We start from the raw sequence: 288,358 nt of genomic DNA on the forward strand, positions 1-288,358 counted from the left end.
CCTGAAGAGGTCCGACTCGATCCCTCCGACGCTGACTTTGTTGATGTGATCCACACGGATGCAGCTCCCCTGATCCCATTCATGGGTGAGCCCCTCCACGTTCCAGCTGCAAGCACGTGCGATTGTGAGAGCATGTGCTTTTAATGAGAGCCCTGCATTATGAAAAGCTCATTGCTGTTCTAAACATTTCAGGCTTTGGAACGAAACAACTGGTGGGTCACCTTGATTTCTTCCCAAACGGAGGAGAGGAAATGCCCGGATGCAAGAAGAATGCCCTGTCACAGATCGTGGACATAGACGGCATCTGGGCAGGTAAAGCCAGAGCAGAGTGGGGACATCACTTCCCTGGGGGAGCAACGCCACTCCCACAGCAAATCTTAACAACGAAAACACACTGCTCTTTGAAAATATACAATCCCCCCTTCTAGACCTTATTTCTTAAAAATATAGCCACGTATCATTTGTTATATCTCAGCTCTGCTGATTTACTTCCTTATACATTGTGTGGTGTCCTGGAGTGAACAAGCAACAAAGAATTACAAAACCATTGCTTAGAGCTGTAACTCCAACAATCAGTTGATAGCTACCTAATAAAGGAAGGAAATACCATAAAAGTAAATATCCTGAATCTAAGAGAATTTTTCTGCCAACTGTCCCTTGGGAGTCAGTGATATGGTTCAAGCTTATGTAACTGGCTTCCACTCCATAGACAACTCCATAGACAGAATTCCCAATCATGTCCACGGCAAATCCATTCACGTGAGAGTCACCACTCCTCTATGTTGGGGAAAGAATAAGAAGCAATCACGGGTGAGGAAGGTTAGAGCAGAGACTGTGCTACTCAAGGTGGCCATTCTTTATCATTGATCAGCACACCTGGGATAAAGGGCATCTTTCAGATACAGCTCTGACTCTGTATCTAATAAGGTCAAAATGGCAACGAACAGGTGAGATTTTCAGCCAGACTCATCATTTGGCACCGCACACGTTTAACTCAAATGAGTAAAGACTTTCATTGAACGTGAGCGTAATGGCTTGGCAAGTACGGACACCATCAAAGCAACTATTAAGGATGAGGACCTATGTGTGTGTCTTTCACAGCTTTAGGAGGCTTTGCGCGGATAGAGTAGCCTAGACTCCCCATCAGTAACCAGTAACCAGTAACCAGTAGCCTAGACTCCCCATCAGTAACGGCCAAGCAAGTTCAGGCCAGGTCTGGAATGCGTGCTGCGACATCTGCCCCTTGGCAGGAATTTATAGGAGCCAAGGAAGGTTCTAAGAAGGAACAAGACATGAGAGTGAAAGGCATGCTCACATAAAGCCACCTAAAGCTACTTGACCTTCCTTTTTATTCACCTAAACACGGCATGACAGTGTCCTTGCCCGGGTTTGGTCATGCCTAGGAGGTCAAGTCACATCCGGTTGTGTCTTCGAGGACCTCCAGCCTGGTGCCTGGGACACAGAATGGAACAGAGGTTAGAGGCCTGGGCTCAAGCAGCACAGGGGCTTGGGTTTAAATCCCAGCTCCACCGCTTCCTAGCTGAAATCTGAAATCTGAGGCTGTAGCCTGTATGTCTTTCTGTAATTGGGGGGATGGTAAGTTACCCACCTCTGAGGGAAGGTGAAGCTCACAGGGACAATACATGTAAAGGGCTCAGAACATTGCCCGGCACACAGAAAGCAGCCTTTATATGTTAACTGTCATTTTGTGGCTGGATTTTGGACTAATCTTCAATTTCTGAAAATATGGTCCCACTTTGGAACCATCCCACTTGGAGAGAGAGGCAGAGAAGTTGTCATGGGGTCCTGACCACCTGTGCAGACTTCCCTCTTTGCTTACCCAGGAACCCGGGACTTTGTGGCTTGCAATCACCTGAGAAGCTACAAGTATTACTCGGAGAGCATCCTCAATCCCGATGGGTTCGCTGCGTACCCCTGCGCTTCCTACAAGGACTTTGAGTCTGTAAGCTATTATGCCACCTTGAGTCCCAAGGTGGGGCTGTCGTCCTGCTGCGTTGGGATCTGCAGTACTCTCTCACCAGGGTCTGATCATTCCCTACTTGCTTTGCACCGCATGTCAGAGTTCACGGTCCTGTAGAGTGGAGGGGGAAAAAAGCCTTAGGCAGGAGGTAGCTAAAATTCTAGAAGAGCCATGTGGGAGCGGAAGATTCTGGGAAATCGGAGAGTAGAGCAGTCAATTCAATGATCTAGGAAGGCTTCCTGCAGGGGCAAAGTTAGAATCTGGATGGAAAATCATAGAGTTTAGAAGGAGGGGAAAGTGTGCACATTTCTGACAGGGGCGGAGCAAGTATGGAATGTGGGAGAGAAGAATCTACATGCCAGAGAGAAGGAAAGGTGGATGCTGGGGTTCTACACGCTGGGCTGGGAGTTTGTGCCGTGTGCAGCCGGCAACAAGGAGAGAGATGCACGAAACGATACCCCAGAGCCTGCCTATGCGGGCTCACTAGAGCCGGTGTGAACATCTATTCCCGACCCCACATTCAGTGACATCGTGTTGATAGCCTGAAGTTGGCCACAGGCCCAGCATGTTTACACCACAGAAATCGGTAAACTCTACAGGACTTTTTGTCCCAGAGTTGCCTGTTAGTCATTCACCAGCATACCACTCGATGGAAGGCATATTTGATCTAACCTGGGGCCCAGGCATCAATATTTTCTGAAGCTCCCCAAATAGTTCTAATGTGATGTGCATCAGGCTTGGGTACTACATCCTGGATGAAGTTAGTTTAAAGACCATCTATGCCAATCTCTTTCCAGTTATGAAAGAGGAAACTGAGACTATAGGAAAATTGCTCCCAGACGTGTGGATCATAAAATGACAAATTCACACCTTACAGCCGGATCCATCTTTCTCATTAGAACAAGTGCTTCCCCTGTCCAGACGAAGGGTGCCCGCAGATGGGCCACTATGCTGATAGATTTGCTGGCAAGACACGTGAGGAGCAGCAGAAATTCTTCCTGAACACTGGAGATTCCAGCAAATTTGCTCGTAAGTTGCGCTGTGATTTCCCACCCAAGTAAAAGAGGTTTCCTTTCTGTTTTACATACAGGGGTGGCCTCTAATCTGAAATATTTGTGGGTACATTTCATCTTAGTAAAAGGACACAGCCACCCAAACCACCCCATTTAAGACTCAACCAAGGATTTAGAAAGGGTCTGCTTTACTTTCATTTTATTTCTATGGCATGAAATGAGTGGACACAAACAGCATAATTAATGGGATAATAGCAATTTACCTGTCTCTGTGGCCATCTTCTCTGAATTTTCACCACCTCACAGTTCCTTGTCCTATGCATTTTAAAAATTGTGTCATCCGCACCTGTTCTATCCATTCAAAATTTATTTGGTACCAACTCTTTGCTTATCTAGCCCACTTAAGAAGCCCAATTCCAATCTCCTCAATTTCCAGCCTTCTGTCCATGTGTCCCTCATGCCCGTTGATGGCGGGTGCCTCTCTGGTGGAGGGTTGGAGGGGATCAGAAAGGGGTAATTCCTCTCAAAATTCTGCTGAATGGGCTAGGACATAGGGTAGAGTCAGGCATGTTTCAGCCTCTTTGTGCCAACCTGCCTTCTGACAGTTCCCTAAGATATTGTACTGTAAAAAAGAGACTGTGTTTATATAAATACATAAATATATACAAGTCTCACATAGTTTTTAAAGTCAGGTTTATTGAGGTATAATTTATATACAGCCAAAGTCACCCTTTGTAGTGTATAATTCTGAGTTTTGATAAATAAAAAGTCATGTAACCATCTCCAAAATCAAGATATAGAACATTTCCATCACTGTTTACATATTTTTTTAAAAGGCGTTGGTTAATCAATCCTTCCTCTGATGTAGTGATGCACAAAATACTTGCCAATATTTTAAAACAACAAATTAAACATTCAAAACCATATATTCATTCCTCAACTAACATTTATGTATGGGCCACAGGCTATGCTAGATGTGGGGTGGTGCAGGGATGAACAAGACACCCTAGCATGAAATTTATAACCCGGCAGAGAAAACTGAAACTGAGCAGCTAGCTACAAGTGTGTTGGCTCGACGGCTTGCTGCTGTGACACGGCAGGACAGCGGACCTGGCCCTGATCAGAGGAAGGGGCAGGGAAAACACCTCTGAGCATGTAAAGGACAAGTAGGGGTTAGGCAAAGGATGTGTCTGTGAGCTTACATACATATGTGTGAATGTGTATGTGAGTATGTGGTGTGTATGCATGTGTGTGCATGTGTATATGTATGTTTGTGTGTGTGTGTGTGTGTTTATGTGCGCATGAGTGTGTGGTCATGTGTGTATAGGTTCCTGTGTATGTGTGTGAGCTCCTGGGCGCCAAGACAGCCCTTCAGGCATAAATCTGGATGACCACTGTCTTGGAGACTGCCCAGGGCCCTGGAGAGGCAGAGGGAAGACACAGACCTTGCCCTTGAGGCTCCCAGGACTGCACCCCTGAACTACCTTTCCAAATGTGGGGACCAGCCCTTGTTCCTTCTCTTTCCACCTCAACTCATAGTACTGTCCTTCGAGAACAGAGCTGTCCAACAGAACTTTCTGCCATGATGGAAATGCTCTGTGTTGTCCAACGCAGTAATCAGTAGCCACATGTGGCAATTCAGCCCTTAAAGGGTGGCTAGGGAAAGCGAGGAATTGATTTTTGTTTTATTTAATTTGGGTTTAAATTTAAGCAGCCACATGTGGCTAGTGACCCCTTTCCTGGGCGGGCAAGTCTACAGGGGTCCACTGCCAGATACGTGTTTCTCCTTAAGGCCTAGTTTGAGTCATAGGTTAACATGTAGAACTTCTACTTCGATGCCTCAGTGTAAGGGATGTGACAAGAACCTGAGATTTCTGTCAATTGTTTTGTGCATGAATAAAAACTTTTCTATGTCCTGTGCAGGCTGGAGATACGGAGTTTCTATAACACTGTCTGGAAGAAGAGCCATTGGTCAAATCAAAGTCGCTTTGTTTGGAAATAAGGGAAACACTCACCAATACAATGTCTTCAAGTAAATTTCCTTTTTCGGTACCACCTCTCACCTGATACACACGGCCTTCACATCCGTGCACTGACATACTTGTTGTCTCTTTATCAATGGATTCTAAATTATTTACTTTATGTACTGAAGTTAACTTCAGATTTTTGCTAACGTGTTCTTTTCTCTATTATAAATCCAGGCATTTTATTCTTTCTCTCTCAATAGATCAGATTTTTTATGATAAATCTAATGTTAGCCCAGATATCATATTTTCTGATTAGCCTAGTCACACGTGTTTGTTGTGTTAAACTAGTGGATAACTTGTTATTGTACAAATAATTCTACCAGAAAAAAATAATATGAAGGAATTATATAGTTTTCTATAGGTAAGTTTTGAGGGTAAATTAACTTGCGTTTGAGGAAATACTAGTTAAATAGTAGTTTAAGGGACTTCCCTGGTTGTCCAGTGGTTAAGACTCTGTACTTCTACTTCAGGGGGCCACGGGTTCGATCCCTGGTCAGGGAACCAAGATCCACATGCTGGATAAAAGATAAAACAAATAGTAGTTCGAGGCTGCTGGCATATAGCTGACTTTTTCATTTCTCTAACCTTTATTTGAGAATTAATTTGGAAAAAAAAATCATCTTGTTAATCTAGAGTAGAAAAGAGAGGCAGGGACTTATATGGTCATTAGAACTTGTTTCAGTGAATGGGAACGTTTCTATTTCTCTGTTTCCAGGGGGATTATCACACCAGGCTCCACCCACTCCAATGAGTTTGACGCGGATATTGACGTCGGAACAATTGAGAAAGTCAAGTTTCTTTGGAACAACAACGTGGTAAACCCAACCCTCCCCAAAGTGGGGGCAGCCAAGATCACCGTGCAGAAGGGAGAGGACAAGACGGAGTACGTGTCTTTGCAGCTTGTGCCTAAGGATGTTTGTAGAGACTTGCATTTGTCATGGAAACTCACCCCAGAAAGTCAGCTGAGGTTCAGCCGGTGTTCTCAGCACTCTCTGTGGCAGGCACAGATGATACCGCCCTGCCTTCCATGAAAACTAAGGAGGAAAAATAAGGAAGAGAAATAAGAAATAATTTCTGAAGGGTATAAAGTTATAAGTATCCGTTAGAGAGTGGCTACAAGTTAAAGAGGGGAAGATCAATGAAAGTTCAGGATAATAGAAGGAAAAGGAAATCAGTTTTAGCAAAAGATATACAATTTGAGATGAGGTGAGAGGGCTGAGGGGGCAACTTGCAGAATCCTCATCCTGACCCCGTGGCATCCCTGGCTGTGGCATCTGCGGGGAGGTGGGGGTAATGACCAAAGCTCAGACCCCAAGTCTGGCCAGCAGGACACCCCCATGCCGCTTGGCGAGAAGAAGATCCTGGGCTCTTGGTCACTGATTGAGGTTTGGAGGTTAGGTGGGGTCACTAAACTCAGGGCCCAGGGAATGTCACACCCCCGGGCAGGGGGCGGGCAGGGGGGTGGGTTGGCAGACCTCACAGCCGTCTCATCAGCTGATGACCCCTGTGGGGTCCACCCTGTCTCTGTGACGGGAGGACCGAGGGGCTGGCCCAGGCAGGGCGTCCGCGGAACAAGAAGTTCCTCTCACTGAAAATACAGTGTCGAGGAGGCCGGTGGGGAGCCCTATGCAGGCTGGGGGTGCAGCCGAGGCCTCCTCTCCGCCATCGGAGGACACTGGGACTCTAAGGTCAGTGGCCCAGGTCCCATTAGGAAGTAGACCTGTTTCCTGGATCCTGGGATGTGGCTAAAATCATGTCAGAAGAAGGTGGTCTCATTGGAATCTTTAAAATGAGAGGCATTCCCAAGGAGATGCCTTGTTCACAGGTGGATTCAAGAAAGGAAAAAAAGTAGGAGACCAAATCACCCAGGGCGTTGCACCCTCTAGGTGCCTCAGCTGTCACCTCAACCCTCCGACGACCTGAGGGCAGCTTCCCCGCCCGCCGACTCTGGAGGGAATCGATCTAAGAGAAGCTAGATGGTGGACCTCAAAAATTTTAAATATAGGAAGATAGAGCGTCACAAACTATAATAGTTTGGGGGGTAAAAATACTGAATTCGTCAACTTATTCAAATATTTTGCTGTTAGGAAAACAGCTAATAAGTAACATTTAAAAAAATAATAATAAGTGGGAGACGAAAGAAAATTAAGAGTTTGGTCCGACCTCCTCTCATATCCCCCTCAAATTTTTTTAGTCATCTCATTGGGGTTTCAAGTCCTACCTGCTGACAGGAATTCCTCCAGTGACATGGTATCAGAAGAAAAATGTAGTTTCCCCCCTTTATTTCTCTCTCCCCACACACCATCCTCCTTCCTTCCTCTCTGACTTTAGTAAGTACCAGGTATGCCTGGCGTATAGGAAGGGATGCAAAGACAGAGCCTGCTGAGGAGTTTACAGTATAGCTGTTGAGAAAAATGGACTTACGGTTCATTGGAAAGGTCAAATGACAGACTAAGAACTCCCCATGAGGGGCCCAAAGAGGGTGCTGGGGAGACGGGCAGAGGGACGGGGGGAGGTATGTGAGGGGCACAGGGAGGCCAGGCTGCTGAGGGCGGGGCTCCGGTGCAGAGGACAGGAATTCGATTGGCGGTTAGGGTTAAGGGCTTCCAGGAAAGACAAATGAGGTACAAAGAGAAAGTGGGGAGGGGCCAGTGAAGGTGAGGAGAGAGGATGAAGCTTCAGAGCTCACAGGTGGTGAGAGAATCCCATGTTTCCTGGAAGAGCTGTAACCACAACCACTTACATCTGCATTGTTTTTAAATTAATTATAAAGCTGTTTTATATTTATTGTCATGAGATGCTACATTATTGACTTGGGATTCTCACCAATCATAGGAGGGAGCTAAGCCCTCTTCTACAAATAAAGACTCCGTTGCTGAGACTCGAGTAACCAGCCCCGTATCATGGCTGGAAGGCAGCAGGGGGCAGCCCAACGGGAGAGCCAGGCCCCTGACTCCAGGTTTGGAAGACAAGGTCCAGAGAGGTTTGAAGTTGACCACAGGAAACGTAGGCCACAACGTCAGCTTGACCTGTGTTTGCATCTTGGTTCTTCTACGTATTAACTGAGAGCCCTCTGTGCCTCAGTTTCCTCTCCTGTGATGTAGGACTCTTAACGATACCTCCTCACACTTGTGTGGTGAGGACGAAGTGCGCACTGCGTGAGTGGATCAGCTAGTGTGGTTGCCGACAGCTAGCGAGAGCTCCGTCTACTGTAGCTGCTGTGTTTTCTTGAGCTGCTGTAGGCTGAATCGGGTCCCCAGAATGGCTGGGGCAAGAGTGAGCCCATCTGTAAACCCCTCTGCTGGGTTCATGGGGGGCCCGCATGTACTGACCTTGTCCTGGGGTCCAGCCAGCCCCTCCCCCTGGAAGCCCCCAGGCAATCAGCCCTCCAGGGACTTTTTGAAGCTACCACCCTAGTGCAGCCCTCATCGTTTTGAATTGTAAATCAGCAATTACCTTTGCCAGGTAAGAACGCCCAGCACTTAAAAAGATTCCTTTCTCTCCACAGATACAGTTTCTGTAGCGAAGAAACCGTGAGAGAAGACGTCTTGCTCAGTCTCATGCCCTGTTAAACTCCGGGGGCGGTGTGCGATGCAGCCGCCGTGTAACACTAATAAAATCCGTACATGCATCTATCTGCTCACAGCATCTGTCGCTGGTGTCAGCTGCCCCCAGTGGGACATTTGGGAATTGACTATTTTAAAATGCCCTGCCCGTTTCCGTATATTGGGGTTTCCTGCCCTTGACCTCCAGTTACCAACCCCGCTCCCCCCAGTTTCCCTGGTCCTCGTGCCCACTGTCTTCTCACCCGAGGCGAGGCGACAGACAGCAACACTAGAGAGTGGAGCTGGGGCCCCGGCAGAGCCTTTAGCCCTGCCCCTCATCCTGCAGGTGAGGAAACAGGCGTGCGGGCTCGCTGTTGCAGCACATGGAGCGGATGTGCCCCATCGGGTCTGAGGGTCAGGCCCCTGACTCTGATTCCAGGGCCCCTCCCTGACTCTGCCATCACCTTGAGATCATGGAAGGCCGTGCTAGGATGTGGCCCCTTTGTGATGGTAAATTGTGTGGTGATGGGACCACCTGGGGGCTCCGGCGCTTGGTGAGGTTAAGGGGCTCCAGCACCCAGAGACTGTGGTGGGCACATTTGCAGAGCACAGACAGACTTCCCGCGCCCCCTGGCCCTGGGCCGGGGCTGCCTCAGAGCCCTCTCTCCACCTGCCGGGCAAGCATCATCCCAGGCAGGGCCGGGCGCTGAGCAGGGGTCCAGGGGGTGCCCAATGCAGGCCTGGCTGAGGGGGGACTTTTCTGCCTTTGGCGGGGCGGGGAGACTCAGCCAAGCCGACCTCACCGTGGCCCTGCCCACACAGGTGTTCCTACCTGGGGGTGGGGGAGTTTTCAAGGTGGCCCAGCCTGTCCCGTGATCATCCCCAGGGGGTTGTAGGGACCAGGAAGGGCCCTGCCTCCCTTGAGTGTCTCCCCTCTTGGTCACCCACCCACCATGGCAGTTCCTAAGCCCAGTGGCACGTCAAGCTATCACTGAGCTTCCAACCTGAGTGCGAGTAGGCTCCAGAGTGTTCCGTGAAAGCAGAGGGTGTGGCGAGGATTCCCCAAGCGACTGTAATAAAGGCTTCACAGTCAAGGGCACAGGGTGGGCGCTCAGCAAACCGTGGTGATGGGGGGGGTGGGGCGCACCGAGCAGGAGAGACCCAGCGCTGGCCGTGAACCCGCGCCCCGGGCAAGCAGCACATCCAATCAACGGAATGGAGCTTCTGCAGACACTCCCAAACACCACCTCTTGTGCAGGCACTGGAGTGAGAGGGAAGCCGACTTCCATTTGGCCCCCGGGAGTGTGCCCGGTGGTAGGGGGCCGGCACCTAAATAAACACCACCATGCGGCCCACTAGGGCAAAAAGCAAGGTATATGCCAGGACAGGGGGGCCAGAAGAAGGAGGAGTAAGATGGGGAAGGCTCCAAAGAGCCGTGGGAACTAGGCCCAGGCTTGCAGGAAGACGACCCACTGAGACTGCAGGCTGGGAGGCCAGCAAGGAGGAGGAGGCCCCCACAGACATCCAGGCAAGAAGTGATGAGATGTATGAGGGTGGCGTGTGGGACCAGGTATAATGAGGGGGGCGGGACTGGTCGGCCATGGTGAGAGGGTCCTTCCTGCTCAAGGACAGCCTGTCTCACCTGCTCCCCAGACTGACAGATACGGCCAATAACTTGGAGAAAAGGATTTTAAAACAAGGAGGAAGCTGAAAAAAGACTGCAGACAGAAGAGGCCAGTTGCCGAGGCTCCCCTAATCTGCTGGCCACACCATAAGCACACAGCGGAGGCTCTGCCCTGAGCCTCGGGTGACCTGGGTGACCTTGGGTTTGACAGCAGGTGCACCGGTAACCTGGGACAGGTAACCTGCTCCAGGGACAGGGAAGGCAGCTGATGGAGACCCGAGCCGGAGCAGGGCCAGCCTCCTGCTGGCTCCTCCCGAGTCCCTTTCCTAGAATGGGCGTAAGTCCTTTAATCGGATATACAGCCTGAGAAAATTCCCAGGAGGGCAGAGAACAGGTGGCTCCACGATCACCACCATTGACCTCGTGTGTGTCGCAGGGGCCAGCGGTAAAGCCAGGTAAGAATCGCGGGGCTGGAGATACACGAAACGTAGCCAATGTTCAATTCATGAATCACTTGTTATTGCACACAAACAGCACACGACACAGCTTAGTCAGAGCAGGGAAAATCAGAAAGGTGGTAAATGAACACCCCAAGAAGAAGTAGGGAAGGAGGCATCTCGGCACGAGCGGAGGTCCTGGTCCTGCCACAGGCCTCCAGACAAGCATGAGTGGGAAGTCGCCCTCTGCTCTGACAGGGCCTCGGGCAGCGACCACCTGCAACAGCTCAGCACCTTGGGATCGGGTCCTCCAGCAGAGAGCCTTCTAGTCACTGGGTTCAGTGTCTCTTTTCAAGGAGTGGGTCAGGAGGTGTAACAGTTACACCCAGGGTACCTTGTCTCTATCAGTTGCTCCTTCAGTTATAGTGACGTATGTTACCCATCAAATTTCTTATCTAAAGTACCACTCAGTTTATCACTCTAAGACACTCGCAGTCCTACAGCGGACGTTCCAAGACAGCTAATATGGAAGTTCACACTGGCCACTGTGACTATTTTGAACTATTTGTTTTGAACTATTTCAATAGCTTAAATCCTATACGTCTCACACAAGGTAAGTAGGAATCGTAGCACAGAAGAAATCACATCATAACACCCTGGCTACTTATCAGTGTGGCTGCAGAGCCTCCACTTCCTGTCCCCACACACCCTTGACCTTAACACACCGCCTGCGAGCTGGATGGGGAGATTAGGGCTCTCCGTGGTTACTCTGGGGGACACTTGCAGTGTCTATGTGGCCCCGGCAGATCTGAAATCCAGATTTCAGCAGCTGCAGGGGGCCAGCTTGATTAGACTTTGTTCTTTTTTGTTTTTTAAATAACAGAGGTGGTGCATTTTTCAGAATGCATATGAATACGGCCTTTGGAGCAATGAAAATACACCCCATTCATAGTCAGTTTGTTAACATAAAGCTCAGGGGGACATTCAGTCTGGTTGGAAGCAATAGGAAAAGGCACTGAGCCAGCAGTCAGGGCTCTAGTCAAGCCTGGTGACCTTGGGCAAGGGCTTTCCACCTCTCTGGGTCTCAGCTTTCTCATCTGTAAAATGGAACAGAAGGCTCCATCCTTAAGTCAGGGAGCTGTAAGATGAGGGAGGCTCCTTAGGGAGTATGGCCACAGTCTGACCCCAGACTCAAAGCTACCAGAAGGCAGCAGGCACGCAAAGCAGTGCTCGTTAGGATGGGCTTCAGACCCACCCAACTCAGGCCCTGCATGCTCACCCCAAGGTGCAGGAAGCTGGGCATCCAGGGGCCCACGGGACTAGTTGAGGCAGCTCCAGGAGTGCCAGGGTTGCACCAACCAGCCTGCAAACTAGAATCAACTGGGAGCTTAAAAAAAAGATGGAGTGGGGGGGCTTACCTGGTGGCGCAGTGGTTGAGAGTCCGCCTGCTGATGCAGGAGACCCGGGTTCGTGCCCCGGTCCGGGAAGATCCCACATGTCACAGAGCGGCTGGGCCCGTGAGCCATGGCCACTGAGCCTGCGCGTCCGGAGCCTGTGCTCCGCAATGGGAGAGACCACAACAGTGAGAGGCCCGCGTACCGCAAAAAAAAAAAAAAAAAAGATGGGGGGGGTCTTGTCCCAGGCCCCACCCTGACCAACTCAAGAACAATCCCATGTACAGGCCTTTTTAAAAAGTCCTCGGGTACTTCTCCCTGTGCAGCTGGGTGAAGCTCCCTCAGGAAACAGTATTTCCTGAATCCTCTAAAGGCGAGTCTTCTCATCCCAGGCTTCCAAGTGAACTTATTCCTCATTCTCCAAGGGAATTATTAATTTTGTGTTTTCACCTAGATGATAATCTATTTTTTTTTCAGTCAGTTACAGAGACAAGGTTTTCTCTTTGTTGTGGTAATTTGCAGTAAGAGTTTTGTTTCCTAAATTGATGTGCAATGAAATGATGTTAATGGGAATGTCCGGGGGGCGGGTGAAAATTTTTAGTGAGGATGGTGTCCTTCTATTTACTCAGGTCTGAGAAACCTTGGAGAGTATGGTCTGGGACTGAAAATGTGGAAGACATGTCCAGTGTCACAGGCTTTGAGAGCAGAGAGTTGGCTTTGGGACCCGGAACGGAAGAGCAAATGTGGCCAGAGAGGAGCAGGGAGGGGTGGGGGAGGAACGAGCCTCGGGGGTGGTAGCGGGGACCCCAGGGGGCTCCTCAGTGGGGAGATACAGCTGACATCCCTGGCAGCAGAACCCACAGGTGCAAAAGCTCAGGAGAGGAAAAGAACAGGTGTATTCCAGAACTGTGTGTCCTTCCATCTAAGCACTTGTAGGGTGGGAAGGCATCAGGGAAGAGCAGAAATGAAGCTGGGCGAGGCCACGTGGTGGCCATGTTAATTTTCTCGGGCTGCCATAACAAAGTACCACATACGGCATGGCTTAAACAATAGAAACTTATGATCTCACGATTTTGGAGGCTGGAGAGCCCAGGACCAAGCTGTCACAGGTTCGGGTCCTTTCGGCAGCTGTGAGGGAGACGCTGTCCACGCCTCTCTCCTTTGGGTGGTTGCTGGTGATCTTTGCCATTTCTAGGCTTGTAGATATATCACCCAAATCTCTTCGTTCATGTTCACATGGCCTTCTCCCTCTGTGCATGTCTCTGTATCCAAAGTTCCCCTTTTTATCAGGATACCAGTCGTACTGGATTAGGACCCACTCGAATGGCCTCATTTTACCTCTGTAGAAACCGTAACTCCGAAAGGTCATGTTCTGAAGTCCTAGGGTTTAGGACTCCATCATATCTTTTTGCAAAGAACCCAACTCAACCTATAACAGTGGCCAACCTCGCATGTCCAGCTTAGGAGCTTGGACTCCACTTAAACTGGATCCCTCTCTACCAGATACCCGCAAACTATTCTCTTTAGTTAAAGCCCAAATTACGTAGCCCTGGTACAAGCCCTCTTCAGTGTGCTGTTCCTTGTTAGCTTGTTCAATCAGTTGAAATTGTATTTCTTTTAGGCAATCAGTGTCTGTGCCCCAAGGGACCATCAATTCCATGAGGGCAGGGCAGTAGGATACTCTGTTCCCTCCCTGTTACACCCTCAAGGCTGGAAGAGCAACCAGCACGCTCTGGCCGCATAAAAATGAACACGAAAGAGTGAACAGACATGTGAAACACGCATCTGAGGGCGTCAAGGAGCCACCCACAGGATCAGAGCTGGGAGGAAGCTCTGGGGGAGGCGGATGCGGTGCTCTAGAGAGACGTGATGCCAGCCCCTCGAGGGCGAGGGGAGGGAACAGATAAAAGAGGTGATGAAGGTAAGGAATGAACAGGTCTCAATAGGCCTCAGGGTGCAGGCGAAGGAGAACCCAAGCCATCCCCTCCCCCGGGCAGCGGCTGCGCCAGCTGGCAGGGCTCCCCAGGCTCTGACCCTGCCGCTTGCCTACATGTGGCCAGTGAATGACTTTTCCCACAGGTGCTGGCCTTCCCTTCCCTCCCAGGGCAGACAGCTGGCAGGACCTCAGAACCTCAGGCCCCCAGAGAAGGAGGAGCTGAGCTGCCCCTGCCACGGGCAGCCAACTGGGAGGCGGCATGGGGCCCTGCCTCGAGTCACCTGTCACAGAGACCAGGCAGGCTCGGGACTGCTTGAGAGCACCCAGTGGGTCTGCCCCCAGCCACTGGTGACTGTGGCAGGGGTGCCCAGCCCCGTGGGGTCAGCTTGGTGCAGGGACAGTGTTCCTAAATCCACCGAGGTTCCCCCATTTACAGGGCAGCAAACTGAGGCCTCCAGGAGAGAGCAGCTGCACGGTAGGAGGCGGCGCCTAAAATCAAGGTTTCCTCCTCCACTCACCCCAACTAAGCCCCTTACTTTCAGGGCCTCTGTTGCCTTGGCTGTAGAATGGGAGTAAGAAAGGCGCTCTAGGAGCTACGATGTGATGGCCGCCGTCTTCTCTCAAGACACCTTTTGAACCAACACCACCTATTTCTCCTCTGATATTCAGCTCTCTCACGCCCTCAGCACCTCTTCCAGAGATTGTATCCCCGAGACGTGTGTGTTCAGCTTATTTCTCATTATCTTAGGTATTGCCACCTCTTGGATGACTCCTTATCCACTTTGAAAGAGGGGTTTAGATGCTGCGCTCCTTCAGGGTGACTCTTGCTTGAATTGAAAGGTGAGTCCTTTCTCTAGGTTGCAGTTTCCAAAATTTCCTGTGGGATCCCAGATTCGAAGACGACCTTAGAAGTACGTCGCTTAAGTCACCCCTCATCTGATGCTTGGCTTCTGTCCATGTCTACTCAGTCACCATGTCATCCAAGTAAGGCAGGGGTCATGCCCCACCAGCAACGGCCTATCCTACTTCCCAGTGATTCTAACCTTTACAAAGCTTTTCCTCATACTGAGCAAATCTGCCTCAGTGGGTCCCTTGAGGACAGGGGTGACCACGACCTGCCCTTGGCATTTAGTACAGAGCCTGGTGACCTGGAAATAACAAGAATCGCTTCTTGCCTAAATGAACTATAACCCTCCCCTTTCTTTCCAGCTCTGCCCTCCCAGGTGACTGTTGACCAGATGAAACACCACTGGCCACTCAGGTGAGTTTTCCCAGATTACTTGACCAGTCTGTAGCTGGAGCCAGGAGAGCATAGACAATGGGAACCACAGACTATCTGAAAGTGTCTCACTAAATCTTTGTCAAAAATGACAATCAGGGCTTCCTTGGTGGCGCAGTGGTTGAGAGTCCACCTGCCGATGCAGGGGACACGGGTTTGTGCCTCGGTCCGGGAGGATCCCACATGCCCCGGAGCGGCTGGGCCCGTGAGCCATGGCCGCTGAACCTGCGCGTCCGGAGCCTGTGCTCTGCAACGGGAGAGGCCACAGCAGTGAGAGGCCGGCGTACCACAAAAAAAAAAAAAAAAAAAGACAAGTCACAGAAAGGCTTGGCTGCTATTACGATGGGTGGTGAAACCAGACAACTACACAGTCCAAACCCTTTCCTAACGAGGATGGAAATGTCCTCATTAGGAATATAGAGTCAGGAAAGGGTGGTGCCCAAGCCCAGCTAACCCACCAGATGGACCACAGGCCTCTGAACCACTGCGACCAACCTCTCTCAGGGGGTGTCCAGTGGCTAGACGCACCTGCCAGGGCCCCAGTGACAAAAGATGGCCCAGTCCAAGGGCTTATCCAAGGGACTGTTTACAGAACTATGGACAGGGTTAAGGGAATCCACTAGGGGTACTAAATCACCAGGGATGTAGCAGCAGCTGGGAGCTCTAACTTCCCTGGAATCTGAAGCTTGGAGGGAGGAAGCTGTCGTGAGAGTCTGGAAGGAGCTGGGGCCAGGGGAGGAGCTGCTTGAGAGGGGCTGCAGCTGTCAGGAGGGAAGTGCAGCCATCACCCGACCACAGCACAGAAGGGAGGGAGCCTGGGGAAGAAATACCCCGACCTCTCCCTCCTCCCACCTCCTTCCCATTGACCGAACCCAACCAGAAGGCCGAGGGCAAGTAGTGCAGGGGAGCTGTCCATAGAGACAGCTTCCGGGGCATGGAGCAGGGAGGAGAAGGCAGCAGAGATCCGGATGTTATCCAGCTCACCATTAGCTTCCAATGCTTCATCCTTTCATCCAGCAAATGTTTAGTGATCACCTAGTACCCGTCAGGCGCTGTCCTAAGCTCTGGTGACACATAAATGATTCTATAGACCTTGACCCTGCCACCAAAGCAAGGTCTAAACAAATAATCCCTGAAATATAATTACCGGTTGGGATACATTCCGTGGAAGAAAAACTAAGGAACGTGATAAGAGATGTAAAGGAAGGTCTGGTTTCTCCACGGGCACTGGAGAAGGCTTCTTTGAAGACGTCACATTTAAGCTGAGCCCTGAGCGATAACTTCAGTTTAGGCAGGGAAAGACTGAGGGCAGTGTGTTCCAGGAAGAATAAACAGAGTATGCGAAGACTCCAAGATGGGCACTTTCAAAAGACCACACACAGCCCGTGTGCCTGGAGTTCAATGAGTGAGACTCAAGGGGAGGGAGGGGAGAGAGGCATGGTCCAGGTAACGCTGCACCCTGGTGAGGAGTTTGTATGTTTTCCCAAGAGTGGTGGGCAGCCACCGGCCCCGCGTCATGGGTCCAGGGCTTCCATTCAGCCTCATACTGCCATTCCAGGCTCCTCAGTAGGGTCCTTGATAAGCATGAGTGTCAGGCCTTGGACTAAGCTCCTTCCTCAGCTGCAGGACACCCGCAGGAGCTGTGGGGTGGCAACATTGGGCTTTGGGGTCATTGAGGTATAGGTGACCCCACTCAGGTTCATCAGCACTTTACCAGTTCCACAAAACTTGACTTTTCTTAAGCCCACTTGAGGTAAGGAAGTTCATTCCTGGGCTTCCCTCAGCACCACCCTGCTCACCTCCAGCCTCAGAGTTCTCAGAAGGGAAGTTCACAAAAAAAAGAAGCCATTTTCTACACTTGAAACCCTCCGGAAATTGCCGGCAACCTTGTGGGATAGACTGAAGGGCAGGAGTAGAATACGGAGCAACTGGAACTCTCACCCAGCTGCCAACGGGAGTTCATGCAGGTGCAGTCGCTGTGGGAAAGTGTTTAGCAGCAGCTCCTAAAGTTAAGCACACACACACCCCAGGACCCAGCAATGCTACCTCTGGGGACAAACCTGAGAGAAACGAGTGCAAGTCTAACGAAAGACAGGTAGTAGACTAGAAAGTTCCCAGCAGCATCGTCCATAACAGTCCCAAACTAGAAAGAACCCACGTGTCCACCAAAGCAGAATGGATACACCAACTGTGATAGATACACAGAAATGTACCATATAACACAGCGATAAAGAGGAACCAACTACTGATACATGGAACAACATGGGCGAATCTCAAAACCGTGTTGTGCGAAAGAAGCAAAACTCTAACCAGCACATACTGCATAATTCCACGTATATGCAATCCCAGAAGAGACCAAACTAATCTATGGTGATAGAAGTCGGAGCATGGCTGTGCGGGTGGTGGTACAGGGATCATCAGAGATACTTCTGGCTGCTAGAAATGCTTTTCGATCTGGGGCGTATACACAGGAGTATACATTTGTCAAAACTCATTAAACTGTACTCAAGTTCTCAACTTAAGATGTATACACTTTGGAGCATCTAAATCATATGTCAATTTTTAAAACAGCTGGGCAGCACCTGGCTTTCACCCCTCAGCCCTGAAGGAAAGCAAACACTTCCATCTTTCTTATCCCCGAGTCATAAACTACATTGTTTCCCAACAAAGCTGTATCTGAACAGTGTTTATTTGACTCTTTTGAGTGCCTCCACCAGCAGGGTTTTTACAACTCTGTCCAGCATCTTTGGAAGGATGCTCTCCACCCACCTCACCCCCAAAGTAACCAAGGGCTGTCTTCAAAAACAGATGCTTCCACTGAACGGATGCTTCAGACTGCCCACTCCTGCACGGCTCTGCCAGTGTCTGCAGGGCAATGAGATGAGTTCGGGCTTCCTGTTTCCAAGAGGACTTTGAGTGGGTGGCACTACAGCTTGGAGTTTCCCTCTTATCACCTGGGGAACACAATCTTTTGGCAACTGTACCTGTAAATTCAGATTAACAGAGCCCTTTGCCGTCCTATAAAGTCAGTTTCCCTTTCCTCAAATCTCACTTCATAAACAGCCCTGCTCCCCAGCTGAGCTGGCTTTATGTATTTATGATAACCTAGGTTCAACCTGGCATGTACAGAGCCCTATCTATCCCCCACCCCCGTCCTTTTCTGAGGAATCCAAAGGATAAAGTCTGGTTATAAAAGGCCATGGCCAACCTGCTGGGCTGCAGGTGGAAGCTCTGGGGCCACACAGTAAGTCACAGCCCCACGCGGGCAGGGAGCCGGGTAGGGGTAGGGCTGCCAGGGGGACGTGGCCCAGAACAGGGGAGCACAGCAGTGCAAAGACCCTGAGTGCAGGGTCCGAGAGAGGCGCTGCCCAACTCCCTGTGTGCAGGGAGGCCTCAGCCTCAGGGTCCCCACCTCGAGGGAGAGCCCCGTGTGTGCTGAGGGCCGCCTGCCCTGTCCGCCAGCCTCGTGCCTGTGCATCTGGTGTCCGTGCGTCTCTGTCTTCATCCCCGAAGATGCTGCCCTCTTGGACCATCGGCCTTCTCCTGCTGGCCACAGTCAGAGGTGAGGATGCTGTCACCATCCCTTTGGTGACCGTGCCTGGGCTGGCCTTTGGGTGAGACAGACAGAGGCATCCTCATCACCTTCTCCCTAATTAATAGCATTATCATTATTGCATGAAACAGCAATCGCTACCAGTCGGGGAGTGATGACTCTGTGGTAGAGACAGGGCACCGTGCTCAACAAGGATTATCCCAGCATTGTCCAGCTTGGTTTCCGTCCTCCTGCAAAGGCTCCAGTGGCTGGAGCAGGCGACGGAGGTGGCAGGCAGCTGGGCCAGGTGGAGAGTGAGACGTTCTTGTCAGGTCCCCAATACCCTCAGTTCCTAGGCATAGACAAGTGCACGTCTGCAGACTAAAATCTTGTGGACGTGTCCCTCTGTGAACTCCCGTCCTGCCCGGCCTCCTGCCCAGAGGAGATGCAGACACCCACGTTCTACTTGTCCTGAAACCTCCCTTGTTACCAAAGCCCCCTTGAGCCCGAATCTGCTTATGCCCATCCCCCCACCTCCTCACACGTGTACCTCGCAGGTGTACCTCACAGGTGCTCTCTTTCCCACACTGCCGGGTCTTCTCACCTCCTCTCCCATCAGTCAGAACCCCTCACTGCCTGGCTCGTGAGGCCCCCAAACCCTGCTGAGCACAGTCTCCCCAAGAACAGACGTGGTCTCCTCCAGTCCCTGCAAGGGCTTGCTTCTGCATCCGGACCCTTTCCCCTTGTCTCCTCAGCTTGCCCCCAGCCCCCTCTTGCCTTTCTGGAATTCCAGCCCAGCCTTGCCGCCAGACCCGGCCCCCGACAGAAGAGCCCGGGTGGGGTCTGGCTGCTCCTCAGGCCTTTCCAACCCCTCTTGGTCTCCTTCGCTGATCTGCTGCTTCCTCCTGCCCCAGACACGGGCGTTTCCAAAGGTCACTCCAGGTGCTCTCCTCATGTGTCTTTTCCTCAGGACTGCCCCCTTGTCCAGTCCCCAGCAGCACAGCCCCAGTCCTCCCAAGTTCCAGGCAGCTCCACCAGGGCCTCCCACCATGCCTCAAACTCACTTGTCCCCCACCAGGCTTGGACAGCACCCCCTCGCCCCATCTCCCCACCTCTTCCTTAACTTCCTCTGCCATCAGGTCAGAAGGCCTCTCCCCTCTCCAGGCCCACAGCCCTGCCCCCAGGCTCCCCCACCTCTGAGCCACTTACTCTTGTCTCCCACCCCAGTCACCGGCTCAGCACCCCCAGCACCTCCCCACTACCCACCTAACACCCAGGTATCTTAACCTGGCATCGAAGCCCCTGCGCTTACCATCTGAAGCCAAGGTTGCTTTAACCTCCTGTGGCCTTTCCTGTGGGACGGTTCCCTCTTCCCAGAATGAATTCAACGCTGTCATTATTCCTTCCCAGTTAGGTTTCCTCTCTTTCAGGGCCGGGTTTCGATCTGATTTGTCTCTATGGCTCCCCAGTTCCTACTTTTATTCCCAGTTAAGCTTCTAGGGTTCAAATCGTGGCTCCACCACTGGCTGTGGCCTTGGGTAGCTGACTTTTCGTCTCCGTGCCTTGGGCTCTTCTTCTGTCAAATAAAGGTAATATTCATTCCTTCCTCATGGGCTGTTTGGAGGCCAATACTGGTAAAACACTAGTGTGGTATCCGGCACATAGTAAACAACAAGTATTAACTATTACCAGTTTTTGAATGAATGACTAATAATTGGCTCCATCAGTTGAGGAAGACTAAGAGAGAAAATCCATCGTAATCCTCTGGATTTGAAATTATGTCACCCCTGGTTATACTGGGGGTGACATAATTGTGAAAATATATCATGGACTAGAGAAAGGACCCTCGGATTTAGATGGGGTTATTTAGGTCATCAACTGCATGTACTGAGCCCCTACTATACACAGTATGATGCAAAAATAAATTCTCCCTGTTCTTAAGACATTTACCTTTTCAAAGAACAACAGGGAAATCTGAAATGGCAGAGAATAATTTGGAAAAAACAAAGGTGCATAGGAGGATGACGTGAAGACATGTGGACTGGACAGATACCCAGGAATGCCTACTGTGTGCATGGCCTGTGCTGGACGTAAGAGAGACCTCAAGACTCATCGAATAGCATCTCTGTGCTACGGCATTCGTAGACACTTGATAAATACATGATGGTTGATGAGTGGATGTAAAGGGCCATCTGGGAGTTTCCTGCAAGAGGTAGTTTTAAGGCTGAAGGTTCCCAGGCAGGAATTCTCAGTGATTCCCCAACCTGCCTGATGAACAGGGGCACTTATTAAATATGCTGTTTCTCGGGCCCCACCCCAGACCCTCTGAATCAGAATCTCTGAGGGAGGGGCCTGGGAGTGTGAAGATGCTCATTCACCCTCAGCCCCCAGGTGGTTCTTATCACCACAGAAGTCTGAGGAACACCGACAGCAAAGATAAAGATGAGCAGCGGCCTTCACCAGCCCTGAGCTGTACCCTGAAGAGTCCTCCCGAGTAGCTGAGATGACATTGCTCCTTCTCAGAACCTCACACGTGTCCTGTTTGTTCCTCTTCCTGCCCCAGGAAAGGAGATCTGCTACGAACCTTTCGGCTGCTTTTCCGATGAAAAACCATGGACCAGCATCTTTCAGCGGCCTTTAAAGTTATTTCCCTGGTCTCCCAAGGACATTGACACCCACTTTCTTCTGTATACAAATGAGAATCCAAATAACTACCAAGTAAGAGGGGCACAGAATGACCACATGGTGGGGGATTTGGGCGCCCACGCTGGAGCCTTCACATGGTTGTCTGAGGAATAATTCACTGCCTTGGAACTTTTCGCATGACGCTCCCTCACCAGTGTTAGACTTAGAGCCATCTTAGCTCTCGGGATCATAAATCCCTTCGAGTATCTGATGAAATCTATGGGCGCCCAACCCGGAAACGGACACATTCACACACTTGTGCACAGAAGTGCAGGGCTTCCAAGGATTAGAACCCTGTTTGGGGAGGAAGGGGGTGTGAGCAGCTCTTATGGAGAAACCCAGACCTATGTATCCCTGAGAGGGTCTGGCTTCTTTCCAAACCAGGCAGTGGAGGGAGCGTAGCCCCTCAGAGGGTAGGGGTCGGGGGATGTAAATCCTTCCTCAGGAGCTAGAAGGGGAACAGGGGACATTTAATGACAAAGGAGAAATTTGGGGACCCTTGGAGCAATCTTCAGTTCCCAGAAGGCCTGCCAGGTGGAGGCCAGCAGGCTTCCTCCAGGTGCTCAGAAGTGAACAGGAAGAACTTGCTCAGAACTCAAGCAGCTCACAGCTCTGACCCCAAACCAAGTTTGAGAGAGCAGGGTGTCTGTCTATAGGTCCCCGAGGTCACCTACTGTCGGATTCTAGGTGACAAACTACCCACCCAGAGTCCCCATTTAAAAAAATAATTTTTAAAAATAAAATATATTTTATGCAAAAAAAAAAAAAAAAATCCTGAGAAGGGACTCATAGGCTTCCCCAGATGGCCAAAGAGGTCCTGGCACAGAAAAGCTGAGGAACCCCTGGGCCAGCAGCATCAGGCAGAGGGGAGATGCACCTCAACGGAGCAGGAAGGGTTAAATGCATAAAATAAAAAACATTGGATTAAAAAGGACACTAACTATACTGGAAAACAGTTATCAGAACATTTAAAAAGATAAATATGGGATATAGTAATATGCGTGCTGCCTTATTATCTCACTAAAGAACAAGGGCTAGGGGTTGGTCTAATAACTTCTGTACTTTTAAATAGTAATGAGTACAGATGATATTTTTAAATATCTGTAACAACTGTAATATAAAATGAAAATATCTGCCACCTCTATTGGTGACAGTGTATTGCTAAGTCTGCTATGTTTGTTGCTCAATTTCACAATTAACAAAAATGCTACATTTCAGTATAGAAAAATCAATAAACTTGGACATTCTGAATTCTATCCTCCAACCCTAAGTCAGGAACTCCTGTTCTAGCCTCATCCAACTTCGTGGGAGTTGAATCTGTCACCTTGGCTATGGGAATGGGCTCTAGTGGGTCTGTGGCTTGGAAAGGCCAACACTCAAATTCATCTTTTCTCATTTAACCAGCGGATCAATGTCACTGACCTTAGCACCATCGAGGCTTCAAACTTCCAGCTGGACCGCAAGACACGCTTCGTCATCCACGGCTTCCTAGACAAGGGGGAGGAGGACTGGATAATTGACCTGTGCAAGGTAAGCATTCACCCTCCTCACCTGGTGAGAGCAGCGCCAGCACATGGAGGCAAACTCCGCATCCCCTGAGGCTGGGAAAGGATAAATTCCCAGGAGAGACGGGTCCATCCTAAAACCACTGAGGAAAACTCGGGTTCTCATGGGTACCCAATGTCAAGGTCTCCCAACCCACGAACCTCTAGTCAAACATCTCCTTATGAGGCTGAAAAGACCCAGAGTCCAATCAGAAAGTCCCAGAGGTGGAGACAACAGCAAATGACCTGGCGTTTGTCTCTGATGGCTTATATAAAACCCTTGTATGTCATAAAAAATACTTTACCCCCCGCAGCACTACTATCCAAAAGCATTTGCTGTGATGATGGAAACGCTCTATATCTGCACTACCGGATCAGGAGCCACTGGCCACCTGTGCTTACTGACCACTTGGCCTGTGGCCAGTGTGACCAAAGAACTGAATTTTAAATTTTATTTCATTTTAATTAACTGTAAAGAGCCACACGTGGCTCCTGGCCACAGTATTGGACAGCGCAGCTCTATAGTGACCATGAATATTAGTAATGAATTCTTATTCATACCATCCATTTCCTGAGCACTTACTGTGAGTCTGGCATTGTGCTAATCATTCCACAGTCCTTGTCCCGTTTAACCCTCCCAGCCACGCTGTGAGGCAGGCACAGTTATGGTTCTCATTTTATAGATGAAGAAATTGAGGCAAAGAAAACTTCAGTACTTGCCCAAAGTTGAATCCAGACGTGGAATGCGAAACGAGGTCTTCTGTCCACAAGACACCACAATCCCGTGTGTCTACAGCTTTGGCCTGTAGGAGGTGCCCGTGGCACGGCTCTTAGAGGCTTAAGCTGCAGTGGGATAAGACCTCGAGCAGCTTCTGCCGGAGCGCTCTTTGTTCCTCTTGGTCTGGGGTTTCACACGTGCCTCCTGAGTTCCAGAGGGAGGCTACGCGGACCTGGGTATTGGAGAGCCAAGGGTATGTGGTCCACCATGATGCCTTGACCCCCCAGCCAACCACTCCCAACTTCAAAATGCAGTCCAGGACCTCCCCAAATGAACAAAGGATATAATGTAGCCCTTTCTGATGTTTCTTCCCTCCAGCCCCCAAGGCACCAGTATCTGTGCTTGGGTCACACTACATGATACAAAAGATGCATGTATCCGGGAGAGTTGTCTCCTACCTCGGTCTAAATTTCATCTTATTAAGCTTGTCCCTCAATACTTTATATCTCCCATCAAAGCATTTTTGGGAACATAAAAGCAGCCTCTCTGTGGCTCCAACTATCTAGTATAAGGGTCTGCAAACTTTCCTGTAGAAGAGCAGGTAATAAATATTGTAGCATTTGCGGGCCATATGGTTTCAGTTCATATGGCTTCTGTTGTAGCTATGAGGCAGAGGTGAACAATCTGTAAACAAATGGGTGTGGCTGTTTGCAATAAAACTTCATAAAAGCAGTTAGCAAACTACTACCCGAGTGGATTTGGCACTCGGGTAGTAGTTTGCTAACCCCTGACCTCATAAGTCATCTTTCTGACCTGGTTGTGTCAATGACCATCTGTAAAACCTTAGACAAGTCACTCTGTTCCAGGTCTCAGTTTCCACATCTGTTAAGTGGGAGTAAGTATACCCAGTTCACAGCACTGTGGTGTGGATCAGGACGAGTGTGAGGAATGTTAAAGTTCTGACACAAGCTAGATGCTTGACGGTTGTGAACGCCTATCTGTGGAGTGTGCAACCCGTGGCTGTTAATAAACTGGTTTCTCCCTCATGTTTGTCTTTCCCAGAAAATGTTTAAAGTGGAGAAGGTGAACTGCATGTGTGTGGACTGGAAGCGCGGGGCCAGGACAGGATACACCCAAGCTGTCCACAACACTCGGGTCGTGGGAGCGGAGATAGCTTACTTAATACAAGGGCTGTCGGTAAACCCCTGCCTGGGCCACATCCTGTGGGTAGGGGGCAGGAGAGGGGCAGGCCAGCACCCCGTGGCACCCAGTTGCAGCCTGGGGACCCATGGGTAGAGGCAGAGCCTGAAAGCCGGGAGCCCAAGAAGGGCCTTTGCTACATGAAGCTGCAAACTTCCTCCCTCCGGGGTTGTCCTGAAGATCCCTAGCTGTGGGGCCTGAGGCAGACTAACCTCTTCAGGCCTCAGTTTCCCCTTTTGAAATAAGCCTTCCTTGCAGGCTGTTCTGGGAATTGTAGAGCAGGCTGGGCTGCCCTGAAGTTCTCAGCCCAGATGAGTCTTCGCTCTCAGGGAAGGTCCCTTACGGCCTCCAGGAAGGTCGAGTCTGGAGACCCCCAGAGCCGGGCCCATTACCACGTTCTGCACTGGCCCAGCCCCTGCCGGGGACGAGGGGAGGGAGGTCCGCGGTGGGCTGCGTGTGGGAGCTGGCAGAGCACTGCCAGTCCCGGCCAGGGCGGCCTGCAGGTGATGCGCTGGCCGCTGGTCAGCACCGTTACCCCGCGCGCCAGCCGGACCCCGGGAGCACCGTTACCCCTGTGGCCAGCCAGGGGCCGGGTCGCACTGTCCTAGGCGGCGGCCTGGAGCCGGGGGTCGTTCCTCCCGAGTTTCCAGCCTGGGTCCTGCCCCAATCCCTGCTCCCCGAGAGCCGGCGCATCCCCACCTGGTGCTCTGGGACCTGATGCTCCTTCCCTCCGCAGACCCAGCTGGGCTATGGCCCCGAGAACGTGCACCTCATCGGCCACAGCCTGGGCGCGCACACGGCCGCTGAGGCGGGCAGGAGGCTGGGGGGCCGCGTGGGCAGGATCACAGGTAGGGGCTCTGGGCCGGGGTTGGGGGCGGGCGCCGGCCCAGCCAGGGGAGCAGGCGGTGGAAGGAGAGACCCGCGCGCTTCCCACGGCCAAGGGCGCCCCTTCCGATCCTCCTGGAACTGGTTTTAGGTGGTGCAGGGGACTTGAAAAATAATTGTTCATATATTTTCACGTGTGTTAGAAAATACAGGATTGTAAGCAAAAATACATTTATAAAAAAAGAAAAATATAACTAACACATTAAACTCATGACTTCAGGGTTATTATTGGTAGAGTATGGCAAAGTTTTTTAAAAAGTGAGCTGATTTTTGAAAAAAATCAATTCATCAGTTCCACAAATATTTATTGAATGTCTTCCCTGTGCCAGGACAGGCAGAAAATGAAAGTGACTAGCTGAGACCTGCCATAGCAGGTGCTCAGTAAAGAATAAATGGAGGAAGGAAACACCAGGCAGAATGAATACACAGACATAGACACAGACAACCGTTTGGTGCACCACATCAATATGTAACTTAGGCAAACTGTTCAAGTCAGCATTTAATGAATGCGTCTGTTGCTCTGGGCACCAGGCTAGGCTTCGGGTGAAGGATAAAGGGTATTTTTCAGTTTGCAATGTCCTTTCTCTTAGATCTTTCCATGGGATTTTCACAGTAACCCTGCCAGGGGAGTTACTGTTGTTATCCCCACTTTCCAGGTGCAAGGAGGACAGGCTCCTGGCCTTGAGCAGCCAGCGCTAGATGTAGGTCACCGAGTCCTGAGTGCCCTGCTCCTTCCACCTTCTGCTTGTCTTTGAAGATGAACTGGGCACGGCCCCTGCCTCAGGAAATCCACAGTCTAGTGCAGGAGGCAGACACCTAAGTAGGCAAATAAAAGTCAAAGCAGAATTAACGAATGCAGAAGAATCCTGTGCAATGAGGAGGGAATGACCCAAGAAAGGAGAGGCTACACTTTCCATGAAGAGGTCGTGTTTGAGGGGCTCTGGGAGAGTGTGGGAGAGTGTGGGAGAGCGAGCAGCAGGCCGGGGGCCATGACCACAGACGCGGGGGAATGGGCCGTGCAGGGCTCGGAGACTGTGGAGGAGCTGGGCCGGGCCCGGGAGCTCAGTCTTGGAGAGCTGTAGCCAAACAGAACGTGTGTGAGGGAAGAAAGGAAAAGGGAGACGAAGGGAGCAAGGGCACCATCCCGATATTCCATGACGCCAGGCAGTGGGGATTTCTGGATGTCCTGTGACAGGCAACGACCCCACTGGCAGCCTTTCTGTCCCAGCCTCTCTCCCAAGCAGACCAGGACCTACAGACTCAATTCTCCAAACTATGACTGCTGGGGCGTGGGATCCTTCGCCCAGGAATCCCCATGGATTTTGTGCGTACAGGGTTTAGATCCTGGGTGGTCTTAGAGTGCGGCCTCCCTGTCCACCTCCCCCTTCTTAGGGCTAGACCCGGCACAGCCATGCTTCCAGGGCACGCCAGAGGAGGTTCGGCTGGACCCGTCCGATGCCATGTTTGTGGATGTGATTCACACGGATTCTGCTCCCATAATCCCTTTCCTGGGTAAGTTCCTCACCCCACCTCTCAGGGACCAGGGCTGTAACTGATGAGAGCAGATCCAGGCATGTGCCCCCTGCCACCCTCCCCCACCTGCACACACATACCACAGGGTGGTATTCAAAATGGTTAACCAACCAGTCAAAACGGGTGTCAGCCACAAACAAACAGCAAGTTCAGTGCCAGTGATGTCAGCCTGAGGCCCAAGGTAGGACGAAAGGCTTCTATAACCTGTGGAAGGCTCCCTCCGTCTCCAGACTCTGCATCCTTCCCTAGTCTGTCAGTATCCAGAGTGGCATTTATTATTGATGTTTGACCTGTACTTGCAAAATGCAAAGGTAATCTTTGCATTTTTTTTCTTCTTTTGTCAAAGCTTTGCTTACAGTTTGTTTTGTTGGAGATTAAATATAGCCCTTAATTGAATTCTTCTAAAATTAACATTCTTTTTTCAATATTTTCTTGCATAACCACTCATGAAATGTACCAATAAAAGGTATGGTTTTGATGATCCTATCACTTATGAAGTGTTTACCATGTGCTGCATTGAACATTTTGCATACATTAGCTCATTAATCGTTGTAACAACCCTGAAAAGTGGGTATTGTTATTACCACTTCATAGCTGAGGAAACTGAGGCTCGACAAGGTAAAGTAATTGATCAAGTAATTGTCAAGATCACAGATGTGTAAGAAGAACCAGGATGTGATCACAGGTCTATGTGCTTCAAAATCCAAACCATCTAGCCATTATGCTGTGGTTCTCAATATAACAACAAAGTTTATGTGGTCTCAGTTAACACTATAATGTAGAAACCAAAATTTTAAAATGAATAAAGTAATAAAAAGTGCACCAGCCCTGCCCTGACATGTGTCTTCTGGTGCATAATGGTATCAGGACACCGATGATGGTATCGTTGTTGTTCAGGGCCTTCTCCTTTCTTTTATTTTTTACTTATTTATTTATTTTTTTGTGGTACGCGGCCTCTCCCGTTGTGGAGCACAGGCTCCGGACACGCAGGCTCAGCGGCCATGGCTCACAGGCCCAGCCGCTCCGCAGCATGCGGGATCTTCCCGCACCGGGGCATGAACCCGTGTCCCCTGCATCGGCAGGTGGACTCTCAACCACTGTGCCACCAGGGAAGCCCTCTCCTCCTTTCTTGTCTTGCCAAGTGCTCATCTGAGAACTTCCGCAGAGCCAGAGACAGGGTGGCTGCACTGTGGGGAGAAGTTGCCAAGAAGGCTCTTCCTCTCATTGGAAGGAGCTGAACGCTCTTCGTGGCCACCACCTGACTCTGGGACCACTTCCCTCCCACTCGTCTCTGCTGCCAATGTTTCAGGTTTTGGAATGAGCCAAAAGGTGGGCCACCTGGATTTCTACCCAAATGGAGGAAGGGAAATGCCTGGATGTCAGAAAAATGCCTTGTCAACCATCATTGATATAAATGGAATATGGGAAGGTATGTAAATGAGGGAAGCAAGACAGCAGCTGCTCCACTTGGGGAGAAGGCAGGTGGTGTGGTCTGTGTCGGGCATTTTCACAGCAGTGGCACGAGATAGTTACTCTGATTAGCCCCATTTTACAGACGAGGAAATGGGATCAGAAAAGTGATGAAACTTGCCCAAGGCCACCTTATATTTAAGCCCAATTTCTGGCTGCAAAGCCCGACCCCATGCCCAGCCTGCGCCTTCTCCCCCTTAGCAGGATGCTGAGACATGGGCTGCACTGGCGCATCAGTTAGGACCCAGCTTTGCCTTTGGCCCCCATCCTTCCTTCAGTGCAGGCTCCTTGAAGATCTGCAGAGCATAAGCAAAGATGTGGAGGGTTTTGACTTTCTTGCCATTTGCTATTGTCAGGTGCTAGGGATGGAAAGGGACTGAGCTGGTAAGAAGACGATGGGGGGAAGGGGGAGGACGGCCGTGCCCTGTGGGTTTGAGGGGCACGTGCATGGAGGCGGAGGCCTGGGGGTCTGGGGGACGAGCCTTGTGCGTGTCTCCATTTATCTGAGAGAGCAGGCTCAGTACCCCTAATGTTAGGGGACCTAAAGTGCCATCTCCATTAGCCGCCCCTTGTTCCGGCCCGGGGCTATTCCTGTTGCCCCTCCCCTGAGAACAGGCGCCACTCTCCTCCCTAAAAGTGGAGGCTTTGAGTCTGTGATCGTCTCATTTTAGTCTTTATTTTTTCTGAGTGGGGAGTTCCCCGAGGCCAGGGGCCGTGGCCTGGGCGACCTGGACTCCTCAGGACCCTGCGCAGGGCCTGGCGCAAAGCAAGCTCTGTGTCCAGTTTTTTACCTTGAGCTGAGCGGCCTTCCGTGGCATTTTGATCTTCCATGTGCTTCATGTGAAAGAGCAGAGTCGATAAAACAATAGCCAACATCCACCTCCTCTCTGCTCAGCACCGGGTAACTCGAGGGAGGGCTGCTTGGCGGATCTGATTTCTGAAAGAACACCAGAGTCACAGTGAGGGCTGCCCCCTCTCCGATGGGACGAGCAGGGCACACATAATAGGAAGGAGCCCAGGTTTAATTAGAGAGGTGGCCGGTTGCTGGAACGTGCTTCTGTTGTGTGCGTGCCGACTCACCCTGGCCGCTGAGGAGCAATTACATCCGCTTGCTTCTCTAACATGGAATCCCTGGGCAGCAATTTTGGATGAAAGAGACAGTTAACTTCGAAACAGGTCCTATTGTCTGGTAATGAGTGTTGGTGTGGGGTGCGCGGGACTGGGGGGCTACGGAGAGCTAATCCCCCAAGCACAAAGGGCAACATTCCTTTCCCAACGGGTGGCGGATGGAGCCCAGCAGACCCCCAAGCAGTGGTCCCCAGGTATGCCAGGGTCACTGTGGATCACTCCATGGGAAGTTTGTACCTAGTAGCTGGAGACAGGAAAAAACAATTTCCCAAACAAGAGGACTTTGGTTTAAAGAGAAAGACGGTGAAAGAGTAGCCAGAGGCCATGGTGACCTTGCTCTCCGTTGCTTTTACCTCATGCCTGGAGGAGTAAGAAGGAAGAATTTCTCAGCCTGAGACCATAGACAGAAAAGCTTGGTTCACGCGAAAGGTGAAGTATGATATATCTCTAACCAACGCTCCCCACTCCCCCAAGCCTTCGTTATTTATTTACGTTACATGCCCGGCCCCCGAGGATTAGACAGAGGTGCTTGTTAGACCTTCTCACTCCCTAACACTTGCCTAGCCCTGAGGGGGGGCCACCCCAGAAAATAGACAGTGCCGGGGAGAGGAAAGCGACTCCAGCCAACCACCACTACTAAACAAGCCCCCAGCTTTTCTACTTGCCCCGAAGTATGTCAAGGTCAATGACAGAAATTGTGAATTGTGACCAAGGTGTTCAGGGACACCATCATCCACCTGTGAAATGCAGAGGTGATTCCTCGCTGGGTCAGAATGGTTCGGGCTTCAAAAGTTTAATGCCTCTTGTTAGCGCCCTTGGCCTTTGTCTTCTCAGGAACCCAAGACTTTGTGGCTTGCAATCACATAAGAAGCTACAAGTATTACTCAAGCAGTATCCTCAGCCCCGATGGCTTCCTAGGCTACCCTTGTGCATCCTACAATGAGTTTCAGGAGGTAGGTCACACCAGGCGCCCAGGGAAGTTGGTGGTGATGGTGGTGTTGTCCCTTTGGCTTGGAACAGAGCAGAGATGTAACTCCACGGCTAATGAAAGGAGGCACTAGAAATGCTGAGGCTTACAGAGCCTTCCTCCCAGGAATAGGATGGGCAGGAGGGGGACAGCAGACTTGAACTGTGCTGGGCCTTCCCTAGATCCCCAACTTTTCATTCTGGAAAGTTCCCAGTGTGTGCAAGGATGCATGGGTAGATGGATGCGTGCCTGCATGGAGCAGTGGATGTGGGAGAAGGGGTAGAATGGATACATGAATGGAAGGAAGAATAGGTAGATGAGAAGATGGATGAGGGAGGGATGGATGGACGGATGGATAGACAGGAGGATGGAAAGGAAAATGGGTGAGTCAAAGGCCTACGACTCACAGACAGACTGTTTTCTTTCACTAGAGTGGCTGTTTCCCTTGTCCTACTGAAGGATGCCCCAAAATGGGGCACTATGCTGACCAATTTCAGGGGAAAACCAGTGCTGTGGGACAAACCTTTTTCCTGAACACAGGAAGCAGTGGTAACTTTACTCGTAAGTTTCCATTTTACTCATTTAAAAATTCTTGCAAATAATTTCAGAGTATCAGCCTTATTAGGACCCTTGGTAGCAATTGACAGAAACTCACCTCCAACCAGTTTAAGCTATAATGGAAAGGCAGTAGAATGGCATTTGTCTTGGATCTCAAGTTCACTCCTTTAACCAAAAATCCTGATCAATGGAATAAAGTACAGTGATTGGCCCAGGCTGGGTCACATGTCCACCCACCCCAGTGGCGGGAAGGATGGATCCATTAACAGAAGAGGGCAAGGCGGGGCAAAGTCCCTGTAAGTCAAGAAGTCTCCGGCTAAATACATCTTCTACCAGTCCCCCTGCACACACACAAGCACGCTGCATTTCTGTTGTTGTTTTGCCCAGCTTCTCATTAAAAAAGTACAAGATAGCGAAACGATCAAGATTATTTTGTTAAAATTAATATCACACGGTAGCCGAATAGAAGAGCAATTACTTTTCAAGGGATTTTGACATTAAAAAAAAAGTTTATATGGCACTTTACAAAACTCTTTTCACTTACAGTATTTCATGTGATCTTCACAATGTTTATCATGAAAGATCACGGTTTGGCACTCTCTATAAAGTCTTATATGTATATTCCTTTGACCCAGTCATTCCACTTCTCAGAGTGTACCTTATGAAAATACTTGCATGAGAAAGTGCTCAAGGGTGTTCACTGCAGCACTGTTTTTAATACCAGAAGATTGGAGAGAGAAACCTGGATACCCACCAACTGGTAAACCACCAAATACTGTACAGAACCGCTAAAAAGAAGGCGATAGCTCTATGTGCTGAGGAGAGATCTCTAAGGCATATTTAGTGAAAAGGCAAGCGACAAAACAGCCTGCAACATGTCATGTATCAGTCAGGGTCCCAACAGGAGACAGAACTCATCCAAGTGGCTCAAATGGAGAGATTTTACTGAAGGGCCTCCTGTTAGAGGTGTGGGCAGGGTTAAAGGAACAAGCAAGATTTTCATGTTAAATTTTTACTTACCCATATTCATATTTTCCAAAATTTTATAATAAAATATTTTTCTTTGTAACAAGAAAAAAAAGGGCAAGGGATGCCGAGGCCCCCGGAATCTGGTGGCTGTGCAGCTCTCAGAATACAGGGAAGGAGGGAGTTTCTGACAGACTCATGGTTCTGGAGCAAGGTGGGGGGCAGGGAGATGACACCCGCACCTCTCTCCTCTGGCCTTCTGACCTCCTGCATACACCTCGTATCGGCTAAACCCAGCTAAAAGCCAGCAGCAAGGATCCTGGGGTGGGAGGCAAACATTCCGGAACACAGGGCAGGACGGAGAAAGGGAATCATTCTGGGGTGGGGATGGGTGGAGCGAATAGAGAATAACAGCACATACTATTTAAAGAAGGGAAAAGAAGCCCATATTCTTTTATATACATAGATGTGTGAGAGAAAGAGAAAGAGAAAGCTCTAGATCAGCCTATCTCAACCTCACACTACTGACATTTGGGACTGGATAATTCGTTGTTGTAGGCGTCTGTCCTGTGCATTGCAGTTTGTTTAACAGATCCTTGGTCTCTACCCACTAGATGCCAGTAGCTCTCCACGCCCACCCCACCTCACCCCCAGTGTGACAACCAAAGAAGCCTCCAGACATTGCCAAATGTCCCCAGGGAGGCAAAATCTCCCCCTGATTGGGAACCACTGGACTTGATTAAGTATAGAGACCAAAGTGATGACATCAGGGAAGGACCTGGGATGCAGGGCAGGTAGATGGGGTGCTGATGAAGGTTCTTTCTTTTTTTAATTTATCTGGGTTGTTTTTCTATGGAGAATATGTCCGTTGCATGTGAAAACAGCAATAAACTAAAAGAGCAGTAGGTGATTTATCCAAACATTGTAGCCACAAGCATCTCCCTCTCCCTGTGGCCTTTCTGGGGATGGCCAGTGATGTGTACCCAGGGTACACAGGTACAGTAACCAGTTGCCCTGCATCCATCAGGGCACATACGTTGCTGTATCAACAAGAGATTGTGCTGAAGTATAAGATTTACTTCCTCTGGAGTCCCTCACCCCCACCTAGGATCTGAATCCCAGGACCCCAAACCTCGTTTAAGGAAATCATTACTCACATTCACCCTTACCTCTCATCCGCGGGGGACGTAGAGCTTGGAACAAGGCTGCGTCCACGAGGTCATTCTTTTCAACAAGAGGAGTTATTCGAATGATTGTATTTCTTTCAACAGGTTGGAGATATAGGATATCTGTCACACTGGCTGGAAAAAAGAAAGTGAGTGGGTACATCAGGATTGCTTTGTATGGAAGTAATGGAAACTCAAAACAATATGAAATTTTCAAGTAAGTTTGATAGTAAAGTGAAATGACCATACTTTCCATAATAGATTCTTCATACAAGATTGGGTATAAACTGCTTTGTAAATCTAGCCATCTATTATACAGAACCATTGAATCCTGGAATGTCAAACCTGGAAGGAAGGCTTAGCATCTGGTTCAATCACCCCATTTTACACATGAGAGGAGTGAGGCCCAGAGGGGGAACCGGCTATTTAAAATGAGACAAATGCTAACTCCTTTCGGATTGTCAGTCGTTGCTTCCTGACTTAGGTTTTCGGAAAATCAAATTCTCCTTAGGCCAGGCGCGTTTGTATGGCAACTCCCTTCCCGGCAACACACACACAGGAAGCCTGAGGCCAGCTTCTCGTTGCTGTGGTAGCCTCAGCACCTACTTTTGCTGGACGTATGAGATACTTGGTAAATGTGTGTTGGATGAATGCATAACCGCGCTGTAAAATGAGAGTCTGGATTTTGCACAAACTTTTACATAATAATTTTCGTGTTAAGTTAAAATTCTTTGACAACTTCCTGTGCTACATATGAGGGGCTAACAAATGACCTCGGCTGACCCACAGGCATCTTCTAACATAAGACATTGCATTAATATAGTCCTGCAGTGAACTAATAGGGTTAATACACCACCCCAAATATTTAACTTCCCTCTAGGGACAAACTAAGGCAGTGGAAATCTAGAGTCCAGTATTTTTTAAAGGTCTGTTCTTCACAAATACATTTGTGTTTTAGCAGCCCCTGGATGTGCATGAAGTCATACAACCTATTTGCAGAAAACCAGAAACAGCAGCCGTTGTTTGAAGAAAAAATAAATTGCTGTCATCCTATGTATTCATATAGCCAGCTGATATAACATTTTCTGTCTATGTTTTCAGAGGATCCCTCCGACCAGATGCAAGTCATATGCATGACATTGATGTGGACCTCAATGTAGGAAAAGTCCAGAAGGTCAAGTTCCTCTGGAACAACAATGTGATAAATCTCTTCCGGCCCAAACTGGGGGCTTCCCGAATTACAGTGCAAAGTGGTGAAGGCAGGGCTGAGTGAGTACCTTTCATTCCATCTAAGTTTTATTTTCTATATTTAGCTATCAATGTATCCACCAATCCATCCATGCGTCCAATCACCCACCTACCTACCCATCTAGGTATTCATCGACTCATCCGTTCGTCCAGCCCTTTCTGCTCATCCACTTACCTACCCACTTATCCATCCAGCCATCTCTCCAGACCTGTCTCCTCACCCTTCTGGCTGTTCAGCCATCCGTCCACTCATCTACCCAACTCTCCATCTATCCATCCAATTTACTTTGAAAAATCAATCATTTTCCTTAAGCCAAATTCAACTTGACAGGAGCAAGGCCTCAGTGGTAAGGCATCGATTCAAGAACCAGGCAAATATGAAACTCTTTTACCTTAAGCAATAAGGAAGACACGTGCAGTACTTGTAGGAAATCTCTGAGTTAATTCCAGCTGGGGTGCAGGTATTAATGTAAATTGTTTTGTTTGGAGACTACGGCATGTGTTGGGAGCTAGCTTATAGGGGCAAGCTCTTCTCATTCGGAGGGAATAGAATCTTACTTGGTAGGAGTTGGGAGAGTACCTAATTGTGTTTAAAATATGGAAACTCCTAACTGTGTTTAAAATATGATCCACCTTAAAAGGAGATCCTCATTGCTAAGCCCCAAACCCCCTAGACTTTGAAAATCTTTGGTCTGACCACTGATTCACTCTCAGCTCATTAAAAGCCCATGGAGGGGAGGAGGTTCTTTGAGTGGATTTGCTGGGTGAGAGTCACTTGGACTCTGCCTGGTGTAGCAAAAAGCTTTTCACTCAGAGAGGTCCGAATCCCAGCGAGCGGGCCAAAAGCCGTTTACTCATCTGAGGTCACGTTTCCACGAGCAAACGAGCCTCATGCTGGAAAGGTTTTCTTCCACAGGTATAATTTTTGCAGCAGCGACATGGTGCAAGAAGACGTTTTACAAACTCTGTACCCTTGTTAAAAATGTGGTGGCCTCAGAAGACCTAAATAGACATTTCTCCAAAGAAGATCTACAGACGGCCAACAAACACATGAAAGGATGCTCAACATCACTAATCATTAGAGAAATGCAAATCAAAACCACAATGAGGTATCACCTCACACCAGTCAGAATGGCCATCACCAAAAAAAATCTACAAACAATAAATGCTGGAGAGGGTGTAGAGAAAAGGGAACCCTCTTGCACTGTTGGTGGGAATGTAAATTGATACAGCCACTATGGAGAACAGTATGGAGGTTCCTTAAAAAACTAAAAATAGGACTACCATACGACCCAGCAATCCCACTACTGGGCATATACCCTGAGAAAACCATATATCAAAAAGAGTCATGTACCACAATGTTCATTGCAGCTCTATTTACAATAGCCAGGACATGGAAGCAACCTAAGTGTCCATCGACAGATGAATGGATAAAGAAGATGTGGCACATATATACAATGGAATATTACTCAGCCATAAAAAGGAACGAAACTGAGTTATTTGTAGTGAGGTGGATGGACCTAGAGACTGTCATACAGAGTGAAGTAAGTCAGAAAGAGAAAAACAAATACTGTATGCTAACACATATATATGAAATCTAAAAATAAAAAGAAAAGAAAATGGTCAGAAGAACCTAGGGGCAAGACGGGAATAAAGATGCAGACCTACTAGAGAATGGACTTGAGGATACGGGGAGGGGGAAGGGTAAGCTGGGACAAAGTGAGAGAGTGGCATGGACATATATACACTACCAAACGTAAAATAGACAGCCAGTGGGAAGCAGCCGCATAGCACAGGGAGATCAGCTCGGTGCTTTGTGACCACCTAGAGGGGTGGGATAAGGAGGGTGGGAGGGAAGGAGATGCAAGAGGGAAGAGATATGGGGGCATATGTATATGTATAAGTGATTCGCTTTGTTATAAAGCAGAAAGTGACACACCCTTGTAAAGCAATTATACTCTAATAAAGATGTTAAAAAATAAAAAAATAAAGGAGAAATGATAAAAAAATGTGGTGGCCTCTTTATCTTTATGATAATAAAATTTTTAATGGGCTTTTTTGACGTTGAAGTATTAGTTTGATCTTGAGGTGTTAGTTTGACATTCTCTACGTTCTGGGGTCACATTTCAGAAAAGATTTGGGGGGCTGGAGCCACTTGGCCACAGGTAATGCCTAGAACATCCCACCGGTCTGCCTCTGCCGCCATCTCTCTCAGGGCACTTGGTGTGGCCTGTCCTAATGTATTTTACATCCTTAGACAGTGAAATTCTGTCCTGTTTGAAAAGGTTGCTTCCACACGTTGCCCACTCAGCTTTCAGCATCCTGCGGGAGAGAGCAGCCCCCATGTGAGAGCAGCCTGTGGCATGAGTGACAAGCTCTAAGCATTATTTAGGTGAAACCTGCCTGCGCCATGGAGGAAGGGCTTTAAAATAAGTTACTACAGGGCTTTCCCGGTGGCGCAGTGGTTGAGAGTCCGCCTGTCGACGCAGGGGACACGGGTTCGTGCCCCGGTCCGGGAAGATCCCACATGCCGCGGCGCGGCTAGGCCCGTGAGCCATGGCCGCTGAGCCTGCGCATCCGGAGCCTGTGCTCCGCAACGGGAGAGGCCACAACAGTGAGAGGCCCGCGTACCGCAAAAAAAAAAAAAAAAAAAAGAAGTTACTACATGCACACGGCACAAAATGCGAACAATGCAGAAGAGCGCTCATACACAGGGTACTTTCCTTCCAGCCTTGCCCTCGGGCCTCTCAGTTCCTCTTCCCAGAGACAACTTGAGTTTTTTCCAGAAACATTCTATGTATAAATATTCATGTACCCATCTCACACACCCCAGCCCCACCCCACCATTTTTTTTTTTTCTCAAACAAATGGAAGCATACAACACGCACCGTTCTCACCTTGCTTTCTTCACTAACGGTAATTTTGATATTATTCTCTAATGGTCCAGAAAGGGCTGCTTCATTCTTTGTGTGGCTTCACAGATTCCACTGAGGGATGTGATGTGGTATGTTTGTCCCTGCTGATGGACATATAAAATTTTCCTCTTATGAATATTCATGCAACTACTATCCTTTTATGATATTCTAACATGATACAAATTTGTCTAAGAAATGTTTAGGATGTTTATTTTGATCAGTATTGCCAAAGTACAGTCCAATTTACACTCCAACCAACAACACGGTAGGTTGAACTGTAAATTCAAATTGCCGCTCTTGGGGGCCCAAAAATTCAAATATTGACAATTTCATATGGTTTGTTCTAACATGAGAGTGTTTTGCACCCTCACCAATGTGGCAAATTGTCAAACCTTTTGTCAATGAGGCGCTAAAAGTGCTTTTCCCTATGTTGTGATTTGTGTTTGTTTTGTTATGAATGAGAGTGAACATCTTTTCAGTGTTTAATGGCCTTTTGTATTTCTTTTTCTGTGAATTGTCCACATTGTGTGTCAATTTTAGGCATCTTTTAGATATAATTTTTACTTTAAGGAACTGTTTAATATTAAGAAAATTGCAATGTTCTGTCGTATGCAGATATTTTCCCCAACTTATCCCTCTCCCTGGGAGAAAACCAGAAAGCTAGTGGGAGGGCCTGGAGCAGGGCCTACACCCCGACCTGGGCCCCAGCTCATACAAAGATTCTGCAGATGCTGTAACCCCAGGGGCTGCCCGGAGGGCTCCACCCACCTCACCTCACACCTGGTCAGCGCTAGGTTTCGGCTTTCCTTCCTGAGCAGGATAGAGCCTCAGCCTGCGTGGTCTTCTTTCAAGCCCAATGAGCGGGTAGGAGTCTGTGCTGAGCTCCTGGGGGGCTCGGTGCCACAGCAGGCAGAGCTGCTGGGGCCTGTGCAGAGTGTGGCCCTTCCAGGCTGGCCTCCTGCCCACTCATGGCCTCCCAATAGCTCCCAGCTGACCTGCTCACTCATTCCTGGGGCCCCAGTGAGTAAACAGGCTGGTGGGAAGCAGAGGGAGGCACTTTCAGGGCCTAGGATGGCAGTGGAGGGCACACCTGTTGGGCAGAGTGGGAGTATCCATCCACTGCTCGATTCTGAGAATCCGGAAATGGCTTCACTGAGCAACTCTGCGAATGGCGTCATGGCCACAGGGACTGGGGCTCGAGGAGAACAGCAGGTGAGTCAGCCCCTGAGTTTCCGAGAATGAGGCCAGAAGGAGCCCACCCTTCCCTTTACAGGAATGCCTCGAATTCACAGCAGAACCAAAGCGCCTGAGCTCAATACCTCGGGGTTTTTCTTTCATTCTTCTTTTTTCTTTATGTTTTCTAAATTTTTTTTCTTGAAGCCCTATACAGCATGTAAAATCTCGACCTGGTGCAGTGAAATAGGTCCTTGTCTGAGACCTTCTAGACTTCCTAGATCTCCGTAAAACTAGTATAAATTATAGAACAGAGGTTCTCGGCCTTGGCCCCAGCTGTCTCTTTCCCTGTACTACGTGGGCTGGCTTCTTCGCTTCTCAACCTCAGCACACCTGGGAATAACAGTATCCCTCCCTCACAGGGCGGCTGTGATGATTAAATAAGACAAAGCATGCACAGCACTTAGTACAGTGCCAGGCACATGGTAACTAGCCAGTAAAGGAGGCAGGAGGGGCAGGGAGGCCTGAGCTATTCTTTAAGAGCAACAGAGACACCAAGGACAGGACTGAAGACAAGAACAGCCTCCGAGAAGGTATTTGAAGTGGACCCAACAAAGGATTTGTATTCAGAGTGCATAAAGAAAAGGACAGCCACATAGAAAAGTGGACAAAATGATATGAGCAGGCAACACACAAAGAGACACCTGAATCATAAATGTTTGAGATTCATCTCACTAGTAATTGAGGCAATACACATGAAATCCTGATTACCCAAAATACAACTTCAGCAACGACAGAGAATGAGCGAGGGTCCATATGTATCACCATGAATAGACCTCCCAAAAGTCCTGTTGAAGAGAAAAGCAAGTGTCAGGAAGATGCCACTTAGATAGAGAGGTTACCATGTAAGTACATTTCTGTTCACAAAATACTGCTACTCACTGCAGATGTGATACAAAATATCAAAAGAAGGACGTTTAAAATCCTCTAACAGTGGTGTTATATTTATTTTTCATTACGAAAGGATCTGGAGCAAATATGACAAAATGTTCGTCTTTGCTAATTCAAGGTGGTGGTTACAATGGTGTTGGTCAATGTTATTTCTTGGTAGTTTTGATCTTTTATCCAAATTTAGGAGAAAAAGGAGAGAGGGGGGTGGTTTACAATACTTTGGAGTTCGGGACCTGTGGCTAGTAGGAGGGGTCACTGGTGAAAGGTTTCTAAGACCCCAAGATCGTCCCCATCTGTATTTGAATTCAAATCCTGATTTATCTGCCATTGTTCCCAAGACACACAGCAAGAGCCTCTCTCCTCTTACTCATGGGGACTTGTGTCTGTCACATCAAAACTCTCCATCTTCAGTCTCGGACAGTCTTGCCACTTGTCCTCAGTGTCTTGCTGTCGTCCCTGTGTCAGTGGCACTACTGATGAGGACCAAACCCAGGGCCTGGCAGCATCTTGCTGGAGCCAGCCAAGACCACCTTACGTAAACAGCTTTATTTCTCAGCATTTACCCACCCAGGCACAAACCTTGTAATTCCACAGAGATCTTACTGAACCAAGATGTTAACAGCATCAAAGATGCAATCAAAGCTCTTCGTTAAGAACGGAGCATCTTCATCCTGTCTTCTCAGACTCCATAGGGGAAAAAATAATGTGAATACTTTACAAAGCTATTTCATAAAATGTTATGCTAAACGAACACCAAATTACTTTTTCTTTTACTAGCTTTGAATGCTAATAGTGCCGTTTATTCCTGACCTTCAGAAATATGAGATATTTTAAATGACAACTTATCTTGTTTGAAAACGCAAGCTACTTTAGACTGCATATTATTACTTATAAGTATAAGCGTGTGCGAGCATCACTCATTTCAGCATCCCATTTGTACCTAACTGATACCTATTCCAGTCGACATTTATTGTTCTCCTGCTTAGGTGTCAAATTCCTTAATGATGACTCTGACAAAGTTGTAAGCTCGGTATATATAATTTACATTTGCTACCATATAATCGGTGTTATCTATTAGAATGCTATTTGTGACAAATCATGTTCCAAATAAAAATTGAATTGATTTTTCTGTTACTTTAATAGTGTGCCGCTCACAGCAAGCCTTTGATTGAATCTTAAACACTTTAATGCTCTGTTTTTGTTTGAGGCAGATCAGAAATGGAGTCTGCCTGATTCACAAATCTGAAACGATTTGTAAAACAACAAAATCAAATTTCAAAAAGCATCTTTATTTTCAAGCCAAGGGAATAAATTTGGTAAAGCTATCATTACAGGGTACACAGCCTAACAACAAAAGCCTCACATGCACAGTTAATTTCTATGCATCCATTTTCATCTAAATTAGATTTTAACTTTAATGCAGGGTATGAAAAGCCTCTACAGGCCTTTGTTTCTACCTTTTCTCTCACGCAATTGCAGGCTTTCTCCCGGCTAATCTGAGCTTCACATCACCCTGGTCACTCTCCCTCTTGGCAGTGGGTTTGAGCTACATTTTCAGTTTCCTGGGGTGCATGGGGGTTCTGTTCCCCAGATCCTCCCAAGGGGTCTCTCTCTCAAGAGGGCAATTGCTTGACCCATACTGCTTACAAAATAAATCACTTACAACTAGATCCTGGCTAGCATCAACCCCTTGGGTTAAGTTCTGGTTTAGAGCAAGGGTCAGTGACCTGGGCCCATGGATTTGTACAGACTTCCAGCTAAGAATGGTTTTCACATTTAAATTTTTTTTAATTCAAAGAAATAATCCTTCGTGATACATGAAAATGATATGAAATTAAAATTTCAGTGTCTATAAATAAAGTTTTATTGGAATACAGCCACACATTCATTTATATATTGTCTATCACTGCTTTCCTGCTAAAACTGCAGAATTGAGTAGTTGCAACAGAGACCATATGGCCTAAAATATTGACTATCTGGGCCTTTACAGAAAAAGTGTTCAGCCCCCAGTTTAGAAGGAAGGGCTTTAGTGATTTATGTCCTGTTAAAAGGGTGAGCACCTTCAGGGTAAGAGGCTGAGGTGGCACTCAGACAAAAGGCTGCATTCATGACAATAAACCTCACAGAAAGCTTTTTCAGACACTGGCTAAGAGATCCTCAAAATGTTCAAAAGTAGGTAAAATGAGGGAAAGAAGGACAACCAAGGAAAACAAAACACCTCCAAACTTCACAAAGCTGCGGATGTGATGAATGTGCACACAAATCATAAGTCAGAAATGTCCTTAGACAAATAGGTTTTTTTTTTTTTTTTGCGGTACGCGGGCCTCTCACTGTTGTGGCCTCTCCCGCTGTGGAGCACAGGCTCCGGACGCGCAGGCTCAGCGGCCATGGCTCACGGGCCCAGCCGCTCCGCAGCACGTGGGATCTTCCCGGACTGGGGCACGAACCCGTGTCCCCTGCATCGGCAGGCAGACTCTCAACCACTGCGCCACCAGGGAAGCCCGACAAATAGGTTTTAAAATACTTTAAGCACGCACCAAAATTGAGCTGAGTTTAAGCAAATAGGAGTGATTGGAGGTAAACCGAAGCTGGGGTCTGGGAGTGTGGAGGGCAGGGGGATGTCCCAGGCAGACAGAGAGGTCTGGGGAGAGCTACCCTGGGTGTGACCTTCAGCAGAACACAAACCGGAAGCAAGGCCTGAAGACCTTGGGGTTGAGTGGCCAGCTCCTCTGGGTCGTGGAGTACCTAGTGCCTTTTCCTGATGGTTCCCTGGGCTGGTCAGGAAAGGTGGAGAACATGCTTCTTCTCAGCCTTTGGAGAAGCCAGACCCAGTTTGAGTCCAATTATTGACACGGTGCTCTTGTCGGGGATATATATGCCTTTGAAGGAGCCACCTGTATTGTTTTCTGGGAAAAATGGCCCTGAGTGGATTGTTTAACCTCTGTGTGATTCAGCTTCCTCATCTGTTAAATGAAAGTGTTTATACTAAGTAATACTAATTAAATGCGCTATTCCAGGTGAAGGCCCGAGTCTGACATAAGCGAGCACAATAGCGGGGCTGCTGCTACAAATTTATTATTGGCCAATTACACCTGTTCTGCCTGCCTCGCAGGGTTAGGATCCCTGGAAGAAAAGTGCAGCAGTGAAAAGAACTCTTCAGTAGGGGCCAGGAGCCCTGGTTCTGAACCCTTTTCTGTTGAGAACTCACTGTGTGGGCTCATCACGCTCCCACCCACAACCCACGTCAGCTCTAGCAATGTCCCCAAGTCCCTTTACCCCAATGGTAATTGATAGTATTTACTGAGCACAGATTTACATGCCTAATCTCTTCTTAACTCCTGAGACTGGGTTGGCTTTTCTGTTATTTCACCTTACAAAATAGAGATCTAAGGCTCAGAGAGATTAAGGAAAGTGCCCAGAGTCACACAGCCAGAAGAAAGCAGAATTGAGCTCTGAACTCAAGGAGTGTCTGACTCCTGGCCACACCCTTCACAGCTGTGCTGGAACAAGGTTAAAGCCGTAACTGAGATCCTGTTTAGAGCCACCAGTCACCACTCTGTGGGACAGGGACAGGGAACCAAGGCATCCCCTTCCATCATCCCACCTCTGGGGAAACTGTCAATTCTCCAATACAAAGAGAGAGAAGGGACCCCAAAGGAGCACTTTAACTGCCACAGAATTCAAACTATCCCCACAAAAGACCCCATTGTCATAAGAAAACATACAAACTCACAACCTCCATTTCTTCAGCATTTCCAGATGGAGGGAATTTTTGTCTTATCAGGTAATAGAATTGTTTTTAGCAGCAAGAATGAGCTCATTACAGATGCATCTTGTGCTAATAATGATAATTTGCTGTGCAGTAAAGTCACCTCTCTCCCTCCCCTGACAGACGACCCTCTAGAAATTACAGGTTAGGGAGAAACAGAAAGGATAAAGATTAAGGAAAAGAATTGCAATGTGGAATTGTTTCAACAAAAGGAGTTTGATATGCACATTGAACTTGATAATCTTAATCATGAAGTTATAGAAGAATTAGGTACTATTAGACAATCTTTTAATTGCCTTTATTCGATTTTGTTAGTTCTGTTACTGGGTTGTTGTTTTGTGTTTTTGTTTTACTGCTCAAATCATTTCTTAAAGGTCAGTGCCAGGAATTAGCTAGTGACTTAAATATTGACAAGATTCGATCCCGCGAGTGAAATCAAGATGAAGGCAATTGCATGAAGTGGTTTCGCTCCCGACATCCCCTAATTTCATGGGCAAAGACTTCAAAAACCCTGGGTCTAGAGCAGTAATCTGCAAACTCTATGGGTGTGGGAGAGGGGAGCAGGCAGAACTGCTTCCTGTGTTGAGGGGCCAGCAGAGATGCAGCAGCCTGGACCACACGGCCCTGGGCAGGTGAGGGATCTGTCTCCTGGCTCTCGTCCTGAGGCTGTGGGATCACTCTCCCAGGGTGTTAGGAAAGCTGGAAAAAATCCCACCTGTTCACTGAGCTTGGTCCCGGCCCTTTAAAGAGAATGCAGCTAACGTCTGTTGAGTCATGGCTTTTTTCTTTAAACATGCAATCTCTAAAAGAGATTTTTAATCACTTCAAATAAGGATCTTATCAATTCAAATAAGGAAAATAACATTTTTTCCCGATTATGAAAACAATACCTGTTGGCTGTGGAAAATTGAAAAAATCACAAGAAAGTAAAAAAGACCAATCGCCCCATCATCCAAATAATCACTGTTAGTATTATGGGTTGGCTCCCTTTACCACTCCTCCCTTGTTTTTAAACAGAAAAACAGGATTATAGTGATGTGTGTGTGTGTGTGTGTGTGTGTGTGTGTACACATGGGTTTGCTGTTATTGTCCTGTCTCATGGTCTTGCTTTTCTCATGTACTGCATCAGAAATGTTTTTCCACAATAGCATTCCTCTATCACATTATCTTTTAATAACAGGATGCATTGTAATGCCACACCCCATTGGGTTTGGGGTGTTGTTTGGTATGAAAACCACCCCTTACACACGCCTTTTGTTGTTTCCCAGGACAGGTTCCTTTCCATTTCTGTGCCCCAGACCCTCTGGCTGTCTGATGAACCTATGGACCTCTTCTCAGAACAATGTGTTTAAGGGCATAAAGTATAATACATGAGATTACAAAGGGAGCTAATTATATTGAAATACTATCAAAATACTAAAAAGAACAAATTTGTGAAATAGCCATATAAGTGTTTGCTTATACATATGTTGAAGCATGTTAGAGCGTAGACATAATAGCTCCAATGACAACTGTGATTATAAAGTACTGATCAACATTAACATTATTTCAAGCTGTTTGCAACAAATGTCACATGATGTGAAAAGATCTGGGATTTTTATTGGGTTAAGGTGACAGGTACAGCTGGGGTTTGTTGCCTACATTCAAAGGAAATATTATATTTCACTTGGAGGTTAGTGAAACAAACATGTAACTTTTTTCTCATTCCAGTTCTTTTTTCTCATCCAAGATATGACTCCTGATTTCCACCCATGGAAACTTGGGGGTCCAGGGAGCCCAGGTGAAAATTCTTATCTTGGGAAAAACGCTCAGGTGTGGCTCAGTTCATCTTTCGGCCCAGCAGTTTTGAGTCTTTTGATAACAATGGCCTCACTGCCCCAGGAGCTGCTTTTGATTTATTCTTCATGCCAGTGGCTGCAGAGTGAAGTCAGAGAGAGTGCCTGTCAGTGATAAAAGGTCAGCCAGTGTTATGTGTGGAATTGTGTCCCCCCCACTCTGCCCCCCGCAGAAGGATATATTGAAGGCCTAATCCCAGTACCTCAAAATGTGACTTATTTGGAACTAGGATGTTGCAGGTGTAACTGGTTAAGATGAGGTTATACTGCAGAAGGGTGAGCCCTAATCCAGTGTGACTGGTGTCCTTATTAGAAGACAGCCATGTGAAGACACAGAGACACAGGGAAGTCACATGATGACAGAGATTAGAATTATGCACGGAAGATTGCCAAGGATTGACAGCAAACCCCCAGGAGGTGGGGAAGAGGCAAGGGGTGACTCTCCCCTAAGGTTTCAGAGGGCACATGGCCCTGCTAACACCTTGAACGTGGACTTCTAGTTTCCAGAAGTATGAGACAATAAATTTCTGCTGTCTCATACCACCCAGTTTGGGGTACCATTACAGCAGCCCTAGGAAACCAGTACAGCTGGTGTGCCAGGGCTCTCCTGGGGACTGGGATTCTGAAACACCAGGGTTGGGGTGGGCATGGCCCTGTGCCAGTGTTGGGGACTGCCATGCCACAACCCAAGGTGGCTGATGGGGGCCGACTCATTAGACGGCCAGGCTAGGGCTTCAGTGAGCGCCCGATCCAGGTGTGCAATGTTACCTCAGCATCGGGAAGAGCTGGGCCCCACCCAGCAAGGTCAACATAACCTGGAAAACATCCACAGAAGCCTCAGCATGCTGAGAAGTGTATCCTCTTTACTCTCACGTGACAATAAACGGCCTCTATTGTGAATGACATGTTATCACCAACCGGTCAGGGTTCAGGTGGCAGTGAAGAGGATGCTTATCTTATGAAATTTCCCTCGTGCCGGTTGGGGTGTGTGAGGGGCTCTCACGTGAGAATGGCGAGCTTCTGAGCCCCCCTTAATATGTGCCTCTCCTTGGGAGGCTCTCCACTTCTACCCTTCCACGCCCTTTACTGAAGAGAGTGGCTCTGGATAAATCCTCTCGTTGCATAAGACATTTGGCCTCTGAGCGCAGCCACACCTCACCTGACGTCTGGGGTCCTCCATCACGGCTCTTCCAAGGGTAGGACACCTAGCACCTGGAAGATAAACCAGCCCCACAAATTGCAGGCAGGTGGCCCAGCGAGGCAGAGGGGCTACTGCAAACATCCCACCCGCTTTTTTTTTTCTACTTAGAAAACAATTTTTTTATTGTGTTAAAACATACTTAATACTCACCATCTTAACCATTTTTATGTGTCAGTTCAGTGGTATTAAGTCCATTCACACTGTTGTGCAACATCAGCACCACCCGTCCCCGTGACTCTTCTTCTCTTGTAAAACTGCACTTCTGTACCTATCAAGCAATAATCCCCGTTCTCCCCTCCCCTCAGTCCTGGCAATCACTGTTAATTTACTGTCTTTAATTTTGACTACTCTAAGTACCTCATATAAATTGAATCATATGTTATTTCTTTCTCTGTTAGACTTATTTCTCTCGGCATAATGTCCTTTAAGTTCATCTGTCTTGTAGGTTGTGTCAGAATTTCTTTTTTAAGACTGAATAATATTCCGTTGTACATATAGATGACATTTTGCTTATCCCTTCGTCCTTAGATGGACACTTGGGTTACACTACTATGAATAATGCTGCTATAATTACGGGTGTACAAATATCTCTACAAGACCCTGCTTTCAATTCTTTCCAGAATATACTCAGAAGTGGAATTGCTGGGTGTATGGTCATTCTAATTTTAATTGTTTCAAGAGCCCACCATACTGTTTTCCATAGCAGCTGAACTATTTTACATTCCCATCTACAGTGTACGAGAGAATCTAAAGGCAACCCACAGAATGGGAGAAGATGTTTGCAAATTGTATATCTGATAAGGGGTTAGTATCCAGAACATATAGAGAATTCCAAACACTTGACAACAAAAAAGCAAACAAACTGATTCAAAAATGAACAAAGGGCTTGAATAGACATTTATCCAAAGACATGTATAAATGGCAAATAAGCACGTAAAAAGATGATCAACATCACTAATCATTAGGAAAATGCAAATCAAAATGATAAAGAGATACCACCTCACACCCATTAGAATGGCTAATATCAAAGAAAAAAAAGCAGAAAATAAAAAGCGTTAGCAAAGATGTGGAGAAATTGGAACGATCGCCTTTTTAAAACCAGCAGGAAGGAAGGAAAGTCCTCCCTTACCTGGAATAGAGAAATCCGGATACTTTGGCAGCAGCCTTTCATGCAGCAACATTTTTGGAGAAGGGGTAGGAGGAAGTGCTGCAGGCCTAACTCAATATATTCTAAAGTAAGAACAAAAGTCATAGAGTTATTCCTTTCATTAATAATAAAAATAAATATAATCTGTGCAGGTCCCGCATGAGCACGGTGTGTTTATTTCCGATCCTTACGATTTATCCTAAAGGATCATCATCTCCATTTTACAGAAGGGAAAACTGAGGCCACGAGAGCCCCCCGCTCCATGCAGTGCCCTACCATCTCCCTTCCTCAGCATGCTTGAGCCTTAGGTTGCTGCCTGGACAGGGGCCCCAGTTGGTTTTTACTGCCAGCCTCTCCCTGCAAACCAGCAAAGACCAGAAGCAAGGCTTCTGGAACTTGCTAGGCACAGGTTGGGAGCAGGACGTGGCTGCCTACTTGGCAAGTCCTGCAATTACAAACACAGCGCCTTCTGTAAAACAAAAGAGACACCAAAAAAAAAAAACAGTCCTAGCGCTGGGCTGGGGGCATCTGGAAACCCCTGGCCTGAGATCTGCTCTTCCCCTCGTTCTTGTTACCTGAGTTACAAGCCAGACTTCCTCCTCATATGGTTTCAGGTGTGCTCTCTTGGCCTGCTCCATGACGTCCAGGAAGTCCCTGTAGCAGTTTCTGGCCATGACGGTGTACCGCGTGGCACAGCCTAATTCAGTGACCCTGGCTCTCGGCAGGTAGCCTGCCCAGCCGGGGATGGGGGCGCTCCTGAAGAGGTTTCTTTATGTATTTGCATTCTGTAAAAAGATGCCATGCTTCCTGAGGGCTTTGAGAAGCCACACAGTGGGCGATGCTCCTAAGCTAGATGGCATCCCAACAATCGCCCCAGGGGAAGCATTAGGCCCCTAGATGTGGTGAGGGCAGCTGCCAGTGGTTGGTTGATGCTGCGTGCCAGCGCCTTGGTAGGGCTTTGCATAGGCTCTCATTTTATTCTCTTACAAACCATAAGAAGTCGGTGCCTTTGTTACCTACACTTTGTGGAGAAGGACACTGAGACCTCAGAGAGGTTAAGAAAGTCTTGGCCAAGGTCACATAGCAAGGAAGGGATAGGGCCAGGATTCAAACCCAGGTCTCTCTGATTCCCAAGTTCTTGCTCTTAAACAGATCCCACTCTTTTCTCAGACTAAATACAAAAGAAAAAAGAAAAAAAGCTTCAGACAATGCTCTTTGACCATCTGAATAAGGGAATCAAGAGAAGCACGCAGGTCAGGAGAAAGCACAGCAGACTCGGCTCTAGCTGCCCGGCTGGCTGCCCTTTGGTAATTTCACATTTGTGAGATGTGAGACAACTGCCCTTCAGTTGCTGTAAGAATTGAATCAGGCCACTGAGTCCCAGAACCTAAAAGCTGGAAAGCACCCTAGGGAGTGTCTAGTCCATCCTTCCCTGCCTTGGATGAAGGAACTGTAGCCCAGAGAGGGGAAGCACCCTGCCCTAGGTCACATAGCAGATACTCATGGAGCTGGGCTAAATCCCAACTCTTAGGCAGATGTTCCTTGTAATGACTTGGAAATTTTTTAAAGCACGCCAAACATGTGAGTCAGCGTGTGTTCTCGAAAAATCCCCAATTACAGTAATAATAATAAAGACAATCGGTCCATTACTTTTCTTATAGGCCTTTAGGCCTTAAAAATAGCCTAGGACAAATCATTGTTGTGATGATTAACATTATACAATCATACTGTCAGTTGTTTTTGTCACTGTTACTGTGACTGTTATTCAGTGTAAAACCCCTTCCCGCCCAGCCAGCACCTGAAGGAGCTCGGTTCAAACCAAGGTCTGACCTCAGACAAGGGACACTGCTCTAAAGTGGGAATAATAGTATCGACTTCAAAGGGTCATCGTGGGTGGTTAATGAAATAACAGTAGCCAGCACAGAGAAAGCAACTAAAAGCGGTACCTACTGAGACAACAGCTGCTCTCTGAACCTCTGTGATGATTGCCCAGGGAGCTTAGTACCTAGCACCCTCCTCCCCACCTGTCTCCCTCTCCCCCTGGAAATGTTTCTTTCTCCTTTTAAGAAACTGAGCCTCTCCATTTTGCACGGACGCCTGGGGACCTGGAACTGTGCTGGACTCAGTGGCAGCTCAGCAAGATGGCCAGGCCCTGTGCTTGGGCCCAGGGTGAAGGGGGGCTGGTTTCTGGGAGCCGGTACCACGACTCAAGGGGCGGTACCACTGGTAATACTGGTGCAGGGTCCACGGGACCGTCTCCTCTGAGCAGACGGGCTTTAGTTCGGCGCAGTGGCCACTGTGCAGCGTAAGTCCTCCAGCTGGTCTTTACTCCGCTGTGTGTTCTGGAAGATTTTCAGACAGTGGGACATGTTGTCCTCACTGGAGGTGCCCTGGCAGCTAAGGTAGGGCACGAAGCCTGCAAGAGCCGATCACGACCTTCAGCGAGGGATTCAGAACCTGCCCGAAGCCCCAGAATCTCAGCCCACCCCTTGCCGTTTCTTCCTTGGCCGACAACACTGCATTTTCCCAAAGGCCATTAACACAAGCCGCGCTGTTGTTTCCACTGCGGCCGGGCCCTCCCAAGGCCATGAAAAACTGACCTTAGAGCGGGGAGGGAAGGCCCGTTTCAACAAAGGCAATGACAGTAATATTCTTTGATAGCAAAGCCCCTGATGTCAGCCCAAACGGCAAACGGGGTAAGCATTTAATGGACCAAAATGTTAGTCAAAGGAGTAATTGAAATTATTCATCATTTTAGAGAGAAAGCTTATTTTCTTTGACACTTCCCAAATGCAACTGGGGATCTTTTCTGTCAGACCACCGGGAAATTGCGGGCTTATTAAAAGCAGAGACCTATTATACAAAAAGGTAAATTCATTATCTGTGAGACCCACCCCGAGCACAATTTTTCACCATTTCCCACAAAATAACATGTAATCATTACAATTAGTATGGGTAAAACACAACTATTTATTTAAACTGGATGCTGAATCCTAAGTACTATAATGCTGCCATAATAAGACCAGTTTTTAAAAGAACAAAGGGGGAAAAACTCGTTAAGACTTGGCTTTAAACTGTCAATAAATAAATAAGTCAATCCCATTATTGAAGCCCACCATTTTTGCCCTTGTCCCCAGGGCCAGAAAACCTGGCCCCAGAGTTGAGAGCAGCAACCCTCACCCTGTGCACCTGCAAGAAACCTCCTCTGGAAGAATCCAATTACTAAAATGCTCTTGACAGTGTTGGAAGTCTTCCACCCACTATCCAGTCTCCCCAGTTTTGGGACAATTAAAAGATACCCTAACACCATGGAGGAGATCGTAGACACCCAGGGGCCCTGTCACAGAGGTTTTTCTCCATCAGGGTCTACTTTGATCTGCGTAGATTTTACCTGATGGCGTGTATGCACACACACACAGAGGAATACAAGCTACCCTTACTGAGTCTTGCTAAGGGCCAAGATATTTTAAACAGGCTATGTGTGCTGGCTCCTTTCATCCTCACAACAGTCTTATGAGGAATCTATCCCTACCCCATGTAATGGGTTGAATTGATAGACCTATCCAAGTCCTAACCCCTGGTACCTGTGAATGTGAACTATCTGGAAATAGGGTCTCTGCAGACGTAACTAAGGATTTGGAAATGAGATCATCATGGATTTAGGGTGGGCTCCAAATCCAGTGCCTGGTGTCCTCATAAGAAAAAGGAGAGGGAGGTTTGAGACACACAGACACAGAGACACTGAGCAGAAGGCCACATGAAGAGCCATGTGAAGATGGGGACAGAGACCGGAGTGATGCTGCCACAAACCAAGGACACCAGGGGCCATCAGAGAGAGCACGGCCCTGCCAACATCTTGATTTCAGACTCTGGGCCTCTAGAACTGTGAAAGAATAGACATCTGTTGTTTTACACAGCAGCCCTAGGAAACTAATACAACCATTTAATAGAACTTTCTACTTACCATAGAGAGGTAAGTAACTTACTTACAATCACATAGATAATGGCCAGGGAGAGATTGGCATCTCAGTTTATTAGAATCCAAAGCCTATTCTCTTAACCAACCAGTAGGACCAGGGTGAGGATGGGCAACCTTGGAATATTCTCCATGCCTCTCCCCACCGAGAATACCTATATGTGAGAGCAGAGGGCCTATGGGGACCACCAGGTTTGTTACCCACAGGGATGTGACTTAGTAAATTCTCGGAAGCCTGAGGAGGAAAAGCCTTTAGGTAGGGTGACCAGTTGTCCTGGTTTGCCAACAACTGAGGGGTTTCCTGGGATGCAGGACTTTTAGTGCTAAAACTGGGACCATTCCCGGCAAACCAAAAAAGTTGGTCACCATCCCTCTAGGGGACACAGGAAGAAATGGGACCATAAGGACAGCCCTAGTTCATGAGAACAGCACAACTTGGGAAGAAGGACAGAGCCTCAGCTTATGCATTGTGTCTATCCTGGTCCAAATGTATATAACAGACATTAATTAAGTGCTTCTTACATACCAGGCCATGTCCTGGGAGATCTGCCTAGATTATATCTCCCCACTTATCAGAACCCAGTTATCTGCCATCTTCAGCAATGAAACACTTTCAGCAAGTTTCTTAAAAGCTAAAGTGCCTGTACTGGTCCAATAAGCCGGTCGGACATGGACAGTGAGTGGGGCAAGGCAGGGACAGCAATCAGGACCATGGTCCCCCTGCAGGGCACATCACCACTTACCACTGTAGCCTGGTGTGATTCGCAGGTGTCTCATGAAGGTCTTGGAAGACCCCATGATTTTGCTCTCTGTTAATGAAGGGAAGTCCTTGCCTGGAGAACCCACTGCGCATGTGCTAGAGCCCTTGGGCGTCAATAACCTTGCCCGGGGATTAGGACAGAGAGAAAGCACCACAATTTGCCAAGGATGCTGTTAAGCATGCAATGTACAGGACATAGCAAAGAATTAGAGTAAACTGTGGCTGGAAAGGATCAGAAGTTGCAAAGGCTGGCATGGAGTCCACGATGGGGCGGGGTGGGGCGGGGGGCGGACCGAACAGGACCAGTTTACGTGGATGCTGTCTCCCGAGCCAGACCCCTTCTCCCTTCTGGGATGGCCTGTGGTGCCCCCAAATGGACCAGGTCCTGCATCTGGCATCTGTTGATGCTTCCAAGTCCTACCCTACCAAGCCAGTTCCTCTCTCAAAACTCATGCCCTTGTGGCCAGGACAAGTGGCCTCAGGGGTGGAGGGGAGGGCCTCAGGCAAGGTTTACTCAGCAGTGATGGAAATTTTTTAAACAGTTCAGACATTTGAAGAACACCTGCTACAACACGGCTGAAGACAGGACTGCATTCCTGTGAAACGCTAACGGTCGCCCTAAGGGTTAGTTCCTACCTGAGTCCCTATTTTACAGATGGAAAAATAAGGCACAGAGAAGTTAAGTAACTTGTCTGAAGGTCCCTGTGTCCAAGGAGGTGTGACCGAAAGACGTCTACACTCTGGGGGCAGGATTATGTTGCCCAGAAGTGTGCCGCGGGTGCGTGGCCGGCTGCGCAGCCGCAGACCCAGCCCAGAGGCCTGCCTGGAGGAGGCTGAAGGGAAGAGCGCGGAAAGGGGGTGTGCTGGGGGTGTGGCCGGGGAGCGGGTCAGAAAGCGCGGACACGCCCCCTCCCCCCGCCCCGCCCCGCCCCGTCCTCACCTGGGCTGGCCTGGATCCTGGCCCCGCCGGACCTCCTGCCCTAGCCCGGCCTCCACCAGGGCTCCCGGCCTTTCTGAGCTCACCTCAACCGCGGGGGGGGGGGGGGGGGGGGCAGGGAGGGGAAAGGGGCAGAGTCGGACCATCCCCCACCCCCCCACCCCCGCCCCTCCCGCCTTCATCACCCTTTGGCCTCCTGGAGAAGTCCGGGCCGGGAGCCAGAGGCGACTGGTGAACCCGAGTGAACTCGCTCAGCGTCGGTCTATGGGGTGAGATGCAGAGATTTGCCCGGAAAATATTTTGCCTCCGAAGCTGTTCTCCGTTCCGAATACACGGTCTCACCCAGGCGAGGCCGCTTTGGGTTTGGAAATTGTGGAGAGGGGTACACGAAGGGATCCGGGTCAAAGCCGCCTTTTCTGATGTAGACACTGGGGAGGCCTGGGCTGGGGGGAGAGGATTGGCGGGAACAGGCCTTGGCAGGGGCGGGGGAAGCAGCCTGGGAGGGAAGCAGAGGCCTGTGTCCCAGACGGCTTCCCCTGGGCTTCTCGTCCTCCTAGCCTTGTGTCTCTGTCCTCCTAGCCTGTCCTCGTGTCTCTGTCCTCCTAGCCTTGTGTCTCTTACTAGGAGAATCTCCAGATGGCCAGGACAGGTAGCCAGGCAGAGAGGGACAGAGCACCAAAATGAAGGATGCTGGGAAGGTGGAGCCGTACTCCTAACCGTCTTCACTTTATGGGAGATGAGCCTTCATCTCAGTGGACTGAAACTGTCAACTACAAATTGACACTTGCCATGGGCACTTGCCATCCACAAGGATTAATTCAGGAGCTGCTGAAGTTGCTGACTTTCAACACCCCCTGAAAGGAGTTCAGGGTGGAGAGCAGAAAAGAGGCCCTCTGTGCTCTGGGAAGAACTGGCCCAACAGGTCTTCAGAGAGTTAGATATTTTCAGGAGCCGATTTTATTTTATGAGCCTAATGCTTGCATCTCCTCGTATTTAGAAAAGCACTAAAATCCTTCATGGTGACGTCCGCTCCTCACGACTAGCAGAAACCTTCTGCAAAAAATATGTGCCTGATTGCATGCACTCCCTCTTCACCAGAATCACATATATACTGACTCCCCCCCACCCCACCTCTTCAGAGCAGTTTCTCAGATCTGAAATGCTGTCTCCCGGGCTATAGCCCTCATTTTGTCCCAAGTGAAACTTAGCTCTCAACTCTCACATTGTGCACTTCTTTAAGTCGACAAAACCAAGATGCCCACCGTGTGACCCAGATCCAGGGATTGAGTGGCCTTTACAGACGGCTAGTCCCAGCCACTCCCTACAGATGAGGAAACGGCAGCCACACTGCCTGCTGGCTCTACTTTGCAAAACACGTTTGTTTGACTGTACATCCTGGCCTTCCCGACCTCTCCTCATGGGAACTAAACTTCAGATGAAAGCTGGTGTAGCTACCCACTTAGGAAGAAGCCACTTATACCTCCCTCGAGGTCCTAGGGCCCACCTCAGACTATCCAGAAACTCCTAGAGCCAACTCTGGAGGGTGACCCAGACATAGAGCCCGGAATAAACCCAAGGCCCTAGATGCAGCGGCCAGCCAGTTGTGCCTGCTAGGACACCAGAGGACAAGGCATCAGTCCTTGGCCTTCTGCTTTTTTTTTTTTAATGACCTTCATTTGGGTGCAGTGGAGTTGTCAGTTGTCACTGTGGCTTATCTGCCTTCTCTCTGGCAAGGCTGCTTTCTTTGGTTTCAAGGGAAAAGGGGTTCGTGGATGTCCATGGAGGCTTGGTTCCCAGCGAACAGAGGAGCCAGTCTTATTGGAATGAAAGTTAATAAAGCTTGCAACACCTAGGAAAAGACCTGAAAATCAATTTCCATCTGAGATGGGGTAGAGGGGAAAGTCAGTAATGTATCTATAATTCCATTTACAAATTCAGAGTGCACAAAAGAAGTCTGGGCCACATGAGATCCAGAGTTTTGCTTTATTAGACATCTGTGAAGACAGTTTGCAGATACAGTCAGATTGTGAATTGCTGCCACGTTCTGTGAAGTTCGAATTTATAGTGAACAAGACCCCAGTGGCTGTTATTTTAGAATATATTTCCATATTCCAAGCCGATAAGAGATACGATGTTATGGCCAACAACTTTTATACTAGTCACCCACTTCAGCCATTTCCCAGCATAAATACGCAGCTTAATCACAGCTATTTCATCTCTACAATGTGTGATTCGATCTTCAGCTAATAATGCATTTTGATTCCTGTTTATATAGGTGCATGCGATTCTTTGCCACCCTGGCAATTAACCAGACCTGGATTCTAAAAGCTAAACTTGATCTAAATAACATTCTAGGGGTAGGGCAGGCTCTGTAATCTGGATTCATCTTAGCCATCGGTCTGCAGAAACGCTTGTATGTTTCCTCTTTCCTCTCTTGTCCATGTGACATTCTTGTCTGACATTCAACATTTATTAATGCCTGCTGTGTACAGAAAGGGAAGTTACAAAGGAAACCCTTTGACAGTTCTGCTTCCAAGAAACTTGAACCTCAGATAATATGCCAGGGACAACTGAGTGATGCGTTAAGACAACGGGCCTTTTAGAAACTTTCTAAGATTAGAAAATGTGTCCACATGTACCTATCCAGTGTTCTTACTCTAGAATATTTCTGTGGGGGGGAAGGGGAGAAGGGGTGGATTTGAGGATTCCCTCTAAGAAGTCTGACTATCAGGGCTGCATCTCTGGAGCAGAAGAAAATCCAGTAAAATCATCACCCCCTCTCCATCATCTTTTTGCCAACATTGCAAATTTCAACCATTTCATTTAAGAGAAATAGACAAGGAGACATCCTTAATGCAAGATGGGAAAGGCCTTACATTAGCCAAGAAAAGGACTTGACTCTATTACTCACACATACACTTAATCCAGTAGAAAAGCTGGATTTGGGTACCACCTGATTCCTCCCTTTGATGCTGGTGTCCTGAAAACATCACACTTTGCCTTCAGAGTGACTGCTTCGCCCCACGAGGAGACGCTGACAACCCTGCAGGGACACAGAGTCTTCGGAGGTTTTTCTGCACAGTCACATGGCTTACAGAACCAGAACGTTCAGCTCTCAAAGACAGTTCAGGAGAATCGATACATTATTATGCACCTTTAAATATAAACTGTGAACCTTTGGGAAGGATGTGTGTGTAGAAAGGTCTGATGGAGCTGTCAATCCAGCCGGTCTATTTCGTAGAGGATTCTGACCCTAGGCACCTCTGTCTGTTGCTCGGTCTGCGCACACAGTCCATAGCTTAGCATCAGTACAAATCAATGTCTAGTAAGCACAATTAAGAAATGAAACCATGGAAACTTAAAGGCAGCAATGTCATCAACAAAATTCAAAGAGCATTTTCCCTTTTTTTTTTAACAAGAGCATATTGTAGAAATCAAGATTCTGTACAATTTTCTAATATTATATGTACATAAAATTATATTACTTATAACTGAATGGAAAAGTCTTGTTTGTAGAGTATGGCTGGCAACACCAAAGACAGACCCATGACATTTAGCTTTTGAAGCTGAGCAGGCAGCGAGAGAACCCTAGAGCCACATCTGTGTCTCGATGCGAAACCCCGCTGCTAAGTATGTGACCAGCATCCTCTAGTTCTGGGTTTGTCAGTGTTTCACGTTCTAGTAGGGAATTCTGCAGCAAGCGATGGGAAAAAGAAGACACTTAGCATGAAGTTGGAAATGCTACTTAAAATCTGCATATGATAATGGGTTTGTGAATCCAAGTATTCAAAGTTAGTGGCTGAGTCATCCACCCTCCCCTCATTCGTTATGCATGCCTCTGGTGATTTAAAATCGAGTTAACTCCAGCAGGTGGAAAAGACAGCTTTGAACAGATCACAGGGGCTGAGTCAGGTTCTTGATGCTTTTCCTCAGTTGGCTCCTGAATGTTGAAGACTGGCTTTGCAAGTGGGGAAGGATGGAGAGCGGACACACACACCCGTTGGTTCCTCAGCCCCATTCTGAGGCTGCCTTTCTTCCAATCTTTTTCCTCCCCGGGCCCTTCCTGTGAAGGTTAAAAGCGCCCTCCCCGAGCCAGCTGGAGCTCCAGTCCCACTCACAAGAAGGTTAAAAACGCCCTCCCCAAGCCAGCTGGAGCTCCAGCCCCACTCACAAGAGGGCAACGTGTGGGACTGTGGTTCTTCACTTGCAGACTCACTCCCTAAGGGAACCCAACTGGAAGCTGCAGGCTCTGGTCTGGGCCCCAGCTTTCCGAAACCCTAAAGTTAGGAGTTTTCAAATTCCAACTGAACCACAGTCCCCTGTGGCATTTACTAAAACTTGCAGATTCTGGTTCCCCTCTCCAAGACTTGAGTTCATAAAAGGGACAGAATCCAGGAACCTGTATTTCAGAAGCGCCCAGGCAGTTCTTGCGCGGGAGATCCACAGATCTGCTTTGAGAAAACCCAGCTTCATTCACTAAGTACAGATCTCTGAATGCCTTTAGATAGAATCTTCAGTTCTAGTTTTAAAACTGAAGATTTTAAATGCAACATTTCGTTAAACAGATTCTCTGCCCAGGTATCACCAATGTATTCTTTTCAAAATGTGGAAATAAATGGCCAAATCTCTTAGGGAGATGAGGGCAAGCAGGGAGGAGGGAGTTAGTTTAAGATACGGGTGCCTGTCAAGGGGAGGGGCTGTTCCGGACTCCCGGGCTTGGTGATGTGAAGGAGGCAACCTGCAACTTCATTTTCTCACACAGAATCCTACGAAGGTTAACGCAGATTACTTATGAATTCAGAAACCAGGATTTGGCCTTTGGGGAGTTCTATCACAGCATATAATTTGGGATATGTCACTAGCTCAATATCCATTTCCCTCGAAGCAAATTTTTACCTGCTGAAAAGTCGAGGTGTCAGCTCTCCCACTCACAAATCCTAGTGGATTAGCTGAAGCTACAGTTATTCTTCACTAACCCTTTCTGGAATTTAAATTATGAGAATCTAAAATAGCGCCCAGTGTAGGCAGTCTTCTCCCACCAGCTAAAAACCCTCCAAGCTCCCAGTGAATCATCACTTTTAATCACACCATGATGAAAAGAAATTAACTGCAGATGGATGGCATTTTATAGCGACTGCCATCCAAAACATGTAAAAAAGAAAAGTCTCGAGAGAGATGAAGAATCTCCTCCTGGCTCAAAGATCTTATTTCAAATCTGGAAGGATCGCGACAGGGCATCCTAAGTTCTCCATAAGGGAGATCTCTTCGACCCAAGCCCGATCACTGCTGCAGAAATGTACTGATCCCCTTGTGGGGCGGCGGGGGGTGGGGGTGGGGGTTTCACCACTTCGTACCTATGAACACTAGCTGCTTTTCTGGGATCCTCAAATTCCTTATTTCCCCACCTCCATCTTCACTGCCAACAGTTTTTCTGACTCCAGTGTGCCCTCAAAAATCCCTAATTATTTCTAGCCCTGGCTGTTCTCATCTTCCCTGCTGAAATTCAGACGGGTGATGGCTAGGGTCAAGGGCAGGGAAAGAACAGTCAGGGTTGAGGTCAGCAGATGCAGGTGAGCTGAGCCCAAGGGGACAGGCGGCGGGGAGGGCCAGTTAGTAATTTAAGAAGTCGATCCCAACCTTGACGCTCTTGGAGGTGGCTACATCCACGGCCGTGGCCTTGATCTCAGTGTCCCCGAACTGCATAAGGGTCTGGATCTCCCTGCGGGTGGGCACGGCAGTGCCGCTGGTCCCCGTGAGATCGAGGCGCAGCGTGCCGCACTTCTTCACCCCGGGGTCGGTGATGAAGCTCACGTTGTCGAGCTCAGAGCTATAGATGTTGATGACAATGACCAGCTGGGAGGGCTTGGCCGGGGTGTAGCTGCGCTTGACCAGCTCGCCCAGGGCCACGGACTGGTCAGCGGAGATGAACTTGTCGAAGACGTCAGTGCACCAGCGAGTGCCGTCCTTCACCAGCAGCTTCTCGGGCGGGTGCTTGCCCTCCACGTAGCGGTTCAGCACCCCAACCCCGTAGGTGAGCGGGGACCGGCGCACCTTGATGACAGTGGGGTCCAGGCCGAAGAGGACGGCGCCCTTGAGGATGGTGAGGCCCACGTCCTGGGGGATGATGATACGGCACTGGTCGCCGAAGGCAGCCTGCACCGCCTGCTGCAGGAGGGGCGCCTCGGCGAAGCCGCCCACCAGGAAGAGGAACTTGACCGTGGACACTTCCGGCTTCTGAAACAGGTCCCCTGAAAGGGAAGAGTAATGGACAGAGACCTGTCACCAAAAGCCAGAAGGGGACTGGGCGGCCTGAGAATGTGGAGAATGGACAAAGCCGCTTGGGCCAGCTGGAGGACAGGCTTAGTCTGACCTTGTTGAACGGAATATTTTTGTAGAGCCAATCTTTTAAAGAAAGGAGGGGTTTGTACATCAGTATGTTCAGGAATAAAAACCAAAGCTACTGCTAAGTAGAAACTTATTTTAACAGCTAGACAGTGAGCAGTTTACGTAGTTCTTCGTTACACATAAATGAATACCCCTTGCCCTCTCCAAACCTGCGGTTCTGTTAAGGCAGGCTGTTATCAATATTATTCTTTGGTTTTCATAAAATCCCCATCCCACCTCTAGGAGTTCTGACTGTGTAGGTGCAGGGTGGGAAGTGTGTGGAGGGGCCTGGACACTGAAAGAGGCCCCTGGTGAGCCTACTGTGTGTCTCTGGGCGAGGGCCCCTGAGGGAGCAGGTTAAGTGCACGGCCAGATTCCGTTTGCTCTCTTGTGGGAGACCTTTCTTTGGTTTACACAACAGTTCCTCCTCCCTAGCAGAGGTTGTGATTTCTAATTTGTTCTGATACAGCAAAGACCATCCATTCCCTAAGGCCTGTCACTCGATGATAATATTGCTTTAGGTCTCCCGCCTCTCTGACTTTTGAAGCCAAATGGAAGCCCAAGTGAGAATAGGCTCTGGGCTGCTTTGCAGTACCTGAGGTGAGGGATCCACAGCCAGTGCCCAGCAACCGCCCTCATGCATGCCCAGGCCCTGCCCACTCCTGCCGGGGCCCTGGCCTGCGGCTCCAAGACCCAGACCCCCTGCCATCCTGACTTCACATACACTGGTTGGTGATATTGGAAACATCAGTCCCCATTCTTGGCCACTGAGTGGCCGAGCCCTGGCTGATCACTTACGGAGATGCTCAATGATGCTATCGATGGTCGGCTTAAAAAGGGCATTCATGGCATCTGGACTCATCCTCAGCATCCCCTGCGAGGACCACTTCACAAAATCCACACTGTGTAGGCATGGCAGAGAGAGAACGAGCGGTGAGTGTATAAAGGATACCCGGGCTAACCTGCATAGTCACGGGCCCTGGTAGAATGGTTGTCACATCCGAGGGGGCTGAAGGGGGCTTGAAAGTCCAAAGAACCCTTAGAAATACACTAAACCACCAGGACCTAGACTCTTAGAAGCTTCAAAGCTAAGGCATAACCTCTTTTGTTTCTCTTTGCTTTTGCCTGTGGCCAACATTCATTCCCCTGAGACAGTGGAAGCCAAAGTCTAGTGCAGAAGGCAGGGTGATAAATAATTCAACAAATATTTACCGAGCACCTACTACCTATGCATCAGGTTCTGTTGTAGACACTGGGGATAAAGCAGGGCCCCAAACAGACAAACTTCCCTGATTTCATACAGCTTATCTTTTTAGCGCGTAATCATAGCTGACACAGAGGTAGTATTTTCCAGGTCTCAGGCATTCTGCTAAGCATATATGAATACATTTCATCCTCACAACAACCCTTTGAGGTAAGTGGAATTATCATGCCCATTTTCCAGGTGAAAAAACCAAGGAACAAAAAAGTTGAGTCACTTGCCCAAGGTCACACAGCAAGTGTGTTGGATTGGAACTCAGAGTCCACACCACCTTCCTCCTCCCCACGAACACGTTCTACCCCCCAGACTGTCCCGAGCCAAACACGAGCCCAGCTCACTTGCTCTTCCTCAAGGCGTGCTCCACGCTGTGCCCACGGAACTTCTTGTAGTAGTCAATGAAGGAGAAGGGCAGGGTGATATTCAGAGGGTTAGTTCGGTCCGGGGCAGCTGCCCTTTTGCGAGACTCAAATGCAATCATTAAGTCAACCCAGGCCGCAGGACGCTTGATTTTGAATTGCTCAATAAAATCCTCTCCGAATATTTTACACAGAAGCTTTTCAAATTCATAATCTACTCCTAAAGATCCGTAGGGTCCACCTGAGTCAAGGACAAAAAGGGAGACCACTGTTAAAGACGGCCAGAAATGGAAGCCGGCGTCTGAGAAGCAGCTGCCCTGGGTTCTGGGCTCTGCTCAACGACAGCAGCACAGCCTCGGACCCACTTAGCCAGCAGACCGCAGCTATGCGTTTTTACTTACACTTTAAAACCCTTAGGTTCTTCTCATTCCACGTGGAGAAACTTTCCTACAGAAATCACTCGTCAACAATCTGTTTAAAATCAATTACATTTTAAATAAAATCAATACATTTAACTAACTAGGGGCATCATGGTCTTCCCACCCAAGAAATCCAAGGACAGTGTCTGGAAAACCAGCAGACCTCACTTAGTTCCTGTGATCTACTAATTACTCATCCCCACCCCACCAAGAAGAAGAGAATGTTCTTTGGTTTGATGATCTTGAATCAAGACCAGGCATCGTGGGACCTCCCTAGAAAGCTTAACCAAATCACAGGTGACGATCGTGGCCAGGATCTGAAACAGGCTCACTTTATGCCCAAACCCAAGTTATGGTGGTTTGTTTTAAAGGCCATTTAACTGCATTTTTTTTTTTTTTTTTTTTTTTTTTTGCAGTACGCGGGCCTCTCACTGTTGTGGCCTCTCCCGCCGCGGAGCACAGGTTCCGCACGCACAGGCTCAGCGGCCATGGCTCATGGGCCCAGCCGCTCCGCGGCATGTGAGATCTTCCCGGACCGGGGCACGAACCCATGTCCCCTGCCTCGGCAGGCGGACTCTCAACCACCGCACCACCAGGGAAGCCCCATTTAACTGCATTTTGCTCTCTGGTCTCATGCATCCGTATCCTCTACTGCCTGTAATTCCACATGCTGATGGCACTGAAAGAATGAGATACTGAGAGAAATCTGAAATGGGTAAAACAGCTCAGGTATGAGAAAATTAGCCATTTTTCTCATTTTCTCAGGCTTACCTGTTGCTTTGTACAGTTCTTTAAGGTGTCCCTCCGGTAACCGTATCTGGTGGACTGTCAGGTCTACGGTGCCACCGCCACTGTCCACTACCACATACTTGTCACCTGGTACAAAAACAGCCAACCTTTATACAGACCACTTGTCCATCACGTCCTGGAACAAGCTGCCAGGATGACTTGGTGCACCCAGCTAAGCACCATCAACACTCATTAGTACAATAGTTTTGCTAATTAGCCACACAGTGAGTTATTCATGACTAAAGAGATGAGATAGTGTCTGCCCAGAAGTGCTGGTTAGCATGGATGATGAACCCAGATGAGTGAACCTTTAGGACTAAAGCATTCAGGTCATGCGCTGCTGCATACCTGACACGTGTGGACCACTTCCTGCCAAGTTAATAGCACCATCAAATGACCTGCTGTTTAGCACAAGACTCACTCTGGAACTGGTGAGTTCCAATTCCTACTTTTCTTCTGAAGAACCTATATGGTTTTAGAACATGCAAAATTACAGCTCCAAAAAGAGCTCTCCCTGGGTGAGTGGTCTGTAAAACCAACTGATCTGGAACATTTTCCAAAAGTACAAAAGGAACAAATAGAAATGCATTTTTGCCAGCAGCCCCCGCCCCCCCCCCCCCCACACACACAATCCAGCAGGGGCAAAGGACGTTTAAGGATGCTACCTTCCTCCAGCTCGGACCAGATTTCTCCTATGACATTCTCCACCAAAAAGGTTCGACTCTGCCGATTACGTCGTGTGTGTTCCTTGGCTAGTGGCCAACAGAAAGAAAATAACGACGGGTAAGAAAACATGAAAAAGCTGGCAGTCAGTGGAGGTAAAAGAGCCTGGGGGGTTTAGGAACAGAACATTTGGCGATACTTGATCAAAACGATTACATAAATGCAACATAGGGAATGACAGAGTCAGCTCTTCCAGAGCAAGCAGCTATTTCCACCAGCCTTCATCTATTCATCTGCCTGGCAGCTCTGGCCAATGCCCTGCTGAAAAGCTCTCCCTGATGAGATTCCCTTCCTCCAGGGACACTTTCAGGGGAATGCGCATAAAATAGGCCAATTTCCTGGCTTTGCTGCCCCAGTGAGGAGGCTGTCTGCCAAGCAGCCTTCAGTGCGCTTGGCTAAATAATTTCACATCAAGCAGCTTTGTCTGATAGAAGGAATGCGGGGTATGTTTTCCTAATCTGGATCCTGGATAAACGGCCAGGAGCCCTTTCCAGACCCCGTTGAAGTCGACATGCTCTTCAGCCACAAGGTGGCGCTTCAGCCGCAAGGTGGCACGGCTGAACCTAGAAAAGTCGGCGCTGCCTTTTTCCTGCACACCGCGGGACAACCTGGGGGTGGCTCGGGGTACTCAGGGGCTGTGACTCGCATGGGTATTTCTTGCCCCGCAGGCCTCCTGACAGCCCCGTGAGGCGGACAGGCACAAATCATATCGCCCTGTGTTCAGACGAGGAAACCAGGTCAGGGAGGTCAAGGGACTTGCAGTTCCCACGACTCTGTCTTGCAGCCTGAAATTAACCCTCAGGCCACGGACCCCCTCTGCCTTTGAGATTTAACAATTTAGAGTGAAGTCTGAAAGAGCAGAATACGAATGTTAAGAGGTGAGAAAGGTGCTGTGAGAGGGAGCCTGGGAAGCAGCAGAGCACCGGCACGATGGGAATTTGGGCAAATCACTTAACGTCTCTCACAGGCAGAGCTGGGACCAGCCGTCTGATTTATCCTCAGCACCCACTGTGACACCAGGCACACAGCAAGTGATAAGGAAGGCAAAGCACCAAGTGTGAGACTGGGAACCCAACAAATGATCACTACAATGAACAGTTTAGAGCAATCCTGGCTTTACAGACGAAGGCTCTGTCCACCACTCGCTGTCCCATCCCACAAGTGTCCTCCCGACCAATTTTTTTTAGTCTCTAAGCCCTACAAATCCATCTGTTGCTGGTTATCCAATAAAGAACCCTTGACCCTCCAGCCTCCTTCAGCAAGGAGCACAGTGTTTGCAAAACATCTTCTCTGGGGATTAGAATGGCAAACATCGGGCCAGCCTTAAGTTCCTCAGGCTCTGGTTTAGAGCAGAGAGGCCGCCCCCCCCGCCCCCCCCATCCCGATTAAAGAGTTCCCGCAGGCCTGGGAGGGATCTCCAAACTCAGGGCTTCTCTGCTGTTCCCAACACCGGCTCCAGGTGAACTTATATTGCACACCTCGTAGTGGGCACTGGTTTTCTAAAACAATCTAGATGACTAAGGAAATGGCATTCATAATAAACATCCTAGTGAGGCTAATAAAACATGTTCTAAGCTTCAAAAAATTATCTCATTTTTCAGGCAAATTAAGCCCAAGATTGAGAAAAATGTAGCCTTTTCTAATCTCGTTAAGTCTTTTTGGAGTAAAATAATACCGACAGCAAACCCTGCAGTGCTGGAGGCAGAGTGCCAGCTCTGGTCTCCTCAGTGGTGACCACTGGGAGTCCATCAGGGAGGAGCATCGGAGGGCAGAAAACAGCCAGGGGGTCTCAGGGTATTAATGCCATCCTGGGTATCCCGGATTAAGTGCTCTGCCAGGCCTCGGCACATAGCAAGCACCCCGTCCTTCCGGGAGACAGGTTCCCACCGTAAAGCGATGCTGAGATAGAACCCCTGTCTCACTGCCCCTCTGAGGGATGGTGGCCAACAATTTGAGGATTTCAAAAACCAAAGACACCCCTCTGAGCACAGGAAACAACAGTAAATCCCACAAGGCACAGGACACAGACACAGCAGTGTGAAGGTAGGTAGGATATGGTAAAGAAAGGGAAGCGAAAACTGAGCTCTTGGGGAAGGCAAGCATTCAAAACAATTCCCCCCTCAAATGTGAATGTTATACTTAAGAAGCGTCAATGCCGTGTTGAATTAGCTAATTCTGACATGAGCTGCTGTTTATGAACAATGGCGAAAGAACCAGCATATGAAATACAGAGCCCAGTCAGTCACTCCTCTTTTTTCCAGTTACAACAATGAAGAAGGAAATGTAAATAACGAGATCATCCTGAGTATTTAAAACATGAATGCACTGGATTTAGTTAGCGGTGAGGCCAGCCTTGGCACGATGGGGAGGCCAAGCATTGTGAGAAAAAGGCAAATCAAGCCCTCAAACTTGAGGGGAAGCCCGTTTCCATTCATTCTGGGTGGATCAGATCCAGGGTGTGAACACGTGGCCCCAGCAGGCTGAGGCAGCAGCCTGGGGACAAGCGAACTTCCTGCCACTGTCTTGTGGCTGAGGTTAACAGACGCCTCCACCCTGGGTTCAAAATGAAGAGCAGTGGCTGCCGGGGCAGAGTCACCCTGGGAAGAGGAAGAGAGGCCTGTCTGGGCAGGAATGTGTGCCTGCGAAGTGTGAGCCTGGGCCCCAGCACCCCAGGCAGTGCAGAGACAGGCGTTGGGAAGAGGACCAAGAAAAGCTTGGGACCAACTGGTGACCGTCCTCACTGATGGCATCCCTCTCCTCCTGGGCCTGGGCCTTGCAGGGCAGGATGGAGACGGGCTTGGGCGATGGGGGGCTTTCTGTCCTCGGAGCCCTCACCCGGGCACAGAGCTCAGAGCCGGGGCGCACAGCGCCACCTCCCCGGCTCCCATCAGCTTCCATGCTCACTCACGTGGCTGTGAGTGATCCAGGGTGTCTGCAGACTCCGTGGTCCTGGACAGACCGACGGAACCCCGCATTCCAGGGAAAACAGTCCTGAGGCACAAGATTGTGAGCAACTTGCATCTAGTAAACATTAGAGAGAAGAAGGCCCTTAAAATGCCCATCCCGGGTCTCCATGGGCGATGCTCCTTCCCACAGCTAAACGAGCATCAGCCCCTCAGGACACGTCAGCCCTTTCCATCTCTAGCTTCAACTCTCGCCAGGTTTACAGTTAAGACACATACTGAGCTCATCACACACGAAGCGGCCCCAGTGAGTGAGTCAGCAATAAATCAACAATCTTAACGGAGGAATTAATAACAAGCAAGTGGGATGAGATTAAGAATCAGTTCATAGAGAGGAGAGATTAAACGCCCAGTAAAATGCAAGGCCGAGAGCTGCTCTCAGGCCACCCTTGGGTTCTTGGAGAGAAGTGCTCTCCCCTAAGGCACTTGGGTGGGTGACGAACTAGGGTAACCACTGCTGAGTTTACGGGGGTCCTTGGAGGGGCCAGGTAGGGGGCTGAGCACAGAGGTACTTAAGGGCCAACCTCCTTCAGAAGCATCTTGATTTCTCACGACCGCACTGAGTGCCTTTAAAACTCCAAGGCACAGAAACATGCAGGGGGCTGGAGGGAAGACAGCAGGGAGGGGGAGAGAGAGAGCAGGAGGTACCCTGTGCAAACCCAGCTCCTACTGTGTCACTGGCGCTGTACCCATTGACCGCGGCCTTGCTGCTCAGCTCGATCATCTGGTGCAACCGCAGCTTCCGGCAGTAGATGGAGGCCGCCTCGGGCTCCAAGGCAATGATGAGCTGCTCTGAGTTCTCGGGGGAAGCCAGGCCTGCCTGGAAGACAGAAGGCAAGGCTGGGACCCAGGCTCCCTGGCCAGGACCCCTCCAAGGACACCCACGCCTTGGGCTGACACCCCGCAAGGAAGGGACACTCACAAGCTGCTTGTTTGGGAAATTCCCTCCACAGGCCTCTCCAGAGCCTAAAATCGGGGGTGATCGGGTGCCGGTCCCCAAGCCAGGTACCCAAACGTCACAGAGTGGGGAACGAAAATGTACAAGCGCCCTTGGGAAATTCCAGGCTCTGTGAGCCTCAGGGCCTCCTGCATTTGGGGCCTGCTTGGCCCAGAACTGAGAAGCACAAAGGGGCAAAGGACCGAAAACTTTGAAAACCCCCACGGGATGGAAGGCCGATGGTCTGTTTCCAGTTCCAGGACTAAATGGTCTGACCGGATCGTAGCAAACCCCGATCTTTGGTGGCCTAGGAAACAGAAAGGCCATCACTGGGCCTCAGCTATGCAAGCGTCTGATTCTGTCGTGTGGGAATCTGACCTGTTATCTCCAGAGCACCAGGAAGGTTCCAGGAGAAAGCCCCCCGTGGAATCCCACAGAGTCCCCATTTCCTAGAGTGCAGGGGGAAAGGCCACTGACAGTTATCTTATTCAAAGCCTCTACCCCTTTCAGAGCAGAAATGCTTCTGCCCCGTGACACCTGGCTTGCTCCAGTCACAGCCCCTCCAGGCTTCACGAAGGGCAGCCAGGAGGCTCCGGGACCAGCCTTCTGAGGGTACTCAGAGACACAGCCCGGACTGGCCTCTCACGGCCTTGACCTGGAGCACGAGATCTAGCTTGCTTGTTGAAGCCGCCCAAGCTCACGGCTTTCCGTGGTCGCCAGCACAATAGGAGATAAAAACTAGCTCCTTCGATCAGCACTGCGTTTGCTGACTTTGCTGCCGTTTCCGAGGAAACCCGGGATGCGCCCTCACGTGGTACCCCTTTGGAGAAGGCTCCCAGGTGTCCCCAGGCCCCTGGGGGGTTAGTGGGCTCATCTCGTCAACCAGGGACAAAGGTCTGCCTAATGTCACACACGTACAATGACCCGGTGGGGAAGAGCTGGCCTAGAGTCACGGGCGTGCGCGGAAGGAGCTTAGGAGGGTCAGTTACTGGGCAAGGAGGGGAGGGGAGCTCAGGTTAGAAATTAGAAATGCCTTTCGTCCAAGCCCTTCACTCTATGAAGAAGGAAACCAAGGCTCGGAGAGGTAGGGCAACCAACTGTCCCGGTTTCCTGGGGCACGGGCCTTTCAGTGCTAAAACCGGGCCAGTCTTAGGCTCCAGGGTATCCCAGAGAAGTGGCAGAGCAGCCCAGGCCCAGGTCTTGAGCCTTGCAGACCAGCTCTTTAATTGGTTCTCAGCTCTCCTGCTCTTAGTAATTCCAGGTACTGGGGTAGGGCCCAGGCCTCTGTACTTTGACAAAACCCGCGGGCGCCCCTAATACTCCCGAACTGGTTTGAGGTACGCTCTCTACTCATTTACTCTGCGACAGTACTGCCTAGACCTGCTGTCATTCATTGTCACTAATAACCACACCCCAAACGAACCAGTTAATTACGTCTTAATGAGATACCATCAGCCGGCAGGTGACTGAAAATCTCCACTCTGCCGAAACCATGAATGCCTCACAAGGGCAGAACCCGTCTGGACCGAACCGAAACCATGAATGCCTCACAAGGGCAGAACCCGTCTGGACCGAACCGAAACCATGAATGCCTCACAAGGGCAGAACCCGTCTGGACCGAATGACAAGAACAGATGGAACCGCACACGCCTACACCCTCCGCCAGGAACCCGCCTCCTTCCTGCCTTGTACCCTTGGCTAAGGCCAACCACAAGGGCAGCATCTGTGCCCATCAGCAGGGTCCCCAGGTCAGAGGCCAGGTCTGCCCTTAGCTTACACGGGTCAATAGGTTAGTGACACAGATGCGCGACAAGATTTCCCCATCCAAGGGAATGAAGGTGCCCCCTCCCCCAGCCTCACTTTCTCATAGTGTCTCCTCAGACACCCTCAGCACAAAGGCAGACAAAGGTTAAGATGCCCGATGAAATAGGACATGGGTTACACGTGTCAGGTGCCACCAGGAACAGTGAAACCTCTGAACCTTTATCCCCAGGATCCCAGAAGAGGAATTCCAAAGTGACGCCAGGAGGAGCCCCGTCTATAGAACAGCGCTCGTGGACTGGTTCTTCTATCCTCATGGGTTTGTACGTAAAGCCAAGGCCCTCCTCGAACAGAAGCTCACAGGCCCAGCTCCCACAACATGGGCTGAGGGAGAAGGAGACGCGTTACAAAGCAACAGTGGGCCCTGGATGTACAAGTTCAGGGTGGAGGATAAACTTGGAGGAGGCTAGGGCGGGCAGAGCAGAGCAGTGCCCGGGACTCGGTGTGGAGGAAAGGCACGGGCTCTGCCCACTCAAAAGGCACATTCCTGTCATTGTGTCCCACTGGGATGTCAACCAGCCAGGCAGCTCCCATGTGGCCGGTAAGAGCAACAGGGGCCTGGGCCCAGCGGGAATGGGGACGGCAGGGGACAAAGGAGAGCAGAAAATAGACGCCCTTATTCTCCTCCATGCCTACCCAGAAATTCTGAGCAGGGTCTCTAACTTATATGTGAAATATCTACGTGGAAAATCACATCAAGAGGTCCAGAGGAGTGAAGAGCCTGGAGGAAAATGTTACATTTTCCTCCAGGCTCTTCACTCAAGGGCATCCGAGGGTACCTGGTGTGTGACTGAGACCACCCCCCCCACACACACCGGATGCTCCCACCTCCTGAAGATGTGAAAGACAATCAGGCTGACCTGAATCTGCCCCAAACAGCGTGGGCTGCACCCCTCGGGGGGCCTTTCACCTGTCCCTCCCCAGCTGGGCTGGCCTCAGCTCCACAGCCAAAGCTTTGACCCATTTCCATGGGGGCTTCCCCACAGTACCCTGCTCAGGATGCAGACAGAAGCAAAGGCGAAGAGGACCCCAAACCAGAGGGGAGGGGAAAGGCAAGGTCAGTGGGGGCCCCGGCAGTGCCTGGGAGACCCAGGACAAAGTAACAACACTCCATTGCTTAAGCCAGCCCCCCTGTCCACTCCCCAGTGAGAGTGAGGGGCCGTGTCCCTACCAGCAAACTCTCATGGACGTCACAGGGAGAGGGGAGGGGGAGGCAAAGGGAGGCAGCTGCCTCTGCACAGATTCCCAGTCACCAGGAGGCTTCCCAGAGCTGCTGGTGGGCTCCAAGAGAAGGAGGAAATGCGAACGTCTCTGCCACACTCTCAGAAACCCAGATGTCTTTATCTCTGAGAGAAGGATCCAGTGCCCTGAAATGTAAGCTTTGTTTCCACATGAAAACACTTGCCGTCCTTCTCAGCAGAAGCCCTCTGGCCTGGCAGCTGGCAGGAGACCTGGGGGTCTTTTCCTGGGATCAGGCCAGGGTCAACCGGGGCAGGAGAGCTCTCTCTCCACTTTCAATAATTCTGCCTCTGGAGCTGGTATCTCAAGGCCACTGTTCCGTTCCAACGTGAGCTCTCCCTCTGCTCGTCCCCCGGCCCAGCACCTGGCATATTCTGCCCCCGACTATAGATCCATGGGGACCTGTCTAGCCTCTCCTGCAAGATGGTACATCTTCTAAGGGCAGCAGTCAGGTCTTCTTGCCCCGGAGCACACAGTAGGTGCTCAGAGAGCAGCTGCCGCAGGAACGAGTCACCCATCCCTCCAGCCAGCCTTTATTCTGCAATTTCCGGCCCTTCTCAGGAGAGCATTTCAAACACGACCTGAGGATTCTGCAATCAGAAAGCGTCTGAACAAGGAGGTTGCTACCCCATTTGACTTCACGAATCTGGGCAGCAAGAACTCCATCGTGGTAGTTTGTAGCGCTCTGCTTCCTGGTCACAAGCTCCACCTGAAAGGAGCGGGTGGATGAGAAGACCGCACTCCAGGGAGGCCGAGGACGTGGGCAGTGACCACCTCGACCACCGCTCCTTGGCCCTGCAGTCAGCCAGGCAGATCCGCCAGGGGCTGTGTCCACGGCTGAGAAAAACGGCTGGACCAGCGGAGTACTCAGCTGGCCTGGTGTCAGACGGCAAAGAGCTGCAGCTGCGCGGCTTCTAAGCATCATGGGGCTGGCTTTCTTTCCTGACATGATTACTTTTCACTGCAGTTTGTTCAGAAAGGGAGGCAAATGCAAGCTGCAACTCCGTGTTAGAGGAGATCAGCGTACGTGGGGGAACATCACTGATTTAACAGGTTTCTGAAACCTACCAGAGTTACACATTTTAGGCAAAATGCCTCTAGAAATACACTGGACCACCTCCTATGCATGATGTGCTCAGGACGCAGTGGAACTATCTCCTCATTCTGGGTCTTTTCTGAGGGCCTCAGAAGAGGCATCAGCCGTTCCTTCTGCCACCATCTTTTCACTGAATGTTCTCAAAGGGTCTAAAGCTGTCCCGAGGCTGTGGATTATAAAAGATGGAGACTTAACCCACTTTCTCAACAATCACCTGACATAAGAGGAGTTTTGGAAGTTTCACAGATGAAACTGTGCCCATGTCAAGTGCTGGGCAGCCCTCACTGGCAGTGAATCTCAGTCCTCCAAGTGCAGGCCCCAGGCCCACCCCCTGCAGGCCTGCTTCTCCACGGGAGATGCTGCCCAGAGATTCATCTCCTGGCTCTGGTCCAGGCCTCTCCCCCTCCCCCAGGCCGGTGGAGGATGACCTTCAGCCTCCATGTGACCGTGCCATGAACTTGGGCTCGGGAGGCCCCCCATGAGCCCGGAAGGAGGGGCTCCACTTGCCACAGGCAAGCGGGGTGGACAGACGAGTTTCCCAGCTGCTCTGACGGAGAACCATCCCACCTCCTTCCTCATCCTTCCTGTTCATCTGTCAGAAGCCAGGCCGACAGGCAGCAGCACATCAGGTGGAAGGGCTGGTGGGCACTCTCAGATTTCAGAAGCTGGGCGGGCCAAAAACTGTGTTTTTTGCTCAGGTTCTGTATTTATCAGGTTTCTCCAGAGAAACAGAGCCAGTAGGATGTATGCATATGTAGAAAGAGCTTTATTATAAGGAACTGGCTTACGCGATTATGGCGACTGTCAAATCCCAAGACCTCAGCCGGCAAGCTGGACAGCCAGGAGGGCCGATGGTATAATTCCCTTGCCGGCAGGCTCAAGACGCAGGAGGAGGCGATATTTCATTTGGAGTCCAAAGGCAGGGGGAAAACAAGGCTCCAGTCTGAAGGCAGGCAGGCAGGCAGACAGGAGGAATTCCCTCTCATTTTATCTAGGAAGGTTCAGCCTTTTGTTCTAGTCAGGCCTTCCACTGATTGAATGAGACCCACCCACCTTAGGGAGGGCAATCTGCTCTATTTAATTGATTTAAATGTTCATCTCATCCTGAAACACACTCACAGCAACACTCAGAATGATGTCTGACCAAATATCTGGGTATCCCTAGGCCCAGTCAGGTTGACACATAAGCGTAACCATCACAGGTATGCATCTTTCTTACTCTGCATAATAAATGGAAGGTGAGGAGGGAGAGTTGGAGAGATGCTGATTTTGGAGAGTAGCAAGTTCTATTTCCATCTTGTCATGAAGACTCTCCCAGAAGACAGGCTGAAGAGGGTGCCCTGATATGCCACCTGCCCCTTGGCAGAAGTACAGATGGCTTCAACGAACCACCTGGATGCAAGTGATTTGAGAGCAGGGCTCCCGTCCTACGACTCGAGCGCCCACCACAGTTCTGGCACAGGAGGCCCCTGGCACAGGCTGTTCAATGAATAAATGAACGAGTGAACAAAGAATGAATGAATGGTACCTGCCATCTTAGAATCCATCCAGTGACTGTAAACTGAACACAAGTATCAAATCAGAGCTACAAAGGGCCCAAAATTAAGCTGCACAGACACTGTCCTGGACAAACGTTACCCGGCATGGAGGACATGCCGATCCACAGGGTGTCTCTGGGCCTCAGGAAGCAAATTCCCCCATCCCCTCCGTCTATGCTGGCCACCTGGGCCCTGCCCAGGAGCTGCCGGCCCTCCTACTGCCTGAGGTGCCAAAGCCTAGAGGACGCCACACCCCCCTCAGCCTGGTTTCCCCCTTGGCCTCCCCAGTGTAAGGGGCCTCTCCCCACACTGGCCCCACCCTCTCAGAGAGACAGTCCTTGAAGAGCCGGCCCAGGGCTCCATGAGCCCCGACAAATCTACAAGTCACCGCACCTCTTTCTTTTTCAGGCTAAAACTAAGAACTGTCCCCTTTCCGGGTCACGTGTTTGTTGCTGAAGTCTTCCCATGGGCTGGAAAATGAAAGTCAAAACCATGATTCTTGAGTATCCTTCCTGGGAAAACTCAGGATCCCAGGCTGTGTCTTAGCAGACAGCCATGTCCCGGTGTCCCATCTTTGGGTCTCTGGACACTGCCTGAAGGCTGACACCGAGGAAAAGCTCCCTGATGCCCAGGGCTCCCATGGACAGTGAAACTGCATTTGTGTCTCTTCCTTTTTAAAGAAGTTGCCTCCTTCTGGAACTTCCACCTTCTTCCTTCATCCGTATAAAAACAAATCTATTTTTGGCAAACACAAAGACTGAGCCAGATTCTCACGCTGAACAGAGGAAGGGGAGAGCAGAGGAGCCAGCCTGGGGCAGGGAAGGGAAGGAAGGGAATGGGAGAGCACGGGGGAGGGCGGGGGTGGAACACTGCCCTTCCTTGAACTCTACCTGCAGCCTGGAGTAAAGCCTCAAGCGTCCAGGACAATTCATGACGCCAAGGTGCCTGGGGCCATTTGACTGTGTTCAGAGATCAGCGTTGATTAGATGGGCGTTTTGAAAGGAAAGGTTTATTTATATTTATACATATGGCCACAGACTCAACATCAAAGGTGTGTCTCCAGGGAAAGGTGGCTCTCTCCTGAGAGGTGTGGCAGGGGACAAGGGGACATCTACGACCTTTGTGATCTTCCCCAGCCCACTCAGGTTGGAGGCTCTGAAAACTGAGTCTCAGCACAGACTCGACCCAGGCCCCAGGGTCGGCTTTCATTTATCAACCCCGGGGACTACGTACAACAGGGGCCAGCTCTGTCCCCAGGACCGGAACAGCAGGTCAGGACGGCCTCTGCCATTCTTGCCACGAAGTCAGACACTCATGGGAGCCCCGTCGTGGCACAGGATGTCCGCAAACAACGTGAGGGTTGGAGGCCACGGGGGTTTTGGCACCAGGGGTGCCCCCTGCACCCACGAGGGATGGGCTGGCCGTCGACGCTGGGATGTTCTGGCTCCATGGCGCCATGTTGACTGGCTCGCTCCCTAACTGTACACTGCCCTCACCCCGCTGCGGGCGTCCTCCACCAGGCAGGTCCAGCAGCCCCCTCCCCTGTCTGGGGCGCCCGTACATGCCATGCTCCTGTGTCGCTCCTAAGATGAACCGTGCAGAGGACAACCGTACCCCCTTTATTTTCCAGCCGCATAGGTGCAGCTTTCGGCCTCCACCAGGCTGATGGGCCTGGTCCATGGCCATCGGCCTTGTCTTTATTTCTTCCTTGTTCAAATATTCCTGTTCCCCAAGCCTTTTCCTTGAGGGTCTCACTTCCATTTGCCCACAGAGAAATACCTCTGAACCTCAGTTTGCAATCCTAGCCCCAAGGAACCTACAGGGGCAACAAGACCTGGAAATGAATAAAGTCAGAAGGAAAACTGAGCCCAGCCCCTCCCCTTGTCCGTCTGACCCCCGCTGCTCCCCGAGGAGGAAGCTGAGGAATGGGAAGGCTCCTGGCCTCTCGCCTGTGGGAGACCCCTCGCTGCCTCCCCAAGGAGGCCTGTGAATGCTGGGGGACCCTGGAGTGGAGTGACGGCCACCGCCAGGTGTATCTTGGGCCCTGCCTGCCCCCAGCCCCGCGCTTACCTGGTAGGCAGCTTGTCTCATGAACTGCTTGGCGGGCTGTTTCCAGATGGCAGGCACTGTGATAACCCATCTGACATCAGAGTTCTCGAACTCTGAACCCGTCTGATCGCTCAGCTCCTAAAGCCAAGGAAAATGCAGCAGGTCAGGTGGACAGAGCTGGTCCTCCTGTGGCTTTGCTGAAAATCCAGGCTTCCTGGCCGTGAACTCTTGGGGCATCTATTCCGCGGCCCCCCCGAACTTATCAGCGTCAGGAACAAGAGTCTGTTTTCCGAATATACAGCAAACAGGGAGCTCCCAGCTCCTTCCACTCCCTGGATGTGGCTTCAGGTGGGAGATGGGCAGATCTGAGGCCTCTGGCCACTTCCTAGTCATGTGACTTAGGGCAAGTGACAACCTCTCAGGCCTCAGCTTCCTTATCTGTACAGTAGGAATAACAGTAAGCTCATACAGTTATTGGGAGGATTGATAATTTCCTGAGAGCTACACTTCCTGGCAGCTTGCTCCAGTGTCAACCTTGTTAAGCCCTTTCCATAGCTCAAGCGCCATTAATCCACCTGAGAGTCCTGTTAGGAAGAGATTAGCACTGCCCCTCTTCTACAGGTGGCAAACTAAGGCCTGGATACATTCGGTATCTTTGTGATGACTGCCCAGCTAGAAAGTAGCAGAGCCAAAGTTTGGACCCAGACGCAGGTCTATCTTGACTTGAAAGGCCAAGGTCTTAACTAAATTGTTACTTTTGGTCTCGTATCTGATCAGTGCCTGGCCCACAGGAATGCTTGACGACTGGTAGCATTTGTTAGCAGAGTTGTGTCACTGTCACCCACCTTACTGCAGGCCCAGCACATCAGTGGAGTTTTCCTGGCGGGATGGTAAGGGTAGGAACAACATGACCTAAGCAAGAACCGTGCTGCCCTTGACTTTCAGTTAATGTAAAACCTATCTACAAAACAGAAACAGACTCACAGACATAGAGCTCAGACTTGTGGTTGCCAAGGGTGGACGGATGGGGAGGTAGGGGAGAGAGAGGGATGGACTGGGAGTTTGGGCTTGGTAAATGCAAACTATTGCATTTAGAATGGCTAAACAACAAGGTCCTACTGTATATGCAATATCCTGGGATAAACCATAAAGGAAAAGAGTATTAAAAAAAAAGAATGTCTATATGCATATAGCTGAGTCACTTTGCTGTACAGCAGAGACGGGCACAACACTGTAAATCAACTCTTCTTCAAAAAAAAGAAAATCAGTGGGACCCATGTGGATAAACAGGACGGGTGGAAGCATCAGAGGTTTCCATCAGGCCCAGGTAGACAAAATATGTCTCTAGAATAGCTCTCAGACTCAGTATTCCCACCGGCAGAATGGGAAGAATAACACTAACCCACAGCATTACTGGCAAGATTAAATGAGAACACACAGGGAACATCCGGCCCAGAGAAGACCTCTGATTGATGCTTGTCCCCCACTTCTCCTCCCCTTCCTGTTGCCACGTTCACCAGACAAATCTGAAATCAAACCTAAACACACACTGATGTGCTTCTGCATCAAAGTCCGCTCTGGGGACATGTTTCAGAAGATTAATAGGCTGGCGGTTTTTTCCTAATGGGTATCTCATTTTCTCTATTGTTTCACATAGTTATCTTGGGGCTGACCCACCCTCTCACTGAACTAACTTCCTCTTTGAGCGGTAAGTTTTTTTTCCCTTTTAAAAAAAACTTTTCATTTTTCATTGTGAGAAAATACACGTAACATAAAATTCACCATCTTAACCATTTTTAAGTGTGTGGTTCAGTACATTCACTAAACTTTTTTTTAATAAACATGTTTTTAAAAACATCTCTGCTTTAGACCAACATGAAACAATCTTTTTTTTTTTAAATTGAGGCATAACTGATTTACAATGCTGTGTAAATTGCTGGTGTACAGCAAAGCAATTCAGATAGATATATATAGATATATATACAGATATATATATGAATGAATATATATATAGATATATATGAATGAATATATATATGAACATATATATATATATCTATATATATGTTCTTTTTCAGATTCTTTTCCATTATAGGTTATTAAGAGATATCGAATATAGTTCCCTGTGCTATACAGTAGGTCCCTGTTGTTTACCTATTTTATATATAGTACTGTCAAACTCCTAATTTAAATCCCAAACTCCTAATTTATCCCTCCCCACCCTTTTCCCCTTTGGTAACCGTAAGTTTGTTTTCTATGTCTGTGGGTCTATTCCTATTTTATATATAAGTTCATTTGTATCATTTTTTTAGATTCCACATATAAATGACATATGATAGTTATCTTTCTCTGTCTGACTTACTTCACTTAGTGTGATAATCTCTAGGTCCATCCATGTTGCTCCAAATGACCTTATTCCATTCTTTTTAATGGCTAATATTCCATTGTATATGTGTACCACATCTTCTTTATCCATTCATCTGTCAATGGACATTTCGGTTACGTCCACGTCTTTGCTATTGTAAATAGTGCTACTATGAACACTGGGGTGCGTGTATCTTTTTGAATTTGCATGTATCTTTTCATCTTTTCCGGATATTTGTCCAGGAGTGGGATTGCTGGTGAAAGAGCCATTTTTTGTTCGTGTTTATTTTTGTTTTTTTAATCATGTTTTATTTCCTTGCAGGTCTGCGCTGGGCTTTAAAAGCAGGTGAGCGTGTGATGGGTTGGGAGGGATTCTAAGTGTGGTGCCTTAACCATCCAGGCTATTTTAAACTCTTTAAACAGGAAAAGGCTCAAAGATGAATGATGGGCTTCCCTGGCTGTACGGAAAGTTGTCTGATGAGCTGTTTATTTGCCAACCGGTGGAGATCAGCTTGGAAGGGAAGGAACCTGGCACTGACTGAACATCTCACGTCAGGCACTTTCACTGACTGTCCCTCGTGAATAGTGAGACTGCTCCAGGGACGTGATTTCTGAGATATTCTACTTGAGCTTATTCTGGTCCAACATGCAATAGTCCCCCTCTGCACTGAACCCACCTGCCCCTCAAACACCAGCCAGCCTCTTATGCAGGGCCTAGTTCCTATACACCTCCTCAAACAGCTCTTCTGCATGGAATTTCTTTACAACGTGTTCCCTGCTCAGAGAAGGTTCCGGAAGCTTCTGGCTGAGCCGACAGGTCCACAACCACCCACCTACCCACGCCCGTGCCTGACCTCTGCCCCCTCCACCTCCTCCCTCCCTTGACAGATGGGCTGTTCACGCCTTTCTTCGTGGCCAACTTGAAACACACTCCAGTGTCGTAGACTTTCTCAAGTTCTACATCTTCCCTGAGTCCCCACGGCTGCTCCTCTTATTCCGGAGACCCCCACCTCCCTCTGCGCCTTCATCTTTCTCCAGGAGCTGAGCCCATCCCTCTGAGATCCTTCTCTTCAGGCCGACAGAGGTCCACCTCCTCTCCTGCTTCGCCGTCTCCTGGACCAATGGCGGCTTCCCTTCCGCAGGTCCCTGCCGGCCTTACTGCTCCTGCCTCTGGCTGGTCACCACCTTCTTCCTGAAGCAAACCCAGCCCATCTCCCTCCCACTTCCTTCCTTAGAATCCTCTCCCCACCCCTTTCCATAGAGGAATTTTTTCCCAGGAACCACTCCCTCCCTCCACCCCACCACCTTTATCTCCCTGGTTTTCATGTTCCTCAAATGACCCCGCAGTTGGAGTCTCAGCCTCACCCTCAGCCCTCGGACAGACCTGCTTCAGGATCTGAGTGAGGTGCTAACATACCACTCTCCTCCACCTGCAGGCCCTCGGGACCACGTGGTCTCCCCTCCTCTAACGCTATCCTTGTGGCTATGGCAACCCATGTGAGACAATCCTTTGAGGGCTCCCCACGACCCAGGAAGAATTCCTTTGCCTGGCCCTTGAGGCCTCACACGATCTCGGCCGGAGCTTGCTGTTCCCTCTCTCTCTGCAGCCTTGCCCTTTGCCTGCTCCAAGCTGCCTGCTTCCCACAGCGGTTTGCTATGTTTTCTTTCCCCTGAGCTGTGCCTGGGCCGTTCCACTGGTGCAAAACACCTGCCCTTCCAGCTGCAGCCTGTCAGAGGCCCGCAATCCCTCTCCTCCGGGGAGGATTCCCTGCTGCTGCCCTTGGGCAGAACCTCTGCCTTCACCGAACACTCAACACCCACGGTTACCCCCTCATGACACCCACCCATCGACTGCATGCACTGGGTTTCTTTCCACGTGGCCAGAACTCGCATAGCACCTGGCTCACAAAAAGTACTCAAAACAAGAGGTACTTGAATGGATGAAAGCAGTGTTACGACCTCACCTCTTTGTCTCCCTCTAGCCCTATTTCTAGAATTCTGTTCTACTCTATTTCTAGAATTCACTAAATTTCTTCTAGCGATCACATAATACCAAATGCTTCTGAAGTTCCCAATTCTTTTTGGATAGAGTTTAATACACGAGGCTCTTGAATCATCTGATCTACACCCGCTCATCACCATGCCTATGCGAGGGGACGCCGAGTGGATGGCTCTATTCCATTCGGAAATTAGCCATTTTCTTAATTCTGGGCCATCACTGAACAAACCTTTGCAAGGGCCAACCAAGGGGGCTTATTCACCTGGTCAGCTTCTTGCACGGGGTCTGGGGTGGGGGGCATGGAGGAGGGGGGACAGCAGCAACTATTTACCAAGTAAATAGTTGCTGAGCCCCCAGGGGGGCAGTTAGCATCGAATATTTCACTTACTATCAAACGACCCACGAGGCACAGTTATCTGACCCCCTTTTCATGTTAGGAACGTGGGTATCAGAGAGAACGAGCACCTCGCCCAAGATCGCACAGCTGCTGCATGTCTCCCGCCTTCCTTTCTCTTGTTTGTTTTACTGAGGTATAATTCACATACCACAAAATTCACCTTTTTAAAGTGCACAGTTTGGGACTTCCCTGGTGGTGCAGTGGACACGGGTTCACGGCCAATGCAGGGGACGTGGGTTCGATCCCTGGTCCAGGAAGATGCCACGTGCTGCAGAGCAACCAAGCCCATGCGCCGAAACTACTGAGCCTGCGCTCTAGAGCCCACAAGCCACAACTACTGAAGCCCTTGTGCCACAACTACTGAGACCCACGGGCCTAGAGCCCATGCTCCGCAACAAGAGAAGCCACTGCAATGAGAAGCCCACACACCGCAACGAAGAGTAGCCCCCGCTCGCCGCAACTAGAGAAAGCCCGCGCAGCCAAAAAAATAAAATAAAGTGCACAATTCAGTGGGTTTTAGTATATTCACAAGGTTGCGCAACCATCCCCGCTATCTAACTTCATCACCCCCCAAAAGTAACCCATACCCCCCGGCAGTCACTCCTCTGCCACTCCCCCAGCCTCTAGCAACCACTAGTCTACTTTCTGTCTCTATGCATTTGCCTCTTCTGATCATTTCCTACAAATGGAATCATTTGTGGCCTTTTGTATCTGGCTTCTTTCACTTAGCATAATGTTAGCATAATGTTTTCAAGGTCCATCCATGCCAGAGCAGGTGTCAGTACTTCACTCCTTTTTAAGGTTGAATAATATTGCAGCGTATGGGTGAATCCCATTTAGTTAACCATTCATCCACTGATGGACATTTGGGTTGTTTCTGCTTTTTGGTTATTATGAATAGTGCTGCTAGAAACATTCATGGACAAGTTTTTGTGTGAATATATGTTTTCATTTCTCTTGGTACATACCTAGGATTGGAACTGCTAGGCAGATGGTCACTCCGTGTTTAACCTTTTGAGGAACTGCCAGGCTGTTCTCCACAGCAGCTGCACCATTTTCCCTTCCCACCAGCAGTGCACAAGGGCACATTCTCTGCCCTGAGGCTGTTCCTGCTCCCCTAGCTGGCAGGTGCCCCCCTGCCCCCAGCACAGGCTCTGGCATGTACCCACCTTCAGCGCCTGTTCCTTAAAGTACCGCAGGGCATAAGCAAAGATTTCAAGAGCTTTGATTTTCTTGCCATTTGCTGCCGTCAGGTCTGTATCCATGGTGAGGTCCTAGAGCCGGGACAGGAATGAAATAGTAAAAAGAAGGAGAGACATGCCTTCTGGCTTTAAGCACTGTCACTTGGAGACCTGGGGAACCCAGTGAACCATGTCTGTGTTTCCTGGTGTTTGAGGGGCAGATTAGGACGGCACGTCCCCCAGGACAGGGCTGGCAGCAATGTCCCCTTACTGTGTAGGGGGCCCTGGCTGCTCCCCTCAGGCCCCACCTCCACTGCTCCCTTCTTCCCTCCTTCCCTCCCTCCTTCTTTTCCTCTCTCCCCTGGATCCTCTGGGGGCAGAGGTTTCGGGGCAGCAACAGAGCCCAGGAAGAAAAAAAAAAAGGCAGCAGACGCCACTCCCGATGCAATTTACATACTATTTCCACATGACACACATGGTCACCCTTGGGAGCCCCCTTAATGGAAGCCTAGATAATCATACCAAATCACTGACGTGCACGGTGCTAAACAGACACGAAGCTTTCACTTCCCGATGAGATGCCAACCAAGTAACAAAAATAGAAGGGCTCCTATTTTAAGGACTGTGCGGTCTAATCCACTGGGAGCCCAGCATCACTGCCTTCCTTCCTCTGCCAGAAGCTACAGCAGTTGCTGAGTGCAGTCGTTGGGCGTAAGATGCTCCGTGAGATGCCGGATGGACTGCGGTCATTAAAAAATGATGAAAATAGTCCCCAGAGGGTGGGAATGGGCAGAGAGGGGAGCAAAAATCAGGAGAAAACCCCCAAGTCTCCTGGAACCAGAAGACGCATTGCCACCAGGGAAAAAAATCAGTGCGGTCTCGGGATCGATCCAGGCTGGCTAATTAGTCTTTGCCTTTGGAGTGTGAAGGGGTATAAAGCAGCTAAACCGGCCCTGTGGGGCCTGCCCATCATCCTGACTCCTCTACACATGCTCACTCCTCCTACGTCTGGGGCTCAGCAAAGACACCCCAGCTTTGGGGTGGTGGCCCCCAGGCGGCTTCCAGGCATCAGGAAGCCACAGGCTTGGAATTGAAAAATTCAAATTGAAAAAATTCCTGGGCTTCCACCTGCAGGAGATTCCTATTGGGCACTGCTGAATCCTATCAGGTGAAACAAGAAGGGTGCATTTTGAGGCGAAGTCAGTGTGCTTCAGAGAGAGACACACACACGGGTGAGCACCGAGCCCTGGAAGGCAGGGTGCTGGCTGCAGCGTTTCCCAGTAACATTTGTTTTGTCATCTGCAAACACTTAACAAGCAGACATATGAAAGCAATAAATAATAGACGCTAGCAATTGACTTTAACTAAGGACCGACTAGCATGGTTCTGAGAGCTTTGTGTATTTTGATTCCTTTAATCCTTACAACATCCCCGTAAGAAAAGCACTGTCCAAGTCTCCATTTCACAGATAAGGTAAAGCAAGGCAAGGAGAGTCTAAGTGACTTGGATTAAGTATCTCAAAGGTGTCAGAGGTGGGATTTAAACCCAGGCCATCTGGCCTCATGGTCTGTGGTCTTAAACACTATCACCATCCTGCATGTCTAAGTACTGAGAGTTAAGGAAAATTTAAGGGATAAAATGCTTAAATTGAAAAAATTCTATCCTATGGCTCAACATTTCGATGAAGCTTGGGGGAGGGTGCTAATCAACTTGGCCACCTTACAAAACCCTGGCAAGTTGGAAGCAGAACTACTTCAGGCATTGGGACTCCAATTATTGGGCCCTTGATCTCCTGAGCTACCTCCTTCCCCACAGAGAAGGTTAATGAGTCATTGTTGCTGGTTGTTACTTCCAAACCGGTTAGTTATAACCACTACCCTGAGCCCCCAAAATGCTCCCTCATCCCCGAGTCCTTCCTTCAGGATTCCTTGATCTCCCAACAATCCTGCAGGTGAAGGGGGATCTCCTGGCACAGCAGGGGTCTCCCAGCCCCCTATGCCTGTGCTCCATCCAGGCAGTGTCTCTCTGACTGGTCAATTTCCAAAGCAAACAAGTTGCTAAATATTCTGAATATCTCCCTGCCCGTGTGTACGTCAGAAAGTGCTGTGTGTTCCACAGAAGTGTCATGTGCTCCACTTCTAAACTCGAGGTGAATGGACATTCATTTCTGCTTGGGAGAAACCTGAGGGCCCCCAAGGTCTGGAAAGGCTGGAGGAACCTCGGCTCTCGAATGTGGAGGACGTGGGGCCACGGAGAGGCTGGCTCACCCCAGTGGTGTGCAGCTTCATCTTGAACTTCTCCAGGTACAGCCACTGCTTGGCCTCGTTGGGATCCAGGTCGTGGTAGAAGTCCCTGGCGGCATACCCGAAACTGTGGAACTTCCTCTCCGGAGTCAACAAGATGGTGGTCGGAGTCTTCTGGTTGGACACCCCAGGGTCGCCTCCTTCCCATCGCCTGCCACCAAGGAAAGGCAGAGGTCATGGGCCTTCTTGCGTAATCCCAATGCAGGCGGCACTGGTGTGAGCACCTACTACTGTGTGCGTGACCGTTACAGATGTGAGTGCCCATGGTGGCTGCCAAAGGCGCCCTCTGGTTTAGCTGGGTGAGTAGTGACTAGAGACACAACCTCAGTCAATAAGAAAAACGAAAGGGACAAGTACCAGGTTCTTGCTAAGTAACAAAGTCTGCTTCATCCTTTCAGTGTTTACTGAGCATCTACTGTGTGCCAGCTGCTAGCGACACAGAGATGAAACATTTATGTCTCTGCCTTCAAATAACTCACAACCTAGTAGGTAATGGGTTTTTTGTTTTGTTTTTTGGCTTGGGTTTTGGTTCTTTAATTTGCAAGCACTTGATAGCAGATGGATAGCTGGTTTGCATCCTCTTTGAAACAGGTAGGGTATAAACAAACACATAAATACCTGCCTCATCAGATGGAAATGAGGGGCCCAGGGAAATGTCCCAGAGGGGTCAGAGGAGACAGAGGTGCCAGAGCTGGGGTCTTGGAAAGAATGCAGGGCTCAGGAGAGACCTGATGTTGAAGGAGGGAAGGACACTGCAGGCTGCTCTGAGGTGGGCAAGCTAAGTGACTGTGTATGTTGGAGAAAGCGTGTAAATGAGAAGGGTGATTGTGTACCTGTGTGAAAAACGAGATTGGGAAGGTGGTAGGAACCAGGCTGAAGAGAACCCTGAGGAGTGAGAGATTTAATCAGTGAGTAATAGGGAACCCCTGAAGGTTTCAGAGCAGGGGCAGGACAGAAATCAGAGCTACTGTTGACTGCAGCGAACTGGACCAAAGGGCGGGAGACGGGAAGCCAGGTGGCTGAGCAGGAGACTCAGGCCTCAAGGTGAGGGAGCTCACACGGGGGTGGAGAGCCCTGGGAAGAGAGAGAGGGGACGAGGGGGGAGGAGCCGTCCAGCGGAGAACCGAGCCAAATGGCCTCGGCGGTGAGCAGGTGCGAGGAGCCCGGAGGTTTCAAGCATGGGAACCTGGAGGAGACAGTGCCCCTCACAGATGCCCGCAGCCCTGGCCAAGAAGGAGGCAGGAGGAAACGTGGAGAGCTTCATCTGCACGTTCCGGCATTGAACTCCCAGGAGGGGTTTGAAGATACAAGCCTGGGGTTCAGAAAGAGATCCAGGCAGGAAACAGACCTGGGCACCCCCATACTGGGGGGACAGTCACAGCAACAGGTGGGTGAGAGTGCTGACGGGAACCGTGAGGAGGGAAGGAACCCTATCCTGCACATCTATAGGCTGAAGAGGACCCAGAAGTGGGGAGGGGTGGATACAGACAGACAGGCGGGCAGATGCGACGGGATTACGTCCTGGAACTGACGGATGGGTGTCATGGAGCAATCAGAGGGTAGGCTGAGCCCCAGCAAAGCTTCCTTCCTTCTCGCAGACAGAAGGAAGGAGAAAAGTAAAGAGTGGATGCTTCTCCCTCCTTTGGGGCCACGGCAGAGAAGCTCCGGCTGTCAAGAGGCTCCACGAGGAGACTCCACCCGGTCCTGGCTCAGCAGCTGGCGCTGGTCCTGCCACTAAGCACACGACCCCACCGAGCAGCCCCCGATGGAGACACATGCCCGAGAGGAAGCGCACCTCTCTCCCTGGCCTGCCCTCCTGGGGAGGTGGCTGTACTCCTGGATGGGCTCTCACCTGCCCCTGGCATCACAGTCCAGATGGAGCGCCAACCTCCACCTAGGTTTGCCACACAGATGAGGCTGGAGTCATCCCTGGCCGGTTTCCCAGTCAAGCCCCATGAGGATGCAGGCTTCTACCCAGGGAGCCAAAGTCCCCGTGGTGACCCCACCGAGACGCACGGGGGATCAGCAGCTCAGCTAGACACTGGCGCCTGGGCCAGAGGCGCGCCCCACACAACCTTTCGGGAATGGATTTTCCATTACTATTAACACGGACATTTTCAGTAGGTAATGGACTTCCTGAGGTTTTGCCCTTCAAATTTTTAATCCTTCATTCCTATTTAAATATAAAAACTTACACTTTCTCATTCATAACTCTGTCCGTCTGGATCATGGTTATGTTAATATGTTCTGACTGAACTAAAATTCAGGTAGAACCTCCCTCCAAAAATCTCTACGATGACTACGATAATGTCCCTGGAGACCCTGCATCTGTGGGTGTTTTGTGAGAATTCCTCCCCAGCAAGTTCAAAGTTATTTTTGCTCTTTTTTTTTTCTTCAGTTTTCATTGTATGACTATCCCTTTGAAATAACATTTCTTAAAACAACTAGAAGCTGATAAATGTTGACTCTAGCTTTTAATACAGAGCTCTTTTCTTTCCGAGGTTCCCACCTCAGGAGATGGCAGAGCGGACCCGCACGGCATCTGTCCCACGAACCCGAGGCAGAATCTCGGCGGTGACTGAACACCGAAGGCTCTGCTGCAATCGGGGTTCTCTACTAGAAATGGCTTTTTGTTATTTCCTGATGAGACGACACCCACGGGTCTCTGAAGCATCTTAGGACACCCAGTTTTCCAGAGGAAAGGCAGGGCCTCCATCAAGAGTGGGGTAGGGATCACATCTATCATGACTTATGTTTTAAACAGCATTCTCTATAACAAATGCTAAGATCTTATTCTGGGAGTGATAACTAAATTCCACAATGACCAGCTGAAGGAATTGCAAAGCCCATCACAATGTATCTTCAGAGCCATCCTTGGATTTGGAAAATCAGGGTGATAAATCCCTAGTTCCCAAAGCTTTGAGTGGCCAGAGACTGCAAGAAGGCGTGAGCCAGTCTTGGGGAGCAGGCACTGGGGCCGAGATAGACCAGGGTCCTCGCAGACAGCTGATCACACGTGGATGGGGTAGACACCAGGGCAGCTGTGTGCATGAGTGGGGGGGCGGGGCGGGGGGAGTGGCCCAGGAGACCCAGGGCAGCTTCAGGGTGAAGTTGGCTGAAATTCACCCCACTCTGCTTTTCCTCAGGTGCTTCCCACTTCCGATTACTGTCATCTCAGGACTTCCCTTGAAAGAGCCAGCACCTTCCCTGCTTACATCTTACTACCTGCTAAGTGCTTGATGGGAAATCTCGTTACATTTGCACACACACTCTGTCAAGCAGGTACTGCCATTATCCCCATTTCACAGATGAGGAAACAGAGCTTTAGAAGGTTCAGCAATTGCCTGAGGTCACACAGTGGTGAGTGGAGGCCTGGATCTCCTCCATCACCAGCACCTTAAAAGTCAGCGCCTCTTGCCCAGGCTGTACGCTGGGATCACCTGGTTTCAAACATACTGTCCAGGTCCTTCCCCAAACCAAGAATTAAAGCAACACATTGACAGACCAGGAACCTGGAGCCCAGAGATCAGAAGTGGCTTGCCGCAAGTGGCATGGTGAGTTTGGGCCAAGCGGGGCCAGAATCCAGGACCCGCTGACTACGTACCATTCACCTGCTCACTGTACTAATCCCTCTCCCCTCCCCCAAGGCCCTCCCCCAAGTCTCCATAGTTACAGCGACTGGCGCCAGCACCTGCCCCTCCCTGCCCACAGCACTCACCTCATTACATGGATGCATTCTGGCTCCTTGGTGAAGCTGTAGGCATAGCCGCTGGATGTGGTCCCAAAGTCGACAGCCACCACCACGAGAAACGTCTGCTGCTCAGAGACGTTTGGGTCGGCATCGTTCTGCAGATAACCGAGCGGGGTACAGGGAGTGGGTAGGGCAGTCAAGCCAGGCTTTCAGAAGGGCTCCACCCTGCCCTGCTGTGTGCCCACTGCAGACAGAAGCATACTGCACATTCTGGTTCAAGGCTGCCACGTGGTGAGTCCTGGGGAGAGGGCAGGCTTTCTCAGCCCCTACCTGACCGACTCAAGGAGAAATGGAGGTGTCTCCTGAACAAGGGCCAGGCCACTGGGGAGGGCCCCTGCCTACACTTGTTCAACACTCCCTTTATCAACTGTGCACAAACGTGGCTAATTACGGAAACTCTTCCATCTGGGCTGGAACCCCAGTGGTTCCCTGAGTGACACCCCCCTCTGCCCCCCATCGCCCTCCCCCAGTCCCTGCACAGATCTCCAGACCCTGCTCAGCTGTGCCCTGTGCACCTGCCAGGTGACCCCTCCACCTGCCCGGGCGTGTCATGCATGGATGTGGGGCTCAGCATACCAGGGACCCTGCCCGGTCCTGCCATAGACATCATATGACCCTGCTGAGTCCTGCCCCCTTGGGGCCTCGAGCCTTTCCTCATCTGTCAAGTGAGTTGGTCAGGCCATGACAGACTTCCAAAAAATCCTTTAAGCAAATGTAGACTTTTTTTTTTTTTTAACATCCACAGAACTTCAAATTATACCAATAATTTTTGGATTTGAAGAGTATTGGTTAGAGCAGGGGGTGAGAACCCCACATGTCTGGCCTTTCATCACACTGCCCCCCATCCCGTTCAGCTTATCCTGAAGTTTTACAGGGAATCCTCGGGGTACAGAGTTTGAAAACCACAGGACCCAGCTGTTAGGTGACCAAGCCTCTCAGTTTTCCCAAGCCTGAGGGAGTTCCAGGATACAGGACTTTGCGTGGAAACCAGGATGGTTCCAGGAAAACCAAGACAAGCTGGCGTCCCTACCTAGCGATGGCTCTGAAGTTCTTCTCAGCAGGGTCTGCTTTGAGGCTCTGAGCAGCTTGTACAAAGCCGCCCTTTCCTCCGGGTATGTCTCTCTGGTTGGCTACATGTAAATCCCTGGAACGGCTGCCCCACAGTATCCACCTTTGCAGTGAGGGGCAGGGTGGGAGCAAATGCCCAGCCTCCAGCCCCCCGCGCTGCCCAGGTCCTCTCTCTAGGGCAAGCTGGTGCAGAAGCCATTACAGCCACAGCTTTTGGTCACGGCGGTTAACTACAGTGGAAAAGCCACTGCATTTCACTGACTCACCCGCCAGCCCAAAGTGGCTGCTTCCTCCCAAGAGGATGCCTCGCAGTCTCTGAGCCCTGAATCTTTGAAGAGCTGCTCCCACCCTGCCTGCTCATGTTACCCACACCCAGGCCAATGGCTCCAGGAGCACCATCCACACCGTGGAAAGCCTTTGCTGACCCACAGTGGCGAAGGGGCTTGGTAAGGCTCACGGGGCTGGTACGAGGACAACTTAATCTCCACCATGAACGTGGGGAGCCGCTCAGAAGCCCATCATGTGAGAGGCGCCTCTGAACGCAAAGTAATCAGCACACGTACCCCCCTCCCCATACACACACATTTCTTACCACAGTGTGGGAAGGGGACAGAGGTGTTATTCCTGTGTCCCCCAGACTCCGGGCTGGAGATGAATATGCAGATGTAGGGGCCATTTCTGAAAGGAAAGACAAGTGCGCTCCTTAGAGGTGGTGTGGACTGAGCCGGACAGCAGCAATGCGGGCTGGGTGGCTTTGCTCCTGCAGGGACTGTTGCCCCTGGAAAGCCAGCTAACGTGGGGCGAGGCTGAACTCCAGCCAGAAAGGTAGGGTGTCTGATCTGTCCACCCCCGTATTTGATATTTAAAACTTGACCAAATGAGACGCTCCTTTTCTCACAGTGACCACCAGGACTCTCCCTATGTGCCAACCAACTCCCACTTAGCAGAGAGGCTGCCCAGTCCCCACATCGCCTTGGCACCTGGCTCATGCCCTCTGCAGAGCTGGTCCTTAGCCCAGGCGCCAGTATGGACCAGAGGAGCCTGTAGCCCCCTGAGATGATGTGCAAATTTTTCATGCATTTTCTTGGAAGGGCATCCACAACTGTCAGGTTCCCAAAGGAGTATGGGACCCCACCCCAAAGATTAGCAAGCCTAATCGTAAGAATAGAGGACAGGAGTGCGACTTCCAGAAATAATTCCCTTGCTTTGTGGATGCAACACCTCCTCCCTCCCTCTGGCACGAGGCCCTGCCAGAACAAGGGGAACTCATCTCTCTTCAGTGATGCTGAAGGGTTTTGACATTCAATTTAAAAAAACAAAACAAAAAACATAGCAGAAAGACAGATAGATTAGCATTCCTGGGTCCCCCAGTCGGGGCCCTGCAACAGACACGCGATCAAATCAGAGAAGAGCCAACAGCCAGGCAGCATGAATAGCATTTTGTCGATTCCCCTACTGCTCTTGCAATTACTCAGGCACAGACATTTGTTCTGAAACCTTGCCAGAGCCCCGTGGCTCTCCCCCAGGGATGAGCACCCAAGGAGAAGTCGCCCTGTCCCTGGTCAGTGCTGGAAGCTCCACCCACTCTCCCTGCCCACTGCCCAGGACCGGCAGGGCCTGCAGGGCAGCGGAACAAGCACTGCAGGCTCCCCCTGCAGAGATGCTGGCCAGACCCTGGTCACCAACAAATCCCAGGTACCATCCAGTACGTTCTGCAAATACTGCTCCATTCAGTATACAGACTAATACCTGACGGGGAAAAAAACGGGTAATGTGCTACAACAACACCTGTAGTCAAGGAAACCCAGAGGGTATGAGGTATCTGAGAAAGACCTGTCTGCTTCTAGGGAAGCACTAGGAGTGGCTCCGTCTGCCTCTGCTTGCCAAATCACTTTGGTTAATCCCACGCGCTTACTGATTTTTTTTTTTTCCTGCTTAGTGAGAACTCGAACAGCATCATTACAGTGGGCACCAAATGGGTTGAGGGAATAAAATGAATCATGAAAGAGTGAATATGAAGCTTCAAATCTGCACAGCCACCTCCCCAATCTGCAGGCGTATGCTCCCTCTCCTCCTGATAAGGCGCAGTTCCAACCTCTGGGAGAAAGGTTCAGAAGCAAGTAAGTACAGAGGCCACGAATCCACTGGTGGGGCAAAGGACTTAAACAGACATTTCTCCAAAGAGCATACACTAATGGTCGATAAGCACGTGAAAGATGCTTAACTCATTAGTCATTAGGGAAATGCACTCATTAGCCATTAGGGAAATCAAAACCACAGTGAGATACTGCTTCACACCCACTAGGATGGCTCTAATGGAAAAGAAAAAAAGGAAATAACAAATGGTGGCAAGGATGTGGAGAGATTGGACCCCCTGTATATATCTTGTGGGAATGCAAAATGATACAGCTGCTGTGATAAGCAGCTTGGTAGTTCCTCAAAAAGTCAAATATAGCCTTACCATAGACTCAATTCCACTCCTAAGAATTCCACTCCTAAGTAACTACCCAAAAGAACTGAAAACAGGGACGCTTGTATGTACGTGTTCACTGCAGCATTATTCACAAAAACCAAAAAGTGAAAATAACCCAAGTATCCATCAACAGGCAAATGGATAAACAACATGTGGTATATCCATTCAATGGAATATTATTCAGCTGTAAAAAGGAATGAAATTCTTACACATGATACACCATGGATGAACCTAGAAAACATTATGCTAAGTGAAATAAGCTGGACACAAAAGGACAAATACCATATAATGTTTAGAACAGGCAAATTCATAGAGACAGACAGTAGATTAGAAGTAGCCAGGGGCTAGAGGGAGGAATGGGGAGTACAGAATTTCCATTTGGGGTGATGAAAAATTTTGGAAAAAGTAGTGACGGTTGCACAACATTGTGAATGTAATTAATGCCACTGATTTGCACACTTAAAAATGGTTAAAATGGCAAATTTTATGTTATATATACTTTACCACAATAAAAAAATTTTATTAAAAAAAACTTGCTCGGGGCTTCCCTGGTGGCGCAGTGGCTGAGAGTCCGCCTGCCGATGCAGGGGACACGGGTTCGTGCCCCGGTCCGGGAAGATCCCATGTGCCACGGAGCGGCTGGGCCCGTGAGCCACCCTCTCTCCACCCGCTACCTGCAAGGCCTGCAGCCATGTGTCCACATTTGCACAGAAGGTTTTGGAAGACACCGAATGTCTAATTGCCCAGAAAATCTGGTGCCGGCAATTAGCAAACAAGCTATTTATCTGCAGACAAACCATCCACCCCGCTGTCTGCTTGGTTCTAATTATCCCATCACTCAGCCCTTCTCAGAGCATGTCCTGCTGACTTGTAAAATAGCATGTGTTGGGCCACACACTGAACACATGCCTTGGGCCCCCAGAGGACTCCAGGGAATTTGAAGACAAGAACCAAGGATGTTTTTTGGTTCTCCCTGTACCTCCCTCCCACCCTGCCTCTGGTTCAGTACGAAATAAATCATTTGACTTGCTGATCACTCAGCCAGGCCTAGAGGCAATTGAACTTCATGGATTTTCTCCATTAGAAATTAAAATGCAGCTACGTTGTGCGATGATTTAAAACTGATTTGCACAGAAGGTATGGAGGAGTAACATTTTTATAGACATTTGCATATCATGCACACCCACATCTATCGCTCTCCAGATCCCAAATCAAAGGTAATTCACCAGTTAACGTGCACTGACCCTCCACAGAAATATAAAGCGCCTGCAGTGATAACTTTGTTATCAAGCTAATATTTCTCTATTTAACTATTTAAGATGTCAAAAAGGTGCTCAAAAATTTTTAGGGAAAAGAATATGGAAAAAGCCTACTTTAGCCCCTGCGGGATGTGAGAAGTTTCTGGTGTGCGTATAGTCCCAACCAATCTTGAGAGCTTTCATTCAACAGGTAAGTGATTAAGAATAAACACAGCAGGGTCAACAGAATATTACCTATTGGTCTATGGATAATTGACAGATCTAAGCTAACAGACAAGAGGAGAGAGTTGATACATGGAACGTCTATATGTACAAGGTACATGCTGTGTGTCCTGGCTACCAATTAAACCTAGGCCATTATCCACAGTAAGAAACACCAACTGTCATTCACTGTGACCCTGTTTAAGTTTCTCTGTAAAGCCAATATAATAACATCTGCCCCATGACTGCTCCCGCCTATGTGATATTCCAGTTCAGTACACAGAGTGTCCTGGGCACATGAGGAGCAGAAGAGAAAGGCAAAGCTAAAAGCCCAAGAAGAAGAGAGATTTTTAGAGTCCAGGCTTGGAAGAGAGAAAGGAAGCTGATGAAAAGAAAAGGGATACTCACCTGCGGAGGTAAGGAGAGAAGACTGGTGAAAGAGATGAAAGGAAAATGCTCTACCAGAAGTGTAGTCAAGGGCAGAGCCGACGGATCAGGGAGCTTTAAGAAATACCTAGTCCGCCGTTCCCACAAGATTAAACAGACACTCAAAGCATCTTCCCATTTCAAGCACTAAGTTACTCTGAAATGCAGTAACGCAGAGGGGTTTGATGATCTCACATCACAGAATCAGAAAAACAAGGAACACTTCAAGAATGCAAACTGTCAGCCACAGAATCAAGCCGAGGAGGAAGAGACCGGAAGCTTCCTAGAAAACCAATAGAAAATCATCTTCAGGTCTTCTTTGTCATTCGTTTTAGATGATTTACCATTACTTATGTCTTATATACTTACTGTATATAAGTAAGTAATCTTTATTATATAGAAGTATATAATCTTTTTTAGTTTAGTAAATATAGAAATAGATACAGGTGTTCCTAGGTTCACTCTTAACCTGGGACTCAGCCCACAAAACATTCTTCAACCAAGTCATTTAAAAAATAATTTTTGCAGCAAAGAGGGATATATAAATAAATGAAAATATTTATGCAGCCAAGTAGAGGAGATGAACAAGTAAAAATAGGATTCAACCAACAAGTCTCCTGCCACAGGATTTTTTAGACCCCAAAGCAGAGAGCAGAGGAGAAACTAGTTGAACTTGTGAGGTTAATACTCATCACCTGCCTTAACAGTGTAATAATTAAAATACAGGCTTCATCAGGGTTCCTGCTATAAAACGTGAGACTTGTAAAATCCAGACACATTCTCATTTGCTCCTGGCTCTCATGGCTTTAATCAAAGCAGACACTCCTAAAATAAAAAGTAGTTTTAATAAGAGAACCTCAGAGACAGCCATAATTCATGAACTTGCTCGTTGCTCTCCTCTGCTGGAGACGTTAGTCAGCAAGGAGCCGTGAGCAGAATCGTGGACTTTCTGAGATATATATCAACTCGATCCTGCTCCATAAATACAACATTTTAAAAGATGAAGACGGAACCATTGGGCTGACTTTATTCTACAAGGCTCTAGGCTCATGTGAAATGACAGGTGGTCTCAAACAATGGAGACTCCCCAGCTTTTTCAAATAGGCCTCCTTGCTAGCTTTCAGATTTATGTTCTATCAAACAAATGCTCAATTCCAAAAGGATTTTTAAGGTCCGGTCCTTATGATTTTTAAAATGCAGTGTATGTGTTCATTTCTTTTCTCCTGCTAGCCATGAGATAATAGGTTATTTGCTGACAGTTGCCTAAAATCAGGCCATTTGAAAAAAGCTCTCCCTTTCTCTCTCCTTATATGCCCTCCCTGTAGTGTCATCTTTGAAAATTGATCAGCTCAAGGTCATGTGTAGGTTACTGGCAAATATCTTTTAAGAAGGAAAATTTAAAATTCTTATTACCCTATAACAGGCTGCATGGCTAGCTGAACTAATGCATTATTACCGTAAACTGAACTCCCATTTCAGTAAATAATTTATGGGGTTTTTTGCTCAATCACCATGGTTGATGTCCAAAGTAAATGGAAATTTTATTGGTGTGAACTGAGAGAACCTCCTGACTTCAAAGAACACTGAGTGTAAAATAGCTGCTCTCCAAATGCTAAATAACAATTATGGAAATGAGCATTTATTGTGGCAGAAACCACAGCATCAGCACCAGGGGGCTGCGTCAGGCCCATCCTGACACTGGACGGCAACTTCCAGTTACCGTCCCCATCACTAAATGGATTAGGAGATAAGATACCCCAGTGAGAGAGAACTGGGGCATCGGAGTTTCCCCGGAGACAGTGAGATCCCCGAGTTCCTGCAACCTCAGTCCATGTGTGGTGGCCGTTCACAATTTCTCTCTTCACCATAGGTTCACAGGAACACGCATGTTCAGGCAGCTGCTGGGGGGGTGAGGAAATGCTTTCTAGACCAACAGGTCTTCCTACTAATTTTCATGAATTATATTCAGGATCCACACAGCCTCTGCCCACTGGGACCCAGCATTTGAAGGGGCTCCACCAGATCACCCCATACACAGGATTAAGATACTTTTGTCCACCCAACTTCTCTTTCACAGACTCTGGGCTCATCTGGGCAAGGCCATGCCTTATTTCATCTTTGATTCCTCAGCTCCTGATTTGTCACAGGCACTCAGTAAATGTAGGGTGGATGGATGGATGGATAGGTGGTTGGGTGGGTAGATGGATGGATGGATAGGTGGTTGGGTGGGTAGATGGATGGATGGATGGTGGATGGGTGGATGGATGGATGGATGGATGGGTGGGTGGATGGATGGATGGATGGATGGATGGATGGGTGGATGGGTGGATGGATGGATGGATGGATGGATGGATGGATGGATGGATGGATAGCTGGTTGGGTGGGTAGATGGATGGATGGATGGGTGGATGGGTGGATGGGTGGATGGATGGATGGATGGGTGGGTGGATGGATGGATGGATGGATGGATGGATGGATGGATGGATGGATGGGTGGATGGATGGATGGATGGATGGATGGATGGATGGATGGATGGATGGATGGATAGCTGGTTGGGTGGGTAGATGGATGGACGGATGGGTGGATGGGTGGATGGATGGGTGGATGGGTGGGCGGATGTTTCTAACGTGTGCCCAAAAGTGGACTCAGTGTCTATCCATAGACTTGGAGGGCCACTGAGGTCTTTCCCAACTGAGGCATCAACCCCCGAGTCAGGATATTAGTAACACATTTCCTGAGTTACCTCCAACAACGTGGGATCAGCTCTCAAATCACCCCCAGACCTGCCTCTCTCCTCAAATGTCCCTTTTGGTTGGTGCAACCCCCATAGCTCCCAGAAGGGAGATTTCCTAGGCTTCTCCCTCCCCTCTCATTGCACTCCCAAGCCCTGTCATTCCTACTTCTTAGCATCTCTCACAGTCACCCTCTGCAGCCTCACCACCACAACCTTGGTCCAGACCCTGCTGACCTTTATCAGGGCTCCCACACAGCCTCTTAGTCTCCCCGCTCTGAGTCGCCCCATCCAAGTCACGCTCCTCCGCAGTCAGAGCCATCCGGTCAAAACCGAGGTCTGCTCACATTACTCGACCAGGCCAGGGCCTTCTATTCCCATCCCCCACAGGATAAACCTAGCACACAGCTAGCATCCAGGCCTTTAAAAGTCCACCCTGCCTCCCTCTGCAGCCTCATCTCTCTCCATCGCCCCCATCCCTGGCTCCACCCAATCCTTTCACAGGCCCTGGAACATCTGTGCTCAATCCAGCCTCCAGACCCCTGCACACACTGTTCCCCTGCCTGGAGTGCACCCCACTTCCACCCCCTCCTCCGGGGAACTCCACCTCCAAAAGTCAGTCCCCTCTGTTTGAGGGATAAAAGCCTTCTCTACTCTCTCGGTACAGAGGAGAGAGGAACTTCTCCATCAGTGTCTGGGGACTGACTGGCAAAACCCAGACTTGCGGAAATGCTAAGGACAGCAGCCAGGTTTCATCAAGAAATAAATTACAGGGCTTCCCTGGTGGCGCAGAGGTTGACAGTCCGCCTGCCGATGCAGGGGACACGGGTTTGTGCCCCGGTCTGGGAAGATCCCACATGCCGCGGAGCGGCTGGGCCCGTGAGCCATGGCCGCTGAACCTGCGCGTCCACAGCCTGTTTTCCACACCGGGAGAGGCCACAGCGGTGAGAGGCCCGCATACCGCAAAAAAAAAAAAAAGAAAGAAAGAAATTACAAGGAAAATACAGGGGAAAGAAGGAGGGGAAACTATAGATTAAAGGGTCTCTCGAACTTTGCTCAGAATCACCTTGGAGCGCTTATTAAAACAAATGTGCTGACCCCACCCCCAAAGTTTCTGCTCCAGTAGGTCTGGGAATGCTGGGTATCTGCATCTCTAATGAGTTACCAGGCCATCTGGGTCAGCCCCAAAGGCTATTCCTTAAAAAGACACGTAAAATACAAAGTAGCTCCAGTCATTGCAACACTTGGATCTTTACTGGACCACGATTCAAATGAACAAAAAAATTTATGCCATTTATGAGACAACTGGAAATGTAAACACTGACCAGATATTGATTAAATGAAGAAATTATTGTTAGTGGTGTAATTATATAACTTTTAAGAGTTGTTATCCTTTAGAGATACATTCTGAAATATGATCAGATGAAACAATATGATATCTGGGATTTTCATCAAAATAATATGGGATATTAATCCTTTGTCATTGCTTCATTTGCAAATATTTTCTCCTATTCTGAGGGTGGTCTTTTCGTCTTGTTTATAGTTTCCTTTGCTGTGCAAAAGCTTTTAAGTTTCATTAGGTCCCATTTGTTTATTTTTATTTCCATTTCTCTAGGAGGTGGGTCAAAAAGGATCTTGCTGTGATTTATGTCATAGACTGTTCTGCCTATGTTTTCCTGTAAGAGTTTTACACTGTCTGGCCTTACATTTAGGTCTTTAATCCATTTTGAGTTTATTTTTGTGTACGGTGTTAGGGATACAGCCACTATAGAGAAGGGCATGGAGGTTCCTTAAAAAACTACAAATAGAACTACCATATGACTCAGCAATCCCGCTACTGGGCATATACCCTGAGAAAACCATAATTCAAAGAGTCATGTACCACAGTGTTCACTGCAGCACTATTTACAATAGCCAGGACATGGAAGCAACCTAAGTGTCCACTGACAGATGAATGGATAAAGAAGATGTGGCACATATATACAATGGAATATTACTCAGCCATAAAAAGAAACGAAATTGAGTTATTTGTAGTGAGGTGGATGGACCTGGAGTCTGTCTTACAGAGTGAAGTAAGTCAGAAAGAGAAAAACAAATACCATATGCTAACACATATATGTGGAACCAAAAAAAAAAAAAAAAGGTTCTGAAGAACCTAGGGGCAGGACAGGAATAAAGACACTGACGTAGAGAATGGACTTGAGGACACAGGGAAGGGAAAGGGTAAACTGGGATGAAGTGAGAGAGTGGCATGGACATATATACACTACCAAATGTAAAATAGAGAGCTAGTGGGAAGCAGCTGCATAGCACGGGGATATCAGCTTGGTGCTTTGTGTCCCCCTAGAGGGGTGGGATAGGGATGGTGGGAGGGAGATGCAACGGGGAGGGGATATGGGGATATATGTATACATAGAGCTGATTCACTTTGTTAGACAGCAGAAACTAACACACTATTGTAAAGCAACTATACTCCAAAAAAGATGTTAAAAATAATAATAATAATACGGGAGGGGAGGGACAGAGATTAAATGATATTGGCCACAAATTGATAATGACTGAACCTGGTGGCTGATTCATCGGGGCTCAATACATTATTTGCCCTACTTTTGTGTATGCTTTGAACTTTCCATGATAAAAGAGCTGGTGTTTTAATGTACCAGTTTCATGTCCATCTCCCTCTTGTCAGGAGGGCAAGAGGATATTTTTCTCGTGCTGTGTATCAATCAGAGCACCTGGCCCATCCATGGCAGGTAGGTACTCCAGACATTTGTCAAGCAAATGAATACACTAGTAAGAATATATATTCATTTAAACCGATACACGAGGACTCTGAAGGCCTGGGAAGGTTTCAGACCTGGGTCACCGGTGGGTGAGGGGTATAGGTTCAGCTGGCTTCTCTGGAGGTGAGACTGTTGGGACGGCTCTTGAACGAGTCTGAGTTTCAGCAGAACCCACCTGGCCCCCTTGCAGGCAGCAAAGCAGGTGTCTGACCACCAGCTGAGTGGCTCTAACTCTGAGGCGGGCTCCAGCAGCCCAGCCTCAGATATGAGGCCCTCCTAGACTTTGAAACCACCTCTGTAAACCCAGGGCCTCAGAGGAGGCAGGGGGCTGTCCCCCACCCACTGCTGCATCCCTCCATGTTCTGAGAAATGGGGAGATGTCCCTGCAGACAGGCAGGGTTTCTCTAAAGACCAGGACACACCCTTTTTGCTGTGTTCAGACTCGCTGGGCTCCCAACTCCATGTGGAAGGGATGAGAAGCCTCAGTGAAGGCCTTGGCATCTCCTCACCCCCCTGAAGAATGGCCAGCTGCAGTGCCAATGTCAGCTGTCACCCTGGGACCCTTTGTACTAAAAGAACAAACGCTGAGGCCTCCAGAAAGGGAGGTGTCCTGAGGGGACCGGGCTGCAGGCGCAGCACCCTCCATGCTCAGGCAGGGCAGCCAGCTTGGGCTGCAGGGTCGAGGGCCATGTCTCCCCAGAACCGGGGCAGCTTGAGAACAGGAGCAAAGCTGAAGCTGGCTCCTTGGCTGCAGTTCTTAAAGGAAAGTAAGGAAAGCAAAATGGCTTCTGATGATGGAGAACATGGCGTGGCAGGTGGAGAAAGCGGAGGTCTGGACACCGGCTTGTGAGCCTGGAGAAACTACCTCACCTCTCTCCAGCGCATCTTCTCCCTCTATGAAGTGGGAATTTGGATTCTCAGGGCCTCAATCACTGTGTTGCAATGAGCAAAAGAGGTAAACCCTCAGAAATATGTAACAGTCCGGGATAAAAGGATCGAGGAAAAGGAGTAAGTCTGTGAATCAAGGTGATGAATTTGTCGTGGAACGTATTTCATTGACGTAACTGTGGAAAACACAAACGAAGGTATTCAGGCAATTGGAAATGCCTATGCATTCCAGGGAGAAACGTCTTATTCTAAATTCAAGTTCTTCCATTAAAGCTCATGCTTCGTGTCAATATTACCAAACTATTTACATGTGATTGTTATTTAGTGTATCTGTTCAATAAATACTGGTTTAAACATTAAAAAAAAAAATCACGAAATATGTAACAGCCCTCACCCACCATTTGCTGAATTCCTTCATGGGGTCAGATATTTATGTTTTTTTTTTAGTTTAGGCTCTTCTGCAAGTTTATTAAACTCAAATTATTAATTTGAAATTGTTAGAAATGTACAAACTCAGAAATCTATTAGGAAAGCTATCATGGTCGGCACGCACTGAATGCGAATTTCATGCCACGCTAAGAGCTTTACAGGTGTGGCTTGAGAAAGCCTGCGGTTAGGGGCTGGAGGTACTGGCATTCTTCCACTGGATGGGTGAGAAACGTAAGGCCTAGAAGGTTAAGAAAGAAGCCCACATTTTTAGGACGCGGCCCGGCTGGATTCGGAGCTCGCCACCTCTGAGCCTGTGCCCCACACAGTACCCAACACCAGGTCCCGCGCACGTATTGTTCCTCTTGAAAGATGAAACTACGAGAGAGGTGTTAGTGTTAACTTAAATCCCCATTTCACAGATGGGCAAATAGTGCGGGGGAGGTCAGGGGATCACAATCACAGGGCACCCCCAAGCCCCAGCGGCTGTCTCTGCCTCCGGGCTCAGAAGACGGCATGGCTCACCCTTCCTTTGGCTCCAAAGCCGCACAGTGTTCTCCATTTCAAATGCCATAATTCTTCAAATCCAAATATCAGCGTGGGGAGGAGCCATGATAACACAGAGGTTCAGAGTCAGGAAAGCCTGGCCTCAAATCCTAGCATGGCCACTTCCCAGAGGCAGGCCCTGGGGTGAGCTACTTAGCCTCTTCCAGCCTGTTTTCCCACCCCTCCTGGAAAATGGGGGGGGAGGGGATCATGATGATGGTGATACATTTCATAGGATCACTGTAAAATAACGCATGAATAAATGAAACAATATCTATAAAACCTGGTGCATGGCGAGCACCTGATAAATCATAGATGACATTTATCATTGTCACCATGATCATCATCACCACATCGGTCCACCTGCTGTTGAGAGAAAGCACCGAGGTGCTTACACCAGGGGACAGAGCTCCCACTTAGCACAAGGGCGGCAAATGCATTTTCTTTACATTATGCTTCTCTGGGCTTCTTAATCAAGGATAAAAAGTCTCACCAGACAGAAACTTGGCAAATGGGACCCTCAGGAAAACTCAGTGATGGGAAACACAAGGGCCTTGCTGCCGTGGGTGAGGGAGACTGTCTGGCCCTGACTTCCCGCTCAGGCCACCTGCTCGCCTCAGGGGCACTTTCAGAATAACCACGGAGACCCTGGGAAGCCACGTGACCCTCCGCGCCAGGCAATAAACTCAGGCTTTCCTGTCCTCTGCGATGAAGCACATTTTCGAACTGACCGGGTAAATGAAGAATCAGTCTCCCACCAAGGAAAAGATTCCACCTGCCTAGGCACCTGGAAGGCCAGGGTTTAGACTTCCCCAATTTCTATCGTGAACAGCCTTGGGATGGCTCAGCCCACAGAGGCCACAGCACAGCTGGCGCTGACTGTACTGAGACTAAAGCCAGGGGCAATGGCATTCCAGCCTGTTGGTCTCCCCCGGAGCGGGATCTTTCCCCTCCCAAACACTCATCATCTGTCCCTGGGGAGGGGAGAGGGAGAAGCAGAACAGGAGATAAGGGATGGGGAGACAGACAGCTGGTTCACCCCCTTCAGCTGAACCCTCCTGATGAGAGAAAGCTGTACCACCTTCAGGCAGGAAGGGTTGCCCTTAGCCCGCTTGTACCCCAAGCCAGAACCAGAGCACAAACCTCCCGTACTCTGCCGGTGCCTGCGAGCTGAGGCTCGTGCACGTTACAGATCCCTCCGAGGAGCGTCTTAATGGAAGAAATGTCCCAAAACAGCAGCGCAGTTTGTGCAATGCACAAAGGCACCGCCTTGAGGGACATCACCCAAGCAGGATTGCACCCACCCTTAGGTATGGGTGCCGTTTTCTTACCCCAAAGGTGCCCTTCCAAGTCATGAACTAAAGGGCTATATCACCTAGAGTGAGCACCTTTTTCCAATTTTTGCACCCAGAGAAGATCTGTTTCTAATTCATCTAAAAGCACCATAAAAGGCAGCCATAGCACTTAATAATCTAAAAGAAGGAAGGAAATGCCTGGAAAGGTACTGAGTTCCCCATCACTAGAGGAGTTCGAGTTGAGGCCAGGCAATCGTTTAGCTGTAGAAGAGCAACAGTGGGTCAGAAAAAGGGAGATGGGACTCAGGAGGAGTGGAAACCAGTACGGACTGAGGCACTCGACCAAGATTCACTGAGCACATGACTCACTGCCTGCCGGGAGCTGTAGAAGCTGTGCAGCACTGTGGTTAAGCGCAGGGGTGCTGGGCCTGGGGAGGCTGTTTCAAATCCCAGCTCAGTTATTTATTGATCTTGGTGGATACTGCGGCATCCACCCCAAATCCATTTCTCCCTTCTTAACCAAACCCTATTTTACATGACTAGGGGGAGGGGTGACCCTGCCCCAGATCCAGGGTAGATCCTGAGTAGTCTGAACCAATCACGGCAACCCCCTTCCCCTTCCAATGATGGACATGGGAATGGCTTTGTGACCCACAGCTCTGGCTGATGGGACATGAAGGGAAGTCTGCCGGAGGCTCCTGGGAAAGAAACATCCTGACTCTCAAGGGAGCCCATGAGGCCAACACCTGTGGCTGCCATCCTGCCGCCAGCCCAAGATGCAGTCAGCATGGAAAGAACCTCCATCCATCCTTCAGTGGGTCCATGAGCTGCCTAATACCTGCCTTGGAGCCTGCCAGACCTCTGGACTTCCCATTCATGGTCATAACTAATTTCCTTTTTCTAGAAACAAGATAAAGTCAGTTTTTCCATGCTTTGCAGCTAAAAACTGATGCAAAGCTGTGCAATCTTGAACAAGTTACTAAGCTTCTTTGTGGTTCAATTTTCCTTCTGTATTAAATAGAGATGATAACTCTTACTTCCTGAGATTAATGAGGATTCAATAAGAACAATGTAGGCAAAGGTCTTAACAAGTGTAGCTATTATTCCTCACAGTGTCTCATTTTATCTTTACAAACAACCCAATGAGGTAGGAAATAGGTAGATATTAGCCCCATTTAACAGCAGAGGAAACCAAGGCAGAGAGAGGTTAAGCATTTCCCTAAAATCTCACAGCTAGTAAGTGCCTGTCTCTAATGCCCAAGTCCCTTCCCTCCACCACATTCCAGCCCTGAGGTTCCAGGGGCCCTGAGCCTGGCCTGAGCCTGTACCATGGAAAACTTGCAGCAAAGAGCAGTGAAAAATCAGATCTCTGGAGGGAGGGGGGATAGGGAGGGACTACTAATGGATATGAGTTTCTTTTGAGGGTGATGAAAATGCTCTGGAATTTGATAGTGGGGATGGTTGCACAACCTCATGAATATATTAAAAACCACTGAATTGTAGACTTTAAAATGCTGTGTTTTATGATATGTGAATTGTATCTCAAGAAAAAAAAATCAAAGAGCTGCAGGAAACCACACTGTAAGGACAACTGTCTCCTAGCCCACCGCCAGGATGGCTGCCGACGACAGCTAGGCCGGGGGCAACAGCTGGCACGGGCCTGTCCCCAGACACCCTGCTCTTTAGCAACACAAGAACGTGGGCACAGAGCAGCGTCAGTGCCTCAGGTCACCAGCTGTGTCTTCACTTTTCCCCTAGATGCTCTGAAGCCGGCTGGCCAGGGCTAAAGAGCCAGGAGACTCCCAAGGGCCAGGCGTCCTGACAGCGAGCTACAGACAGGGGGCTTGTCGGTGCTTCTCCCCGGATAAGGAGTTTCAAGGGATTCTGGAATAAATGTCAGGAGAAGGTGCCTGATAACCTGTAGCCACACTAGCCCTCAGCAGGAGTCACGGCCTCATCTTAGCAGGAGGGCAAACTGCATCAGCATTAAAACATTCTTCTGTTAATTATTTGCAAGTGCCCACTGCCTGAGCCTGGGTCCTAGGCCAGGAGGTGCTCAGGAACCTGCCTGAGAAATTCCTGCTCCCAAAATACAAAGGAAAAGAGAAGAGAAATGCCACAAGGGGCTCAAAAGAGCCCCTGGGGAGGTCAAGCATGGCCCATCCACTGCAGCCGGAAGGGAGGCTTCCAAGGGGGCGACCAAATGCCCTCCAGCACAGGCAACCTGACACCTGTACACAGACCATTCCCCACACACTAGGCGAAGGCTTCATGTCAGCTGGAAGGAAAGAAAGTCCATTCAGAGACTTTTAAGACTGAGTTTAAACTCCCTACTTCTTACTCTTTTTAATCAAAACCTTCACTGATGGACTGACCTTCTTACAAAAATGTAATTAGTAAACTGGGTTAAGATATTGATTAACTTTAGACTTTGCTAAATTAAGTATACATGGCAAAATTTCAAGAGTAACTACTCTTGAAAGGAGTTGAAATCGAATATCTAACTTCCAAGCAGTAACAGGAGATAAAAACAAAGCAAACTAGTGGACAATTCCCCCAGGACCGAATCTGCTCAAAGCCTTTGCCAAAAGAATATAAAGACCACGTTAAGGTACTTTCCTGAGAATGGTGCTTACTTCCTCAGGCTACCCCACAGAGCAGGGGGAAAACCCTAAGCCACCAGGACCCAGAGGGTCCCCCAGAGTACCCCATGGCCCACCTAAGGCCAAGCAGCTGTGATGAGGCCCGCAGAGCCTCCCCACCGATACACCAGACCCAGCTCCTGTCCCAGAGCGAGCAGATGCTGAGCACCAAACTCTGATCCGTTTTTTAATCTGCACTTCAAGCAAGTCAACTACAATGAAAACCAAACCAAACCCAACCCTTGGGGTGAATCACGACAGCAGGGCAAGAGCAGACAGACCGCAAACCCCTGCCAATCCCCTGCAATCCCCGTATCTCCCATCCCTACCACGCAGAAAAGCAAATGCGAGTCCTTCCAAATCTTCTCCTGAGCTGAGGTGGGGAAGGCAAGCCTCAGAACCATATGAACCGCAGGAAATAAAATGCATATTATGTTTAGGGCCCACAAGGAGGCCACACAGACGGGCCCAGATGCCAGACAATTCAGACGCAGCACGGGTGCCCACACCCCCCGGTGCGGGCATCAGATTCGTGCATGAGTATTCAGGACACGTGACCTCCCAGGACCCCTGGTTCCAGCCCCTGCAGGGCCCAGATAAGCAAGAACCGAGGTCCAAGGAATAGGACTTTGCCCCCTAGCCGCTACCTGTGGATGGCCAGTTGCCCAGACTCGGGCTTAGGAAGCCGTCTGGGCCTCCATAAGCCCAGGGCGGTGTTCCTCCGGCTTTCCATTGCTGCTGCTGCGCCGCAGGCCTGTCCCTCCTGGCACCCAGGCCTGCCCACTGCGCTAAGTCTAACGGTGCACACGAGGGCTTCGGGCCTCATGGTTCTCCTTAACAGCTCCGTCTGCAACTCAATTAGTCAGGGGCCATCTCCGTTTCAGAGCAGAATGCTCCAGATGCAGAGTGACCAGCCTGCCACCCCCAGGCACAGCCCCACCCGCTGAGCCGGGAATGTGTGAGCACAGGGCAGTGACCTCCAGGAGGGGCCCACGGGAATGCCTCAGGCTGGGAAAGTGGCAGCTGGTCACAGGGACATCCACCTGGGCCCGCACTCCCCGCCTCGTCTCCCTGCCCCTCTCTCTCCACATACCTAGTCTGGGAAGGTCCCAAAGGTTTGGACACAAGTCTGGGGACAGTCTGCATTAGTGAACAAGAAGACTTCCGGAAGCTAAATGTGTAACAGGGAAGCAGGCAGGGGCCCAGGGCATCACTTCAGCATTTCCTGGGAAGTCCGTCAGCGGAGTGGATGAGGGTCCCATCCCCCCGCCCCGTGTGCCTGCCCACACCCTCCTCTGCCCCATCCCCATTGGGCTCCATTAGTCTTGTCTAGTGGATATCCATCACATGGGTATTTAATTTATGAGAATCCGACTATGAGTTCTCAGGCCACTACAGAGCAAGTGACTTCAATTTAAATACTGTAATTAAGAACACGGGGAAATTCTATCTTGCCCATGAACTCTTTATTAGACACCATGGTGAGTGCCACGGGGGACTGAGGTGGGTGGGCAGCCCCAGGGTGATGCTGTTTGGCCTTTCGAAGGGCAAGTTTGCTGAGTGGACAAGATGGGGAGGGAACCCCAGGCAGAGGGCAGAGCACGAGCAAAGACAGAGAGGGCAGTGTGGAGAGCTACCCAGAGGCCTTGCACCCTCCCTCCCGGCGGCCCCCGGCTCACATCACATCACAGCCACCAATTCATCAGGTTACTCCCAGCCTCAAGCACCTGCTGTGGCGCTCCTCTGCCCTTCATATCAGATCTAACGCTTTAACCAATCAGACAGCTCCATTAGCGCCCCCACCACTGCCGCCCCATCATGACTGCCCCCAGACAACCCCCTGCACCAGCTGGGCTGTGTTCTCTGCCATCTGGGAAGCCATTCGCCATCCCCCAGACCCTCTCGTGCACCGGTCTGCAGGGAGAAAAGGCCCCACTCACCTTCCCGTGGGGGGAGCTGACCCTCGTGGCTGCCCTCCCACCAGGCACAGCCTTGAACTACTCTTCCAGGAGTGGGGAATGGGGCCAAGGACACAGAGTTAGCTGGGCTGGAGGAGGACCCCTGGTTCCACCCGCACCAGCTCTGCCACAGACAGGACTCTGTCCTGGGCCTCATTCTCCACAGCTGCAACCTGGGCTAACGACTGCTCCCCCTCACAGGGCTGCGTGGAGATGCAAGGGAAGACCTAGGAGAAAATGACAGCCCCGAACTGGGTGCAGAGCAGGTACTCAGGAAGCACAGGCCCACCCACCGTTCCGAGGCCCAGAGCGCACACCTGCTGACTGAGGTTTTCCACCTACATTTCCACCGGAGGGCCACTTACTCCCCTGCCCTGGACCAGAGGAGGCCCCCTACCACCACGTGTGTGTCCCGGAAACCACTGTGGGCAAGAAGGGTGGCCATCAGCCTCCGGTGCCCAAGGCCAGCCAGGCTGACCCGTGCTCGTGTTTCACAGCCCTAGCATTTCTGCTTGAGCTGAGCCTCCCCACCCTGTGACTCAGCAACTCCACCACCAGGATTCTACCCAAGAGAAACACGTACGTGCCCCCAAAAGGATCTGTTCCAGAATGTTCACAGCAGTTTTTTTCATAATCGCCCAAAACTGGAAACAATCCAAACATCCATCCACAGGAGAACGGATGAACAAAGTATGGTCATACGATGGCCATACAATGAAATACGACTCAGCAATAAAAAGGGAGCAAAATCCTCTACACCCAACAACGTGAACAAACCTCAAAAGCACTGTGTTTGGGCTTCCCTGGTGGCGCAGTGGTTGAGAGTCCGCCTGCCAATGCAGGGGACACGGGTTCGTGCCCTGGTTCGGGAAGATCCCACTTGCCGCGGAGCAGCTGGGCCCGTGAGCCATGGCTGCTGAGCCTGCGCGTCCGGAGCCTGTGCTCCGCAACGGGAGAGGCCACAACAGTGAGACGCCCGCAAAAAAAAAAAAAGAAAAGAAAAAAACACTGTGTTGAATACAAGACCCTGGTCATGAAAGAGCAGATGCTCTAAGGTTCCATTCATATGAAGTCCAAGAACATCTCAGGTGAAAGGTATCAGAACAATGGTTACCTCACAGGGTGGGTAGATAGAGACCAGGATGGGGCACAGGGAACTTTCTGGAATGATGAAAATGTCCTGTATCTTGCCTAGTGTGGTGGTTACACAGCGTATCAGCATCCTATTACTGCTGTAATAAATTATCACAAACTCAATGACTTAAGACCAGACAGTTCTGGAAGTCAGAAGTCTGACACGGGTCTCACCGGGCTAAAAATCAAGGTGTCGACCGGGCTGCGTTCCTTCTGGAGGCTCCAGGGGAAAATCCACTTCCTTGCCTTTTCCAGCTTCTAGGGGACACCTGCACTCCTTGGCTTGTGTGCCCTCCCTGCATCTTCAAGGCCAGCAGCAGAGTGCCTCCGAATCTCTGACTCTGGCCCTCCTGCCTCCCATTGTCCCTCTGCCCTTATAAGGACCCTTGGGGTTACCCTGAGCTCACCCCGATAATCCAGGACAATCTCAAATCCCTTAATGCAGTCACTTCTACAAAGTCCCTTTGGCCATGCAAGGTAACATATGTGAATGTTCCAGGAGAGTAGGACACGGACATCTTGAAGGACCATTATTGGTCCTTCAAGTATATGGATTTTACATATGTAAAATCCACGAGCTACGCACTTAACATGTGTACGCTTTACTGTATGTGAATTCTACCAATTATAACAGTAAAGAGCAAACAAGAAGGGCACCTATAACCTGGGCTGTAGATGTCTCGTCCCGGGCATGGCGCTGCAGGTACCATCTCACTTAATCCTCATACCCACCCTGCACCATCAACTGCTTTCTGGCAATGGAGGCGTGAGGAGAGAGAAAACCTCGCCTGCAGCTGGCAGGAGGCAAAGCCAGCTTGAATCCAAGCTCTGCCTGCCCCCCAAGTCACCGAACACCCCTGCTACGGGAGAGGCCCTTTGATGCCCATTGTTATTGCCATGTGAGTACTAGAACTTTCCCCTAACTCGGTTCTGAGAAAAACAGTGGGATGAGAAAAGAAAACTCAAGGTAGGGACAGCAGGGGTGGTGGAGGCTGCGCACTGGAGACCCCCTGCCCTGTCCAGAGGGGTGACCGTGCTTTGGGTCCACCCAACAGAGGAATCAGAAATCCAAATTTTTAGGTGAAATCTCTCATCCATTTTAATTATAGGCAGAGTTCAAATGGATGAGCAAATCTTTGTCCACAGGCCTCCGGCCAGCCACCTTGCGCACCCCTCCCACCTGCCCCAGCCGCAGCCTCGCCCCTCAGAACCCCGCTCTGCTCTCTGCAGGCCACGGGCACCTGCGGGGAAACCGACAGAAGGACACAAAGCTGCTCCGGTGAGAAGGGACCTGACCGCTCCTAAAGGGAGCCCACGAGGCAGCTGTAATGAGGCCTCCTGCCTGCTGGGAATGCACACTCCAGCGGGGACCAGAGGCCCCGTTCCTGAGATCCCTGCTGCTCCCACCACTAAGGGACCTGCAAAAAGAAGGTCTGGGGCTTCCAGGCAAATTTGCCGTTTGCCCACCTGAGGGCCCCTGACCGCACCTTGATAGCTGGGGCCCAGGCCACCTGTGTCCAGGTTCAAGCAGAGCTCTGCTGAGCCATCCACAGCTGGGAGCCCAGGCACCTCAGGCAGCACCCGCCGGGAGCTCTAGGAGGAGACAGCTCGGTTACTTTTCCAGTCCCCCCGCCTCTCGTGCCCGCGCAGAGCCCTGCACCTGGGCAGTGCCCAGCCCACCCTGCTCCCTGGATGGTTGGTGGTGTAAGGGAGTCAAGGGGTCTTGTGGCGTGGCTTTCTTGCCAAGGGGGCAAAGCATGTGAGGGAGTGTTACGGAAATTATCCAGGACAAGGGTTTTTGAAGAACACAAAAATCTAAACTCGGAAGCCATCAGGCCGCCTCCCCACTCTCTCCCCCGTGGGGCCTTAACCAAGAACCACCACCTTTCGAGCCTCTGTGTCCTTGTCTATAAAAGGAGGATAACACCCCCTTCCCCAGGCACTGGGTTTTATGAAAGCGCATCTATCGGTTCTGTCTCACCTGGCCTGGTAAGTCTGGAAGGCTGGACACCCAGCGGTCAACAGGGGCTGCTCTGAGGGGTGTGGCCCTGGCTGTTTCCTCCTTTCTTCCTTTGGATTATACTTTCCGTGATGAACATGGAGCACTTTTGTCATGAGAACCAACGTTACCTTGGTTTTTACCCAGTCCCCGCCCAGGACACGGCGAGGACAGAGGAGACTGGGCAGGATGGGGGGAGCAGGGTGTGAAGCTGGCCTTCACCCAGCAGCGCCTGCAGCCTCGCCGCTACTGCTCAGCCACGGTACTGGTCCTGCCCGAGGTCCCTGCCTGCTCCTCTGCTTCCCGCACCAGGACCCCCAGCCTCCACCAGCTCCCAGAGATCGCCCGGCTCCCGCACCCTGGGGCCACGCTCTGTCTGGCAAACCTCCCCAGCGACCCTACGGAGGAGGCTGTACCTCTCAGCTGCATCCTAGACACGAGGAGACAGAAGCTCGGGAAGGCTTCCGGTCCTGCCCAAGACCTCACAAGGAGTACGCTGCAGAGCTGAGACGCGCACCCGGGACTTGAGCTGGTCCCACCGTACCACGCGGCCCTCCAGAGCTGAGCGCCCAGCTCAGGGACCCACCTGGAAGGAGCTCTCGAACTGCCTTGACCTCTTGGCCTCCTCCAGGCCCAGGAGAGGAGCTCTACTTAGTGGGTTTGCTCTGGCTCTAACACTCAACCCTCCAAACGTCCCCAGCTGTCCCCTGCCTGAAGTGGGCCATTCTTGGTGCTGAGACAGAAATCTTGCCACCCTGCGGTGGGGTGGGGGGGGCTTTCTGCTTGGGCCGCAGGCCTCACCCTGAGCTCCTAGGTCCTGGCTCCACCGCAGGGCTCCAGCCCCTCCAACCCGCACTGCCCTCAGCTTTACTCATACACCTCCTGGTAGGAGTCCTGCTGTTCGGTCCCCAAATCTGGGAACAAGCCTGGAGCTGGCACTGTGCATGGGACGGCCACAGGGCCCTCCCATGGGCTCTGAGCCCTGAGGCTCAGGGTTAGGGTTAGGGTTAGGGTTAGGGTAGAGCTGGCACTGTGCATGGGACGGCCACAGGGCCCCCCCATGGGCTCTGAACCCTGAGGCTGGGGGTCGGGGGAGGCATGAGGGGGGGTCACCTTGAATTGTAAGCATCTTCACAGATGGAAACCAATTGACAAATTCTTCTCTGAGGGTGAGGCAAAACCAGTGTGAGCACGGGGAGAAGAGTGGGGAGGGAGGCACTTCGCTGGCAGAAGGAGGTGGGAGGGGCCTCTATCTTGCGACTGAAATCCCTGACTACTTCTTAATGAGTCACAGGCTGCACAGGGCCACCCCTCTGCCACGGTCATTGCATTTTCGCCTTCTGTTTGTGTTTGCAGCTCATTTCAACCTCACTGCTAGTATTTCAGTAACAAGTGACCCCGCCCTCCCCCGCTCCCCCCGCACTAAGATTTTTGAGGGGCAATGTTAACAGGACCCCAGCTGCATTCTTCAGCATGCTTTATTCTATCTTAAGGCCTTACTCTACAGGAATACATGTCCATTTCATAATACATATAACTACATAACTATAGATATATTGCAGTGTATATACTATATATTATATATATAATATAGCTCACTGAGGAAATCTGTTTTTTCCATAGAACTATTCATTCAACATACAAGGTTTAGATCAAAAAATAAGTAGGACAAAGTGAATTCTGACATTCCTACTGCGCCCTGATAAACCCCATCCCGCGGGCTCATCTTCCTTCCCGAGAACCTCAGGCTCTGCCCCCGGCATGTAGCACTTGGGGATCTCACTGGTGAATGTGCAGGAAAGGCCCAAGGAATGCAGCGTTGGGGAAAAATCAATGCCCACAACTAGCCAAGTCCTTGTGGGTTCATGTCTGAATGAACCATACGAACTCCAAGGGAAGACCTATGAGAAGCTTCCACAGTCTCTGTCTCTCTCTTCCTCCGTCTGTCTCTTTCCTTCCCTTTCCTCCCCTCTGTTGCTTCCTCTCCCTATCGCTCCATACCTGCATGCACACACGTACTCACGTGTGCACACGTACACACACGCGCGCACACATACACTCCCAGCAGCCTGTCCTGAGACGGGTGTGGAAGGACCCAGTGAGCCCAACAGAATCAGGTCTTCGCTGGGTCTTTGGCACCACTGCTCACCACTCCCCTTCGGACTAGACAATCCCCTTTCTTCCAAGTCCCCTCCAGGGCCCAAGCTGGGTGCTGCCACCCCAATGTCCCTATCCTCAGCCTCCCCCATCCTCAGTATCGCAACCCAGACAAGCAGTCTTCGCTTGCCTTGAGGGACAGCAGGACCCTACTCGGCCACTAGGTCACTGTGTGTTCTTCAGGTGACTGCCACATTCTAGGATTCTGTTTCTTTATCAGGAAAATGAAGAGGTTGGCTCATAGGTGCTGAAAGCCCAATTGGACCTTCCAGCTTTAACCATTTCTCACTCTGATCATCAAAGTCACACCAAGTGCTGATGGCTGATAAAGACTCAGATCTGCACAGCAACTCTGCCCCCAGATCTCCACCAGTTCTGGTTCCATGATGCCTCAATGTACCAAGCAATAAAATCCCCTCTATGTGGGCCTAATAAAGTGTCATAAAGTTTTTATTTTGCCAAGGACAGACATTAAAACTGTCTTATTAAACCTATTATCTGCTATTTTATTCAATTCATAAAAGAACGGAAAATAGGACTGCACTAGTTATCTACTGCTATTAAGAAGAAAACTGGGCTTCCCTGGTGGCGCAGCAGTTGAGGGTCCGCCTGCCGATGCAGAGGACACGGGTTCGTGCCCCGGTCCGGGAAGATCCCACATGCCGCAGAGCGGGTGGGCCCATGAGCCATGGCTGCTGAGCCTGCGCGTCTGGAGCCTGTGCTCCGCAACGGGAGAGGCCACAACAGTGAGAGGCCCGCGTACCGCAAAAAAAAAAAAAAAAAAAGAAAAAAACTGTCTCCTACAGGTAGTTATGGTGCTAGTAACCCGAATAAGTCATTTGCAGGAGATGGTTCCTAGGTGAGGGCTGTACATACAGGTATTTCCCTGAAAATCTTCACATTCAGCAAAATCCTATTAAAAATAACAGGATTCATGGGGAAAATAGGGTTGTTGCATATCAGTCAACACCTACAGAACCCTGCACCTGAGCCTTTCCAAAACCAGTAATGGCTTGAGTGATATCCTGGTCCAGCGGCTACCGGGCCCTGGACCCAAGACCACACCATGAATAAGTCACTGGCTCCTGTTCCTCCTTTGAGATGAAGGACCTCAGGGGCACTCACTTCCTACAGAGACCGATCTCATCAAAATGAAAAGCCCCATCCGGAATGTCACCTGCACCACTGCTTTCTTACCGGGGCAACGCCTTCCAGCTCCTTCAGCTGCCCTCTGAGCTTTCCCATACAGCTTAAGGGGATGGAAAGATAAAACATGGCCACAACTGGCACTAAAGGAAGGTGAATCTACCCATTTCCCGTTTTCTTCTTAATTCTTATTGATCTTTAATCATGAGAAAGCCCATCCTGATCTACCAAAACATAAGCACACAGGGAATATTTGCCACTGAGCCAACACAGCTTCCACGTACACCCACATCGGTCCCCCATTCGTCAATCATGGAAACGCATGTTGTAACAAACAAACAAATAATTTCAGGTGTAAGATAATGGGAAGTGGCTTTGAAGAAAATTCAACTGTGAGTAATATCTCACAGTTTACAAAGGGCTGATTTACAAAGGGCTGATTTCTGGACAACTGGCGTGCACTCACAGAACGTCTTAAAAAGTAAGAAAATCCAGCCTACAAGTTGTTTGAAAACGAACGACAAGTTTTTAAGGTTTGTACTTGTATCATGTGAGTCAAGCTGACTCAGATTAAAAATAGCCCCGAATTTTTTGCAGCACCTCCCATAAAGAGGTGGAGTCTATTGCTCCACCCCTTGCCTCTGGCCGGCCTGGTGAATTGCTTCGAGGAGGAGAATGACTTCTCAGGAAGGTCTCAAGGCCTTGCAGCCTCCCCCCTCCTCCTCTTGCTGCCCTGAGACCACCACATGCAGGAGCCCGAGCTAGCCTCCTTGAGGATGAAAGACCACATGGAGAAAGAACCCAGCTGCCAGCCAGCACCAACCCCCAGGCCCATGAGTGAGGCTATCTGGGCTCTCCAGCCCAGCTGAGTCATCAGATGGCTGCAGTCACATTAGTGACCCCAGGCAAAGCCAGTGAAAGACCTACCCAGTAGAGACATGCCAATAGGATCAGGAGCAAATACAATGACTATTGTTTTAAACCATTAAATCCTGGGATAGTTTCTCACGTAGCAGAAGCAGATATAATGTGATATTTTGTAGACAGTTCACTAATTCTTTATTAATTTAATAGTTTCCCCCACTTGGGAGCCAATAAACCTTTGATTCAGGTCTCAATGATCCCATAGGCCCCTAAGAAGGATCTAATCCAGCCCCAAAAGTGGCAGTGTCTCCAAAGACCCTACCAGGATTGATTAAAAGCCGAGGGCTGACCAACAGCCCAAACTCTAGGAAGGCATCACGCAGCAGGTTCGAGAGGAACCCGACAGATGTAAAACACAGAGGAGAACAGTTCCCAACATTCACACTGCTCCTGGGGGAGGCGGAAGACTCTGTAACCAACGCACCTAAATCTTTCTGACTGCGGTAGGCTGAAAAACGCGCCGCCCACCCCAAATGTGCCTGTGTTCTAACCCCTGGAACCCATGAATATATGAAAAAAGGATTTTGCAGATGTGATTGAATTAAGGATCTTGAAAGAGGGAGATTATCCTGGATTATCCGCATGGGCCTAATAAGAGATCCTTATACAAGGGTCCTTAAAAGAGGAGGTAGGAGGGGCAGAGTCAGGGGAAGATGTGACAATGGAAGCAGAGATTGGAGTGATGCACTTTGAAGACGGAAGAAGGGGCCGAGAGCCAAGGAATGCAGGTGACCTCTAGAGGCTGGAAAATGCGAGGAGGCGGGTTCTCCCCCACAGCCTCCAGAAGGAACACAGCTCTGCCAGCACCTTCACTTTAGACCGATGAAACCCAGTTTGGAATTACTTCCAACCTCCGAACTGTAAGATAATACATTTGTGTTGTTTTATGCCACTGAGTTAGTGATCATTTTTACAACAGCAGTAGGAAACTAATACACTGGAGAATTCCTCCTGACTACAAGAACGTAACTTGGAACTTTTATCCGTATAACAAAAACAGCTAACGTTAATTTAGTGTCTACTTTGTGGCTCTGTTCTAAGTGCTTTTCTTGTACAAACTCATTTAATCCTCACAAAAACCATATGAAGAAGACTATTACAATCCATATTTTACAGATGAGAAAACTGAGCCTTTAAGAGGTTAAGTAACTCGCTAGGGCCACAGAACAGGTAAACGACACAGCCCACAGCTGAGCCCAGGCAGTCTGACTCCAGACCCCACATTTAACCATTACATCTCCCAAATCAAACCAACAATGATAATAATCAATTACAGCCATTTACTGAGCCCCGTCTAGGTACCAGGCTCATGCCCAGCCCTGGACATACTGTCTCTCACTTAATAGTCACAACATCCCAGTGAAGCAGGATTATTTTTCATCCTTATTTACAGCAGAAGAAACTGAGGCACAGCAATGTTACACCCAGATGTTAAACACATCTGAACCTAGAAGCGTCAGAAGCAAAAGCTCGAGTTTAACCACACACCCTCCTGCCTCCTTCATCCCACTTGAGGCCCAGATGGCTGAGAAGAGGACAGAGATAAGTAGCACGACCACATAATTTATCTTCCAAATTGAGATACTGAGAAAGTGAACGGAGTCACTATTAATGCTTTCACTGGGGCAAGAGGCATAGAGCAGAACTGTCCCGGCAAACCCAGACACATGGCCACCCTAAAGATAAGTGGACTAAAATCAAGGTGCATACTCTGCAGGTCACGGTTCCCCAGAAGGGGCGCTGTGGAGCAGCTGTTGGCCCCTCCTGACATCTACAGCTGCCAGGTCACCGTCAAGGCTGGAAAAGGAGGGTGGTCCTGGCAGAGCTCAGAGCAGAATCTGTAAAGCTCCAGATCTGGGGTGTTATCACGGCGGGCCAAGTCTTTCCGATGGTGGTCTGGAAGTCCACTGAGGGCAGAGGTTGGGCAGCCCTGGATAGAGCTCAGGTATGCAAAGAGACCTTGAACCCCACTGGTGCCCAAGTCAGAAATCCATCGTGGAGCTCAGAGGCTCGGCAAAGGGCTAAGTGAGAGCCAAGCAGGGTCAGCATCCTGAGACACCAGCTCTCCTCTAAAGACCTGGGTCTGAACAAGACAAGGTTGCCCACTCTCACCACTATTATTCAACATAGTTTTGGAAGTTTTAGCCACAGCAATCAGAGAAGAAAAAGAAATAAGAGGAATCCAAATCAGAAAAGAAGAAGTAAAACTGTCACTGTTTGCAGATGACATGATACTATATAGAGAGAATCCTAAAGATGCTACCAGAAAACTACTAGAGCTAATCAATGAATTTGGTAAAGTAGCAGGATACAAAATCAATGCACAGAAATCTCTTGCATTCCTATACACTAATGATGAAAAATCTGAAAGAGAAATTAAGGAAACACTCCCATCTACCACTGCAACAAAAAGAATAAAATACCTAGGAATAAACCTACCTAAGGAGACAAAGACCTGTATGCAGAAAACTGTAAGACACTGATGAAAGAAATTAAAGATGATACAAACAGATGGAGAGATATACCATGTTCTTGGATTGAAAGAATCAACAATGTGAAAATGACTGTACTACCCAAAGCAATCTACAGATTCAATGCAATCCCTATCAAACTACCACTGGCATTTTTCACAGAACTACAACAAAAAATTTCACAATTTGTATGGACACACAAAAGACCCCGAATAGCCAAAGCAATATTGAGAAAGAAAAACGGAGCTGGAGGAATCAGGCTCCCGGACTTCAGACTATACTACAAAGCTACAGTAATCAAGACAGTATGGTACTGGCACAAAAACAGAACTATAGATCAATGGAACAGGATAGAAAGCCCAGAGATAAATTCACACACATATGGTCACCTTATCTTTGATAAAGGAGGCAAGAATATACAATGAAGACAGCCTCTTCAATAAGTGGTGCTGGGAAAACTGGACAGCTACATGTAAAAGAATGAAATTAGAACACTTCCTAACACCATACACAAAAATAAACTCAAAATGGATTAAAGACCTAAATGTAAGGCCAGACACTATAAAACTCTTAGAGGAAAACACAGGCAGAACACTCTATGACATAAATCACAGCAAGATCCTTTTTGACCCACCTCCTAGAGAAATGGAAAGAAAAACAAAAATAAACAAATAGAACCTAATGAAACTTAAAAGCTTTTGCACAGCAAAGGAAAGCATAAAGAAGACAAAAAGACAACCCTCAGAATGGGAGAAAATATTTGCAAATGAAGCAACTGACAGAGGATTAATCTCCAAAATATACAAGCAGCTCATGCAGCTCAATATCAAAAAACAAACAACCCAATCCAAAAATGGGCAGAAGAGACCTAAGTAGACATTTCTCCAAAGAAGATATACAGATTGCCAACAAACACATGAAAGGATGCTCAACATCACTAATCATTAGAGAAATGCAAATCAAAACTACCATGACGTATCACCTCGCACCAGTCAGAATGGTCATCATCAAAAAATCTACAAACAATAAATCCTGGAGAGGGTTTGGAGAAAAGGGAACCCTCCTGCACTGTTGGTGGGAATGTAAATTGGTACAGCCACTATGGAGAACAGTACGGAGGGTCCTTAAAAAACTAGAAATAGAACTACCATATGACCCAGCAAGCCCACTACTGGCCATATACCCTGAGAAAACCATAATTCAAAAAGAGTCATGTACCACAATGTTCATGGCAGCTCTATTTACAATAGCTAGGACATGGAAGCAACCTAAGTGTCCATCAACAGATGAATGGATAAAGAAGATGTGGCATATATATACAATGGAATATTACTCAGCCATAAAAAGAAATGAAATTGAGTTATTTGTAGTGAGGTGGATGGACCTAGAGACTGTCATACAGAGTGAAGTAAGTCAGAAAGAGAAAAACAAATACCGTATGCTAACACATATATATGGAATGTAAAAAAAAAATGGTTCTGAAGAACCTAAGGGCAGGACAGGAATAAAGATGCAGACATACAGAGTGGACTTGAGGACACAGGGAGGGGGAAGGGTAAGCTGGGACGAAGTGAGAGAGTGGCATGGACATATACACACTACCAAATGTAAACTAGATAGCTAGTGGGAAGCAGCTGCATAGCACAGGGAGATCCGCTCGGTGCTTTGTGTCCACCTAGAGGGGTGGGATAGGGAGGGTGGGAGGGAGAAGCAAGAGGGAAGAGATATGGGGATATATGTTTACGTATAGCTGATTCACTTTGTTATACGCAGAAACTAACACACCATCGTAAAGCAATTATACTCCAATAAAGATGTTAAATAAATTAATTAATTAAATAAAGACCTGGGCCTGCTGGACAAGAACCCGGGCGCCTGAGGCTCAGGTTGTGTCTGCCCCTTCCCAGCAGTGGGATCTCGTCCAGCCCTTCTTTCCTCTGAGCCTCCTGGACGAAATGCAGCCTCTGAAAACTGCCCTATCTCCATCCACAGGATTCATAATAATAAACAATAATAGTGGACAACAGCAAGTACTCACCATGAGCCAGGAAGTGTACTCAGCACTTAGCAGGGGTTATGGGAGTAAATAAAATCCACTCTGGGATGGGTGCATAGGCTATTCCCACTTTACAGATGAGGAAACTGAGGTGGGGGGGAGTAAGTAAATTGCCCAGAATCCCATTGCTGATAAGTAGTGAAGCTAGGATTGGAATCCAAGCTGAGTGCCCCTGTAAAATCCTATTGGAACATTCTCTCTTCCCCACCTGGCCAACCCAGAGCGGCGCACTCTAGTTAGTGCAGGGATCCCCAGAGGGAGGGTCCCATTCCCCTGGTGGACCAGGGACCAGGCAGTCACGTTTCACACTAACGTTTCACACTAATTCTTGACCAATTATAAGACTCATTGATAGGCTTTGCAAATATATCCCCAGGCCCCATTTCCCTGATGGGTCTAATTCCAGAAAATCTGGGAATGAGAATTTTAATGACCTCCCCCCAGGTGATTCCTAAAGCTTTTCCCTTCCTGTTCAAGACCCTCTTGAGCCTGATTCCATGAAAGAGTCTGCTGCTCCCATGTCCTTGACCTCCTCTAAAACGCTCTAGTCTCCCTCTGGACCCAGAGCGCAGCCTCAGCAGAAAACCTTCTGCAGGCAGCAGGATCTGTCTAAAGTACTAACTTCATGTGGGTTCCATGCATTTGGGCTATGGTTACCTTCTGTTTGTGGAAATGATACAGGTTTTCTATTTATGGAAGTGATATAAATAAGACTCTTAAAATAAGTGCATTAAAGAAAAACAGTAGGTCAATTTTTTAAATAATACATTATAGTTTGGGTGGTCGGTACAAAAAAGGGGAACCTCAAGTAGCTAAAGACAGACGGAGAAGCAGTTCCCTGAGGATAAGAGGTGCCTGAGGAGGCTTTCCTGACAGCCCTGAGCTCTGTGCTAGCACCAGCCCCAAGAGCTAGGTCACCGGGGGGATGCATTTAATTCCACTCAGCCTCAGTTTCCCCCTGTGTAAAATCAGCCACTTCGTGGAGTACTTGTGAAGATTTAATGAGATGAGACAGGTGAAGTATTTAACACAGGGCTGCTGCTTAAGACTCCCTGGTGACTCAGACAGTCCAGCACCAGGGAGTGGACCGTGTCCGCTCCCTCCCCTCCACTCCCACGTGCTAAGGTCCCAAGTCTGAAATGCAGACATGTGAAAACTCAGTGATTCTCAAACTTGGCCACTCTCCCAAAGAGGTCCTGATATAATAGTTCTGGGATGAGGCCTGGGCACCAGGAATTTTAAAACACTCTCCAAATGCTTCTAACAGGCAGCCAGGATTAAGAACCACTGTGGTAACTAACCCCAGGGAATGTCCAGTGGCCAAAAAGTGTGGCTCCTAGGGCTTCCCTGGTGGTGCAGTGGTTGAGAGTACGCCTGCCGATGCAGGGGACACGGGTTCGTGCCCCGGTCCGGGAAGATCCCACGTGCCGCGGAGCGGCTGGGCCCGCGAGCCATGGCCGCTGAGCCTGCGCGTCCGGAGCCTGTGCTCCGCAACGGCAGAGGCCACAACAGTGAGAGGCCCGCGTACCGCAAAAAAACAAAAACAACAACAAAAAAAGTGTGGCTCCTGACACCACCCACTCCAGGACCATTTCTGGATGACAGCTGCCCTCATTCTTGCTTCCCACCAGTGGACTCTGCAAAGATGGGGAAAGGTGTTCAAAAGCATTCAAAACAGTTTCCTGCCCATCCGTTATCTTCACTGTTCCCACAACAGACCCAGCAGGCATCATGCACCCCTTTCACAGACCAGGCAAGGAAACCTTAGGTGGAGCTGACCCGCAGTCTTTGGGCTCCAAAGCCACTTTGCTCCTCCAGCCCTCCGCACCTCTAGTGCACATCTGGACCAAGAGCAGGACTGGGAGTCATTTGCAATAAACATAACACAGCAGGGATTTGCAGAGCCCGCTGCGGGGGCCCGGGTGGGAGGCGATCGCTCCCTGCCACATGCTGCTTATTCATTAAACCGCTGGTTCCTCCCTGCCATTCTAATTATGCGCAGCGATAATAAAGAAGCTTTCTCTCTCACCAAAGAGGCTTATTTATGCGAAGAGAGCACTTCACCCCCACAAGATTGAGTCGTCACTCAAAGCCTTGTTGGAATCAAAGTCGCATCTCTTCAGCGATTGACTGAACCCCACCCACCTCCCCCTCCAGCTTCCGCCCACTCCTGAGCATCAGCGTTTCTAGAAGCGCCACTTCCCTGTGGAGTGGGCAGGATGTGGATGCCATTCCCCACTGCTGTACTCCCTCACAGTTTGCTGACTGAGATTCACTCAACACACAGTAGGACAATTATTGAGCACCTACTATGTGCCTCCCTAAAAGTATGGAAATGCAAGACACAGTCCCTGCCCCTGCTGGGAGAAAAGTGAGTGAGAGAAAGAGCACAATCTTTTAAGCTCCATGACCAATTCATACCCCATCTCCAGCATTCATTGGCTGGGTGAAGAGATTCATTGGCTGGGAAAAGTTACAAAATTTCTCAAAGGCCTCAACTGCCGCATCAGCAAAATGGGGTAATAATAACACCAACCTCATGGGGCTGTTGGGGGAGTCAGTGGGATATTCCCATAGGAAACTGGAATGAACGCTAGTTGGGATTAGCCATGGTTAGCACCAAAGGCTTTGCCCCACACAGGCAGGATCTCATCCAGATGGAGGAGTCCAGGAAGGCTTCCTGAGAAGTGATACCTGAGCTGAGTTTTGAAGGATGAGCAGGAGTTTGCTAGAGAAAGTGAGGATGTTCCAGACAGGGGGAACTGCATGAGGGCCACAGAAGATGACAGGGCTCTGGGAAACGAAGGAGATGGAAAACGCAGGAGACACGCACAGGGGTGCATCACGGTGACAGGGGACAGAGCTGCAAGGCAGGTGTGGACATGCAAGTGGATCCCATGGCCACCGCCCTAACTAGCGATACCCAGAGCATCACTTCGACTTTTTCCTGGCTCCTTTGGGAGCCACAACCAGTACCCTTCCACGCCCATCCGGAGTTCAGTGGCCACAGGAAAGTGGGGCAGCCACGCTCTATTAGTCATGCACTCATTCATGCAGATGCTCAGCACAACTCCCGGAGGGCCCAGCACATGCTGCGAGACCACCTCCTAACCCTCACTCAGCCCGTTTCCAGATGTGCCACGCTGGCCTGGCAGCTTTCTCCTCAGTGAAATAGGGGTGAAAGTGCCCCTTCCTAGAGTCATTCATCCAATAACAAATGTGACCAGGGCTAAGTGAGATAATTCAGTATTCTCAGATTTCAATACAAACTAAGTCCTCAATAAACGTCACAATTTAAAATGTTTATTTTTTATTACAATTATCTGCCAGGATGGTAAGAATCCCATCTCCAAAGCCCAAAGCACTGCTTCTGGAGGTACCCCCAACCCAGGCAAAACCCCTGCCTGCTGTGCCTCTCCTTACCCTCCCCCAACCCTGGAGCAAATGACCTGGTTTCCACTGCCCACACCTAGCCCTGACTCGGTCACCACAGGAGCTAGTCCAGCCTGAACCACGCCAGCCCCCCAGTTGACCTCATCCTTCTAGGGCTCCACATGTCAACCAACTCAGGTGTTGGTGGGGGCAAGCCTGAGGGTCATCTCAGCCTTTTTGGTCCAAAGCTCCAGGGGTTAAAGGGTGGACCTTCTGATTTTATAAAGTAACTAATTTAAATGTTCTATTAACGAAATTTGCAAACACATACAAAGCAAATGGAACAGTAATGAACCGTCAGGTACCCGCCACCCAGCTTCAGTGACCACCAACCTGCCATTCTTGTTTCACAGGCACGTCCCCCTCTTGATTTACTGGGAGAAGTTTTATAGCTTTGTGGCCATCCCTTCTAGCATACCCCACCCCCCGGGGTGCCCACTGCTCACAAGTCCCATCCCATTTTGATGCCTCTGGCACCGAGAGAATCCTTGAAATAACCCCCCGAAGAACAATCATTTTTATGTCCCTAACAGAACGGTAATCACTGGCCCACGGGGCTGTGCAGGGTGGTGGTGAAGGGCTGGAGCCCTGGAATCAGGACAGCCTGCTCTGTGTCCCAAGTCCACGTGCCTAGGTCCGAATCAATACTCACTAGATATGTGACCTTGGATAGGTCATTCAACCTATGTTTAGATTTCCTACCCAGTAAAGGGGCAATGCTGGTACCAGGTTTCTTGTGTGGCTTTAAAAAATAAAATAATGCATGTTCATTGCCCAGCACAGAATATGCAATGAGGAAACCTTAGAAATAGATGTGTTAGATGGTGGGTGAGCAGGCTCAGCTCCTATGAGATACTATTAATATCTCTCATTTTATAGATGAAGGGATGGAGGCCAGAGAGAAGCAGTGAGCTGCCAGGGACAGCCTGCTCTGTGTCCCAAGTCCATGTGCCTGGAATTGTCACAGCATGCCTGGAACCACAGATCACTGGAAGTGAAGAAACACTCTAGAATAGATGCAGGCAGCAGTGGCAGGTAGCCCAGCACACCCCGCATGTCTCCCCATTCTGGATGGGGAGCTCTCTCAGCCTGAGAAGAGACAACTACACAGTGCCCCTGTGAGTGTGTGCAGGGTAGGGGTGCTGAATTCCATTTTTCTAGACAAAGCGGGGGAGGAGGCTGGTACACATCGTTGCTCACTCTTCTGATTTGACAAATCCTATGGCCAACCTTGCACTGGATATAGCCACCCACTGTTCTAACATAAGAGGCAAGAAACTGCTTCACTAACTTAAGCTTTAGCAATCCTTAGCAGTTCTGATGTTCCTCCCTATCATCTTACTTTTTTTTTTTCCAATTTAAAGGGTGGGGAAAAGATAAATCAATCCAGTTGCTGAGTGATGTTCAGACAAAGACAGCCTCCAGCCCACTGCCCGTGTTTGCCAGCTGAGGAAGGGCAGGAGAGGGGGGCAGATTCGAGATGCTGTATTTAGGCCCCGCCTGGACTCTCCACGTCCCTTCCAGGAATGAGCCTTGTCAGGATCTCCCCCTCCCCCCAGCACTCCCCCACCACTGCAGTGCTGTGTCGGGAGGCACCTCCCAGATCCGCAGGAACAATGGGTTGGGGAGGGGGCAGGTGCGACTCCGAGCTCATCAGAGGGCGAGGGGACGCGGCCACAGACAGCAAGACTGTGAGTACACTTCTCGTGGTGGTTGTGCTGCCACCTGAATCAGTTTCCCCATCTCCAGTGGGGTCCCCGCACAGCCGAGCGCTCCTTTCCTGGACGAATTTCCCTTACGCCCTAGGCATTTAATTTCGTCCCCGCTAGGAGGCTTGCCTTGTCGCTCCGGAGGAAGCCCCCGGGCCACGCTCCCCTCCAGCAGCTGCTACTGCCAAGGCCCTGCAGGTCAGGGACGCGCGGCATCCTTCGTGCGCCCAACTTTCCCCACTTGGGACCCACAATCCTGGCCAGCCTGTCCCCTCTGCTGGCGAAAGCCATGATTTATAGCCCTGGGATCCAAGAGCTGCCCCTCCTCTTTCCCCCACTCCCAGGTCCAGTCTCGCTCCTTACCCTCCCTCCCCCCACTTTCTGAGCCTGAACCACGCTTCCCAAAGAAAGCGGCCCTGGCACATTTGCTAAATGCGAGCGTCTGCCCCCTGCACTGGGCGCCGTCTCCTCCCCCCAAGCCCGGGCAAGAAGGGATAGAGGAGCCCCCGCCGCTTCCCTCCTCCTCAGCCCAGAGAATCCCCGGGGGTGGGCGGGGATGTAGAGTGAGATGCAGTTCGGCCCGGAGCTACAGCCGCCACTCCGGGTGCATCTGTCCGGGTGAGAGAACAGGTCCAAATCTCTGACTCCCCCTGGTGCCCACCCCCGCCTCGCTGAGTCACGAAAATGAGCCGCTGGGGACACCGGGTCACCCCGAGGCCGGCCGTTTAAATGGCCAGCGTGGGCGTCCCCGCATAGCTCGCAGGGGACGGACATGGGGGAGGGTCCTCACCCAGACGTGCATTGGGCCCCCGCCGCAGGCGACATCCCGCGGCGGGGACAGTGGGGTGTCCGGGCGGGGGCTGCGGTCCTCGCCGCAGTGTCCGCACCCCAGCTGGGAGCGGAGCACGTGACCAGCGGGCCACCCTTGGCCCCCTGGACTCCCGGCCCCGCCGCGGTGCTGACCCCGGCCCTGCCTGCTAGGGAAGGATGGAGTGGGGGCGCCTACTTTTCCGTGGCCCGCGAGGGGACTGCGGGGCGCCGAGCGCGCCTCATGCCTTCCTCCGCCCGCCCCGCCGCAGCCGCAGGACCCGCACGCTGCGCTCACCTCGGGGCCCAGTGTCGCTGCCGCCGACCTCCTTGTCCGCCATGGTAGCGCAGCCCCCGCCCGCGAGAGGAGCCTCCGGCGCAGCGCCCGTGGCCGTGCAGGTCCCTGTCCGTGTTCTCCGCGGGCGCTCGGGCCGGGTCTGAGCCGCCGGGTAGCAGGAGCACTGTTCTGACGCGGCCGCCGCCGCAGCTCGGGCTCCTCCCCGTGCTCCTCCAGGGCCCGCCCCGCGCCCCGCCCCGCCCCGCCCAGCCGGCCCGCTTGGGAAGGAAGGCGCGGCGTCCGGCCCAGCCGGAGAGCCCCGGGTCCTCCCTCCCGGACCCGCCGCGCCTAGCCGGGCCCCTCCTCTCCAGGGCTCACCCCCGAGGCGGCCGCACCCCGGGTGGTGGCGCGGCCCGGGCCCGGGGGCTCGCCAGCCGGCCGGAAGCAGGCGCGCACAGGGCGCTCGGATGGGCGAGCGGCGGGGACTGGATTTCAGGCCCCCTCGGCCCCGCTACGCGCCAGACCTTTGGAACGGCCGGGGGCTGAAGCCCTACAGCAAGCACTGCACACGCACCCCACTCTCCAGAGGACGCCCGCTCCAGTTTATTTCTCTCCCCTAGGGTCCCAGAGGAGCGGTCAATGACCCGCGCAAAGGCGGAACCCGGCGCGGCCAGCGCTCGGGCCGCAGACCGAGGACCTGCGCCGGGGCGGTGCTGTGGGCACCGACGCGGGCGTCCGCCTCCAGGCCGCCTGCCGGACTCCATGGCAACTCGGGACCCGGGAGGCGCTTGCTGCGGAGGCTGCGTGGAGCCTTCCATATATGGGCTCCCACCCGGACCCTCCTTACAAGTCTGAGAATAACGACGTTAATAATTCCGGGCTTGGGAGGTCAGTGATTCATTCTCCCTGTCCTCTGGCTCCACCACACACGTGCCATGGGCACCTGTTCGGTCCTGGCCAGGTGGCTTCTGGCCAGGTGGCACCTGGCCAGGTGGCTCTTTCCGCTGTGCAAAGAGGCAACCAGGGCCGTGATAACATTCTAATGATCACAGTCACTGGATCCTTCCCTTGTGCCTGACACTATGCTAAGAGCTTAAGAGCCTTATCTCACTTTCTCCGAATAACTCTTAGAGTTGGGGACCAGAGGCCCCCATTTTGCAGATAAGAAAACTGAGGTTTGAGGGTGTTAAGTGACGATTCCAAGAACACACACAGCAAGTAAGTGCCCAGGCTGGAATCCCCACCTAGGTCAAAACCACCAGCTTTCCCTCTGCCTTGAGATGGGCCACAACTCCAAAAGGGCATTTAGGGGAGGTGTAATCGTGCAGCCCGTTTATGGAAGAGGGGATGGGCAGAGGGCTACAGGGAGAGCCCAGAGACTGGGGTCTGCTCAGAGGGTAATGGTCTGGGTGATGAGTTAAAAGGATGAACTTCGTCTATCTGCCTGCATTAAAAATCCCAAATGTACAGTCTCTGACTGTGTGTGAGACCACGGGCAAGTTATTTAACCTCTCCGAGCCTTAATATTTTCATCTGTGAAATGGGTACGACAGGAGAACCCACTTCCTAAGACTGAAGAGGACTAGATGAGATGATGCGTGTAATATGTTTCACTTGGGGTCTGGCGCGTGATATGCAGTCCAACAAGTATTAGATATTATTAAGTCATAAGCTTTTTAAAAAGTGGACAATGGCCAGTTGGGTGGGGCAGTGGGCAGTAGGGGCATATGGAAGGGGGGCTTCCAGAGTAGAGAACAGTGTCTTCCTACAGAGCGCCCTCTCCTTACCAAGGTGGCTTGCTTGCTCAGAGGCAGACCCAGGAGATGGTCTGGAGGCCAAGAGCATGTAGCACCCAAACACAGGCAAGAGGAAGGGCTGAGGCAGCGGTCCAGGTGACAACCTGGATGAGCAGGCTCAGGATGAAGAGTAGAAGGGCCGCCACTGGCCCCGCATCAACCCGAGAGCTGCCTTCCCGGTTCAGCTCATATGTCTCCATTGCGTGAAGATGGCCGGGCTGAGGCTCCCTGGAGTGGAATATGAGAGGGCAGGGACAGTCACCAGCACTCTCTCCACTGAGCATCAGTGTCACATGGACACATGCCTAGGCAGTGATGCCAGAAAGAGCTTTCTGTTAAACATGGTTCTGATTGAGTCTCTCTTGTGCTCAAAACCATGCTGGGCTTCCCTCATCTATGGGAAAAAGCCCTGACTCTTTCAGAGAGACATGCAACACGTTTCACAATACTAGTGAGCCCACCCTTCCTCTTCTGTAGTCTCTTTCCCAAGAAGCCTTTCCTCCACCAGCCTTCCTCGCCCATGGTCACAAGCTGCCTCTATCTCCACGTTTGGCACCCCCTTCACTTCCCTCCTCCACCTGCCCACATCCAGACATCCTTCAAGGGCCCAGTCCAAAGCCATCAGCCCAAGGACACCTAGGACACTGCCCCGCACCCCCAGGCTCCCACGGTATTCTGCATACTAACACACCTCTCTTTTTCTCCTCCCTCTACACTGTCTGCCGCCCAGTACTCAGGAGGCTCCACCGTCTATCTGCAGGGAAGCCCACCTCTACACCCAGGGCTGGACTTTCCTCCAGGGCTCCAGACCTACTGAAGTTCTCCCCAGGGTGCTTCCCAAGCCCTTCCCACTCAACCAAGGCCCGGCTCATCCTCTCCTGCCCTCCCTCCTGGGTGCCTGGTCTCAGTAAAGGCAGCGCCACCCTCCAGTCGCCAAGCCACACACCTGGGCATCAGTTTTCAATGCTCTCTCTGCATCCATCCAAATTTATTCAATCTCCAAGTCAAGTGTTGCCCAGTTGATCTCTCTGTCTTCACGGCCACCTCCTGGTCCAGGCCCCATCAGCTCTCACTGCCTGCGGGTCTGCAGGGTCCCCTCACTGGTCGGACCTCTGGTTCCTGTCCTGCCCCCTCAGTCCATTCTTTGGGAATCCAGTCTGCCCTGCCCACCTCTCCAGCTCCATCTCTCCCCTACGACTTCTTTCAATCCCTCCCGCCCACCCCTGTCTCTCTTATGCTGGGATTTCAAACACCTTAAAATGCATTTGAGGTTTGGACCACTCCTCCCCTCATCCTGCTACCGCCAGCAACCTGGAGAACTCAGCATGGGCCTCCTCAGTCCAGGAAGCCTTCCCTGCACTCCCATTCTGGCCTGGGTGCCCCTCCTCAGTGTCCTTATGGCACCCTGTCCCCACCCATCAGGGTCCTGACCCCCGGTGTCAAGACCTCGGCCTTGGCAGCCTGTCAGAATCAGCAGGAAGCCCACAGCCCTCGCCCTCCTACCACCTGCTGTGGAAAGGCCTTGGGCACCATCTTCCCTCTCCCCTGACCCCCAGCTGTAGTGACAGGAGAGCATGTGAGGCAGATGAGCAATGACATGCAGGCCCTGCCGTGGGCAGAGAGCAGACAGCTCCGATTTTCAGGGAGCATGAAAGGCGAGGCACACCCTGCCTTGGGTTTGCCCTCGTGGCGTTAATAATCATCACAGGAGTTAAGAATCGCCCTGGTGAGCACATGCTCAGCAAGCCAGGTGCTGGGATGGTCTACACGCACCGTCTCACCGAATTGTCGCAGTAGCCCTTGCTGTTTTACGGGAGAGGACATGGAAGCACACGGAGGTTGAGGCACCTGCTTGGCTTCCTCAGGCTATTAGTAGCAGAGCTGGGATTCAGGGCCAGGCCCATCTCTTGTCACTGGACAACAGGAAGGGCTCCCTCCATCCTCCTTTGATGCCCATGGTCTCTTCCCTAACAGCTGCCACAACCCTTCTGCTGCTACCAGATCCTACGTGAACTGGCCTCCTGACGCCTCTTGACTCTCACTCCTTCAGCTCTCCCCTCCCTCAAGCACAGGTCACCCATCTGAGCCTGCCAAACTGGCCCCACCTCAGGGCCGCTGCTCTCATTGGTCACAGTCCCCAAGAGCATCACGGGCCTTGCCCCTCCCTCCCAGTGCCTAGGAAGGTACTGGCACCTTCGCAGACCATTCCATCTGAGGCCGCTGCCCCTCCCCACTAGGAGTTAAGCTCCATGAGTATAGGATCTCGGACTCTGGTGCTCACCTCTCTATCCCAGTGACCAGAACAGTACCTGGCACATGGCAGGCACTCAATAAATGCTTGATGGTGGATGGACTGACTCAGTCAGTGAAACCAAAACACAACAGGCTTTGCCCAGCAAGAAGGACCAAGCCCGCCATCGGGACGTTACCATGACTCCGGGGGCTCTCTCAGCCGTTTCAGGGCAAGTCAGGTCCAGATTTGTGGGAGGTCACTCGGCAGCAAGTCTCCTCCAGCTCCCCTCCAAACCTCCTCCCCGCAGTGCTCCCTGTGGGTGTCCCACAGCACCCGCCGTACAATTTCTTCTCCACCCTCGGCCACGGCGGCAGTGAGGATGCCCCGCCCCACCAGTACCAATTTCAGATCTCAGCTGGACACTTGAGTCCCCAAAAGAGGCCCAGGCCAGAACCAAGTCACCACCTTCCAGTCCCCTCATGCTGGTCACTCCAGCCACATGGGTCTGTCCTCAGGTTCCCAAAAGCCCACACCTCCACTGGGAGCCCATTCTCCACTCATCTTGCCAGGTAAACCTCTCGCCTCCCCCAGGTCTCAGCTTAGACGGCACTTCTTCCAGGAAGCCCTCCAAGACAGCATGAGGCCCTCCTCTGTCCTCTGCACCTGACTCCCCAAGCGTCCCTGTCCTAGCACCTATCACAACTCAGGGGTCAGTGTTATTATTAACCCACTGTATAGATGACAATACCAAGGCCCACCTAGTTAAGAAGCCGCAGAGCTGACACCAGAACTCTGAGATGAGAACTTGGGTTGTTCTCGGGTTGTTCCAACTTTAGGCTGCCCATCTCCCCCTGTAGCTGCAGCTCCCCAAGGGTAGGTGGGCCACGGCCACATTTGTAGCTCCCAGACTCTGGCATAGTACCTGAACAGACAGTTAAATGTTAAAGGAAAGCAGCCTCCTCAAGCTTCAGGCCCTCACCTTTCTCATCCTCTCCAGGATCCTCTTCACCCAGCAGTCCACAGACACCTCCCGCCAACAGCCTCCCTCTTTGTTCTTTGGTCCAAACAAAGACGTACCCTCCCCCCTCCAATGTCAATTCATGCACATGGAAGCCCAAGCCCAGAGGCCCACCCAGCTAACTACTCCACCAGGCAGCCAGGATACCCTGTCACCTGCACCCACCGCCCACTGTGAAAAGGGCTCAACACGCTGGACAGGTGGGGAGTGGGTGGCCGAGGGCAGTGGCTGAGTCCTCCAGCCCCAGCTCGGACGAAACTGCAGAACATTTGCTCATGGATCTACCGCTGAGGGCGCTGGTCCTGTGGACTCATCGGGACATGGGACAGGGGAAGTACAACCAGAGGAAGCAGAGTGGAGAAGAGCATGCGTCAGGGGGTCAGCCGGACCAGGGTCCAAATCTGGACTGAGCCCCTCCCCGCCCCCTTCAGGTGACCTGGGGACACACCTCCCTTGGTCTGTTTCTTCATCTATAAAAGGGGTTGATAATCATAGGTAGGATAATTATGGGAGATAATATATGTAAAACACTCAGCACAGGGCCAGGCTATATATGCCACAGTAAATAGGACTTCTTATTGTTTGATTTGTAAATTTGGACCACAGAAATGCCTCCTCCTGTGTATTATGAGCTATAGAATGGATCTAAGCAAAATTTTCTTGGCTGATAAACACACACAGAAGATTCAGGGGTGAGAGGCTTTTTTTTTTTTTTAATGTTTATCCCCCCCAAAATTTTTTTTAAGTTTGAGAAACACTGATACTCATCCAAATCTGAGCTTTTATGTAGGAAGTTTCCAGTAAAAGCTGCTTTGGACTTTATGATATGGCACCAGAATTTTGTCTATAAACTAAATATCATAAAAGTGACTCCTTTATAGCAAGACCAAGATTCAGATGAGCTAAGGCAACATAAAAATGTATGGGGAGGGGCTTCCCTGGTGGCGCAGTGGTTGAGAGTCCGCCTGCCGATGCAGGGGACGCAGGTTCGTGTCCCGGTCCGGGAAGATCCCACACGCCGCGGAGCGGCTGGGCCCGTGAGCCATGGCCGCTGAGCCTGCGCGTCCAGAGCCTGTGCTCCGCAGCAGGAGAGGCCACAACAGTGAGAGGCCCGCGTACCGCAAAAAAAGAAAAAAAAATGTATGGGGAAAGCCTGGGCATGTGTCAGGTCCTTGACCTCTGACTTTTAGTACATTTTAAAAACCCAACCTCAAAGCCGAATCACGGTGTACAGTTTATACATCCTTTTCCCTTGAATTTCCATCCCATCTGGTGTGAATCAGCCTCTCCATTAACATTGCAAAACACACTCCACATATACAACATGGGCTGCTGCCTGACTCTTCCAGTGGAAAAATTCAAGGGCCAGAGAAAATTATTTCTCAAGATATTACAATCACTACAACCTGCAGTGTAAACTCTGGAAATGCCTGCTCAGGTAATGAAGGGTTATGCAAATCTTTTTGATAAATATTTTAAACAGCAGAAGAAACGTCTGTGGTTACTCGCTCAGCAGCATTCTCAGAACTGCTCAAACCCTGGCCCTGTAAGCTCCTGGTTCATAATAAAATGGAACATTCTGGAAGTCACATCTCAAGGGGGACATTGCAAAGTGAAACAAGGCTCAGAGAAGGAAAATTGAAATGATGGTATGGCCAGGGGAGGTTTCACAAGAGCTGCAACGAAAGATAGACTATTAGAGCCAAAGGTTTTCGTGTTACAGAGAAAAGCTACTTCTTTCCTCTTCTCTAGCTCATAGCCCAGTGCCCGGCTCACAGTAGGTGCACGATAAGTATTTGTTGAAGAAATGAATGAATGGTGAAATACATCAGTGATGGAGTGGAAACTGGGGCGATGCTAAATCTCTTGTTCAAAGTCGCATGATTGGTGACAGAGCTGGGGCCAGACTCCAGCCCCCTGACTCCCAGCTCAGCTCCACCACAAGCCCACCCCACACGCGTCCCCCTCTGCAAAAGGCCCAGCAGGAGATGGCTCCTTCTGTGACTGACTGGTGATGACTGACTGGGACTCTAGTAGAGGCACTAAGGCCATTTCCAGCTCTGTGAAAATGAGCCCGGTAGATGACGATGTCCATGTCTTGGTGCCTTGACCCCCGGGATCCCTCCTCTCTAGCTTTCTAGAATTCTATAACGGGCACGGAGCACTCTGCATAATGCAAAGATAAATCTGAGCGGATCCAGCCAGGTCCAGCCACCTGCAGCCTCAAATGCCAAGAAGAGCCCTTGAAAACTCGAATCTCCCCCTAATCATGGTGCTGCCTGGTCACCCACACTCCTACAGCTGCCTATCTAGATTGTTCTACCCCATCCCAGGGACATATGCTCTAGATAGAGGCAGGCTGGTGCGCCCTCTCGGTCTGCACAGTTGTGCGTTTACTTCCTGGTGGCAGACTCATCGTCACGGTATTTGCCTGGAAAAGAGGCATAGGCAGCTCTGGGCTGAAAGGAAAGGAGATCCATCTTTAGGTCACCAAGTTCCTGAGCTCAGCCTGGTGGGATCTTATTTCTGGGCCTCAGTTTCCTCACCTGTAAAGTGGGGAGGTTACATTAAGGTGCTTTTTAAGTCTTTCCTAAGGGCCCATGAAAAGATGTCCTTCAGTTCTGAAAGCTGTAGACCTTCATTTACTCCTTCTACAGATATTTCCTGAGGTTTTACTACGTACCGGGCACTGTTCAAAACAGCCAAAATGTATACTCTTGGCCAGCAAGTCTCTATCTTTATTTGGGGGAAAGGGTGTCACAAACCCTCTTGGGAAACAGAGCTGTGACTCTCCTTCCCAGGACCATGCACAGATCTGTACTCACCACCCCCACCCCTTACAGCTCCAGGGTCTCAGCACCCTGCAGCCCAGCCGAGGACTCTTCGATGTCAGATTAACAGCCAAACTCCAAAGCCTCTGCTGCTTGGCAATGAAACAAAATGGTGGTTTTTCTGCGGGCGGGGTGGGTGGAGGAGGCCGTGTCATGACGCAGCTTGTGATGGCGAGGGCTCTGGCATCAGACAGGCCTGGGTGACCCTGGTCAGGTTGTACACCTTCTCACAGGCTCCACCTCTCCCTGTACAACGTGGATACTGATGGCATCAACCTCACACGGTGGGAAGATCATTGGAGACAGCGCAAGTGGAGCGCTCAGCGTCTGACCCAGAGCCAGCACCCCCCAGGCAGCAGCTGGGCCTGACACAGCCGAGCCATTGCACCAGGCCTGGCCCTTCTACCGGCACCTCCATCCAGTCCAGCCTCAGATTGGCTCATCCTCACTCCCTTTATTAGAAAATTCCAGATCCATATGCTTGAGATGGATTTCCAATCTGGATAAAGCTCCAGGCCGTGTGGGAAGAAAGCACAGGCATCTTGACCTAAGTGAGGAGATGGAGAACTGTGGGGTCTTTGAGGACTTCGTGGATTCAGGAAAAAGAAACAGCCTGTGGCTATAAACTCTCTTAAGTCCTGTCTTCTTCTCCACATCTCTCTTTGATTTTTACTTTCCCTTGGCCTTTTCCCTCATTAACAAATGAGTGACGAGCATCACGCAGAGCGCGGCCAGCATCATCATGCCGGCACAGACCACCTCTTTCATCTCTTATCAGCTTCAGTCCCCTGAGCCCTCCAGCCACTACTCTCGCGACCCCTTCAGTCCAGCTTCTGAAGCCGCCTGAGGGATGGCTGGAACGTTTGTGGAGATCCACCTTTCCTCTGGCCATAACCCCTCCGAAGACTTCCCACCGGAATGAGGATCAAACCCGTACCCGTTTCCCAGGCCTATGAGGCCCTGCAGATGTAGCCTCGTCCACCCTGCCAGCCTTATAACCCGGTCACACCCCTGTTCCCTTCTCCAACTCCTGGGCCTCTGCTAGCCCATATGACATATTTGCAACAATTAGAACAAGGGGTCCCGTTCTTAAGACACTTCACTTCCAACTGCTGGAAAACCAGCCAAATATGCTTGGTCGAAATAACATACTCGTTCCATGTGCCAGAAAATAGAAGTAAAAAAATATGCAGACGTACAACGTCTAGGGTGCCTCCCAGGGTTGATCAGTTCACAACCTGCCCATACTTCTATGGTCCTTTAGCAGGCCCAGCTCTTCCTGCCTCACCCTCTGCTGACCTCTGCCCCCACCTCCACCCCTGCTTTGTATCATCTGACTGGCTCACCTTAAAGGTCAGCTCCTCGGAGAAGCCCTCCCTGGCCTCACCTGCTGTTCCCTGTCTTAGCATGCCACCCCATTTCTCCATGGCACACACATACTTTCAAGTCATTTTGCGTATTTATTTATTGTGAGCCTCCCCCGCTAGGCTATAATCTCCATGTGGGCAGTAGTAATAATGAACATTTATTAAGCACTTGCTGTGCGCTAGACACTGCTGGACACTTTACTTCTATTGCCCCATTCAAACTTCCGCAATGCGGAAGAGGAAACTATATTATTATTGTCCCCATTTTACAGACAAGGAAACTGAGGCCCACCATGGATACGCAGGGAGTAAGCAGCAGAGTCAGAATTTGCACCTGGGCAGGCTGAGCTCAGTAGAGTGCCTGGGTCTATCCTGCATCCCATGGAGAGTTGCGCAGGACTGTGTCCCCACACCTAGCCTGGCACCTGGCACCTAGCAGGGCCTCAAGAAACATGTTGAATGAATGAACAAGTCATCGAATCTGGAAGGCAGAATTATAGTTTAAAAAGCACCCTCACATCTCACTTGAATCATGAAGTACTCGCAGGGAGGCGTCACTATTCGCAATATTTTTAGGATGAAAAAATGGAAGGCCTGGTGAGATCATGAGTAACCCTGGCTGAGATCATAATTCTAAGGGGCTGCTTTAAGCCATTCATTTATTTTTGTGTTTTATTTTAAAATTGCGTGTATATTTTGCACTGTATTCAGTGATATACCTGCATTTGTTTTCTAAACAAAACTAACATCTCAAATTTATATTACTTGTTTTTAAAATGTCTTATTGCGGAAAATTTCAAGCATCAACACAAGTAGAGAGAATGATATAATGAACCCCCAGGTACCTATCACCCAAATTACTTAATTTTCAAAAACTAACTCTCCCAGGAAGAATTCACAGTAGCTGTCATTTACACGTTTTGTGTAAATATGCTCATTTAATGTTCACAGCCCTCCCTCTAAGAAGTACAAATTAGTATCAGCGTATATTTACAGATGGGGACATTAAGGGTAGGGAGGTCAAGTCAATTGCTGGAAGTCTTGGAGCTAGAAGAGGCAGAGCCAGGAGTCACTCAGAGACTGCCAGCTACTTGGCAGTAAAGTACATGCTCTTAAACAAGTCAAGCCAAGGAAATGGGTCCATGCCCTCTTCCTTTTATATCTAAAGTTTGCATTAAAGTCGCACCGTTTCCAAAAGCATCCCACTCCTAATCAGCTAAGACACCTTGCCATCCATTCATCCTCTCCTGCCTTCTTTCCCATTCATTCTCCAGTTCCATCAGACACGTGCCAGACCCCTCACTGTGCTGAGACACAAAGTCTAGCCAGACACGGACCCAGACCTCTAGGAGCTCCTAGTCTCAGTGGAAAGGAGAGAAACAGACAGGCATAACCAAAATGCAAGCAGACCCTGACCAGTACCCAGGCATGCGAAATGTATAAGATATATGCTCTGGGCCTCACCCACCCTCTCTCTCCTCCATCAGGAAGCAAGGCCCTGGAGGGCAGGGGGCAGGGAGCAGAGTGGTTAAGGGGTGTGGATTTGGGAGTTGGATTATACTTGGGTTTGAATTCCAGCTCCATCCTTTCCTAGCTGTGTGGGCTTGGGTAAGTCATCCATCGTCTCTGAATAACTTGTGAAAGAGGATTGATAAAACCACATATTCTAGAGCCATTGGAGCATTACATTAGATAATACTTAACCCAGTTTCTTCAACAAAGGAAGCTTCCCATCAACGTTGGCCGTTACAATTGGCTGTTACTCACAACCAGTTCCCAGTAATGAGTCCCAGCTTGCCTGAGTGAGGCAACTTTGTTAAAGAGTGTACACTTTTCCCAGTAGGAATGCTTTTCTTAATCGCCCTCCCCTCAGAAAATCTGTAAATTTGGAAAATAAAATAAAATAACTTCTTAGCCTTCCTACTCAGCTGGCCAAGGTTTTCGGCCACTTGTGAGAAGAACAATCTGGTGGTCAGTGGAGCAAGGACAAGGATGCCCTGATGTTTCCCAGACCCGTGCTGGCACACACCCATCATTCTCCAAGCAAACCTGTGGCCAGCAGGGGCCAAAGATCAGGCTCAGGCCATCCTGGGTCCCATCCAGCCTCTCTCCAGGACTTCCTCCCAGGTTCATAAGGCCCAAGAAGATCCCAGAAGGATACCAGGGATCCTGGGACACACAGAAGGCACTTTGCCTTCAGAGGTTATCACTGTGTCGGTAGTGGGACAAGCAGCAGACCTGGCCTCAGGATCCCTGGCTCCAAGAACCAGGTGCTGCACGTATTTGCTGTGTGGCTTTGGGCAGGTCACCAAGCCCTCTGATGCCCAGTCTCCCCATTTGTACAACACAAATAAAATTCACACTTATTGCTCCTGCCTCATCATGCCTCTTGCACTGTTGGTGGGAATGTAAATTGATACAGCCACTATGGAGAACAGTATGGAGGGTCCTTAAAAAACTAAAAATAGAACTACCATATGACCCAGCAATCCCACTACTGGGCATATACCCTGAGAAAACCATAATTCAAAAGGAGTCATGTACCACAATGTTCATTGCAGCTCTATTTACAATAGCCAGGACATAGAAGCAACCTAAGTGTCCATCAACAGATGAATGGATAAAGAAGATGTGGTGCATATATGCAATGGAATATTACTCAGCTATAAAGAGAAACAAAACTGAGTTATTTGTAGTGAGGCAGATAGGCCTAGCGTCTGTCATACAGAGTAAAGTAAGTCAGAAAGATAAAAACAAATACCCTATGCTAACGCGCATATATGGAATCTAAAGAAATGGTACTGATTAATCTAGTGCAAGGGCAGGAATAAAGATGCAGACATAGAGAATGGACTTGAGGACACAGTGGGGGAAGGGTAAGCTGGGACAAAGTGAGAGAGTGGCATGGACATATCTACACTACCAAATGTAAACTAGCTAGCTAGTGGGAAGCAGCTGCATAGCACAGGGAGATCAGCTCAGTGCTTTGTGACCACCTAGAGGGGTGAGTTAGGGAGGGTGAGAGGAAGACGCAAGAGGGAGGGGATATGGGGATATATGTATACATACAGCTGATTCACTTTGCAGTACAGCAGAAACTAACACAACATTGTAAAGCAAATTATACTCCAGTAAAGATATATATATAGATATAGATATATACAAAGGTTGTCATTTTCTTCATTTCTTATTTTGTCTTGTGTCCTGATAAACTTCTAAGGTTGGAGCAAGAGAAGAAACTAAAGAAAAAAATCAAAGTATTGAACTTAAAAAATTGTTTCTGTTTTTCAGAAACAAAGCAAATTGAGGATAAGAAGAAAAAAAGATGAGGAAATTGTTGGCATTACACGTGATCTAACAGGCGAGTGAATGTATATGATTATCAAAGTCCAAGAACTAAATATGCCAAGGTCACAAAGAAATATTCCCAAGAAGAAAGCAAACAGTTAAACAAGCACATGAAAAATTATCAGTCTCATCGTAATTTATACATGTGTGTACACAGTTAAACACTTATTAAACATGGGGTAAATTATAAAACAGTGAACCAATAATATATATATATATCTGATGATGATGAGACTGTGTTAATATCTATACTTTCATACATACATAAAAAGTGTCATCATACACTAAGTAGTTTCACACTTTGGAAAATCATATGGTAACATTAAAAACACTTCTATCAATTAATCTTCATAGGAATGTATTCTACGTCAAAAGAAAATAACTATGTTTATTCATGTATTTTTTTTAAGTGGAGTATAATTGCTTTCCAATGTTGTGTTGGTTTCTGCTGTACAATGAAGTGAATCAGCTCTATGTATACATATATCCCCTCCCTCCACCCTCATCCCACCCATCTAGGTCCTCACAGAGCACCGAGCTGAGCTCCCTGTGAATTGGGAGATTAGGATTGATATATATATATATATACTACTATGTGTAAAATAGATAGCTAGTGGGAACCTGCTGTATCCATGTAGTTTTAAGTTTATTTCATGCAAGGAGCACAACTGAATAAAATTACAACTGTAAGTATGAAGGTGTAACAACATGGGAAAATGTCACAATATAATATTAAGTGAAAAAGAGCAGAAAATGTATATAGGCATGATGATCAGAACCGCGACGCCCGCATGGGGACAGATCCTGGCATGCAGCAAAACCAAGCACTTGTACTAAGTGGACGGATAGTGAGGGAGGCTTTGGCCCTTTCCAGATTTCCTTTAAGCCTTTATCATTTTTTTCTATCTCCCTGTTTCTCCAAACTTTGCCCTGAAACCGGCCCTCACGTCCTGGGAGGGGCGAGGAGCCGTGTCCTGCCTCCATCACCGCCCCAACTCTCGCCATTTGATTTGGTTCCTAAATTGTGTTGCTGTTTCTTGAGACTGCAGTTCTCAAAACAAGCTGGTCGGAGGGTGTGTGAGCTCACACAGCAAACAAGCTTCAGCAAATACTTCATTAGAGCCAACACATTCAACCTTGTGCTGGGGCCAAGGAATTTCACATTTGGACACGAAATGTCAGTCCCTACAAAAGGCCCTCTGAGGCTCCGGGAGTGAGCTCAGAACGCTGCCCTTCCCCACGCTTGCTGGCCATGGCACTGGAGCTCCCCAGGCAAGGGCCATGCAGGGTGGGGCTCACTCTACCCCCTTAGCGGCCTGTGGCCACCTCTCAGCCCTTTCTGGGTCACGTGCCCCATTGGGAATTTGCCAAATGTTCAGACTTTGCAAATCGTTTTGAGGTGTTCATAGATCTATATGGTGGGACTTGATTCATTCAGCATTCACTCATTTGTGCACTAAAACAGGCATGTATTGAGGACCTATTATGTACCAGGCCATGAGGATCAATACAACAGTGGGAAAACCTGGTCCCTGCCCTGGAGGAGATCACCGTGTCTGGAAGTAGACAGAGAACAAGAAAATACAATTTCCAATGAATTTAGGTTAGGATATTCTGGGTATAAAGTTATGCTAATATCAAAAGCTAATATTTACTGAATGCTTATGAGATGCCAGGCTTGGTTCTAGACCCTCCCCGTTACTATTATTGTGGGTTACGTGGGTTATTGTGGATCACGTGGGTTATTGTGGGTCACGTGGGTCATTGTGGGTTATGTTTAATTCACTTACTCTCTCAACAACTCCAGAGGAAGATACTAGTATTATCCTATTACGGATGAGGAAACTGAGGCACAAGAAAAATGCAATAACTTGTTCCAGGCTGGTCAGCAAAGAAGTTTCAGACCTGGGACCCCCACCAGTGCTCAGGCTGGTAACCAAGCGGCCCCTGTCACAGTGTGACTCACTCAGGGACATAAGGGGCTGATCAGTAAATGGAAGGAGGCCAGCAGGACTCCTTGGGCTCCCCTTGTGAACAGATGCCTTGGTGGACTGCATTATGCCTTGTTCCTGAGCTGGGTTCATAGCAGGAGCCTCCCTGGGAGGATCAGCCCTCACACGGGCCAACTCTTCTGGGTTCTGAGTGATGGGGAAAGGATCAGGCCCCAGACGGGGAAAGGATCAGGCCCCAAACAGGGAATTGCTCACTTAGGGCCATGCTGAGTGCACCCGTGTGGACAGCCAGGCTCCTCTCCCCAGGCCTCCTGACCTCCCTCCAAACACCCCTTCCCTTCAGCAGCAAAGCGTGACTCCAGAGTTAGACTCAGCAAGTCCACATGCACTGGATGAGACCACACAAATACAGAGCCACATTAAGAGACAGAACATCTTTTTAGGCTGAAACCAGGAAGAAAGAAAGGCAGTTCATAGAGGTCACAGTTAAAAACATAGGCCTGAGCTCGACATCTTGCTGTGTGACTTTGGCACTTCTGGGTACCTCAGATTCTACATCTGTAAAATGGGGATAATAACTGTACCTGCTTTATAGGAATGTTATGAAGATTGAATGAGTTAGGACATGTGCACAGAAAAAGGGGCTGGCACATACACCCCAGTTTTCTCATTTGTAAAACAGGGATGCTAATAGCATCGCATAGGGTCTTTTCTATGATTACCTAAAATAAGAAAATAGTACCTGTGAAAGTGTTTCCAACTCTGTTAAATGCCACCAAGTGCAAGGGATCAAAAATTCCCAATATCTGCTAGAAACATTTGCTTATTTATTCGACACATAATAACTAAATAAATGATACTAAATTATAAGTGTGTGTAATCTTCCCCTCTCCCTGCTTCTAACAGAATGCTTCTGTGTACATGCTTGGTGTTGGCTTTCTATGATATTAATGGAGGTAAAGGATAAAACACACACACACACACACACACACACACACACACACACACACACACAAAACTTGAGAAGCCAGAGATAAGCTGATATATGTGGGAAAGAGAATTATAACTCTCACAGAGTTAGAAAAGAAAAGAAGAGGGAAAGAAAACAGCCCTAATCTAAAAGGTGAAGGTGGAAGAAAAAAAAAAAACAGAACAGGGGCTTCCCTGGTGGCGCAGTGGTTAAGAATCCACCTGCCAATGCAGGGGACACGGGTTCGAGCCCTGGTCCTGGAAGATCCACATGACGCAGAGCAACTAAGCCTGTGCGCCACAACTCCTGAGCCCGCATGCTGCAACTGCTGAAGTCCGTGTGCCTGGAGCCCGTGCTCCGCAACAAGAGAAGCCACCGCAGTGAGAAGCCCGCGCACCGCAACGAAGAGTAGCTCCCGCTCACCACAACTAGAGAAAGCCCGCGCGCAGCAACGAAGACCCAATGCAGCCAAAAATAAAAATTAAAAAAATAAAAAAGAACAGACACTAAGAAGGAAGTTTGCAAATCTGGAAAGAGAGGAGAGAGATGTTGGAGGTGACTGCCATGGATATGAGAAAATAAGAGTGCAGGGAGGCAGGCAAATATTAACTGAGCTTCTCTACACACCAGGCACTGTGCTAGGCTCCGAATTCACAAGCTCTGGTCCTCACAGAGCCTGAGACATAGCATAAGCAACTGGCCCGCTCCCCGCCCCACTCTCTCATCCTGGGGGTTGCCAGTCCCCACAGACGTCGACAGTCACTCCTCTTCAGCCCCGAGGGCACCTCTCAGGTCAGGCCCTTGCTATCTCTCCCTGGATTATTTTGTCAATGGGCTCCCTGCCTCTAGCCGCAATCCCTCCCCCACAATCCATTTTCTACACTGCTGCCAAAATGTGTTTTTTTTCCCCAAAATGCAAATCTGATCACGACTTGCCCCTATTTTAAATCTTTAAATCTTGACTTCCTCCTCACCCCTTACAGGAAGAAGCAGTAATGCCCAGGCTCTCATGCAAGTGACCTGAGTCTGGCCTAACCCTCCCTCCCCTATATCCTCTGCATCTCATAGCCTCACATTTTCACACTGTCTGAAAAACCCACTAGAGTCCTCTTTTTCACCTCTTGCTCTTTCGAACTCAGCCGAGCCTCACTCCTCTTCTCTGGGTATCGCTCACCAGGCCCCCACCTCAGACAAAGCTAACCCTTCCCTTTCTAGGGCATTTCTCTCTTTTCTCAGCAGTGATCTGTATACATCTGCCCCTGATACTCAACCGCCACCAACTTAGGGACAGCAATGCATCATGGTCACCTCTAGCACAGTGCCAGGCATGCGGTAGATGCACAAGGAAGTTTTGTTGCTGATGGTGACAGAGATGACAGGGGACAGAAAGACACATCCTGCTGCTGGGAGGGTGTGGCACTACCAACTCAGCAATTCAACTGGAATTATGCATGGTGGAAACTTGCTGCTTTTGAATGGATCTATTTTTTTCTAACTCATGGCACATGTGGACCAAGAGAAGTCAATGACCTTTCAGCTAATAAAATGTTCTCAAATGACACAGTGAACCATGATCATGTTCAAACAATAACAACAAAATAACAGTAATAAATAAGTAATAAATAAATAAGTAATAAATAAGTAATAAAAAAGTAATATATAAATAACAGTAATAAATAAGTAATAAATAAATAAGAAAATTAAAATCTAGAACACACCGCCCAGAGGTAACCACTGCTGACATTCCTACAGTGGACTCTTCAGAACTCTTTCCCATGCATGTGTTACATGGGTCTGTGCAGTGTAATATGATCCAGGCTTTCCATGCCCAAAGGGCTCCAGCCTCTCAGAACCTCGTGGAACTTCCCCCAGTTGGTTGGGGCCAAGAGACCTTCCATTTGGGGCTTTGGCCCTGGGCAAAGACATAGCTGGCCCCAGTCCCAACTTGGGGCCGTCACCAGGCAGACACAAAAGGGGCATTTTTCTTTCTCTCGTGTACAGAGTGTGCTCCGGACTGGGAGTTTTTCTGGGTTATGAGATTCAACTCAATTGGAAAAGATCATCTGAGGTTTCCCAAGAAAGTCGGATATAAAGACAGCATAGACTGAAGTTTTATTTTTGTCCAAAATGATTACGAATTGTGAAAGCTGAGGGAACAGCTGGCTTTTGTGGGAAAAGAAGGAGTATGGGTAAGATCTGTAAACTGATAGAACCATTGAAATGACCCTGAAAGGACCATTGAGTTATGGGAGGGACTCAGCAATGAGTCTCTCTCACTTCCCTGTATCCTCCGGTGGGGCGTTCACATAAGGAAGTCTGTGACTGAGGGATATGGGTGAGTTAATGTTAGGATTTGCCCAATGCCAGGGCTGAGTCCCATAGGGCCCACTGGAGGTCCTCTGTTATGGCTGCCAAGGAAATGATAACACACTTTGGGGAAAATCCATCTGTTGGTACTACCCTATGGAAGCCTTAACTACATAGGGATTTATACTTTGACCCAGTAATCTCACATCTAGGAATCTACCTGCACATATGAAACAACAAGGCAAAAATTGGGATTATTTGCAATTGCAAAATACTGGAAACAACACAAACGATCTTCATAGATTAGTTGAATAGAAACTATGGTAATCCATTTAAGGAAATTCTATGTATCCATAGAAATGAATGAAGAAAATCCCTATGAATTCACGTGGAGCAATTTCCAGCATATATAGTATTAAGTAAAACAAGCAAAATACCAAAAAAAAATGTATTTTATATTTTGCATAAGAAAAGTGGAAATATACATATATATGTATGCTTAGTTTTGCAAAAATAAATAGAGAAGCAATAAACTAGAAGCTAATAAACATGGAGAGGGGACAAGGTGAAGGAGATGGAGATGGCAGAGAGACAGCTATGAATTTACCTTTTTAGATATGATTTAACTTGGAGTATTTTATATATCCAAAATCAAAATTAAATCTAAAGTATTTTTAAAATCAAACTCTAAATTTGACATAAAGAGAAACAAGCAAGTCTTACTGTACATCATATGAGTGGTAGGTATGAAATAACTATACAGAGAAAATCATTAATTCAAGTAATTTTGGACAGAGTATTCTGACTGTTTATCGTTACATGACATTTTCTAATGACAAAAAGGACTGCAAAGACATATTGAACTTAATGTAATAGGTTTGTCGTTGGTAGAGATACTGGTGGTATACTTCTGAAACTATTTTTCTGTGTGTGTCTATTGAAGGATAGAGCAAATGAGTAAATATTAGATGTTGTTGGAGACCAGGGTTTTAACTGTGGAGAGGGAAGATACAAATATAGAATGGGGTAAGGTGAAGAAAAACTTGTTATTAGATTTGAATTAAATATATCAGTGCATATTCACGGTTTTAAAGAATATATAGTTCTTGGTTCCATTCAGTAAAAAAGCCTAGAAGCAATGACACTCTAGTAGCAATGAGCCCCCTAGAGCCCAGATATTGTTTTCTAAATATCATACCCCACTAAAAGGAACCTGGGCTCCTTGGAGATATAGCTAATTCTAGGACTGAGATGGAATAAATACAAGTTAAGCCCGAAACACCTTGCTTTGGCGGCAAGTAAACACATGCTCCAAGACCAAAGAGGTATGTCAAGAGGACACAGGAGCCAATATGAAGGAGTTCCCACTAGCCAAATCTGAGACAATATGAGCAAAAAAAAAAGCAATAATGATGATAATTTATTAAATACATCAAATTTAAAAATTAGATCTGAGTCCATAATATTAAAAAACAAAAAATTAATATTAAAAACAAAACAAAAGATGTTTACTGAAAGAGAAAAGAAGGAAGAAGGAAGATTTTAATGGTATTTATTGTATTATTCTTGTGGTTTATCTGCAGGGTTTAGAATTTTCAAGATTAGAAGTTGAAGGGATCATTGCCAAAAAATATTGCAGTTATATGAGGTGATGGGTGTGTTAACTAACCTTATTATAGTAATTATTTCATATAAATGTATCAAATCACGTTGTACACCTTAAACATACACGATGTTATATGTCAATTATATCACGATAAAGCTGGGGGGAAATAAAATATTCAAATTTTTTAAAAGTTGAAGGGGAAAAAAAAACATGCGTGAAGGGAAGGACATACCAGTAAGATGCTAAGAAATGGGTCAGGAGACCCCAGTAGCCAGTTGTTCCCAAAGGGGTGATAGCGCCCCCTAGAGAGGGCTTACAAAGTAAAGTCTCCCTGTTCCCCACAGTCAATGTTCTCGGAGTTGTTTCAGAGACTGTCAGTCTCTGTACAGACAAGCACGCACACATGTATTTTCTCCATCTTCTTACCCGGTGGGAACACACTGTACACTGTTCTGTGCCTTTGCTTTTTCTCCCTGCAACACGGTACTTGGACTTTGTTCCACGGCCCGTAGAACTTCTGTGTTCCTTTCTGCAGCTGTTTGTCATTCCGTTGCCTGAATGGACCGTTAATTCACACAACCAGGTCCTGTATGATGGGCATTCGCTCCCTCTCACGGTTCGGCTGGGTCCATCTCCCTTCTTTTCCACCCTTCACCTCCTTACCTCCTTGCCCCTTTGCTTGTCTACACCCAGCACTGGGGTTCATCACTAATGTCAGCCCTGAAACTGTAAGGTGACCAACTTGTTCTGGTTTGCCTGGGACTTTCCTGGTTTAAAAACTGCAAGTCTTGCACCCCAGGAACTCCCCCTGTGCTGGGCAGCCCAGGGCGGTTGGTCACTCTACCTGGGAGCAAAGTGTCTAGTGGCCTCAGCAGGAGGCAAACTGTAGTCCTGAGTAGAGTTCACCTAACCCTCTCCAGAAAGGTCCTCCAGACGCCTCTGCCCAGGCCCCAGAATCTAAAGACCTGTGAGAAAGGAATGCTTCCCGCCCGTCTGCATCTTCAGACAAGGCTGCCCCACCCCTGAGTCCCTCACCTGGACTGCTCGACCCCTGTCAGAGGCATTCACACGAAAGTCCAAAGCTCCCCCAGTGGTTTGAATGCCTGGAAATGGCATAACAAACGAACCCAGATTATCATTTCTTCCCCGTGATTCAATCAGCTTGGCCTGGCTCGGGGGAATCCCCTTGTTTTAATCATGTTTCTCTTCAAAATTCACTCTTGCTAGGAGCAAGGGATGCCATTCATGTATCTTTGGTTCAAATCGTCTCTCACCTATTCTTTCCTCGTAATTTAATAAGCTACTAATTTTATTGAGAGACTACCTTTAAATGATATGCCAGCGACTTAAAAAGGAAAAGCAAACATTGGGGTCCCCATGGAAATGCTGTATTTGCATCCGCAAGTCATCCCCAGTAAGATTCAACAGGCTGACAGCCAACCGTGTCCTGGTTGGGGAGTGAAGAGCAGCAGTGCCCCTAGGGACCCCTGCTGTCTGCCTCAGATCTGTGACCAGGAGGTGGGCTGTGGTGGCCAATGAGGGGCTGCTGGCCTCCAGGGCTGGGGGTGAGGCCCCGGCTGGTTCTAGCAGGTCCTAATGAGTCTGTTCCATAAGGTCTCCTCATCTGTTGATTGACCTTGAGGGAAAACTGGCCCAGGAGACACAGGCCCTGGAAGGAGGCAGCAAGAGACAAGCAGAGGACAGGGGCCTGGGACCCGCTGGGCCACATAGGCCGGAAGGGGCGAGAGGGCAGCATGGGAGAAGGCTGGTGCTCTGACCCCTCAGCCCTGGTGCAGGCTCTGTGGCAGCCCCCTTTCCTCACCAGTGATGGCAGGGCTCTGTCCCCAAGGCAGGGCAGACAGGAGCAGTCACTGCTCCTCCTGTCACCCTTCACCCCCTAGGGCTCTGTGACAGCCTGGGCTCAAGTCTGTTAAGGAAGGTTTTTTTTTTTGTTTGTTTTGCTTTACGCGGGCCTCTCACCGCTGTGGCCTCTCCCGTTGCGGAGCACAGGCTCCGGACGCGCAGGCTCAGCGGCCATGGCTCAAGGGCCCAGCCGCTCCGCGGCATGTGGGATTTTCCCGGACCAGGGCACGAACCCGTGTCCCCTGCATCGGCAGGCGGACTCTCAACTGCTGCGCCACCAGGGGAGCCCTGTTAAGGAAGTTTTGCTTGGCCAGCTCAGGGTTACTCCTCTGCCCTGGGACAGCCTCTACTTGGCCCCATATTCCTTAATCACCCCCTTTCAACAGAGGGTGACTAACTCTTCTAGTCTCTTCTAACCCCGACTTCTGACACGCAGGGCTACAAAAGCAGCCCTCGGACACAGTTTGGCAATTCCTCAAAAAGTTAAACCTGGAATTACCAAGTGACCCAGCAGGGCCGCTCCTAGATGTACGTTGAAAACCTATCTTCACATAATTACTAGCCCAGGAATGTTCATAGCAGCACTGCTCACAATAGCCACGAGGTGGAAACAACTCAAAACTCCAGCAGCTGATGAATGGATAAATAAGATGTAGTTTATCTGTACCATGGAATGTTATTCAGCAATAAAAAGGAATGAAGTGCTGACAAGAGCTACAGCGTGGACGAACCTTACGCTAAGTGAAAGAAGCCAGACACCAAAGGATAAATATTGCATGATTCCATTTATATGAAATGCCCAGAGTGGGCAAATCCACAGGACAGAATGCAGATTAATGACTGCAAGGGGCTGGGGGAGGGGGCATAGGAGTGGCTGCTAATATTAACAGATATGAGGTTTCTCTTTTGGACGATGGAAAGAAATGTTCTGAAACTAGATAGTGGTGACAAATGCACAACACAGTGAAAATACTGAAACCCCGCTGAACTGTATACTTTCAGTTGGTGAACTTTATGTTTTGTGAATTATGTCTCAATTTTTTTTAAAGAAAGCAGTCTGCTGGAGTCACCCTTTGACCCTGGCACTGTTCTATATTCCCGGCAAGCTTGTTCCTCTAAATGGTCTTTAAAGTCCCTACGCTGCCCTCTGCTTCCCACAGGCAGGCTCTCCTCCGCCCTGGCCCAACTTACAGACGTTGCCCGGTTCTTCCCTGCCCCAAATACCCCTGCTGCTGGCGAGCAGACAAATGTGGGGAGAATGAGGGGGTGACATCCAGGACAGCATACTGAGACACAAATCAGACCATACGACATCTCTGTCCCTGGAAGTCCCCTGGCCCAGCTACCAGCAGGGTCTCCCCTCTGACCAGTCATCACTCCGGCCTCCCCCTTCCTCCAGCCACCAACCTTCCTGGAGGGCAGACCCTCCAGGCTAGACCGTGAGGTCCTGCTCTTTGCAACAAAGCCCAAGGCGTGGCCTCAGGGGTCACTTCTTCTAAAAGATCTTTTCTTTCCTCCCTGCTATGGCATTGCCCTCAGTCCTCTGCTCCAGCCCAGGAAATGGAGACTTCGAGAAAGTCAAGTCTCCCAGCTACCAAGAAGGGGTGTGTGTCCCCGACATAGACCCTTGAGGTCTTCTACTGTGAGGGCTGGGGCTTAAGGGCGCCAAAGCACCAGGAACTTGCCCTCGGGAGCCATGTTTCCATCTGGCTGTTCCTTTTACTCAGAATGATGCTGCGGGTAAGCTCTGTCCAGCCCACCCCCCGCCCCCCCGGCTTCTTCCCTAATTTTCTTGGCTCAGGGCATCTTTGCGATCAATCCGCCCATCTAAACCCAGGACTCAGAAGCAATCCATGGCTCTGAAACATGCTAATTAGGTTTAGGCAAGAGAGCTCAATAAATTGGAGCAAAACGGCTATTGATTCCGCTATCAGCTCTCCCGGAGACGCACAAAGCAGGGCTCCAAAGACAACGGGAGGAGAAACAAAGAAATCACCTAAGAAGCCCATTTACTCCCCAAAGGTTTGGTTTTCATAGCAAATTTTTTGAAGAAAATGCCAGCTGGGGGAAGACGTCTTAACAAGTGCAAGCTGAGCTGGCCTCGGCTCCTTTGCTTAAAATTCCTTCCGTCTCAGGTACAGTCCCGACAGGGCCAGCTCTCTGGGAGAAAGATACAGGAGACGGTGGCCGCGGAGCCCTGAGGTCATTCAGGCCATGCCTCAGAGAGGAGCTGAGCTCAGACCTCCTCCCCACCTCATGCAGAGAGAGGTGAACAGCAGGGAGGAGCCGCTGCTTTTAGTGAGTGTGGCCTCACGCCAGGCACTGGACGTGCCATGTCCCAGTCAGTCCTCGGAAGAGCCTGATGAAAGAGGTGTGGTGTGATCCCCACTTTGTGGAGGAGGAGACTGAGGCTCAGAGAGGTCAGTGACTAGTCTGTGGTCACACAGCTGCCAAAAAACGGAGACCCCCCCCCCCCGCATTGGCTCTCACATGCTTATCAAGACTCTGGCCTATGTGGGCCCCTGTGAACCCTCCTGGTGAAGTTCAAAGCACATCCTCAGATGAAAGGCTTTCTGCAGAATCATCAACACAGGCAGCAGGTGCAGACAGGGGAGGTCCTGTCCAGAGGCCACCCTGTGTGCCCCTGTGGACAGCGCCTGGATGAACCAACCAACCACAGGCCCTCCTGGGGTTTGTGAATTGGTGAAGGAGGCAGAATGGCTCAAAGTGGCTCAAAGCCACGAGGCACACAGGTGGGGGAGCGAGGTGATACCAGGCAAGGGGCAGGAGGTGAGCCGGTGACTGGGGCCAGGTGGGAGGGGGCAGGGGGCAGAGGGAGGCGCTGAGACCCCACGTGGCCCACCCAGAGCCACAGCGGGAATGTCGGGGGGTCCCATCTTCCTCGAGGCCCCCCTGGCTGGCTGGGTGTCACCAGGTTTCTCCCCCTTCCCCTCCCTCGGCGTCCCCACCCCCCAGCAGCCCTCTGGTTTGGAGATCAAGGAGCATTTCTCCCGGAAGCTGCCCCACCCACCAACCTTCTTTGAATTTTCTTAAAACATAAATGCGCCAGCGGCCTGAAAGCCTTTTCTAAGGACGTGCAGGAATCTCTCTGGGCGAGGTTTTTATTTTTAAAGGGAAAAACTCCCTCTCTTTGCACGGGCTCTGTGTGCGCTGGGAGAGGGAACAGTGGAAAGCAGGCTGGCGCCTTCTCAAACAGGTCAAGGGGCCTGTTTGCCGACCCCGGGGCTCCTGGAAAGGGGGGTGCAAGGGAGAGTGGCAGAAGGACGCAGAGGCGGTCCAGGCTCAGGACAGCCCAGAGATGTCTGTTCCTACAGGTCAAAGGCCACGGATTTTGTCACCACAGAGGACCTGGCTGGGCTGCCCCACTGACATACTCTCAGCAGGGGCGCATTCATGGAGCAAATAAGACTAGAAGCTCCTTTGAGGGCCTGCGCGGCCAAGCAGGGGAGGTAGGGTGGACAGGAGCCCTGATGGCCATTCAGGACAGAGGCCAAGACCGGAAACCTGGGGGTAAGCCCTGCAGTGAGGTCAGTGCCAGGCCTGGCGGGGTCCAACATCCTCTGGGAGCTAAAACGAGAACTGATGGGATTTTAAGCTGTGCAAGAACCCAGGGCAGAGTGTGGTCTGAATCATTTCCAGAGCCTGGACACACGGGCCACAGAGGGTATTTCCAGGAGGAGTGAATCCACAGGGATGGGATTGCAACTGTGAAATCCCATCCCGGGGAAGCCCAGCCTGCCCGCGAGTTTGACAGGGGCTCTGGGAAGGGAGGAGAGGAAGCAGGCCTGCAGTTTCTCTCTGCGGTGGATGAGGGCCTCCCCCAGTCAGGGGAGCATGTCTCAGGCTCCGGGCCCCAGGTCAGGAGGACGATGATGGTGAAGGGATGCTGCCCCTGGGATCCCGGGGACCAGAAACACAGAGCTGGCAGGCCCATAAGGGTGACGGGGTGGTGGTCCCCTCAGGTCCACGCTGACGCCAGCACTCGTCCAGGCAGCTGCCCCAGGGGCTGCACCCCTCACTCCCACCCTAGCCACGGCTGCACCTAACCACCCCCCACCTGCAGCTCCAGCTGCTTCCTTTGCAGAGCCAAGTCCCAGCAAGGCAACAGCAGGCCCATCTGGGCCCGGGCATTTCCCCCACCTCCCCCCGAGGCCCAGGACGAACTTCTGGCCTGATGTGAGGCCCCAAGAAGGCGCAGACGTTCGTGCAGCTGAGCAGCAGCAGTGGTACAGGAGCACGCCTCGCACACGAAGAGCCAACAGTGTTTCACTTCTCAAAACCTCAGCTCCGGGGGGCTTCCCTGGTGGCGCAGTGGTTGAGAGTCCGCCTGCCGATGCAGGGGACACGGGTTCGTGCCCCGGTCCGGGAAGATCCCACATGCTGCGGAGCGGCTGGGCCCGTGAGCCATGGCCGCTGAGCCTGCGCGTCTGGAGCCTGTGCTCCGCAGCGGGAGAGGCCACAACAGTGAGAGGCCCGCGTACCGCAAAAAAGAAAAAAAAACAAAAAAACACCTCAGCTCCGGAAGGGACCACCAGGCAACGCTAGCCCAGCAGGTGGGTGAAGGGCAGGAGGCCTGGGCACTGTGCCTCGTCCTGAGCCAGGCTGGTGAGGGAGAATGGCTTTCCCTGCTCCCAGTGGGTTCCGAGAAGGGAGCAGAGGGAAGCCGGCCAGGGTGCCGGGCCACCTCCCTCTGTCACCTCTAAACCTTACTTATAATAAGTAAACCAAAGAACCAACTGTGACCCACCTCCCTATGCCCCCGCCAAGTCCTCAGGGGGTGCTTTCAGCCAATAGTCGCCAATTACAGCCTGAGAAAGCCGTTCTCACTGAGCAACTCCAGGAAGGAATTCAACTCCGCTAGCGCTTATTAAGCTCTATCGGGGCCCAGGCCCCGGTCAAGAGCAAACCTGCAAAACAGGCCACCCTCAGGAATTCACAGCGCGAGGCATGATGGTCACTGTCACGGTGAAGGGGCGGAGGGCTGAGGGCTGGCAAATCCAACTGCACATTACAGCTCTTCCACCGTTCAGCCCAGTGACCTGGGGCAGATCACTTACTCTCTACGATTGAGTGTCATTAGCTGTGAAGTGGTGGTGAGGCAGCGGGGGCAGGTAACACTTGCCACAGAGAATGCTTTGAGGATCCCAGAAGTTACTGGTCCGAGACCACCGTGTCAGTGGTTCTCAAAATGTGGTCCCCGGACCAGCGGCATAAACGTTACTTGGGAACTTACTAGAAATGCAAGTTCTCTGGCTTCACTGCAGACCTACTGAACCAGAAACTCTGGGGGCGGCTCAGCCATTGGGCTCTAACAGGCTCTTGCCGCAGCCTGAGACCCCCTGGGACAGGAACACCAATGGTTCCTCACTACCTTCTGGTTAGGAAGTAGGTGTTTGTGGCCCAGCTATGACTCTTATCAGGAAATACTGGAGAACAGAAATATTAAGAAGGAGGTCTTCTGCGTGTCCTCAGCCCCTGCCACCAGAAAAACCCAGGACCACCATCCAGTAAGCTCCTTCCCCAGGGCCGGAGTCTCGCTCGCGCAGCGCTGGCCTGATTCCACGGGGCAGACCACTTGGGCCCTGAGCTCCTTCTTCCCTGGACCCCCGGCTCCTGCAGGACCCACTTCTCCTGCCTCATGGCCTCCTGCTTGGAGGCACTGCCCAAGACCCAGGTCCCGCTGCTGCCCCGTCATTCCCGCCTCCCTCTCCCAGGGGTCTCGGGTCACCCCGGCCCCTCAGCCGGCTTTCCACCACTGGCCCCTCCAGGCTCCTTCCTCTTGACAGTTTCTTATCACCCACCAGCCACTCTGCCCACCCACCCTGCTTCTTTGGGGGACCCCAGCATTCCCTGCCCCCTCCTTCCCATCTTGGGCCTGAATGAGCGCTGATTCACCCTTCATTAGTGTCTTCCAGAAAGCCTGGCACGGTCCCCCCGAGGGGCTGGGCCAGAAGCCAGTCACAGCAATGGCTGCCATCGCAGTGTACTCATCACAGCCAAGGATGCACAAGTCCTTCACATCAGCATCTCCATGACCTTCAAACCTGCGAAGGGGCCTTACGACCCTATTTCACAGATGAGTGAACTGAGGCGTGCTCAGGGTCACACGGGGTCACACAGCCAGCAAGAGGGAGGCCTGGGGTTTGAACTCCCGCCAGTCTAACTCTGGGAGGGAGTCTCTAAGGTTAGAACTAACCAGTATATCTTCCAGAAATGGGAAATCTAACATTGACCGTGAAGTTATTTCCTGTCTGTTCTGTATTAGTTCACTCCAGCCCAGACCTTCAGGACAAGTCTGCTCCCCCAGATAGCCTCTTGACCCTGGACTCTCAGAGTGCCTGATGAGGGACGGCCTTCTCTCCCCACCGCAGGCCTCCTCAGGGATCCTCAGGCTGGGGTGAGCCCTGACTTCCCTCAGTGCTTGGGATGGAGCTGGGCCATTTCCTTTGATTGTTAGGGAAAGGCTGAGCCCAGAAGGCCTTGAGCCCAGAAGGCCGATGCCCTGAGGGACAGCAGGGGTTCAGAAGAGGTTTCAGTCCCTTCCCAGCCCCTCACTGAGCAAACAGCCTGGCCTTCCTGCATCCTGGTGGCCTCTCTGTGGGTGGCCTCTCGTGGGGGGGCGGAGCTGCACTGCACGGGGGCTCCTGGGCCCGTGGCTGTGCCTTTACTGTGGTCCCCGCAGGGGCCGGGAACAGAGGCAGGCCTGGGACACACCCCTTGTGCGCTGACTCCACCAAGGGCTGCACGGGGCAGCTGAGTGTCGTAGAGGGCGTGAACGTGGCCTTAGGGTAGTGCGGGGAAGGGCTTCGTGTGCACCCGCTGTCCTTTGGGTCCTCTCTGGCCTCCAGTTAGGTGTCCCATCCCACTCGTCTCCGCCGACCTGGCCTTCGAGTGCCCCCAGCACCCACTGCTGCTAAGCCGGGGCTCTGCCACTGCTCACAGGTCCCTGCTCACGGCCCACCTCGCCCCTCCCACCTCTGCTTGTCTGCCGTCATCCTGTCAGCACCTCTGTCCCTCAGGAGACACCCGAACTCCCGGGCCTTCTGTAGGAGACACGCTGGTCTCACTGTGCACATCTGGGGCACTACCTCAGGTTCATCTACTTAGATGTGTCTTCTCACCTCTGGGTTCTCTCAGAGCCCCTGTGTCTCGCACCCCACCCGCCGGCCACATCCTCATGCGGCTCTTACCAGCAGACCTCTCCCGGGCAGGGCGGAATACTTTCTCCTTTCCCTTCTGTCTTCTGGGAACTTTGCTTCCATCGAATGGTGAATTCCTTCTAGTTACGGCTTATGGTAAAACTCTGTGATCAAAGTCAGAGGCACTGTCGCTTCATATTTGGAGCGAAGCTTTGGAATTTAGAAAACCTTTTTATCTCTTAACAAAGCCCAGCTTTCAAGACGATTATTGTTTTGCCAAGGAAGCAAACCAAAATAAAAAGTCAAATTTGATCGTCAAAGCTGAGCAATGAATTTATTACTCTAGCAGAAACCTACCCGTTCCCTGAAGCACTTCAACGCATTAATTCAATGGATGCCACAGAGCACCAGGATTTAAGGGCAATTAAAAATACGTCCGTTTTAGTTCTTAGAATTATCTCCATATACGATGCTTAAAACTCTACAGACTGGTACAACATGGAAGGTAATCTCATTAGTTAGAATTATAAACAATATTTAGGAATATATATATATATAAATAAACAGATATCTTTAAGTGCAATGCAAGTATAACAATTCAGGGATGCAATGCATCATATAAATTGCTTAATGACTGTAATAGGAACCTGGACTTGGTTCAAGAATGGGAGATATGGACAACTTGGACTAGTTTCAAGTTTGCTTCCAATTTGATTTACTCCTGAAGCAATGCAAGGGATAAACAGGACCCAAGAATGCCTCTGAGTGGACCATCACTCCTCGCATCCCTTTGCGTTGCCCTCCGACAGCCCAGTGGTGGGAGCCGCAGACCAGGCTGGAGGAACCGGGGGCGCAGACCTGCAGACAAGCTCCTTTCACTCTGGTCATCACTACCCGGTTGTTAAAGCCCTGCTGGGCGCCACTGCGCACTCTCTGCACTTCTGAGCCTGCACTGCCGCCTTTTCCATTTATGCTGCATGAGAACTCTCTAGGGGCAGTTCCGGACAGTCCTGCTGCCCTGGCAAGTGGCCAAAATAATCTGTATAATAATAAAAGGAGTAACTTGAAATCATTGATTTTAGAATAATTCTTGCCTTTCTTTTCCAAACTCTCCATGTGGCAAACGGTGGAAGGCGTCCTCGGGTGGATAGAGCCGTGGTGCCGTGGCCTGCCCCTCCCCCCTGCCCCTCCCCATCGCCCTCCTCTCCCTCTAATCTCTCCACCCTCACACTCTTCCAGGGAGCCCACGGCTCAGCTTCCGTGGGCCCAGACGTGATGGAGGCATTTGCAGTAGGAGGGGGCACGCCCAGAAGGGGGCTGGTAAACGTTAACAGCCGGCTCTCTCAAGGCTGATTTGTGCAGCGTGTGCAGATTCCTGTGCTGTAAACACTCCGCCATGGCCGATTTAGCCACCAGCATGATGTCACCGAACGCAGAGTTGGGAAGAGGTGTGCCATTATATAGTACTTCCATCACACATAACAGATGCAAGGGACGTAGGGGGAGCTGGGACGAAGCGAGAGAGCGGCGTGGACATATGCACACTACCAAACGCGAAATAGATGGCTAGTGGGAAGCAGCCGCATGGCACAGGGAGATCAGCTCGGTGCTTTGTGACCGCCTGGAGGGGTGGGATAGGGAGGGTGGGAGGGAGGGAGATGCAAGAGGGAAGAGATATGGGAACATATGTATATGTATAACTGATTCACTTTGTTATAAAGCAGAAACTAACACACCATTGTAAAGCAATTATACTCCAATAAAGATGTTAAAAATAAATAAAGTAAATAAAATAAATTTAAAAAAATAACCTCAGCACATAGATGATAGTAACATAATTCTAAAGGGCTGAGATTTGGCACTAGTTTTGGTGTGTATAGAGTTTATTCAACTGTAATATCCTATCACTTAATTTTTAGTAATTGCTGTGTTTCACGACTGACTCATAAAATGCCTGATAATTTAACAATCAGCTCTCAGGAGCTGCTACAAACCGGCTCCAACACCTCACCGGGCTGCCTCTCAGGGGCCACAGCTGATTGGAAAAGGGAAGGGCATGGCCCTGAGAGGAGACACAATATGGTTACTTGACATTTCCAAACCATATAGCCTTAAATATGCCCCTAATTTCGTTAACTCAGAGTAGGTTTTCCCCTCACAAATGCACTTAATCTTGCGCAAGGCAGCTAATTCACAAAAGGATGACTGGGCATTGATGGACTAGTCTCACTAAAGCCTCAAGGTGGCGCTCTAACAGCAGACCTTAGAAGGCACAGAGAAGGAGCTAGTTCTTCAAAGCAGGCCCAGCGCCCTCCAGAAACCAGCCACAAGGAGCTGCACTCTGAAGCTTTGTGCTGTCCTGTCAACACATGGATGAGAGATTCTCCTGTCTTGCCCATAATTCCCATAACGCAAGCCGGGCTTCACCCAAAACTCCGCAGCAGAGTGGAAGGGTCCCTCTGCTCTTGGGTCACAAAGGTGTCAAATGCTGATGCCGAATGCTGCTGTAGGTCAGTTCACTCCTTTCAAGTTAGGCCACAAAACACCCTTGTTAAAATTCCCAAACCAATCACCCTCTCCCGTGGTTCGTGGTTTCAAGCCATCCCAGCGCCTTTAGCAGCGGTTGCTTCTCTGAGCAACATCGCCGTGGCCAAGTCAGAGATGAACTCCAGGGGGCTGACGCACAGCTGTCAGTGCTAACAGTCAGCACACCTTGGGTCTGCGGTACACCTACCTGGGTGCCCAAAGCAAGCTTGAGAATATGCGGGCGGGAGAGACACCCTGTTCCCCGAGGACATGGACAGGGGCTAGCCTGCCCTCATGGAGCTTAGTCTACTGAGAGGAGCTGGACCACTAATCGGTGGGCAGGGCAGGGCCCAGAGCAAGCAGAAAGCACCAACTGGTTCTCCCCCAAAGGGCAGGGATCTACGTCATCCGCAGGTCTGTGCAGCCCGGAGCACCCAGGAAGAGCAGGAATTCCTCGCATGTCTGCAAAGCTATCACTTCGTCTCCCCCCGCATTCCCACACACTTAGCTTGTCTGAGAACATGAGGTTTAGCAGTTGCCCACTGGGAGGACGGTCTTCACCCCAGAGTCCCATTTTCAACCTTCCCTGTTTCATGGACCCTTTGGTTATCTGGGGAAACCCACGGGTCCTTCCTCAGTATACTGTTTTTAAATGCATAAAATAAATCACATAGGATTACAAAGGAACCTAATTATTTGACAGTAGGATTATCAAAAGACTTTTAAAAATTGTGATGTAATTAGTAATTAGTACATGTGCTTCTTCATTAACACATTAACTACCAAAGACCTAGTAGATGTTTATAACAACTACCATCTCAAAGTAGATGTTTCAAAATATCTACCAAAAAAAGTAATGTGATGTAAAAATATCTGTGATGGCCTTCCCTGGTGGCACAGTGGTTAAGAATCTGCCTGCCAATGCAGGGACATGGGTTCGAGCCCTGGTCCGGGAAGATCCCACATGCCACAGAGCAACTAAGCCCGTGAGCCACAACTACTGAGCCCACATGCCACAACTACTGAAGCCCGTGCGCTTAGATCCCGTGCTCTGCAACAAGAGAAGCCACCGCAATGAGAAGGCTGTGCACCGCAACGAAGAGCAGCCCCCGCTCGCTGTAACTAGAGGAAGCCCGCGCGCAGCAACGAAGACCCAACGCAGCCAAAAATAATAATAATAATAAATTTAAAATATCTGTGATTTTTATGAGTGACAAGCCACAGGCATTGCTAGCACTGTTTGGTTTGTTGCCTACGCTAAATTTCAGCTAGAAGTTAGTGAAAATAAGAACAAATTTTTTTTTCCATCCCAATTCCCTGACCCCTTGACTGCTAGTCTCGTTAAGATCTCCTGCTCTGGGCTGCCCCGTGGCCCACTCTCTCCACTACCCAATCAGTGCCTCTGTGTCCCCATCAATTATTATTATCATTATGAAGGCCCCTCAGTCAGCCTTGAGTGATTTCACATGCACACACGCAGATGCTCTCCTCACTCTGTAGTTTATACTTCCTGGGAAGAAGACGCTTGTCACTATGAAATGTCTCAATAAAGGTTGATGGGGCAGCAGCAAGGAACCCTGTGGCCGGGGGCCAAGGTGAGGCCAAGGGGACAGGCCCTCCTGCGTCCACTGCTTCGTCCTCAGGAAGTCCCTTCCTCAGCCTTTCCGTGGCTATTGTTTAATTGTTGCTAAAAGGATCAAATTCAAAGCACTCAGCCTCTCTCCCGTCTTCCCCTAGCACCGCGTCCAGGTTTTAATCAATCTCCCAGCTGTCAGCCGCACCAGTCGCCCCAGGGGCTTCCCCGGGCTCTGCCTCTCCAGGGGCTGCTCACGGGTCCTTGGGTCCAATTGTCAAATCCGACTCAACACAGAAAGGATTTCTTAAACAAGACTCAAAACAGGCAAACCATAAAAAAATTTCAACACGTCGCTATGTTAAAATTAAGAACAGAACATTCATCAAAAGACACCATAGAGAAAGAGAAGGCAGGTCGCAGACTGGGAGGTGATATTCATTTCACCTATAACTGACGAAGGGCTGGTATCCAGGATGAATAAAATGCCTACAAATCAATTTTAAAGAGACAAGGCATTAAAAAAAAAATGGGGAAAAACAGTGACCAGGCACTACACAGATGAGGCCACACGAAGGGCAAAGAGACATTTGCAGAGATGCTCAAGCCCAGTCGTGACCTGTAAATGCAAAGCGAGGCCCTAATGAGATGCCAGGTGGTACCCGGACATCTTTCCTGTTTACTTATTGGTTTATCATCTTCCTCCTCCTGTAGGAGTGTAAGCGCCACTCCAGCAATAACTTCATCTGCTCGTTCACGCCTTTGTGCCCAGCAGGTGCTCGGTAAAGCTTTGTTGAATGAACGGATGAATGAATGAATGACTGTCTGAGGGATATGTCTGGGGAGGCTGCCGTGCTTGTGGTTGACCCCTCTGACACTGTCCACCCAGCGCCCCTTTAGCAGGAATTGCCCCTCGCTCCACATGGCTCTCCCTGGGGTCACCGTGTCCTTAAAGCAGGGCCTGTGCCTCTTGTCCTGTTGATTGGCTGAGGAGTGAGTCCCTGACTGAGCTGGGCCAATGCATCCCTTCCTGGGATCTTTGAATTGAAATGAGATAAACAGACGGCAACAGGGATGGACTCTCGCAGGGGGGGCTGAATCTGAAACACCGCAAAGGGTCGGGGGAGAAGGCGTGGCTCCCAGAGCGGGGACCCAGGGAGGCCAGGGCCCTGGTGCCGTCCTGTCCGGGGTGTCACGGAGCCCCTATGCCCTAATTATGTGTCCCGCCTCCCCTTACACTGACTCGAGAAAAGTTTCTGTTACTCACATCAGGACTGTCCCGGCCAGTCCAGGACCACTAGCCAGTACAAGGCCACAGACGCTGAAGTCCACAGCAGACATTCCCTGGCCTTTGGGAGACGTGTTGTGTCCCGAAATCCCTCATCTCGCCCGTCTCCAGGCTGGCTTTGGGGCTTGATTTCTCCATGTCCACTGTCAGACTCCTTTCCTCCCCCATCCTGCCCCTCCCATCATCAGGATGCTCAAAGCCTGGGATGAGGCGACGGGGTGACTTCCAGAACAAGGGCAGTGACCGATGCCCTGTCAGGGTCCTGCTGTGGGAGGAATGAGGACGGCCCGGGGCCGAACCGCCTGCAGAGATGGTGGGTATGGACACGTGGAGAAGCAGCCCTGCCTCCTCTGCCCTGGGCTTCAGGACTGCTGCCCCTCCCCCAGATCCCGCCCACCTCTCTGTGGCTGCTTCTCAGGCTCCCCTCAACGCAGGCATCGGCAGGGGCCACCTTCACACCCCGCTTGCCCCCAGCCTGCGGATGCACACTTGGCCTCTGATGTCCACCCCATCCTGCTCTCTCTCTCCCTCACTTCCCCCATCCCCCCTCCTCCCCCCCACAAATGTCCACCTGCCCACGGAGGACTGTCCTCCCCAGAAATGGTCCCAGCCCCCCCAGCGCCGCCCCCCAGCCTAAGCCAGGTGTACACGGGACCCCACCCGACCCCACCCTGCTGCGCCCCCTGCCCTACAGCCCTAATACTCCAGAATCAGCCTTTCCCTCCCCCTCTCCTCCCCTCCCCCTCTCCTCCCCCTTCCCCACTGACCACCTCGTCCAGCCGGAAACCCCACAGAGCCAATGTCTACAGCACATCCTCCCCCGTCCAAGTCCACTGCCCAGCCGTGACACCTTTCCTGATCTAACTCCTGTCTCTCCAGCCTCACCTCTCCCCAGCCTCTCCCCTGAACCCTGAGCCCCAGAGTACTGGCAGCTCCCTGAGGTCTCAACAGATGACGAGCACCCTTGGTGCCTCCCCATCCCCACTGCCAGCTACTGCTCATCCCTGAGGCTCAGCTCAGGATCTGTCCCCAGGAGATCCCAACTGTGCTCCCAGCTGAGTTACCTGCACCCCACTCTGCACCCCTATCCCCAAAGCCCCCGTCACACGGCACAGCCCTCTGAGGGCAGGCATGCCTGGCATCCCTGCAGAGATCCACGAAGGTCCCCTCACAGGGGCCCCCGGCACGCCTCACACGGAGAACCGGATTTTTTCTTCTGGGGAACAGTGGGGATTCTGGAGCAGAGACTTGTAGCAGCTGGAGCACAAGGTCATGTCCAGGTTTGGCTTCAGGGATAACACGCAAGGCCTCGGCTCAGTGTGGGAGACTAGGAAAGGGCTGGGAAGAACAGTTCTGGGCCTGGGCCTTAACCTGGGGCTGCGGAGGGGCCCCAGGGGGCCCGTGACCACCTGAATTGTGGTCAACAGACGTGCACATTTTTTTTGGATAGAAGATCCAGTGCTTTTGTCAGAATCTCAAAGGGTCTGAGATCTAAAAAAGGTCTAAATCACTGTTCTCAAAGAAAAATGTTCATCCTCATTTATAATTAAAGAAATGTACGTTTAAATCAATTAGATGTTTTTCACCTATCATAGTGGCTTTCATCCCTACCTGCCCGTTAAAATCTCCTGGGGAAATTCTGTGCCAATGCCCAGTCCCCTTCCCCGCCACGGCTCCCCCAACCCTATACAAACACAAAACTGTCCGATTCTGATTTAATCGGTCTGGGATATGGGATACGGCGCAGGCATTGGCATTTTGAGAAAGCTCCCCCGGTAATTCTGACCTCGGTCAAGACTGAGAACCAGTGACCTGTCACATTGACCAAGGGCACTCATGCAGGGATTGTATCTCGTGCACTGTGTGGGAGTGGTTCAAAAGGTCTTTGGAGAGCAATGTGGCGATGAATGTGAACTCTAAAAGTGCCTGCACCCTCTGAGCAGCCCGTTGCACTTTTAAGAATTGAGTCTATGGTAGATATTGCATCTATCCTTAAAGCTGTCCATACGAAACAGTCACTTCCAGCTGCTCCGAACAAAGGATTGGAAAGAGCCCAAATGTCCCCTAAGAGGAATAGTTACATCAGGGATGGTGCATCCACACGATAGAATACTCTGTAGCCAGGATAAAGCACCTGCAGCGCTGTAGGAACTGATGTGGAAGGATTTCCACCATCGCGGTTAAGTGCAAACCAAAAGCCAAGCGGAGGGTGTGGTTTGTGAACACGTCCATTCACGTCCACATTCGCATATACACCCAGGATCTCCGGGAGGACATATACTGCTAAAACCTCTTAGCAGTTATTGCCTTAGGGGAGAAAACCGGGAAGCTAGGATGCACGGAGGGGACACTTGGTTTTCATCCACTTCCCCTCTTGTATTGTTTGAATTTTTGTCATGAATATGTGTCGCTTCTTCAAAAATAATTAAGAAGGTGAAAGGGAGAAGGGAGGAGAAGGAGGGAAGAGAAGAAGAGGCAGCTACTTGGCAAGGGGATTAAGACGCAGAGGGCGCTGGGCAGAATGTGGGTGGGTGCTTTGGAGCTCCCAGCTCCAAAGCAGCTTCCGCGTTGCGGTGCGGGCGTGGGACTGGGATGGAGGGGGGGCTAAATTCTCCTAGCTCAAGTCAGGCCCTGGAGGCAGACGTCAGCTGGCCACAGTGGATGTGGGGTTCAGTGACCTGGATGGAGCGGCCAGAAGGGCTGTGGGGATGTAGAGAACAATCGTATGGACATCACGGGGGTAGGGGTGGGGAGGGGCGGGGGGGGTGATGGGGAGATTGGGATTGACATATACTGGGAGATTGGGACTGACATATATACACTAATATGTATAAAATAGATAGCTAATAAGAACCTGCTGTATAAAAAGTAAATTAATTTAATTTAATTTAAAAAAATTTTTTAAAAATAAACAAGGTCTGTGGGGACGGCTGCCAGGCTGATTCCCCCCCTCGTGCCACCTCCACGCAACCGCGTTAAAGGAAAATTGTGTGTCATGGAGCAAACTGGAAGTCACCGGACATACATCTCATCTCTGCTCTGGTTACAGAGATGACATTCTGCAAAATTCTAGACCCTGCGGAACAGCGGGAAGCAGCCATGCGCACAATGTGCTGCAAACACCGCCCTCTTGTGGTGCAGCCGATGAACTGCGCTCAGGTCCACAATCGCGCTGCTAATGTGTTCCTAACCGGAGAAGGAAAAAGTACAATTTATTTCTTAAGTGAAAAGAAGTACTCAATGAGAAAAGTACAGATCCAAACAAAAAAAAAAACACCTCATGTTTTAAGTGTAGTGCATGAACCAGCTCCCAGTGAACTCTTCTCCAAATATAAAGTAGCTTCCTCCCCCCAGAATATATATTCAAATCTACATGGTAATAATACTGAAAAGCATCGAGAAGAAACACATGCAATCATTAGGTTGTGGTCAATAACTCCTGTTAGCATTTTAGTGAGCAGTGAGCATCCCTCCACACTCTCTATAAATATATACACACAGAGAGATATCCAAATTTACATCAATGGGACCGTGCAACACATGCTATTTTGTAGCCTGATTTTTTTCTCTCCACAATACATGGTGGACATCTGCACAATAAATACATGCTACATCATCATTTTTTATGTTTTAAATTGTACAAGTTGTGAAAATATACCCAGAGAGTAACACAAATAAAATATATACTTATTAATCCATTAATAACAGATGGATTGGGTCAATTATGGTATATGCATCCAGTGGAATACTATGCAGCTATTAATCTAATGTACTGATGTGGCTATATGTCTAAGATAGTTCATGTAATGAAGTAAAATTACATTGCAACATACTATTTATAGACTTCTTTTGAATATTTACAAAACTGTTATAGAATAGTTACAGAACTATTTTAGCTTAAAAGAATACATATAGATATCTGTATCTATACCTATTGAGATTTTATATATGTGTATATATATATATATATATACACACACACACACACACACACACCTGTATCTGAAGAGGAAATGTTGCTTGAAGCATACAACAAAAACTCTCTTAGGAAATATGATTGGGAAGACAAAGCAGCTGTGAATGTTTTATCTCTCATTTTGTCTCTTCTGTATTGTATGATTTTAAAATATATTATCATCTTGATGATATTACTCTGAAGCCTGAATACACCATGACTTATTTAAATAATCCCCTATTGATGGACATCCAGGTTGTTCACAACTTTCCTGCTAGGAACCACCCTGCACGTGAGTTACTTGTTGTGCACTTGTCTGATTATCCCTCTGGATCAGTTCCCGGGCATGGAATTGCCTGGTCAGGTTTTAAACAGCGCTATCCCTGATATTTGCTATCAATATATCACAGAGTGAATTTGATGTGACTGCACTCTGTCTGATTGCGTTCTTGAAGTGCCTAATGCCTGTCTCGGGGGAGAGGGCATAGGCTCTGACCATGCTTTGTATCTCTGGAGGCTCTGTTTTGCCAGACTATGCGTCAGGTTCACTGGATCTTTTATGCCCAGATGCCCCTCTTAACGTCTTGACTCCATTTATTGCACACCTCCACACCTTCTGTCATCCTTGTTCCCCTCTTCCCACAGCTGCCAGGGTAAGCCTTTCCTATCAGACCCTGCTCACACCCACCAGGGCTTCACTTCACACTGGAAGTCAACCAAAGTCTTTTCCATGGCCCCCGAGGGGCCCCTGCACCACATGGCCCTGTGACCTTTCCAACCTCATGTCTTCCTCCTCCTGTCCTTACTCAGTGTGCTCAGGCCACACTGGCCGGCTTGCTATTCCTGACACTCTGAGCACACAGCAGCCCCAGGGCCTGTGCTCTTGCTCTTCTCTCTGCCTGGAATATCCATCCTGTAAATACCTTCAAGCCTCTCCTTCAATTCATTCATATCTCAGCTCAAATGTTACTCTGTCTTCCTGAGAGAAGCCTTCCCAACCACCATGGCTTTTTTTTTTTTAACATCTTTACTGGAGTATAATTGCTTTACAATGGTGTGTCAGTTTCTGCTGTATAACAAAGTGAACCAGCTATACGTATACATATATCCCCATATCTCCTCCCTCTTGCGTCTCCCTCCCTCCCACCCTCCCTATCCCACCCCTCCAGGCGGTCACAAAGCACCGAGCTGATTTCCCTGTGCTATGCGGCTTCTTCCCACTAGCTATCTATTTTCCATTTGGTAGTGTATATATGTCCATGCCACTCTCTCATTTCGTCCCAGCTTACCCTGCCCCTTCCCCGTGTCCTCAAGTCCATTCTCTACATCTGCGTCTTTACTCCCAACCATCCTGTCTTAAAAGGCACCTCTCCCTTCCCAGACACTTCCTCCTTAGCCATTTTTGTTTTTTTCATCCTAGCCCTGAGACCGTATTCAACATCTACATGTTCATTTGCCTTTGGTTTGTTCCTCCCTCACTCAGTTACAAGCTCCGTGAGAGCAGGAAGCTGTCTTGCTGCGTCCCCAGCATCCAGGACAGCGCCTGGCACATGTAGCTTCAGTAAGGACGCGTCCCTTGAATGAATGAGAAGCTGGTAACACATGGAAAAGCGAAGCTTGACTAGCCTAGAGATGCCATTTCTCTCAGCTGCTCCAGAATGAGGTCAGGTGTGTTTAAATCATCTTTTCCATCTCTGCGGAGCTTGATCAGGAAAATCTGACAGAACCTTTTTAGTGCAACCATTTGGGAGAGAAATGGCAAATGGGTTATTATTCAGGAAAAATACTTTTCCTCCAAACTGGAGCAGCACATCTACCCCACGTACTTGCTCCTTCAGAGAAAAATAGAAAGGTTAATATTGCCCCGTCACAGGAAAGGAGCCAATTAGCGAGACTGTGATTCAGAAGAAGAATAGAGGTTAATTGCTTGGAGTCCACATGTCTCAAATGCCTAATGCTATATCATTATTTTTTAGCTACATATTATTCATTTCATACACTTAAGTATTCCACCTTATTACTAATTAGTAATTCCTTATCCTTAAATTTTACCCAATTCAGGCTGTCATCATAGGGCCCCCCGTTTGCCCCAAGATGTAACAAAATTGTGGAGGAAAGGTTGGCACCTCCTATTCTTTCCCTGCCACCTCCAACCCCCACCAGGGTCCCCCAGGTTCACCTCTCCTCTTTCCCCACCCACTGGATCTCCTGTCTCAGCTTCCCTCGGACCCCAGGCGTTCCTCTGCATCTTCCACGTCCCGGGCACTGTTGGGCAAAAGATGTAAATTCTCCCTGCTCGGGTGACTTTTTCCTTCGGAAAGGCCCACAACTTGGCACCTTGGAAATGTTAACTGATCAGTATTTCCTGGGACTGTAATAATAATAGCAACAACCATGATGGCTGTAAATGCCTTTTGAACATTTTTATGTCGCAGGCAAGGTGCCGATGAATTTTACATGCATGATTTTAATCCACATGAAGCGATGGACATCCATGTACATCCATGTACATTAGGGTCGTCTAAGCAAATGAACAGACCAGCCCAACCCAGCTTCAGTTCTGCAACTACTCAGCCTGGGAGAGCTTGTGAGAAAGTCGTCTTCTCTTTCAGTTTTCTCTTCTGTCATGTGGGCTGTCTGAGGCCGCCCTCTCCTGTTCACTGTCCTGTCTGAAGAGGTTCCCAAGTGCCGAGAAAGCCTTCAGAGCACCCTCTCCCTTTTGGCTGGTGTTTCTGGGATTGCAACCATGCTCTTCCCATCTCCTTGTCATAGAGACATGGCTGAGAACATACAGGATGAAAAATACGCCAGAGTCCCAGCCTTAACCCGAACTTGCTGGGTGGCAAAAATGCTGCCATAGGAAATGACATCATTTTCGGGGTTGTCCCCGGAAGCAGAGCTGCCTGATGAGGCATGTGATATGGGTGCCCTTCGTGAGGTAAAGATGCTTCTGACCAAATGAGCTGTCCCTCTTTTTCTGAAATGAAAAGTCCTGGACTATAAACCAATCATGTTTACTAAAAGGCAAGCAGCGAACATGTGCAAGAAACAAGAAAGGCCATACAGATTTGGAAAAGAACCAAATAGAATTGCTAGAACTGAAAATTATTAAAGTTAGAACATATTGGATAAGAGAATCCATAGTTAGAAATAGATCTGAAGAAGCTATCCATCCAGAATACAGACCTGAAGAAATTATCCATCGAAGGACAAGAAATGGGGAAACAGGATAGGAGATTAAGAGACAAAGAATACAGGGTGAGAAGTTCTATAAGGAAAAGAGAGTGTGGCAGTGGCAGCATAAGAAGAAATAAGGGCTGAGAACCTTCCAGCACTGATAACACTGCCAACCCCTGGGTTCAAAAAGCCCAATAAATCCAAAGCAAGAAAAACTCAAACAAATCCATGTCCTGACACATCACAGTGAAACTGCTGAACACCAAAGACAACAGGCAGACCTTAAATGTGGTCAGAAGGGAAAGGCAGAAGGTTTTCAACAGAACAACAGACCGACAACTGACTCCTTATCAGCAAGAACGGAAGTTAGGAGAATGGAATGACACATTCCATGCTGGGAGAAAAATAACTGTCAACCTAGAATTCTGTACCCACTGAAAATATATTTCAAGAATAAGGTGAAATATAGACATTTTCAAACCAATGAAAAACCAAGAGAATATGCCACCAGTAAAACTCAGTAAAGAAAATTCTAGAGGATGGATTTCAGGCAGAAGAAAAGTGATTCCAGTTTGAAGATCTCAGAGGTAAGAAGGAATAACATGCATAGAAATTTAAACAAACATTGACTGTATAACACAACAATGATAATGTCTTGTGAAGTTAAAGAAAACAAAACAGAATTAAAAGACACTACAACAGTAGCATGCAAATGCGAGAGGAGAGGGAGGATGAAATCAAAGCGTCCTGAGCTCTTTGTATGGCATGGAAGGAAGGTAAAGGTATTCCTTATCTTCAAATTCCGATAAATTAGTGGGCACATTGTAATTTCTAGGGTAACCCCTAACCTAACAGAAACAGAATATAACTTCCAACCTAATAGAGGGGGAAAGTGAAATGAGAAAAAATAATCTGCAAGATAACAAGAAAAAGAGAGGAAAAGGAAAAAACAGTATAAAATGAGATGGTAGGTACAAATCCTAATGTATAATGATTACAATAAATGTAAAGGGACCAGTGCTCCTGGTGTAAAGATTACAAAATAAGAATTTTCAGGGCTTCCCTGGTGGTGCAGTGGTTAAGATTCCGCCTGCCAATGCAGGGGACACAGGTTCGAGCCCTGGCCTCGGAAGATCCCACATGCCGTGGAGCAGCTAAGCCCATGAGCCACAACTACTGAGCCTGCACTCTAGAGCCCACAAGCCACAACTACTGAGCCCGTGTGCCACAACTACTGAAGCCCGTGCGCCTAGAGCCCATTCTCTGCAGCAAGAGAAGCCACTGCGATGAAAAGCCCGCACACTGCAGTGAAGAGTAGCCCCCGCTCGCCACAACTAGAGAAAGCCCACGTGCAGCAATGAAGATCTCAATGCAGCCAAAAAATAAATAAATAAATTTATTAAAAAATAAAATAAGATTTTTCAAAATTTAACCATTTGCTGTTTATAAGAATCACAACAGAACTTAAGGATATAGAAAGCTGGGAAGTAAAAGAGTGGGAAAAGATATACAAGGTGAACAAATATTAAGAGGAATGACTATATATTTGGGCCATAAAGCAAATCCTAAAAAATTACAAAGGATAGAAAACACACAAGTCATGTCTCTTCACAATTCTAACCTCAGTTCATAACTCTGATCACAATTGTAAACCAGAAATCAATAGGAAAAAGATAGTTATTTTTTTAAGTCCACATTCGGAATTAAGAAACACACTTTTAAGTTTAAAAAATGACAATCAGAATAAAGAAAATATTTAAAAATTGAACAAAAAAGAAAATACTCCATATCAAAAAACTTACGGGATATAGCTAGAGCAGTAGAGAAATTTATAGCCTTAATTGCTCATATATTTTAAAAATCAAAAAGAAGAAAGGCTGAAGACTAATGAACTAAGCATCCATTTTAGAAGTTGGATAAAGAAAAGCAAAATAAACCCAATCATTCCTAATGCAGGTCTCTAAGGAGTACAGTCCACTCTCAAATCCAAGAGTGCAAAATGGCCTTCTTTCACCCTGGAGGGTTCCCTCCCACCTCCTTGGGATCCCTTCCTCTAAGGTTATTTCCCCAGACACGCTAGGCTTTCTGCTGGTGGCACAGAAGATGACTTTTGATGGTATTCAGGCACATAGTTATTTCAATTATTTTTTTAAACAGTTTCCTCCTACTTAAGAACATGTAATGTAGCTTTCCATTTATAGTAGGAAAATGAGGTTTCTTTTAAAATATATATTTATTTAGTAAGAGGATAAAATTCAAAGGAAAATATTAAATAAATAATAGAATAGTGTTATTTACCAAAAAAAAAAAATCTCATCTCCAATATGGGAAAAATAACAGTCCCATTTTACCTCATTGTGTTGAGGGTTAAATAAGTTATACACAGTATAATATAATAGTTCATGAATTAATATATCACTTGTAAAGCTTCCTAACAGTCGCTGGTACTTAATAAGAACTCAGTAAAGTTAGTTATCGTAATAATATTTAGAGTAATTATTACTTGAATGATGAGAATTTGAGAAACACTAATCCGATAAGGCTCCTTAGACCAGTGACAAATTCTGCAGGGCAAATAGGAAGTGGAGAAGGCAGCGGCCCCGCCCGCTCCCACGCCTTCTGTCCCCTTAGGGCTCCTGGCTCCACGCTGGCCCCGCCCAGGCTTTAGACCTGCTCCTGCCTCACCAACCCCAGGAGAACCAAGTTGGCCCGGACGCCCACATTCACACCACGGGGCCCAGGGTAAGGCTGATGGGACTCAGGATGTTACTGATTCTCCAAAACCTTTGTTTAAAAGGGCGAAAGCCTTTACCACGGAAAGAGAAACGTTCAGCTGTGGCCTTGCAGCATCCCAGCTGAGGAGCAGGACAGAGAGATGGGGGCGAGCCTCCCAGTCTCGGGGCATCTCCTAGAGGTGACACCTTCAGCCCAGGTGGGGTGGGCAACAGGGTCCCAGAGCCGAAGGTAATTGGCCTTTATGATTTGACAATAGTGGTATCTTTGGGTGTTTGAGGGCTTTTCGCGCCAGGAAGACTTCCAAATTGTCCTTTTCAAACTCTAACTGTATCGTTTCCCCTCCGTCTTCAAAGATGATTCGCAGAGATACTTGGAGGCTTCTGCACTGCAATGATTTTATTTTCCCTGAACGACTGTTCCTGCTCCGTGGGGCTTATTCTTGAGGTCTTGGAAGGAAACCCCACAGAAGCGACAGGCACCAGGGCGGCAGGTTTGATGTTTCCTGTTTGCTTACGCGGGAGCGGGCTGACAGCACTGACTCTCTGTGGCCACCAGGGGGCGCTCCAGCTTTCTCGTTGGAGCCCAGGACCCGGCTGCCTGGCGTTCCTCGCTATTCCGTAAGCAGAGAGGCCTGTGGGACACTAATAAACACATGGGAAGTGTCTGTGAAAATCCCATCTGCCTCTACTTCTTGGCTGTGCATAGAGCTGCCAGCGCCTCGCTGAGGCCTGCTTCTTCGTTGGGGCCCCTTAGGTGGTGGCCTTGACCCCAGGGTCTCACAGTCTGATCCGGGTGGGAGTGGGTAGCGGAAGGATCCATGGAGCAGAAGTGAGACACGTGGGTCGCTTGTCAAACCAAACATGTGCTAGGAACTCAGCACTTGTGTTTTGTGTAGATGTTCAGTGTCACAGGGACACATGCACCACGTCACCCAGTGGAGGCGCTAAGGAGGGAAATCTTCACCTCCCTTGAAGGGCTGGACCTGGAGACAGCTTCCCAGAGGACCAGAGGGGACGGCTGGCTTTAGCCAGAAGCCCAGGCAGAAGGACACTCCCAGCAGAGGGCACAGTTTAGGCAGACACAGCGTTGGCAACTTTGAGCAGTTCTGACGTTTCTGGAGGGAGGAGGACAGAGGCAGGGGCCAACGCGGCAGTGCCTTCTAAGCGGCTCAGGACCCTGGCTCTCATGCTGTGCTGGGGGGCCTTCCCGGGCTTTCTGCAGGGGAATGACATGATCAGGCCACTCGTCTGCAGGGTGGAGGGTGGACGGGCGGGGCAGGGAGGTGAGGGAAGAGGGAGGAAGCCCAGTTAGGAGGCCTCTGCAATGCTCTAAAAGCTCCGCTAATTTTACATGGCACCAGGGTGACCATCCATCCTGGTCTGCACAGAACTGAGGGGGTTCCCAGGACTCCCCACTTCCAGCTTTAAGACCCAGAAAGTCCTGGGTAAACTGGGACACGTTGGTCACCCTATTAGCCACTAACCAGCCGTGTCAACCGCTCATAACCTTACTCTTGTCATTTGTGATCACAGTTGAGACTGGCAAATTTCAGATGAGTTTTACTAACACAGCACTGTCTTTAAACAAAATCTCACACAGAAACTCAGTATAGGAAACACTCGAAGGCGGAGCCACTTAGGTTGAAGTGCAGGATGAGGTGGGAGGGGGTGAGGGACCAGCCTGCCCTTTCCCTCCAGGCCCTGACCCACCTCCGCAAAGCACAGCCTCGGCCTCCCGGGCTGACACTGACCTCCATGTCGGAGGGTCCCCCTCTCCCAGCTTTATGACTCCACATTCATGCGCTGAACTGAAAACCCAGCTGAACTCAAATCAGTGTTTTGATTCAGTTGCAGGCTATACTGAAGACTAAAATTTACACCTACTCTAAAATTGGTCAATCTCTTTGAACTGGCATGAAATCCATATTGTTTCCCTAGTTATTGTCTTGGAATAAAATCCAGTCTGCCCAAGAACTGACTTTCACCCAAATGCCCACTCACTGCTGGCACTCGCTGGGCCTCATGCTGCCTTTGCGGGCCTGACTACCCCCTGGTCAGGGGGGCACAGCCTGATCGGGGGCCATCACCTCTCTCCCAAGCTCTGTCTTCTCCCCCACCCTCACCCTACTCCCTGGTGTATCTAGGATGTCTCACTATCCCAGGTCTGAAGGCATCTGTCACTCCTAGCCACGGACTGGACTGGGTTTGCCGTGACCCTCAGCCCAGGCCCTTGGCCACCTCTGAGCCTTGATGGGCCTTCATTCCCGACACAGCTCCCGGCAGGGTCTGCCACCTCCTCTGCTCACCCCCCAACCTGTTCACGGCATCCCCTGAAAGCTGGAGCTTCTGTTGCCTCATCTATTAGGCAGCAACTCTGGGCCCCGTTGGTACATTGAACATTGCATTTGGAAGCAGGAGATGTGAGTTCAGATTCTAGCTTCCCACGTAGTGCTGGATGACCTGAGGAAACACACACACACACACACACACCCCCCACAGGGTCTCTCCTCTGTTCTTACAAGGCCCGACTGAACAGAAAGGGGTCTAGAAACTTCTTATAGAGAATGTCAAACCTCTTAGCTTCCAGAAATCTCAGAATGCAGTGCCCTGCCCCCCAGAGGTGGCCCTGCTGTGCCCACCCCTGCACAGTGACGATCTCTGTGCTTCTCTGTCTCTAGTCTAGACTTCAAACTCCATGAGGGTGAGGACTGACCTCTTCCCTCTGCCTCCAAGAGCTGAACGTGGAGTAAGTGCTCAGCTTGTGTTAAATGAATGACTCGATTCCTTTCATTCAGAAATAGGTAGTGAGAATTTATTATGGGCCGGGCACTGGTCTGGGTGCCAGAAACACATCACTGAACAGACAAAAATCTCTCCCTACATAGCACTTATATATCTCGTGGGCAAATGGATAAGCGGGTGGTTCTTTGTGCTGTGGTTTTGTTTGGTTTGCTTTTTTCCATGGTATCCGTTAGGGAAACTGCTTGCTCCTACACTAATTCCACATCTCCTTCCTAATACCCACAGTGCGAGAAGATGACAAATAGGATCTCACTTTTCCCAGAAAATGAAAGCAAGGCAGCTGATAGCCATGGGCAACTGGATTTATGCTAACAGAGGGCTCCAGGGTAGAGCTATGAATGGCTCTGTCTCAGTAGTAGCCAAGCGCATTCCCCCAGCAACCAGTTGGTTTTGAAGGGAAACAAAAGCTTTCTGGGGAGGCCCCAGCACTCCCACCCACTCACCCCCAGCTCTGAGAGCTGACGACGCCCAACCCAGCCTGCTCCATCAGGGGACTGCTCGCAGAGACTCAAGGGGGTGTCACCCAGTTACAGGCCACCATCACAAAAGGGGTAGACTGGGCAAGTTCTACAATCCTCTCCACCTCCTAAGATCCCTCTGTGTCCCGAGAGCAGGGGTTTTGGCTCAGCGTGAAACCCTGGTGCTCACTCATGGGAACCGAATCAGTTTTTAGGCAAGAGGGAGTTATGAACTTCCCGGCACTGCCCAGCTTTGCAACAATCCCTCCTGCGCCCACTGGGTGCCCCAGAGCCTTTCTCATTCTGTCTTTTTCTCACGTGAATGCCGGTCAAGAAACTCAAAGATGCCTTGCACACCACCTCCAGGACTGATTCCTGAGCTGGAGGTGACAGGGTAATTTACAGAGGTAATTTACACGGCGCACAGCACCTCACCCCACCCTCCAGGCTGCCCCAGGTTAAGTGATGTCCATCACCTAATAGGTCACACATCTGCACCGTCACTTTCTCCATTCAAATAGAAGCCCTCATGAAGACCCCCTATGGATGCATAAAACCAGAGTCCATCAAAATATGCAGCCTTGAAAACTCATTCCACTCCTAATGCACCAGAGCTGCAATGGTGTGGGGCGGAGGGCGCACATGGGGGACAAGACAGAGCAGAGGTGCTTCAAAAGTCACATTTCCTTGCCCGGGACACTGGCCACCTATAATTTGCTCTGACACTCTGTCTTTTTGTCTGTTTCAGAGAGCTATGAATCATGGTTAAACTCTACCAAATAAACAAGCTATGTTTTAAAGTTCTGTAAAACCTACAATTTCAGAAAGGCTTGATGTGGTTGACACTAAATTGATTTCAACATGTCCCATTTCCGGTCTAATGTTGGGTTCCTTTCATCAGGAACAAACCTACTCAATAATGGCTTGATTCTAAGTGAATGGACTCAGTATAAATACATAGGAAGCACAAGCACTCATATTAATTTTCTTCCTTTATTAAATAAAATGAGATGGCGTGTTTTACTTCTCAAAAATTAATTTTCCATAAAGTTTTCATACACACCCATCAAAGGTTTTCAGAGCTGAATAATCACGTTGCAAACTGAAAACCCACTTTGAGGTCTTCATTGTAACACGCAACAGAACCCTGGTGCTTGCCAAGGTCAGGAGGTTGTCCTGGGTGTTACAGCCCCTGTCCCAAGGGTACTCAAGGGGAAGCTGGGAAAGGTGAATTCCTAGCCTCTGGTCACCTCCCACTGAAAACTGGTCAGCCTGCTCGCACTGGATCTGCATTCAAACATTCCCACCATCATAGTAACTCAGAAGAACATAGCAACCACAAAAATAAATTGCACAGAGGAAAAAGGTTTATTTCTTATAAACAAACCTAATATGTATTCAGTTTAAAACGTCTGTGGCAAATCTATACATGTGATAAAATCTCATAGAACTATTCACCAAAAGAAAAAAAGGTGATGTAAAAACTGGTGAAATCCAAACAAGTCTTAGTTAACAGTATTGTACTGACGTCAGTTTCCTGGCTTTGATAACTAACTATACTGTGGATATGGAAGAGGTTATCTTTGGGGGAAACTGGATGAAGGATACACTGGTCATACCAATTTTGTGTCCAAAAAAAAAAACAAGTACAACCAGTGGTGGTACTACATTTGCAATTTCTATATGAGTCTAAAGTTGTTTCAAAACTAAAAGCTTTTAAAAAATATGTGGGCTGGGTAGAGTGGAACAGACACATTTAGCCACATTGGGGAGCGTGTAAACTGGCACAGTCTTTCAGGAGAAGAACCTGGCAGAGTCCATCAAAATGTACAATGTACTAACCCAGCAATTCCACTTCTAGGAATCCAGCTTACAAAACGACTTGCACATGTTAATATAGAACCTTCTTTGCAGCACTGCTGTTAAAAAAAAAAAAAAAAAGGAAACAAACCTACATCTCCACGAGTAGGGAAAGAAGTCAAAGTGGAATGCCCATGCCATGGAATACTGTGCAAGCATAAAACGAAGAAGGCAACTCAACACAAAGATATGTGCAGCGCACTGCTAAGTACAAAATGTGGCCGCAAAATAATACGGATATGGATAGGAAGATACTATTTACCTAAAAGCTTATTTATGTGTGTACACTTCATGTGGTTGTACAAGCATGGAAAATGTCTGAAATGATACACCCTAAACAGCTCATAGTGATTGCTTCTGGGATGGAAAATTCTTAGTAGGGGTGGCAAGAGTCACCTTCATTTTGTTTGAAATACATTACAGTAAAAACGTGTTGCTTTTAGAATTGGAAGAACAATAATAGAAACGTAAAAGAAAGAAAGACAATGGAGGCAAATTGGGAGGCCAGTGGACGAGTACAAAGGCCTGACATGGGAATCCAGGAAAGGCTGACTCAAAAAGCCACAAGGGCTTCCCTGGTGGCGCGGTGGTTGAGAGTCCGCCTGCCGATGCAGGGGACGCGGGTTCGTGCCCCGGTCTGGGAAGATCCCACATGCCGCGGAGCGGCTGGGCCCGTGAACCATGGCCGCTGAGCCTGTGCTCCGCAACGGGAGAGGGCACAGCAGTGAGAGGCCCGTGTACCGCAAAAAAAAAAAAAAAAAAAAAAAAGCCACAAGAAGGTGGTGGCTTAGGCTGAGTGGCTGCCTCCATCACCAATCACTGGCCCCTCCCGTGGGAGAATCGAACATCCCGTCTGCAGCCACCGATGTGCAGAGCCTTCCCATGGAAGGAATATCCTTCCCTGTTCCACCGTGAGGCTTGGACACGTGACTTGCTTCAGCAATGGAATGTGAGCAGATGAAACATCTGCAAGGTCCAAGCAGGAGTTTTAAGTCATTGTGTGGTTCCACCAGCTCTGTGGCTCTCTTCCCTTTGTGTGTCCCTGACAGCAGCTGCTTCTTCAGTCTGGTTCCCAGAATGAAGAAGAGACACATGGAGCAGAGCTAGAGGCAACTCCAATCACCACGAAACGGAGCTGAGAAATAAACCGTCGTGCAGTAAGCCGCTGTGATGTGGGGATGCTTATTACACAGCCTTACCTCATGAAAGCTAATTTATGAGCTAGAGGCACCAAAAAAAAGTGAGGGGACTGATAAAGAGTTGGTATTTATCGAGGGCATATTATGTGAAGAACCTATACCTGAGGTAAGGGGCATAGGGGTGAGTACAGAGACTGTGGGAAGCATACATACTGGAGGGGATCAGAACATGCCACCCCAATGTGTGCCTCTGGGGTATAAGGATTATTTTGAGTTGGAGGCAAATGAAAATCAACAGATGCAGAAAGATGCCTTTATCTGACTAAGAGCAGAAACTTCCAGAAAATGGGGACTGCCATAAATCCCTTCTCCTGGGGAAGTTTTATGACCATGGAGAAAAAGGAAAGTCAGCTCTGAAATGGACCTGCACAAACACACTGGACTCCATCAGCTGCCCTTGGAAACCTAAAACCCCTTTCCTTTGTCTCGTCACTTCTCTACAAACGTATTGTTCTTTGCAACGGTGCTACGTAAGCCCAAGTTCTAATCACCCTTTTGAGTTACTCCTCCCAAGGTTTCCCCCTAGTGAGGTGCTGCACACATAAACTGCTTTTTCTCTTGTTAATCTTTTTGTTGGTCTAATTTAAGAGGGCCCCAGTCAGAGAACCTAGGAGGGTAGAAGGAAAAGGTTTTTTTCCTTCCCTACAATATCGTCTACTTGGGAAGACAATGCTCACACATGCCAAGATCCACTTACACTCGCTCAGAGTTTACGGGGCAATGCAGTGCAGTGAGGAAAGCCTGCAACTGGGGATGGGAGGAGGCCCACCAGGGAAGGAGGAAGATGCCACAGTCTCAGGTACACCTTCCTGTGTCAGCATCTGACGCCCACACACACTAACAGGGCTGAATGAGGGCATTCTAATAAAGCACAAAAGCCATCAGCAACAGTTTAATCACCCTCCCCTTTAAACCAACGGTTCCAAGAAAATACCCACCACCTGGAGATCCTGTGTGGTGCCTTGTATTGCTGGGTTACGTACTCTCAGAGAACGGGAGGGCCGTTCTGTGACGATACGTTTTGTGTCGACTGGAAATGATCTGAGCCTGAACTGTATTTCCAGAAACCAGCAGTTACCCCTTTGAACAAAGCACATCCTTGTGCAAAAGGAATTCTCTTAAAGGAGACAAAGGGATGTGAGCTAGAAGGAGGGTATAAAGACCACGTTCTCCCCTCGCCTCTTCTTTCGCTGGGTTACCATGGCCCATTCCTCTGCTTCATACGAATAGGTCACTTGTAATGTTCTTCTCCAAATCTGGACATTTCTGTTTAAAATCCTGCCCCCTCCCCTTTTCGAAAACGACACAAGTAAGCCACGAATAGTTTCCCTTGTTAAAAGATTCAAGCCCATAAGTACATAGAGCAAATGTGAAAGTCCCTTGACCACACACCTCCGCCCTCTCCCCAGCAACCGACACACTCTTGCAACCTCCCGGCTGTGCACTCCCTCCCATAGAGAGAGACACATGCATTCGCACATCCTTTGTTTCCTTCCCTCCCCCATTTCCTCCTTTCCTTCCTCTCCCCCCCAGAAATGGGAAGCATGCACCTTTCTTTTCAACCAGGTATGATTCTTATTTTCTCCTCCAAGCCATTTCTAGGACTGGCTTCCTGAAGATTTCAATCTGTTAGCTTGTCTGTTTGTTGTTTGTGGCTACTAATGGCTGCTAAACTCACAAAACGCCCCGTGTTTTGAGTTCTGTCAGGGACACCAGGGGTAAGGAGGACTGAGGCTTGGGTTTGCCAGGAAGTTATTCCAGTCGACCTGGGGCAGAGGTGCCACGAGACTCTTCCATCCTGGGAGTTGAGGGATTGGGCCTTGGGGGAGCAAAGCTTGGGGTGTCTGTATGTCCTGAGTTTCCAGAAGGGGCTGGAGAGCCTACATCCTGCAGGGGATTTGTCCTCCCTGAGTCCCTGGGATCCCCAGTCTACTGTACTGTGGTCTCACTGCCGCTGCCCCACCCACCCACCCAGAACTCCCCATTCCCCTCCCTGCACCGCCAGGCCCGCCCGCCCCTGCCCAGGTCACAGCAAGAGCCCCTCAGCTAGGCATCAGGCGCGTTTGTGGGAAGAAATGTTCCAGAGTGTTCCTATGCAACTAAATCAAGTGTATGTGTAGGTGTTCTGTGTTTTTACAAACTCTCCTCCTTGGTTGTTATAAGATTAAAACAATTTTCTCCCTCAGTAAATGCTTCCCTTCAAAACCACTGGCAGCACTAATTCACCAGCCCCTTTGTGACTTCTATTTTCTTGGGCCTGGGAGGAAATCATGATTGCGGGGCCTGTTTCCTTCTAAGAGGCCAGGGCTGAGCGAGTGATGGATGGGAAGAAGTAATGTTTCAGTGACATCTCTGATCAACGTTTTATTTATTTTGAAGTTCAAAAAAGATAGGTGAGCATCGTAGGTCTTTCGGGAATGCAGGGATAGCAGGTTTGGAGGTAAATTACTCTCTTATCCTCAGTAAATTTAATGGACACTTTTATTAAAACAGCAGGGAATTTTAAGGTAGTTCTATTCCTATTTTAAAACTATAGTTGAGGATTTGTTTTTAATGCCTGGATCGTTTTTGCTGCTGAGAAATCTAAACATTTTAGAGACGGGCCGCATTTTATTTTCCTTAACAATGATGGAGAATTCACGCACACCTGAGGAGGTGGATACCAACTTGGGTTTGTTCTTGAAAAAAAAAATTCACCTGTCACTGATCAACGGTGCCAGTTCGCCAGCGTGTGATTGAAAAAGCATTCCTGCTGACTGTAAAGGGCTCCGTTCACGTGACTGTTTACATAATTACACAGCGAAACATTGCAATCTTTTGGATTTAATACATGTTTTAACAAGCCCTTCAACTAAGTTGTAGCCTTCTATAATCAAATCAAGTCTTTTCAATTAAAACACTGTTAGAAAAGGTGTCATGGAATCACTGTTACACTTTACCGCATGAAAAGACTCAAGGATCGCTTGGCTGGAAATCTGAGCTAAGTTATTAACGACGCCTGAGCTTAAAGGCCACGTCAGCCCGCCAGGGAGGGCGCCCAGGCTGAGGGGCTTGGGTCCTGCACGAGCGACGCAGATCCTCAGCCTCAGGCCACTTCTTTGTGATCAACTAACGGATGGCAGTGGCCTAGAGAGCTTGAAGGTGTCTGTGGCTCTGAGCTTGACCCCAGGTGCACCATCAAGCGTATCATGGGCCAGGAGTGGTGGGCACAGGGTCACCAGAGAGATCCCCACCTCCCCCTGGCATTAGTTACAGCATCGTGGGATTCTAGAGGTAGAAACTATTTTAGGCATCGCTTAATCTCACTGCTTCGTTTTAGAGATGTAATCCGGGGGCTCACAGAAGATACAGACGGCCCTCAGTACCCTCGGGTTCCACATCTGCAGATTCAACCAACCATATTTTTCCAATATGGAAAATATTTGGAGAAAAAATTCCAGAAAATTCCAAAAAAGCAAAACTTGACTTTGCCACACAATGGCAGCTACTTACATAGCATCAACATTGTATTTACAACTATTTACACAGCATTTACATTGTATCAGGTATTAGAAGTAATCTAGAGATAATTTAAAGCATGCAGGAGCATGTACTTAGGTTATATGCAAATACTACACCATTTTATATGCGGGACGCGAGCATCTGCACGGCTTGGTATCCTTGGGGGGTCCTGGAACCAATTCCCCCACGGATCCTAAGGGATGAACGCTCATGATCCGCCGAAGGCCATCATGTTAGTCATTCTGTGAAACAAAGTAAAATGTGCATCCCCACAACTACCCCGAACTGGAGAACCATATCCAGTTAGAGCAGATGCGCAAAGGACCACTAGCGCACAGAGCTAAAGGGTGGCCTTCAGGAGAGATGGTTCACCTCCATCCCGACAACTCAGTAACAAAAGTCAATGTGGGGCTTCCCTGGTGGCGCAGTGGTTGAGAGTCCGCCTGCCGAGGCAGGGGACACGGGTTCGTGCCCTAGTCCGGGAAGATCCCACATGCCGTGGAGCGGCTGGGCCTGTGAGCCATGGCCACTGGGCCTGCGCGTCCGGAGCCTGTGCTCCGCAACGGGAGAGGCCACAGCAGTGAGAGGCTCGCGTACCACACACACACACAAAAAAAATCAAGTTAATCAAGGTGAACATGCCATGTGTGCTGCCAAGACCTTGATTAATATGGTCTGTGGAAGTAGTGACACCTCTGTGTCCTCGTACAGCACATCCTACAGCCTAGTAGGTCAAGGGTGACCACAATTTCTTTATAACATAGGGGTGGTGGGTGTGACTGTGCCACCTTGCCATGAAGAAAGTGAGGCTCACAGAGGTAAACTCAATTTATGACGGTTATGATACAAGTTTGGAGCAGAGCAAGGATCACAGTGTAGCCTTAAGCCTCGTTTCCAGCTCTTTCCTAGACTAAGTTGTAGGCCTGGGGTGGCAGATCTGTGGTTCTCAGGCTGCCAATGCATCCCTAGTCACTGCCATGGCAGACATCACTAATCAATCACGACACTCTTTCAGACTGAGTCCAGACCTGTCCTGAGATCCTTCCCAGCACAGCTCTCTGGGAGACCCTACAATCCAGTAGAACTGGTGGGCAAGGGTGCCCTTCCTGCTACAGTCTAATAGGCTTTCCTATACCTCGGGCCTTGCTGCAGCTGGGGGAAGGGGAGCAGCCAGGAAATTAAAGAGAATTTTTAGGAAATTTAGAGGCAAGCTGGGCAATGTAACTTCCTGCTCTGCTGATCACTCCCCAGAAACCTTCACGAAATATCTACATAACTGCCATTCTTTTGAGGTCTGATGTGTGTGTGTTTGGATGTAACATGGTATGAGGCTGATTTCCAAGCTGAGCACTATAATGACCCCATCAGCACATGAGAGGCATGAGCAAGGTCCTTCTGTCAAGAGACCTGTGGGTCTCTTGACCCACAACGCTCTTCAACACAGCGTTTCCCTAAGCCTGCTTATTTCCAGAACCTCTTTTTTCACAGTTCAACTGGCCAATGTGGACATCCTGTTCCACAGAACAGTTCCTAGTGTAATTATGATGAGATCTACAGTTATCCTGCCATCTTTATTCTAATCATGATTTAAGAATCCCTCCTTTGGAAGATACGTGGCCTTTCCAGTCCAGGCAGTTCTTGACTTGCATGTTTGATGCTCTGCTGCTCGCTCCCTTGTGCAGTATTTCTTTGTGGACTCTCCCACCCCTACCCCTTCCCTGCTGCTGCACAGGGTTAGAGAACAGTGGTGCTCCCACCAGGCAACAGTTGAGTGGTGTTCCCCCTGCAGTTTATGGGGAGTGGGGACAGTTATTTGGGGGCGGGGGTGGGGGGGTGGTAGATACCAGCCCAAACTGCCACTCCAGCTCTTCATAATTGCAGTTAACTGGGTTCCATTATGCCCCTTCACACATAGAGGGAAGCACCGTGCGCCCCTCAGTATGGCAAAAGCACCAGAGTCAGGCACGCCTGGATTCAAAGCCAGATCTGCCTCTTTCTAGCTTGAGTTTGGTCAACTTTCTAAACTTCTTTAAGGCTCGGTTTCCTCAGTTATAAAAATTGGGATGAAATTAGCATTTGTGCTCTCAGCCCAAGATGAGGATTAGGTGGAAAAGTCCAGTAAAGTGAATAGCCCATTACCTGACGCATAATAAGTGATCACGATGGTGATGGTGATGATGATGATGATGATGTTTTTAACACAACAGCAACGCAAAGACGGCCTCGCTTCTGGGATTCAGGGATCTGGTTCAAGTGGTTGCTGGGCTGAGGCCAGACCAGCTTTTGCTCTCCGGCGCCCCTGCAGGCCTGCCCTTGCTACTGCGTCTACCCTGGAGGACCCCACTCCCAGGGTTAAGAGGATTAGTAAGGAGGGGTGGGAAGACACTTGCCCTGGCGGATGCTTTCTCCTGAGCATAAACAGACCTGGAAGAGCCTGGAAATGGGAGACCTTCAGAGAGTTAGTGGGCAGCCACCTAAAACCCGTCACAGCAGGACGGGTCTAATCGCAGAGGGGATGCGGGTTGGTTGGTGTTAGGCTGCGTGGACGAAGAGACGTGGAGAGCAACCAAAAACAACCCGGGGCCGGGTGGCTGGGGGAACTCGGAAGAATGTGAACTCTGATCGGTGCTTAGCACTTAGCAAACAAAACCTCCAGCCAGACCAAGGCAAACCTGCATGTCATGAGATGTTTCTTCTAGCGTCACAACGGGTTTCTGCTTCTGTTTTGTTTTCCCCCTGGTTTGGACTCTCACTTTCCTCCTTAGCTGTGAATCTCTCGTTTTACCCTCCGAGGTGGGGATTAAATGCTGAGCCAGCGGGAAGCACTCTTGAAACCTCCGGGCTGCAGCAACCGCTGCATTTCGAGCATCGTTCCCAGGGACCCGCTTGGCCGCTTGCCCTGGTCAGCCGGCACCTCCATTTAACTGACCTTTTGCCATTATAAAGGCCATCGGTAGGTGTTAATCCCTCCTGATTTAGAAAGGGTTTTTTTCCTTTCCTTTCTTTCCACCACCTCCCTTCCCCTTTTATGTTTGAAAGTAATGTTTCAAAACATCTCTTGCATTTATCTATACTGTTTTTATAAACACAGCACTTTTATATTCATTATTTCAATTTGATAAAATTAAAGATGGGTGCCTCAGGGGACCTGCGGATAGTCAAACCCAGTGGTTCTCAAAGTGGGGCCCCCTGGCCGGCAGCATCAACGTTACATTAGAAATGCAAAATTTCTCCAGACCTCCTGAGATTCTGTGGGTGACTCTAGTAATCTGTTTTTACAGGCATTCCAGAGGCTTCTGAGGCATGCTCAACTTTGAGAACCACTGCACTAATCGCATTTCCTCTACATCTGCTCCCCACTTAATAGATTAGAAAACTGAGACCCACAGTAATATAGTCAAGGTCAGTCACTCATTCATTCAACAAGTATTCGACACTGCTAGGGATTAGGGATACATAATGAAAAAGACAAAAGTGGCCCTGCCTCCGTGGAATTGACTTTCTACAAAGAAAAAACTATGAAGATCATCACAGATTGTGGTTAGTGCCATGAGAGAAGCAAACATGGGGATAAGACTGAGATTAACTGGGGAAGAGCTACGCAGGATGAGGTGTTCAGGGAAGACTTCCTGGAGGAAGTGATGTTTGAGCTGGCTCTAAAGGATGAGCAGGAGCTGGCCATGGCAACAGAAGGAGGTGGCAATGGCTTGTGCAACAAACTTGGAGTGAGAAAGCACTTGGCCTCTTGTAGCAACAGAAACCCAGGTGTGGTTAGAGCTTTGTGCGTGAGCAGGGGAGCGGTTGAAGCAGGCTGAGAGACAGAGAGAGAGAGAGAGAGAGAGAGAGAAAGTTGTGGGAGAGGGGGATGCTGAGGCAATGCGGGCCCTCAGGAGCCTAAAGAGTCAGGCTAGGGCTCCTGGCCCTCAGGCCACCTCCACAGGGCTCCTCCTGGTCTCTGCCCTCAGACTCCACCTGCCAGAAGGGGCCTCAAGCCAGAATCACCTAGTCCAGCCTCAGCTCGGACCCTCCAGGGCTAGGGAGCTCACACCCTCCCTCACACCTGAAGCAAGGCAGCTGGTCCAGCTCTGGAAAGTTCTAACTGATCTTTCTATATATTGAGCTCAACTCTGATTCCTCTTTCCTTTAGATATTTTAAAAAGTGATCAAGGGAATTCCCTGGTGGTCCAGTGGTTAAGACTCGGCACTTTCACTGCGCCGCCAAAAAAAAAAAACAACAACAGTGATCTGCCTCACCCCCTCCACTGCTCATCTCCTCTTTGTCCAGGCTAAATATCTTCACGTCTATTATGAGGCGGTGTGGCAACTCTGGAATTAAACCGCCTGCACTCAAGTCTGGCTCTGCCACTTAAGCATAACCTCTGGGCCTCAGTTTCCTCATATGTGAAATGGGCATAATGGTAATAACCTTTACTGCATAGGCTCATTGTGATGTTTAAATGGCAAAGGCATTCGGTGAGGGCTGGCCGCTAGTGGCTCCTCACGGGGTCTGCGTTCCATACGCGCAACCCCCTGCTGTCTCTCCCTAGATGGGTGCCATTGATCACCCCTGCTGTTGGATGGTCACCCCTTCTGCGGCATCACCCCTCTGGGTTCAAGCCAGGCCAGAATGCAATGGGACTGTTCCCTCCCAATCTGACCATTTGCTCTCTGGAATAAACCAGAGTCTGAGTGGGAGAGAGGCTTGTCACCATACTCATGGGGAAAGCGGCCCTTTTCCCTTTGACCCTACTACACCTGTGACAAAGCACACTTTGTATATTTGTCTCTAGCCTAAGTAAAAGAATAGGACGCTCACAACCATCAGGAAAATGATTGTATCCCCCAAGATTAAGAACAGAAGGGCACAGCTTCTGCTTCTGTGCACGAGAGTGGCTTGTGGCAGACCATCTCTCCTACTGAAACCAGCGAGGAAGGCTGAAATCAAATACAAAACCCCTCTCTATGAAGGCATTAGAGAGATGTTGAGACAACCAGGACTTAAGCAGGCAAAAATCTCAGAAAGGGGGGAACTGGCTGGTAAGGTGGCCTGACATCCTGCTGTCACTTTTTGCGGCAGGAAATTTGTTTAATCCTGGACATGAAGCAAGAGGCCGAGGGTCCAATGAAGGGCCCAGGCAGTGGACTGCTACAAGGAGGCAGAGAAACAAGCAGAGCCTCAGGAAGCCTCCTGAGAATGGAGGGATTAAAAAAGCAGGGATTTGTGGGGGCCTGTGTTTCTTCTGAAGAGGAAGGACAGTTAAATTAGCCCAACACACTTCTCACTTTCCCCTGTAAGACACTTGCCAAGTTCTGAAACTGACAGAGGAAACTGGAAAGCTGAGCAGGAAGCTTTGAAATGCCAAGTGGAGTTTCCGACAGCCTTGAGATGCTAAAACAATGAAGATTAAAGTCAGATGGGGCAGAAGCTTGTAAGGAATAGTCTCACCTTTTCAATAAACTACAAAAAACGCTAAATTCTTTTAACACGTTCTTACAATTATGCAGTTTGTTGATGCAGTCGCCTTTTGAACCCAAGTACAGGACTTTGAATGTATCCCTGTCTCATTTTAATTATTAGCAGTTTCAGCTCTTTTTGGACTTTTGGGACCTCTGTGAACCCCGCAGCCAATGAATCAGCCATCCTCTCCCAACTCCGAGTCACCTGTAAATCTGGCCAGAGTAATGGATTTCCTCTGTGTCAGACCCAAAATACAATAATAAAATAAACAAGCAATTAAACAAAGACCCTGGGAGGGAACTGGGAGACTAGCACCTTGCTTCACACGAGCTGAGTCGATTGTCCAAAATAACGTTGGCAGGGTCAGAATCTGCCGTTTCCCTTTGGACTGTTGCCTCCGGACATTGCTCTAAAGCCGCCAGTTGCAAATTCTAACTTTTTAATGTGTTCTGCCTGCCGCTCACCGCCTCCTGAGGGTGATGTTCAAAACCAGAAAGCTTGGGCTTCCCTGGTGGCACAGTGGTTGAGAATCTGCCTGCTAATGCAGGGGACATGGGTTCGAGCCCTGGTCTGGGAGGATCCCACATGCCGCAGAGCAACTGGGCCCGTGAGCCACAACTGCTGAGCCTGCGCATCTGGAGCCTGTGCTCCGCAACGAGAGGCCGCGATAGTGGGAGGCCCGCGCACCGCAATGAAGAGTGGCCCCCGCTCGCCACAACTAGAGAAAGCCCTCACACAGAAACGAAGACCCAACACAGCAAAAATAAATAAATAAACTCCTACCCCCAACATCTTCTTAAAAAAAAAAAAAAAACAAAACCCAGAAAGCTTGTTTGTGGTTGGAAGGACTGCATTCCTAAGCGGTGCATCTAGCGGACAAGATGGCTATCTCCATAGGATTCGTGTTTCTGCTCTATCTCTTGGCTTCTCCACTCCCCCACGGTGAAGGAGTTGGGCTAAATTTATATTAACAAACATTTATTGAGCATTTACTGTGTGCCAGGCACGGTGCTGAGCTCTTTAACTGTATCGTCTCAATCAAGCCTCTTAAATATCCTCTTGGGTGGATATTGTTTCTTCATTTTAGGAAAGAGGAAACAGAGGCTTAGAGAAGTTCAGTGACTTACATACTGGTGATGACATGTCCAAAACTTGACTGCATGGCCCTCATGCTTAACACAACTAGTTTACCCTGCCTAGGTGATGCCTGAAGCCCCTTCCAGCTCCAAGCATCTTTTCCTTCCGAAAACGTTTGTATCATCTGGTGCCCAACAGAGGAATGACTGACTGTAAGACTGACTGTAAAATCCCGAAACCGTTGTTCTCCCTGTTCAGCTGGCATCTCCAGAGGCAGAAGACGCCTGTCCTGTCTCAGGCTCCTGCCTTAGCAGCACACGGCTGACGTTATATGGAGCGATCCGAAGCGTAGAAGTACCATCTCCCTCACACGAGACAACTCTGATGTCTAATTCAAGTGGCCTGTGCAGCCGTGGGCTCTGGGAAAATCTGCCACTCACAGTAACTTGTTTTTTTTAAATGGAGGGTTTCCCTTCTTTTCAGGGTGATACAAGTCTTTCTAATGAGAAACACCAAGCTTAAAGTTGCCTCAAATCTTCAACAGCGTTTTTGCTACATGGCTTAAAAGATTCCTGATGCTGGAGCTTTCAAAATGCTTCCAACTACCCATTTGCTCAGTCCCTTTATTGTGACTGGGTTTCTTCTTCTGATGGGGAAAGCCATCCTTGGGCTGTTTTAAAGCAATTCCCAAATGGATCAATGAAGAGGGGGGAAAGATTCGGTCACCTGAAGAAAACAGAATTTAAATACTATTTCAGCCATTCAAGTCATGACATCCATGTGGAACATCTTTTCACCCATATATAGGTATCACCTATACTGCTGAACGTTGGAAATGAAATCTATAGTTTGCCAGAATCATCTGGACTATTGCGAACTCTAAACTATATTCCAGTGGCAGGCAGGAGTAACTAATTATTGGAGGCCATTCCCTTCCCCCACCATCCAGATTTATTTCATATTTAATTTTTTTTTTTAAGAATTAACAAGGGAGAAACGCCATCTGCCATTTTTGCCTAGGGATCTGGAATTGAAACTTTCACTGCTAATGGCTTGTGATTTTCCCCAGCTCTCCAGAAGCTTCAGAGATCTAATTTTTTCTAACAAAGGCTTCATCTGCAGTGAATGAACCCTGGCTACGAAGTCAGCTTGCTTAAAACAATGGAGTTACGCAGACAATAGGAAAGAAGGGGCTGGCTTAGTGCGCTGAGTGCTAACCCCACACAGCCATCTGCGGTGATCTGAGTCCAGCCACCCCTGACACCGTCAAGTTCAGGAATAGGCTGGTCTTCTATTCATTCACTCCTTCTGTGGCTCTGGCAGATGAAATCCAATGCGGGGCGGGGCGGGGGGGGGTGGGTATGGCATCCTCATATCTACACATAACAATTCTCTGTTTAAGATTTCTCTGTGCTCCACACTCCTAAGAATATCAGGCTGCCAAGAGAATGAAGAGACGGGTAGAATCAAAACCGGTGTTGAAATATTTCAGGCTCATTTTCTTCTCCCTCTGCACCGCCCACCCCCCGAGAAAAACAAACAAACAAACAAACAAAAACCTCTGCCTCAAAAGTGTGAGCCACTCAAGATAATCTGCAGAATATGAAGATGGTGCAAGATCATCTCACTGTTTTCCCTGCAGGAGTTGAAAGCAGTAGCATCAGTTTGGCTGCCCAGGTCAGACACTTGGCGGTCATCCTGGATTTCACACCACATCCAATCAGGCACCGATTCCTATTGACCAGACCTCTGCAATGACACTCTCGTCACCAGCTTCTTCTTCCCCTCCAGCGTCCCTGCCCTGGGCCCAGTCCTCACTGCCTCTCACCTGGGCTACTACATCAGCCCCATCTGGCCTCCTGCCCCTCCCCTCGCCATGCACTGCCATGGGTTTCTCCAAATCGGAACAAACCTGATCACATCGGTCCTCTTAAGAGCTTGGCTGGTTCTCCCTGAGCTACAGGATAAAGTCTCGACTCCTTGCTCTGGCAGATGACCCCATCCCGGTCGGGAACCTGTGAGCTTTACTGCCCCTCTTGGTCCCTTGAGGACTGTGTCTCAGCCCTTTGAGGTAGACCAGGGTCTGGGCCAAGGCGAGGCCCACTCCTCAGGGGAAGCCCAGCTCATCCACGGGTTCTTTACTCTGCTCAGCTGCTCGACGCCAACTGTAGCGTCAGTGACACCGGGAAGGGGGACACAGACACATCTCCAAACACTGCCCCCATCAAAGGGGATGCCACAGCCTGTCCTCACAACATATAGTGGCCTGATGTCCCAGAGGGAAAACTGCAACTGTCGAGACGGGAAATGTTAGAGCAGGGAGCGTGGCAGTACGTGATCTGTAAATCACAGTTCTGTTCAATCAGTGAGTGTGAAAATTAAAATTTGTCTTGATAAGATAGAAACTAAAAACAACAACAAAAATGGATGGTAAATGATGGAGAGATTACCACACCATGTCCCGGTGTACCTCATAGAGGGATGGACAGTCACACCTGCCGACAGCCCTCCTGGGTCTGTACCTTGCCCTGGTCTGTTAACCCTTTGCAGCCCTTGCTGCCTGGGGGCTCTCACCTCCAGTCTCTCTGGGCCTCTCCAGAGTTCACAGCTCTCTGGGACGGATCCACAGAAAGGACCGCACTGACTCAGGGACTCCTGACTTATCCTCTTCTTCACAGACCGCTCCACCGTGGGCAGGCCAAACCCTGCATCCCATGAGTCTATATTCCACCCACAGTGGTTATTCACTGGTTCCAAACTCACTTGCATTTTCCCAGCTCCAAGATTCTGCTTTTGCCATCCTTTCCACCCCCAAATGTCCATCATCCATCTGGGGACCCTCCAAACTCCTCTTACATATGTGGCTCCATTTCTTCCTGGATCCACCGACCTCCCGTCCCCAGCACACAGGGCAGAACTGAGCCCCATCACATGTTACCCAGGGTGGGTTGGAATGATCCAGAGAACAGTGACAATACGGGGGAAATCATTACATTAAATAATATGTGTATTGGAAATGTACCTCCTGAGGGAATTTGCATGTGATCCAACATGTTTAGAAATGATTAATATGTGTTGAAGTGGTAGAAGTAGGTTATAGGCTGTACTGGATCAGTTGCATTAAAATTAAACAAATATGTCTTAATTAGCAAAATGCAGAAAACCAGTACAGTTTCTGAATTTTGACAAACATCTTAGTCAGGAAGACACTTGTCAACACAGGAATATCAAAGAAGAAGAGTCATTTTGCCATTTTAGGGACCACGACAGAGATGGGAGGCCCAGGGTGGAGTTGGAGACTAGTGCAGAGGACAGTCGCTGTGATCACCTGAGGAGGGACGCAGGTTGTGCCCGGCCTGGGAGATGACTCAGGAGTGGTACTTGCCTGTCGTTTCCACCGCTGCTGTGGCCACAAAGACTGCGAATACGCGTCAGCGCTCGTCAGCCATGGCCAACGAGCACAGCTCGCCGCAGCCGACTCCCCTCCTCCAGGGAAGACCCTCGTCATCCGACCCCCAGGGCCCATGCTTTTTCCTCTTCCTTCGCTGGCACGGCATCTCAGACTTTTCTGTTTCTTGTTTCTCTTCTGCCCGAGGCTTCAGTCTGCAGACATCTCTTTTCCATCCACACTCTCTCACTGAGGGAGTCTCTTCCAGTTTTTTGGCTTTAAACAGCATCGATGTGCTGATGACTCCCACACCGACATTTCCAGCACGAGCCCCCCCACCTCACTTGCACGTGCAATGGGTGACTCTGACAAACAGGCCCCCTCACCTCCCCCTCCTCCAGCCGTCTGCACCTTAGTAACCGGTGACTTCGTGCTTCCAGTTGCTTGAGCCAAAAATGCCGGCATCATTCCTACTCGTCTCTTTTACATCCCACATCCAGTTGCCAGAATCCCTGGAGACTCCCACTCCAACCCCTGCCTGCTTCTCACCATCTCCACCTGTTGCCCTAATCCAAATCAGCACTGTCTCCCATCTGTACCTCACAAGAGCTTCCTAACTGGTCTCTCTGCCTACCTCAATCCCCATCAAAGTCTGTTCTCAACACAGCCATTGGGATCCTTTAAAAATATAAGTTAGATCATGCCACTCTGCCGCTCAAGACCCTCACTTCCTGTCTCAGAGGACAAGCTGGAATCCTTGACCGTGGCCTACATAGCCCTCCCTGGCCTCATCTCCCAGCTATGTGGCCTCCTTGCTGGCCCTCTAACATGCAAGGCAACACCTACCTCGGGACCTTTGCACTAGCTGTTCCTCTGCCCAGGATGCTCTTGCCCCAGATAGCCACATGGCTTGATCACTTACCTTCCTCAGGTTGCTGCTCAGATGTCCCCTTCTCAGTGAGGCATCCCTGGACTCCCTATTTTCAGTTCTAACCCCATCACTCCCTATCCCCCATTCAGCTTTAGTTTTCCTCTGTACCATTTATCATTTGACATATTTGATAAGATTTTTATACACACACACACACGAATGTAAGTTCCACAAGGACATGAATTCGTATGTTTTATTCACTGCTGTATTCTCATGTCTAGAACAGATGCTAAATAAATATTTGTTGGCTGCTTTGTGACTGACTGCACATTGGTTCACCTGTGTCACTTGCCATCTTGACTGCATGGGAAGAAGCCTGGGGCCTCAGGGGGGCAGGATGGCAAGTCACATCCTACCACAGTACCGACCGTGGGACATGACGGCGCTGGATTGACCTGTCCACATTTTCTGTGCCTCTCACATCTCAGGATCCCCAGAGCCTACCATATGGCCTAGAAAAAATGTGAGTAAATACTTGTTGAATTAATGAAATCCAGATAATTCAGGCCAAAGAGGAACCTGAATCAAACGAGATAATAAGAAACCACAGATGTGTGTTAAAAGCCCCCTTTTCACGTTCTGCCCATCCTCTGGGGTTCGCTCGGGCAACTGCATCACCTTGTGCATAGCAGCAGTGCTTCACTGCAGGTACAGGAAGTCATACACCTAAGTCTACCTGATGACATGGAGTTTCTGAGCTTCTGCCCACATTCACACGTGCTCCCATCACTGTCCACACGTGAACTTTCTCCATCATGAGTGGAGGGGGCTTGGGATAAGTCATCATACACCTTAGATTCTAGTCTTCCCTCCACACTTACCAGCCTAAAGTACGACTTTAATCTCTGTGATTCTCTGTTTCTTCATCTGAAGTTAATTCTCTTACAATAAAAGAATAACTGGCTTGTGAGTTTGGTAGAAAAGATTCAGGGATGGCTGTTAAAGGAGATTTATGGTTTATGAACATGTAGAAAGCAAAGATCACTAGCACCCACGGTGGACTCACAGAGGAAAAGCAGTCAGATAAAATTGTTTCCTTCTTTGACAGGATTATTGGACTGGTAGAAATGAAGTACATCAAGGATTTAAGAATTCAGTAGGGCATTTGATAAATTCAGTGGGGTTGACATATGGATTGGATGCAAGGACTATTGAGCTGAGTGCAAGGACTATTAGGTGGCTTGGGGACTGGCTGGATATTGTTTTTCAGAGGAGAGAGGTTCTGAGCTCAGGACCTCAAGCCTCTGCCCTCAGCAAAGTCCTGTTGAGCCTTTGTATCACTGGAAAGAATGAAAACAAAGAGGGTATGTCCACTACATTTGGGCATAGGCTGGGAGACAAAGATATCATGACCAGGATCAGAATCACATCCAAATCAACCTCACTCATACACTAGAGGCAATGCACTGAATCTAAGAATTCGAAATGGAAAGGGTAATGTGCTACCTTTGGCTCCCAGAGCTACCTGTCCGGGTATAGAAGGAGGGAAGCACGGTACAGTGGCAGAAGACTTGAAAACGTATAAAGGGTTTTTGTTGACATAAGTCATTTGTCATCATATGTGATTTGCTGTGCCTTCACCCTAATCCCCCTTTCCCCCTTCCCACAAAAAGCTAACTTTGTCTTGGGTTACAGTCATGGAATTGTATCTACAAGGGTAAGGTGGGCATCCCACTGTATTCAGTGCTAGTCTGATGGTTTTAAGGACCACCTTGTAAAAGGGATGTGAAATGAGCCATCCAAATGTGAAAAGTTAAAAATTTCCTTTATAATAGCATCAAAAACAATAAAATATTTAGGATTAAACTTAATAGGAGAAGTATAAAACTTACCTATTGAAAACTACAAAACACTGTTGAAAGAAATTAAGGGAGACCTAAATAAATGGAAAGATATCCCATGTTCATGGATCAGAAAACTTAATACTGTTAACATGGCAGTACTCCCCCAAACTGGTCTCTGGTTTCAACACAAGTTCTTTAAAAACCTCAGTTGGCTTCTCTGAAGAAACTGACAAGCTGATTCTAAATTCATATGGAAATCCAAGGGATCCGGAATAGCCAAAACAATTTTGAAAAATAAGAGCAAAGTTGGAAGACTCACACTCTGTAATTTTAAAACTCACCACAGAACTTCAATAGTCAGTCGTGTGGTACTAGAGAAGGACAGACATAGAGATCAACGGAATAGACTTGAGAGTTCAGAAATAAGCCCTCACGTGTGTAGTCAATTGATTTTTGACAGGGGTGCTAAGACAATTTAGTGGGGGAAAGGACAGTCTTTTCAATAAATGGTACTGGGACAACTGAATATCAAACAAAACAATGAAGAAGGACCCCTGCATCATACCATATACAAAAATGAATTCAAAATGGATGGAAGACCTAAGTGTAAGTGCTAAAACTGTAAAACTCTCACTAGAAGACATAAAAGTTACGAGAAAAAAAACATAGATATAAATCTTTGGGACCTCAGATTAGGCAATGGTTTCTTACACATGACATCAAAAGCGCAAGCAAAAAGAAGGAAAAAAGGATAAAGTGGACTTAACCAAAATTTAGAACTTGTATGCTTCAAAGGATACCATCAAGAAAGTGTAAAGATAACCCACAGAATGGGAGAAAATATTTGCAAATCATATACCTGAGAAGGAAGTTGTATCTAGAATATATAAAGACCACTTACAAATCAATAATAAAAAGATAATCCCATTTAAACATGGGCAAAGGATATGAATGGACATTTCTCCAAAGAAAGTTTACAGATGGCCAATAAGCACACGAGAAGATGCTAACATCTTCTGAAAAGCAAATCAAACTACAGTGAGGTATCACTTCGTGCTCAGGAGGATGACTATAATCAAAGAGACAGATTAACAGCTCTTGGCCAGAATGTAGAGGAATTAGAAGCTTCATACACTGCTGGTTGAGATGTAGAACGGCACAGTGGCTTTGGAAAACAGTCTGGCAGTGTCTCAAAAAGTTACATATAGGGTTACCATGACCCAGAAATTCCACTCCAAGGTATATACTCAAGAGAAGTCAAAACATGCGTCCACACAAAAACTTGTATGTGAACGTTCATATCCGCATTATTCATAATAACCAATAAGCGGAAACAACCCAAATGTCCATCGATTGACTAATGAATAAACAAAATGCGATATATCCATACAATGCGATATTACTGAGCAATAAAAAGAAGTGAAGTACTGGTACATACAACATAGAGGAACCTTAAAAACACTGTGCTACATATATACAATGGAATATTACTCAGCCATAAAAAGAAACGAAATTGAGCTATTTGTAATGAGGTGGATACACCTAGAGTCTGTCATACAGAGTGAAGTAAGTCAGAAAGAGAAAGACAAATACCGTATGCTAACACATATATATGGAATTTAAGGGGAAAAAAAGTCATGAAGAACCTAGGGGTAAGACAGGAATAAAGACACAGACCTACTAGAGAATGGACTTGAGGATATGGGGAGGGGGAAGGGTGAGCTGTGACAGGGCGAGAGAGAGTCATGGACATATACACACTAACAAACGTAAGGTAGATAGCTAGTGGGAAGCGGACGCATAGCACAGGGAGATCAGCTCGGTGCTTTGTGACCGCCTGGAGGGGTGGGATAGGGAGGGTGGGAGGGAGGGAGACACAAGAGGGAAGAGATATGGGAACATATGTATATGTATAACTGGTTCACTTTGTTATAAAGCAGAAACTAACACACCATTGTAAAGCAATTATACTCCAATAAAGATGTAAAAAAACAAACAAACCAAAAAAACCACTGTGCTAAATGAAAAAAGCAGTTACAAAATGCCACCTCCTGTATGATTCCATTTACACGAAGTATGCAGGATAAGCACTTAGTATCAGAGAACAATTAGCGTTTCCCAGGGCAGGGGTTGGGGTGGGGGGAATGGAGACTGACTGCTACAGGAAAGGGAGTTTCCTTTGGGGGTGATAAAAATGATCTAAAATTGATCTGGTGACGGTTGCACAACTCCGTGATACACTAAAAGTTATCGAATTGTACAATTTAAATGAGTGAATTGTATGGTATGTGAATTATAGCTCAATAGAATTGTTATTAAACGGGGAGCATATCAACAAACTGGATCTCAAAATGGCAAAGGGCTGTAAAATCGCATTCTAAGAAGCAAAGCTGAAGAGACTGGGGGCAAAACAGAAGAAGTTATCTTCAGATATTCAAGGGCTCAAGGTGGAAAGGGAATTAGATGCTCTGTGTGGTTCCTAAGCAGACTCCGCACCTCCTCCTGGACTGCTCACTGCCCCCCATCACACCCCCAATATCTCCTACACAGTTTCGTGTCTCAGCTTAACTGTCACCTCCCAGGGACGTTCCCCCAACTCTCCTTCCCCGTCATCTTTGCTGTGCACTCCCACTCGTAATGACATATTTATTTAATTACTGGGTTACAGTCTGAGGACCTCACTGAATTACCAGCTCCATGAAGGGAGCCTACAGGCTTCCCGTTCACCATCGTCTCCCTAGAATTTATCACCGTGCCTGGCATATAGGAGGCACTTAACACGTATTTGTTAAATGAATAAATGAACAAGAACCATAACTGTCAGAGACTACAAACAGTCTACAGAAGAACTTTCTGAGAGTCAGAGCTGCCAACAGATTTGATGAGCTGCCCTGGGTGCCCTTGTGCCTCTCTTCACGGGAACTGTTCAAGCATGTGGGAGACAGAGGCGTCAGGGAACGGATTAATGCACCAAAGAGATGGTCACATGGGATTTCTTTCTCTGCTGTCTGAAAATCTCATAGACAGTTCATGTGCTCTGGAAAAATCCTGAAAGGCAGATAACAAAAGTAATTAAATCAAATCAATCGAAGCAGCCATTATCTCTCCACCGCGCCACAGCCACAGGTAACAGAGCGCAGCCTTCCCGGCGGTGGCAACACAGCACTTCATTACGTGGACAAACGCTACTTCAGTTAGTGAGGGATTCTGAACATCTCATAACCTTTCACCATAGCTCACACTTATTGGATGCTTAATTGGCGCCAGCCACTCTGCTAACAACTTCATGGGCATCCGATTCTCTTAAAACCCACTGAGGTGAATACTTAATATTATTCACAGGTCATGTCACAGATGGAGAAACTGGGGTGTAGAGAATCACATAAGTTTCTCTAGATCACAGACTAGCAAATGGCAGAGCCAGTTCAGATCCCTGAAACCCGGCTCCAGAAGGATTCCACTGATGTCTGTTGGACAGTCACTGAATGAATGAATGCTCCGCTGCCCACATAAGGGAGAACTGAGCTTCTCTTAACCAGCTGCTTGGTTCTTATCTCAAAAATGCTCTAAATCTTGTGTCGCTCATCTCTTTATGGGTCACCCTATCCTAAGGCTAAAAATGGGGTCACTTAGCATAAAGAGCATTTCTTTGGCTCCAACTCCCACCTGCTATTGGGGGAGTCGTCCTCCAGGGGACCCTCAAATACCTCCTTGAATGGGCCTCTGTGCTGTTTCCCATCATCCAGGCTTCTGTCACCCACGGAGCCACTGCAGGGCCCTCTCTGGGCCACTCCGGCCACCCGCCCCCCCACACTGGCTGAAGCTGACCGGCTCCCGCAGCTGCTGCAACGTTGCTGCATCCACTTCCAAGGTGCAGTGCCACCTCCTGCTGGGACGGGTGCCGCCGGTGCTGGTGCCACCGCCACCGCCAGTGCTGGTGCCACTGCCACCGCGAAAGTGCCACCAACACTGCCAGCGCCGGGCTCACCGCCGCTGCTGCCGCTGCCATCAGGTTGCTGGAGCCACGGCCTGTGTCATCACCGCGGGGCGCTGGCCGGCTCCCACCACTCTCAGAGGGGGAGGCACGTGCGGGAGCGGGGGGGCTTCTGTCGTTGCCTGCTCAAGCCCCAGTCTACAGGCAGATGAGGGACAGACTGAGGGACAGGACATCACGACATACTCAAAATGACCCTCTCCTCCGAGGAAGCGTCACTCTGCACTACCTTGGGGTTTCCTGGGAGATGACGGGTTCCTCAGGCAAACAGGTTCCCGGAGAACGCAACTCATATTCCCGACATCTCTACATCCCACGGGGAGACAGTGAAGGCCAAGCTCGAGCTGCTTCCCACTCACCCTCTCTTCCCCTCCACTACAAGGAGGCCGAGACACACGTTTGTGACTCATCTTTCAAAATCCACAAGACCGCATGGTATGCACTTGTGAACTCACCTGACCCTTGACTTCACCCTGGTTCCCTTCCAGGCCTGTTTCTCAGATGTATCATTCTTATTATTGTATTACATGTATGTCTGAAAGTCCCTTTTGGAATAAGACAGAAGAGATTACAAACGTAAAGGAAATCAAATGAAGAGCATACGTACACACGTTTTAAAAGGAAAGTCCATTTCTACATTTGGTGTGCTTCAATGGGGCTTTCTTTCTGAAGACTTCAAATAAGCAGAAATTGTTGACCAAATGACTTGGTAGCTCCAGGTGAAAAGCAGGGCTCTCTCAGGACGCCTTATTGAACATGAATTACAGAATGACTGTTCGCTCCTTATCCTTTGTAGACAGACGCTAAGAAAACTGCTGGGCATGGCCGATCCTGGGCAAAGGTGGCCTTCAGGGTCCCCAACCTTCCTGACCCTCCATCACCTTTAGCCCAGAATTCCTTCCTTAAAAGGGCACCTAGGACATATACACACTAACAAACGTAAGGTAGATAGCTAGTGGGAAGCAGCCGCATGGCACAGGGATATTGGCTCGGTGCTTTGTGACAGCCTGGAGGGGTGGGATAGGGAGGGCGGGAGGGAGGGAGAAGCAAGAGGGAAGAGATATGGGAACATATGTATATGCATAACTGATTCACTTTGTTATAAAGCAGAAACTAACCCACCATTGTAAAGCAATTATACCCCAATAAAGATGTTTTTAAAAAAAAAAAAAAACAAAGAAAAGGGCACCTAGGCTCTCGCTAAGCACTGGGTAGGCCACGATAGACAACTCACGTTAGGGTTTTAATCCCAAAACTCCATGCTTTGCAGTCAGAGGGGTCATATAACCTCAAAGGCAGGACCACGTGCATAATTTACAAGGCCCAGCACAAAATGAAAATGAGGGCCCTAACTCAAGTTATCAAGAATTTCAAGTGGGATAGGGAGGGTGGGAGGGAGGCTCAAGAGGGAGGGGTATGGAGATATATGTATACATATGGCTGATTCGCTTTGTTATACAGCAGAAACTAACACACCATTGTAAAGCAATTATACTCCAATAAAGATATAAAAAAAAAGAAAAAGAATTTCAAGATGGCGACAGCAGAGCGTTAAGCCAGGCACAGGGCCCCACGCAACAGAGGAGGTGGGACATCCGGCCCCGCCCCAAGAAATGTAGGACGTATCAAGGGCACTGGAAGGCATAATTTAGGAAATTGTTTTTATATATAAACACAAATGCCTATTTCTTAATGGAGAAACACTAAAAATGGCAAATATAAAAAAATAAGACAGAAAACTTCAGAGACACTCCATTCTTGCAGAAGCACCAGTTGATTCAGCTCTGCAATTTGGACTACTGTGGTGAAAAAGCACAAGAAACAATTTTTACCATGTTTCCATCCAAATCTGCATACCTGTCAGTGTTTTACCTTTTAAGAGACAAATTTGGAAGGGGTAGTAAGAACAGCAATGCCACGGCAAAGCAGGAAAGGGTCAGATCGCCACCGGCCTAAACAGTTCTCAAACGCAAAGGATGGGTGTGGTCTGGCCAAGCTGAGAGGAAGGGTTCTAGTATGGGTGGGGGAGGGCAGAGGAGCGCAGAGAGAGAGAGATGGGCAGGACGGGTAGTGGCAGGAAGGTCAACAGGACGCGGACAGGGGGAGGGCTCACCCAGGGCCACTGAATTACTCCAGGAAAATCTATAGGAACCTGACAGCTTGTAAAGTTTTAGAGTCTGATTTTAAAACAGGGATTTCATGCTCATGAAGGTAAGATAGACGTGACGCACTCGGTGTCAACTGGCACTTGTCTATAAAGGACATGTGAAATTTTTCCCTCTATAAGCAATAGCGTGAGACAGAACCCAAAGGGTAAAGGAGAGTTTTTTGCCCTTGAATCGGCTGTTATTGAACCTTCACCCAACTCCCCAGATCTCAGAGGTGCCTCGCAGCTCTAGCAAAGCTTTCTGGTCTTGTGCTCAGGCCGTTCCCCAAGCTGGGTCGTTAGTCAGTCTTGCCCTACACATGACACACAGCACCTCCAGGATGGGAGGGTGCACTGGGCGCTTGAGGCACAGAACGAAACCCACGCTCACCATCACTAACGAGCTCAGGCTCAAGAGGACTGAATGGTGAGGAAAGACGTTTGGACAAAGCAGAACTTGTCACCTCCGCACCTGAGATGATGCAGAGGGAAAAACCCAAAACTGCTCCCTACCCAGGCCTCCTTCTCCTCTATGGACCATCCTCCTTAGATGCAGTGACACCCAGCACAGAGCTGTGAGAGCTTCGAGCTCTGTCTCTCGGACTATCCAGGCCAAGGTACAAGCTGTCTCATCCAGGCTACCAGGAAACTAGATGAACAGAGACTCCAAACTCACGGTTCAAAGTCAGAGACTGTGATGCACGTACGTTCCTCCAGACCCCAACTGACTCTCTCCCGGCTCCCTTACTCTCTTTATATACATATATATGTCTGTTCATTTATGTATCTACACCGACATATTCATATATGTATATATGTGTAAATAACTATATCTGTACGTATATAAAATATGTATATGTGCGCATGCACATACGTATGTGAAATATGCATATATATAAAGAGAGTAAGAGAGGTGGGGGGAGAGAGAGACAATACACATATGTATAACATACACAAATATGTAGTACAATTCAATTCCATTCAATTTTATTAAATTCAACCAACATTCAGTCTCTGCCACGCACCGGCCCTACGCTAGGCCCTGGAACACAGAGTGATATAAGAGTGTCACCAACCTCCAGGGCCTCACCATCTAGAAAGGAAGAAAACTGAAACCACGTGCCCGGATCTATCGGCATCGTGGCTACTTATAACGGGGCACAGCGTGGGCTGGTGGTTCTAGATGGAGGGAGGTTAGTACATGTGCTCCAGTCACGCTGGCTGGGCTCAGGTCCTGCTCCACTGCTTTCAAGCTGTGTGACCTTAAACATGCACCTTGTGGGTTCTCATCAGTAAAGTGAGTACCTACAGTAGCAAAAGCATTTACACTTAACTGGCAAACAGAAGGCCCTCAGTAAAAGGGAACTTGTACTATTATTATTATGGAGAAGAATGTGAGATTCTCTTTTTTTTTTTTTTTAACTACTTTATTCTCATTTTGCACTGTAGTTTTCATTTGAACTAACGGTGGAATATAATTTCAAACTCGCCAATTAAGAGTAGTTCGGTCTCTATCATGCATCGGTTATAAACCGGCACAACAATGCTACATAACAAACGATCTCAAAACCTCAGCGGCACACAACACTGAGCATTTATTTCTCACACATCTGTATCGGAAGAATGTGAGATTCTGAAGGGGGACACAGAAGAGAAAAAGGTCAATCTAACATGGGGGGCATCAGGAGAAGCTTGGTGGAGGAGGTGGCACAATGAGTAGGTATTTGTCAGGAAAACAATAGGGAGAAAAGGCATTCTAAGGATAAAGAAGAATTTGTTCAAAGGCCCTGAGGCATGAAATGAAACATCCTGAAATGTCTAGAGAACTGCCAGCAGGTCAGCACAACCAGAGTAAGGGTTTAAGGTCAAAGAGAAGGGCCACTTAAACAATGGGAAAACAAAATCAGACCTGCCTTTCAGAAAAGTTTAGGTAATGTCTAGCTGAACACAATTTCTCCTTTCCAGGGTCACCATTGTGATGATCAGTTATCACATATACAACTGGGGTATATTAATGCCAGCGGACTTGTAATTCACACATTCTTTCCTCTGTTCATAAGTGCTCAGAAGTTTTTTGTTTATTTGTTTCAGTTTTAGTAACTAATTGGCTTATTTTTCCAGGCTGGTTTAGCTGCTGCAGAAGGTTTTCTTTACCACTAACATCTTACAGAATGACTTTTAAATGCTCATCTTCCCAACCACAAGGAGAGCCTTAAGTGGCCACTTCTTAGCATTAGTAAGAGCCAGACAGCAATCACTCGCCCTCAAAGCACACATCCAGCAGCGGCAGCTTTGCGGATCAGGACTTGAGACAGAGGCACATGTAGGAGGCAGAGCCCAGACAGGGGTTAGTACTGGGACTAGAGGCGGAGCCATATCCCAGGAGAAAAGCAGTACAAGTAAACAAAGGAGGTCGCTGAAGGAGAGGGAAAAGAGCATGTGCTGTGGCATGAGATGGACGGGCGAAAACGCAAAGTGGGTCTTTTAAGGGAATTTAGTGACAAAGGAGGTCCCTGGAGGGAAAGCGTGAGACAGGCAACTAAACTGTTAGAAAATGTCTAGATTCATTTGCTCACTCATCATTCATGAGGTCAGCCTATTAGTCGATTCTATTAATTCTCTTTGTTCAAATATGTCCCGGGTATTGAGAAAATAACTTGACACCACAGAACAGCGCATGGCCTCCAACCATGAAGAACCTGGGACAGTGCGGAGAGAACTCACTGCCATCCGGCTCCTGATACACACCAGGTGTCGCCCTAGGTGTGCTTATGTACTCTGTCTCATTTAACTTCACAACACTCCTTTGGTAAAACCAACAGACAGTCTCTGTTTCTGTCCCCAGTTTTCATTGTCCCACGTTAGAGAAAACAGAGGCAGCGGGTGGAAGAGGCATCACTGCGTGAAGAAAGGAAGCTGAAAACTTAGCTTCAGATACCCATCACCTGAGTCTCCCTCCTCCTTCTCAGAACTGTAAGCTTGGGGTTTGGTCTTAAATTTTCATAAAACAAACATGGCTTTTTTAGTTCACTTTTTTTCCCTTTAACACAGCACTGCCCCCCAAAGCCCATGTATTAATCCAGTCATTCTTTGTCCACCGCCCCATAACAGGCTCAGTCAGTGTGTGTGTGTGTGTCTGTGTGTGTCTGTGTTTGTGAGAGTGTGTGTGTGTGCATGCGTGCGTGCACGCTCCAGTGCTGGTAGGTTCAGTTCAGGCACAAATCAATCGGCAGTGCTGCCATCCCCGCAGGATCTGCCAGGGTGTCAAGTCCAAATTCTAGGCACAGATGTCCTATCACTGCCACAGGACTGCCTCTTTGTGTCATAGTTGCTGTAGCCTGGGGCGCCTGGGTCATCTGAGCACCTGCGGTATTTTGCTTGTTTTAAGTTGTTAAAAAAAAAAAAGGGAGACACAGCACAAAAAATAAGATAATCATATCACCCCATCATGCTGCACTCGAACTTAGCATGATTTCATGGTCAACTGAGAAATTCAAAGAGTGCTATAGAAACAATGAGAGTAAGCATGAGAAACAGAAGGATCTCTATCAATCACTCTTTGTTTCTCAGATGACTTTTCTCCTGAAAAATCAAACAATAAATTATTTATTGAGCACCTACTATGTGTCAGGTACTCTATATCGAATGGAACATGTTAGGATTTCTTTTCCCTATTGCCTTTTCTTCGATCAAAGATTTAAGGCGTTGATCAGGATGCTTCAGCTGTTTTCTCCTCAAGCAATTTTATTATTATGAATGTCTTCAGGAGTTTAATGCTTTGTGGCTATGCACCTTTTTTGCTTTGTTTTGTTTTCTCCCTACTATTGTTTTTCACTTAAAACTTTTCTTTCCCTACCCTCTGATTTTTAGGGAGAAAAAAAAAATCTAGCATCTGGGGTCTGAGACCACTTGAAAAGTCTGGGCCAGGGATTCCTAATGACCTCCCAGAGATAACCCAAATTGCTGATTTAGCAAAGCCCATTCTTGACCTTGACATAAGACAAGACAGGCAAAGGGGAAGGACTTGGGAGGGAGCCCTGAAAGAAAAAGGATCATAGAATCCCTCAGATCTCGCCAGGCCCCCTCCCCCATTCAGCAAACACCTGGCTGAGTTGGAAAACATGACCGGCCCAACCTTCCTATTGGCACCAATTGAAGCTGTCAGCTCTCGGCTTGTCACCAGTTGCACTGGGAGGCCCTGGGCAGCCACAAGAGCCCTAATTAGGCAGAAATGACACTTCTACAACTGACCTGCCAGGACCTTTGGCAAACCATTTAACATCATTAGTTAACATTTTTTAGAAGTGTGAATGTAAATGAACAGCCAGTGGCTTTCAATGGAGTTTGTCGGTGGCATCTCCCCCCTCCCTGCTCACTCTTTCTCTTGTTACATGAATAGTCCGCTTGTTTTCTCCAGAATTGGAGGGAGGCGCTGGGGAAGAAGGAAGAAGAGGACCAGTCCTCTGAGAGGAGAGACATGTTAAAGCATAAACAAGCTCGGCGGAGGGGCGAGACCGTCTCCTCCAGATGCAGGCCCCCAGGGCCAGCGTGCGCCCAGCAGGTTAGACGGGTGCCAGGTCCCGCTCTATGAGCCGTCCTTGTGAGCGTGGACGGCGACCTTCCTGGGCTTTGGGTAGGTGGGAAATGACTTCATGACTTAAGTGCCTCTGCAATCCTCTTTCTCTCGCACCTCTTCCCACTTGTTGGAATTCTGAGCAAGCAATTCTGAACAAGCGTCGGTTTAGCAAATACCTTACGCGCGCACAAATCTAAGCGTACCTAGTCCCTCTCTGAAAGGATGTCGTTCTAGGGGTGACCGCTTCCGACGCCGGTTCGATACTTACACAAATTAGTTCATTTCCTACCTGAAGCGGTTATTTCCCACCTTGAATCACACTTCACTTTGCTCTTTGCTGTACACCCACAGAATCCGTACACGCCAACACTGTCCATCTGTAGGAGGGGGAAAGAGTTACACTGTGAAAATGGCACTCTCTGTGCTTCCGTGCCGCTCGCAAGCCCTGTGCTCAGGGCGGTAGGCAGTCTGAAAGGCAGCACCAGGCAGAAGGGAAGCGAAGGTTTAGGGGGACGGCGGAGGCGCTGGTCCCTGCGGGCCTTTGACTTACCACCTAGTCCTTGTGGGGCCCTGGGCAAGGTGCTTTGCCCTGAGTCTCAGATGTTTTCATCTGTAAGACAGAGATAACGCCTTACTGCTTCAAGCGAGAGAAAAAAAAATAGATGGACATATCATGAGAACTGGGAAGTGGTGTGTAAAGGTAAGGCGCCGCCAAAACCGAGGGGGCTATGCCAGGCTCTCGTCTATCATCTATCTTGGAGATTTGACGTTGCGAATCTGTCCTCTTGACTCCCAAGGCATGCTCCACAAAGCCACAGCACCACCAGCACATCCTGGGTCCCTCCCTGCCCCCCACCTCCACTCCGGCGGCTGCAAGTACTACACAGAAAAGTGCATGGGTGCAAAACAAATTCAGTTATAATAGCCATTTAGGCTCTCTGCTGGATCCATAAACAGTACGAGAGGGGAAGCACGTCTTGTCCCTGTCTGAATTTCCAGGAGCCCTGAGGACAGTGGTGGGTACGCAGAAGATGCACAATAACTGTTTACTGAGTTGAAATGCAGTGCCGTTTCCAGACCTGTGCTTACGGCAGCCGGAATGCGTGTGCTTTAGGAAAGCAGCACAAGATCCTAAGTGTGCAGAGCTTTACTTGTCCCTGAATTAAAGACGAGTAAAATCAAGCGGGCAGCGTCTGGTGGAGAATGCCTGTAAGTAGTCATGGGAGAGAAGCAAAAGTACACAATCTTAGTTTGGGGCAGAAAGAGAGAGAAAATACGGGGAAATGTCCTTAATAACAGTAAATGGGAAAGGGAGAGAGCAGCTCATCGTGATGGAGCATTTAACGCTTTTAAGCTAAATACCTCAGCATATTAAGCAAATAGAGAAAAGCCAGCTAAAAGATGTCAGCAAATTGAACCGACCGGCGCTCAGAAAGCCGGTAGGAGGTGTCTGGTGGTGACCCCTTTTCCCATCACGTGCCTGCTCCGCGCCCGGTAGTTTAGTGTTGCTTCTCCTCTCCAGCTGCGGAGTTTATTGAAAAGCTCTTGCTCCCTGCCTGGTTTTGGCACATTTTCTGCAGGTGCCTCCTACTGCGGCCACAATGGGCTGCTAGGGAGGTTTAGACCTGTCAACAGCGACAGACGAGGGGGCGGCGGCGGTGGAGGGAGCACAGCCATTGTCTTAAAGGGCCAGCGACATTCTGCGCCGCCGCGGAGCCCGCAGCACCGGCACCTGCTAATGAGATGAATCCTTTCTCCCGCTCTCTCTTTCTCTCTCTAATGATTTAACTTGATCGCTTTGGTTCCTTTCTGGAAGGGAAATTGCTCCATTGATCATATAAAGTAATTGCCTGTAAAACATTGCTCTGCAACAACTACTACTTCCCTGGCTGAAAATGTCACGGCAATTGAAAAGCTCTTAGCCCAGTTCAAGAATGAGGTTGCTCAAGAGAACCGTCTTTGCGTACGTCCGCAAGCACTTGCGTGTTCCGAAAGTTACAAGTTTTTGGTGTGACGGGTGAATTTTTACGACAGAGAATTTCCCTTCCTGTAGCGTAGGAAGTCTTGCATAAGACTGTGGGAAACTACCCAAGTTAAACTAAAAACAGCCTCAACCCGAAAATCAGATATATTCGTTCAGGCAAGGAGATTATTTTCTCTATCACCCATGGCTTTCTTTTCCCAGAAGCCATGACTTCCGGAGGGACGCCCATGAGGGTCACGTTGATTGAGGAGAGCGTCACCCCCTAGTTCCCATCACATAAGAAGACAGTATCTCTGTCTAGCAGGTAGCAGGGGCCTTGGATTTGGAAAGAGGAATCAATGTTCTAATTGTTTAAGATTTGCTGATTTTTTCAGACCTGTCACTTGGCGGCAGCAGTGACACACTGTGGGAATGGGGACGGGGGCCATACACTTAAGGAGTTTTCATAAATGTTAGTCATCACCATGCCAACGTGAGGGAGTAACTCACCTGGGGAAAAATTACTTTGTCTTAAGCATGAACCTGCCAGCCAAATAAACAGCTGTTAGTGATGGTTTTCCTTTTCTTCTGACAGGTGAAAGCCTAAGTTTGTATCTGAATAAGAGAGAGAGGGAGTTTTTTTTGTTTTTTTCAATTTAATTGATGGGAAAGCACCACTTGCTAAATGAGATGCTGCCTGCCGCATTACTAACTCGGGAAGGAAGCCTCAGGTGAATCACCTTCCAACAGGATGAGCCATGAGTATATTTTGTAGCCAATGAAGTAAGGGCAGAGACATGCTTGTTATTGTACTTTTTCCCAAAAGGCAAAAACATCTGCCTGCTTTCTTGACAAACAAGAGTATAGCGAACTCAGATATTAAAAGGCCATTTAAAACTATACCTCTGCAGCAGGCCACAGAACTTTTTACATCTAAACCCCCTGAAAGGTCGTGGTACAAGCTTCATAACTATAAACAGGTACAACACATTTTTTTTCCTTGGAATTTAGGAATTTTGGATTTTAGATTTTTAAATCTTTTAATATTGTCAGAATATGCATGATATTCAGTCAGGGCAATTACACATATTACACCAAAATACACTGTATATAATAAAAGGTGTTTTTCCTTTATCTACCCATATGGTGAAGAAAATTTTTAAATTCTTTAAGTTTAAACCCATTAAATAAGTTGATTCCTGGATAAGAAAGAAGAATTAACGTTCACAGTCTTTCACCAGCAACTGGAATTTATTTCTTCTATGGGCTTATTATAAGAGAAGTTCTTTTGGGGGGGGAGGGTCTGTAAAATGAGGGGGTAGAACTGAACGACCCCTAAAGTTCTGCCTGGCTCTGTGATTTCCTTGTCTATAAAAATGATCCCTAACACGGCAAACAGAGAGATGAACGGTAAATACGACCGCACAGTTACTTCTAGCAGCTTTGCCTATTAGATAGGCGGTCAAGACAGAGTAAAAGTGGGTTAAGTAAGCCCCTGAGGCCAAGACTAGGAGCGCCTGAACCATCAAGGCCAGACCCCCAGACCCCCTCGTAAAACGCTCTGCAGCAGCAGGACCGCGCTGGGAAGGTGGAGGTGGCGGCGGGGGGTTGGGGGGGGAGCGGGAGGCTGGCCCGCTTGCGGCTGGTGCCCAGGCCCAGTGTCCTCCTCCTGAACTCCCAGAGTGACAGTATGCGTGGACAGTGTTAACACCGTTTCACCATATTTCTGGAGGAAGAAGAAAATGTGAAGAGGAAGAAAACAAACCAAAGGAGCACATCGTCAGAGAATGAGTGTCAAATCTGGCCGAAGCCAGGACTGGTTTCACTTTTACATCCTCCTCTTTTCGTTTCTTTGCACACGATGCAAGAGGTCTGAAAAGAATTCCAAAGTTCAGAGACAACAAAACGGGGCTGCACATCCTATTCCTCATGTAGGCCTTCGTAGCACATTTTAAACCACCTGACTTTCCAAGGTAGAACTTAACCTTGGGTTATGTGTCTTTGAACTTCATAATAAATAGGGTTTGTCAAGGTGTTGGGCGTGCGTTTTAAAAAAAAAAAGATGCATTTTAAAATGCTGCATCATTCCTATGTCTATGCACGTCTATTTGATGAAAGGTGCACGTAGTGATGAGAATTACACCCTGGGCTAATATTTGATTGTTCTGAAGGGTAAGAGCTCACATTGTTCAGAATCAGATTCTCTAAATTTACTTATACAGTGAGAGCCACGGGCATCTCGACCTGAACCCTTTATTTACTCAGTGTTTACATTTGTTACAGGACACGGATCTCATCCACTAAAAGCTAACACACAGAAATGTTAAGATCCTTTATACTTAAATAAAAAGTTAACACCAGGCAGATGGCTAACAGTACCTATTGAAATGCTTATATTCCATATGTAAGGTGTGCTTGCTTTCCATTTAGAAAAGGATGTCAATTTGAAACTTGCTTTATAGCTCCTGAATTAATATAGAACCACCAGCTAAGGGAAGAAAAAGAATTTTACTATTTTATTCCTTGGTACAAGGCATGGGATCGTCTAAATGAACACTTCAGCTGCAGTTTTTTTTGACTAAGTCAGACATTACAGAAGCTATAAGACATTACAAACACAGACTTCACTCCCCTCCTCCATGAAAAGCTTGAGTCTACTTTTTTCACGCCCTATAAAGTCCTTAGAATTACATGCTGCAAAGTTTCCTTTCTTTCAAAAGTCAGAAAGCACTAAGTGTTCCCCTACTGTTTTTTTCCAGTTTGTTTGATACAGGATCACAGCCCCTTTCCTCCAATCATATCCTCTCAGAGTTATAGCTTATTTTAAAATATCCAACAACAGAAATAGACACACGTTAGTAATCAACACAAGTATGACTGACCCACAGGACTAGTTGTAGGATGCCTACCATTAAAAAAAAAAAAAACACTAAAATTTTACCTACACATTTTGTCAAAACCTGATGAGACAGGATGGCATGAAGTGTATAGTCCTAAAGTCTAAATTTGGAGAGGAAGGTGAGTCTCTCATAAACATAAAAATGATACAGGGTGATTCAGATGTGGCAGCTGAGCCTTTACCCCAGAGGGTACAGGTGGGTGTGTGACGTTCTCTGATCCACTAGCCAGGGTCTGGTCTTGTGTCAAGTAGGGTAGTGCTTTTTATCTTAGCATTAGGGCTTGGAAAAGGGTGTGAAAAATTCAAGGCATCCCCTAGTGAGTCAGAATCGAACCCAGGCAACATACACAGGGGAAGGTGAAAACGGTCATTGCCTTAGTTTAGGAAAAAACACATATGGTGATTCCTTCTGTTCTCATAGAACAAATAATACTTGGAGATAAAAAGTCTATTGCAAATATAAATTAAAAGAGAGCTTATAATTTTGAATTCTTCATTTTGATTGCATTTTTGGCTTTTGTAGATTTGTAATTATCTCAAAAAAAGACAACTAATTTTCCAACAATAGGTTTATGGGACACGTACAGAAATACAAACTGAACTTCCGTATATTTATATTTTTCTTGCAATGGTCTTAATTAAGAATTCAAAATGGCTCTATTTTTCAGTAAAGGAACAAATGATACACAGGACAAGATTCATTCTAAAGCTCATAAATTGATACACATTTTACTTATTTCAAATATCATACATTAAAAGTTATATTTTTGTTCTTACGCTGCAAAACATACTCTTTGATTCTTACCCTACAAAAGACAGTCTTTGATTTTGTATTCTCAAAATCGGCGCAGAAACTTTATTTTTCCCTTATATCCTCTCAGTTTGGCTATAAAGAAACGAAAGCATTGATGATCAGGTAACCAAAGTTCAGGTCAGATCCACAAGTTAATAAAAATTCCAATAAGTGCTGGCATGGAATAATTTTACATCGAAAAGAAATCTGGTACTAGTTCTCTCAAACAGGGACTCCACTTTTAACACTTTAGAGGTAGAAAAATTCTTTAGAAGGGACAGACATCTACAGTTAACCAAGAGGGCTCTTCTCTATGAAATTCCCTGCCTCGTGAGTTCACTTCACAATCTTCTCCATTTTCAAATTCCTGTATAGGTTATACAAATATTGGGCCATGAACTTTGGGAAAGATGGTTCCTTAGAACAGCTCAGGGATATTTTAAATCACTCTGTTGGTCATAAATCAACTCATTTTTACAACAGTCTAACAGTAGCTATTGAACAAGTGCAGCTTCTTCCGGGAGCCGAGCCAGTTCTGACAAGGGTAGTGGGAGAGAGTGGACCCCGGATTACTCACGATGCTGCCTTTGGCCGCATCTCTGCACACAAAAAGAAATGGAGACCAGAGGGCACCTGGATACTTCTATACCAAACCTCACTTTTGCCTCAATTATTTATTTCAAATAAAAGTACCTTCACATAAAATTATCCCAATACACATCAACTCTATATTTCTGTCCGAGCACTACTGTGTTAGATTCTCTTGCACGTTTCTTTTCCTTCCTGTCCCCAATTGTGGCATTTAAAATATAGTTACGCTGACTATAGCTAGAGCCGAAGGTAGGCATCATTAATAACGTATTAAAATTCTTTCCATTTTAGAAATAATATTTTAGTTTTTCACCTTACTATGTCTCTCCTTCAAGTATTAATGGAAACATTATTTGCTTTTCTGAAAAACCAATTCTGATCATTACTATTTTCCTTCTATGATATCCACCTAAGGTATTGAATGCACAATCACAAAATGTAATAATTGTATTATTTAATTAAAAACAGGATCCATTACCCCTTGCTAATATACAACACAAGTCCGTGTATTGTTTTAAACTGTACAGGAATTTAATCTAACACATTAGATCCACATTAAAGATTCATTCGCAAGTGTCACCTTAAATTATTTTGTAAGTACATAGTGATTCAATGATAACAAATTCATATATGACTGTCATATATGAAGGAGATGCAGTAAAATCAATATTGAGGAATTTGCCTAAAATTATTCACTAAAAACTCGTGGAAATTTACTCCCCCAAATCACAATTCTTCAAGAAGTAATTCTCATCTGCATCTATGCCAGTATTTTTTTAAAATAGTCAAACAATTAACTTCTCAAACAGGACAAAAAAGGCAAATCAAGGAAGAAAAAGAGAAAACAAGAACAACAAACAATCCTACACTTTGCCAATAACCAATGTAAAGAGTCAAATCCTAAATTTTTAACAACTGAATTTTTTAAATCTCCCAAATAATTTTTCAAAGGTTTAACAATACCATGAGATTTATGACCAGGCCTGCAGAAATCATCAGTTATAAAGGCATAGACAGTCTTTTGATTTTGCTAATAAGAAATAGATAATTCCTCTTAAGCAGATTAAAGTACATTTTCTAGGAAGTAAAATCCCCTTCAATTAGGTTCTTAGGTTTAATTACAAAAGTCAAACGATTTATTAGCTCTCACTCAAGTGCAGCAACAAAACACGTAGGCCCACAGCTCTCAGGGACCAGGAAACAAACCAAATCAATATTTGCACCACTAACAAGAGAAAATATTTTTAGCCATAATTTTATAAAATATCTAACCGGTCCTCTTAGCTGGGACTCCTCTCTTCTTTGCTGCCCCCTATGTGGAAAATACATTTAACTTTCTTTATTCACAATAAATGCAATTACTACATTTATTTTACTACTTTTATATTAAGAAAAGTACAAATTAGAAAACCTGGCGTTTGTCGGATATTTTATATGTATTCATTTTGCCTTATGAACCGCATAATTATGTCACAGAAGTACTCTTAAGTTGTAACTATTTCTATAAAGTTAAAAAGTATCTATTTTAAAATGGCAAAATAGCTTGCTTAAAGAATTTCTTTTGCCTGATTTTTTTTCCTTTTCACGGTCTGAACTCACTGGACTCATTGCCCTACTTCCAGTTTCATTCTGCCTATATATAAATCGTGTGTCTACACCCTGAAAAATACCAATTAAACTACCAGCAGCAACATCTCCAACAGCATCTTTTGGTCCTCAGTGTCAAAGCCCTTTGAACAAATGACCGAAGGCTGAATCTAACACAGCCATTGACAGAATGCCAGTTTTGAACACTCACTTTACAACTATGACTCCAGCTTCCTGCTGCATTTAGGAAGCAAGAGAGAAATAACACGTCAACTTTATAATTTTGTGCAAATGGTAAACGTTTAAAGGTCACTAATATTGTTTTAAAGGGGGGGTTCCCCTTATCATTTAATTCAATTCCATCTGAATTCCTGTACAAAGCTAAATGAAGGTTTTCAGACAAATACCGCCAAACTGCTAGAAAATGCTACATTTTCCTTCTCCTTAATTTACTTGGTAATAACGACATCATTAATAATGACTGTGCCTATGTGGTGGGCACAGTGGGAAGAAGTTCACATGGATTTTTAAATTTAATTCATAGTGGGCTTCCCTGGTGGCGCAGTGGTTGAGAGTCCACCTGCCGATGCAGGGGACGCGGGTTCGTACCCCGGTTCGGAAAGATCCCACACGCCGCGGAGCGGCTGGGCCCGTGAGCCATGGCCGCTGAGCCTGCGCGTCCGGAGCCTGTGCTCCGCAACGGGAGAGGCCACAACAGTGAGAGGCCCGCGTGCCGCAAAAAAAAAAAAAAAAAAAATTAATTCCTAGCAATCCTATGGAATTGAAAATACTAGTCAATGGGGAAATGGGCTCAGAGAGGTTAAGTAACTTGTACAAGGGCACACAGCTGGGAACTGGAAGAGCCAGGACTTGAACCCATGGGGTGTGATTCCAAGACCCAATACTTCTAGGCTTTCTTGGCAGGTAGCATCCATTATCAAACCATTCCTGGGTGAAGCTGTAGTCATTCTCTTTATGACATGATCCATGAAGAAATCTTTTAGAGCAGTGGTTCTCAACCTTGGCTGCACATTAATATCACATATTCAAAAAATACCCATGCTTGGGTCCCACCCCCCGAGATTCCATTTTAATAGGCCTGGGGTAGGGCCCAGGCATCAGCATTTTTCAATAATACTACAGCAGTGAATAAAATAGGTAATCTTTCTCTTTGTGGTGCTTAAATTCTAATGTGCTTAGATTCTAGTAGAATCTAGTAGAATCCCCAGGTGATTCTAATGTACAGCCCTGACTGAGAATCAATGATCGAGAGATTAACACAATTTACCCAGGCTCCTCTCTCTAAGCTCTCAAAGCGAGCAACTCAACTGGCTTCTTAGTGAGGATGGGCAAGAGTCTAGCAAAAGCTGACATGAGGCAGCAGAATCTGACTGAGTTCTAGACTTGGGAGGCGGCGGAGCACAGTGGGAAATGCGTGGGCATTGGAGTCAGCCAGACCTGGGTTCAAATTCCATCTCTACTATTTATTAACGGTGTAACCTTGGGCCCGTCACTTACCTTTTGTGACCGTTTTGCAGATTCAATGGGGTGATACAAGGAAAGACCCAGGCATATAAAAGGGCTCCATCAATGGTAGTTACTGCTGTGGGTTTTTGTTGTTGTTAGTACTACAGTGGAAATGACTATTGACGGGGGGGCATTAGTAATGAAAAAATCAAATTAGGAAAAACATTTTTTAATTAGTCAAATCATTCCTACTTTTATTACCTAGCATTTAATTTACAGCTATTTATGTTGCAATTAGCTTGGCAATCATATTTCTCATTCATGACAACTGCGTGAGGAAGGGTAACTATTACTCCCATTTTTTAGATGACGAAAAGGCAACATTTCCATCTATTCTGTCTCCAGTTTCTATGATTCTATGATTAAAGGCACCTGCAATCATGTTCATTAGTTCCCTATGAAAAATGATATTCAACACAGATGGCAAATGCAGGAAAGAATTAACAAGCACTTGATAGCAACCCCAAAATAACATCTAAATAATCACTTCTGAACATTAAAGTCATGGCGAACAAGTTCCAATTTTTATAAAGGTGTTGGAAAGGATTAAGGAAAAATGAACAAATACGTTTTTATTTATCCTCATTCATTTAGGAAATGTCTGACACAGCTTAGAAGTTCTTTTTGAAATGCAGACTGAAAAATGGTTAATTTCCTCTATGAAGGATCTTCAATTAGCAGATAGGAATAGGCTAACATGTCCTGATATTTTATCTTGAATCAGAGCTACAAAGTAGGAGAGATTTGAGATGGAGAGCCAGTTCAGGGCTTCTCAGTCAAGGTCCCTGAGAAGCCCTTAGACGCGGGCAAGTGGCCTACAATTCCGAACATACACCAAACACACCCAGGACACTGAAGAATGGCTTGCCTTAAATGTATTTTTGTCACATGTACAGAATTCCCATGAATGAAATACAAATGCCTCTAGAGGGACCACTGAATTCAGTCACTATATATAACAACTATTACATGGGCTGTGGTGGAGGAGGGCAGTGTCTCAATCTTTTGTTGTTGTTTAAAAGGAGTCTTCATAATGAAAAAGGCTGGGAAACCTTTTTCCTAACACTGATCTAGCCCAACCCTCTCATTTTATCCATGAGGTCCCAGAAGATCTTGGGGACAGCTGGGACTCCAATCTAAGTTTTCTAATTCCCAGACAAATGGTCCTTGTCCCACACCATACATCCCTTCCCACGCAGCAACCCCATTCTCTTTCTAAAGGAGGAGAGTATAGTCCTACCCTCTCTCCCTGGATATGTTCCAGAATTTTCTATATCTCCTGAGCCTTTCCTTCCCTTCATTTCCCTCCCCTCATCAGCTCCCAGTTTACACCTTTAGGGTGAGTAGCATTCAGTCCCTTTCAAGCTCTGACACTCTGTAAGTACCCGTGGACAGTTAGTCTCAATATGAAATGGAAATATAGTCACCAATGTACTGAAACAAGGAGTGTGTTAAGTATATAAAATATGCATACGCATAAATGTATTTTACATCCCAAACCCTAGTACTTCTAATGTCTATGGAAAAGAAGAAAATTGGAATATTCATGAATAATAATTTTACTTGCTCTGGATCTGTCAACACCAATAGGCCATTAAACCCCTAGCACACCAACTTTTCAAAATGCTTTCACGTCTATTATTATTTCAGTTTATTGTCCCAATGGTTCACTAGGATGTAAGTGCTACTGAAGTGCCAATAGAACTTAAGTGCCACAAAGAGAAGAGATGTTATCCATTTTATCCACTGCTTTTCCCCCAGGGCCTAGAACAGTGCCTGAAGCATGGTAAGCATTCAATAAATATTGGTTGATTGAGTGAATGACAGAAGTAAACAGGGAGGGTAGGTCTATTTATTTATTTAGCCTTCATTAAGTTTTATTTTTATTTGAGGAGATGGAATGATCCATAAGGGCAGAACTGAGTTCCTAAAAATCTCTTTTCAGTCTTCAATTCTCCTATAACATTTGACTTAATATCCTTCCCTCAAATATTTTTTCCCTCAAATATTTTTAATGTAATTCTTCAAAGTTATATAAGTAATACACTCATTTCAGGAAAATCAGATACCGCTAATATATAAAAAGAAGAAAATAAAAGATCCCATCACCTAAGGATGACACAATTAACATGCAAATGTATATCCTTTTAGACTTTATTCCATGCATGTGTACACACAGACACACACATCTGAGAAAGTCCTCAAACTCTCTGCCCTAGATTCCGGGCTGTGGATTTTTTTCTTTTTTCTCTAAGTCCTTTTTGTTTGTCCCGCTGTGTCCTAAATAAATTTGTTCCCCAATACTTAAGTCCTGAGTTTAAGAGGATTGGTTTCCCTTTTCCCTCCAGAGGATTCATCTAGTCTTATTCAACTTTAAATTCTTTGTGGATGTCTTATATCTGTGTCTTCAGTCCTCCCATTCCTCTGGGATACCCCAAGCTTCACACATCTACAACCAAATGTACCACATTTCCTCCATCAAAACCAGATCACTCTCTCACTTACTGCATTTCTGTTAACTGAGACAGAATTCTACAAGTTATCCTCTAGGGCGTCATCTTTGGTTCCCCCACTCCACATCCAATCTCTCAAAATGATTTTCATCCTTCCATCCTGTCTCGTCCTTCTCTTCCCATTGCTACCATCACTGTTTAGGCTCTTACCTCTATATTATCTTCTACCTGAGTCTCCTGCTTTTTGCATAACCAAACAACCACCAAGCCTACCTACTGCTGCCAGTTAGCCTCCTCCAACACTCAGGAGGCTTCCATCTTGCCTATCCTATATTCAGAAGTTCGGGGGTGCTCCCAACTCTTACAGAACGGTATTCCAGTTCCTTCACAATCTCACCTCAGACTACTTTTCCATCCTTATTTCTCATTGTTCCTGAAAATAAAGGCTTTGCTCAAACCACCCCGGGGTACTCATTATTCACAAAATATCCGACTGTGAGTTAAGTGTCTATTATGTGTAAAGTCCATCCATTCATTCAACAAACATTTACGGAATATCTATTCTGTCAGGTAATGTACTGATGCTGGGGACGCGACGGTGAACAAGACAGATCAAGTCCCTGTCCTTAAGGAATTTAGAGGCCAGTGGGTTACAGAGGGGAGACTGAGACATGATGGTCCCAGCCCAGGATGCTTAATTTTCCATTAAAGCGTCAAATGAATCAAGACATCCTTAAACGCTGAATTTTGTGGCTGCAGCTGCAAATGGGAAAGGAGTTCAGAAGGAAGGAAAGGCTGGCCACAGTGTGAGCTCGAGTGTGGACCGTGGCTTCTTTGAAGATATGGGAGTCAACAGGCATTAAAGGATGGAAAGGATGGACGTGTGAGAGAAGGGGGTGCCTTCCATCTAAAGGGATATGAGGAAAGTCATGTGGTGGGATGGAAACAGCAGCAACAGCGCTGACTTATCCTGAATAAACGTTCATTCAACACCTATTCAGCAGAGCACAAGCTCTGTCCCTGCAGCGAGGGAGAGGATGACTCAGACTCGGCTCCTATCATGCAGGGATTTCCATCTAGCAAGGATAAGGTAGATCCATGATGATCCATCACACCCCAGAAAGTTCCATTGTTCCATTAGAGAACTGGAAAAAACACCGAGGGAGTTCAGAAGCAGGTGCATGTCTGGGTTCTTAGAGCACTATTTACAGAATCACATTATTTGTATGCATCTGCCTGCCTCTATCGAAAATAACTACTTTGTTTCAAAGTGTTTTCTCACTCACTTTCTCATTTTACTCTGACTTGTGAAGTAGGCAGAGTAGTTAAGATTGTTTTCCAGATGAGCAAAAGTGCAACATGAACGTTTTAAATGGTCTGCCTTAGGTCACGAACACCACCAGGCAAGAGTGGAACAAGAACCACCCTGTCCATCTCAGCCCTTTCCTGCAGCAGAAGTATCTAGAGCAGAGGGTGCGCATTAAGAAGTTGTATAATTGCACGAGACACCTAGCAAGTGTAATAAAGCCAAACAGGCAGTTTGGATTTAAAAGGGCAGGATGCAGGCGGCCTCTGAAGGTTCTGAAGAGAGAACAGGACCCAATGACAGTCCTCCATTCCTGCTTCTCCTCCTCAAGTCTGTCTGTAACACCCCACCCTAGGCCTGTCCTTAAGGTTCATCCCAAATTTTTTCTGCCCACACTGTTTTTTTCCCTCTACGGAAAAATTTCACCCCACTAGTCCCACTCATCTCCCAGGGGAGGGCGCGTGGCCGTTCTCTCCTGGACCTCGCAGTACGCCCAGCCAGCACACCGCTCTGCTCAGGGCTGGTAAGTATCTGCGGAATCACTGAATTCCTGGGTCCTCCACAGCTTAGTAAGGGTACCCAGAGTTCTTACAACCCTCCCCCCGAGAGTGGGCCGGCACAGGCCGCCGCCCGGAGGAGCTCCCCGACCGCGAGGAACGAGGGGGTGGTTGGGGAAAGCCCGATGGCCTGAGTCCCAGGGCCACCGGGAACCGGCGCCACCCGAGGTTCGAGTCCCCAGCTGGAAGCCGGGGCTAACCCTCTCACGCCTCCGCAAAAAGCGCTTCATGAGAGCGTTAACTATTCTTCCATCTGAAAACCTTCGGGGAAGGAGTGGAAAACGAGGCCGGGAGGGAGCCGGTCTCAAGAGTCAATGAACCCAACCCCGTGGGCCAAACCCTCAGGGAGAGGGAGGAGGGAGGAGGACGAAGTAGCCATTCGCTACTCCGGCTGCGGGAAGAACGTGAGGCTGGAAGCATCGCGAGATCTGGAGTCGGGATCTCGCTGCGTTGCCTAGCGACTGGGAGGACGCTCGCGGGCCCCCCAGCTAACCCCCGCTGTAGGCTTAAATCTCCTACCATGGGGGAAGAAGGCGGCGGCCGCAGCTGTGGGACCACTAGGGAGCTGCAGAAGCTGAAGCAGCAGGCGATGGAGTACTACCGGGAGAACGACGTTCCGCGCAGGCTGGAAGAGCTGCTCAACTCCACCTTCTACCTCCAGCCTGCCGATGTCTACGGGCACCTGGTAGGGACCTGGGACAAGAACCCTCTCCTCTCCAGCCCCTCTCCCCACGCCCCGCGCTGCGGCAACGCCGTGCGCCTGCGCCACAGAGTCGCGCACGCGCGCCGCCGCCGCGGGGTCGGGGGCTGTAGTTGCGCGGAGCCGCGACCCTGAAGGGAAGAAGCAGGGCGGAAGTCTGGGTGAAGGAATCTCGAGAAAGTGGTGGACTGGAAGCTGCTAGAGGAATGAGGACTCTAGGCGACAGCTCAGGACCTGGCAGGCATCCTCGCTACCTCTGGGCGGGCCTGCCACGGTTGCCAGTTGACTTTTTAATCACAGACCTTAATACCTCGTAGCTCAGTTTACCAACCTTCAGCGGCCTCCTTTTGACCACGGGACGAACACCTCGGTATTCGCTACAGCTTAGCCTCACCCTACCCCGGGGCCTCATACTCAGCAGGCTCCCATCGTTGCCAAGTTTCAGTCGATTTCAAATGTCCGCTCCTTGACTTGTGCGCCCTTCCCGTCCTGGATGCCCGTCCCACCTGACCAGCTCGCACCTAGACTTAAAATTTAGATCAGAGTCTTGCCCACTTTGCCCAGGACTAATCGTCCAAGGACTAAGCGTCCTTGTAGCGTCCCCTGCATGTACTGAAATCCTCCCTGGGCAGCTTGTGAGCTCCTGTGGAGAGCGGCGGCCTTTTCATATACCCCTCCTAAGCCCTGTGCCCAGCGCACCAATCTGGCACACATCTTAGCCTTAAGCAGTGGGCAGTTGAAACAAAGGCAAGCGTTTTCTCACTTCCAGATCCATAAGTACTAACCAACACCCACCTTCTGGAAGGCATCATGGTTGGGACTGGTAGGAATTTGCACTATGGTGAGGCAATATGCCAACACCAAGCAGAGTATTTAAATGCTGTGAAGAAGCATGATGTGTTTACAGGGTTCAAAACCACATCTTGTAGATGCAGTTAATATAGGAGATGTTCTACGAATGTTTATTTTTCTCGGTCCTGGCCTATACATCAAACTGGAGGAGGGGCAAGGGGGGAGGTGTTTATCGATGCACCTTGTGCTATGTGCTTTATGTGATATCACTTCATCCTTAGGACCACGGTGAGGTAAACGTTATGATTCCTGTTTACAAATAAAGAACTGTGGCCCAGTGAATTTAAATGATTTTCCCAAGGGACACAGTGAATGACAGTGAGAAATCAAACCCGGTCTGTTTCCCTAGTACCTAGTAGAGTGCGTAGTACATAGTGGACAGTCAAGAACTATTTGTGGGATGAATGAGTGAATGCAACTCCCAATTCCATTATCTTTCCACTGTCTCTTGCTAGAGGAATTCTTGAAAGTTAACGACTTCCTCATTTTACAAAGACACCAAGCCCTTGTCTCACCGCTACTTAGTGCAAAAGGTAAGACTGGAAACTTGGACTCTTGTCCCCAGTGGAATGCTTTTCCCAGCCTATTAGGTAGCCAAGTCTTTGGTTTGCACAGCTCTCTGGGAGTTTATACCTCAGTTAGGGACAAAAGCCACCGATACATAAGATAACTGGAGTAACAGGGTGATATAGGATTGTGTGCTAGACTGAGGAATAGATCACTGTGTGCCTGTTATAGGAATTCAGGGGTGGGGAAGATCCCTGTGGGCTGTAGCATCTGAGAGTTTTGGCTTGGGCTTTGAAGGATGTTCAGGAATTGGATTGGCATAAAGGCAACCTCCTTTTTGTCTTCCCAGGCCCTGCCCTGGTTTGGGCCATCCTTATTCTCACCTAGTCTCCCCCTCTATCAAGTCCATCCCCAACAGTGCTGCCAGAGCAATGTTCCTAATCCCAAATCTGACCATCATTCTTTTGCTCAGAAACTTCCTGTGGTTCCCCCTTGCATGCTGAGTAAGATCAAACACGTTACAGTGTGTGACTCAGTACTCGCCCGGCTACCTCGGTAACAGGCTCAACTCCCCTGCCCCTCCCCCACCGCTCCTCCGCACAGGCGCACTGACTTCCCCCTACGGCGTGAAGTTTCCCAATTCCTTCCCCTTCACTTATCCTATTCCCTCTACCTGAAGTACCTGCCCTCAGTTTCTCCCTCGTCTGCCTGTTGAAATACTACACAACCTCCGGTGTCCAGGTCAAATGCCATTTCTTCTATGCTTCTCTTACATATCAGAGGAATTCAGGGATGGGAAAGATCCCTGTGGGCAACAGCAATATTACTATTGCATAAAACTTATGATTGAGAGTTTGAGAATTTACTGACATAGTGTATACAAATGTGCCCAAGGTTCGTGTCTGACATTTATGAATTTATACAGGATTTAATTTATGGAATCCTTAATATGCCAGGCATTGTGGTGTGATACAGTGATAAACAAGACAAAGTCACTCCTTCAAGGTACATCCTAAGCATTTTTTAAAAGTTAGTTCCATTCTCCTCCTAACACAATATGCGGTACATTGTAGGTGCTCATTGCTTGTTGAACTGAACTCACAAAGTATAAGCTAGATCGTATTTTTCTTCTCCCGATTCTATCTGACTTCATTTAGGTACTTACTCTGTAATATACAAACCATCATCCTTCAAATGCATGGACAGCGTGAAAGTTGGCTTTGGCTTTAGTTCTGCCGCCGCCTTGGTGCTGGCACACTGCTGATGGGCATGAATGACCTGTTATGTAGGTTGAGGTCACTGGATTTTGAAGTGAAAGATAAGAGGCCTGGTCTGCTAAATGCAAATGAAGAGTGAATACTGTCTGGTGATAAAGGGGGTGAGGAGGGTGGGCCTTCACTCGCCCCTCTTCCTTCTCTCCCAGCTTCCGCCCCTCTGCGTAGGGACACCGTACTGAATCCTTTTACTCAGGCTCCTTGAGTGGACTTTCTCCCTCAGCTTCATTCTCCTTCTTCCGTCTCTTTCTTGGATCACTTCCAAATGACTTCTGCTCTTCCACATCAATGAACCTGCTGTTACTGAGGTTCCAACAATCCTCTCTGAACATGTAGTTCTACGCATGATCTGATGGTAAGTGAAATACAGCCTCTGCATAAGTCTTCACCATTAAAATATCCGGTGCCTTGTTGGGAGGAATGAAAATAGACCCACTTAAGGTTTTTTAGGTTTGAATGCATCACAGTATTCTAGAGACCAATTGACTTCGGTATTTGGACAGAAGGATAGGTTAGGGCCCACTAAAGAGTGACACGAGACCTTTAAATAAAGACACGTTGGCGAGTTTCTGCTGAGAGTTCAAAAAGCAAACTGCCCCACGTACCAGAGGCTAAATCCAAATCTCTGAACGTTCCCGCAGAGCTGCTAGACTAATCCCAGAACGAGGAGGGCATTCAAGGAGACGTTTAGTAGAAACTAGAGTAAATGTGAATGACCTTTTAAAGATAAATTAGATGTGGTATTGTGATTTTTGTGTTTTTTTTGTGTGTGTGTTGAAGGCAAACTGCTTTTCTAAACTTGCAAAGCCTCCCACCATATGCAAAGTCGTGGGGAAAAATGTGCTGGATGGACTGGGGCTTCCAACACTACAAGTGGAAATATTCTGCACCATTCAAAATTTTCCCAAGGTAGGAGGCAGCTTAAATGTGTTCTTCACTATGTCCTGGCTCCACTGCATTTATGAGCATGTATTGTCTAAATTATGGAAAATTAACGTTTTGAAATTCAGTATGTGTGAAATACACGCACCATTTGTAGGTAGTTATGAAAACAAAGCATGAATCATACAGTCTTCCATGATGGTTTATTAGGTTATGTGGACTACTGGTACAGACATGACTCGCTAACCTGAAGATGATCCAAGATGGAGAAAGGAAATGGGGCAAAAATAGTTTTAAAAACTCTGACATTATTAATGTCATGAATTCTATAAATCTGCAGATAGGGTTATAGATTCATGTATTTATATATAGATTTACAGATATATAGACCGATCTACAGAAAGAAAATTTCATTTTCATAAATGAAAATAATTATGATTAAATTTGTCTCCTTTTTGCTATTTTTTAGAGAGGTAGTGATAAAAATGAAGTTCAATGTAGGGTTTTTAGAAGGGTATTTTAACAAGTTAATAATTTTAAACGTTCCTTCAAGTTGGGTTCCATCGTGTTTCAGTAGCTATAAAAATATCTCAAAGAAAATTATAGATTCTCATTTTCTCTTTGAAATTGGTGATAAAATATCATGTACCTTAAAAGCTAGATACATTCAATTTCCTATTTCCTGTGAAAGGTAGGGAAAATGTAGAACACGTTTATATTGTTTTCAGAATATATGTTCTGTGGTGATCTCAACTCACTTCGAAGTCCATGAGAACGCTTTACCCGAGCTAGCTGAAGCAGAGGAATTAGAAAGGTCAGATGCCGTCAGCACTGCGGTGCGGTGGGTCAACGAAACCATCACCGAGGAGCTTCAGGGCTTAGCTCCTTCCAACCAGGCTGAGGTGGATCAGGTGCTCAGGTAAATTTCGCACTTTGAAATGTAAGTGTCCGGTATAACTATGTACCTCTTCTCTTTCCATTTCACCTGCCAATGAAATGGGTCTGTCATATCTATAGGGTACGATCAGGAAGTCAATTAAGAAGCATATGCTAAAGCAGCAAAATTTAGCATAAAATGTCGTTTTTCTTCTGAAAACCCTGTTATTAAAATTTTACTTTGTAAGGCTACATAAGGCCTTTTGGCCTCTTTTATGCATAGAGCTTTCCTAGGATTCAGTGAAAAGTTTCTCAGGAAAAGGATTAAGAATCCGGACGTCCTCCTTTCCCCCTCCCCACCTCCTCACATGCCCCCCTCGTCCATGAGCCTCTCTTATCCTTTTATATAGCCCAGTGGGCGATGCTTATGTTCTGACCTCCAGACACAACCAAGTCTTCCAGGTTTTGCCCATAGGTTGACTCTAAAATGTGAAAACCAAGGAACTGTTTACTAGGGCTATGTGAGCACTGTTCAGTGCCTAACCAAGTGTGGCTTAGTTACTTTTCCTTTTGTGTGGGTCCAACGCCACAACCCTCTTGGCCAAAGAAGGTCAACTGGATTCTCTTTCTCTAAGCTTCAACACTTGCTTAATTGTGCATAACTTCACATTTTAGTTTGCCTCAGAGTTGGATCATGACCTTATAAAAAACTTGTTTGAATAGTTTTTGGTTGCCTTACAGTTTTTGAATGCTATTCCACTTAGTCCTTTGTGTGTGTGTGTTATTTGCTATTTTTTTTTAGGTAATCTTTTTTTTAATTTTTGAATTTTATTTTTTTATATAGCAGGTTCTTATTAGTTATCTGTTTTATACATATTAATGTATACATGTCAATCCCAATCTCCCAATTCATCACACCACCCGCCCCACTACTTTCCCCCCTTGGTGTTCCATACATTTGTTCTCTACATCTGTGTCTCTATTTCTGCCCTGCAAACCGGTTCATCTGTACCATTTTTCCAGGGTGTTATTTGCTATTAACACATCCTTCTTTTTTCCCAAGCTCTCAGTCATACCTTCTATTCTGTTACATTCCTTTTTTTCCTGGAGTTTTCCCTCCCAAATCTTCCATCTTGACTGGTTCCTCTTTAGGCCTACTAAAGAGATGCCATAAGACATCCCTTCATTGTTCTCCTGTTTCCTGGATCCCATGTCGTCCTCTTTCTTAAATTACCGGATTCCAACCTTTAAAAGTAAGGATGAGAAAAGGGTATTTGGGATGTAAATTTTTTGAGTTCTTACATGTGTGGAAATGTCAGTACTTTCCCTTTGTGGTTTACAGTTTAGCTGAGTATAGAGTTCTCATTTGAAATCAATTTCTCTCAGCACTTTAAAGGCACTGCCCCATTGGCATCTGACGCAAATCTGATTCCCATGTCTTTTTTTTTTTTTTGGCCTGTTATTGTTGTTTTCTCTGTGGAAGGTTTTAGCCTCTGTTTATTCCGGGGAGCTGATATTTTTCATAGATGCACCTAAGCTGGATTTCCCAACAGTTTTCTTAATTGTTCATTTTAAGCACCCACTTCAAAAAGAAAAGAAAAAAAGTAAAGAAAAGAAAGAAAGAAAAGGAAGTCCTGCACATAGTGCTACATATTTCACTGTCTGTTCTTGCCTCATTTTTAGTCTGATGGTCATTTATTCAAAAAGAAAATCCAATAGCCCTTAATCAAATTATATCTTCAAATTTTACATTAAAAAATAACAAACAGGGCTCAGATAATTTTAAAAATGAGCACCTAAAATCTTTAAACATTTATTTCCAGGCCAAAATGATTTGCAGTTCTTGAACATAGTTTTATAACAGCATCATTTTTTAGTCTTGGAGATTGAAGCTGATTTGTTCTAAAGTAGCTTAAAAAGCAGAGCTAGCTACTGAAACATCTTGGGGTCGGCACTGAGACATGACCAAAATTACTAGTGATATTTCTCAAAATCTCATTGTAAAGTTGTACTTTCTTACCATTAAGGACATTCTTTGAAAGTAAAGTACAAGAAGATAAGGAGAGAAAAGAATTGGAAAAGAGCCTGGAAGACTCCACAGTGCCTACACCTTCACCTCTAACACCACCACTGCCTCCTCCACCTCCAGCCAAAAAAAAAGGACAAAAGCAAGGTCGGTGGCTTATCATCCTGCAGAACCATTAGTAACAAATGTGGAGGAAGAAAGGCTGAAACTTGGACTGCCTTTCCAAGTTCAAATCTCTCTGCTGCAGACCTAGGTTGGAGTCCCACCAGGTACCATCCATCCTCCACGCCACTTCCTTGCTTAAAGCTACTATGTGAGGTGGGCACGGTTTTCCCCCACCCCACCCTCCATTTTTATTTGTAAGATAAAAATATTTCTTACCCAGAGGTGAACACTTAGTAAACAGAGTGCACTGAACAGTGGCAATGCCCAAGGCAGGGAAGGGGAGGGTGGCCTGGAGACCTTTAACTGCTCCTCAGAATTCCCATTAGCTCCTCAGAAAGCCACTCCCTATTTTAAAGATTAATGATACCCTTTGATATGGAGAACCAACATTTCCTCAGTCATAGGTAATATAGTAATGAAACTTATTTTTGGAAGACCTTGCTATTTTAAGACAAATAATCTTAAATTTATCGTGGCCCTTTGTTCCATGCCTTCCAACATATGGCTAACCTCAGCTCCTCCAGTATGTTAATTCTGGAGCTGGTGCCAGAGCTGTTGTAACAGTGATTAGTGTGTCTGTCCAACTACAACATGCTCCTGGAGGACATGAGTCACGCCTCATCCAATTTAGCACTGCCAGCGCCTAGCACAATGCCGGGAACAAACTAAACGCCAGGTAAGTGTGGGTTCCATTAAATAAGAAAGCGCAAGAAGCACGGACCAAAGAGATCGTGAAGCCAAGGTCTCTTATTTCATAGATTTAGATACTAAGGACCAGAGAGGGGAGGAGAGTTGCCCAAGGCAGAAGAATCCTGTTAGACCAATCTTCTCCTGGAGGATGGGGATGACCACTACTGAATCATAGGCAGAGACTGCCAATAGGTGTTCATTTGGTGGTTTCTTTTGACTGATAGAACTCGGAACATAAGAAGGGAAGAAGTAGGAGGGGACAGTAATTTGCTAAACATTTAATATGTGCTGGGTGCTCACACATCTTATTCCACTTGTTTTACCTACCTGACTCAGGTCAGTAGCTGTGGGGAAGGAGAGGACAGGAGGAAAACTAGAGATTTATTATGGACATTGTGGTACCTGATCAGACAGGGTGGCTGAGAATATGTGAGAGTGAAAGATGGGTGAGGATTCTGGGTGGATGGTTAGATCTGGAAGGAAGTCCTCATAGAAAAGGGCATCCGTTTGGGGTGGGCAAGCAAGATACGTAGTTAGATATTCACATGAGATATTCAACACGAAGCTGGGTATGCAAGAGCGATGGTGGAACATAGGAAAACAGGATTTGGAATTCAAAGACCATCCAAATCCTCTCTCTATTCACTTTCTGTTAGGTATTGGGCAAGTCTTTGAACCTAAGCCCCCGTTTAGGTGAGATAACAATATCTGCCCCACAAGACTGTTGAAGGATTTAATACTGAATGTTCTAAAATTTCTTACGCAAAATCCATGGCTAAGGATTATTTGAGCATTAGGGTCAGACAGAAACTTCTCAGGGGTTGAAGTGGTGAATATTTTCTTGCCAGCCTCAGCTTTCAACCCTTCTTTATGCTGGGCCTTCACATCTATAAGTAAAGCATTAAAATATATATATAGTTTTATCATAGTCAAACTTTCTAGAAAGCAATCTTTTATCAATATTTTTTTCTTCAGGGAGGAAGGATACTCTTACAGAAAAACCAATTATACCCCCAGAACCTGTTGAACCCATACTCTGTGGCAGCATGGCCATAGGAGCTGTGTCACTGGCTGTTGCCAAAACCAGTGCCGTGCTGGGCAGTAATCCTCTATACTTAAATATTGCACTGCTGAAGCACCACCAGGTTAGTGCCCATTACATTCCTTTACAAGGACCCATGAGTATCTCGAGATGAATGAACCATGTTGCTCATTTCCCCTTGCTTTTCCCCTTTTTCAGGAGCAGCCGGCAAAGCTAACTATACCTCTCCTGATGGTATCTCTGGTCAGCTGTGGGAAGTCATCACCTGGCAAGCTGAATTTAATGAAAGAAGTGATTGGTATACCCCATCCTGGACTAACAGCTAAACAAGTACCTTACATTATCTCAAACTACCTTTTCTTAAAAAAAAAAAAAACCTTCATCATCAATGAGTTTTTAGTGTATGTTCCTAAGGCTTATGACACCAAGGGAAAAGGAATTAAATATAAAATGAGAAAAAAAAAATTAGGAAATTAGGGAAGTGGGACAAAAACAAGACCTCAAACGCAAGAGAACCAAATTTAGACCACCTTGGATCTCCAGCTCATCACAACAGTGACTCATGCTCGTGGCTCACAGAGAAGCCACGGGCAAGTGATTTTGCAGGCCTTGATAGTGCTGGAAGGATATTCTTTGGGGCAACTGAGATTTTTTAATTTACTAGTCTATGCACTATGGCTGCGACGAGAGGAAGGTGGCACTTTCATAGCAGCCCTTCTGTTAAGTAGGAACTGCAGGGCCTAGCAGATTGCCCGGCACGTAAGAGAGGTTTAGTGCATGTTTATGGAATATGGAATGAAGGAATCCTAAGTGGCATCTTTACTACTCAGAGGTTTGTTAGTGTCTCATTGTTCTTCAGTGGCATGAATGAGTCAATACGCCTTTTTAAATCTTCATGAATTATTCTACCAATTAGGCATTCGGGAGAACTAAACATTCGTGTCCTATAGTGGATGTTTACAGGAAAAGTACGGGAAGCTCCATCCCCTCTGGTAGTCTATTGACTGATATTTTATCGAAGCTAGTGACAATCATTTGTTTAAATCTCAAGATAATTTCTTTATGATAAAGAATCCTTTTTTAAGGAGAATAGTCATTACCCACTTCTATCAATTTTGGAAGACTAGGATTGATATCTGGCTCACCATCTGTCAGATCACGTTCAGATCCTGGCGCCAGGTTTCCTTCAGTTAATATCTGCTGTTTAGGTACCAGAGCATTTGGCCTGCCATTCTTCATCTGTCTCCATATGCAGATCCCACCATCATCAGAATACATTTTTCTACTTTCTAAGTGACAGTGGATTTATACTAATTCAAACACTATCATGCAGAATCCCTTGATGACCTGTGACATGTATGGCAAGAAGGTTGGTCAGGAGACCATGAAAGAGAATGAAGTTAACTTGATCCAACCAACCGAACCAATCAGTTCTGAACAATGAAGAGAGGATAATGAGGAAGAAAAACCTCTCATTCATTTTCAACCAAATAAAGATTGAGGGTTGAAGATTAACATCTGATCTTCTGATTTTGTAGGCCATATGTAATTCACTAACCAGGATGCCATTATCAGGGACCCTACAGATTTTCTAAGTTAGAAATAGCCATGTGTGGTATAAGTTTTTATGTTTAAAATTCTAGACTGCAGTTGTGGAAGATCACGGTTATTCTACTTACAGGGTGTGGACATGCTTCTGGAAATTCAGAAACACATTAACCAAGCAATTGAAATGGTATGTAAAGAGAATCTATGGAATCTAATAACTGATGCTTATATACCTTCTAGTAACCAAATTATAGTTCATTATGCAACAAAATCAATATTGTTGTTACAGATATGAAAGCATATTAATTTTCTTTGGGTTTCCCATATGAGCCAAGCTTATACATTCCCTCATTGCCTATGGGTCCAGTTTCTAATGGAACTTAACAATCTTCTTTTGATTTCTGAGGCAGCTGGCCCTACGCTAAGATCATCCCTTTGGATTTGCAAAGAAAGAAAGGATCTGGCCCCTAGGATTAGCGAGAGGCAGTTTGGTATAATGGTTAAGGCGCAGTCACTTGTGCCTGCTTAGAATCCTGGTGTTGGGCAAACAAGCACCCTTGGCTGAGCAGCCCTTGAGGGGGAAAGTCACAGAGGCAGGATGAGGGGCGACTGTATGAGTCAGTGGGTTGTTCCGTCATATTCTAGCTGGGGTAATGCACAATGATGTGGCAGGGCTGAGGGACCCAATCCTTGTCTTTTATTTTAGAATAATACTGCATTTATAGAGAAGTTGCAGAGATAGTGCAGAGAGTTCCCAACTACCCCTCACCCAGTTTCCCCCAAGGTTAACAGGTTACATTACCATAGCGTATTGGTCAAAACTAAGAAATCAACATGCTACATTACTAATAACTAAACTTCAGACTTTATGTGAATTTCACTGGTTTTTCCACTAATGTCCTTCCTCTGTTCCAGGATCCAATCCAGGACCCAATATTTATTTAGTGTGAGGCTTTTAAGCTACATGATTAGGAAGCACTAGCTCCTTCCCCAGCAGGATGGGGGCTGAGATATAATCTCAGTACGACATAAAGGAACTTTGGCTCCAGTGCTATCTTGCCAGCACAGAATATGTGATGGGGGAGGGTGGTGGGGGCCCAAGCCCTACAGTTGATCAGAATTGCTTTAAGCACCAGCCTGGAGCCAGTTGTCGGGGTGCTTTTCAGGAAGACAACTGTTTTATGGGTGAAAAGATAGTGAAAAGATGCAGGATAACTTCTGTATTTGCATATACTGGAGTGTGTGTGTGAACCATGTTGCTTCTTGACAAACATGCCCCAGCTTATACAGCCAATGAATGCCGGGCATTAAAGTGCATCCTTTAACAGGTTAAATCCTTGTTACAGCATGCCACCAATACCCCAAACTATGGAAGCTTCTCTTTGGTAATTATCTTTGCTTTTAATGTCAGATGACATTACACACACCAGATTCACCAGATTTAATGACCATGGGCTGCTTCCAAAAGTCAAACCCATCCTGCCAGAGAAAGTGTTTGTTCTGTGAGAATATTTAAAACAATATGTCGGGCCTTTAAAAGCAAATGCCACAGTGTGGTTATTCCTTAAGGACAAGGAGGGGACTTAACATCCTCCTGTAAAAAAAGAGTTCCTGCACACAGCAGGAGTCAGGACATGATGAGTGAATAATTACTTATATAAGTAGAAATGCATGAACATGTATATCCATACCTCATACATGTGACTGGAGGCAGAATGTAAGGATGAACTAAAGGGAACATGTGCCTGATTTTGAGAAACAGTTTGAGGTTTATGAAATTAAAGTGTGGCTGGCATCATCCGTGTGTGTGTGTGTGTGTGTGTGTGTGTGTGTGTGTGTGTGTGTGTGTGTGTGTGTGTGTGTGTGTGTGTGTGTGTGTGTGTGTGTGTGTGTGTGTGTGTGTGTGTGTGTGTGTGTGTGTGTGAGAGAGACTGGCTCAACCCCAGAGCAGTGGGCAGGCCAGAGGACCTGCAGCTCTGCTTGCTGCCACAGACGTGTCTGAAAATCCCGAGTGATATGTCTTTATCTTCTGTCTCTCAGTCCCCTCCTCCAAAACCAGAGACAAGAAAAAGTCAAAATGGAGGCAAAAGAGGTCAAGTAAGTAAATGTATTTGTTTACCATGCTTCTGTATGACAGTTCATTTCTATATTCCCTGCCCCTTTCCCTCTCCCAGTCATTTTGCTCCAGGACTGGTCTAACAAAAAATGGAAATCACACGGTGATACTGCTTCAAGGGGACTAAACCAGGCAACCCCCAGAGCTGGAATATAATTCTGCCCCCACCTCTCTGGCAACAGGCTGCCAAGCCATCACTGCTTGCAGTTGTCTGGCCAAGTGAAATCTCAGAGGGCTTGGAGAGGCTCTTATGACTAATAGGATTACATGGGAAACCCTCTAGGTGAAGTGCTGGGGAAGATGAATCTCTCTGAATACTAGCTCAGAGGCATATAGGATGTTTTGGCTTTTAATTTTAATACTACCAAAGAAAGAAAGAAAAGGCACAAAAAGATAGCAATTCCTTCATCTGGTCCCCCAAAAGCACTGAGGCACCATTTCAGATGAACCATTGCCAGAGCTCAGATTTTGCCAGGAGGGTCAGGCAAACAAGCCTGGTGAAAATGGGCTGCAGACCTCAGCCAGCTGCACTTGATCAGTCCATCACTTTGGTGACTGTGGGCGCTCTGACAGATACACCTGTTATATGCCTGACTTTCAGCAATATAGTTAGAACAACCAACAAGAACCCCGAAGATAATGCAAATGGATGAGGGTTGCTCACATGTGTGATATTTGCTCTGATAACCCTGCAATCACTACCTGGATGTCAGGGACTTCAGGGTTCGTTGAAGTCATCAGCAAGAAGGACTAGTAAAGGAAGGAGAGGACTTGGTGGAGATAAAAAGTTAAGTTCCTCTTTAAACTTGGGAGAGAGAAGAGAAATGTGTGAACAGATACAGCAGTAAGTAAAATCCTTGACAGGTGTGTATACTAGAACTGGACCTTGCAAGAGAGGCAGGGGCTGGTGAACAAGTAGCAAATCTCAGCTCTGTTCCCTTCATTCCAGCAGGTTGTCTGATGTATTCTGAGAAACTTAGACCAAGATCAGCCCTTCCTGAGATCAGCTTTACTACTCCCCCCACCTCCCCACCATTAGAAACAGGATAGATGATAGATTCTAGAGAGGCAGCCATACCAGAATTAGAGGCATGGACTACTAGAGGCTCAACTACCTGGATTAAAATCTGTTCCAAGAGAGAGTTACTCAACTCTCTCTTAAATAGGGATAATAATGGTACCTGCTTCATGGGATTGATGTAAGGAGTAAATGTATTTACTTTATGTAAAGTGTTTAGAATGGTACCTGGCATTTAGTAAGCACCAAATAAGTGATGCTTTCATAGTTTTGAAGACTCCGTAATGAAACTCCTTAACTGACACACAAAAATTTCCCCAACTATTCCTTTGCCAAATAAAAGGTTCCTCTCACTGACATTAAAAATGTTGGATGGTTCTTATACTTAACGAGTACTATCATCAGTAAAAATAGGATATTTATACCTACTTTCATGTTTGCTCTTGAGACTGGTGTACACACACACACACACACACACACACACACACACACCCCTTAGTGATACTGCTTCAACTTACGTTAAAATTGCATAGTGACAATTTATGATGAGGGCACGTCAAGGCTGACCTTGCAATCGAAGCCTATGGCTGCCTTTCCCCTGAGCTCATTTGGGTCCTCAAATCTTCTTCCACTGCAATGCATCCTCAGTGCTACATCCTTTTAGCTGAAGTCTTCAATCCCTTTTAAAATAAAACTTTTCCTGAAGGAGAGTTAAATTTTTAAGTTTTAACACTTATAATCTTCTAAAGGAAAATGGAACATAGGAAAGAGCAGGTTTGGAGGAAGAAGGGACAGGCAGGACAGACATTTACAGGGACAGCCTGTAGAGTCACCAACCTGGTGGTTATGGCTCAGGTGAGCCTGTGTACAATGATAGAGCCAATAAAGAGATAATAACATGGGCAACTAAAGAGAGCAAAGTGTATTCCTAGGTCAAACTTGAAAACCGTGGGAGTAAGAAAATTATTCCCAGGTACTGCAGGACAATCATCTGCCCGAAAATATGCAGAGATGAGTGGGAACTAGGGGCAGGATTAATCGAGAATCAGAGGACCCCGTGTTTGGAGAGCTGTGTCTGTTACAAATTGCCAGCCACTGGAAGCCCCAAGAACCTTAATGTGCTCTATTTACGTGCATGATTTTCTTGATCCTGAAGCAGCAGATCACCGGCAAGATGTCCCATCTTGGCTGTTTAACCATTAATTATGACACCATAGAGCAGCCACTGCTCCTAATACAAGGAATCTGTGCGAACCTGGGGCTAGAAATGGGAACGAATCTCCACCTAGCCATCAACTGTGCTGCACATGAACTGATGGACTATGTAAGTTTCCACTCCAGAACATTTACTTTTTGTTGCAGTCTCATTGTTTTTAAATTAGCACTCAAAAGAAGAGCCTATCTGTACGTATTTCCAAAGAAATCCTACTTTTTAAGTTAGTACCATGGGAGGGGTCCAAATATACTGGAGTTGAGAAAGGTAAGTTAACTAATGACCAGACAATAACATAACCATATAACTTTAAAAATTAACAGAAATGTCACCATAATTATATATAGAAATTCTGTAATAAAAATGTCTAAAATGGATTGCTTACATTGAAATCATGAGAACTATTAAAAATAATTTAACAAACTGGTATGTTCTGCAGAGTACATTCATTTGGTTGGTGAATGCTGAATTGGTCAAGCATAAAAAGTGGCTCAGTTGTAACTATGACTTGATAAGCCCTTCTAGACATGTGGTTCTTCGAGTTTCTGCTGGTGATTCACTTTTTTTTTTTGAATTTTATTTTATTTATTTTTTTATACAGCAGGTTCTTATCAGTTACCTATTTTGTACATATTAGTGTATACATGTCAATCCCAATCTCCTAATTCATCACACTACCACCACCCCGCCATTTTTCCCCCCTTGGTGTCCATACATTTCTTCTCGACATCTGTGTCTCTATTTCCGCCTTGAAAACTGGTTCATCTGTACCATTTTTCTAGATTCCACATATATGTGTTAATATACGATATTTGTTTTTCTCTTTCTGACTTACTTCACTCAGTATGACAGACTCTAGGTCCATCCACATCTCTACAAATGACCCAATTTCGTTGCTTTTTATGGCTGAGTAATATTCCATTGTATATATTTACCACATCTTCTTTATCCATTCATCTGTCGATGGGCATTTAGGTTGCTTCCGTGACCTGGCTATTGTAAATAGTGCTGAAGTGAACATTGGGGTGCATGTCTCTTTTTTTTTTTTGCGATACGCGGGCCTCTCACTGCTGTGGCCTCTCCCGTTGCGGAGCACAGGCTCTGGACGCGCAGGCTCAGCGGCCGTGGCTCACGGGCCCAGCCGCTCTGTGGCATGTGGGATCTTCCCAGACCGGGGCACGAACCCGTGTCCCCTGTATCGGCAGGCGGACTCTCAACCACTGCGCCAACAGGGAAGCCCTGCATGTGTCTTTTTGAATTATGGTTTTCTCTGGGTATATGCCCAGTAGTGGGATTGCTGGATCATATGGTAATTCTATTTTTAGTTTTTTAAGGAACCTCCATACTGTTCTCCATAGTGGCTGTACCAATTTACATTCCCACCAATAATGCAAGAGGGTTCCCTTTTCTCCACACCTTCTCCAGCATTTGTTGTTTGTAGATTTTCTGATGATGCCCATTCTAACTGGTGTGAGGTGATACCTCATTGTAGTTTTGATTTGCATTCTCTAATAATTAGTGATGTTGACCAGCTTTTCATGTGATTCTTGGCCATCTGTATGTCTTCTTTGGAGAAATGTCTATTTAGCTTTTCTGCCCATTTTGGATTGGGTTGTTTGTTTTTTTAATATTGAGCTGCATGAGGTGTTTATATATTTTGGAGATTAATCCTTTGTCTGTTGATTTGTTTGCAAATATTTTCTCCCATTCTGAGTGTTGTCTTTTCGTCGTGTTTGTAGTTTCCTTTTCTTTGCAAAAGCTTTTAAGTTTCATTAGGTCCCATTTGTTTATTTTTGGTTTTATTTCCATTTCTCTAGGAGGTGGATCAAAGATCTTGCTGGGCTTCCCTGGTGGCACAGTGGTTGAGAGTCCGCCTGCCGATGCAGGGGACACGGGTTTGTGCCCCAGTCCGGGAAGATCCCACATGTCACAGAGCGGCTGGGCCCGTGAGCCATGGCCACTGAGCCTGTGCATCTGGAGCCTGTGCTCCGCAACGGAGAGGCCACAACAGTGAGAGGCCCGCGTTAAAAAAAAAAAAAAAAAAGATCTTGCTGTGATTTATGTCAAAGAGTGTTCTTCCTATGTTTTCCTCTGAGAGTTTTATAGTGCCCAGCCTTACATTTAGGTTTCTAATCCATTTTGAGTTTATTTTTGTGTATGGTGTTAGGGAGTGTTCTAATTTCATTCTTTTGCATGTAGCTGTCCAGTTGCCCCAGCACCACTTATTGAAGAGACTGTCTTTTCCCAATTGTATATCCTTTCCTCCTTTGTCATAGATTAGTTGACCATAGGTGCGTGGGTTTATCTCTGGGCTTTCTATCCTGTTCCATTGATCTCTATTTCTATTTTTGTGCCAGTATCATGCTGTCTTGATTACTGTAGCTTTGTAGTATAGTTTGAAGTCAGGGAGTCTGATTCCTCCAGCTCTGTTTTTTTTCCCTCAAGACTGCTTTGGCTATTCAGGGTCTTTTGTGTCTCCATACAGATTTTAAGATTTTTTTGTTCTAGTTCTGTAAAAAATGACATTGGTAATTTGATAGGGATTGCATTGAATCTGTAGATTGCTTTGGGTAGTATAGTCATTTTCACAATATTGCTTCTTCCAATCCAAGAACATGGTATATCTCTCCATCTGTTTGTTTGTATCATCTTTAATATCCTTCATCAGTGTGTTATAGTTTTCTGCATACAGGTCTTTTGTTTCCCTAGGAAGGTTTATTCCTAGGTATTTTATTCTTTTTGTTGCAATGGAAAATGGGAGTGTTTCCTTAATTTCTCTTTCAGATTTTTCATCAGTGTATAGGAATGCAAGAGATTTCTGTGCATTAATTTTGTATCCTGCAACTTTACCAAATTCATTGATTAGCTCTAGTAGTTTTCTGGTGGCCTCTTTACGATTCTCTATGTATAGTATCATGTCATCTGCAAACAGTGACAGTTTTACTTCTTCTTTTCCAATGTGTATTCCTTTTATTTCTTTTTCTTCTCTGATTGCCGTGGCTAGGACTTCCAAAGCTATGTTGAATAATAGTGGTGAGAGTGGACATCCTTGTCTCATTCCTGATCTTAGAGGAAATGCTTTCAGTTTTTCACCATTGAGAATGATGTTTGCTGTGGGTTTGTCATACATGGCCTTTATTATGTTGAGGTAAGTTCCCTCTATGCCCACTTTCTGGAGAGTTTTTATCATAAATGGGTGTTGAATTTTGTCGAAAGCTTTTTCTGCATCTATTGAGATGATCATATGGTTTTTATTCTTCAATTTGTTAATATGGTGTATCACATTGATTGATTTGCGTATATTGAAGAATCCTTGCATCCCTGGGATAAATTCCACTTGATCATGGTGTATGATCCTTTTAATGTGTTGTTGGATTCTGTTTGCTAGTATTTTGTTGAGGATTTTTGCATCTATATTCATCAGTGATATTGATCTGTAATTTTCTTTTTTTGTAGTATCTTTGTCTGGTTTTGGTATCAGGGTGATGGTGGCCTCATAGAATGAGTTTGAGAGGGTTCCTTACTCTGCAATTTTTGGGAAGAGTTTGAGAAGAATGGGTGTTAGTTCTTCTCTAAATGTTTGATAGAATTCACCTGTGAAGCCATCTGGTCCTGGGCTTTTGTTTGTTGCAAGATTTTTAATCACAGTTTCAATTTCATTACTTGTGATTGGTCTGTTCATATTTTCTGTTTCTTCCTGGTTCAGTCTTGGAAGGTTATACCTTTCTAAGAATTCGTCCATTTCTTCCAGGTTGTCCATTTTATTGGCATAGACTTGCTTGCAGTAGTCTCTTAGGATGCTTTGTATTTCTGCGGTTTCTGTTGTAACTTCTCCTTTTTCACTTCTAATTTTATTGATTTGAGTCCTCTTCCTTTTTTTCTTGATAAGTCTGGCTAATGGGTTATCAATTTTGTTTATCTTCTTAAAGAACCAGCTTTTAGTTTTATTGATCTTTGCTATTGTTTTCTTTGTTTCTATTTCTTTTATTTCTGCTCTGATCTTTATGATTTCTTTCCTTCTGCTAACTTTGGGTTTTGTTTGTTCTTCTTTCTCTAGTTCCCTTAGGTGTAAGGTTAGATTGTTTATTTGAGATTTTTGTTGTTTCTTGAGGTTGGCTTGTATTGCTATAAACTTCCCTCTTAGAACTGCTTTTGCTGCATCCCATAGGTTTTGGATCATTGTGTTTTTGTTGTCATTTGTCTCTAGGTATTTTTTGATTTCCTCTTTGATTTCTTCAGTGATCTCTTGGTTATTTAGTAACGTACTGTTTAGCCTCCATGTGTTTGTGTTTTTTACATTTTTTTCCCTGTAACTGATTTCTAATCTCATAGCATTGTGGTCAAAAAAGATGCTTGATATGATTTTAGTTTTCTTAAATTTACTGAGGCTTGATTTGTGACCCAAGATGTGATCTATCCTGGAGAATGTTCTGTGCGCACTTGAGAAGAAAGTGTTATCTGCATTTTTTGGATGGAATGTCCTAAAAATATCAATGAAATCTATCTGGTCTATTGTGTCATTTAAAGCTTGTTTCCTTATTAATTTTCTGTTTGGATGATCTGTCCATTGGTGTAAGTGAGGTGTTAAAGTCCCCCACAATTATTGTGTTTCTGTTGATTTCCTCTTTTATAGCTGTTAGCAGTTGCCTTATGTATTGAGGTGCTCCTATGTTGGGTGCATCTATAGTTATAATTGTCATATCTTCTTCTTGGATTGATCCCTTGATCATTATGTAGTGTCCTTCCTTGTCTCTTGTAACATTCTTTAAAGTCTATTTTATCTGATATGAGTATTGCTGCTCCAGCTTTCTTTTGATTTCCATTTGCATGGAATATCTTTTTCCATCCCCTCACTTTCAGTCTGTATGTGTCCCTAGGTCTGAAGTGGGTCTCTTGTAGACAGCATATATATGGGTTTTGTTTTGTTTTTTTTTTTTGCGGTACACGGGCCTCTCACTGTTGCGGCTTCTCCTGTTGCAGAGCACAGGCTCCAGACGCACAGGCTCAGTGGCCATGGCTCACGGGCCCAGCCTCTCCACGGCATGTGGGTCCCCCCGGACCGGGGCATGAACCCGCATCCCCCCACATCAGCAGGCGGGCCCTCAACCACTGCGTCACCAGGGAAGCCCTGGGTCGTGTTTTTGTATCCATTCAGCAAGCCTGTGTCTTTTGGTTGGAGCATTTAATCCATTCACGTTTAAGGTAATTATCGTTATGTATGTTCCTATTACCATTTTCTTAATTGTAATGGGTTTGTTTTTGTAGGTCCTTTTCTTCTCTTGTGTTTCCCACTTAGAGAAGTTCCTTTAGTATTTAGTGTAGAGCTGGTTTGGTGGTGCTGAAGTCTCTTAGCGTTTGCTTGTCTGTAAAGCTTTTGATGTCTCCATTGAATCTGAATGAGATCCTTGCCGGGTAGAGTAATCTTGGTTGTAGGTTCTTCCCTTTCATCACTTTAAATATGTCATGCCACTCTCTTCTGGCTTGTAGAGTTTCTGCTGAGAAATCATCTGTTAACCTGATGGGAGTTCCCTTGTATGTTATTTGTCATTTTTCTCCTGTTGCTTTCAGTAGTTTTTCTTTGTCTTTAATTTTTGCCAATTTGATTACTATGTGTCTCGGCATGTTTCTCCTTGGGTTTATCCTGCCTGGGACTCTCTGTGCTTCCTGGACTTGGGTGGCTATTTCCTTTCCCATGTTAGGGAAGTTTTTGACTATAATCTCTTCAAATATTTTCTCAGGTCTCTTCTCTCTCTTCTCCTTCTGGGACCCCTATAACGTGAATGGTGTTTAATGTTGTCCCAGAGGTCTCTTAGGGTGTCTTCATTTCTTTTCATTCTTTTTTCTTTATTCTGTTCTGCAGCAGTGAATTCCACCATTCTGTCTTCCAGGTCACTTATCCGTTCTTCTGCCTCAGTTATTCTGCTATTGATTCCTTCTAGTGTATTTTTCATTTCAGTTATTGTAGTGTTCATCTCTGTTTGTTCTTTAATTCTTCTAGGTCTTTGTTAAACATTTCTTGCATCCTCTCGATCTTTGCCTCCATTCTTTTTCTGAGGTCCTGGATCATCTTCACTATCATTATTCTGAATTCTTTTTCTGGAAAGCATATCTCCACTTCATTTAGTTGTTTTTCAGGGGTTTTATCTTGTTCCTTCATCTGGTACATAGCCCTCTGCCTTTTCATCTTGTCTATGTTTCTATGAATGTGGTTTTTGTTCCACAGGCTGCAGGATTATAGTTCTTCTTGCTTCTGCTGTCTGCCCTCTCTCAAATTTTAAATATAAAAGTATTTCTAAGTTATTGAAGTTTTTGGAGAATAATTAATAATAGTAATTAATGTCAAATTCAGGGCACATGACCAAATACGATTCCACTTTAATTTGTGATTCTTTTAACTTCAAAGGAAATCTTGAATAGTATATAAGAAAACTAAGTTTCAGCTGACTTTTAAAAGTTTTTACTTTCCTAAAGAAACTAAGCGCATAAAGGAATATTTAATGTAATTTCGTATTCTTCACATAATCATTGGTTCCTAGGCATACCAGTAAGAGAAATAATTGCATGTTTTCATCAGCAACGTATACCAAGAACTATGAAAATACTGACTGCTAGTGTTAACTAGAATGGGTATTTATTGCTTATATTCAGTAAAATGCTTTAGCTTGATATCAGATAATTCTTACAGTGTTAGTTCAAAATCATTATCACTTCCTCTCTGACAAGATAGGATTGCATATGTTTTGCAGTATAGAAACTGAGAGTTCTTGCTGCTATATTTTATGTGAAAAGACGCATAGAATCTTTTCAATGATGGACTTATTAGGAGCCTGCTTAATTCCAATGGAATCCATTCTATTAGCAGCAACAGGAAGGCATTAATAAATCAAAGAGCCATTCTGGTCCATTCCACCTCCCTCCCAGTACCTAAGTATCCCAGGTGCCATCCCTGGATACAGACTTGGACTGGACATAAGGGTGCTGTGTTTACAGAGACTACACTAGATCCTCCAGCTTTGTTTACTCCTATGCTTAATGACTTGGGGGTGTTCTAGACTTCAAATGAATGGGTTGCACTAGAACTCCACTTTCAAAACAATATTGTTACTACTAGAACTTGCATGCTTGCCTTCATGTAAACCTCTTTACATTTCATGTTGGTTGTTAGTATCTCAAAAGCTTAGCCCCGCTTTCAAATTTTAGAATATTTACAGTAAACAAGCTATTCATTCACTGTGAGCTGAACGATGGTATTTCTAGTGAGTAGGCAGGTCTGCATTGCTATTCTGTTTATGAATTTATGTTATTGCCCATCTATCCAAGCAGTATCTGGCACCACGTTACAAAACTTAAATAAGAAATCACTCCCCTCCTACTCTTTACTCGTTTTTTTTGTGCAGAAGGCTTCATCTGAAGTCAGTGGGAAATCTATGGGGCATCCAGAGGAATGCTGACTTGATTTTCCCAGGTTGACATTTAACATATATTTAAAGTAAAATGCATAGATTTCTCAGGTGAATGTGGCCTGGAAATAATCTGTTTGCAGTCTTTTATGTGAAATGAATGAAAATGAATTTGAATCACATCTTTAATGTTTGCAGAATTCATCATTTATCCTTTAATATCTTCCTTATACTTATCAGAGTAAAGGAAAGTATGAAGTGATGATGGGAACCTACAAAAATGCAGCTGAGATGGTTGACCTGTATGTGGAGCTGATCAACAAGTTCCCTTCAATTATTGCCTTAATTGATCCTTTCAGGAAGGAGGTAACAGGATTCAACTTGAATTTTATAATAAAACAGAATAAAGTATTTCTTTTGGATCTGTAGATTTGAAATGTGTTGTAATTTGGGCTGGGGCTGAGTTGCTTTATTTTGGCATTTTTGAGAAAAGGCACTTACTAAGCAAATGAATAGCAGAAACACACAGGAGTGTGCCTGTCTATGGAATGAAACAAGTATCTCCCAGCACTTCAGGAATACCTGGGTATTTACAAGCAGCCTAACTGATGGCAGGCGAGCCCAATGTGCTAGCGGGTGTTTCAATAGGTTAATCACATATCATTTCCAAGTGCTCATGGAAACAGGACTTCAACTAGGCCAAATGTTTTTTAAACCTAAATCCAGTTACTATGCATGCACAGAAGTTACAAAGCCATATTTTTAAAAGGTGTGAGATATTGAGGTTTCTGATTTATTCACACTAATGCACCTAATGCATTTTTTCACACTAATGCAGGGTTGTTTATGTGCCATAGAACTCTCTCTTCCTAACCCACTTAAACTTCAAAACTTACATTCTTGATTTTATGAATTTGAGAACCATTAGATATAGTGAGCAGGTACCCTCTTTGAGACAACTCACCTATTTAAATTTGAGGGACAAAGAGAATGCTGGATCTTACTGGAGCCCCAGGCTCTCTCAGTCCCATCTTTCCTTTCACAGACTGTGCTACACCCCAGCACTTGTGGAAGATGCTGAGCCTAGTTCTTTAATCTTGCCAGACCTATCTTCTGCTTCTTGTCCCAAGGCTCTGGCCACAGCTCTTTTTAATGCGATAAGATGTACCTGCATGGTCTGTTCTAATGGGACAGGTTGAAATCTGGTACAATGGCTGGGAAGACTGTATATTACTATTTAAATAATGAGCATTTCATTTGGTGGTCTCACCAATAAAAAATAAGGGTGTTGGGAATGAGGGTCTACATCCCCGCAGGCTCATTTCCTTCAGTTTCCTTTTTACCAGAAATAACACTAAAATCTCCTAACCAGCCAGTCTTCAGCAGCATCATGGATAACACAGTGGGTAGGAAGAGCCTGTGCTTGAACGACATCAGAATTAATGTGGAGAATAGCATTTAATGTGTATTAACATTTTATTCACTAGATCTTCAAGCTCAAATTTAATCACTCTAAGTTTCTGTTCCATGAAGCTTGTTAATTTGTGTGGCTGTGGTATGGGCAACATGAAGCCGCAGATGCAAACAAACCAAGCCCCCCACCCCTGTTTTGTGTGTCTCAGAAAGGTGTGTAACTGATTACGTGCTGTATGATTCCTGTCGTTTTGTGGTGATGTCCCCTACGTTGTAATGATCAGTTCTTAAATATTTACCCAGGACTCTGAACAGTGGGACAGCACCTACAATGCTCTTGGCTCCAAGTGTTACATAATTGCAGGCACCGCATCCAAAAGCATCTCTAAACTTCTAGAGGATGGGAACGTCGGCATCCTCAGATGCAGCGGGCTGATCGTAAAACACACAAATCAAACTACGATGTCCGACTTGGTGGAAATGACCAATCTTATTGACAGTGAGTAAAAGTATAGCTCTGAAAGACTCATAATGAACTTAAATATGCAGTATATCAGTTAATAAAAAGCATGGAATAAATCTTGGAAGAAAAAAACACCCCAACCATTTGTGAGTGATTCGGTACTGGAAAACAAAACGCAGCTTACTACTGATTCACTTCATAATGTTCCAGTAACAGCCCTGCCCGGGGGCGCTCCCCTTCAGGGAGGGCTACTGCAAACAGGTGGCTGAGGCCACAGCTCTCTCAGCTTCACAAGACACCACAGTGATTTTTTTTTCAATCACTAGCCCACAATGGCTTTTTTTCAACTCCTCAAAAGTTTCAAACTTTTTACAGCCTTGAGGTCTTTGAACATGCTGTTCCTTCGGCCTAGAATGCTTTGCCCTGTACCATTTAGTTGGCTAGCTATTCCTTCAGGTCTTTTTCCTTAAATGAAACCTCTTCAGGTCTACATGCCTTCCCTGACTTCCCCCACCCCTCACTGGTTGCTCTGAACCTTTCTTATCCTATATTTTCAATTATAGTACTGTTCACAATTACTTGTAGGCTATTTAACGTCTGGTATCCTCCACTAGACTGTAAACTCCCAGGAGTTCATGGGAGTTTTGTTCACTTATGCACAGGGCCTGAAACATGCATATCGTGAGTGGGTCTCAGGAACTAGGCAGCAGGCTGGTCTCAGACCTGGAGCAGGACTCAGAGCGAGCCTGGCAGCCAAGGGCCTGGGCTGGTGCCAGAGGATGGAATGAAATGCCTGTAGTCCCTTAGCATGCAGGCTGCCCTGGTCTACGGCCCAGACAGGGTGGCGTGCAGGTGGTGGATGGAATGCCCCAAGGCCTGGTCTTTCCTCCTGGGCCTACCTCTCAAGCAGCCATTCTGTCATCCACTCCAGATAGCTGCTGTAACTCCTGCCTGTAAGACACAACTCTGTCACCATAGGAAGAACTTCGGCTTTGCAGTCTTGTAGACTGTGCAAATTTTAAGGGGTTTTGAGATCTTCAAGTGATTGATTAAATACTATCAGCACTGCTTTCCTAATAAGTTAACATTCAGAACGACAGATTCCTTTGAATAAAATTTTACATGAATTGTGAAATCCATTATTTCGGCATATGATGGCCTTGCACTTACTGTATATTTTGACTCAAAGATGCACATTGAACATGATTGACCTTGAATTGTGTCTTACAGCTTAGAAATGCATCAGTCTAATTTGAGCATTTTCCCTCTACAGTGGTAATAATGGTGCCTCTTACAATTTATGGTATGTTAAATTTGATGAAACATGGCATTCATTTAGTATTTATCATCTAAACTACTGCAAAGGGGTAAACAAATAAAATCAGGGTAGTAAAAATGCAAACGTTTGGGTTAGAATTCTCAGGTGGTCAAATAATTGACTCTTCGCAGTTTTAAATCTCTGGCAAATTTTAAATTTTGATCCCAGAGGCTCATATATTTGATGATTGTTTCCATACGATCTAAAACTGAAAAGAATTCCTCTGCTCATAGGTAAGAAGCACATCGCTGTCTTTGGAAGTGCAGAAGGAGAGTCGTCTGATGACAGCCTTGTCGATTTGGTAAGTGCTGAAAACCGGTCAATTGCAGAATTGCCAAGACACTGCTTTTATCCCGAATTGGTATTTCAGAGAAAGGCGGTCTGTGGCAGAGAAAGTCATGTAACCTTTTATGAAACAGACTTGCTTCCTCCCAGAGAGCTAATCTTTGAACTTTTAAAAAGAAGAAAAATTGAAGTCCTGGTAAAATGATGAGCACACTTAAATGGCTGGGGTGTGCACGTGCAATCTTACCTCCTAAAATGAAGTAAGGAAGGCCAGAACGCTCTTAGATAAAAATCAGCATGCTTACATGACTAGTAGAGCATCTGATGTACAGTCACACTATCTCTCTACCTTTGACACTTTCAGCTTACAAGCAGGCCACTTTACTCATGTAACAAAATGAGAAATTAATTTAATGAGAGCAAAAACAAAACAGCACACAGGGGCAGTGTCCTTTCTCCCTAAAGAACTGTTTTTAGTTTAGCAAAATATGACTCCATTTAAAATAAGCTGTTCCCTCACCTCTTTAGGCCGTTGGACTTGGTGTCCGGTTTATCAAGTTGGGAGGTCTTTCTCGTGGCGAACGGGTGACTAAGTACAATCGCCTCTTTACTATAGAGGAAGAACTTGTCCAGAATGGAACACTGGGTATGTGCTGCTTTCTTGCTTAGTTTCACTTAGCCATGAATAAGAGAACAAAGATTGGGAGATGGGGGAATAGAAGTCTCTCGGCAGGAGGGCAGGGAAATCCAAAGACTATAAATAAGTGCTGACAAAACTAGGATGGCATTTGCCACGTGTATTGTTTTCTTAATGGATTATCTATTTACCTGAATGTTTAAAACTCTAGCCCTAATCTTGATGAATAGGCTGTGTGATGCTTTTCAATAGACTTAATTGATTGGAATTTCCAAGCCTACCTTTTGTTATGGTCCAAATTATACTTAAGGTTTTTCTGCACAGCCCAGGAAAGTTAAGGGTGGATGTTTTCCTGGTGGTTCTTGGCAACAACTCGTTTTACTCAAGTAAATAGCATGTTAATTTAATGTACCTTGGAAAGGCTATGGTCTCAAGAGAGATGAACCAATCATTTACGACATCAAACTTTGTAAATCTGCATGGGTAGAAGCACCTTATGTACTGGCTAATTGGAGAGCAACACCCCAAATATACATTTTTACTCTATATATTACTGACTGATAGCCAAAACAAAGCATGCAAAGACATTTAAAGAGACCAATAGTTGTCTCTGAAATTCTAAAACTATTTTGTATTTTAAAATAGAATTGATATACTGCAAAAAAGTATGTTAATTAAGCAGTGCTGACATACTTGTATACCATAAATGAAACTATTAAATGAGATAGATGTATTATAGAATGTATTGTGGAACATACCGATTATTAAATATGAAAGCAAGGAAGTACTATTTTGTGACTAATAGGAATTTCTTTAAAAGCGACCAAGAGAAATAGTAATTATTAATTTGTCACGTTTAACATAGGTAATGACCTTGTTTTCTAGAAAACAAAGATATAATTGGGAGACTATTTCTAAGTCATGCGAGGGCAGTCAAAATTTACTTTGTATTGTTTAGTGTGTAACAGTCAAAAGTTACTTTGTATTGTTTAGTGTGTAACATGAAGGCTTGTTTTTTCAAATAGGTGAAATTATATTGTTCCTACATATCAGTCTGATTTTTTGTCATCCTGACTTGTGGAAGCTTTAGGTTCCTTCAGTGACCTATCACATTTCCAGCCAGACTTCACCACGAGGGAAACAGCTGCTTCAGGGCATCAAAAAGGACTCTAGTGACTGGAGGCCCAGCCCCTCCCTGGTGACAGTGCCAGCCCCTGAGCATTCCGGAATGGATTAACAGATTAATGAGGATTTCGCTGACATTGGCAGTGGTCAATAAATATGAAGGGGACCAAAAAACTGGAAAACCAAATCACTGCACTGAGAGATTGAGTAGGAAATCTTGTCAGAAGCTCAGTCATTAAAACACTCTCCCTGCCCAGAAACACGTGGAACCTGACTGGAATAGTCTTAAGTCCTCAGTGGTTTACCTTGGAATAGTTAGTTGGCAATGGTCTGTCTCACGCAGAGTACCAGCCTTTCCTCTAGTTCATCTTCCTCTTATCCTTTGCTGCTCAGCCTCTTCCCAAAGTCTGCTGTAAACCAAATGTTCCAGAATGTTGTCTAAGGGTACACTGCAAACTCAAGTGTATTGCAGTTAATGTATAAACAATGACATGCCCACTTTAAGGTGGTTCTACAATCCTTCCTAATGGTGATGTGACACCTCTGGACAGTTCTAAAGATGATCTCCTTTAAATCATGTAACAAAGAACGTCAAAATTGGCACCACTGGATTAGACAGTAAAACTTATTGTTGTTTTTAATAGGTTTCAATGAAGAACACACATTTTTCTACTTGAATGAGGAAGCCGAAAAGGCTGCCGTGGCTGGTGAGCTTCCTGAGCCCCCGGAGCCCATCTTCGCCACAGAAGTTGTGGAGGAATCAGCCAAAACATGAGTGTCTTCCAGACGTGCTGCACACGCCCCAGCTGACAGACACACCACTGTATTATTATTAAACTGGGAGCTCTCAAGTGTGTCTTCATTTTGGTTTTGCTCTAAAACTTCACTAACTCGTGTGCTTTTTCTTCTTTTAATTTCACTGTTTGGTGAAATACAGAGACAGTATTTTGCCCGGAATTATACCTGTGAACCTTGTCTTCTGGCCATCACATTCCTATGGGGATCTTGTTTGTATACGAGCTCTCCTGTCCATTTTGGGGGGTCATGACCTAGTAAAAGAGTACAATATTTTTGCCACCAACTCCACACTCAGTTCAAATACCTCATACTTTACAAGTCAGAACATTTCTGAAAAAAATCTTTCACGCTAGGAGCTCTCTCTGCCAGGAAGGTGTACATCTTCTGTTTCACGGATTTTTTAAGAGCGAATAGCTTCCTCTCACTTTCCTACCCTTAATTCCCTTTTCTTTGATTCCCATCTCTTTCTAAATTTTAGTTGTTCATCTATCATTTATATCTTTGGGGGTCTCCTCAGATCCTTTTTGGAACAAGAATGAGCATAAGTGAGTAAACACATCAATGAATGAATATTCTTAAAGCAATTAAATGCCCAATCATTTTTACTACAGCATCTAGTAGGTGATTAAAAATGATGCAACATATAGATTGGCTGAATTGTCTCTTCTGAAAGCCAGTATCAGGGTTATAGCAGAGGATGACCAGAAATAAACATATTCAAACACATACCTATAGACATAATATCCAACTGCTTTATATGATTTAGATTCTCTGTTCAAACTGTTACCTTTTGTCTTTCCCCCAAATTATATAAATTGCTATGTACTGACCTGTGGGAGAGTTGGCTAAGTTTAGATTTCTGATATAGTCCATAAGTTTTTACTAAGCATACTGAGGACCTCTCCTTTTGAAGAGTACTAAGAGGGGAAGGTAATGGCCTTACGGCAGAGCCAAGGCCTTACTCTAAAAGCAGTGATTTAAAATAGGTTCAGTTGCAGATTCTCTCAGAGCACAGGGCAGGAGAACTGGTTGGTATCACTCTAAGTTGGGAGAACTGTGTCACAGTTTGTTGTTGCTACTGCCTTTCCCGATGCTTAGCAATAAACAACGGATGAGTGTTCAGATAGCCTCTGCACATGTACACACACACACACACAGACGAAATATGGGAGATCGTATGAGAGTATGCCCTGGAAATGTGACAAAAATTATAATTAAATGAATGAAACTAGAGAAAAAAGGTAGAACCAAGTTAATAACTGAATAACTACATTAAACTAACCAAAGAGGTGATTTATTACCTCACCAAGTCAACACTTTAATTTCAGCGCTGAGCACAGCCTACTCACCGTTTCCTTACTTAAGGATTGGGGTCACCAATGGATGTGTAGCATTTCAAGTTTTTGAAAGTGATAAGCATTGTTTCTATTTATATATTTTCTCTCTCTCTCTACATATATGTTAAAGGATATAAATAAATATAAAACATATATATATGGAATCACATGTAAAGAGATGAAAGAAACTCATCATACCCTATATTAAAAAATGGCAGTGGGACTGGGAAATGTTAGTGCTCCGAAGAAACTTCAAACCAAATCCAATCCTTAAGGGCTGCCTGATGATCTTCCTAAGGTCAGCGATGATAAGAGACAGTTATCCATTCTCCACAACTTATTGCCATATAAACTGAACCTGTTCCACGATGAAAGTGATTAAACATGTATAGTGTGCGTTTATAAAAATCATCCGAACTTTGTTTTTAAGATTCTGTGATACAGACTATACACTATACCTAACATACAACCTAAAAATGGTCTGAAAGATTAACAATAATCTCTACCTGTACTACTCCATTTCTAACAAACATTTACTGTTAACAAAACAGGTGAGGAAGGAGGAATTCCTGGCGAGTAGCCAGAGCCAAAACACGCATCTTGTTTTCCTCAACAGGCCAATCAAGGCGGGTGGTTACAGCCCTGCTAATTCCCTCCACAGGACTGATCAACGGCTGAAACCACTGTAGGTGAGGAGTTTATGTGAGACTACCTCAGATACAAAAGGATGCTAGAATTAATTTTAGCAAATTAATTTTAAATGCTTTGTGATGTTGGTGAAGAAATAAGCAGCTCAGAAAAGGCAAGAACACTTTCAAAATACTGCACCAGTGACTAAATGTTGCTTGGTCCAGCTAATACATTTCACAAATGGTTAACTCCTTACCCTGGAAAGGGTGTGTGATTAAATATGGAATGACAAGTGTACATATTTTTATATTCCTAAATATGTGTAAGACACATGCCAGCAGACTGATAACAGACACAGGAATGCAGAAAGCAGGAAGAAACAAAGAATAGAATTCCTCAAAATAAACCATTTTGTGGATTATTAAAAATTACTAAAGTTATAAAGTCTTACACAATTTTCATATTAAAGAATGTCAAGTTTGGGGAACTAAACCAAAAATGTCAATAACCACAATTGACCTTTAATAGGAAACTGTTGGTGCTTTTTAATAAGTGTGGTGAGGAGAGTTCAAATCACAGCATAACAGAACTTGTTTAAGTGAATTAATGCAGTTTGTAGTTAGTATATCATATAGCAGTATTATTCAATTAGGGGAAATCACAGTTGAAAAACATTACATTTTAATTCCCTATGAGTAAACTGATAAGTAACTGTAAAATCATCACTGGAAAAACATGGAAACAATCAAGCATAACGAGCCTACAGAAAGATAATTATCTCCAAATTTAGGAAGTACATTTACCTGCCTATTCACCTTTTCAAGCCTATGTTTAGCATACGTGCAAAATAAAATACAACTACTGCAATTATTACTATCATTTTCTTTTGCCCTTAGGTGAGAAACACCTGACAGCTTCATGCTGAGCTATGCTAACAAAACGAAACCTTTCACTTTCTTTAATAGTAAAATTACCATTACTGAATCACTGTCATAAAAAATGCACTCAAGTACATTACCACTTATTTTAAACGAACACCAGTTTTGAAACAATCAACTCTGAAAAGCTGCATAAGTGTTTTTTTTAATCCCTGATTACATTTGTATTACTCACTGTGGTAGACTGAAACATTGTATTTTTAGAGACTACCACCTAATTTCTTTAAAGAGAACAACAGACCTGTGTAATGTAGAACAGCAGTGAAGCAAGACAATTGTATGCCTGTCACCCATCCTCACTGTACATAAGAACTGTGATAAAATATGGTCCTTGTGCCACATGAGTCCATGAGAAAACAATTAACTCACAGCACAGAGCACGCGGCTTATCAAGATAATACTCTATTAATTCAGGGTTTGGACTTTCACCTCAGTTCTGCCTTCTGGCCACTAGAGCCTTCCCCTCAAAGTCCTTGGGAGGCTGTGGACACAATCAATAGTATGTGTTTTGCATCCCACAGTTAATAATGTGTGTAATTAACACTGGGTATGGGACTACTAGTTTGACATCAGCTCCTGAATTTTAAGCTTATCTCAGTATATCCTAGAAAGCAATTTGTATGCCACAGTGCCTAACCATTTCCAAGCTACTGAAGTTTCTCCATCAAAAAAGGATCAGACCCAAAACAGAAGCTTCTTTGGGGGCTTTTAAAATCACCTTAAGCTAGTCACTTCTGTTTATCCAATTACACACAAGTGCTGCAAACTTTCATCATTACATTTGATTAGTGGTATGCACATTACCTAAAAAGATGACATGAATTTTTTGTAAACTTCTAAAAGAAGTCACACTTAATACAGTAACTAGAAAAAAATCTTATCCCTATAAAGATTTAAAAAACTACAAAGAATGTGTACTTTGCTAAATAGCTTACTTATAAGTGAACTTACAAAAGTGACATCAAAAAAGAACCTATACTCTGAATACAGTGACAAGAACAGAATGTCTATAGCCCTTGCCAATACACCAAAACTAAATCATGTGCTTGTTGAAAAGGACTTCTGAACATATCCGCCTTCTGGTTTATGGATCAGCAGTTGGAGCTGTCTGTATCTCTTATTTTTTCAACACTGTCTTCTTTGTCTTCTGGTTTAATTTCACCTTCATCATCCTTGTGTTGAGCTGGATCTTTTTCAGCGACCTGGTCTTTGGTTTGGGGTTCATATGTGGAAACAGGATCTAAAACTACAACTGGTTCAGCTTGTTTTTCACTGCCAATGTATTGTCTCCTGCATCCAGTGTTACTGGGAGGCCTAGGGGATGAACAGTTAAACAAAAAAATTAAAAGCAGAGAGAGAAAACATTTATCTTTCAGATTCCTGGATTCAGATGAGCAAAAACCCCAAAACGTTCTAAGTCTAATCAACATGCAAAAAGTGGTCTTTGAGGTGCCAGCCATTACAAAAAAAAAAAAGCTATTAGATTACATATTAGGAGCACAAGGCCAGAAGACGGAAAAAGAGCAATTAACTGCATAAATGTTAAAAAGCCAAATGCACCTACCTGCTTAATTGCATGCTCTTCTCACAGAAGCACAAAGCTCACGGATACTCTGTGCCACCTCCCCACTGCCTGCCGCCCCCAGACTCCTGTCCCACCCCCACTTAGCTGGAAGGAGCGAGTTAACCCCTCCCTTGTGTGCCGGGGTACATGTGATTGCAGATTAGTTCTAAGACTGCAGCAAGGAGGGAAATAAACCACTCCCATCCCTGATGGGCAGCTGAGAGATATGCCAGCTGCTGCCATTACTGGCAAGAACAACTCTGGTCAGACCTGTGGAGGTATGAGGGAAGGAACAAAAGCAGATAGGAGAATCCAGAGAAGAAGTTGAAATGCTAAGTTACCATACACTTTTTCTAAAAAAGGAGAATCATGTTTGAGAAATTTCTTATTGAATTTCAAATGCAGTTTCTTTTTCCACTGAGGTTCCCTTTCTTCTCTTCTAAGAAGCTACTGCTTCTCAAGCTAAATGGGCAACAATTTCCTTGTGGAAACAGATGTCCTGAAACACTCTTCTCTTTTCACGTGTCAGGAAATTAGGCTGTGGGCACCTAGTCCTCTCAGAAGTCAGGTCAGAAGCCATCATCTGAAGGTACTGGACTGCTGACCTGATGCCTGGAGGTTGAAGGGTGTGTAGTAGGCAGGGCAGAGGCTATTCAGACTTATCTGGTCTTCTTGGCAAATGCTGGGATACTAACCATGACCCAGCACGCCACTGTCCCACTTCCACCTCTGGATGTCAGGATGTGTACTGATGAACTGTTGGCCAGGGTCTGCCCATTGCTCTACCAGCCCCTCACCAGGACTTGATTTCTACTATTCCCTGACCCCTAGCTCAGATCTGCTGGTTAGACACTCTCTTACCACCTAATACTTGTCCCTTGTTGGATTTACCACAGTTATAATTAAATACTGGCAACCAGCTGTTTAATGTCTCTCTCTTCAAATAAAATGTAAACATCCATGAGGTGGACTGTTCAGCTTTGTTCACAGATCTATGCCATCCGTTTGTGGAGTAAACAAATGAGCAAATACTAATGAACTACTGTGTGTGAAAGGCTCAGAATGAATGTGCAGAAACCAAGGCTTTGGTGTGAGTAGGTCTGAAGGTCTCTCTTATACAACAGAAGTAACAGAACAAATGATCAACTATTGAGACAAAGTGGCCTGCACGATCCAGCCACAGGTACCAAAACTCAAACCCAGTGACCTCAGTTTCATCACCTGGTACTATGAGATCTGTCCAAATGTCTGAAAACCACTCCATAGGGCTATCCAGTTCTACCATGTGAATTGATCATCATTCATAAGTGACTAGCACATAACTGTCTTCTTTGGAGGCCGTAAAAGCAAAGAGATGACCTGAGAGGAAAGCTATACTATAGTGAGGACAGATTCCTTTATTTTTGCCTGGATTTGTCAACACCCTTGTCATTAGAAAACACCATGACACTGCCCATCTACCTTGGCCCATCCACTTCTCAAGATATCTGTTACTGTGCGTTGGGAATCAATATGGGATGTAGTTGGTATCTGGCTTGACTTTCTCTGACCCAGGCAACACCTGGAAGGCTCAGTCCATTAGGGTATGGTCAGAGAAGCAAAACCCCCATGAGTGGCATAAAGGATTCATTATAGGCATTAGACCTCAGGCAATGGAGCGAGTGAGTTAGTTAGGCAGTCTACGTGAGTCTGTTGCCTCTGTGTATTATGCTGGGCCTGAAATCAGCAGGTCTTGCAGCTGAAAAGGAACTTGGGTGAAAAGTGGCAAGAAGCTGAGGACAAACCAGAGCAGCACCTGTCTTTCACAGTCACCAATCCCGATGATGCAGATGAGCTGCAGGATAAACTGGAGCCCTTCCACATGGAATTTGCACATGCACCTGGCCTAAGATTTGGGGAAGCTGGAAGGGAGATGTGGGGAGCTGGAGAAACTGTGGGCCAGCTGTGCCACATGCCAACTAGGTGACAACGCGCATGAATTGTAAAAGAGCCTGGCCTACGCAGATTTTTGGGAGCATTAAAAAAAAAAAAAGACTATTATGTCACTCCCACTTTCTAAATCTCGTGCAAATTTCTCCTGTAGACAACCCTAACCTGGAAACAAATGGGAAAGGGAATTTTCGGAAATGAAGTTCCAAGTTCTGGCCTAGCTAAAGTTGTTACAGTCAAAGCCACACAAAGTCTGCTGGTCAAGTCCCCAGTGTGGTTCCACTACCCTGGGTCTAAGCCTCATTGTATAGAAGCCAGCCAGTCTGCTCTACGCATGCAAAGGAAGTATCCATCTCATTCTAGGTGAGCAACTTCCATCAACCCATACTGACCTTCATCACTTTTGTAGAACTACCATGGAAGTTCTCATGCCCATGTGTGTCTGCAGATGAAGGGGTGGTAAACACATCCTAAAATGCTTTCTTCATCAGCTGGAGGCTGAAAACTTCGAGGGAGCTCTCAGGGCTCCACAACAGCAACAAATGATGTTGACTGAACTGAAAACTCAGAAACTTTGTATTGCCAGGCTGAAACTGTCCTGGAATTGTCTCAGTCCAGAGAACTGTTCTTTCCTGAAGTAGGCTTCTTAATAATAGATTAATCTATTATTAAGTCACCTGTACACTCCAATTTGAGAACACCTTTATTATCACTGAACTTGGCACAGTGGAAAATTATGTGTTGAGAATCAGAGTAACTACTTTCTTGAAGATAATGACCACTGACTTGGAATCCCAATGGCTTAAGGCTAAAAGGGACTATGGCAATCATCTAGTCCAACTAGTCCTTTTACAGATGAGGAAAATGAGGTTTGGAGAGAGGGAAAGCCTGACCTAAAATTATACAGCTTATCAGTGGCAGAGCCAGGACAAGAATCAGAAGCTCCTATCTTCCTGTTCCTGATTTTTCCACAACATCACACAGCTATTTACCAAAGGCATCTTCCAAAAACACGATAATGATGCCACAGGCTAATTCTGGCATGTTTACTGATTCTTTCTGAATCCCTGTTTTCAGCTTCATCTTTCAGAACTATAAATATAAAATCCATCCCTTCAAGCTACCCCTCGTTTTTTGTTGGTTTTTTTTTTTTCCTTTGTGACTTAAAGCTAGCTCTTCCTGGTTTGACATCATTAAGTCCATTCCTGGTTCCCATGGGGAGCTGCCCAGGGCTCCTTCTGGAATGAAGGGCCTTCCTCCTAGGCTTCATTTCTAACTCCATTCCCATCTCATGGGAAGAGCCAGAAAGCTCCATCAGTGATGTTGCCAAGAACCCAGGCTCTTGCTCTAGGCAGCCATAGTGGCAGGTTCTACAAGGTTAAATCTGAAGCTTCTCCCCCAAGGTGAAAATCCCAGCTGCTCAAATGCAACAATCCAATGGGAATTGCCGTATACTATTGTTCCATTCAATTTTTCTTCTTTAATTCTTCATCTAAGAGCAATGACCACAAATAAGGAATTAAAATTCAGTATTCATAAAACGTACGGCAGACCTTCTCCTGTATGCTGCAAAATCTCCAAGTAAAACTTAAATTTTATAGGTGACATAAAGACTAAAATCATGGAATGTTCAGTCTGAGAGGGATTACTGACATGAACTAGTCCAGCCTTTTCATTTGTCAGGTGAAGACACCAAACAAGAGTGAGTTACATGATTTGTCCAAGGGCACACAATTTGTTAACAGCAGATACAGGATTAAAACTGTGGACTCTTGACTTCCTGTCCAGTACTTTTTTTTCTTACCACAACATACTGCTTGTGATTTTTAACCCAATCAAATAGATATTTTCATGGGTCATTTTAAATCATTTGTTAAGTGCTATTTCAAGACAAAAAGAAAAACCCAAAAGCAAAATAAAAGCTAGGAGACAATATATCAATCTATACCACTCTGTGAAGCCTGATGCCCAAGTACAACTTGATTGCTCTTTTACAAAGCAGTTACTTCTCCCCCACCTGCAAGAGGGCCAGAGGTAGGGCTGGGGCAGGTGAGGCCACCTGCTGACTCCAACTGGTACTGGTACCAGAAGAATCAGAACAGCTGCAAACGGTATTGCCAAAGTTGAACTTTATAGTAAAGGGACTCAGTGACTTATCAGACTGTGTTACAGGAGATGAAATTGCAGCATTCGAATTTTTAAAAAGCACATCATGGTTTGCATTCAATGAAATTCCTTTCAAAATCGACTTTCCACATTCCAATTATATTCAGCAACATTCGAGCTAACATTTCAGCTGCAATTCAAATTAACTAATGCCCAAAAGAGTCCTAATAGACATGGTTCTGAGCTCAACTGAATACAATCAAAGCTCACGAAATGAAGGGGGAAAATGCTTATTTCATGCAAATTCTGCATATCACTCAAGCTTAATTCTACTGATAATATAAAGGTGGGACATTTTGAACATTACAGTGAATGAAACTTTTAAGCAGTGAGAGTTATTTTATAAAATGCTACCTCTGAAAAGCTGACTGCCAAACAGTGTAAAAATGGTTTGAGGCATAAATGTCAAGTTCATTTCTATTTCACTTCTGAGGTAACTATCTTTCAAATCGCAACAGCTGGACTATTTAACACAATCTGGTGAATCAAAGTATAGTTCTTCTCTGGTCTCCCAGTGGGACGCCTGCATTAGTCTGTGGCAGCCATCCAACAGATGACGCACAGCCGGATGGTCTGAACTCTGTTTCATTTACAATAAAAATGGATAAAGCTACAATCATATTTACCACCTTCAAGGACAGAAAACGGCAAGATTTAAATTTGTCTTTATAAAGTAGTTTCCTGGGAAAACTCCAAAGAGGAAGTCAGTTTTATATCCTCCCTTGTGTAAAAATAAGAAGTCTTACTTTTTTTTCCCCCCAAGCCCTTTATACAGTTACTACAGCAGTGAACAGTAGTGGCATTACAACAGAGGTAGTTTTTATTGTTTCTCTCAGACATCCTATTTTTCAGGATATTTTAACACACTTATCCAAAACTTACCAAAATAAAATTTCAAACATAAGATGAAACTTTCTATATTATTGCTAATTCTAATACTTTTAAATATAATGAAGGTAGAAAAAACGAAGCTAATTTCTTTTGGCTTTGTGTACCTTTTGAAACTGCGTTTTAGTGCAAAGAATAAATTAGTTTGCCAATTTGGGTCAGCTTCTATTTGAGGGAAAAATAGATAGCATTTAAATTATGAAAAATAATATTGGTAAACAACAGAATACCGCCATGGTTGAAAATCTGACATCAGCTTCTAGATGCTAATTTGCCATAAGATTAACAAGAATTCCTTTTTAACAGAGGTAACAATGGCTGGGCAAAGACCTCTGTGTCCACACTGAGCCATAGTTTCTTTGGTGGAAAAACTGCAGCACAGCCATCTCAGTGCACGGGTTATATCTCAGACCACAGTGCACGTTACGAAGCCTTGTCCCAGTTCTTTTATTCTTCTAGCGTAAGCTGGACTGTGCACATTTACAGATTCCAAAATACACTGGGCAGGGAGGCTCAGGAAACTGGACCATTCTCGCCAGCAAAATCAATGATAAAGCATGAACTACGACTGATTTGAGCACAGGCAAAGATTCTTAAATGTGTATGATACTTTTTTTGGCTACTTTTTAAGCTTTTTGTAATTTTGTACAACTTTAAGTCACCATGGAAAATCCATTGAGATCTCAGCTATGAAATGTGAATATTATTTAAAAGAGATATTTTAAGGAACATAAAGGCTTCCACAAGAGACACCATATATAAATAACACTGGCTCCTCAAGAAAGCTGCCATGCACAGAATGTTTGCATTTTCATTCTTAATTTTCAGAGCAATGTTTTTTAAATTTTAAAAGATTTTTCTTTAAATTTACTATATTATATACTTTAAACTCTCTTTTAAGACAGGAAGTCATGAAGCATTCAGTGTGTTACTTTTCATACAGTTATATGACAAAATATATTTTAAATGAAAAGCATTTATCAGGTTTCAGAAATTAAGTCAATTTATCCTCAGATCTGAAATTGCATTTAAGTTTTAGCCAGACTTCTATTTGAATAAATTTTAAGTCTCCACTACTCCACTATATAAAAATAAAAGGAAACACAAATACTGCAGACTATTGAAAGATGTTTTAAAAAATGACAAAGCACCAAAAGCAATATGGTTCTCCATGGAGAAATGATATATTTTATGCTAAGTCTCTTAAAATCATAGGTGTTTGCAACTGGAGGCAAATGTTAGAAGGCAATTAATTCTTTGAGAGAATTGACAATTACTCAGCAGCATTTTAACAATTATTTTGAGATTTACGCAAGAGAACTTTAACACTAGGTGTAATATAGCCTCAACAATTAATGTGGAAGAAGCTGCTGTCTGTAAGGCAACTCAGAACACCTGTAAGACAAAACTGACAGGCGGATCTTCTGGGCAGCCCACAGGAAAACTCCTTTGGAGGGGGGAGGAAAAAGAGACTGAGTGAGATCTCAACTTCCAGAACATCCAGTTCTTCTGCTAATTTTGTTGTTAAAACTTAATTGTCCATGTACAGGAACACATGGAGAACCTTTGTAGTAGTGCTTTGCTGAGCAGAGCTGTTTCCTGCAGTGTCAGTACACAATTCAGCCGTACTAAGATTACAGTTGAGAGCACAGCAAATCCTTTAATTGTATAAGAGCATCAGATTAAGCAGTAACTTCCATGCAGTTCATTTGCTAGCTAGTAGTCTCTTCTCAGAAACAAATGTTTGCTAAGTACAGGGAAGGTGCCCTCCTTTCTCGCACCATGCATGCAAATACACATATGCACACATACACAAAAGGAGAGAAAAGAGGAGAGGAGGAGGGGAGGAAATGGTAGAGTTGGGAGTAACAGGAAGAAAACCTATTCTTTCCACCACAAGCACTAAAAACTTCTCTATTTTCCATCTGAACAAAATGTTGACCCAAATCCCTCTGAAGTAAGTGAAGAATCTCAATTTCTATTTGGTAACATATTTCAAAAGCTCAGATTCTCCAGCTGCAATGCAAAAGAGCAATACTTTTCAATTTCATTTACAAAAATTAATCTTACAAGAATTAATCTGTGCGGGGCCACAGGTCACACGTATTTAGAGACACCACAGACCTAGAAATTAAATGCAAATTAAAATAAAAATGGCTGCACTGGAAACGGTCATTTTTCTACTGAAATTGAAGTCCTGTAATTGCTACATAGGTTTTTGTTTTTTAAATTCTTCTAGGGCACAATGTGACCCGTTTTGACCTCCCAAACAAAAAAGGCGAGCTAGCCGCCTGTCTGATGGTTGAAAAGGAAATTTTAAAGAGCTTGATAAAGCTTAGAGTTTTGGGGAGCTCTGGGGTTGAAGAGGGGCACGATGAATTAGAGAAGTATTAACTGGAAGGGTCTCTGGCAATTGTGGCTTAAAAGCATCTTTGAGAATGACCAAGAGATGAGGACACAGCTATGAAATCACTGCAAATCACACCAGTTACAATGGAAACTGGGTTCTCCCCTTTGAAGCAAGGTTCTAGAGATGTAACTAGGTGAAATGACAAATCATCCTTGAGGTTGACTCCCTTGTTTAACTGTAACTGTCAGGCGGATATTCACCTTTCTGAAAGTAATTAATAGAAAAAGTGAGCACAGATGAATAAAGCTCAATACAGACAAGTAAGGCCACTTCTAGATGAGACTGTTCAGAGACAAAAAAGCAAGACTGTGAGAACACAAGATACTCTTGGGTCTCTGCCTGATTGTGATGTAGAACTCTTGTAAGATCTGCTTGTCTCTTTCTCCATACTGCAGGCCCATTTGTCCTGCCTTTCTTTAAAACAGAGATGTTCTAAAATATGATGACAATGGACACTACACCACAAACTCAAAGGAGCTAACCAGTAATTGACCAAAGGTGGAGCTGACTCACAGAGGTGCAGCATAAAGTGGATGCAACAGTGAAATTTATTTGGGGCTGTAGAATGTATGTTTTAAAACAACTGTATTCACAGTGATTCATCTTTATATTGTCATATTATCATTTAGTAAAACACCTTTCTAATCCAGTGATTCAAGTCAGGTATTTTCAAGGTATTTGACTTCTGGGAATGAACTAATCTTCAGCATGTTTGAAATGTAAATAAATAAAAAATGTGTACATGAAACTTATGCCAAAGATTAAAGGAGCTTAGGCTGGTATTCTAATATGGTAATTTCCAAAAGTTTATTTGTGAAGCATGCCCCTTTATTGGCCATTTGACATGAAAAACACTAAAACAATTTCTTTCCAAATCTCTTTTAAGTCTTCTTGCTAATTCAGATTGGCTCTCCTTTTCAGAATTCTTTGCTTTACTGGGTAACATTTTCTTCCCTTGGCAAAAGATATATTAATTGCTTAGTTTAGCCTTAGGAAGAGGAAAGAAAAAGGAAGAGATGACACTATCTGTGAGTATGTAGGGTCAGAGGAGCAGGATGTGAATAGGGCAAATGGAGCAATTTAACTACAGAATCATTGCTTCCTACAGAAGAAACCTTAGAGTCATTTTCTTCCCTTCCATTCCGACAGCTCTTAATACACTCAACGCAGTATGCTATAGCTCAAAAGCATGGGCTCTGAAGTTAGAATGAAGAAGGTTCAAATGAAATCTGACCCAATTATCGATTAGGAACAGAATTTTGGGCAAATTGTTTATGTCACTAAACCTCAGTACCTTTGGAAGAATTAAAACAACACATAAAAGTACTGGCTTCATAAATGTTAGTGAAACGATAGTAACAACAACAAAACATCACCAAAGCAAATTCCAAATTGGAAACTGGCTCGTTACTCATAGCCTCCATCTATAATCAACATAGACATCCTGCTTATAGCGATGTAAGCACATTTCCTCTCAGATGAACGCTATTATAATATGGATATATATTAATATATATCGATAAAGAGTAACAGAAAATTTTAAAAATAAAGAGGCGAAACATATACAATGGAAGGTTGTAGGCTTTTACCCCCAAATGTTTTCCCAATTCACTTCACTTACATCACTCGAGATCATCAGATCTCCCCATTCTGTGGATAACAGAGCTAACGTGTCTCAGGTACCTCACACAGGATTAAAATGGAAGACAACTCTACCCATACCTAGGAATTATACTTGCATTTTCTTACTTATTGCTCAACTTACGTTTGCTTCTGAAATACTGACTTCCTAGTTACCCTTTAAATCAACGTCCCAGAATGTGTAAATGTGGAACTTGTCAACCTAACTGGAGTTCAAGAAGCAAGCTTTGGCTTGACTGTATTGCATGGTACTTTTCTGTACACACGGCTGGGAGACATGTCATGGGTCTGTGTCACATTTTAAAAAATGCATCTGCAATGGTGGCAAACTGATGGCTATTTCCAAAAACTGAATGAACTAGCAAAAGCCAAAGTCATTTGGAAACATATGTTGAACATATAGTAGTGGTTAAAATGGGCCATATCATTTTTTGACCAAGATAAAAACTGACACTAATTCTCTTACACAACCCGCCAAGTGGCTCTAAAGCACTCTTTACTTCTCACCCACTTTTTCCACCCCAGAATAAATGGATAGGAAAGACTGTCCAATTTATTTCCTCTGTGGTCAGGTATCTCTAATCCAAATAGGTCTAAAAGCATTTGGAGCAATAGTGACAGGGCTGGAATGAGTATCCTGACCCTTAAGAATATAACCCTGAAGGATAACAATCATTTCAATCTGGATTTGTAAGTTCCTAAGATGTAGTTTGAAAATTAAAATTTTTCAAAAAATTATTTTATATTTCTAGGTTTGTATTTTACTGTAAATCTATACTGAGAGACACGCTGGGGGTAAAAACTATGTGCTTAACTCTTGTTCTTTATCTTAACTGTGAACATCTTTATCAAGCAACCACATTTGGGAGGAATTATTGGGATTCTAGAGCTGAAAGAGACTCTGGAGAGTGCCTCATCTACTTGCCTCAATTTTAGATAAGAAAAACAGTACAACAAAAAGTGAAAAAACAAAAACAAAACACAGAGGTTACATAATTTTCCCAAGGAAACCTGGCCCAGTCAATAAGCCAGGTGTTCAGTACCTAAGCTTTCAACTCTAACTTTTGTCCTTGATAATCCAGTAATGCCCCAGCATTATAATTTTATATTAAGATAGAAAAAGAATTTATTGAAATATTTTTCATAAATTATTTAATTTACGTGACAACCCTACAAGGTAGGCATCATTACCCTCATCTTCCACGTGATTAAATGACTTGCCCGAGGTCATAAAGATAATAAATAGCAAACCCAAGATCCGAACCCGAGGTCTCACTGTAGAGCTGGAGTTCTGGAAATAATTCAGTGCTGCTCGCCACCCTGTGCATATGTGGAAAGACACTGATTTAGAAAACGGATCATGTTGTGTTTCCTTGTTACTCCTCGTCCAGTCTACAGGCTTTTACTGGTGAAAATACAAATCATTCTTGGCTTTTTTGACCCTGTGCAACACTCAGTTAGCCTATTTCCAGTTAGCCTATTTACTGTAGCTGTCTGAAAGTAATGGAATCGTTATCTTTTAAAAATTCTATAATTTGGAATTTTCCCTATTTTACATTGACCATCCCAGCCATTGATTAGCTTGAATCAATGAGTCTTACTCTATTTTAACACTGTCAGAATATTTTGGATCAGAAGGGAAGAGCATGAAAGCAAAAATAAGGCTTATACTCTCCATTCGCTTGGTCAGCTCTTTACCTCTCATGGCATAAAGGGAGATTATGAGCATAATTCCTGTTTGAGTAACAACTAATCGGAATTAATGAAATTCAAATTCACTGTTAGATTTAAGATATTATTACTAGATAGTATGTATTCATTAGAAATAATTGAGGACACAAATATTTCTAAAGCTATTATTGAAAGATAAATAGAAACAATTAGGCTTCTCCAAGTCCTGATTATCTTTTTCTTTCTTTTTCTTCTTTTTGCTTAAAAAAAAACCCTGCTTGCTCAGACTGGTGACAAGAATGTTAATTTTAATTAATCCTTGCAATTAAGTATTAAAGGTGTCTCTTGCTGTCTCATAAGTTCCTAAGAAATAAATCCATATATCTCTCTGGCTCTACAATTTACCAGATAGAAGTTACTCAGTAATTTGGAACATACACATATGTTGATTTTAGGAATTAAAAGGAAAATAAACTTTCTGGGAATAGCCTGATGCTATTTAATTTTCTGGGTAAGTGAAGATCTTATGCAGAAAACATCTTTGTTTCTTCCTTCACTTTAAAAGTTTTCTTAGTAGGTTAGCAAACTTTCCTGTCCACCTGAGGCAGTGAGCACAGCCGAATCTTTCTTTTACAACTGGGTATTCTGTTGTCTCTGATAACTTTATCTTGTATAGGTTCAAAGATGCAGAAGATATGCAAAACTGAATGTAAATGACTCCTAGGCATTTAAAAAATGTTTAAAAACCCAAATAAGCAACCAAATAAACCAAAATATCTAATATTTATGTACACATATATGTGTATATGTGTGACTGCTGAATAATGGGGGAATGCTGGTTAACTGAGTATTCTAATTAATTGATATTCTGCTGTTTTATTGATACTAAAAATGTATTTATTCATTCATTCATTTATTCAACAAGTATTTCCTGAGAGCCTACCATAAGGCAGGAGTTTTTCCAGGTGTTTGAGATACACCAGTGACAAAAAAATGTCCTACCCTCATGGAGTTTACATTCTAGGAGGGGAAGAGAGAAAATAAGCATATATATAAATAAATGAAGTATGTAATACGTTAGAAGATAACTGTTATGGGGGAAAATGGAGTAGGGTAAGGGAGAATCAAGAGTTTAAGGGAGTTGAGTTACAATTTTAAATAGGGTGGTCAGGGTAGGTAGGCCTCATTGAAAAGATGACATCTGAGCAAAGAAATGACAGAGGTGAGATAGTGCAGCTACTGGGGGAAGGGCATCTGAGGCAAAGGGGATAGCAAAAGCAAAGAGCTGGGGTGGAATGATTCTAGGCCAGAGAGGCCAAAGTGGAGGGTGGAAGGGAGCGTAAGAATGGCAGGGACTGTGTGTGTGCGTGCGTGCGTGCGTGCGTGCGTGCGTGTGTGTGTGTTCGCAATAATGTAATGCATTAGAGCCTACTGTGATTGATATCCTCCCTTGACCTTGATTCCCTGTCAAGAGCCGATAATACCACTCACCTGAAAAACACTACGGTGGTGTCGCCACAGATCAAAATGGTGTCGCCACAGATCAAAATAAGGGTGCCATTACCAGAGAGCAAAGGCACTTTTTAAAAGCAAAGGGAACATTTGCACTTTTTAACTGCTGATCTCACTTCAAAGTGACAAATCAGGTCTATGAGGTAAGACAATGTGGTTGCCTCTACCTTATGGCTAGTATAACAGAATGAACCTGCTAGCCAAAGCCAGCCAGAAACAGCCTGAAAATAACCCTTCTCATTCCTGGTAGCTAAACCTCCTTCAGGGAATCCTGAGAAATCCCATGAGTTTTTACTTTTAAAGCTTACATATGACTACATTAAGTTCTTTTACTCAGTAAAAAGCTAGGTTTAAACATAAATGAATGAAGCACGTCTGGGAAGTGAATAATTACCATGTACATACACAAGACACTTGGATTCATTTGGATAGTCTAATTGTACTTAAGAAACACGTTTTTCAGAAAGGCACTCTTCTTTGGTAAATGACTGTCAATATGAAAATGCATGGCGTTAGTTATTTCAGCTAAAGCATGTCAAGAACTGAATAATCAAGCATTAGATTACAAAGTTTAAAAGTTAATACAGCAGCACAGAGTATTTGTATTAGTGCTTTAAGTAGATAAATTAAATAGAAACGTGTCTCTTAAACAGTCATTGAACAAGCAAGATGAGAAATAAATTGAGCTTCACATAGGCCTTTATGGCATCTAACAACTGTGTCTGTCAACAAATGGATCCTTTTCACTGTCAATTCAGCACACATTTTGCAGACCTTGGGTCTGCAATTATTTCATTTCCTTTCTTGGAAATGTAATTTCCACTTACTTTTGGAGAATAAAAGGCAGACAAAAGAAGGAAGGAGTTGCAGTATTTTCTGATTAAGATTATCTGTGTAAAATGGTAAAGGAAAAAAAAATCTATACACACACACTATAGCATTTCTCAGAAACTAAGTTGTCTCAGCCAAATTGCTTTTGTGTCTGGATACTGGTTCAAATGCAGCCAGACTGTTGGTGTCAAATTAGGTGCTAAACAAATTTAATAGGACAGACGAAGAATGAATATAGATCATTTTTCTGTTAGAACTGTTCAAATGACTCCAGTCAAAAGAAAGAAAACACATGACTGCAGGAGAAAATGTACTTTTTAAACACAATGAAATTAGATAAAACTGTAAATCAGCAAAGAAGGTCATTCATTCCAAAAGAGGGGAAAAAAGTTAATAGTACCAACAAGAGAAACGCAAGACTGGAAGAAAATACCAGTTGGCAAAAATAGATCTAAACTGAATCGCAACTTCATTTGTCCAGGCTTCACCTTTTAAACTAAGACAGGTACAGCTACAAAAAAGGGTTCTTTCTCCCCTGACAGAACGCAAAATCAAAGGTTTAATTAACCATGATTACAATATTTGCTGATCTGATTTGTCTCACCTCTTCCTTTTCTTTATGTGACAAACCAGCTGACATCCTGGCAAGAGAACTAAAGCAAAACTAGACTAATTTCAAAAAGAGCTTGCCATTGTTATAAAACAAACTGATCCTCCACCAGATCTGTCTGAAACACATTCAATAGCAGGATTAATTCTTTGTCAATCAAAGTGCCACTTTCAAGCCATATATAGGTAACTCGTTACATAGCGTGTTTTCAGTCTCAGAATAGAGCAATATTAAGGCACATCTTTGAGAATTAGAAAATAAGGCTGTAAAAACATACCCTTCAAAGTAAGTTTGAAGATCTAGTATCTTCTTTGGCTGCTCATGAACCATTAAGAGGGATGATCTAAGTATTTAATCTTGAAAGAATGATTAAGTGTCTTCTGATGCTGAATAAGGGTCATCCAAGTCAATTCTTTGTGTAGAAGAAGAATCTGATTTTACCAAACCAGCTTAGGGATGGAATTCTCTTTATACATGTCTGCTTTCCATCAGAATAAGACCTCTGAGCTAGGAGCCTGGAATCAAAAGTTGGCTCATCAAACAGAGGAAGAAGAGTATTTACTGGCTAACCGAATTGAAATCTCTATCTAAGGAGAAACAAAGCAAAGTAACACACAAATTAGTCATCACAGATTCTTCTACACACTACTTAGTAAAGAGCATCATTACTTACTGAAATGCAACCTTGGAACTTGTGCATCCTTCCAATTTACACGACCCTTCACCTGGCTCAGGTGTTGGGGGGGACGGGCTGTTGAATTCTGCCTCCAGAGTTTTCTTGTTCAAGGCTGTTTTTGTTACACTGGATACAGAACCCAACACTGGCATGGATTTGGACTCTGAGGTGGCTAATATTCCAGTTGGACCTTAAAACCAAACACATACCTCAAGTTTAATAATTCTGTTCGATGCTTATTAATATGGTACTGAAAAACAGATGAGCTGAAAATCCCTCAGGAAGTGAAAAGGCCAAGTTTTGTTAAAATTTCAAGAGCATGCTGGAAAATGCTCCTATTAGAAATCTGCTCTGCTTTGGTGGTACTCCTGCTTTTCAGGACCACGCTGAGAAATTGTGTACAGACCTTTAACAAACTCTAAAACCCCAGGCCATGGTTTCCTCAACTGACCAGAGTCCTTTAGTAATACTGGAACTGTGAAGTCTTTACTTCTCACAGAGCATGGCTTTCTGACAGCTCTACTTGAATCATTTGGCCTCTCAAGAGTTAATTCTTTCCAAAACTCAGCTCTGATTTTAAACAGAAAATGGAATGATGTCAAAAAGCTCTTTTTAAAAGGCTCATGAAGGCTTCCTGAGCCTTAAATAGCTTTTATGAACATTTTCATTTTAATGTGATTGAGAAGTAAGTGGGTTTATTTCCTATTAAAATACAGACACAGGATTATAAAAATTAAGTGGCAAAGAGTTTGGCTGTTTACCTTTTGGACTTTTCTGCTCTTTGGGTAGGATCAGAAAACTGTAATAGGGCTTGTTACTACAATTATGGGCACATCAGTCTAAAACTTCTATGCATTGAAGCTAAGCTCCATCATTACTTTTTTTCTATCTTCAGTTAGGAAGATACTATCCTAGACAGTTTTTTCAAAGCAAGACTCTAGTATGTCTTTCTTGAAACTTCAGAAGGAATCCTTTTAAAACGAAGCAATTTATGAAATGTCACGAATGTACAAATAAAATTAGAACGTCTAAAAAAATAAGCTAGAGAACAACCCTGAAAGGTGAGGCTAAAAAAAAAGCAAAACTTGGGCTTCCCTGGTGGCGCAGTGGTTGAGGGTCCGCCTGCCGATGCAGGGGACACGGGTTCGTGCCCCGGTCCAGGAAGATCCCGCATGCCGCGGAGCGGCTGGGCCCGTGAGCCATGGCGGCTGAGCCTGCGCGTCCGGAGCCTGTGCTCCGGGGCGGGAGGGGTCGCGGCAGTGAGAGGCCCACATACCGCAAAAAAAAAAAAAAAAAAAAAAAAAGAAAAAAAAAAGAAAAACTTGGGACTCTCTATATCCTTAAGAAATGTCAGATCATCTCCTAAAATGGAAAGGACTGGTGGGTACAATCCAAAATGCTAGCTAATCCTTGATTATTAATATTAGGCTTTGGAATTTTATTCTTACATTTGTATATGAATGTGTCTGATGCAGTATAACAAACATATGAACTCCAAAAATGACGTTATAATTTGAAAAACCTATCTAAGAGGGGCTGGGAAATTGTGCAGCCATTCTGTTACTGCAGCTCCTCTAGACTTACTCCACGTGGGAGACACAGATCCTCCCTGGTCTGGTAGAAAGCCTCAGCTCACAAAGCATCAGTGTCTGCCTTTCTCATTTATTTCTTCTGTACCGTCTGAGCAGACAAATTTGTGACATTATAGAATATTCTGGTTCAAAAGGCCCTTCCCTCCTGCCTGTGACAAGCCTCACGCTGCATGGGGATGTCGGGGTAAAGAGAAAAGGGCAGAAAGATCAAGAAAGTTCATTCCTCAAAGTATAAATATGAAGCTGAACGTAAGATGTGCTTCAGAGCAGCTCTGCTCAGCCCTTGGGTAACTGTTGACTGCAATACTATAGATAGCTTTAAACAATCTGTCCTTGTAGAAAAGCAAGATCTGTTTCTGAATACACACCAACGCCTGCTGCTGTTCTGCAACTGAAGCCAATTCAAAAGGAGGGAGAGTGGGTGAGCTGAGCCAGAGCTGTTATTTTTCTTACATACAAAAAGAAATAAAGAAAAATGCCTAATGTTTAAGATGATGATGATGATGAACACTATTATTATTGCATCCTATTTAAGCAGTCCAATGTTTTCCAAGAGGCACTTGCTGCTCTTAGAAATGTCAGTTTTGTAGCCCACAGTCTAGGTAAATCAAGGAAATACCAGTTAGCCCCGTAAGAAAAATTCTAAAGAAAAAGGTGTTTCTGTGGCCCCTAAGGGAGATACTAACTTGGGATATGAGTTCTGCCAACCTCAGGCTGCCTCTGCCTCAATTATGATGCTTCCTTTCTCCACTTTGTAATCTCACCTTTAGCCTTTCCATAACCCTTTGTGTGCAGAAGAAAAAAATCTCAGAGATTCAAATGCACCTGAGGAACAAACCTATCAAACCTCTCTCTGTAATTTGCTCCCACTATGCAGTTGTGCTACTTTAGCATCTTATTTGCCCCCTGGAATTTTCATTTTCTCATTCCATGACCTTTATAAAAAGATTACATAGTAAATACCTCTGCCAGTTTGATGCTTGCAAAACATTTGAACCATGTAAAAAAAATAAGTTATTTCTTTTACTAGATGATAGAGTTTGTAAGTTTGTGTCCTCTCTATCCCCCCACACACCCTTTTTTTTTTTTTTTTTTTGGCTTTGGCTACTAGGGAGCTCAAAAGAAAATTTCTGCTCACTTACAAGTCACTCCCTTCAGTATGTTTCCTCTCCATCCTGCCAATTACACAGTTCTTATTTCTCTATCCAAATATTAATGATTCTATTGAATATGTATCTCTTATTCTAACTTCCCTCAAATGATACCTTGAATATTTGTATACTGGTGGAATATAATCAGTAAAATGAAAGAGTCTCACCATGTCCATAAAATGTGTTCCTACCTTTCTCCACACTTTGAAATACTCAAATCTTCATATTGACTAAAATAAAAATGTTTCCTCATTTCTCCCATGGAAAACTAACTCTGAAATAGTGAGTGCTGCAAGTTTGACTAAGTGAGTGAAGAAAGAATGTTTCTGGAGGAACAAAAAGGTCAGTGGCAAAATACAAAATGTAAATGACAGAGCGCAAAATGGCATTCGCAAAGTCCTAAAAATTAATGAAAACTACATGAATACTTTCAGGATGAAATGCTGGAAAAGTCACAGCACTAACTCACAAGTGAATAACAATTCATTATGGAGGCTGGTAAATTCTTGTAAAGCGAACATAAGGGGGAAAAAAGTCTCTTATGGCATCCCTTAGTTTTCCTGAGAGTTGGTTATTTGGGCGTGGGGTGGTGGTAATTCTTACAGGATACTAACAGCAGAATTTCTAGAACAAACTGAATGGCTAATTTTTTTTTTTTAAAGAAGGGCACAAAGTCTTCATCTTTTTATAAAAACGGTTTGGCTGATATTATGCTGCTCCTGGTTCAAGGAACCAATTTACTCCATTGAGTAAATCCCTACATGAAAGCTAGAGCTTGATTATCAAAAACCCAAATCCTTAATATTCTAGCAATTTAAACTTGATAGACATGACAACAATGCAAATTTAAACTGTTACAACAGACTAATTGGAGTTGATTGAACAGAGTCTAAAAGATTCAGTACATTAGCTGTGGTTGCTATTAATTTTAGTTTAGGGGAGTTTTTCAAAAGCAGCCTCCTGGCAACAAGGGGAAAACCTCATAAAGGTTTCTGCTAATTCCCATGATCAAGCTGATGGAAAAAAAACTGAAGACATACAAAGTGAGTTCTGAAACACACTTTGAAGTCTAATACACGCATATCATGATACCAATGCAAACTGTGATCTCAAGATGCTCAGATGGTCATTTATAGTTGATGACAGAGCTGGACTTTCTCATTCACTTGATTCACAGGCAGGGACAATAAACTAAATGGATATGAAAAATAAAGACGATTTCTTTGCATTTGTAACTGATTTGTAATTACGACTATTATTACTAACTATTGTGCTCTTTGTTCCAGGCACAGTGCTAAGCAATTTTTATATATTGAAATATATTGACTTAATCCTTAGAATAATCCTATGAGGTGGTGCTTTTATTATCCTCATTTTATAGATGAAGAAATTGAGGCACAGAGAGGTTGAGTAATTTGCTTAAAGGGCAAGCAGTAAACTGCAAAGCTAGGATTCAAACTCATGCCTTCTGGTTCCGGAGCCTTTACTCAATGCTACATTGTTGCCAAAGTCCATCCTGGATGTCTTTACCAAAGGGCATCTTGCCTTAAGCAAACAAGATCCATAAAAGCCTGATTCCCTACAAATAAATAAACATACCAATAAATAAAAATACATAAGCACTCTTATGAGATACCCATTAAGTACCTTTGCCATCCAATACTTCTCATTCACATAAAAAAATTTAATAATAATTTTTAAAAGATCATTTTATGTTAAAGAGACACTTAAAGGAAGATGCTTCAGAGAGGAAGAGTAGAACCGTGGAAAATTCAAACCAGCTTACTACTGCTATCTGCTTCTGTTGTCAACTTTCTGCGACGCAAAATCCTTTCTAACTCAGTTTCACTGTTTTCAATGTGAAGGGATTTTAAGCTTCTTGAACTAGTGGATTTGTTAAGTGTCCCCTAAAGTGAAAACAAAACAAAAACAAAAACAAAAAGGTTAATGTCTTAATACAATACACAAAAGAATATAAAAGTCAAACCACCAAAACATTACCAGAATTTGAATGGAATTAGGAACTAAAATGAATTTGCTATATATGTATTTTTAATGTGCATATCTTTAACACACAGTGTTGGATCATTTAAGAAGATGCTACTGATGATGTAAGATGTTAGCTTTCGTAGCAAAAGAACAGCACAAGAATACCTCTTGATGGGCTAACTATATGAAATTCAGTGGTGGGAAGGTACTTGCACATTGATGATTAAGATTCTGATGTGTGTTGGTCGACCACGCGGAGAAGAAAACAGATATACTGAACTCACCTTAGAAGGTTATCTTGACATGGCAGCCATGAGTTACTGACCCAAATCCTTGCGGCACTGAAAAATGTGGCCGATTCTTCAGAGAGAATGACCCTGGCCGCACACCTGGTGACAAGGCGTGCTGCCGAAGGAAGCACATAACGCTCTCCGGCGGCCTAACCCAGGAGGTGCTACGCTGAGCACACCTCGCTTCTCTGTGAAAGAGCAAAGGCTACAGTCTACAGGGAGGCAAGGAAGGGCCGGCGCCGTAATCCCACACTCCTGAACAGAGGAGGCAGTGAATGAATGGATTACTCAGCACCCGGAAGACACTGAAGGAAACAAGAGATGCCGTAAAGCTGTGCTCCTGCTGAAAGGCGTACTGACTTTCAAGAGGACAGAGGAAGACCCAGGCAATGCTCCCCTGCCCTGGCTCCTCCAGGAAGTTATGTTATGGAGGGAGAGCTACGGTCTTCTATCTCCATTACCAGCCAAGTGTTCGTACAGAACACTGGGTGACACACTTCTTCGTAGATTTAAGGGGTAAGGATTTAGCACCCCACCATTACAAGTGGTCCATTTTCTTTTCTAAGAAATGCCCCCTATTTCTTTGAAAGAGCCCTCCTCAGCTGTGCCGCAGGCTTAGGGGGGAATAAAAACCCAGCTGAACCACAATCTTTTGATCAGAGAAAATCAGAACCTCAAGTCAGGTATAACTTGCCAGACTTCAGGCCAGAGTCGGAAGGCAGGCTTTGTCCACCCAGGCTAACAAGTAGGCCAGCCTTTGTCACTTCAGCTCACTATGGGCTTGCCTGAACGCTGCTCCCTGCCCCTGCCAACTCCCTGAACGATTCTAAGAATCCTACTAGCTAAAATGGTAACTCATGTTTCTTCTTTAACCTATAAAACAAAAAAAGTAGCTTGTAAAATTAGGTAGTTACAAATCTCACATGATATAGGTTATTATGTTGGTTCGGTTAGAAAGGTGTTTTTCTCCCTAACTGCACAAAGTTATAGAAAAGCAGTCTGTTGCTGGGAAAACTGACCAACAAGATTAGGAGATTATATTCCTCTGCTGTCAGCTAGCTAACCAAAACTGATGTGTAAAATTCTTAAGGCTCATATTTTAATCAGGCATCTGATACTTTCCCCCTGGAAGAACCTCTTTCTACTTTGGATTTATTGCAAAAATTCATAAAATACATTAAAGGAAAATCATATTACATGTAACACTATAATAGCTTATTCTATAATTTAAAAAATTAGATGATTTCTTTATTTAACAGTTAACAATGCAGATCTGTACCCACTCATCAAAGAGTTATATAGTAAGGTAGGATTAACACTGATAAGGTAACGAAAACAGAACTAAAACCAATTCAGATAATTTTTTTTTAATGCATTAGAAAAACTATTCCCAAATCATTTGTGTTTATAATTTTTAAAAAGTTCTATCATTTGTGAACAGAAAAACTTATGGCCCTTACTAAAATCACTCAAATTACCAGACTGTTTGAACATCAAGGACATTCTGTGTGATTTTCCCAATGGCTAGAGTTAATTCAAGAAAAAGATATGTGTCTGTGTATGTGTGTATGTACATGTACATACACATATACCTTCCAAGGATATCTTTTATTGAAGAATTTACCTTTCACAAGAGTCTCTATTTTTGTTTGGATAACCGCATTACTTCCCCAAACTCCTGACTGTGGTGAGCTATCCTCTCATCGCACCTGATACTGAAGGAATTCATTTTCCAAGTTCTAATCCTTGAATTCCCAATTTTTTTCTCCATTCACTGACCAAGGCGGTTGACTAGGTTAGTATAGGAGCAAACTTTAAATATGGAGGCAATTATGGAGGAAAGGTTTCTGTATGGATCTCAACCGACGTGATAAAGGAGCTCAGCTAATGAAGTACCAAGACTGTCTTAATTATCTACTTATATTATAATCATAAAATTAGAGAAATCACAAATCACCACGTGGTACATACAATTCCTTCACTTCACAGAAAAGAGAATCCTATAAATCAGTGATCCTCAGCGTTTTGGGCCAGGTCCCACAGTAAGTCAGTGATAGGGCTGGACCTTGAACTTAACTTTTCTAATTTCTATTTCTACTCCAAACCGCTTTCATCATTTAACAGTCTTAATCCCCATGTTAGATAAATGTTCATAATACCAACAACTCTAATTGTCAGGGAACAAAATTAACTATTCAACAATTCCTGGGTAATTTGAAAAACTGAAGATGTTCAAAAAAGACCTAAAAGTGAATTTTTAAAAAGTTGTTCTTGTCTCTTTGATTTAGAGGCAACTGAACTTGAGAAGAGACTTTCTGATTTATTTCTGTTGATTTATTCTTTGGAAATGCCCATTTCCACTTAGAGTGGCTTTTAAATGGCTGGTGTGGCTCAAGAGGTTTGCGAAACCTAAAAAAAAAGAAACCCTTGTGTGACTATGAGAAATAGCTATATATTTTTTATCCACAAAATACACAACTTTAAAAATTAAGTGTAAATAGACTTGGAAGAATAAGTTCAGTCAACATTGAGACTTTAAAAATTGGCTTGAAAAGTGTACAACTCAAAAGACAGTGAGGTTTTCCAACTCCCCCAAACACGAGATGTGTTTTCTACCCATGTGCTAAGTTTCAGCAGTAGGCTTACAACTCAGGTCACTTTCATTGCAGTAAAAACACCCCCAGACTGAGTTCATTCCTGGTTTCTGTTTTGCAGTAGAACTGAACACAGAGCTTCTTGGTTTCTTGGCATCTCTTGGTACAGGTGCTCACTTTCCACTTCAGTACACAATCTGTAGACTTTTTATGTTCTTTTCATGTTTGTTTCTCACATGCCACAACTGTGAGGTTCGTGTCATGTACTTTGCTGGGTACTAAATTCTGATAATACTAATAGTCTGAACTCCAGCAAGAAGCACCAATAGAGCCCCATCTGATAGGGGCTTCCTTTCTCTCCTAAAAGAAGTATGGTTTATTGGCCCCAAGTGACTGGGAGTTACAAGTGATCCATCATCCCTCAAGGGAAACGTCTGTGGTAGTAGTGGAAAGTTGCCATTTGGCACAGAAGAGTACGGGAGAGCATCGTGAGTTCCACTTTAAAAAAATTTAATGCAAAGAATAACAGCTATTAGTGATACACATTAATGCCATGTAAAGTAGAGAAATCTAATGATAAATCCAGGACAAAAGAGGATGAGGGCAATTTGAAGAAAAGAAAGATGTTTTGACAATTTTTATAATTTGTTAAGTTATTCCACAAAAATTTGTTCACAAATTTCTCTCCTTGAAGTGGCACAAAACTATAGTGAGTATGATTGTATAGTGAACATGATCTTTAAAAGCAATGCTGTGATTTTCAGTAAACTTGCTACCAACCAGCATTATCAGCAAGTGGGGTAACCTGGGTAATCAAATATCATATGTATCTCATGTAGATGTCTGATTTTTCAAATAAACCTGACTTAAAAAACAAACAGTGAAGTTTACTCTTTCACTGAGGATCAGAACTATGACCCTAGAACCTCCAAATGCCCCTGGGGGCATTTTCATGAACAAAAATTAGCATTACAATGTAGAGACAACAAAAAGGACTGTCATAGGGCATTCTCCTTAACAGAACACTGGATAACAAAATTTTCTCACCAAAGAATCCATGAGATAATAACTACATACTTTTTCCATGGTTTTAATACTTTATTCTGTAGGTAGACCACTACTGTTAGCCAGTGCTACATACCTCTCTTTAGTATTAATTCCACTCACCTAAAAACTATAGCAAACTAATTAAGCCATTCCGAGTTAAGTCTACTGTTTCATGCTTGATGAAAATAATTTTGTTTACCACAATTATGTGGATGTCTGCATGCAATGCATAATTAGCACAGTAACAACGAACATGGGAATATTAGCTCTACCTCCGCCCCCATGTTTGTTGACTTACTGTGCATAATAACTGGTATTGAGACTGTAACAAGATCTGAGAATAAAGCTCTTAGTATCCAAAACATTTTCTAAGTGAGGCATTTGTCTCCGACAGAAACTGTCAGACAGGGCAGTACTCATTTATTTTGTTGGCAAAATCTCATACTTTGTAAAGAAGAAATATGACTAGAGATGGGCATTAAGCATGTTCTCTAACGGATGTGAATTACTTTTAGAAAATGAAATTCGTAACATAAAGAAAGGAACTTCTATTATCCAAATTTATCATGACTTTTCAAAACTGTGAGAAAAGCAGACTATGACTCTGATGCTAAAATATTTGGGGAGAATCTCTGATTTATATTTAGGTGCCAAGAATTCCACTTTCATGCCCCAAAGTTAAGCACTATCCATGTGAGAGACTACTATACAATATACTATTATTTACTACCTTTATCGTAGATTTACTTATAAATAAATCTACTGTAATCTATGTATAGATTTACTTATAACATTATTTACTATATTTATATTTATAATATATCTACTATATAAGCATGTACTGATCCTCACATCTGGCCAGACACTTTATCTTCAAGTTGTAATACAAGTATTGGAGAACAAGAACAGGAAACAATGATTTGCGGGAAAGTGTACCCATTCTTTTAGAATAGAAACAGCAGAGTACTGACACATTATTAACACACCCAATGGAGGAGTCCACAGCACAATCAAGTAAACTATCAAAAGTAATGAGGCTTACTGTAAATGGAAATCAAATATATCAAAACCAATTATTCATAACAGTAGATTTTTAAAATATTCTTCCATTTTCCCATTAACTAAATAATAAACTGAGATCTATTCTTACCAGTATTCCTTTTAGTTCATTCACTGCACTTTCAGAGCCTTTTGAAGATTCTGGCTACAATTGTAAAAAAGAAGAAAAATGACTGAGTAATTCAGTTTTAAGATACCCAACAAAGACTTTTACATGGCAAAGAGTTGGTGGCTTATATTGACTACATTTTTTAAATTAGGTTTATGTCTTACGGTTAGTAAAAAATATTAGACATGCTAATGCTCCCAAGGAGCAGTTAAATAGAAAATTAGGTAAGAGCCAAGCTACCATCTTCTACACATCATTTTGTTACCTACTATCATCTTATGTAGAAAAGATCTGGTAAACATTAAATTTCAAAGATTTAATTCCAAATTATTCAGAACATTTTACAATAAACTCTTCTTCACTCTCATTGCTGGACTTGAGCCAGCAAACGAGGACTAGGAAGGCAGGAGTGCAGAGCAGAAAGCAAGCAACAGGGCAGAGCACCTCTCAGCTCCGTCAGCTCCAGGCCAAGGCCAGCTTACAGAGGACTGGCACGTCTAGTTTCATGAATTTCACAACCGGGATCACAGGAGAATGTTAGCATCACCAGCTACCAGAGTAGTAAAAGACCTCAGAGGGCGTGCAGTCCAAGTACTTCATCTTACTTATGAGGAAAGTTACACTTTGAGGAATTCTGTATTTGAGTCAGGTGTCTTGATTACAAGCCCAGTTCTCATCTGGCTACACCACGAACAAAATAATTTGAAATGAAATTCTGGGTAATACCTGCCTGCCCCATAATACCACAGTCTTTGTGGACCCCTCAATGAAAAGATGGCTGAAAAAAACCCTCTGATCTTCCCTGTACCACTTCCTTTCACAAAGGAGATGAAGAGAAAACCTACAAGACACAGTGAAAGGAATCACTCAGGCCTCTCATTCCTAGAAAAGAGGCAAGGCTAATCTTTCATCAAGAGATGGGAGGTGATTAATGGCAACCTATAATTCTTTCCTCTCAAAAGATAATAAAAGAATAAGATCCTATTCCAATTTTTAAAAACGTACAGTTAGAAAAAGTGAGAGAGAGGTTTGCTGCTCATGTACAAATTAAACTAAGGTGTTCAACTTTCATAGCCTCCGTTTTCTGTGAAATACACATGCCATCAGTGGCAGTCACAAGTGCCAGTCAAAAGCTCTAAGACACTAATTTTAACCACACCAGCACCACCACCAACATCAAGGAATTTAGTAATACGCAGTTAAATTAGTACTCTCAAGGCAGGCTTGACTTCTGTAGGTAAGCTGTTCGGTGACATGTTACGACTTCTGAACAAACACCCTGCCTAAAGGCATACTCAAAAGTGCTGCTATGCCACTCAAGTTGCCCTCTGACTGCACAAGCCTTTTCAAAGCCTGGACTGCATACTCTCATAACTGGTGACATTTCAGGAAAGTACTGATGGTACTGGGGGAAGAAGTCTGCACTGAGGCATGCAGTGACCATTTGTTTTAAAGGTTACTGACCAGGTCATTCACCACTATATCTACACAGTTTTAATGATTAAGAGCAAAAAAACCCAAAACAAAACAGTTGTCCACTGATCCTTGTTCAGCTGTCCTCCAGATTTTGAACTGACATTAAATAATGTGTAACTGTTGAAAGAGTCACGGCAAGAAAGAAAAAGGACAAAGTGATATAACGAAAATGAAAGTACATACAGAACACTTACGATTTAAGAAGTTTTCAACATTTTTCTTTCTAAACTAATTTTGTTTCTTTTACGACACTGCATTTTTCTCTAGTAATAATTTGGTTTTGCTATTCTTTCCAAACTAGTTGTGACATGAAAGCCATAAAAATGTATTATTTTCTAAGGTTCTACTTAGACCCTTCATTTTAAAGTGGTTTCACATTTTACTCTATTTGACCCTAACAACAACCGTGTGAGCCAGAGAGGGTATCTTATGGAGAAGAAGCCCGGGAAGCTGGGTGATAGTGCAAGGACCCGACTCCAACAACAGTGCTCTTCACTCACTCATCAGACACTGGCACTGAAAGAGCTGTGCCCAACTATCTACACGCTCAGCTTCTCGTCCAGTTCTACATTCTGCCCATTTGCTTTCAGAGCTCTAGCACAAGACTGAATTACTCTCCACAGCTGGCTGAAGCTTCCATTTCCCTAGATGTGAATCTTCTCTTGGCGTGGAATGCTCGTTCCCTCTTCCCAACCCCCTTTCCCTGGACAGCCCACACCACGGCCATTCCTGCCTTGTCCAGTTATCTTGTTTGCCTGTGACAAAGTGGCAACTTTAAAAGCCCAGGTGAATTTCTAGTGAATAGTCATGACACTTGGGGACACTGAAGTAGCTGAAGAAGGGCATCCTTGAGAGTAAGAAAGGACCATAAAGTTTGGTTTAAAGGAAGAGGAAAAAGAAAGAGAAGCAATCTGCTGCTACCTTATTAGAGTGAGGAAGGAAAAAACATTTTTCAAGAAAAATGTCAAAAACTCTACTATTGAGTCTATTTAAATGGGACAGATATACAAGGGGAAGGAAAAGCTCTGAACTAGACACTAGGTACTTCCACAGACCCTGGAGCTCACTGTGGTCTAGCTTAGAAGACAGCTGATGATACAGATACACAAGTTTCTCCTTGAAGTGATCGGGAATAGGTCTGTGAAACTAATGGAAACAATCTTATAAACCTCACTATTTTTCAAAAGTTGTCTTAGGTCTGCTACGGTATATGATGTGATCCCCACACTCAGATTCCCCTCCCCCACGCACTAAAACAGAAGCCTCGGGAAGGCAAGGATCTTTGTGCCTTGTTTACTGCTTTACTCCCGGTGCCTAAAACAGTACCTGGCACATAGTAGATACTCAATAAATACTTGTTGAATTACACACAAGCACCAGGAATTGATGAAAATAAAGGGCGTGCTAATTGTTACTTGTTTGGTATAACAGTTCATATCAATGTCCCTCTCAAGGAGACGGCAGCACCCTGCAACCACAGGACTTACTTTCTGTAGTGACCTAGGTTTCCTATGGGTCAGAGTCCTTCTGAAAAGTGCTTATATGAAGCAAAGGCTTTTACGGCACATTAGACTTAACCCAAGATTTGACAGTCAATTCTGATGCAGCTTTCATCAGATTTCAAAATTTTACGTTAAAAAAAAGAAACATCAGGGGAAAAAAGCATTTAGTCATTCCATACCTTTGCCTTGGGTCTAGCTGTCTGATTAACTGGTCTGAGATGAACTCCCTTTTTAATTCTGTCCATCATCTCTTCAACTGCTTGCCTCTTCAGGTCTGTGACTTCTTCAGCTATTCAAAGAACACACACATAAATCACCTTATGTTACAAGAAAACTACTTCCTATTTCTGGTAACTTAGAAAGACTGCACTATGTAATTAACCACAGTCATTTTTCAGACAGAGTCACAAAACACCAATAATTTACTAAGGTTAACAGCTCCCAGGTAGCAATATTTTTTTAATAAAAATCTTTTAATAAGAGATTTGCTTTGAGAAATAAGAGTTATAAAATTTAAGGTCTAATTTGTAGCCTGGAAATCAGTATTGGCTCATCTATGTTAAACAAAGTACATTTTGTTCCGTTTGTCAGCATAATAATAGACCTGAATTTCTCCAGGTCTTTAAAAACCTAATTTTGTACCTAACTCCAAATAACCATTCACTTTTGTCTCAAAGATGTTTTTGTAACTTATAGTACAACCTATGTCAAAGAAATCCAACCAAAGCAGGAATAACTATCAAAAAGCCCATTTGAAAATAGAAGATCAAAGAGATTTTTTTACCTCCTGGAAGAAATCCACAGTCAAAAGATGAGCAGCAAATAGATAAAATCTATTTTTAAATTGCCATCTTTTGTTTAGGAATCATATGGGAAGGAAACATTTAACCAAACCTTTTTCAAGTCTTTTAAAATTGTCAATGTTAAAAGAAAACATACATCCAGAAATGACTGCAGTTAAGTAATTAAATGTGATAAAAAATTTCAACTGTCTATTGTTTAATCTTTACACTCTTTGGCTGCAAAAACAATAAAGCTGTTGAAATATGTATCAACTAGATGAATGCAACTGAGGTGAGCTGAGACCTGTTGGTCAGAAGAGTGAAATCTGTCTCTTGCACAACAGCTTAACCAAAAGCACCAAATCATTCTGGAACATTTATCACCATTAATGCAGCTCTAGATCTTGTGTTTACCTCCAGCTAACTCACTGTATCCAATACATTCAAGTTTAAATATCTCATAAAGACCCTCCAACAGACTCCACGTTGTGGGGCAGGCATATGGTAGGCATTCAGCAAGCATCTACCTACTGACTGACTTGTTAAAGTTCGAGCTTTAAATGGCTATCAATAGTTTTACTATTTGAGCAGAAACAATTAAACCTCAAAAGAATGGCTTCTAAATGGAGGCAATCACAACTATATCCCCCAGCTAATTCACAGTCGTGTCAGGCTTTGTGCTACGGAGGCCGAAATCATGGCTTCTTTTACTGCAATATGGCAGACTTCACTCTAATCCTGGTTAGCTATTCCTCTTATACATGCTGAGGGGAGCAACTTAGAGAATCCAGAGGCTCCATTATCCTCCACTCTGCAACATCACAGTGATGGGATCACTGCTATATTCATCATATAACCTAGGTTTTCTAATACAGTCCTGATTTCAAATAGTGTTGTCATCCTCAGAAGCCACTGAAATGCTGGGAATTCAAATTTCTCAATATCCAAACAGCATTTTTCAGTTCCAGAAGTCAAAAGAGTATCTTTTGTGAGGCAACATGGGAGACATGGCACCAAGGTCAGAACTCATCCACCAATAAACGAAAAGACAACAAAGCTGTGGGTTGATCAACTATGTGCCCTTAAGCAGTATTTTCTAAGGCAACCTCTGCTGATGGCTCAGAAACATGTTCAACAAGGGGACAGACAAGAAAATTACTATGAACAGAGATTCACTCATTCATTCATTCACCGACTCACTTATTCAATATCTGAATACCTATTATGCACTACATGGTACTTTTGCTGACCGTTTTCAAAATCAGAGGAAATAAGACACAGATCTGTCATTCATACCCATACCTGGTATGGGTATGGAATTTATTCCAGGGAATTTAAAAAAATCTTCAAAACCCATTCGATTTTCAGAAAGGCTGCCATTTTGAGTAAGACTTGGGAAGAGCTGCATGGCAACAGGAACATCGCCTACAAACAGATTAGCACTCTGTAAGGAACGACTAAAACTCAATTAAATGCACAAAACAAAAACTAATTAAGGCAGACAGATGGAGAATTATGGTCAACACCATTCAAGTCTGCTGCAGCATCTAACACAACAGGAATTTAAAGTAGTTTCTTATTTTTGCTTGCCAGAATCACAGTGATAATTCAGAGAAGTGCCACTATCTGTATTGTGTACAGATTATAAACCAGGCTCATAAAATTTTCTCAGTCTTTTTCAAACGTAAAGGCTTAATTGGTCTTAAGGAAAAGAAATCACTCTTATCAGATTCCCTACTCAGGCACAACACAAGGGCAATGGCTAGGTTAGCTACACAAGCTTTCTCTCTCACCGACCCTGTTTTTGAACTAGCAAAATGTAATCTATACGAACTTCTGAACTATTAAGCAGTTCTAACAAATCTGCAAGAATCACCTACAGAGAGCTCATGGTATGTTTTGTGATTCTTTTCTGCAATCACGCAGTTGGTAATTGTTTCACAAAAGCATGTAATCAGGGGGACAACAGAAATATGCAGGATACTGGAGATTAAAGAAGAGGGACAAAGGAAGACAAGGGGTCTAATGTTATTGAACTGCCACAGGAAAATAAAATCAAATGTTCTTTGAGTTAGTGCTTCCAGGTCAGTCTTGGATCAGAAAGCTACATGTAATCAATTGAGGCTTAAATTTTAAGACCCACTTGAAAAATAAGTTAGTTCCTCAAAAAAAAAAAAAAAGACCCACAGACAAAACCATCACCTTATTGCTCAATAAAACCTTTTGGTATTACCTAGAGGAAACTAAAATGAATTTTTAAATGTCACAGGTTTACTTTTCTCTTTCAATAACATTTTTTAAAAGGCATTAAAGAAAATCTTATGGCACTGTGATGCACAAAATTTCTAAAGAACATATCATAGTTGAATAAGTTTGGATTTGACCTACAGTCATAAAGTTAAGAAAATTTCCTTAACTACAATGATCACAAGAGCCTGCTGAATGAGGACTTCTGCCCTTCAGGGTGACTGGTACCATGCCTTTTTTTTTTTCTTTTAGGTAACATTCTGAATATTTTCTATGTCATTGGCACTACTCTAAATGCTTTACATGTTGTGAGACTCATAATTCTCAAAACAACTCTATGAAATAGGAACTATTATTCCCATTCTACAGATTAGCAAACTGAGGTAAGAAAATATCAACAAATTAATGACCTAAATATATGATAAACAGCAGGCATACCTCTCAAATCTCAGAACTTGTCCAATAAATGCATTCTTATCAAAATTAGAGTTATTAACTGCAAAGTATGTAATGATTTCTTGTGTTTAGATCTTAAAACTACTTCTAAAATATTTCACAGACCTTCCCTATAATCAAGCTTTTTAAGAGTCATAACCCAACAATAAAAGTTTCTCCATTCATAAGCTCTGAAAAACATACCAACTGTATAGCAAAAGCCATCATACGATGCTAATATAAGAAAACACTGTGATAGCAAGACTGGTTCCCATGTTATAAATGCAAACTCCAAAGTGTCTCAGATGATCCCAATATTGATGCTCTACATTCATTCATCATGTCTTTAATCGCTGTTGATCCACTCAACAACTATTTTTTAGTGTGAATGATTAACAAAACACTATAAACTACCTTGCCAGACAGAGCAAAGTACGGCTATGGTACCTATCATTTAAGGCAGTATGATTTTAGGGCGGCCCCAGTTTAAAAATCTCCTGATCAACTTCTGTGTCTGTAACTACTTAGATTCCCAAAGTAACAATTCAATAGCTCAAGGATGAGGGGGAAAATGCTGCCACATTTCATGAATTGTAAATGAAATATCATTTTCATAAGGAAAACTGCATGGTTTCTAATACTGGGAGTTAATAAGTTCTAGAACACATCTTTTTAAATTTAAGGGTGCTGTTGAGGTTGATAAGCTAATAATGTAATTTACTGAGAAGGGGAATTTATTTTATTCTGACTGCCTTCTTGACCCTCTAAGACTTAACCAGTTTTCCCAAAACAAGACCGAAACAAACAAAATTTTAATCTTAATTACAGTGTCAGGGGAGGCTTAACAGCCAGTAACCCAAGAGCAGGGCTGCCCTGCAAATCACCAAAGGCAGGACTTCGAAATCCTGCAATGCCTTGGCAAAGCAGAATTTGCCTTTTAGCTGCATTACAAGGGGCTGTAGGAGGCAGGGGCAGAAAGTCAGTTCATACAGATGATAAAATCAAACAGCTTTCGTTTGTAATGGTGCTGCAAGGTTCTTGCTAAGAAGAAAAGACCAAGTCTAAACTTTGATTCATTCAATATGCATGAAAGCTGTGGGAGGCTGCAGAGAGAAGTAAACCCTCACAGAGCCTGCAATCTGTTCGGAGGAGAGATGTGGAAATAACCCCAACACCAGAGCAGAGGCTGGGGGGTGGGACATTAAATCCTCACAGTAACAAAATTTGAAGTAAACTGCTATAGCAACACACAGTAATGAGCCATTCATTCTGGATTATTAATACTCATAAATAAAGGAAGAGGAGGAAGAGACTGGGAACACACCAGACAATATGCTGAAACCTGAATGGGAGACATGGAATCAGAACAGTACCTTGCTAGAGGACGGGCAGGAGGGCAATTCTGGAATGAGGAAAGACAGGAGCAAATGCACAGAAGGCTTAGACGTAAGGGGCCAGCCATAAGGTGAAACAGATGTAATGAGAAATGAGGCTAGAGTAAAGGCAGAGAACCACCTCTAAGCAGACAGGGTTTGAGATTCTATTCTGAGGCAGGGAGAAGCACAGAAATGGGATAAGATGTAGGACAACATAATGAGACCTGGCGTCTGAGAACACGGCACTGCAGAGGTATGAAAATGGCTGGGGCGGGGCAAGGAGACCCGGAGGCAGGAAAAGGGGGCCAAGAAGTTTGCACCCATTTGGGCTTGAACCAGGCTAACCTACCATGCTCCATAAGTAAAACAGGTTGAACAAACACTGCTGAGTTTAATTTGGGTTCTATGGTCCTCAGGCATAAAGGCCCAAGATCTGGGGCCAGCATTTCAAGCTTCTGCTCTCAGTGTGGGTCCACATCAAACTGCCCACAGCTCTGTGCACTGACTCTGCACCTACCCACCTGGGGCCTCTGCTCAGTAGCAAACCTCTTCTCTCTCCATCCCCATCTCTTCCTATTATCCTCAGCTTCTCCCTCTCCAAAGAATCACAGGGTCCTGTGAATTTTACCTCCCTAAACAGCTCCTGAATTTATCCATTTCTTTCTCTCTCTACTACTACCACCCGCATCTCAGCCCCATCAACATTCACCTGAATGAGTGCAACAGTCTTCCCTCATCCACTCTCATTCCTGTACAGTCTGTTCTCTGTTCTCTCACTGCAGCCAGTGTAATTTTTTACAAAGGACAAATCTCATCATGTTACACTCCTACTTAAACTTCTACTGCCCTTAGGATAAATATCAAAATCTTGACCACCGCCTCTAGAATATGGCTCCTGTCTACCTAGTAGACTTCCTCTCTTGCACCCCATGTTCTAGTAATATCAACTTTCTTTCAGTTTCCTAATATGCCAAGCTCCTTCCCCACTCTGGACCTTTGAATTGTTGCCCCTCTATGTGATCTATTTTACCATATATACCCTGACCTTCGAAATCCACAACTACTCAGCTTAAATTTCACTTGCTGACATCAGTAGTCCACCTCCATAATCTCTTAGATCAGTACTGATAACCACTCCTCCACAGTACTGATCAAAAAAATGTATTTAAATAATTATATATTGCACTGGTAATTACGTGTTTACTTCCTATCTGCCCCACTCAAATGTGACTTTATGTCTTGCATCTCCAGTACAAAGCACTGGAGAGAACACAGAAAGTGCTTGACAAAGTCTCAGTTCATTGCTATCAACTCTAAAAAGCCTTTCCCCAGGACTTCCCTGGTGGCGCGGTGGTTAAGAGCCCACCTGCCAGTGCAGGGTTCATGGATTCGATCCCTCATCCGGGAAGATCCCATATGCTGAGGAGCAACTAAGCCCATGCGCCACAACTGCTGAGCCTGTGCTCTAGAGCCCAGGAGCCGCAATTACTGAGCCCACGTGCTGCAACTACTGAGCCCACGTGCCACAACTACTGAAGCCTGAGCACCTAGAGCCCGTGCTTCGCAACAGAAGAAGTCATTGCAATGAGAAGCTTGTGTACCACAACGAAGAGTAGCCCCTGCTCACCTCAACTAGAGAAAGCCTGCGCACAGCAACGAAGACCCAACACAGCCAAAAATTCATTAATTAACTAATTTAAAAAAATAAACATAAGGAGTGGTGATTGTATAGCACAGAAAATACAGCCTATATATATATATATATATTTTTAAGACCTTTCCCCAAATCCTCATTTGGAATTACTTCCTCTCTTTCTTTTACACCCCAAAGTACCTCACTCCTTAATGAAAACACATTTCCCAGCATCCCTCGCATTACAGTGATATGTGTGAATGTTTACCCGCTCTAGACAGTAAGCTACGTGAAGACAATGACTGTTCTTTGGTTCATTCTTCTAGCTGTTAAGTTCACATTTCTCCCCAACAATCTGTTCATAGTCAAAGAGCTAACAAGTATGTCTACTGTTGAAAAACTGTACACCACCAACAAAAAGTTAACCAAAGGGGTGGGGTGAGAATTACCTGTTTCTGGTTGAGCTGCCTTTTCTTTCTTAGCACCACTGCCACTGGGGTGGGATCGCTTCCGGATCATGGACATGAGGGATCTTTAGGAGAAAGAAAAAGATCAACAGGATTAGTGGATGCCTTATGATCCAAGAAATAAAATGTATAGATTCTAAGTAATCAGTTAAAATCCAACTCTTCTCTAAGTGCATGAATATATAACTAGAATTTAAGTAGCCTACTTTCCACTTTAATAAACTGTTAAATTTTTAAGAAAGAGAAAGATGTCTCACCCCTTTACTGTGTAAAAACCAAACTAGTTACTGGGAGAAGGGGGCTGCTAACACTATTACTAATTTTATGCAGAGACATCTGCAAAGTAAAATAGATAGAGAAAACCTTTCAATATCCATATTTAAAATTCAGAAACAGCTATCTATGTAATACATTTGAGGGAGAGGGAAGGACAAAAGAATTAGGGGATGTTTTGGTAAATATCTATTTGCGAAATATGGGCATAAAAACATCTGAATCTGCACAACATAGACCAGATACTTCAGGGATAACATATATTCAGATCACTGTCTCTCTGGTCCATGTTTCAAAAATCTGTGTAAAATCCAAATCATGATAAATTTGACATGAAAATTTAAAACCTCCATATATTAAAAGACATCATAAAGAATAAAAAGAAACTCTACAAATCAATGAGAAAAAGCACACACCCAACAGAAATAAAGGACAAAACCAAGAAACCCCATAAAAAAGGATGTCCAAATTTCCAGCACACAAACAAACAGGTTCTTGACTTCTTTAGTTATTAGGAAATCACAAATAAAAGCCACATTGAGGTTTTACTACACACTCATCAAATAGGCAAGAAATTTTAAGTCTGATAATATCAAGTGTTGGTAGGTTTGTGGAGTAACAGGAATTCTCAAACTGAAGATGTATAAATTGATAGCACCACTTTAGAAAACTGTTCAGCATGAAAATAGACATATCCTATGAGCCAGTGATTCAACTTCCATATATATTACAGAAATACAAGCACTTGTGCACCAGGAAGCACGTACAGGAATGTTCATGTAGAATTTCCATAACTTCCCTGAACTGGGAATGACTCAAATGTCTATCAGTATTACAATGGATAAACACATTTTGGGACATTCATAAAGTGGGTTACGTATCAATGAATATGAATGAACTTTGGCTACATAAAATAATATGGATGAATCTTACAAAATAATATAAAGTGAAAAGAAAAAGACACAAAGGAATACACTACAATTCCAATTATATAAAGTCATAAACAGACCGTATATGTATTTACAGTAGTTTAGGGATATGTATATAGGCAAAAAAACCCTTTTCTTTAAGAAAAGGATAAAAGGATAGGACTTGAGGGTACTAGCATTGTTCTATTTCTTGATTTTGATGGTGATTACGTGGATACTCATTTTATATTATTTTAAACTGTACATAAGTTTGTGTACACTTCTACATGTATATTATCACCCCCACCAAAAAAAAAAAAAATGAATCAAGAACTCTGAAATTCTTTCAACTACATTATGAATGTCCTCAGTGTGGTAAACTGGATTTGACAAAATACAGTCCTGAGGAAGACAAACTGGGAAGAGAGGCATAATGCTGCCTGCAGAAAAAGGGGCAACTGGATACACAGTACTATTTGCTCTGAGGACAGAACAACGTGATGTTCCTTAACCACTATCATTTTTAGGTTTTTTTTTCACTTCTTACTTCTGTCTTTGGTTATATTATTAATCCCCTCCCTAACTGCCTTTTCTTAAAATTCTCACACATACTGAACAATCTCCCACAAAGCATAGCATAAAGAAAGTGCTACATCCTACTCTACCCTGTGAAGTTTCCAGGACTTACCAACTGGGAAACAATCGGTCACTGAGCTTTTAACTTCATCTAGTTTGTCTTCTTTGGGCTCATAGTGGCCCAAAATGTAATTAAATTATTTTCACAAAACTTCTAATTTGCACAGAACTTTAAAACAAGTACATTTTAATCCATAAGGTGAGGGAATTAAATGATGCAAACTTTATTTTTTCCATTCTGTCAACTGAAGACAGAATATTCAATGTCTACTTGTTAACATTCCATAGAAGGGTGGGGTTTGGGGAGGGCTCTCACTAATCAGAGGCCTCTCCTCATTCTGTAATGATCCCATCTCTGGTTCTGAGGGGAAGTTTTGAGAATGTGTATTATTGTGCACAAAGATTACAAAGCAAGAAGTTATTTGTACTGCTCAGAACAGTTGTATGTATTTACATAAATGAACTAAGAATATATGCCCAACACTGCAAACCACCTAAGTAGATAAGAGAAAGTGCTTGCTTTAAATGTTCTGAAGTATAAGTTGAAGACTGATACGGTGTCCACAGGAAAATCATCTGTAATATTAAAAAGAACTGTCAAGATGTTGCTTAGACTAAAGAGAAAATATCAATAGATAGTGTGAGTTTCACAGGACAGATGAGAAGACCAGGACAAGACATCTGGGACCAATCATCCAAACCTCTGGCTAAAACTGCCCCAGGTGGAAAATATTCACCTTGAAATTCTTCAAGTGTTCTTCACACCCACTGTGAGGGTTAATTTATGAGTCAACTTGACTGGGTCATTGGGTACTCAGATAAATGGTCCAACATTATTCTAGGTATTTCTTTGAGGGTTCTGGATGAGATTAACATTTAAACTGGTAGCCTGAGTGACTGTCCTCCCTAATGTGGGATGGGCCTCCCTCAATCAGTTGAAGGCCTGAATACAACAAAAGGTGACCCTCCCCCAAGTAAAAGAAAATTCCTCCTGCCTGACTGCCTTGAAACTAGGACATCTGCTCTGTCCTGCTTTTGACTCAAACTGAAACACTGCCTCTTCCTGGCCTGTTGACCTTCAGACTGAAACAATGCCACAGGCTCTCCTTGGTCTCCAGCTTGCTGACTCACCCTGAAGTTCCTGGGACTTGTCAGCCTCCATAGTCATGTGAACCAATTCTTGAGAATACATTCTCTTTTTATGTATATGATGTGTATGTACACATGTACACGCACGCGCGCACACCCCCCCCCACACACACACACACCCCCACACACCTATTGGTTCTGTTTCTCTGGAGAACCCTGACTAACACACTAATATACCCTACCCTTTCCCCATGAGCCACACCTGGCCAGGACCTGTCCTTTCACTCCATTACTACAAAATGACCAAGATATGCCTTTTTCCTCTCTTAACTCTCTCCCATCTGTCCTCTAAGTCAAATGAGCAGGAAGAGGAGGGGAAAGCAATAAAGCCACTTAAAGAAGCCACAGGCTCTAGTCTTTTTCTTCCACTTCCACTTCCATCCATGATCTACTTCAGGGTAAAACAAACAGCTCAGGAACAAAGTTGGAAAACCTTGATTAGTGGATTCAAAGTCCATTGAAACTCAATACAAATGCAAATATACTTTTTTGACAAGAAAGTACTCCTTATCAAAAAATAAAAATCTCTTTCTACTGAGAAATTATATTTTATACTACTTAAATTCATCTTAAAATAAAAATCATTCATGTTATTCAATGAAAATTTTCTTTAATGGGCCTTATAAGAGTTCATGCTTTAGATATACATAGTCTGAGTCCTACTTTCATTTCTCAGTGTGACTGTAGGATGCTTTTTGAGAAAATATTCTATTTGTTATACTTTACTTTTAATTCTAAGGGCTCTCAAGGTTTCAGAGACTAAAAATTAAAGGCCAACAGCAAGATTATAATCATTTTTTAATAGTTATCCCTCCTCACAGACAGAAGTGACCTTTCTTATCAAGCTCAAAATTCTAGACCTTAGAAAAAAATCAAAGTGATGAATTTCCTATTATAAATGTCAAATTCAGAATACCTCTTACAGATTTAGCTACTCAGGACAGAAAGAATTTAAAATACCTGAAATTCTTTCAATTGACTCTTGGATCGATCACGTGTAAAAATTATTTTGCCTTAACTACTTCAGTGGCTTAAAGTAGATCTGTTAGGTTTCTGTTAGTTCAGTACTTTTATTTTTTAAATAACTGAACAAAGCATAGCTTTTCAAATTCAAGTTAGTGAGAGAAAAACATGAAAACGTTCTGGAGAAGCTCAAAATTCCTTGATCTTCCAGTTAAAGGAAATCCTAATGATATGGACTGAAGTTTTAAAACTGAAGTATCAAAAAAATTTTTTTAGATGTCTAGCTCCTTGGTTTGGAACATCCACATGAAATCTAAACACCTACAACAGAAGAACACTGTAGGCCACAAGATGTCTTTATATGTTACAAGAAAGGAATGATATACTGGCCTTCAGAAAATTCTCTGAAACACCTGCTGATATCTTTCATACTTTTTACCACCACGCCCCTCAAAATGATGCATCTAAGCCCGTATTGCTTAAAAAGGGTACCAATAGCATAAACTTCAGTTTCTCTGACAAGGACTAACATTTGATGCAAAGCAGTCTTCCTGGACGTGCTTACCGGATAGGATTTGGAGGGGGAGGAGGAAGCGGTGGTGGAGGAGGAGGTGGGGGAGGTACCGAATTCTCAGACTGGTTCACCCGTTTCTGGAGTTCATCGACTGCACAGAGAGCAAGCATTCAGAAAAGAGCTGAAATAAGCAACTTAACACCTTATATACATGTAAAGGAAAAAACAACCACTCTCAAAATCAAGTTCTTTTATTAAAGCAAAGTTAGAAATTTCAGTATGAAACTGCAGAACCCTTTAAACTTTTTATCATCAGTAAGAGAGGCCTTATATATGTTACAAAAAATTTACCATCTTTTTGCTATATATACAAACTATGCAAAAGAAAAAATAAATCAAGACAATGGCTGGATGGGTGGGAAGTAAGGATTGAGAGTAGGCTGAAGAAATATTTGTTAACAATAGAATTTACTACTCAAACACTAAGAAATTGTTAATACTTGACTTTTAAAGTATACAGACCAAGAATTAATTTTAAAGATGACATTTAGTAATGAATTTTAATAGCATACTTTCCTCCTCCACTTAATCTCCTTCAAAAACTGCAAATCCTAGAGTTCTTGATTTTAACCAGACTCAGACTCTCAAGTGTTTAACTCAGAAACTTTTTGCTCTTTGGAAGAGCATTCTGGAAATATAATTTATTCATTCAAGCCATTAATGAAACAAGTTCTTACTAAGCTCCAACAATGTGAAAGAGCCTATGCTCAGTGCTGCTCATGACACAGTTCCTGACTTCAAGAAACTCAATTTGAATTTATATCACAGATGTGAATGCCTCTAATCGGGCTCTAATGGGCTACAGGTACTGCACTCAGGAATAGCTCTCCCTCTGCGCAGTCACTCTACTTTCCATGACTGACTACCCTAATGATTTGTGCATTTGTTTTTACCGTCAACACTTAAATAAGCAGTGGGGGCCAGGCTCCCTGACACCAAGAATCCTCTAGTTATTTCATATGCATGTGTCTGTTTCTCTAAAGGGAGTTTGAGATCCTCATGGACAAAAGGCATGGTTTCTTTTCTTCTACATTTTTTATAGCACCCTAGGATACTGGGTATGGCTGGGTACACACACAGCAGACAATAACTAAAAAGAATGGACTACTTCTTAATTTTAGATCAATTTCAAAAAATAAATTGTAATTCACTTTCATTGTGGATTAGAAAGCATTGAATATTTTTTAAAGGAAAAAGCCTACTTGATTTTTCTGTACAGATTTCAAAATTCTAGTATAAAATTAACCAAAAATATCTGAAGTGAATATTGAAGCTGTTATAAAGGGAACAACCTGCCCCCTTAAATTACCTACTTTCCAACAGAAACTTATTACTTATCCCTGTGTAGTAATCCAACTCACACATTCTTGTTAAGCCTTCTAGAACTGAATGAATAAATCGTTTAAGTAACTCCTGGTGTTTTAAAAGTTTTTCCATTTAATATATATATTGTTGCCCATTTTATCGTTAGGTGTGATACTGAAAGTATTATTTCATGTGCATAATTAGACATTGAAAATGTAGGTAGTATAAACCTAAAAAGTTTAATTCTTTTTAAAAATGCACCCTAAAATGAATAAAATAAGTATTTAACGAACACTCATCTCTGAAGCCCTGAGAAATGCTGAAGTTTTGGTCTCCCCACATTAATGATATCTCCGTCTCTTAATTCTGTATGTGATGCTCATAAAGGCTGTGAGTCCAAAACAGAAGTCTAAATATTTGTGAATCACATGATTACAGCGACCGTTCTAATGAATTACAATAGTCAGAAATGAAGAAATTTAAAACAAATCTTGGTATTTTTCTATAGCATTTAGTAAATGTACTGGTCATGAGAGATTCACATAGTAATAATAAGACATAATAGGCTACTCAGTGCTTTTACCGGAATGCTTTAAATTTCTAGCTTTCTCCTCAGAATTCTGATATTTCAATTCCAATTCTTTTTTATCTTCTTCTAGAAGCTCCAGTTGCTGTTTGAGGTTGTGCATCTCTTTGCGGAGAGTTTCATTTTGTAGCTGCTCTTCTAATTTTTTGACCTATAAGTTATAAACAGACTTTTATGTGGTGACAGTTTTTCCTCTGTCAAGGAAAATAAGGGGAAAAATAAATGTTTCCCTTTTACTTTGCACTTCATAGCAAAGAGATTACAATTCATCTTAAAAACCACACAAATCCTAGGATACAGATAATACTTAAGATCACTATCAGCAATGTAATTCAATATAAATTTATTGAAGACTTATGTCCCAGATAATTTAATTTTTAAAGGTGACTAGAAAAAGTAAAATATTCATTTAATTTAAGTAACAAATTCATTTAAAACAGATTAACGCCTTTGTGCCCATTTTCAAAAGAAAAACTCAGGTAATATTAAAAGTTTGGTGGGACAACTTGGTAACAAATATAAAAAACCTTAAAAAAATATAAGGAAGAAAAGACCCTTGATTCAGTAATACTACTTTTAGAATTTGTGAAATAGTAAGACAAGTGTTCAAATACATTAACTAGAATGTTCT

The 288,358-nt window shown here is 46.3% G+C and overlaps 6 protein-coding genes across 7 annotated transcripts in view; 3 read left to right on the plus strand and 3 right to left on the minus strand.

The window, feature by feature from the left end:
• The window catches only part of PNLIPRP1 (pancreatic lipase related protein 1), a gene marked incomplete at both ends in the record, with an annotated part of 14,191 nt that extends 5,598 nt beyond the window's left edge, over window positions 1–8,593 (plus strand). The window contains 7 exons of the mRNA XM_082673474.1: window positions 1–85; window positions 193–312; window positions 1,845–1,963; window positions 2,881–3,010; window positions 4,918–5,026; window positions 5,737–5,904; window positions 8,530–8,593. The exon at window positions 1–85 is cut by the window's left edge and continues 35 nt beyond it. Coding sequence (XP_082529600.1) covers window positions 1–85; window positions 193–312; window positions 1,845–1,963; window positions 2,881–3,010; window positions 4,918–5,026; window positions 5,737–5,904; window positions 8,530–8,593 — 795 coding nt within the window. The remainder of the gene's footprint in view (window positions 86–192; window positions 313–1,844; window positions 1,964–2,880; window positions 3,011–4,917; window positions 5,027–5,736; window positions 5,905–8,529) is intronic.
• Window positions 8,594–18,749: 10,156 nt separating this feature from the next.
• On the plus strand, window positions 18,750–35,816 carry LOC309834544 (pancreatic lipase-related protein 2; the record flags this gene model as incomplete). Its single annotated transcript, XM_082673473.1, has 12 exons — window positions 18,750–18,798; window positions 21,332–21,486; window positions 22,858–22,983; window positions 24,778–24,912; window positions 25,652–25,763; window positions 27,193–27,312; window positions 28,643–28,762; window positions 30,766–30,884; window positions 31,330–31,459; window positions 33,694–33,805; window positions 34,690–34,857; window positions 35,753–35,816. The coding sequence occupies 12 exons, from the start codon at window positions 18,750–18,752 to the stop codon at window positions 35,814–35,816; spliced, it is 1,410 nt and encodes a 469-aa protein (XP_082529599.1).
• A 9,730-nt stretch (window positions 35,817–45,546) lies between these two features.
• SPMIP5 (sperm microtubule inner protein 5) lies at window positions 45,547–52,601 on the minus strand (the record flags this gene model as incomplete). The annotated part of the gene is given in 6 exon segments (XM_082672973.1): window positions 45,547–45,558; window positions 48,403–48,579; window positions 48,581–48,612; window positions 50,029–50,112; window positions 50,115–50,243; window positions 52,547–52,601. Coding segments are annotated over 6 exon segments (489 nt in total).
• Window positions 52,602–59,110: 6,509 nt separating this feature from the next.
• HSPA12A (heat shock protein family A (Hsp70) member 12A) lies at window positions 59,111–201,134 on the minus strand (the record flags this gene model as incomplete). 2 transcript variants are annotated; one of them, XM_082674068.1, is made up of 12 exons in its annotated part: window positions 59,111–59,748; window positions 60,683–60,786; window positions 61,484–61,742; window positions 62,692–62,796; window positions 63,375–63,461; window positions 67,044–67,215; window positions 75,097–75,213; window positions 81,005–81,109; window positions 83,284–83,470; window positions 87,038–87,165; window positions 88,731–88,816; window positions 201,047–201,134. In XM_082674068.1, the coding sequence occupies 12 exons, from the start codon at window positions 201,132–201,134 to the stop codon at window positions 59,111–59,113; spliced, it is 2,076 nt and encodes a 691-aa protein (XP_082530194.1). The 2 variants fall into 2 exon arrangements, with proteins under 2 accessions (XP_082530194.1, XP_082530195.1); XM_082674069.1 differs by lacking the exon at window positions 201,047–201,134 and adding an exon at window positions 123,900–123,942.
• A 13,819-nt stretch (window positions 201,135–214,953) lies between these two features.
• Window positions 214,954–242,758, plus strand: ENO4 (enolase 4; the record flags this gene model as incomplete). Its single annotated transcript, XM_082673475.1, has 14 exons — window positions 214,954–215,118; window positions 218,547–218,675; window positions 219,377–219,567; window positions 221,552–221,701; window positions 223,385–223,550; window positions 223,646–223,777; window positions 225,129–225,182; window positions 227,036–227,092; window positions 229,286–229,453; window positions 236,983–237,108; window positions 238,459–238,654; window positions 240,170–240,237; window positions 240,750–240,867; window positions 242,628–242,758. 14 exons carry the CDS (start codon window positions 214,954–214,956, stop codon window positions 242,756–242,758), a joined length of 1,851 nt encoding a protein of 616 aa, XP_082529601.1.
• A 2,516-nt stretch (window positions 242,759–245,274) lies between these two features.
• Window positions 245,275–288,358, minus strand: part of SHTN1 (shootin 1) — a 101,459-nt gene continuing 58,375 nt past the window's right edge. The window contains exons 10-17 of the mRNA XM_082674153.1: window positions 287,725–287,878; window positions 285,828–285,927; window positions 281,316–281,398; window positions 274,573–274,682; window positions 271,398–271,451; window positions 266,114–266,234; window positions 261,582–261,774; window positions 245,275–247,000 (exon numbers count right to left, since the gene is read on the minus strand). Coding sequence (XP_082530279.1) covers window positions 246,778–247,000; window positions 261,582–261,774; window positions 266,114–266,234; window positions 271,398–271,451; window positions 274,573–274,682; window positions 281,316–281,398; window positions 285,828–285,927; window positions 287,725–287,878 — 1,038 coding nt within the window. The 3' untranslated portion in view covers window positions 245,275–246,777. The remainder of the gene's footprint in view (window positions 247,001–261,581; window positions 261,775–266,113; window positions 266,235–271,397; window positions 271,452–274,572; window positions 274,683–281,315; window positions 281,399–285,827; window positions 285,928–287,724; window positions 287,879–288,358) is intronic.

Source organism: Grampus griseus, assembly GCF_964374135.1.
Source record: "Grampus griseus genome assembly, chromosome: 16".
NCBI classification, from domain to species: Eukaryota; Metazoa; Chordata; class Mammalia; order Artiodactyla; family Delphinidae; genus Grampus; species Grampus griseus.